Here is a 223,520-nt window from a genome sequence, read left to right as displayed (position 1 = left end):
TGTTTTCCTATAAATCTTCTGTGAAATTCACTGCCAGATGTCTTTGGTTGGGTCTCCCAAGAAGCGCAGTCTGGGATAGATTTGCAGGAGGGTTACTGGGGCGTGCTCTCAAGAGTAACACCTGTGGGAAGGAAGGGAAGCAGGACTTGGCAGGGGAGAGTTGAACTGCTCTTCAGTTGCAACACCGGCCTTGTCCTCCTGATCCTGCAGGAGGCTCTGGAGCTGGGAGCGCCTTTCAGACATCCCACTGTAAGTCAAGGGGGTCAAGATTTCATCCACCTGCATCAACCTTTTCAACGGGTGTGAGCTTCTCCAAGGGAAGAAGCTCCTTTTAGTTGAGGGAAATTCCCACAAGGGGACTCGGTTGTGAGGCCTTTTGACTTAGTCTTACCTTATGGATAAACACACAAAGTCAGGGACAAGGAAAGGATACCCGATGCCATCAGAAGCCAAGACCTCTGGCAGCTGTGGGACTGCATGGCTTCATCCTGAAGGGGAACCTAGGAGATGGGGTGTGAGCATTGCACGCCACACCTTGCATCGCTCAGTTCTAAACTTACCCTCGCTTGGAAGCACTGGTCTTGGATTCTGTGGGGTTTTTTAGGGGAAAATTTTGTAAGAGAAAGATTAGTAAGACAATCTACAGACCCACAGCTGGAATTGGTCTGAAAACTGCTGCTGCCACTCGTCACGTCTGGGAGGCACAGTAATGGCTCTACGAAGATGATTTGCCTGCAGACAGCTGTTCTCTTCCGTGAGTGGTGCCATTTGCATTGGGGGCTTGGCTTTGGCTCCTGTTGTTGCAGATTGGCTAGTCAGTGGTACAGTAGCGACAACCACCTTGATTAGGAATCCACGCTGCTGGATTCATGAAGGACTTCCATCTATACCCGGTACCCTGGATGCTTCATTCACACACTCACTGTGGCAGAACTGGGGTGGGTGATGACAGAGGCTGACTGATGACTGTCAACAGGTCAAGTCATTCTGGACCCTTGGTTATTCAGTGCCTATTCTACGGTGAATCACCTCTGGGGCATTTATAGGTGGCACAATGATCTTCACACTCAACACCCACTTCCACGTGTCCACCCACCTGCCTCCACCCTAGACTTCCTGTGCCTGGATTCTAATCCTTCTCCATCATGCGTGAGTCTATGCACATTCTTATGGGCTACTTGCGTTCCACACAAAATTTAACAAGAAGATTAGTGGCATTTTATATTTTTGCAAATCCCTTTCATGTTTGGCTTAATAGGAAACAGCTGGATTCTCACATCTGCTTCTGTATTCAAGTTTTTGCTGTATGTTGCTTGGTTTAAAAAATAAAAAGAGGGGCTGCTGTGGCTCAAGCAGTGGAACACCTGCTCATGAACCCCTGAGTGCTGAAACCCCAATACTGAAAAAGAAAAAGAAAAATTAACCTCATGCAGACATGAAGTTGTAAAGAACCTTTGTGGTCTCTCGGAAAAGATGATCTGGGACTCCTCAGGCCACCAATTCCATAGAAAAAATAAGAAGAAGTTATCAAAGATGTCTCTCTCTTCCCCTCTCTTTCTTCCCCTCTCTCCACCAGGACCAGATGATTTCACAGTTATTCTTCCAATCCCTCAGAGACTTGATAATCTTAATGTTAGACCATAGAAAAAGAAAGAAAACTTCCAAACTCTTTTTATGAGGCATATAGCATTGATACTTAAGTGCAATAAGCACAAAAAAGAAAATGTATAGATCATTATTACTTATAAATATTTATGAAAAACATTAAAAATATTATCAGATAGATTTAACAGGACATTAAATACAATATGTAAAAGCCAGGCATGGTGGCACACGCCTGTAACTCTAGCACTCAGGAAGTCTGGGCTACATTGTGTGTTCCAGACCAGCTTGGGCTACACAGCAAGATCCTGTGTCAAAAAACTAAAAAACCCAAGTGAAAACCAAGCAACAAAAATACACAATGATCAAATGGGGTTTCTTTCATCCACAGAGTTTGATATAATTTGTCAATGTAATTCATTATAATAAATTCATGGAAAAGCATATAAGTAAACGTATATGAGTCTAATGCATCTATGTATATTTAGAACACATATGTGCATTCCTAAAGTCAGCATTGGATTAGTGCATAGTGACTAAGGTCAGGAGCAAGGCGAGAAAGCCCAGAATGTTCATTACGATTCAGAGGAAGGCCATAGACAGTAATCAATGCGGCCAGAGAAGAGAAAGCCATTAGAACCGAAAAGGAAAGAGTGAAGCTATCATTATTTGTAGAAGACACGATAGCCAGAATACTCAAAGTTTTAGTGTTAAAACTAATATAAGCAAAAGTCATTCTGTAGCTACACATGCAGAGCTTTGGGGAGAGAGAACAATAATATGGACGCCTAAATGTGCAAGTACACGTTATATTCATATAAACTATAGCCAGTCTACAAAAGAAGAAAAAGAAAAACCCCATCTATGACAGAAACAAAACAACATCAAATATCTAGGGTCAACCCAAGAAGAAATATGTGAGCCATGTGGAAATTGTAACACGATCTGTCAGGGACTGGTCACCCAGTACCATGGCAGTAAGAGTCTGATAAACGATTTAAATAATCACAAAAAAGGAAACAAGGCATATCATAGGCAAGATAGGCCCTAAAAATAGCCATCTGCATAACTAACTTATTATCCCCAGGGTATCCAAGCCCAGGTGGCACTCGGTAGTGTCCGGTCCCTGAGAGGTCCTGTGGGTGCCTGGTTTTGGGTCCCCGGCTCTTGTCCCTCAGAGCTGTGAATCTGGCAGCTGGTGTCAGTGTGTTTTGCTTGGCTCTGTCCTCCCTTCTAGTCTCACTTTTTCTGCAATAAAACTTTTGCTTTGATCTGCTCTAGTGTCAAGGACTATATTTGCTAAAACTAAAACCTATCAAAACCTCCTGAGGGAAACTTTAAAACATTCAAAAGACATAAAAGTGGACTTGAGCAGAGTAAAAGACTTCCCTTATTCTCTAAGGGACCATAAACAGCATGAAGATTTCATTTTTGCAAGATAATATATGATTTAGTATATGTTTATTAAGATGGTCTAATGTGATCCTAGTAAAACAACCACTCTTTTTTTTTTTCTAGAAGTTTATTCTGGAGCTCATTTGAAAAAATAGATATTCAAGAATAGCAACAAAAGCCCTCAAAAACATCTGTGAGAAGAGGTGAGGCTTGTCAGATCATAAATCATGTTAAAAAGAGTCTATAATTAAAACTGGTAAATGAACAGACGATTAGAATAAAATAGAGTCCAGCATTAGAGCTAAGTATTCACGGAAGCTCAACGTGTGGTTGAGATGGTATCTCAAACCTTGAAAGAAAAGCTGGTCCTTTTATTAAGTAGCGTTGGGACAACTGGACAGTCATTTGGAGAAAGGTAAAACCAATCCATGCCTCACAAGAACACTAGAATAAACTCCAAATGGTTCAGACATCTGAGTGTGAAAAACAAAATCAGACACACACTACAAGAAATACAAGAATTTAAAACATAATTAGAAAATGTGGGGAAACATTTTCTAACTCTGACTCAAAATCCAGAGGCAACCAAAGAAAAGACTGACATATTTCACTGCATAAAGTAACATGGGTATGACAAAAAACAAAACAAAACACAATAAGCAAAGTCAAAAGAAAAGTAGGAAGAAATATTTGCCATCTATATCAGATATAAAGGTCTAATCTCTCTAATATATAAAGCTATTGAAATTAAGGGGGAAAAAAAGCAGACCAAAAACCCAATATAAAAAGGCCAAGCTAGAGGCGTGGCTCACGCAGTTGAGTTCCTGCCTTGCAAGCATGAAGTCCTGAGTTCAAACCCCAGTATCAACAAAAAAAAAAAATAAAAATAAAAGAGTCAAAAACCCTAGTTCACTGAAAAAAGTTATGTAATGGTCCTTAAATTCTTTTTGTGAAAGAAGAGGAAATATAGACAAATGATAGGTACGTAGGTAGATAGATAGATAGGTAGATAGATGATAGATGTGGAGAGCGAATGAGAGAGAAAGAAAAAAGGAAGACAGAGAAGGACTAGAAGGCTGAGGCTCAGGGAAAAGAAAAGAAAGAAGGAAGAGAAAGAAAGGTTGCCTAGCACTTGAGGTCTTCCTGCTTCAGCCGTCCAAGTGCTGGGATTGCAGGCATATGGCACCTTGACAGTTGGTAATCTCTCTCTCTCTTTTTTTTTTAACAGAAGAAATCAAATAATAAACACAGAAAGATGTACACAATTATAAAAACCTTCACTTGTAATAAATGATTCTGGCACAGATTATTAATGAACACTAAAATCATTGGGTAAATGATTTTGAGGAATCAGCGCTTAACGTGGTCTCAAAGTGTAAAGACGCTGCTTGGAAGGTTGAGGCAAGAGGACCACAAGTTCAAGGTCAACCTGAGCAACTTAGTAAGACTGTAACTCAAAACAAAATATAAAAGGGCTGGGGAGGTATCCTAGTGGTAGAACACTTGCCTAGCATGTGCAAGGCCCTTCCCCTAATTACAGAGGGGAAGAGATGAAATCTACTTTAACCAGCACAACTTAGAATTATTAATAGTGGAACTAGCTGGGTATGGTGGTACCTGCCTGTAATCCCAGCACTTGGAAGGCTGAGGCAGGAGGATTATAGATTTGAGGTCAGGCTAGGCTACGTGAGACCATGTCTCAAACTCCCCTCCCTGAAAAAAAGGAATAAACCAGCATGAACATCATGTATATAGTTGGTATCTTGCTAAAAAAAATTTAAACTGAATCTAGTAATGAGCAAATGATAAGATAAATCCAGAAAATGAATACTACAAAACAACTCAACTGGACTCTTCAAAAAATGACCAAAAAAGGGGTTTGGCACAGTGATTCATGCTTATAATCCCAGCTGATAGGGAGGCAAAATTCAGGAGGCTCACAGTTTGAGGCCAGTTTGGGCAAAAAGTTAACAAGACCCCATCTCACAAATAAGCTGGGCCTGGTGTTGTGTGGTTGACATTCCAGCTATGCAAGATGGGGAGATAGGAGGTGATAGGAGTACCGCCATTTGGGAAAAACTTGAGACCCTACCTGAAAATTAACTAAAGCAAGAAAAGGGCTGGGGGCATGGCTCAAGTGGTTAGAGCGCCTGCCTGGCAGGTGCAAGGCCTTGAGTTCAAACCTGATACAGCCCCTCCTCCCCACCCCAAGCCCCGCAAACTTAACAAATAAACAAAACACAATGTGTAACTATTCTGGGTTAAAGCAGACTAAAGAGAACAACAAACAAAAGCATAAAATTTGTTAGGCTCTCTGATTTAGGCAAAAAATCAAAAACAAAGAGCAAACACAGAGAACATTAGTTAAGCAGTTGAGGAACTGTGTACATGAACAGAAAATGACATGTTACTGGATGAATGCTCAGTGACTTGTGTGTGTTCACGGTGCCTAGGTCACGGAAGAGCATCGCCTTGACCTGTGGGAAAACTTGCTATTCAGAGATGAGCTGTCATGGTGTCTACAACTTACTTCCAAGTCACTCAGGAAAAAAAAAACTTGTTCTCTGAGTCCTTGAAGCTTACTACGAAGCCCATGTTAAAAGACTCTTGCTGCACTAATGGTCGTCACACTACGCACCTGCATCTTCGCTGTTGGTGTCGGGGAAGTGGAGGAACACCGAATTGTCACCAACCAGCCTTGTCAAAAGGGTTCTGTGGCAGTAAACACCCAGCAGTGGAAAGGTGGGATCTTGTCCAAGGTTATGGAAGGAAAGTCGACTGTGTGGGAGTTATTTTATCTTTTTTTTAATTTAATTAGTGAGGAACCTTTTCATTCAGGTGTAAAGCACATGCAGGAAAGCACACAGCCTGATGAAGCTCCATGGAGTGAACACATCCATGAAACCACCATCAGATTCCAGAGGAAGAATATTCTAGAAGCTGGAAACCTCTTGGTGCTAAGCTTAAAACTCAAACTGATGGAGTGGCTGAAGTGGTAGAGTTCAAACCCCAGTACTGAGGACCACCCAGTACATCCTTTTCTTCTTGTGTTACTTGGGACGCTTATTTGGTTTCTTTTGGTAGACATCTTCTGAATACTCTCTGTGCCCAGCACAGAGCCTGGAATCCTTCACACTGAGGCACTGCCATGTCTTTTTCAGACAAGAGGAGGGAGTGGGCAGATGGAGTGTTTTCCCAGCCTGGCTGGGTGCCGAGGTTGGACCGAGGAGAGGCTGCAGAGGCTTGGATATCAGATTCCTTCCTCCTTGGACTGTGGGTCCTTGTTCCCTGGCACCTCCCTTGCCTCCATAGCTCACTTGGTTGGTCCAAGCACCTCACCTTCCTTAGAAGGAGGCTTGGTGGTCCTGGGATGGGAATTGGTCCAAGCTCTCTTGGGATGGGGGCAAGATGGGGCGTGTGGCTGTGCCTTCCCTCCTCTAGCTTTGTGGGCTCTCATGTCAAGGAACCCCCCACCCAGCTCCTCTGTCTCCCAGTCCTTTTCCTCCCTGTGTTGCTTTCCAGAGTTGCTGTCATCCAGTACCACGAACTAGTGCCTTAAAACAACAGAAATTTTACTGTTTCCCACTTCTGGAGGCTGGAAGCCGGAAGCCCGGATGTCAGGAGGGCCACAGTCTTCTGAGGCTGGGAGAATGTGCCCTCGCCTCTTTCTGGCAGTGGCTGTCAGTCTTGCATGTTGGTTGGCTTGTAGCTGCATCTGTTGTCAGTCACATGGCGCTTTCTTTGTGTGCCATGTAACATTTCCTCTGGTAAGAGCGCAGTTGTTTGATTAGTGACCACATCTTAACTTGGTTACAGCTGCAAAGACCCTGTTTCCAAATAAGGTGACATTCGTGTGTGCTAGGGGTTAGGACTTCAACATATCTTTTGGGAGGATGCAGCTCAACACTGTTCTGATGGGTTCCTGGGGTGAGAGGAGGGTGAGAGGAGGGGCACATGTAAAGCCCCTCATCCTGCCCCAATCCTACCAGGTTTTCCTTGGAATTCTCTAAATTACCAGAAGTCAAGTTCTTAAAGGAAATAGTCTAAGGAGCAGGTAATTCCCATCCCTACTGAATCCCCCACCTCAAAAATATCAAATGAGCTAGGCATGGTTGCACACACCTGTAATCACAGCTACTTGAGAGGCAGAGATTGGAAGGATTGAGCCTGGAGGCCAGTGAGGGGAAGGGAGGGGAGCAAGAGTTAGCATTAGATGCCATCTAAAAAAACAAGCCAGGTGTGGGAATTCATGTCTGTCATCTCAGGGAGAATCTTGGTCCGTGGTCAGCCCCAGGCAAAAATGTGATACCCTATCTGTAAAAGAGCCAAAGCAAAAAATAACTGGGGTGTGGCTCATGTGGTAGAGAGCCTGCCTAGCAAGCATGGGACCCTGAGTTCTGATAGAGTAATAATGTCGCCATTTTGTGAATCGGCAGCCATTTTATCCTCAGGCCTCATTTCTTGAGAAATGGAGCCACCCTCAATGACAGTCCCACCCTTAACAGAAATTCCCACTCTCTAAGACAGCCCCACCCCTACCAGGGACTCCCGCACATGCACTAACTTCCTTAAGCTCCCCCTTCTACACAAGCCATGCCTGGCCAGAGTCTGTGCTGCACCATCTTTCCCTGGCCAGCCTGGTGGTTCGAGTCTGCCATTAAACCTTGCTCTTGGACATGAGACTTTTCTCGTGAGCTTTCATTGTGAGCAGCATTTTTCCTAACATTTTGGTGCCATGACTGGGATTGGGTGCACTCTCGGCACTGACCTTTCTCTCCCAGCCCCCCCCCCATCCCGCTTTCTTTCTCTCTAAACTCCCATTCCCTTCCTCTGGGATCTGAGCTGCCTTTCCGGAACCCCCAATCCTAGAAGGTGCCCTCACTGCTCACAGGGAATTTCTTCCACCCAAGCACGCCTCCAATCGCCATCCACCACTAGCCAGTCCTCCCTCAAGGTTCTCTCTCAGTGAGTCCTCCTGCGTGCAGAGCTGTGATCTCACTTTCTTATTTCCTCGAAATCCTAGCACTAGGTCTCATCTTGCTTTCGTCCCTGGGGACTGGGTCCCCTAGGACTGTGGGCCCCTGGTGACAGAGATGTCCTTCCTGGGAGTCCCACCTCTACTCTGTCTTGAGGAACTGAAATATTGGGGATGCCTTTCATATCCTCTCTGGAGGTCAGGCCTCACCATGGGAATTGGACCACCCAAATCCCCTCAGACTCCCCTTCGGGATGTCTCCTGGCCAACCTTGGGCCCCTTTACCTCACACCTGATCTTAAGCCCACAAAGACTCATTTTTCTCTGTAATCAGGCCTGGCCCCAATATCCACTAGACAATGCCTCCAAATGGCCACTTACTGGCACTTTCGATCCCAATATTTTAAGGGATTGATACAATTTCTGTGAGCACGCTGGTAAATGGAAGGAAATAGCCTATGTCCAATCCTTTTCCTATCTCCGCACCAAACCCTCCCTCTGTACTTCCTGTTCCCCTCTGCAGGTTCTATTAGCCTCTAAACCAACCTCTAAACCAACCGAATCCTCTCCAGAACCTCCTCCTTCCCCATGTAAGCAGACTTCCTTGCACTGCTTGCCCTACCTATTTCTTCCTATCTTCCTGAGGGACTTTCCTGTCATGGTGTCAAGCCAGCTGCTCCTTGCCAACTCTGGCCTCAAGGTGATTCTGGCTCTGGGGGAGCTCATGCTCCCTCCCTGTGGGCAAGACCAAGCCTGGGGTTTATTCAGGCATGCTTCATGCTCTGTTGGGGGAGTCCTGTTTGATTATGGCATCTGACGACTGCTTCTCTTTCCCCCCATCTAATGCCTGAGACAGCGACCAGAGAGTGGAGGCTTCGTGTTGCTGAAAGTGTTCCAGTACCAGTCAATGGGCGTGACCTAGAGACACAGGTGATGGCTAATCCCTCAGGCGTGTGTCATGCCTCCGGGCTCTGCCTTCCCCTCCCTTACCTAAGATGTCAGGACATGTTTTCTGCTTCCTCCATGGTCTCACTGCATGTCCTTTTTCTCTGTATGCCTTCCCCTCTCTGGCCTTACTGGGACCCTAGCCTCCCATGAAGAACTTGTAGCATGGTACCTTATGACTGAAGTTGTTCCCACTAGTTTGTCAACCCCCTCGGTCTAAAGCAACTTTAAATCAACTGCTAGGCACCGGTGAGGCAAAAGCGCTTACAAAAAAACTGCGACTGCCACACTCATGTCCTAATACTGCCCCCACAGAGGAGGATTGAAAACAAACAGGCGTGCTCATGCACAGGGATGCGGGCTCCTGGGCACAGTGGGAATGCCTGCCATAGCTAAGAGAATCCATAGAGAGGACCCAGCACACATCCCAGGCCACCAGCCACACGTGGCGGTGGCTGCAGCCTGCCACCACTTCCCCTAGAATAAACATGCATAGGCGCTAGTACACAGGAAGGGGGAAGGGGAGACAGGCCACAGGATCAGGCCTAGGCAGACAGGGTTGCTTATCCTGGGTGCTGGGGTACGTGGCACCTTGCGCAAGCCCCTCTCCCAGCTCCACCTCACGCCTCAGGCCCCTGGACCCAGCCCTTGTAAGCCAATTGTTAGCTCAAGGTCATAGTCCCAGGAACAGCAAAATGGGCATACTGTGGTCTCTAAACTTCTCATTTTCATCTCTGAGACCACCCTGATTGTCTCCGTAATTGCTATCTAGATACTCAAACGCTGGCCATTCTTTGTAAGCCACAGGATAAACATGGGGAAGGAGGGTCAGAAAAGCCCCTTATCAGTGACAAGGCCCCCAACCCTACTGCTCCACCCTCTGCCCTATCTTCTAAGCCACCCCAATATTCGGAACCTCCTAATGGGTGCTTCCCCCTTCAACAGGTAATGGTAGGAAGAGGGCAAGTCTTATGTCCCCTTCCAGTTATCAGATTTAAGGGAAATTAAAAAACATCTGGACAGCTATACTGATGCCAGACAAATACATCTGAGCCTTTATCTCTGTGATCCAAACCTTTGAAATGACTTAAAAGGACATTATGCTTCTATTAGACCAGACTCTTTCCTCATTAGAAAAGCAATGGGTTCTGGCCCATTTCCACTCAGGTTGGAAATGATTACCATTTACAATGAGCCCCAATACCTGTGGCACCTAGAAATGTGGGAATAAATGTCCCTATACCCTCAGGGGCACAGGCAGTCCCCTTGACAGATCCACACCAAAAGGGGCTGGTGATATGGCTCAAGCAGTAGAGTGCTGCTTTGCAGACATAAAGTCCTGAGTTCAAGTCTCAGTATGGCCAAAGGAAAAAGAAAAAAATATTTGGGGATGAGGATGTAGCTCAGTGGGAGAGTGTCTGCCCAGCATGTGCAAGGCCCTGGGTTCAATTCCTCAGCATTGCTAAATCAAAAAAAAAAAAAAATGGTAAGGAAGATAAATGGCGTTAATGTCACTTCAGCCATCTCATAGTGGAAGAAAGTAGTTTAACCTAGCCCAGATCCCTCATTCTTCAAGTGAGGAAACTGAGGCCCAGAGCAGGTTCAGAGACCTGCTCTCCAGAGTGTCAGGTGTCAATGTAAAATAACAACTTTGCTTTGCAGCAACGACTTAAAGAAAATCCTCTTACCTTTCTGTGGCATCTTAAGGACGCTATCAGAAAGCATACCACAGTGGATCCAGAGTCACAGGTGAGAGAGGTTCTCCTCAAAGATAAATTTCTAACAGTCAGCCCCAGATATATGTAAAAAACTCAAAATCTGTGGCTGAAGGAACCAGCCAATACAGTAGTACAGCTATGTATAGCTATGTTTGTATGTCTGTATGTCCGAGACCTTACAGGAGAGAAAAAAGATAAGAGACACCATGACCTCATTGCTGCTCTCAGAGAGGGCCCCACCCGACTGGGGCCTGCATCGCGAGCTTGCTACCATGGTGGATAAGAGGGGCACTTCTGCAGAGAATGCTCTAAAAGAGGGGACAGCCAGGGAGACAGCCCTGTCCCCCAACCAGGACCCTGCCCTCTCTGCAAAGGTAACCACTGGAGGTCTAAGTGCCCCTGCCTCCAGAGGGAAGGCCAGGTGCCACCTCCTATGGATTGATGGGTCCTGGCCTGCTGTCCATGCTCCACTTCTTAGCATCAATGTTGAGGAGCCTTGGGGTAGCCATAGTGGCAGAAAAACGAAAGGTCATTTTCTGGCTAGACAGTGAAGCCCGTTTCTCTGTCTTACCTTTCTCTCTGTATCCCTGGTCCAATGACAAAAGTTATTGTTTGGGGCAAATCTTGCCAGCCCCTAGAGCACTAGTTTACCTAGCCTCTGGCCTGCTCTTGGGGAGACCTCCTCTTCTGTCATTCTTTCCTCATAGCTCCTGAAACTCCAGTGGGACAGGATTTACTATCTCAACTAAAAGCTCAAATTCTCCTCCTAGCAGTCAGCTATCTCTACTGCCCCCTTCTTCAGGAACAAATAGATCCCACAGTGTGGACTGATGAGATGAGTGTAGGGCAAGCTAGGACAGCCCTCCCTATTCAAATAAAGCTAAAAAATCCCTCACAGTTTCCACACCTAAAACAATATCCCCTCAAGCCTGAGGGACGATGAGGCCTATGCCTATCATAAATTCCTTAAAACAACAAGGGCTACTAATTAGTTGTTCTAGCCCCTATAATAAAATTTAAAATTCTTATAAAAGTTAATTTTAAAATACAAGTTACAAAGTGAACAACTGGAAAGGATATAAATAGATATTGAATGTATTTTTTGAGAAGTTAAAGGAAAAAAAGGAATGGTTTTTTAGATGAGAAAGGATTTTGTAAAGAAGGATTTGTCCTAAAGATTGTTTCAAATATGGAGAGGAGGGACAAGGACAAACCATCAAAGGGTTTAGTATGTTATATAAAGGTCTGAGTAAGTTTTAAAAGTGTATAATAAAAAGCTTCAGTGTGTGATAAAGTTAAAGTTGACTATAATCTAAGAGTTGCCTAAAAGATTTTTATATGCCTATAAAATAACAAAATTATCTTAATATTGTTCTGCTCTGAGTAACATCTACAAAAACTGTTACAAAGAAAGATTTTATCAAAGAAATTACATTTTCTGATGATCTTGTCAAGCTTTAAGTACTACTAAATCAGAGTTCATTTACATATTTGCTCATGTGTCTAAAATGACCACCTTGTAACAGTGTTGTGTTTATACTTTATCTAAATATGGTGCAAACATTTACAGAGTTATATAAAAAATGAGCTAGAGCTCTTATTTATCCAAGAGTGTTACATTTGACCTAAATGCTGACAGTCAGCCCCTGCATCCCACAGATCACCTACCTAGGTGTGGTCTTAAAGGGACAGACTCACTCCCTGAGTGATGAGTGCATCAACCCAATCTTCCGTTTCCCTCTCCCCCATACCATAAAGCAGCTTAGAGCTTTCTTGAGAGTTACAGGATTTTGCAGACTCTGGATCCCTAGATATGCAACCCTTTACAGACATCTTTTTTTTTTTTTTAATAAAGAATAATTCTTTATTATTATTTTTTATTTCTTTTATTCATCTGTGCATACAATGTTTGGGTCATTTCTCCTCCCTTCCCCCCCACTCCCTCCCTCTCCCCCCCACCCCCTCGATACCCATCAGAAATTATTTTGCCCTTATCTCTAATTTTCTAAGCAATAGTAGGAAGGAACAAGGGTTTTTGCTAGTTGAGATAAGAACAGCTATACAGGGAGTTTACTCACATTGCTTTCCTGTACATATGTGTTACATTCTAAATTAATTCTTCTCAAACTAACCTTTTCTCTAGTTCCTTGTCCCCTTCTCCTATTGGCCTCTGTCACTTTAAAGTTTCTGCATTAGTTCCTTTGCATTGAGGACATCAAATGCTATCTTGTTTTTTTGGGGTTTCTTGCCTATCCTCATATCTCCCTTGTGTGCTCTCGCTTTTATCATGTGCTCAAAGTCCAATCCCCTTGTTGTGTTTGCCCTTGATCTAATGTCCACCTATGAGGGAGAACATACGATTTTTGGTCTTCTGGGCCTGGCTAACCTTGCTCAGGATGATGTTCTCCAATTCCATCCATTTACCTGCAAATGATAAGACTTCAGTCTTTTTCATGGCTGAGTAGTATTCCATTGTGTATAAATACCACATATTTTTAATCCATTCCTCAATAATGGGGCATCTTGGCTGTTTCCATAACTTGGCTATTGTGAATAGTGCTGCAATAAACATGGGTGTGCAAGTGCCTTTGGAGTAACCTGTGCAGACACCTTTTTATGCTCCTTCTAATATTTCTATTTGGGTCTTACATAACAAATGCTCTCAAGACAGTTTCCCCTCCCGCAATAAAGGTGCAAACCAAACAAGTTCACCTGAGAAAGCTGGCGGATGAGAAAAACCCATCACACTGGGCCACCTCCCAAAGCCCTTCCTTCTTGAGCCCCTTTGAAATAATGTATGGCTGCCCATTTCTCTTAGGAAACTTGCCTCCAACAGACCCTGCTCTTCTGGCTGACTACTACCTTATCTTAACCTTCTCAGGGAACTTCTCAGAGAGCATGCAGACAGATCCTGCCCCACCCTATAACAATTTCTGTTAAACCAGGAAATCTTGTTCTCCTAAAGGATCTTCTACCCTCTCCATTGGGACTTCGGTGGACCAGCCCTCATTGTCACGACACCCACTGCTCTCAAACTCAATGGGATCCTCCAGTGGCAGCACCTGTCAAGGAACAGTTAAAAAAAACAGAGAAGGAAGTTGGAGGACTCTTGGAATCCTCTAGGGAACAACATTTCACAGTGGTTCTCCTGGCCAATGCCCATCCTAATGCCTATATTTCTTGCTCTCCTACTCTTAAGCTTCCTCCCTTGTATCATAAAAACAGTACAAAGATTTCTCTTAGACTGCAGATCTGCTATTGCTAATCAAAACTTTAACCAGTTGTACCTCTAGGGATATCAACCTCTCCAAAACCATCGGGAGGACTGCTGTGAGGGCCCCACCAGGATGCGGGAGCCTGAGGATCCTGCCCCATACAGCGCCCCCGTCAGTAGGAAGCAGCTAAGAGGCCGAAGCTTTGCCCCAATTCCCGATCCTCAGCCCCTACCCTCATCATTATTAAAGAAAAAATGGGGGAATGGTAGAGTAATAATGTCACCATTTTGTGAATCGGCAGCCATTTTATCCTCAGGCCTCATTTCTTGAGAAATGGAGCCACCCCCAACGACAGTCCCACCCTTAACAGAAATTCCCACTCTCTAAGACAGCCCCACCCCTACCAGGGACTCCCGCACATGCACTAACTTCCTTAAGCTCCCCCTTCTACACAAGCCATGCCTGGCCAGAGTCTGTGCTGCACCATCTTTCCCTGGCCAGCCTGGTGGTTTGAGTCTGCCATTAAACCTTGCTCTTGGACATGAGACTTTTCTCGTGAGCTTTCTTTGTGAGCGGTGTTTTTCCTAACAAGTTCCATCCCCAATACTGCTTGAAACAGCAAGAAAGAGAGAGAGAGAGAGAGAGAGAGAGAGAGAAAGAGAGAGAGAGAAATCATAACTACCCTTTCCTTTCTCTTGGGCATCCTGCTTTCACCAGATTCTGGTTTCCTACACTGGCTGGTGCCACACAACTGCCTCCACAGGCATTGTGTGTGCTGAGAGGTGAGGCTGGACTGGACTTGAGCTCAGCAGTCTCAACAACAATAAAGGAAGGGCTCATGGTCCCATTTTATGGGTGAGGAAACTGAGGGCCAAGAGTCACTGACCTGGCAAGGGGCAGAACCAGGTCCCACACTCAGTGTGTGAGTTTCTTAATGACAGTGTGTTCCTCTGACGACACCCCCTGTGCTTATGGTTGTCTCTTCTTGCCCCAGAGTTTGTATGTGCAGAGAGTGAGCTATATCCTGACCCAGAGCAGGCCTCACTTTCCAGAGAGGACTGCATTGTGGTTGTGGTTACTGACCTCCCACAGGAAAGGCCAAGAGGCAATCAAAACCACCAAGAGTGGCTTACTGAGGCCACACCTATGCCCCGTGACATTTAATCCTCACAGTAAGCATCATTATTCCCATTCTTCAGAAGGGGACATGGAGGCTTCGCGATAAAGTGACTGCACGGATGGCATGCAGTTTGCAGAAGATGGGGCTGGGTTTCTGATCCTAGAGTCTGTGCTGACAGGAAGCTGGACAAGGATTCCTGTGCATGCCGGGAGGCCCAGGGATGATCAAAGAGACCACACTAGGGAGTGGTCCTTGCTCCAGGCCAGCTGCGTGGGCGCCCACTCCGTGAGGTCAGCGCATCACAGGCTCTCGCTGTTCCTGGCGTCACATTGGCATGCAAAGGCCTTCCATAATGGTCACCTGATCCCAGAGCTGGTGGGCACACAGCCTGAGATGTTTATGATCCGATGACCAACTGGCCTGACAGACAGACAAACCAGTGATAAGAGGAGACAGAGGAGGCCATGGGGGGAAGGGCTGGCTAAAGGAATCCCCTCTCTCTGAGAAATGCTGATTTGCTTGGCTGGGGCCTGGAGTCAAACCACCCAGCCTCTGAATGACAGCGACATTCCCCAGGGATTAAACAGGTCGTGTGGAAGCTGGGTCTCCCCAGGGGGTGCCGAGCCCCTGGAACTTAAATCATGCAATTAGACACCAGCTAACATTTCTCCCACATTCATGTCATACCACTGTCACTTCCCACCCCCTCCAAGAAATTCAGTCCCAACTGATAACTGTGCTGGATCCTACCTCGATTTTCTTGGAAACAGCAAATGAGAAAAAGTCATTCTCTGGCCCATCCAAGCATAGCTCAGGGCTCTACTTTTCCGGGAAGCCAGGCCCGGATGGCTGTGCTCTCTGCCCTGCTGAGCCGCTGGGACTTTGGACTCAATCTGCACTTGGTTTGTTGCCAGGTCCTAAACAAGAGGTGGAAGGACAACACCATTATCCTCTATGACTTGGGACAGTGATGCTTGTGGGGGAGACAAAGATGCTGATGTCACTTCTGGCTTGGAACAACTGCTTTTCCGTTCAAGGATGTTGGATCACCCAGTGGTCAAGAACCTGGATTTCTTGACTCCCAACCAACTGCAACTTTGACTATGATATAGCATCTGTGGGGCTCACTAGGAGAAGGGGCCTGGCTGATAAATTCCTGACCAAAGCGGTGGAGGCTAGGCTTTCCCCAGCAGCCAATGAGGGAAGTCCTCTGAGTTGTCAGGCAGAAAAGAGCCTCATGGGTCATGTCCTCACTTTTCCTCAGCTAAAGTTCCCTGACTGTCTCCTTCAAATGTGCATCCAGTTCCATGAGTAACCACAGTATTTTTAAACAGCATCCTTCAGCTGGATTTTCAGAGAGAGAGAGAGAGGTGAGCCTTTGTGAAGCCAGGACAGATTTGATTTTATGATTGCCTTCAGACATCTGCAGGGATCCTATGGAGTTCACGGGAAAGATTATATTCTGGTTATGAAGGGGGAATGGACAAATAGATAAAGCCCACCTGAAAGGGTAGAAAAGAGAAGCCGGGGGGGTGGGTGGAGAGGTGGGAAACTAGACGATGGGACAGTGTAGGCAGCAGAGAGGGTCAAAGCTTGAGGATTTACTGGGGTGCACAGTATCAACCCCATTTCACCAAGAAGCACCACACAGAGTTAAAAGCTCAACTCTAGGAATAGTAAGTAGAACCCAGTTTGAGACACAGCTCTTTCAGTCACTAGCTGGCTAAGTGCTAAAACTTCACTGAGCCTTAGTTTTCTTATCTGTAAATGGGTATAAAACAACCACCTAACAAGGTTGTGGAGATTTAATGAGAAATAGTGTGTGCTCAAGACAGACAAACACTCAAGAAATGACAACTTCTACTAACACTTGGATAGTGGCCAATGTGTCATGCCTAACATGATAGGTGGCTTAGTATATGTTTATCATCGTCAAAGTACTAGACTGTAACTGTCTCAACATGACTGCTGGCAATAAGGATTTCACTTTTTAACCATCTCTATTGGGGTTGTTAGAACATGAAAAGGGCAAAATTTAAGTCTGGACTGTACACTGTCCAGACTTTCCTTCATTGCTCCAGATGAATTTTTGCTTTAAAAATAAACACTCTGTTTATTTTTAATTTACTATGTTGTTAGTGATTACTAGTTGGAAAATGAACCATTAAGTTTCATTGCCGTTAGTTAAGAAAAGAACAATGCTCATAGTACATTCAAATCGAATTTATCACAGGCTTTATTTCAAATATTCAAATAATATAAAAGGCCGTATAGAAGAGCGTCGCTGCCCTATTCCTATATCTAGAGGTACTCACTATTAATTAATTAAAAGCCAAGTGCAGGGGCTCAAGCCTGTAATCCTAGCTACTTGGGAGGCAGAGATTCAGGAGGATCATGTTCAAGGTCAACCCTGGCAAAAAGTTCTTGAGATCCCATCTCAACCAATAGCTGGGCTTGGTGGTGCACACCTATTACCCTAGCTACGCAGAGAAGCACAAAAGGATGATCGAGGTCTAGGCCAGAGAACAAAGTGAGGTCCTATCTCAAAAATAACCAATACAAAAAGGGCTGGTGGAGTGGTTCAAGTGGTAGTGCCTGACTAGAAAGTGTAAGGCCCTGAGTTCAAACCCCAATACTAGCAAAGCAAAACCCAAAAAACATTAACTACTTGTATAGCTTTTCCAGAAATGTTCTATACTCTGATTTCACACACACTTAGTCACACTACAGTGCTGTTGAGGAACTTGCATTTTCTCTTTAGTAACTCTAGAAAATCTCTCCAGAGCAGTGTAGAGAGATCTGCTGCCTTCCTTTTGATGGTTACATTATATTCCTCAGAAAGTGGGGATCTTGTTTGTATATGTGGCTTCCATTATTTCTAGTCTATGCTATTATCAACTTCCTTGCACATACAGATTTGATTATTGCTCCAAGTAAACCCATAGGATAAATTCCTCGCGGGGTAACTGCTGAGTCCACTTCTCTTGCTGCAGCTTTAGCAGACAACTCCAATTCATTTCTGCAGTGGTCCCAGCAGCTGACACTTTTGCTTTCGCCCAGTGTATGAGAAAGTCTGTCTCACAGCTTCACGGGCTCTGGGTAATCCCTAACTTTCTCATCCACTAGTATGCACAGAGGAATAGCAGCATGTTGAAAATGACCTCATCTGCACAGAGGAAAGCCCACCATCACCCTGACCCGTGAGCTCCCTCCCCCTTGAGAAAAGGACAAGGGGCACAGTGGCTCAGGACTTCTGCTCTGCTTTAGTATCCCAGTGACCTTGGCCAGGTTCTTCAAGCGTCTCTGTCTGCACAGTGGTGATATTAAGTGAATAAGGCATGAGAAAACTTTTAGGACTACAGCCTGGAACCCAGGAAACATTTATTAATGTTACAAAAGAAGCCAGAGTCCCAGCAAGTTTGAGAATGTCCCTAAAATAACAGAGACTGGATTCCTTTCCTGTTCCTTCCTGCCTTCTTCTGCCAGGTTGCTTCATTTCCTTCCATTTTCTTCTTACCATTACTAATTTGCTGGCTTACCATGCAGCAAATTCACTGCTGTAAATTCACTGTAAAATGGCATTTTACATTCACTGGAAGTTGCAGGAAGCATCAGTGCAAAAGCAGACAGGTGACATCTTGGCCTCCCCTCTGAGACAGTGTACAGAGGAGTGACAGGAGAGTTTTGGAACAGATCAACCCACCTATGGTCTTGCTTTTGTCCCTTAAAAGCCAGCTGACCTTGAACATATTCTTCCAGTTCTCTGAGACTCAGTTTCTTCACTGAGTAATGGTACTTATCTCATGGAGTTACTATGTTCATAGTACTTAGTACCTAGCACTGAGCAACTGACTCCTGTTAAATGTTCGATGTATTAATAAGCAACGAGGGCCTTGCTGCCTGACCAGGTAGGTCAAGGAAGGCCAGGATGCTTCTGCAGAGTGAAACAAAAAGGTGCCACCAGCCCTCCCCTTGCAGTCACACTTGTGAAGTGGGTGACTCAGCTTTTCTCTTGATTCAGTCACTGTTGTGAAGCACACCGTTGGGGGGCTATGGAGGGTGCACGGCACACAAAAGCAGGGGCTGCCACCCCAGTTAGTGTCTTTATTTGCTTTTATTACTCCTAGAAAAAAAGTGAGAAAAGATAAATTAAAAAAAATATTTCCCCCCACACACTGAAACTGTTTAATGTACCTAATGTTTGACTTGCAACAGGGAACTGCTTGTTCCTGTATCATCCTGGAGAGGAAGATACTCCGTGGAGATCTGAGACACGGTGCGAGTGAGTTGAAGGCTGTGTGGCAGGGTTGCCCTTTCCTATGGAATTTGCTCCGATTCAAATTTCACAGAAATTGCAAATATTAAGCTATAATCGTGGGAATGGGATTTCTGAAAAATGTCTTGTGAGTCACTCATTTTTGTTCAATTTTGTTTTGAAAATTTTAAACTTACAGAAAGGATGCAAGAAAAACCTAATGGATACCTAGATGTACCATTGTTTCTTATTTTGGCACACATGCTAGTACATTGCTGGTATCATTTTTGAGATGCAGAGAGGTGCATTTATATAATCTCTCTCTCCCTCCCTCTCCCTCCCTCCCTCCTTTTCTAATAAGCATGTTATATGTTAGGAGGACTTAATAATAGCAATATTGTTACTGCCAGACATTGAGGTTGCTGGAGGTTTTAATCTTTTGATTGATTTATGATTGGAATATAAACAATCATGTCTATAACTGCCACCCTGAAGACCTTCTGCACCACATATGAAAAATACACTGTTCTGAATCCTTAAGGTGACTCTGTGGTGCTAGGGTCTCATCTCTCACTATTTACATACTATTTGGTCAGCGTTCCTCACAGGCTGTCCTCCATGGTAAACTGCAGAGTTGGACTCAGTAGCAGGTCTTTGTGACTACAAAGCCCTCCCCACAGAGGTTTTGGAGGATCTCAGAGGGAGAGCTCAATGTAAACATTTGGAAAGCTTTCATTTCCATTTCTGGGAGAGTTACAATGTTAGTTTTAGAATTTCCTTCCCTCAAGGAAGTCTGGGGGTGGAGGTGAGGATAAAAGATGGGTTTCGTAGAAACCAGAGTCAAGATTTAGTGATAGAAACTAAAGAGCACAGATGAACTGACCATTCAGAGAATGGGACAAGACTTTTGGCACAGTCTCTTACTAGACACATATCCTCAATTCAAGGCTTACAGTGTGTGTGTGTGTGTGTGAATTTTGTGCAATGTGATGATTTGATGTCTATGAATACAAGGGATTGGAAATATAATTTTATCCGCCAGAGGAAGGAGAAAGGAAAAAGAATGAGAGTGAGGGAAGGAGAGAGAGCATTACCAGCCAGCAAGAGCAGAGACACTAGGAGGAACGATAGAAATCAAGTGAGGCACAGGTATAGTCCCCGAGGCTGGTAGGAAGGTTAACAGAAACTCAGTCTGGAAAGGGAAGAAACCATCTTCCAGGAAATTCAGAAAGTTGCCAGGTCTCAGGCAACACATCCCCAGATGCTTCCTCCGCATCCCCCAGCAAAAGCCCTTCTAGGCCGTTGGGCAGCTTGGCGTGCGCTCTGGCTTCCCAGGCACCAAAAGCAAACTTTGCTCAGTTCCCTGGCTGCGGAGTCAGGATTTAGAGCGTCCGTGAGCCCGACAGCCGGTAAGGAGTCTCGTGCAGCCACTTCCCTGGTCTTTTGCCCTGCTCCTACTAGACTTCTTCTGCTGGACCAGGTGCTTCCTCTCCCCCTTCCCCCACATCCCCCCCTCCCCCCACCGCTCGCCAGGACCTGCGGGGGGTCTCCTCGGCCTTCAAAGGCACATGATGCCCGCGCTACAGCTGGGAGCCCGGGTGCGCCGGTGGCCGGGCGCACATGGGCTGCGGGGCAGATAACAGAGCTTCAGAGGCGGTGATGGTGGGGAGCACGATCTCTCCCCTTCGCGCCCTTTGTGTTTCCACGGAGACTTGGCCCATAAATAACGAGATCTGAACGTTTGCTTGGTTTTGTCTTTGCACTCGCAGGGTCTTGGCAGGGCGGCCCCACTGCTGCTTCTGGAAGGGACCCCTGAAATAAGCAGCGGGAACTGCCAATTTGGAGAACCCTCGGGCCTGGTCATCGGAGACCTGAAGCTCCAAGTCCCTCGGACCTGGGGAGGGAGGATCGGGCTTTTCCCTTGCGGGGTCGGGTCCTTCACACGCAAGTAGCGCTGGCCGGGCTCCAGCCGCTGGGAGATGCCAAGCCCTGTGCACTTCGCACCGGCGATGTGCGCGGACGCCCCGGGTGCGCCCAGTCCGCCGCGTTGGGCAGGAGCGGCGTCAGGCCGCGCGCGCGGTCCCAGGGGACAGTCGGGAGGCCTCGGGGTTCCAGAGAGGAGCGGGAGGGCGGCCGCTGGCCACTGGCTGGCGGGCGTGTCGCTTTCTCACGCGGCGTGCCGCGCTGCGGAGCGCCCGGCTCGGGACCGGAGGGCGCACTGTGGCCGGTGGCGCACGCCGCGCTCCTCTTCAGCTTACTGCGCCTGGAGTCGGCGGGCACAGCTCCGCTGGGCCACCCCAGTCCAGGGTCGCCGAGCGGCCCCCTCCGGCCGGGAGACGCCCCCTGTCCCCCCGCCCCCGCGGGCCAGACTCCACCATCGCGAACCGCAGGAGGCGGAGGAGGCGGCGCAGCCGGGACTGCCTCCTCCCCGCCCCTCGCGTCTCCTCCCCGCGCTACCGAGAAGGACAAGGGGACTAGGCACCGGGACCCCGTCCAGTGAGCACCGGTGCCCCGGGCCCGCCCCTCCCGCGTGCCCTCTCGCCGAGAGCTCGGGCGGGTCTCGCCCCGCATGGTGCTGGCGGCAGCCATGAGTCAGGACGCGGATCCCAGCGGTCCCGAGCAACCCGACAGAGATGCCTGCGTTGTGCCCGGAGCCCAGGCGCCCCCGGCGCCCCAGGGCCCGCGAGGGATGCAGCAGCCGCCGCCACCTCAAGCCGGCCTACCCCAGATCATCCAAAAGTAAGACGACGGAGCGGGGATTAGGGGTGTCGCTTGGGACGCATCCCAGGCACCCCTTTGTGCCTTCATCTCCTGTCCCAACTAAACTTCACTGGGCCCCCTTGCGTTTTGAAGTTTTCTTGCCCTCTCTCTGGGCAGAGTCACTTTGGCTGTTGGCGTGGCTGGGGAGAAGGGACCCAAGTTATTTGAGGGAAATAATCTTGTCATTCCCTATCTGTTCCCTTTCTTTCCTCTTCAGGGAGGTTACTGGATATTTTAAATTAAACTAGCTCAAATCGGGGGGAAAATGGCTCAGAGACCAGTTTTCATCTTTCTGGTCCCCAGAGCCTCTGGAATGTGTGGAGAGTGGAGTGTGAGTGTGTGTGCGCGTGAGGGTGTGTGACATAATCCTATAGACCACGAAAACACCTTTCACTGTGCCTTTGAGTCAGCCAGTGACTTTGGGGTGAAAAGGGAGACCAGAGCTCGTAAACAACACTTTTGGCCTTGCCCTCAAGTGTAGCCACTTTTCAAGCAGGCTCCTGTGAAGAGTTCTCAGCCACTCCACACTTTCCCACTAATGTTACCATCTTGTGACTGTGAACCGTGCGACCTGGGTCGTGAATTTTCATTGTTTGCCCAATGCACGAGTGGGTTGGGGTGGTCAGTAGGTTCCAAGAAGCTCTTTCAGTCTGTTTGGGGGGACATAAAAGTAAAATGGTGATGTTTTGTTTTCTTCAATATTTTGTTTAAGGCCTAGAATTTTTTTTTTTAAGGCTCTTTATTTCCTAAAGGTTTAGGCACCTTGTGACGAAGTCCTCAAAACTGTTTAAGAGGTATAGGATAGTGAATGATGAGTTGTCCCTCGAAATTAACCGGAGCTAGCTAAAATAAAGAGGTTCAGCCAAATCTGTCATCCGGAACAAGGCACAAGTTTTCCAGCTCTGCTGTACTGATGCTGGCAGTTATGTAAACTTGTTAAAATGTAGCAAGAGGAGTAACCAATGAGGGAGAGTAAGTGGACTCAAATAGCAGTTAAATATTTATGGTTTTGAAAACCGAGTTATGTAATAGAGTGAAAATTTAAGTTTTATATCAATGACGCTGGTTTCATATTTCAGAACAAAATGGTTCCCTACTTTTTGGCTGACGGAATGCTAAAGCTTCATTTATTTTTAAAGTTTTTTGCTTTAAAATTTTGACATTTTATATGATTTTCAACTACTTACAGTTTCCAACTATTTAAAATATGAAAATATTTCATATCCTTACTCGTTTCCTGTTTTTGCAAATTATTTCAGCTAATATTGAATATAATTGACAGTTCATCTAACAAATTGCTTAAAATTCTTTGTTAGTTCTTACCATAGATATAAACAAATGGAGAGAAACTATATAAGTCTAAAGTTTATTTAATAAAAAATCCAATTTGACCAATTATTAATTTGGAAATATCTCAAAGCTACTGTCCGGTGTCTTGAAATTTGACCGTGTGCTAGGCTTATCAAAATTACTTTGGTATTATATGCATTTCTCTAAAATTACTTTTGGTATTATGAATTTTTCTATTATTTAGTTTCAAGCAGAAGAAAACTAGGAACTTTATAGTCACAAAAAAAATCATTGTAGATGGACGTTTCACTATGAAATATTCTCAGATAGAAAATGAACCTGTTTTGTGGGATAGGATCAATTCAAATATATTTTAATTACTTCATATAATTAATAATATACTCTATAAATTTTATTCCCCATTTTGAAAACTCCACCCTGGAATATCTTATTTTAAAAAAAATAAGACCTTTTCAAAGATGGCCCCTTCTGCTTGCACTGCAAGATGGGGACCTCAGCCCTCACCTAATGGCTCTGCCTTGTTTTGCATTGGTGAAGCAGTGTCCAGGGAGCAGGTCCAAGGCGGTTGAGTGCGTCCGTGGGATTTGATGCTCAAACTTATGTTGCAGAGTCTTTCTTTACAAGGATGACTTGGGGTTTGAGCTCCCCTCAGTAGCCACTGAAATTCCGCTGGAACCAGGCGCGACACGGCCAGTGCTTTGCAGGTCCATCTTTAATGCGATGAAACTTGAGCGGGTTATTTTGAAACTACGTTTACATAATTTAATCTGAGCAACCATTTTTGTGTAGTTATGAAGTTCTGTTTGCATCAACCATCTTTGAGACAGTGTAGTGGGGAGCCTCTCCACACACTGAATTGTCCATCTTTGGATTTGGGGGCTTTCAGGACCTAAAGCTGTGAGTGAAATTCTCTTCCAGTGAACCACACATTAAATATTATTAGGGAACCTCTAGTCTTTCTAGTTATTTCAGTAAGGTCGTTACGCAATTTGTAAGAAGAGAAGTTTTGATCTCTTTCAAGATGATGGGGCCATCAATCTTCACGTTGTGTAGCCTTTAAGGATTGCAAGAATCTTTTCACTTCTTAAGGTCTATGTTTATGACATTTTTAAAATTAGCAATAGCTTTCATTTTGGGTGAAGTCAATGACTTTTGTAAAAACACAGTAATGATCGTAATGAAAACTGATTCTTGTTCATGGACTTTTATATCTGGTTTTAAGACAATTGCCATATAGTACATTGAAGTAGCTGAACACATGAGGTGTGATTGTGAGTCACGAGAAGAATTTGGGTGTAGTCCCCTCAGTACTTAGAAAGAGTGTATTTAAAGAAAAGATTATCCATAACCTTTCTGCTTCTGTCTGCCCTGACCCCTGACCTGTGACCCCTGACCATATTAGCAGGGATAATCCTTAACTGGAATTTAAAAGCGAAATGATAAGAAAACTAAATATACCTGAGTAGAACAAAAACACTCCATAGAAATCAACTTTAAATAAAATACAATTTTTCTGTAAAGACTGTCAGATTATAGTCATATGACTAATACCTTATAAGATTTTTGTTTTCAGTTTGCCTTCTGTTAGTTGGTCAATGTGGAACTATTACTGAATAATATAAAACATTTTTTTAAAGTTGTTTGGGCAACAAGAAATATAAGCAACATTTTAAGAGAAGATTTGGGATGAGTTTAAGAAATCAGTAATTTGAGGATTTAAAAAAAGGTATGTATATATTTTCCAGGCTAGCAGAAGAAAGAAAATATTGGTGTTTGTTGATGAATGTTTTTATAAGGCTTTATCTCCTCAAATATTCATGCTATTTTCCAAAAAATATGTTTCTATTGTGTGCTTTAAAATCAAACATAACCCTTGCTTTATAAGAAGTTATGTATTAACTTTGATGAACACCAGACATTTAAATTTTTAGATTGCAAGTTCTAAAATTCTTGTCAGAATGAAATGAAGCCGCTCAATTCTGTGTGAAATGTTGATATTCAAACTATACCGCTAATCATACAGTGAAAATTAACGAAACGAACATATACATCTTTTATGAAGCAAATCACATAGATAATTCTCCTGAGTTATTTGATTTGCAACAAGATGTTCCTGATGAATGCATGACATCGGCTGCATATTTAATTTGAGTATAGATGATTTATCTTTTCCAGATCATTTTTATAAACAAATTAAAAAATTACAAAAATAGAAACCGTTTTGGCTTAGCATTTTATAGCCAGTGTCACCAGCGTGTAAACTTTGGTTTATGAAGACATAAACCCAGCTTCGACTTCTAGTTTCTTGTCTTCTGCATAGCATCAGCCTGCCGGCTCTCTGTAGAGCTAAATAGTCCCCTGGTTCAGAATGGAATTATCTGATTGCAGATAATCTTCCAGACTTTCTGCATTTGCAGGCACCTCCAGGTCACTGTTAGGAGCGATATGCAGGCAGGTTCTAGGTGAGGTCCACTGACTTTGGACATTTATATCCAGAATCAGAAGAAAAGAAGAATTTGCTAAAAAGGGACATTACCTCACAGTCATATTTGGTCTTTTTTTGAATTGCTAACATCTGTGCTAGTTTCTAACATCAGTTTGAACCCATTTTTTAAGGGAAACAGGAATACACTTGTAGAAGGAGTTTTGGAAGTTTTAAATACCATCTTAAACTGTACATGGGGAAAACATATGAGAGGATTGAGTGGTTACCCAAACAGAGGAGGAGAAAGGGCGGGCTTTTTTCTCAGTGTTCTAGAGACTTCTCTAGAAAGTCTCTTCAAAGACATTTCTTTCAGAAGGATATCTGCTGGAGAGCTCGCTGCAGTGGTATTTTTAGATAGTGTGTATAGCCATCCAGTTAGGAGTTTTTCTCAAATTGTCCAAGAGATCAGTATTATGAAATGAAGTACAGTGTTTCCATTAGTCACAGTAAATGACTCTCCACAGAGCTGTTCTGATGCCAGTGCATAGAGGGGAAAAAAGAAGAAAAATTTGATCACCCTTTTTAATCTTCTATCCACTTCTTTTTTTGCTACCTACTTAGCAGTTTACCAAATTAATAATTTAAAAAGCCTAAAGCTGCCTATTGGAATGTGAACTTGGGTCTGTTAAGATCTCTTTGCCTGTCCTAATAGTCACCAGGGAGGAAAACCCTAATAGGATTGAACTCTCGGTGAAATGATTCCGTATTTTTCAGTGTCTCTTGCTCCCCTGATACATTTTTCTTGTGACTGCACATTCTTGATTCCAGTTTAAACTGTCTTTCTTCCCTGCCCACACAATCAATCCTGTAGTAAATAATCTGATATAGTTCAGTTCACAGCTTTGGTAAACAAAAATGTACAAAATGTTGGGAGCTAGGGTATAACCAAGAGATAGAAATTAAAATGGACTGAACCAAACGTGGTAATTAAGAATGGAAGAAGCGTGGGACGGAGGGGTTGAAAGTCCAAAGAGGAATTGGGAGGCCAGATCTCCTTTTCCCTGCTTCATCAAACCTTGTTCCCTGCCAGACAAAAGCTTGAAGGAGTCTCCCATACCACAAAATGCCTCTTATTCAGATTTTTATTTCCTGCCATAGAATGAACTGGTTTGGGATGATGTAATTGACGTTATTTTGTGTCTTTTATCAGGGAAAGTCGCTGTGGATCCACAGCGGGTTTAAGGGACTAGTAGATGTGTTTAGAACAGTGTTGAAAAGTTTTGCAGAAAGTAAAGTGATCTGTTTTCCAGGATTAGAGCAGAGATGGTAGTTAGTGGTTTGTAGGAAAGAGCACACAGCATTTCCTTCTCTGATTAATGAACCTGGCTGATCTTGGTAGTGTACGTGTTATTCTGTATGCCTCGTGTTACTGTTTGCCCTGGTGAGCAGGCAGGAGCACCCCGATTCTAACTAGAAGGCATATTTTTGAATCAGGGATGTGAGTTTGGTTTCCAGTACCACCAGTGAGCTGATAGTTGAGAAGCTCAGAGGGTGGTCACTGTTTAAATTTCACCCAACTGAGGAGCTAATGAGGTTTCAGTCTTCCACACAGACAGTTTGGGGACAAGTCATCACTGCCAGCTGTGTGAGGAAGTGGTGGAAGGGAAAAACCTTGTCCACCAAACTTTTTGGTATGTTTCGGATATTTTGCAAATATCCATTTAACACGAAAAAGTCTTTGCCATGGGGAAGCTCCAGTAAAGTTGACTGACCTTCCTCTTTCCTCCAGCTTCTGCTGGGTTTTATAAGATAAGTTCCCTGATGGTTTACAAGGCAACTTTTCCAACTTGCTGACAGCAGATCTGTAGGGGAGACGGCCTGTATTGAAGCTAATGTACCTCACAGGAAAAAAAGCAGCACGGCCACTTGCACCAGGACATGTTGATAACCTGTAGCTCAGCTTGCAAGATAAATCTTCCCACGTGTTAAGAAACAAAAGTCTGGGTACATGCATGTGTTTGGAGGGTTGGTTATCACCCCATGAGGATAGTTTTCCCTTCTTTAATGTGGTTTTGCTTTAAGGATACACCAGGACCATTTGCTTCTGTCTTTTCTTTGCACCTGGCTTCACTCCATCACACTAACAACCATCAGCTCTCGGTCGCCACTTTCTGCTGTGACCTAAACCTGGAACGCTCTACTCAAGGCTGTCTATCTAGCATCTTCAGTACTTCTCAGTTTTGTAGCTTATTTGTGGACTCTTTCTCACTCTCATACACACACACACACACACACACACACACACACACACACTCTCACATACAGTTTTGGGGTTTGAACTCAGGGCCTCACCCTTGCTAGGCAGGCGGTCTACACTTGAGCCTTTCTACCTGCCAGCCACTTTTTGTTGGGTATTTTTGAGATAGGGTCTGCAAACGATTTGCCCAGGCTGGCTTCTAATGGCAGTCCTCCTGCTTTCTTCCTCCTGAGTAGCTAAGATTATAGGCATGAGCCACTGGTGCCTGGCTCAGATATAGTTTTGAGTTTTGTTAGACCTACCCTTAAACCTGACCTACAGTGTCAGGAGTAGAGAAGGTAATATACATATACATATGAATATATATGTTTATATATATATATATAAAACATTTAAAAACTTCCTCCTTTTCACTGTCATTGGCATATATATACATATATATATGTACATATATATAAAACACATGCAGTCATTTCAGTAAGTCTCTTATTTTGAGTTCATTATTAAGCAGAAAGCTTTAGGGTCTGTCTGATGACATTAAGAGTAAAATGAGTAGCTTTGCTCTAAGTTAATTATAGGGTTTCAGAGAGGAAAAAATTCCTGGACTGGGAGGGGGTGACCCAGACAAGGCAATTAATCTTCCTAAGCCAGGCTCTCCAAGGATTGGAAACCATTGCTGGGGATCCTTCTGAGGAGGAAGGAAATGAGGAGAGTCTCCAGGGATTTTGCTGGGTGACTGTCAGTGTAGAATGCCTCCCATCGGATGAACACTGTGACCACATCGGTTAAATCTCAGCTGTAGGATGAGGCAAATATTTGTGAGATTGATAACTTGTGAAAATAGCCCCCACAAAAGAGAAAGAAAGCCTTTCTCCAGCTTTTGCAAAAAATATTTGGCTCAGAGACATGATTTAAAGTCAGGCGCATAAATGCTAATGTCAGTGAAAAAGAGAAAGTTTAAAATGCTTTGCTAATCTCTAAAATTTGGAGATAATGGTTTTAGGATGTTAAATTCTTGAGTTTGCCCCCAAAAATGTTCCATTTGGTAGATTAATCCAATAATTTTCATGTGTCTAAATTAGATGTATTATAGGCAGGCAGGAAGGAATGTGTTTAGTGACCTTATTGAGTTTGGCAGAAATTGTTGAATGTAGACCTGAAAATGTCTGATAGAGCACGGCAGAACCCTGACCCCATAAACCATGCGGGGCAGACAATGGACCGTGTGGGCTGTGGATCCCATCTGGAGCTGAGTCCCCAAAATTCTTTTCAACTTGCAGGAATCGTGGTTGTCCCAATGTTGGGCCTCAGGTTTCCTTGTGGCCTCACTGCATCCAAGGATCAAAGGAATATTTCCAGAGACTCTGAAGGACATGGACACCTTGGCCAGAACTGCCTGAATTAGTGGGGATGTGGGGAAGCTATTTGATATCTGAGAAGATAGTTTTTAAACTTTGCATAAAAAGGGAATAGAGTTGGTGATTGAATCTTGATTTATATGCACTTTAATGTACATAAATGAGGATGAATGAAAGGATATTTATTGCAAAACTGTCTGCAGAGAAAAAATTAGAAACCACCTAATATTTGGGAAAATAAATCGTGTCTGCATAATATCATGTAGCATTCAGCCATTTTCATAAATTTCAGCCATTTTCACTCAGCTGTTTTCATAAATTTCTTTACGTGAAATGAGGATCACATAATAACGTTAACTAAAAAAAAAATAGTAAAAGGACTTCTTGTTTGCTGTTAAAAAAAAAAAAAGTGCATGAAGCCAGGTGCCGGTGACTCACACCTGTAATCCTAATCCTAGCTACTTGGGAGGCAGAGATCAGGAGGATCGCTGTTTGAGGCCAGTCTGGGCAAATAATTCACAAGACCCTATCTTGGAAATACCCAACACAACATAAAAGGTCTGGCAGAGTGGCTCAAGTAGTAGAACACCTGCCTAGCAAGCATGAGGCCCCAGTACTGTCCGAAGGAAAAAGGAAAAGAAGGCATGAGCCAGTTGCCGGTGGCTCATGTCTGTAATCCTAACTTGGGAGACTATGAGATTGGGAGGATTGGGGTTCTAGGTCAGCCTAGGCAAAGAGTTCAAGATATCCCTTCTCCAAAATAACCAGACCAAAATGGCCTCTAGGTGTTACTCAAGTGATGGAAAGCCTGCTTTGCAAGTGGGAAGCCCTGAGTTCAAACCCCAGTCCCACCAAAAAAATAAAAAATGAAAAAAAATTGTGTCTGAGTATGTGCGTTGGTTCCCACGCCCTGGAAAGACATCTAAGGACACATAAAACTCTGGGTGGTGCAATTGCAGTGGTTTGTCTTTTTATCTTTCATTCCTTTCTGTTTTTTTAGTGAGTATACATTTGTGGCAATCAGAGAATAGAGTAAAACTATTTCCATTTTTTAATAAAGGAGCAGGCATTTCACAGTGTCATTTCCCCGTCTTTCACTGTGCTGCCCTTTAGTGCCCTGGAGGGACCTGTGACCTGTGTTAGCTGCCCTCCTGGTTTTCTAGGGCAGGTAATGAATGACAGAGAATTGGATAAGGTCACACAGTGAGGGAGCGGTCAGGCCCCAATTTTTCATCTGTCGTGTTTTCTGCTAGAGGACCGTTCTGTCTATCTGGGAATGGAGAGAGAGATGAAAGCCATTTATAAATTTATCATTTACCCACGGACTGCTCTGCTCACATCCATACATGATGGAGAAAAGAACCCTTGGGGGTGATGTCTCCTCCACTTCATGGATTGGCAGGCAGTGGGGTCTCCCCAGGGCACCCTGAGCTCTGCTTTCCTGTCAGACAGAAACCTGGCATCCTTTGCTCCTCTTGGTTCAACGTTACTTTATTCCAGGTCCTTGGTAGGCAAAAAATGGAACTTACTTTCCTACCAAAAAATCTCTTCCTGACACCCTTCAAGCAGGGCAGAAAGCTGAACCTTTTGAGGTATAAAAGCATAGCTAATGTTTTTATCGAAAGGGAACAGACACACTTTACTTCTCACTCCAAGTCTGAAGCGCCTCTTATTATTTCTGCTTCAAATTTGTTTCAACCGAGATATGATTTTGACTTTATTTTTCTTTTGGGGGACTACATTTGTGTTCTTGCTTGCTTCTGTGTTCTCTCATCTCTTTGTCTTTGAACTATTTGAAAATAACCTGTGTAACCATTGTTGTATAAGGCTAAGGAAATTAGTCCTATTTAAATAATTTTTGCTTTTGTCATCAAACTGCCTCATTTTCCTGGTTTTTCAAGCCTCTTGGTTGAGTTCACAAGCATATTTGTTTATGATGTCTTTCAGTCGAGTAAGTGACCTCTTTCCGTTCGTGATCCAAGAGTCGGTGATAGTTGTCTTGTAGAATGAACCATGACCTGGACGCCTGTCGTGTCTTCTTGACCAAGCTCAGGCTGAGCATTTTGGCAAAGACATGCCATGGATGATGGTGTCCGACCAAGTTTGATCACTTGTTTACCATGGTGACCGCCACGTCGCTTCATGACAAAGGGACATTTTTCTCTTTGTGGTCAATTAGTGGTCTGTGAGGCTCTCTGAATATCCTGTTTTCCAAAAAAGTTTCATCTCATGGTTTTATCTTTTAATTTGATCAAAGTAAAAAAAATACACTTCAGTGAAAGAATGGCACGAGAAGAGTACAGGCACTGGATGGGTGGGTTTGGACACCGAGTTTCAGTCAAGCAGCCTTGAGGGTATGTTTTCACACGACCAGCCTGGAGATATTACTGGGAGCCTCTGGATCTACTAGTCCCGTGCTAAGACTTGACTGGTAGTCAGTTCCTTCCCACTGATCCTTGCGGGGTGACCATAAATCCCTTTTAATGCTAAGGGCAGTCAGTGAATACTAAAGTGAGACCAGGCCATGGGATTTTTAGGCCTCTTGAGGCTGTGTTGGCTCTTTGCAGAAGCCTTTGCCTCCCTTTCCAAAAATCACTCTTATGAAGCAGACTTTAAAAACCACCAATGACTGGTCTGCAGCCTAAACTGGTGAGTCTGGGAGGGGTTGGTGACTGCCACTTTGTTCAAGCTTTTCAGGTTTTAAGTTACACAACTATTTTTGCCTGTTTCATTTGGTACTCTTAATTTTCATACTCAAAATCTTTAGAGGTGGGGAAGGCAGTGTGGAGTAATGAAAAGAAGCAGGAGCAGGCATGCTCTATGTTTGAGACTGAGCTTTGTGGCCACTACCTCCAGCCCTCAGTGTTCTCTCTATAAAGGGGAACAGCAGTGAAGTGGAAAACCGACCTTTGCTGAGTGCTTCCTGTGTGCCAGCACCTGTTTTTAGCACTCTGTGTGTTTTTAACCCATTAAATGATTTGATCCAACAAGAATCTTGTGAAGTCAATGCTTGTGGTCTCCCATTTTACAGATGAAAAAACCAAGTCACAACCTTACATACTCAGGAAAACTAAGGAAACAGTATTTATGAAATAACTGGCAGGGCAGGGCTGGGAATGGAGAATGTAAATTCAAGTGATTCTGTCATCTCCATGTAAGTATCTAGTCTTAAAATTTGTAGGCTTTCTATAGAGAAAATATAGAGAAAAATGACAGAAATAAATTTGAAAGTAGGTCAAATTTAATTTGAGACAAGCTAAGCAATGCAGATAAGAGCATTATTTTTTTCTGTTTCTTTTTTCTTTTTGTAGCTTTAAGTGTGCCTTTTGGGTTAATGTAAAATTCATATCCTAATTTAAATTCCATGAGCAAATCCTGCTCTGGATTGGGCTCCTGTCTTCCTCTGCTTGTTATGCATGGTAGGAAGACGTTAACCTGATGCTCACAGAGAATATATAAACACTTGTAATCCTCTCAGCATGTGCTAAAATAATAACAGATATGATAGTTTGATTTGCAAAGCAGGCATCTGCCAGCTTCTACCAGACCAATTTTGAACCAATTCAGAAAACCAGGATTCAGCAATGATTCAAGTGTCTCGGGCACCTATTAATAGAAAAGGAATTCCTGGCTTGAAACCTGGCCACATGGAGCCTCTGCCAGCCAGGCTTCTGGAACTGTCTCTACAGACACCGTTACAGGTGTTCTTTTGCTGTAAGAAACCACTGTAAATAAAGACCAGACTGAACAGAATCGGTAAATCAGGAAAGGGTTCTTTGCTTTTGACCTTGCAGAAGGGTTTCCAGGAAAGAGTCTTGAAATGGTGAATTGTGCAGTGAATTTCAATAGCAGTTCAATAATTCTGTGATTCAGAAATGTAACGATGATTTATGAAACTTTTTTTCTGTCTTTTTCTAATTTTCCATTGATATCCATCAAATCCTCAAACAATTGAGATAATAGTAAATTTTTTTTCTACCCTCAAAAGTTTCTTTATGGCTGGGCCTGGTGACTCACACCTGTAATCTAGGTACTTGGGAGGTGGAGATCTGGAGGGTCATGGTTCAAGGCCAGATCAGGCAAAAAAGTTGGCAAGACTCCATCTCAACCAATAAAAAACTGAGTGTGGTGGTGCACGCCTGTCATCCCAGCTATGCAGGGAAGTACAAATAGGGGGATCATGGTTCAGGCTGGCCCAGGCATAAAATGAGACCTTATCTCAAAAATAACCAATGCAAAAAGGGCTGGTGGAGCGGCTCAAGTGGCAGAGCACCTGCCTAGCAAATGTGAGGTCCTGAGTTCAAACCCCAGTGTCATCAAAAAGTTTCTTTGTGGTTTTTATAATTTGTCCTTTCTTTTCCCCTTAACTCCATCCACCTCAGGTAACTGCTGATTTGCTTTCTATGGTTATAGATTAGTTTGTGTTTTCTAGAATTTTATGCAAATGGAATTAAACTATGTTCTCTTTTGTGGAGGTGAACGACTCCATTCAAAATTTTCATTGGAAATGACATTTTAAAAATTTGTGATAAAATACACACAATGTGTCTGTATTTTCTTTTGCTGTAATGAAAAGCTGGAGGCGAGGTGCTTTATAAAGAAAGCAGCTTATTTAGTTCATAGTTGGAGAGGCTGAAATTCCAAGATCTGGCCATGTCATAAGTTTGGGTTCTGGTGGAGAAGTGGGAAGGGAAACAGCCATGTGGGGAAGATGCAAATGTGAGGGGGCCTCAATTTACAACTTGTTCTTGGGGTTCAAGGAGAACTCTATCTTAAAGACTCTGACACAATCTAGAATGAACTACTCGGACACTGAGGCAAGTGAGCTGAGCCACCAGTCAGGGCCGTCACTCATCAAGTGACCACAGCCGACCACCATCCCCATGGACCTTTTATTTGTAAGCAGTGTGCAAAACCTTAGCAAGTTACGTTAGGTTGATGAGGAAGGGTACGAAGTTTCCAGGATTTCACTTCTTCATCTTGTTAGCTTCTTGCTTACTTGCAAACTTCTTGGAGCATAAGCGCAGGAACCCTTAAGGTCTGTTGTCTATTCTGATTGTCCCTTGGCTCATTAATGCTCTGTTTGCAGAGTCTGTTTGCGGGGGTCCACTGTTTTCAGTGAGTAGGACATGATGGAGTGCATTTTTCCACCTTGAATAGCAAGCCCTTTGAGCCAAATGTTTCCTGCACTCTACTGATCCCTTCTGAGGGTGCACCCCCAGTGATCTAAATACCTTCCACTAAGCCCCACCGGCTCCACCACCACAACTGCCACCACACTTGCCACCGTGAGGGCCCAGCTTTGAGCTCAGGAATCCTTGAGAGATTATCCACATTCAAACAACAGGAGTAACATTTGCCCTTTATGTTAGAGAATAGAATTCAGTGATTTCCAAGCACATTTACAATATTGTACAACCATCACCGAGGTCTATTTCCAAAATATTCATATCACCCAAAAAGGAAACCCACACTCGCTAAGCAGCTACTTCCCATTCCCTCTTTCTGCCTGCCCCTGAAAGCCTCTACCTTACTCTTCGTCTCTGTGGATTTGCTTGTTTTGGATATTTCATATACATGGAATCTGATAACATGACTTCTTTCCCACAGGTTAGGGAATTCAAGGTTCAGCCGTATTGTATAATGTGTGAATTTTTCATTCCTTTTTATTGCTGAATAGCATTCCATTGTATGGATGGATGACCTTTCACTTATCCATTCATCCATTGATGATGTTTGGGTTGTTTCACGTTTAGCTGTTGTGAATAGTACTGCTATAAACATTCACGTACAAGTTTTTATTTCAACATCTATTTTCAGTTCTTTTGGGTATGTATATTGTAGTGGAATTGATGGGTGATATGATAATTCTATGTTTAATTTATTGAGGCTCCTCCTGCCTGCTTTCTGAAGTGTGATCCCATTTCACCCTCCCTCTGGCAATGAATGAGGAGTCTAACATTCCGCATCCTCACCAACACTTACTGGTTTTCTTCATTATTATTATTATTTTGGCTTTTGAATCAGGGTCTCACTGTATAGCCCAGGCTGGCCTTGAAGTCAATATGTAGTCCAGGCTGGCCTCAAACTCTCAATCCTCCTGCTTCACTGTAGGCAGTATGAAGTTGTGTTGTGCTGTGGTTTTGATTTATTTTTCACCAGTGACTTAACGGCATCAGACTTCTTTTTATGTGCTTTTTGTCATTTGTATATCTTCCTTAAAGAAGTCTGCTTGTCTATCATCCTTTGTGTTTTTGTAGCACTGGGGATTGAACACTGTTGAACAAGTGCTCTACCACTGAGCCATACCCCAGCCCTCTGTAGTCTGTTTTAAAATCAAGTTGTTTATACTTTTTTTGTGAAATTATAAGAGTTCTTTATAAATTCTGGATACTAGACCCTTATCAGATGTATGATTTACAAATATTTTCTCCTATTCTATGATTTTTGTTTTAGTGGAATGATTTTGAGGTTCTTCTGGACCTTCTCATTGCTGAGTAGTATTCTGTTTTATGAATGTACCACAGGTTGTTCATTCATTCATCTGTAGATGCACATTTAGGTTGCTTTTAGTTTGGGGCTGTTGCAAAGAAATGTTCATACCATTTATTTGTAAGTCTTTATCTTGATGTGTCTTTCAGTTCATCTTGGATAAATATCTAGACCAATTATAATTTAACCTTTTAGGAGCACAAATTCTGTACCTAAGAATTAGTTTTTGGGTGAAACCTCTTTGAATTTTTATTACTGTGTCTTTGGATGGAATCTGAATGTGACCCTTTAAGGCATTCAGAGAACATAGTTTTGGGCCAGGCATGGCAGCTTATGACTGTAATCCCAGCTACTGTGGAGGTAAAGATTGGGAGGATCATGGTTATTGTCAGCCTTAAAAAAAAAGTAGTGAGCCCCTATTTTAGCAATAAGCCAGGTGTGGTGCAAACTACTGTAAATCCCAACTATGTAGGAGACATTGGTAGGAGGATCATGGTCCAAGTCTGGCCCCAGGTAAAAAGTTGAGAACCTACTCAAAAAATAATGAAAGTCCAAAAGGACTGGGGGCATGGCTCAAGTGGTAGAGCGCCTGCCTAGTAAGCACAAGATCCTGAGTTCAAACCCCAACTATCCAGAAGAAAAAGAAAGGAGCATACTTTCTCGTCTTGGTTTTCAGAGTCAATCACTTATTAGCTGAGGTTTTTTTCCTTCTGTTGATCTATTCCTTCAATAGATTTTGAAGTATTCCTTTAATAGATTTTTATTTGAAGTATCACTAGGCACGTTGGGACACAAGAGGGAATAAGATAATAAAACCACAAACCTGGATGAGACCTTGGAGGTCATCTAATTCAGCTCTCTGGTTTTCTAGAAAAGAAGTCAGGTCTGGAATGAGACTGGACAGTACACAGACCATCAAATCTTGGAGCTGTTGTGCAGAGCAGGGCAAGGCCTGTGCCTGTGTGGGTAACCTGAAGTCCCCTAGCCGTGTGGCCTCAGCAGAGGCCACGGTGCTGGGGGCAGTGAGCAGCACTTCGTTTCCTCCTGGGTTATCCCTTTTAATCCTCCAACAACCCTGTGAAGTAGGTAGGGATTAGTGGCTCAGGGTCCCCTCGCCAATGATCGGAAAGTCCAGGCTCTGAGCCAGGCCTTCAGACTGTTCCAACTTGTCCTCCTCCCTTTCTTTTGAACCCCTCTGCCCTTTCCACAGCCCTGAGTTCAGGCCTCCCAGCTTCTCCCCTTGCCTCCAGCCAGGTCTGGGCTCTGACATTTCTTTTCTCTACACCAGGACAGTGTCATCTGCTCGCTTAAAGCCCCATCGGTGGCGTCTGCTTGCCCCTGGGTCAAGATGCAGGCTGCCTGGAGGCCCTTCCAGACCCAGGTCCCCTCCCACTTAGCTTGCCAGTCCCTGGCCTGCTGTCCTGCCTTGGCTGTCCTCCTGCTTCCCTCTGCCAGCCTGCACCATTCCCCACTCCTTGACTAGAACATTCTTCTTCATCCTCCTGGATTCTGCTTAAACCTCACCTCTTCCAGGGTATTCCCTGATCCTAAGCAGGGTTCTCTGTGCCCCCCCATTGTAGCATTTGCCCTCTCAAGCCAGCCTGCACTATCCTTGTAGGCAGGGCTGTGCCATGCTTCTTGGTATCCTAGGCACTTCCTGGGGTCTCTGTCCTTGAGGCATAAGTGCAACCTGACTCTGACCCACCTGACTCAGGGATGAGAAAAACTACTCAGGTGCTCTCCTGGTGAGAACTGAGGAACACCGAGCTTGGTTTTCTCCAACTTGTGCTTCACCCTGACTGATAAGAAGAGGAAGCAGATGGGGAGACCCTGAGCTCTGGTCTGCAAGCTGCTGTGTGCCAAAGGGGGACACTTAGCTTCGGAGACTCCACACGGTTAACAGGGGGCCTAGGGTGCAGGCTTGTTCTGCGTCATTGTGATGGCATGTGACTATGTACTGTTGAAATGAAGTACTGAATGGTAAGATCAAAGTCATTTAATACCCTACAAGGACTTTTTGTTTCAGGAATTCACTTGCAATTAAGCTTATAAATGGTACTAATTATGAGAATACCAAGATGGATGCTACTTACTTGATGATAACAAAAGTTGCTCTACTGGTTTGTGGTTCAGGAGAATGTAAGAAGTTGAGCTACTGGGATTCAGAGTAAGCGTGGTTTACTGGCCACAGATTGGAGTTCATTGATTGAACAATCCAAGTGGTAGATTACTTGCTAGGATTAGGATGGAAAATAAAGGTGCTGGACCACCTCCTGCTTTAGGAGAGCTGGATCATAAGACTACAGGTGAACACGCAGGGTCATTCTGGTTTGAGATGAGGTGGGATAGTAAGGGTCTTCTGGTACATAATTGTTTGGGTCTCCTAAAGGTCAGGGGAAAGAGTAGAGTAAGTGGAAGTAATACTAGAAAAAGAAGCCCTAGTGTCTTTAATTGCTTGATAAAGGTGAGATGGAAGCTGGGCCCCAGTGGCTCACACCTGTAATCCTAGCTACTCAGGAGACAGAGACCAGGAGGTTGAAGGCAACCCTGGGCGAATAGTTCTGTGAGACCCTGTCTTGAAAATACCCTTCACAAAAAAAGGGCTGGTGGAGTGACTCAAGGTGAAGGCCCTGAGTCCAAGCACCAGTACTGGAAAAAAAAAAAAAAGTGAAATGGGATTTTGTCTGAACCAAAAGAGACTCTTTGATGTTTAGATCCTGTTTCATGGAGAGATAGAGGATCAGTCACATCCAGGGCTGAAATAACGGCACGATAAAGTGGGAAGCGAAAGATCCATCCTGTGAGGGTCGCTTTGTCAACTGAAACACCTGGCACATTTGTTCTGCTGGATTAGTGCCATGGTGTGACCTGTCTTCGTTTTACTCAGTCATGCCCAGCCAGGGTTTGATTTTGTATAGGCAATTTCCAGGCTATGTGTCTTCTGGAAAACTTAATCCAACTAGGAGAAATGTTCGTTCTGACCACTGGGACCCTCCTTAGACTTCATGGCATCAAAGCTTTCAGTGACAAATTCTGGGTCACAAAAACAGATTTTTAAGCCCTAAGCTAACACTCTGCTTATTTTAAGCGGTTTCTGAAATGCCACAAGTCAACTGCAACACTGAGACTCTTCTCTCTCATTACCTTGACGATTGTGAGAATAACAGGTTTTTGGTTTGTTTGTTTTGGCTGGACTGGGGTTTGAACTCAGGGCCTGGAGCTTGCTAGACAGGTGTTCTATTACTTGAGCCACACCTCCATCCAGCCCTTTTTGCTTTTAGTCATTTTTAAGATAGGGTCTCACTTTTTCTCCAGGTCTGGCCTCTTGTATAGCTGGAGGTATGTGCCACTATGCCTGGCTTGTTGGTTGAGATGGGGTCTTGCTAACTCTTTTCTCAGGTTGACCTCAAACTGTGATCTTCCTTATCTCTGCCTCTTGAGGAGCTGGGATTACAGGCATGAGCCATTGGGCCTAATAGTTGCAGGTTTACTATGGCAATGATAATGACAGTTGACTTGTGGAAGTTTAAAAAAAGGAGTTCCCTGAAAAATAAGCTATTGTCAAAGGGACCCACTGGGAACACCCTCTTTGAATTGCATCTTGAGTTCATCACTTCTTGGTCGTGCTTCCTTGCCTTGTGTTCTGTTTTTTCCATTTGTCATTTTCCAACAGACGGATAATTTACTTATTTGTTTTGCTTTTATTGTCTTTACTTCTCCTTTCATCCTGGCCTCCCCCTCATAAGTGCTACAGAAGCAGGGGACTTTTATTCAGGCGTCTGTCCCCCAACACCCCAGAACAGTTCTTGGCACCTAGAGGGTGCTCGGTGAGTATTTGTTGAATTACTAACTGAACTACTGACTGTAGTGACTGTCAAATGATGGCATTTGTTCCTTGCAAGCCCACCTAAGATGTGAACCATGTGGGCATGTGGGCTCTAGGATCTGAGCTTTGGATTCAGGGAACTGCAGATGTACCATGCGTGAGGATCTTGGCCTCTGCTGCTGTGTGATTCAGGGAAACAGAACTCACCCAGGGCATCAGTAACTCGGTGCTCTTATTGCAGCCTGGCTGTGGAAGTTGCCAGTCTAGTGGAACTGTCTTTGATTGAGATCTGAGTTGTGTATGAAGGGATCTCAATGGCAGATGTAGAACAACAGGCTTGGGCTCAGTCCCTTGAAACAAAGGCCGAAAGAGACTAGAACAATTGCATGTCCAGCAAGGATGAAAGTCTAGGTCGTGTGCGATCTCAGATGCCGGGAGGAGCTGTGGGGAGAGGGAAACTCAGGGAAGATGATCTTCGGTGTGTGGCGTGGAGAGTAGCCAGCACTTGGCTGTCCTGCCCTCAAATTCCAAATCCAATCTGTGTTTTGTTAGACAGGATGTGAGGGGATTAGGAAAGGAGGAAGTACTGGGAAGTGCCCCCTTGCCCAGTGACCTTGCATTTTCTGATTCAGGGAACTATTTGTAGCTCACAAAAACCCAGACTAACCTATAATATTTTCAATCTGAGTACTTAGAATGAGGCCTGACTTCTGTGACGTAATTAGGGAGGAAAATCATGTGTAAAGTGCCAATCTGGGAGGTCAGGGCGTAGAGATAGAGCCTTGAGCACATTCCAGTCCTTTCCTTTGTCTAAAATGTAAAGAACTGGATTAGGTGGCTTTCATTAAGATCTCTTTCAAAGATAATTAAACTTCTCAGATTTTATAAAAATTAAAAAAAAATCAATGTCAGCATATAAAACATCTTACATCATGGTGGGAGTGTGAAATGCTACAACCTCTGTGGGGAGAAGTTGACAAGTCCTAACCAAATTTCATGTGTGTCAATTTTTGACCAACCGATCTTGTTTATAGGATCTACCCCAAGATGCACAAGCAAAAGTAAGGAAGCTGTATATGCACAAGGTTCTCCATTATGGCACTATTTGTCAAACTGCAAATCTAGAAACAAGGCACACTGTTGGGCAGAGTAAAGCTGGAGACACCTGTGCAGTGTGTTCTAAGTAGTGCACAAAAGGAGGACAGTCCACTTACTGCTGAGGAATGGGCTTCTGGGCATATTGCTAAATCAAAGTAGCAGAGTGCAAAAAAGTGGATAGCATGCTACCTTTCATTTAATATATATGTTTGTTATAATTAAAATAAATGGAAGCATAAGCCAATAAAAATGGTTACCTGTATGGGGAGGGAGGAAATGGAGGGGTAGGTTGTGGTAGAAGCTAGAGTTCGTTGAATGTATTTTGTTTTGTAGATTTGGTCTTGTAGCCTCATAAGTGTTTTTGCTAATTATAAATAAAATTGAGTCAAAATTAGAAAAAACATTTCCAATAATTTCCCCTACAATCAAGAGCAAAATAAAACAAACATGTATTAAGTTGGTGCAAAATGACTTTGGATAACTTTAAATCATAAGTTGATTATATAAAACTGGAATAAATCTTAAGATAAAAATGTGCTCCAGACAAGTCTAGCTGTTTCCAGTAATATTATTTGTAATAATACTGCTAGTACATACTGACACTAATTACCATAAGTTAGTTATTAGTATGCACCCAGTAGACTTACGCATACATATAAGTAGTTATGTTAAAATAATTTGAAACTAAGACTTTCAGTTTATGTTCAAAGAGAGAGAGAGAGAGAGAGCTGGCAGAATGGCTCAAGTGGTAGAACACCTGCCTAGCAAGTGTGAGGCCCTGAGTTCAAATGTTTGTACCCCCTCCCCCCCAAAAAAAGGGAAAACACTTTTACAATCAAAGATATAAAGTGAAGATCCTGCAATGCTAAATTTGAATTGGAAATATCAATATGTACTTTTTATGGATTTTCTCTTAAGTAAATATTTTCTAACTCTGTCCACTGCATAGCCTAGAAATAAGGACTCACTTGGTAGCAATAAGCACCTAGAACATCCAGACCGTGACATCTAAAATAATTTTCCACTAAAAAGAACTGAGAGTCCTCAGAATCATAGCTGATTCCTGGTCTGGGATAGAAAACATACATGATAAGCTGGAATATCTTATACCAAAAGGAATCAGACACCACTGTGTCCTGTCAGAAAGACTCAGAAGCTCTTACTGCCCAAATGGTAAGCAGTTTTAACTTGAAGAAAGTTAGTAGATTGACATAAATTAAATTTGTTGAAATGTATCAAGTCCATGAGTTAAAAGTTTAATATTTCCCAATATAAGATACCAAGAACCAATTTATTATATTGAAAACTAAGCAAGAAAGGAAAAGAATTAGGTATTTATTCTGCTCCTCTTGTCCAATACATTAGGACAGCTAAATATGATGAGGAGAAATTCTTTATGTGAGAGTCCCATGTAGTAAGTACAGACAGGACAGTACACCTTCAAACCCTAGTGAAATCGTGTTCAGACAGTATGCATGTTAATGGCTGCCAAACTATCGAGCGGAGCTGATGAGGACTTGTCTAATGGATGGGTCAGGCTGACCACATTCATTCAAACCCACTATCAGTCTTAGTGTCACAAAAAAGAATGACTTCTAGGCACCATGTGGCCTCTAAGGTAATGGATGTATTTGGAAGTACACAGCACCATCAAAGTTAAGACTCTGAATTTATGCCAGTTCGAGATTTCACCACCACTTTGTCAAAAATACAGGGGATAGAGGAACAGGTCAAAATGACACCATGACAGTGAAATAACCAATTAGACTGGGGGCTATTCTCAGGCCAGAAGATCTGGTATCTTTAGCAAATAAATTGTAAGAATGAAATAGCAAGAAGGGCTATCTGTAAAGTAACTGGACCTTTAAATACTTATCAGCAAAATATAGTCTAAAATCCTCATTTGAATCAGAGCTCAAACAAACTGACAGTAATATGTGTGTGTGTGTGTGTGTGTGTGTGTGTGTGTGTGTACACATAGAGGATAACCTAAGAAATTTGAGTAGACTGGATATGGGGGCTAGGGAATTATTTATTTCTGACTTACTTACTTGTTTGTAATTGTAATGCTGCTGTGATGAAGTTAAAAATTGTTACACTCTAGAGCTATATACTACAGTATAGATGAAATGATATGTCTGGAATTCACTTCAAAATAATGAGGGTTTGGGGGAGTTGGGCATAGTGGTGCATACCTGTAATACCAGAACTTGGGAGGATGGAGGCAAGAGGATTGCCAGTTCCAGGCCAGCCTGGGTTATTTAGTGAGACTGTGTCTCAAAAAAATAAATTAAAATAAAATGACAAACATTGTTTTAAATGGTGGGGGAATGATTTAGAGGCACAAAGTAAACAAAATTGTCCATGGGTTGATAATTTTTGAAGCTGGACGATGATACATGGGAAATTGTACTATTTTCTCTACCTTTATATAGCCAGATCATTTCCATTATAAAAAGTTAAGACAGAGCACCAGCTCAGCTATCCTGTTTTCAGATGTTCTTGAGTTTGATTCTGGCTGTGAGAATCATGTCGTTAGTCAATGGAAAGGCTGGGATCCTAACTCACATCTGTCTGACTCCAGAGCTTAGGGTTTTCTATCTCACCCTACAGAATTTATGTTCCTGTTAGGGTCAGATTATTGTGGGATTGTTTAAATTGGAGATTGACAGGGTGTTTACAAAGAGCTGTGATATTAACATGAGAAGGAGAGGCAAAAGCAAAACAAGAATGAAATCTCAACCAAATATGAGAGTTGGTCTTCCTTTGAGGGAAGGAAATTTGCCTATGGAAATCCACTTAGAACTCCCTCCTTGACCCCGGTGGGACTTTTTTTTATTGCCACTAGTCTAGCTTTGGGTTGAGAGAGACATGGGCTAGAATATCTTGGCTGTCTTTACTAGGCGGGTGCCTGTACTCTCTGTGCCTCGTTTCTTCAGTCAGTCTCATTTGTTTGTTGGGAAGATGACACGAGATTGTCCACAACACAGTGCCAACACAGTGCCTGGCAAGGCTTAAATGTTTATTTACAAAAGAAAGCAGGGACTGGTGCAGTGGCTCAAGTGGGAGAACACCTGTCTAGCAAATGTGAGGCCCTGAGTTTAAACCCCAGTACTACCACCACCAAAAAAAAAAAAAAAAAAAAAAATGCAGAAGTGCTGCTCTTAGACATCTAAAGCATCCTGAGGTGGGTGGGAATTTGTGTTTGAAGTGCCTTGTGACTGGACATCCACACTCAGCCCTAGCACTTTCTTATAGACCTGGGTATTTTTGCCTAAGTTTGGAATTATCATTCAGCCTGGGTGCAGAGCCTCAATTCTCTAAGGGTGGCTTTTCCACCTGGTCACATTTTGTTTTGCTATGTGCGGGTAGATAGAAAGGCAAGAGACCTGGCGAGCTGGAGGCCAACTGTCTTTGTGCCACCTTTGTGTTGGAAGAAAGGTGGATTGCTTGTCCTCACTGAGCGATTGTCACAATCTCTCTCCTTTCTCCTTGGGACTCTCTTAAAACCATAACCCAGCCTCCATTTCATCAGTAAATCTCATAACGCAGAGGGCTCCATCTTGGCAATGGTTCATTTCATACGCCCTTTAAGAGTTACTGGCAGATGCGTTTGGTTGAGTCACTTGGTCACCTGAGAGGTGTCCAGGAGCTGTGCCTTGTAGTGCCTCACTAATCACAAAGCAATCACATGTGGCCTTTGATTCCTGGACCACATTCTCCCCCTCCCCCATGCATATGACCTGTTGGGGGCTTGGGTGTGAGTGAGTGACTGGCCCCGGGCAGGTGAAGCCAGAGGGAGCCCGGATTTACCACCCATCCAGATTTAACTGAGGCTACAGCACTTTTATTAATAGAACTTGCTGCATTTCCTTTTTATAAAAATATGAAGATCACTGCACTCAGGAAAGTGTCTGGTGACTTTCTGTCTTTAGGACGTGCTCATCACCAGGCTAAAATTAAAAGTGAAGTCAGGTCCTACTTGAGTCTATTTTTAATCGAGTTTAGCATATGAATGTGAACGTGAAGTCTTTCTTTAGATCGCCCTTAACTCAATTACTTATGCCAGGCACGCCTGCCTGGAATTCCAGAGCAGTAGCTGGGTCCACCTTGAGCCCTAGGAAGTTAGAAATAGTCAGCCCGACTCCTGCTCTCACAATTCTTCGTGTGTCTTCACCCATCCCAGCCGTACTTATTCTGAAAGGTGGAGCTAGTCACTATGTTGAAGGAACAAAAGGCAGGGGTTGGAAGAGGGATCAACCTGTGGCCATTCTGTGACCCTTATGTATGAAGTGGTCTCCACTGGCATATATTTTTCTAGGGGTGTCCAGCTTGGGTTGCAGGAGAGATATTGGATTGCAGGGGAGACTTTGTCATTCAGGCAGAAAGTGCAAATGGCCTGGCTCTGGCATTCCAAGAGAGATTGGGGCGACAGGTGGAGGGAGAGAGAAAAAAAACCCTAGCAAGTGTCATTCCTGTCCAGAGAGTTTCTGATGAGTGATGAGAGTGCTGGGGAGCACTTTTAGAAACCCTCTTGAATTCCCTCTTGGAAAACTTTTTAATGTCTGCTCTTTAAGGGTTCTGAAGAGGGGAGGGAGAGGACAGAGTTCACTCTACCTCTCAAGATTCTTTGGCCTAAGGTTTCACTTGAAGTCCAGTTCTGACAAAACCTATTAATCACTAAAAGTCTTGGTCCTTGCTTTATTTTGCTTCTCTGTTTTATTTTGAAAAGTGATTTTTAAAATGGTATCTTATGTGGAAAAAGTATTTTCAGTTGGCAAACGTTGTACCTGCTCTTTTCCCTTCCTTCTTTCCTTCCTTCCTTCCTTGCTTCCTTCTTTCTTTCTTTTCTGTCTTTGTCTCATTCTCTCTCTCTCTCCCTCTCTCTGTCTGTCTCTCGTGAGGGGTTTGAACTCTGGGCTTTGTGCTTGCAAAGCAGGTGCTCTATCACTTGAGCTACACCTCCAGTACATTTTGCTCAGGTTATTTTAGATATGGGTGTCTCTATCTATTTGCCTTGGCTGGCTTCAAATAATGATCCTCCTGATCTCTGCCTCTCAAATAGCTAGGTTACAGGCGTGAGCCACCGTCACCTGGCAAGTTGTACCATTTCTCTGTGAATGTTTACATGCTGTGTATTGAACTCACCTTGTCCTGAGCTCCTTTAAGATCTCATGTTTTTAATTGGGGGAAAAACTTCCTTCTGTCTTTCAGTATTGCAGCAAAGCCACCAGGGAGGTAGAATAAGCATTTAAAATGCCAATTACTTTTGCAGTTGTGCTGATGTGAGGTTGTTTATTATGGCTGGAGAACTATGGAGATGTTGCCAGGCACAGTCTGAGAGGGGAGCACTGGGAAGGAGTGTGTGTTGGGGTGGGGGGTGAGCTGGAGGCTTTACTTTCAGGAGTAAGAATGATATTTAAACAATGGGCAACTTGCACATATTATTTGCATTTTCTGTTAAGATCACTCAAAATGAAGTATAATGTGTTTAAAGGCTACTACCATCTGTTTGAAAATTCTCTTAGGGGCTTTTGCCTGTCATTCAACAAACCACTTACTTACATACTTTAATGTTTCTTTAAAAAAACCTTTGGATTGAATTACAGCATGTTTAAGCTCAGTAGATTGCTTTCAAATCAGTAAACTTTGTACCTTTACTTGGTTGCAGTAAATTTTCAGGGACTGGCTCCCTGTCCCAACCAAACTGGCATTTGTGGGGGCTGTCCTGTTAGTAAAAGGAAGAGGTGGTAGTGGAGAAAGGACATGTTGCCACCATCTTGAGGCACACAACGACTGAAAGATGCTCTGTTGGCTTCTGGATAAGGAAGCAAATGGACAAACTCCTAAGGAGAGCTGCTGAAATAAAAATAACTATGTCGTGCCTTTCAAACCTTTCAAAAGACTCTATTTGGCTGTTCAGATATTTTTGCCTTGTTATTTATTTATTTATTTTACTATGACAACTTTATTTAATTAGTCTGATGATTCATCTCTTTGAAACCTTTTAATTCACCTTATTTGGTTGTTCCTGCTGAGGGGAGTTTTTTTGTTTTCCTCTTGCTTTGACTTGACTTCTTAAGGAATCTAAGGATTTTACTTCTAGGTGTTTCAGTGTGCATCCAAGCAATGGCCCAGGTCACTCTGGTCTCTCTCCCAGGGACCATTGATGAGACCTGGGACAGACAGATAAGGGACTGTAGAATGTGGCACATCCTCACGTGTCCCGTGATCAGCTCTGAGCCTAGATCTCTCAGGACTGCAAGGTGTTTCTTTAGATCATATGCTTTATGGGAAAAGTCCTGGCATTGACTGGCCTTTGCTTCTTTCACTGTCGTTATGATTCACGGGGATTGAGCAGGGCCTTGAATCTGCAGTGTTAGAATTTGTCTCGGCTGGAGTTCTCTATCTGCCACCTCCATCCTTCCTCCCTGGCAGGGCATCCCTTAACCAGAGACAGTACAGTAGATCCATCCCTGGTGTGCTTCCTTCTGGATGCTCATGGCTTATTCTCCTAAATACCTTGAGATAGACTTCTCTTTTTCCAGGTTTTATGTATAACAGCATTACTGTAATAATGTAAAGATTTTGAAAGAAAAGGCTATTAGCAATCATCTCCTTGTCACACTCAATTATTCACCTATTTGTATTCATTCATTTTATTTTGGACATTACATATATTTTTAAATGTAGTTGTATTTTGCTTACTTTTGGAGGATACATTTCCAGGATCTCCAGTTGATGCCTGCAACCACGGATGGCACTGAGCCCTATGCTCTTTCTTTTATGCCCTGCCGTGCTGCCTCACAGTACCAGTTAGTCTGTCCTTTTATGCTTTATTCTCTGGTACCTCCTTTGCATCACTCTTCTTGTGATCTGGGGCCTTTATCAAGTAAAATACAAGTTACTTGGGAACACAAGCAATGTCATACTATGACAGTTGATCTAATAGTTGAGACAGCTGCTAAATGACTAAAGGAGGGTAGCATATACAGCATGGATACCCCGGACAAAGGGAAGATTAACATCCCAGGCAGGAGAGCAGATCTGGGAGAGACTTCATCCTGTGTCTCAGAACAGCACACAATTTAAAACTTATGTATTGCTCATTTCTGGAATTTTCTATTTAATATTTATAGTCCATTATTAGCTGTGAGCAACTGAAACTACAGAAAGCAAAACTATAGCTAAGAGGGACCCTGGATTATGTGCAACTTCACATTCTGACTTTCTTGCTTAGCATTATATTTAGACATATTTTTCTTGCAATTGCATCATTTTTACAATTTAATTTTCCATGATTGCTTGACATTTGACAGAGCTGATCTATGAAAATTTAGCTAATTATTCACCTACTGATGGACAGTTGTGGTCCCAGATTTTACTCTTAATACTGCAAGGAGTCTCCTCATGCCTGTAGGAATGCAATGTAGAGAATCTTTGACTTTCTAGGTTAAAGAGTACATGTGTTTTGATCGTTTTTGACATGTTTTCTACATTGCTTTACAGTAAAGTTGTACCAGTTTAAAAAGCCAACAGTAACATTTGCAGGTGTTAATTTTACCATAGCTGGGTGGTCTCTGGAACTGCTCTGCTTGGCTTTGAACCCCACTTGCCACTTACCAGCTGTGTGATCTTGGGCAAGTTATTTAACCTCCCTGTGCCCCAGTTACTGCCTGTTAAGTGGAGCTGCCATGGTGTGAGTATGGGTTGAGTATGTTCCCTAAAGTTTTACGTACTGGAAACCTGGTTCCCTGGGTGGTGATGTTGAGTGGTGGTGGAACCTTGAAAGGTGGGTGGAAAGTGAGTGATTAGTTTATGGGGGGGCACTGCCCTTGGAAGGGATCAATGTAGTTTTCATGGCTTCCCAGTTCTCCGCAGAGTCAGGTGTTATAAGAAGAGGAAGCTGGTTTGGGAATACCTCTGGCTTCCTGTCTGTCATGTGATCTCTCCCTCCCACAAGCAGCCAAGGGAGCCTTTATCAGAGGCAGCACCTACAGGGCCACCCAATCTTAATGAAGACAGGTCACCATAGTACCTACCTTTTAGGGCTATTGTTAGAAATGAGTACATATTAGTATAATGCCCTGAGTTGTGCCTGCCCAAGTATTATGAGTTTGTTAAACAAATACATCTCCCCAGTTCAAGATTTAAAAGATTAGTAGAAATAATATGGCACTTCAAATATTTTTATTGTTTATTAATATTCCAAGAAACACTCCCTTTTAAACCTCTTTTCTGGAAAGGATGAAAAATGTAAATGTTGGTTTACAGAGCAGACCCATCCTGTTGTGATCCTTCCTATTACTTAGGCTTTTAAAACGGAGTCCTTTGTCCCTTTAGGGTCAGGTGTGGTGGTTAGGATGTTACCTGGGACCAAGGTGCTGAGGTGTCAATTTTGGTGAGGAATTCCTCTAATTCACACCAGAGAGACAAACCTGTGGGTATTTTCGGGTGTGAATTGGGTTCCCATCCTCCTCTTCAGCTGGATAGCTGTTCCCGGATGGCTTTTGCTAAGATGGCTTTTGTCTGGGAGATGGCAGAGCCACCTTCCCCAGGCGTTTTGCACCACCGCAAGCACCACCGAGTGAGGGCAGTGGTGAGGCTGGAGCCTGTTCCCGGCGGCCATCGGGAGGACGGGATAGGGCAGCACTTACCAGTTTGTGGCTTGATCAGCAGCCCCCCCCCCACCACCTTAGATCCTGGTTGTTGAGCTGAGTTTCCCTAATAATTCAACCCTTGTGTGTGCTTTAAAACGGACAATCGAAGAGGAGGTTCCCGCGCTTGCTGTCAACCGAGCCTGTGCCCTGCGTCCTGGACCTTTTAGGGCAAGCTGCTGCCTTCCCTCCGTCCCGTGGAGCTTTGGGGAGATGATCGGCGGAAAAGGGGGGCAGTGTCTCCCGCTGGCGTCTTCACGCGTGTTGGCGGCAGGTGTGCGCCCGGGTCTCCATCCGACCCCATCCCATCCCCAAAACCCCAAGAAACTCCATGGGTCACTTGATCGCAGACATTTGCAGACCTGGTGCGAGGAGTGGCACAGCGCCCCCCAGCCCCCGCCTTTCCTCCTGGAAGTGAAGGTGACTTTTTCAGAGCGTCATTGCCCCCAGCACGCTGGGGTGCCCGTGTTCTAGCACCTTATGGGCTGTGTGTGACACAAACCCAACTGCTGTTTATTACAGGGCAGCAGGAAAGCAGGGGCAAGTCCCTCTGGGTGCACTCACCCAGATCAGTTGCTGTTTGGAATACTTCCTTTGTCTTTGTTTCTGTACATAAATTCATAATCCTCCTTTTAAATTTTAATTGTACTCTAATGCTGAACTTCAAATTTTGCTCCCTCCAACCTTATTTTACAAACATACATATTCTGCAGCCATTCCACTGTTGGATTTTAGGAGGTTTTCGTCTTTTAAAAATGTCAGTAAACATCTTTTGTCTAAACATGATCCCATATTGTTCAGCCCAGCATATAGGGGAGAGTGGAGATGCTTTTAAGGGTCTTTACATATTCTCAAATGACTTCTGAAAGGCTTGTCTGAATTTCCACTGCTGCCAGCTGTGCCATGTGTGTAACTCAGGCCAGCCTCCCAGCTCTGGGTGTGATGAATTTCCCTAAGTCACAGAGGTCAAGGCTGCAGGTGAGAGTTTAGGAGGTGCTAGCTGTTGAATGACCACAGCCTAGAGTCTGCTTCTGTAACCTGCGTATTCCCAGCTCTCTGCAGTTTGAGGACACTGGAGAAGTGAAGTTTAGTTGATTCCAGGACTGAGTTGGCTCTAGAGGTTGTGCAGGACTGGTGACTGGTGTGTTAAAATAGATAGCTGTTGAAAACCTCATGGCGTGGTAACCTATGAGCTTGAGTGACATGAAAAGGTAATTTTATTTTTCATGTGTGACATTTTTGGGGTTGGGTTCCTAAACATTTTGAGGAGAATGTGTCTATACATGGAGGCTTTAGCTGTGGTAGAGTGAGAATTTATCTTCCTGGAGCGGGGAGCAGACCTGAGGCTGTTCTGAGCACCTCTTCCTGCATTTTTGTTTCACTTTGTTTTTTGTAGTAGTGGGGTTTGAACTCAGGGCCCTGTGCTTGCCAGGCAGGCAGTCTACTACTTGGGCCATGCCCAACCCCCCTTTTTGGGTTGGTTATTTTTGAGATAGGGTCTTGCTTATTTTCCCCAGGCTAGCCTTGGTCAGGATCCTCCTAAATCTGTGCTTTCCTGCATAGCTGGGATGACAGGCATACACCACCTCACACGGCCAATGATTGAGATGGGGTCTGGGGAACTTTTTGCCTGGGCTATGACCTCTGTCCTCCCCCTCCTGATCTCCACCTCCTGACAGGCATGTGCTACTGCTCCTACCCTCCCTCTTACTCTTATGTTGTCATTGCTTGTTGGAGCTCTGCCTGGAGAGAGGGCCACTCTTCAAGGTACATTTCAGTCTCTCGTTAGACTTTAACAAATGAACTGCATTAGATGTTTGAATGTCATGGTCAAATCTTAACATTCTGTAGCATCCATTAGAAATCTGTACCCATATCACCAGTTCTTATTTTCCATTCTGGCTCTAACGTCCATGGGGCATTGCTTTTGACAGTGAACTCTTAACACCAGACTGCTGCGTTTGTCTTACTCCTCAGGTCAGAGGATTCCAGGGACCTGCAGTTTGAACAAGCTCTGAGCATCTTCTTAGAATTCTCTCAATTATCAGTTTATTTCCAGATGGTGAGCACACTTGAATTACAGAATCTGTAACTGGACACTTTTGTCATGACCACACAAACTCAATAATATCACTCAAGTCTTTGTGGATCACTTTGAAGCTCACTGATTAATGCTGTTGAACCTATTTAATCCAAGTAATTTTAATTATGTTAGGAAAACTGCATATTAACAAGCCAGTAGTAAGTGCATGCATTAAGATTGCTTAAGTCTTTGAGATCAAATAGTGGCTAGTATTTTTGAAGCAGTTGCTGGACTATATTATTTTGTTTTTTGTTTTTTTTCCCCTTCAGTACTGGGGCTTGAACTCAGGGCCTTGAGCTTGCTAGGCAGGTGCTCTACCACTTGAGTGAAGCCTTTGTCCCTTTTTGCTTTTGTTATTTTTGGGACAGTCTGACTATTTACCCAGGCCAGCCTGGACTGCAATCCTCGTATTTATACTTCCCATGTAGCTGAGATGCCAGGCATGTGCCACCATGCCCACCTATTGGTTGAGGTGGGGTATCTCGCTAAATTTTTGTCCAGAAAGGCCTTGAACTGCAATCCTCCCAATCTCTACTTCTCAACTAACTAGGATCACAGGTATGAGCCACCATGCTCAGCTGGACTAAATTCTTCAGGCTCTTTTTAAGTTTCATTCACTACTCTTACAGTTGAAATAATTTAAGCCAATAATTTAAAGATTCTCTCATCTGAGGATATGCCCATCTTATATGGATGTGTGTCTGTGTGGATGTGTCTCTGTGTGTGCATGCACTAGTTCTGTGTCACTGCCTGGGATGATATAAAAGTATCCTCCATATTGTCCTCCAGAAGTTGGCAACCAAGTTGTGGAGATAAGGCAAACAAAGCCAAAATATTTAGTAAATGTTGTAAGACAGGTCATAATTGTCTAGTCATTGTACAGTGTTAATTGCTAATGATTCTCTAAGTACCAGAGTTGTAGGAGGAGGAAATTATCTGGAAGGAGAAGAACAAAGGGCTTTGTTTCTGGTGAAGTCTTCCTGAGGAGGTAGCATTTGAAGGAGCCGTGAAGAAGTGAGCGGACTTTGGATAAGTGAAAGCAAAGTTATTGAAGTCATACCTAGAGAAGAACAAGGTAGGAATAAGGGAGAAGAATCCCTTATCTCCCTAATTTTTATTCTGGAGATTAGGATTTGTTGTAGAATTGTTATGGGAAGAAAGTTAAATAGGATGATGGGATGGGTCCCAAAGTTAAGAGCAGAGGCTTATCTTTGAAATCACCATCTCTACCACCACCACCCCACCATCAAACAGCACTGTTATTGGCAGCTAACATTTACTGTGCTTGCAGCATGGTTCTAAATGATTTCCACGCATTATTTAATCCTCAAACAATTTTATGAAACAGGTAATTGTTACATCCACTTTACATAGAGAAACTGGCACACAAAGAAGTTGAGTAGCTTCCCTCTGATACATGGCAGAGCCGGGGTTCCAGTGTGCCCAGATGGACCGAAGCAGGCAAGTTGTTTCCAGATTCTGTGTTCTTCACAGAGATAATATTTTCTCTTGGTCACCATTGAGAGCTCCTGGTGAGAGTGACACGGTCTCCTCTTGGGTTCTCTGGGAGCCTAACCTTTTTAAGTCAGACAGCCTGGGGCTCACATTTCACTCTGACTAGCTGTGACCTTGCTTCCAAGGTCCTGTGCCTCTATTTCCTCATTTATGAGAGAGGGATATGATAATACTTACCTCAAAGTCGTTGGGGGTATTAAATGAGAACCTTAGCAGGCAGGAAGTGATGGCTGCTTAGGCTTACACATCTCATTTACTGTGGGGCTCTAGAGGTCCCTGAGGATGAGAAGGAGTGAGTGTAACACAGATTCAGGTAGAATTTATTTGATTAAAAACCTGCAGTAATAATTAGTCAACACAGATGCTCGGTTCTGGGTTCCTTTGAGCATCCCAGGAGTGATGCTTTTCTCTTTGTCTTTTAAATCTTGGAGGTAAATCCAGGACATTGGCACTGTACAGAATCTGGCGCTGGATCTGGTGCCAGTTGTGCATTCCAGGGGCTGAAATGAGGATCGGCTGAAATTATCAGTGTCTGCTTTCTGCCAGTTCCTGCTTCCTGAGGGAGCCGGCCATAGGAAAGCGCCCTGCATCTCACGGAGAGAGGAGGAGACATTTGAGAGTGGCATACTTAATGTCTGTTGTTATTGAACAGTGCGCGCAATGATTGGAACCAAGACAGAGACATTCAACAAAACCCATCAAAGATGAAAACCAGTCTTTGGAAGAAAAACCAGGCTCTAAGATGAAATAAATGCCAGTCAGAAATGTCATCTCAGAATTCAGGGAGCAAGGACATCAACAGGGCTTCTTACACCCGAGTCCTTGCATGTCTCGAGCTGTTTGCCTGGCGCCTTTTCTCTCTGTGACATTCTGTGGCTGTAGGGCTTCCTTTACATTATTTCAGCTCAGAATTTCAAGTTCCATAGCCAAAGTGTCCATAGGGAAGAACAGTTTCCTGTTCTTTTCTGGTTTTCAGTCTTCCCATTTGTGACATACTCGTTTGTTCTTTCTCATTCCTGAATCCTTGACATAATTAAACTTGCCTCATTTGAACCATATATATATGTGTGTATGTATCTATAACGTATATATTACTATATATAATATATTACAATATATAAGACATATATTACTATATATTATATATATATTTGCTGCTAATTCGATACTGGTTTTGAAATTTGGGGATGCAAGATGTATAAATAAAAATAAAAGTTAACAAGCATGTAGTTTGTCTGAGAATGTGAAAATTTTATTAAAGTCTCAGGACCACTGCAAAATTTCTAATCAAAGAGCAAAAATTAAAAATGATCACACAAAGGGCTGGGGATGTGGGTCAGTGTTAGGGAGCTTGCCTAGCATGCACAAAGTTCAGGGTTTGATTCCCAGCCCTGCAAGAAATAAACAATGACAAGACATTTGCTGGATGTGGTGGTGCATATCTATAATCCTGGCACTCAGGAGGCTGAGGCAGGTGGATCATGAGTTCAAGGCCAGTTTGGGCTGCATAATGAGACCCTGTCTCAAACAAACGAACAAACAAAAAGTCATATAAAAAAAGTGGTTGGTGTCAAGGCACTTAAATCCATTAATTTGCCATAGAATGCCTATAGGGTGTGTGTCATTAGCTTCACGGAGTGGAGTTCTGTTTCAAGCCATGTTGAGCCAGTTTTCTCGCAGCTTGGTTCACTTTGGTTAGCGCAGCAGCGAACCGACTGCATTGTCACTAAAGAGGGACCTCTGGAGTCAGGGCTATCCTTGGAAAGAGTGTGGCTTCTCCCTTATTCATTTTTGGAAGGTGTGTGACTTCTCCTCTTCACCCTGCCACCAGCTCCCTGGCCCATGGGCTTGGCTTTGCTGAGACTTGGGAATGTAGAGGGGTTGAGCTCAATGGTTCAGTGGTTTCCCTAGGTTCAAATTTTACTCTCCAGGCAATGGGCAGTAGGAGAATGCTCACAATAGAATCATTTCATGCTTGGTCGTGACATGACATGACATTTACACGGTAGCTGGTGCACTGGGCCGGAGGTCTGGAAGTTCCAGGTTCAGGTTCAGCAACACCATGGACTCCTGGGATGACTTGCTTGCATTCCTCCTGGCCTGGAGCAGAGTTCATAGTCTGCGGCAAGCCACATTTAGAGACAAGGATGCTTAGCACACAGGTTGTGGGTTCGAATCAGAGTACTCTGTTAAGTAGCCATGTGGACTTGGAAAGGATTCAATTTTTGAATAAGTAAGATGGAGCCTCTGGATTGGGAGCACAGCTCGGTGGTACAGTGCACGTGCAAGGCCTTAGATTTGATCCCCAGGCTCCTTAAAAAAAAATGGAGCCTTCATTTCCCACTTACAGATGTGCCTCTCACCCTCCCAGGGTTGACACAAGGATGAAGGTTGTATAAAGTGGTTAATGTAGCGCCTGGCACAGAGGAAGTGCTGATAAATGTCTGCTGGCCTATTTCTTCTTAATAATCAGAGAGGCTTCTGTTCCTGTTTTTTAGTGGACACATCCATAACCCTCTATGCCTTAGTTTCCCGACTGTGGTGCTTGGTCCACAGCATTGTTGTGAAATCTAGTGTGATCACGTGAAAGTCCTTTGTGAACCCTCTGGTCCTCTCTGGAGGCCAGGCAAAGGGTAGCAAGTGAAAGCAGAGTGCTGGAGGTCTGTCTGTCCACAGCTGGGTGTCGCTGAGGGTGGAAGGCAGATCTGCCTTCCTGTAGACCTGACAGACTGAGGCTAGGCCAGGAGCTTCCCATCCAGGACAGGCCCAGTGATGGCCCCAGGGGAGGTCATTTTGTGATTGTTGTTCCTAGTCACTGGAGGTCAGTTTCATTTGAAGACCTACACTGCTGCTTCTAACTTCCTTTTCTCAATTTTCTAGAGAAGGGCATAGTAGGGCAACACTTTTTAGGTGAATTAAAAACAATTATTTAGGCTAATTAAAAACAGTGAAATTCAGAAACTGTGAGCCTTGGCGATGGAGCCAGCACCTGTTGTCACGCAGGCTGACTTGGTGGAGAGCAATTAGTTTGTTTGGCAAAACCACTGGAATGTTCTCCATGGGGCGGAAGCCCAGGAGTGGGTGGTGGGTTTGCCTCTTGGGTGTGTTGCCTCCTTCCGAGCAGATGGGCTGAAGGAATTTTTACCGTGGGGAGGGCTGGCCCTGGCCAGGGAAGGCCTGCAGTGCTGTTTCCCTGTCCAAATGTCCATTCATAAAATCCCTCTCACTCTCCTCCAGGTGGCATCGGCCACTGCCTGGTTTTTCCTCACCTCAGGTTGTTTCCCTCCCAGGGGGAGGAGGAGCTGGGTCAGCTGAAAGGGCCTGGAGCCTCCTTCAGCCTCATCTGTTTTGGCCTCTCCAGGCTCTGTGTGATAGATGGCCTGGGCCTTGCCGGGGCGCGTGTTCAGTTGTGAGCCAGGATCTGCCAAAGCTGTTTGGCCAGCTCTGGGACTGACACACGCAGCTAACCAGCCTGGGCTGGGGTCTACTGTCACACAGCGCCTGTCACCTGGGGCAGAGGAGTGGATGCTTGGGGAAGGCGTTCACCCATCTTCCATGGTGTGGTAGGACCTCCCCCTTGACCCAGCTCTGCTACACCTGGCAGAGGCCGATCTGTGAAGCTAGAGGAGGCCACAGGTTCTCCCGGGGCAGCTGGCTCAGCTGCTCCTCGCAAGGGAACAGCAGCACCCACACTTTTCCTTCCTGCTCCTCCTGGGTGCTCGCCTCTCCTCAACCCTGTTTCTCTTTGCTTCTTTTCTTTGCACTTTTTTTTCCTTACAGTTTTTGTCTCTGATTCTCTCTCTGCATTCAGCCATAATTATAGATGTGATTTGTTGAAGGTGGTAGAAAACCTTGAATTGGTGCAGCCTGTTTCTGGCCTGTAGGCAGCCAGTTGGTGGGAGAGAAACATGGACACCTTCTTCTCTCACATTCCTTGCTGACCATGCAGGGGCAGCCTTTGAGCAAAGGAAGAAGGGACACATCTGCTGAAGGCATTTCACTCCCTTGTCAGGGCTGCCGGAGAAGCTGGTGACAGAACTGGCCTGGAATCCTCGGTCCACACTGCCTCCCTCTGCTGTCAGTCCACATCTCCTCTGCCATGGGGTCTGCACCTGATCTCACCCTTCCACACTTCCAAGAAAATCTTCCCCTCACCTACCTGTATTTAGGGTTAGTGAAAGCTCCAAGGGACGGCACAGGAGAGAGGCAGATGTCCAGGCCAGTCCTTTTGTTTTAAGTAGAGGCATCCCCAGCTGCCAGATTTTTAAAGGCAGTGGGGGTTGAAGCAGTGGATGCTCTCTGCCAGTGCTCTGCCTCAGGGCTCTGGCCTGGATCCCTGGTGTCAGGGCTGGTGGAATGGCTCAGGTGGTAGAGGGCCTATCCAGCAAGTATGAGGCTCTGAGTTCAAACCCCAATACCATACAACAACAACAACAACAAAAACAGAGCACTGGTGTCACTAGAATTATTTTTATAGTTGCCTTAAGCCCCATGAAGACAAGTCTTGGAAGATGGTAGTAGCCTGGAGATGTCAGTTGCAGCTGCCTCCTTTTGGGCTCAGATCAGGCACAGGAGCTTATCACAATTATTTTTTAACCTTTTTTTTGGAAATAATTTTAGGGCTGGGGGTATGGCTCAAGAAGTAGACACTTGCCTAGCATGTGAGAAGCCCTGGGTTCAATTCCCAGCACTACAAAAACAATCAAAACACAAAAAACCCCCAAAAATATATATAAAGTCTAAAATTGATATAATTTTAGACTTAACAGAAAACTTGCACAACACTACATAAAGTTCCCTATATGTTAACTCCAAGTGTTAACATCTTGTATAACCTTAATACATTTATCAAAAATAAGAAAGGATATTGGTACAATACTAATAGCCAAATTACAGACATTTAAAAAAAAGAGTTCCAGCTGGGTGCTGGTGACTCCTGCCTATAATCCTACTACTTGTGAGGCTGAGATTGGGAGGATCATGGTTTGAGGCCAGCCTGAACAAATAGTTTGTTTGCAAGACCCCATCTCCAAAATAACTAGAGTAAAATTGCCTGGCGGTATGGCTCAGGCGGCAGAGTCTGTTTTGCAAGCATGAAGCTCTGAGTTCAAACCCCAGTCCTACAAAAAAAAAAAAAAAAAAGAGTGCAGCAGTTTTTCACTATTTTTCTCTAATTCAGGATGTAATTCAGTATCCCATCCAGCACTGGGTTGTCATGTCTTTATAAATCGCCTTCATAAAGCAGGAATTAGCCAACGTTTTCTCTGAAGGACCAGATAAATAATTTTAGCATTGCAGGCCATATGGTCTCTGTTGTAACCACTTATCTTCACTGCTGCAGCAAAAATCAGCCTTGGGTAAGATGGAAATGAATGAGCAGGGCTGAGTTCCAATATAGCTTTATTTAAGTAATGGAGCAGAGGTTGATTTGGTCCTCAGACTGTGGTTTGCTAACCCCTGTTGTAAAAGTTTCCTGCATTTGAATTTGCCTGTTGTGTTCTCAACATTTGGTTGAGCTGATGCGTTTCTTAGGAAAATGAGGTGTGGTCAGGTGCAGTGGTTCATGAGCGTAATCCTGGCTACTGGGGAGGCAGAGATAGGAGGATTGAGGATTGAGGCCAGCCGGGGCCAAAAGTTAGCAAGACCCTATCTCAAAAACAAGACAGGAGTGGTGGCTCATACCTATAATTCCAGCTATGTGGGCAGGAGGATCAGGGTTCAAGGCTAGAGTGGACAAAAGCATGAGACCCTATCTGAAAAACAAATTAAAAGAAAAAGGACTAGGGGACATGGCTGAAATGGTAGAGCACTTATTTAGCAAGTGTGAAGATATGAGTTCAATTCCCAGCACCAAAAAAAAAAAAAAAAAAAGGAAAGAAAAAGGAAAAGAAAAAATCCAAAACACACACAGGAAAAAAAAAATGGGTGTGCTTGTTTCAGTGCATCTCTTGCTTAAGGAGGTGTTAAGTGTAAAGTTAAAAGTTTCTATTTTTCCTTTGCAATTAAGAATATTTCTGGAGAGATACTGTGGGATTATGCAAATACTCTGTTTCTCTTCAAACCTGCTAACTTTAGCATCCATCGGCGGAGCCTGCCTGTATCAGTCACCTCTGCTGTTCTAACGGTGGTTTTCTATTCACTCATTGCTTCTGCATTTTTAGTTGGAATTCTTCTGTAAGGAAGAGTTGTCCTCCTTTCCATTTGCTTATTTTATCAATTACTTATGTCAGTATGACTCAGATATTTCTTTTATGTGTTGGGTTATGCTGATCACAAGTTTTGAAGTTGGCTTTATCTAATTACAGCTGTGGGCATCTGATGGCCTCAGACCTAACAGGTCTGCATTTCATTAACTTGTCAATGGCAAGGGCTGATGTGCAGCTTAGTGGGAGAGTCCTTGCTAGCATGTGCAAGCCCTGGGTTCGATCCTCACACCTCACAGGCAAACAAACAAAGCCCAACAAAAAAAAAGTGTTCCAACTTGTGAATGCAAAGGTTGTCTTGTTTTTCAGCTCAAAACACTGGCTAAATGTAAGGTGTCAACCTGCTGCGGAGACCAGCGTGCTGAATTCCACTGGGACAGTGGAGCTGGTCCTTGATTTGCATTAATCTTTTTTGTGCAGGAGGCATCTGTAGTGTTTTCTTGTAAATTCTAGGCCAAGTTTAAGTTCACGTGACTAGCCCTCCCTCCCCTCTTGCTCTTTGAGAGTTTTCTTGTTAACCCATTGGGAAAATTAATTTAAGAGTAGAAAATTCAGTCTTCCAAAGCTATCTGAACTGCTTTTAAAAACAAAATGAGTATGTTGACTCAGTTTTCTAAAAGAAGAGAAATTTCAATTTCTCTTTATAATTAGATTATTCCTGAAGTGACCTTTGGAAGATTAGATAAAACAGTTAAGGAGCATGGCTCTTAACATGTTGACTTTGAGATAATTTCAGAAAAAGTTCTTATGATGGCTCTTTGGTCAATGGTAACAGAAGGGTGAAAAATCAAGGCAAATCAAGTGAAAAATCCTGTGACTAAGGGCAGTTCCTCACTTTGAAAAGTTTTGAATTAATTTTTGGTGGGGTAGGTAAGTAAATTCATTCAGGGTTTAGAGAAGGTTCATGGAATGAATTTGCCCATAGTGCCAAGGAAAAGCTAGAAAGACAAGAATTCTCATTTGCACTAGACATTGTGAGAGCAAACAACAACAAAACCCAAAACACAAAACAAGCAAAATGAAATTTGGGAGCTTCTGATTTGTTCTGGTACAGAATTCACAGTCTTATAAAGGACAGCATCATTTCTCTTCCTTTAGCTCTCAGCCAAGTGTGTGCTGCAAAGCACTGTGGGAGTCCATGCAGGTTCACCACAGTGAGAAACTGCACCCAGAGTGCTGGCCTGACGTTTCCATTCAGCTTGTTCTTCTTGCCCCATTGTATAGTTGGATGAAATGGCTGATATTGATACTTTAAAAGGCCTGTAATAGAGAACCACTGATATTGTCATTACGTGCTTATTTTGATATCAGCGTTTGGCTTAAATGCTGATAAAGTCACATGCTTGAGTTAGATGTGGAGCTCCTGATGCTTAGGGCCACCAAAACAATCCGCTTCTCTGCCAAAATGTGGACAAGATACATAAAGGACCACCAGTGAAATATGACTGTGGTGGATCTTGACTATTTTTTTCTTCCGAAGTACTGGGGATTGAACCCAGGGCCCTAGGCATGCCAGACAAGTGCTCGACTTCTGGGCTTCATCTCTAGCCCCAGGATCCTGCCATCTTGAGAAGTGAATATTTTCCCGGAAGCCTTACAAGGGTGAGCAGCCCACCTGACAGGCCGTGGAGCTTCTTGTAAACAGAGAGTGGGTTTGCTCATTTGTAAGTTGAGGCAAGTGAACTAGCTATTGTTTTGGGAAAGTCGTCCTGTGAGCCTTTGCTGTCCTTTCTGGCGTTTGTGATCACTGTAGACATTTGGCACTTTCCTACCTGGCCTTACAGATTCATTGTCATCTTGTCCTTGGCGGGCCTGTCAAAAAGAAGCTATTTTGGAAGCATGTCGCTGATTGTACATTTCATTCCATCAAGTGCTCAGCGCGTTTCAGTCAGTGCTGGAGGCCACTAAGATAAGGGTGGAAACTGTCCTGTGCCCTTCTGAGTGGTGGGGGATCTATTTTTGACTTGGAGACCAGTGACAAAGCTGGCTTCTGTCAGGTCAAACTCACTGGGACTTTCTTGTGTTCTATTCTTTCGTTGACAGCTGTGTCTGCATTGGGAATGGTCATGGGGCTGCTGAAAGATAGCTCTGGCATTTAAACACCTAGATAGGCACGGCACAATGGGGTGCAATTTTCTTTGCTATTTTGGTTAGGAAGTTCCCAGTAGTCCATGATAAGAGGGGAAGAAGCAAGGAGAGACCTCTGGGAGGGTGGAAAAGACCCCTAACTTCAGGTTTGGAAGGTACAGAGGGAGAGACCTTCTGCTATAGAGTGCTTTTAGTGCCAGGTTGGATTTGAGTCTCCCTGGGGCAGTGGGAGGTGGGTTGGACTTAAGATGATCAAGTTAGTTCATGTTTCCAAAGGCAAGACATTTTGCATGTTGTGTGAAATGTAAATGAAAACTCATACAGTGACTATTGCTTTTACAGAATGGGGCGGGGAGTCTTTGCTTTAAAAGCACAGTGGCGCAGGTTGGACATGAAAGAAGGATGTCTAAGAGGCCCTGGAGGAGTTGCGGTACCTTACAAAAGCTCTGCAGGTGGCGACAGGTTTAAAGGCTGCCCTCATTCCCAGCGTTCACACCCACACTTTATAGCTGTGGAGCTTTGACAAGGTTTTTAATGTCATTGGTATTATTTCCTCCTCTGCAAAATGGAGCCAGGTGTACCTGCCTGCCTTCAAAGCCTGTTGTGAGGGCCCAAGGTACAGTGCCACATGTCCTCATCATGGCTTTTTCTGCATTTTTAAAAGCTTGATAGAAACCAGGAGTCTCACTCCCAGACCTCGTTTTCTTCTATATTTATTCATGGTAACTAGTGATTCTTCCTCTCACCCCTTCTCTATTTAAGGTTATAATCACTCTGGTTGAGATCCTGAGGAAAGTATAGGTCTCTCTGACACACACACACACACACACACACACACACACACAATTACTTACCAGAAGGTTAGGTGTTCACTCTAAAACCCAGTTAAGAATCTCTGATTTTCATGCGTTTTTCTATGGAAATTACAACTTTGATAGAACTAAGGTTTTGCATTTGGAATTTTCTGCTTGTATGCATCTTTCTCGATCATTTATTTTTACAGTGGAAGGAATCCTCCAATGGTGCTCTCAGTATAAGCTCAGTGCTTTTCTAGTCCAGGCCCAGTTCATTCACCTGTTCCAAGATTGCCAGTTACCAAAAGTAAGGTTATAAATTAAACAAAAGGAAAAACTGAGTCATGTGGTACCAGCAGGGAAAGCAGGAAGATGTGAAAAATGCATAAATCAAAGTAGCTCAAATCACGTCTCCCTTTCCATCCTTAAAATGTCATCGCTAACCAGAGGGTAAATATATTATTATTTTTTTTTTTAGTGATGAGCCCAATCAATGTGACTTAAATCATCCGTGATATATTCATGGCAGAATGAGTAAGTTGGATGATGTAACAAAACACTTAAATCGCATTTATGGTTATTGATGGTTTTACGCATTATTACAGAGAATCATAGTTACACCAGATTAAGCAGAGATATCTGATCCAGACATCGGTTCAGTAATTTCATGGGAAAATACATCTAAATGAGCAAAAAATGTTTTGGTATTAACTCCAGTGTGATGGCATTACAAGTTTTCCCAGTTAATTAGTAACACATATTGTAGAACAATTGTTTGAAACAGAAATCTCATGTTTATGAATAACAGACCAGAAGTTGAGCTGGGAGTCTCTACTGTTCCACAGCATCGCATTTGACCTTGGGCGCGTCACTTCACCACTGTGGAATGATGGGGGGATGTGGTTATATATCTTAAGTGAGAGAAGATTTCTCCTGTGTTAACATTTTGTGCCTTTAAATTAATTTATTTAATTTAAATTAATTATGCTTTAAAAATGCATAACCTCATTAATGCTCACCCTTCTTACCAGCCCCCGGATTATAAATAAAACCTTCACAGAAAGACAAATACTGCATGTTCTTACTCAGTTTTGGAAGTTAGTAATATGGAGCTGGAAAATAGAATAGAGGTCACCAGACTCTAGGAAAGGGTGGGGACAGGGAAATAGAGCAAGGTTGGAAAATGGGTAGCAAATACAGTTAGTACCACGGAGGAATGAGAGCTAATGTTCCGTGTCACATGGCAAGGTAACTAACTATAGCTTGTCGTAGTTATTATGCATTTCATTTGGGCCCTGGTGGCTCACCTCTGTAATCCCAGCTACTCAGGAGGCAGAGATCAGGAGGATTAAGGTTCAAAGCCAGCCCAGGAAAATAGTTCACGAAACCCTAACTAAAAACTACCCAACATAAAAAGGGCTGGCAGAGTGGATCAAGTGATAGAACACCTGCCTAGCAGCGTGAGTTCAAGCCCCAGTACTGCCAAAAAAACCCCCATATATATATATATACATTTCAAAATAACTAGAGGAAGAGAGTTTGAAGGTTTCTAGTGCATAGAATGTATAGTCTTTGGTGAGAGGGAAATGCTAATTACTCTGACTTAATCATCGCACATTGTACACATGTATCAAATTATAAAATTTTACCCTGTATATAAGCACAAATATATTGTGTTAATGAAAAATTTTTAAAAAGAAAGAAAATATTATCAACTCCCTAGAAACCCTTTGTCTTTTCTCTGCATCATGAGCACTAACAAAAAAAAAGACAAAATTTGAGGTGATAAAGTTTTAGAAACTTGGAAATCTAACAGATTAAAAATCAGAACTTTCATGCATTTGGAATCTTATCAACCCCAGTCCATAATCCCTTGTCTGCACATTTGAAATTTATACAGCTCTGAACACTAAAGGTCTTTTTGTTAATTTTTGAGCAAAATAATTTAGCAACAAAATCTGACATGGAGAGAGGACATTTGCAATCTTAGTCTTCATTTACTCCAGGTGGTTGGCACTTCAAGCACTTTGGTGTAGAAACCCCTACGTGTTTGATGATAACAGCGGTGCCCTGGAGCCTTTGGGCTACTGTGTGGAGCACGTGTCATATTTGTTTCTTGAAATAAAAAAGATCCTAAATTCTAAGACAAATCTGGCCTCAAGGAGTTTGGATGAAAGACTGTGGGTTCATACTGTAACATTTTATGAGTCAGTGCCTCAACTTATTTACTTATTTTTCCTTATTTACATATTTATTGGTTTTATATGTTTTTATTTATTTATTTATTTATTTATTTATTTTTGGTGTGTTGAGACAGGGTCCACTGTATAGCTCAAGCTGTCTCCCATCTTGTGATCCTCCTGCCTCAGCCTCCCAAGTGCTGAGATTACAGGAGTGAGCTACCAGGCCTGTCTTTTTTTATTGCTTAAATGTTTATGAATTGTACCTGAAAAGTAAAGCAGATACAATTTCAGTTAAGTACCTAGTGCAAACATTACTCTTCTAACCCTACATTAAAAAGCAAACTTCTCTTTTGGAATAATTTTATATTTACTTAAAAACTGCAAAGAAAGTAAGATCTCCTATGCCTTTACTCAGCATCCTCTAATATTAACACCTATATAAACGTGCTACATTTGTCAAAACTAAGATATTGACATTGGTGCAGAGCTATTTACTAGGCACTGTCCAGCTTTCTCCAGCTTTCCCATTATGTCGTTTCTGTGTTTCAGCGTCCTGTCCAGTTAGGATTTAGTCTCATTTTTCCCTAGTCAGCCACAGTCTGAGCACGATATATTCCCAGACTTCCCTTATTTTTTCAGAAATCTGCACAGCTTTGAAGAATAAGTCAGATATTTTACAGAATGTCTTTTAAAGTTTTTAAAAATATATTAATCTTTTTGTTCTCAAATAATTATAAAGTTATAAGCAGTTGCACGAAATAATACAAAGGGAACCTGTGGGGGCTGGGATGTAGCTGAGTGGTAGAGGGCTTGGCTAGCGTGTGTAAGGCCCTGAGTTCGATCCCAGCACGAAAAAAGAAAAGATTAGAGGAAAAATAGAAAACCCCGAAAGGAACCTATGTACCCTTCTCCCTGTTTCCCCAATGATAACTTCTTGAAACTCTACTCCAACATCATAGACAGGATTCACAATCAAGACATAGAAGAGTCCCATCCCCCATTCCACATAGATCCCCTCCTCCAACCCAACTGTTGGGCTGTCTTGGAATAGCACATGTTGACTGAGGTCTCCATGAGCTGGGTGCTGCTGAAGGTAGGGGCACAGGGTTGAGCAAGAGAGACAAACTCTGCCTTCCAGGAGCTTAGCTTCCAGGAGACAGACATGAACTAGTAACACACGTAGAGATAACAGAGAGGTGGCTAATAAGTGCAGTGAAGGAAATGCAAGCATATCAGGGACTCTGAAAGGAAGAGGTCCAGAATTTTCACCTCTTTGCCTCTCCTTTCAGTAATGGGAGCTCCAGACCTATAGCTCTGCTCACTTTTGCTGGGGCAAACATCAAGTAACAGTTTAATCTGGGGTTTGCATTTACCATGAGTAACTGTTTGATATCTCATTTGCTGAAAATTCATGGGATGTTCTGTGCTGGACATGGGCCTATACAATTTGGTGGAGTTTGTTTTGAGTAAAATTCTATGAAGACCCTGACTTTCATGGCTTTTGGGTCGATGGAGGAGGATATAGCCTTACAGTGATGGCATTTTGTGTTTTTAGTGACAACAGGAGTAGACTACACAGTCTGTCTCAAGTCTAAACTGACAGTGTTTACACTTACTGCTATTCTTCATGTCAAGAAACTGACAAAATCAGAACAGTGGGGCTAGAGAAGATTCTGGATTGTCAATATGTAGGTAGGTTTTTCACCTGATTATAGATTTGTATCAGTCAAAAAAGGGACTTTGTCATTTTAAGTACTTTCTGAAAATGAGCATAAAACAAGACTTAAATATGGTCCTAAAATAACATCAGTTATAACATAGTGGACAACTGTGGCCATTTCTTATTGTGGCGAAATACACATCACATCACCATTTTTAAGAGTACAGTTCGGTGGTATTACATGTGTTCACAGTGCTGTGGCCCCATCCTTTCTATTTTCTGAACTTTTTCATCATTCCAAATAGAAATGCAATATTCCTTAAACAAAAACTGTCAACTCCTTTTTTCCCTGGTCCCTGCTAATCTACTTTCTGTCTCTATGAATTTTAGGTGTCTCACGTAAATGAAACCAGACAATAATTTGTCCTTTTCTGTCTGGCTTATTTCCTTGGGCATGTTTTTCAAAGTTCACTCACATCATAGCATGTGTAGGAGATTCTTTTCTTTCTATGACTGGATTTTATTCTGCCTATAGATTGTACATATATGCTGCATTTTGTTTATTGATTCATCTGTTGATGGGCACATCCATTGATGCCGCCTGTAGGTTATTGTGAATAATGACTCCACGAATGTTGGCATACAAATATCTCTTTGAGTCCCTGCTAGACTTAAAAGAATTGAGCCAGTTTTTTTGGGTATATACTGAGGAGTAGAATTTCTGGATTATTTATGTTACGGACTAAATGTGTCTCCTCCAAATTTATTTGTTGAAATCCTAATCCCCAATGTGATGGTGTCAGGAGGTGAGATCACTGGAGGTGATTAGGTCATGAGGGTGGAGCCCTCATGAATGGGATGAGTGCCCTGTGAGAAGAGACAAACATGGAAAGAGCTTGCTCTTGCTCTGTCTCTCTCTCTGCCATGTGAGTATACAAGAAGATAGCTGTTTGCAAGCCAGGAAGAGTGTCTTCACCACACACCAGATCTGCAGGTGCCTTGAGCTTGGACTTTCCAGTCTCTAGCACTGTGAGAAGTAAATGTGTGTGTGTGTGTGTGAGTCTTCAGTAATTTGTTATAGCAACCCAAACTGACTAAGACATTATAATTTTTATGTTTAATAAAAATTTTTTGAGGAACTGCCAAACTCTTTTCCACAGTGGCTACACTATTTTACATTGCTACCAGCAATGTAAGAGCAATTCCAAATTCTCCACATTGTCAAATTAAATATATTCCTTCTTGATTTTCTGAAACAGGGTCTCACTATCTCATCCAGGCTGAAATTTCTGGTCCTCTTGCTTCAGCCTCTCAAAGCATTTTTTTGAGTGTGTATGTGTGTGTGTGTGTGTGTGTGTGTATCCTGGTAGTGGGGATTGAACCCAGGGCCTCATATGTGCTAGTGGAGCACTCACCCAGCCCTTATTTTGTTTGCTTTTATTATGGCCTTTCTCGTGGATGTGAAGTGATATCTGCTGTGGTTTTGATTTGCATTTCTTGATGACTAATGATGTTGGACACCTTTTCATGTCCTTATGGGCCACTTGCTTATCTTCTTTGAAGAGGTGTCTATTCATGTCCTTTGCCTACTTTTGAACAGGATTTTTAAAATTGTTGATTGTAGGATTTCTTTATATATATATATATATATATATATATATATATATATATATAGGATATTAACCTATTATTAGATATATGATTTATATATATTTTCTTCTACTCAAAGAGTTGTCATTTCACTTTCTTGATAGTGTCCTTTGATATACAATTTTGAGGAAGTCTGGTTTATCTCTTTTTCTCTTTGTTGATTGTGTTTCAGTATTATAAGCAAGAAATCATTGCCAATTCCAATCTTCTGAAACTTTTCTTGTATGTTATCTTCTAAGAGTTTTTTAGTTTTAGTTCTTGTGTTTAGGTCTTTGATGCATTTTGAATTCATTGTTTTCTGTATGTTGTGTAAAGTAAGAGTCCAATTTTATTCTTTTGCATGTGGATATCCAGTTTTTCCAGTACTATTTGTTGAGATGATTGTCCTTTCCCCATTGAATGGTCTTTGTTCTCTTGTCAAAAGTTAGTTGACCATTTATAAGAATTTCTTTTTAGGCACTCTATTCATTGGTCTATATGTCTGTCCTTATGCCAGTTCAACACTGTTTTAATTACTGTAGCTTTATATGCAGTTTTAAAATCAGGCCATGTGAGTTTTCCAACTTTGTTCTTTCGACTGTGTGGGGAAAAAGCATTTGAGATTCCAAGTGAATTGTAGGATGAATTTTCCTATTTCTGTAAAAAGTGTAATTGGGATTTTGATAGACATTGCATCGAATCTAGGTAACAATATTAAGCCTTTCAATTCATGATCATGAGACATATTTCTACTTATTTATTTCATCTTTAATTTCTTTCAGCAATTGTTTGTGGTTCTCATCATCAAGACTTGTAGTCTTTCGTCCCCTTGGCTAAGTTTTCTCTTATATATTTCATTCTTTTTAATGTTATTATATATGGAATTATTTTCATATTTCCCCTTTGGAGTCTTCATTGCGTGAGCTTAAAAATGCAGCTGATCTTATTCCTGGCTTTGTGTCCTGCACCTTGATATTTAAAAAATTAGCTCGAGTAGTTTCATGTGTGTGTGTGTGTGTGTGTGTGTGTGTGTGTGTGTGTGTGTGTTTGTGTTTGTGTGTGAGATCTCTCTCTCTCTTTATAGAGGGGGAGGGAGGGAGAGGAGAGAGAGAGAGAGAGAGAGAGAGAGAGAGAGAGAGAGAGAGATCTTTAGGGTCATGCCACCTGTGAACAGAATAATTTGGCTTCTTCCTTTCCAATTTGAATGTTTTGTATTTTTTTCCCTTGCCAAATTGCTCTGGTTAGAATCTCCAGTACTATGTTGCGTAGAAGTGGAAAAAGCAGGCATCCTTGTCTTGCTCCTGATTTTGGAGAAAAACTTTCATTCTTTTGCCATTAAGTATGATGTTAGCATTGGGTTTTTCATGTAAGGCTTTTGTCATGTTGGGGACGTTCTCTTCTATTCCTAGTATATTGTTCTTGCTAATCATGAAGAGGTGCTGAATTTTGTCTAATGCTTTTTTTTTTTGCATCAATTAGACGATCATATGTTTTTCTCCTCTTTGTTCTGTTAACATGGTAGGTTACATTTATTGACTTTTTAATGTTGAACTATCCTTGCATTCTGGGAATAAAGCCCACTTTGTCATGGTGTACAATTCTTTAAATACTTTGCTGAATTTAATTTATTAGTATTTTGTGGAAGAATTTTGCATTACATTAATAGGGGATATTGTTATGCGGTTTTCTTGTGTCTTTGTAAACTGGCTTTGATACCAGAATTATGCTGGCCTTATAGAATAAGCAGGAAATGTTCCTTCCTCATCAATATTTTGGAATATTTTGGAACAGCTTAGTAGGATTTGTGTTCTCTCTTCTTTAAATGTTTGGTAGAATTTACTAATGAAGCCATCTAGTTCAAGAATTTCCTTTGTGAGGAGGTTTTTGATTATGGATTTAGTTGCTTTACCTACTATAGGTCTTCTTATGTTTTATATTTCTTTATGGGAAATATAAAATTGGCAGATTGTGTGTTTTTAGGCATTTGTCCATTTCAACCATCACCCATTATTATACTTACTTATTTTTACAGTGCTGGGGAATTGAACCCAGGGTCTCATAGGTAAGTTATGCTAGGTAAGCTCTCTATTTCTGAACTACATCTCTGGCCCCAACCATGACATTTTAAAACTGAACTATTAGTAAATTACCATTCTCTATTTTACTGAATTATTTTCTCTTCTAAGCGTGAAACTCAATTTAAATGGCATGTTATTTCATTACTTTACTTTTACTTTTCTTTGCTTGTATAGATTATCGTTGATATGTATTCTGCTTTTGCCAAATATTTAATAAAATATTTTACTGTGTGTCTTGAGGGAGAACATATGCCACATACGAGTGCTGCCAACATACCAATGATACAGTTTAGACTGTGGGGGGGGGCCTGTGGAATTTCTGGTAAAATGCTATTATCAGCTAATATTTATCTTCACTCTTGGTAAACTAACTTTGTTTTTATATGGTCTTTAGCCCACTTAATTTGTGCAGCAGAATGAACTAGTGGTATATTTTGCTCAAGTTTAAATTTCTCAAGTTTCTTTTCAGTAAGTGGGTCAGATGGAGTAGGAGAAGCAACAGCATCTGTGTGCTTTGAGAGCTGTGGGACTTTTCCCATGTTCTCCTGGGTCTACAGGGCAGGTGTTTTGATAGACAGTCGTTTATCAGCAGTACTTGCCGTGTGCCAAGCACCCCTATAATCATAGGGGTTCCCATGGTGCAGAACCATACAACATCGGTAACTTTTTGTGCATTTGGAGAACCTAGGAATAAAACCACAACCAGAAGGCAGCCTTGGTCCTCAAAAACAGCATGATTCTTTCATCAAATTGTAAAGTTGAGAATGTTTTGCTCCTGTTCCGATTAATGAAGTAAATCCATTCTCAGGGTGCCACCTGGCTGGGCTTGGGTTGGCCCTTGTGTTGAGGAGCCATTTTTAGGGGCACGAGACTGTGATGAAGCACTAGGTAAATTTCTGCAGGGCCTTGGGAACCTTCCAGAATTGTATGTGAAAGCTAATATTCTTTCCAGAGAAGAAAATATGGCAAAATGAGAATCTAACTATTTCATTACAACAGGACTCAAATTACTAATGCAGGGAAGGAGGTAAGGTTTGAATTCTGAGTAGCTTTGCTTGAAGTGAACAGCAGATGATAATTTTGGTTCAAATAATTTCCAGACTTGTTTACAAGTCTGGATTTTACCATAAAAAGAATTTAGTTGTGACATTTTAATCAAGGAGCTGAGTGACATTTATTTGGAGAGTTCTAGCAATTTTGAAATATGCACTACCTGAAATTGGGAAGGGATCAGAATGAACTGGACCAGTAGCCTCCTACAGCAATCGGATGTATGTCAGGAAAGCTGCACTCACAGAGGGTGTAGCCAGAGTTTGTGCCTCACCTCTTGAGTGACATTTTCCTCAAGAGGCTGAAGTTGATATTTTCAGGTGTTGTCACTTCAAAGGGTTCTTAAACCTCTTCCACACATCATTGAATTTTGTCAGGATGTCTGTAGGCAGTGAGTGAGCTGACATCCGTGTGCTACATTTCCTAAGTTTTCCAGCCCCTGCTGAGAGGTGACCCAAAGTCCCCTGAGGTTTAACTGAGGTGTTTTATTGCTCTGCAGACTGGAAGCCCAGGATTGGAAACTTAACACGAAATAAATAATTAAATCTCGGCTTCCACAGGTGCAGAGGGCATAAATAATCCAACCGCATGCTGCCTGGGCATTTCATATCGTGGGCCATTTAGATTTAATGCCTGGGCACTCACTGGTAACTGAATATGTCAGAACGCACCTCCTGCCTGGGACAGGGGAGGCTGCTATTTCAGAGCAGTGTGCTCGCTCGCTCAGTTTGCTTGTCTGCTGGAAAGTTGCCCCTGCCTTCTGACTCACTGAAGACCCTATGCTGGCCTGGTCTCCTGGAAAGTTCATCTGCCCCCTGTCCAAAAATACAACAGACTCCTCTAGTGGTTGAATGGAGGCACGATCTACTGAAGGCGGACCCAAGCCAATGAATGGCTCATCTAATCAGAGTCATCTGGGGAAGAAGATGAGTTCACCATGGGAGAGGGCTTTGAAAACTTTATTCTCAGAGTCATGAGTTTGCACCTGAGACCATGTGAGCGTTGGGGAGTGGCTACAAGTGGGTGTCATTTTCTGCTTCAACAGCAAATCTTGTGAAGGGCACTCAGAAGTAGCAGCAGTCCCTTTTCTGGTGACCATAGGTGAAGACATGACTATCGGCTTTAATTATGTCTGCATCATTCACATAGCTTTGCACATGGCATGAGTCTAATAAAAGTTTGTAAAATGAGCAAATGGAAAAATACCAGTGTACCGCAATGCTTTGTCTTTCCTAAGTGTGGTCATGTCTAGTCCAGTGCCACTGACAGGAGGTCCCTGGACCAGCAGTGTTCAGAGCACATGGGAGTAACTGGGGAATGCAAATTCTCAGGCCTTGTTCCAGACCTATGTGCAGAATTTCTAGGGTGGGCCCAGGAATCAGTTTTTAACAAATCTTTTGGGATTCTGATGCCTACTGAGGTTTCTTTGGCCAGGGAGATGATTTAAAAATCACACACACACACACACACACACACACACACACACACTGATTTCCTCTCCTCAGTAGGAAGTCTCTGCAGCTGATTGCAGGAGACTAATATTTTAAGTTGTCAGATGCACATCTCCCACCCGCCTCGCCCTTCCGGCTTTTCATCCAAGCCTCAACTACTCCATCTGTGGCTCCTTTTTCCCTCCAGCTCTCATGTTTCTGGATTCTCTGTTCAGTGACTTAGGGAAGTAGAGATGGCATAGGGAGTAGGAAGCATCCTTTGGTTGGCTGATTGCTAGTGAGGACTGTGCTGGTCCGTCAGGCATCAACACAATACTCACTGTGTGCTGGGCCTGGGCCACAGAGAGCGCAGTCCCATCCCCAGGACCTCAGGAGCTCCGAAGAAGGCAGACCAGGAGGGTCACCTTGTTGACTGCTGAGGGTGAAGGTGGTACTCATGGGTACACCCAGATGGGCCAAGGGCAGACTTGGGCTGGGGTGGGGTTGGAGAAGCTCCCTGGAGTTGGTGCTGTTTGCACCATATATTCCAAGGTGGCAGCAGGGTGACAAGGAGAAGGCAGAAGGGATTCGAGGCTGAAGGGACAGCACTGTTAGAAGCATGCTGTAAAGTGTGGTTTATTTGTCTACTGGGCCTTCTCTCATTTACTTACCTTTTTAGTTATTAAATTGAGTTGTAAACTACATCGAGTAAAGTGTAGCTGTAAAGTGACTTTACAGCTCCGTGTACTTTTCAATGTGTCTTTATCCTTGCAACCACCACTCAGATCAAATATGGGCCCTTTCTAACTCCTAGAAGCCCCCTGACCCCAGAGGTAACTCCCCTTATTATCTCTGTAGCCATAAATTAGTTTTCTTGGGGACATTTTTATATTACAAACTTTTTGAATCAAAAATTTGTCTTGAAGAGCCAAAGATTGCAAACAGGCTGCATATGGCTTCAGAGTATGTGACTTCTTTGATCCATGCAGTAATTTCTCTTAAAAAGTTCATTGCCATCATTAAAAAATTGGAGGATTTCACATAACAATCAAAAGTTCTGGAAGCAGTGGGTTCAAGCCCATTGGCAGCAAACTAGACTGCAGTCAGCGGGGGACTGTTGCCCTGAAGGTAGGTGCCCACTCCCACTCATCCCCTCGGCTCACCACTGCTTACTTCTGGCCTGCTACATCTGTTACCTGCCTTTGAATACTATTTCTTTTCTTGGTTTGGGGTCCCCAGCATGTGCTGAGGGTGCTGAATAATTTTTCTCCACTCATTCATCAGCATTAAGTGCTGACTGTGTAGACCTAGGCACATGTCAGGTGTTAGGGTACCCAGGTGTTCACAGGTAGTAGAACTGATGAATTGTTTGTGAGCTGGCCACAGAGGTAGCCAGAATGTGGCAGAGTCCTGCTTGATGAGTTCATTTCTCATGACCCCTTGGAGCCACCGTGCTGGCTGTTTCCTGCCCCCTGAGCCTACCTTGTCCCTGTAAGTGCCAGGAACAAAGAGGACTCTGTCTTCCCCGTCTGGCCCTCATCCTTCCCTCAAGCCTTTGCTCAAGGCCCACGTCTTCCAAGAAGCTGCTGGCTAGCCCTTGTCTCTTGCTACTGCCTTCCTCTGAACCCTAGTCTAGTCAGCACATCATGCACACCACCAGTCATTCTTTCCCTTACTCGAAGAAGACCTTGTTTCTTAACTTGGGGGTTGCATGCCCCGTGGGCAGACTTTGCTTTGTACTTCTTGACTCTGCTTCGTGATGCCTTGATGGTTCAGAGCAGGCAGCAGACACCCAGTAAATACAGGTGATAGAGTGAAATGAGCCCCAAAAAGGGGCGGCCAGTGGCGAGGTTGAGAGGAGCACCAGCCTCCTCCTACGAGGTGCCCTCAGGGCAAGGCCTGGTGGGAAGCCTGACTGTCCTTGAGGACCCAGCATGTTTGTGAAAGCATTGACACCCTGCGAGGAGGGCACTGACATGCCAGCCGTCGGGCCACAGGCATTCCGGACAGTGTCATGTGAGGTGGCGCTCAGGTTCTCCCCTTACAGCCTGACAGCGTTCCTTTGGAGTGGCAGGAGAAGATTCACTGAAGACAGCTTAAAGCTGGAAAGGGAAGGTGTCATTTTGATGGCAGTTCCCTCAGCCTTCTGCCACAATCCACTGGGAGCCTCAGACACCCTTCCTGGCCTGACTCTTAGCTCCTGATGTAGTGATGATACTGCTTGCTAAAGGCAGCTTTGTTGCAAACAGCCCGCTCCTTGAATCGTGGCCTCCTTCAAAGGTGCCTTAGATGCTGGCCGAGGATGGTGACCTTTCCTTAGAAGACTTTTGCTTCTAGCCCAGTCAACCAGACCATAGCAGTGCAGGTGGGAGAGGGAAAAGGAGCCTTCAATTTAAGGGCATTTGGCAGAATGCTGCTTCATTCGCTGGGGTTCTGTTATATGTCACTTGGTATGCAGGGTTCCAAGAACTACTTGGCCTTTTGACAGAGAACATGATAGAATGTCAGGACTTAAGCTAATGTAAAATATGCTTTGCCCAGCCAAGTCATGCACAGGCAATGCAAGAAGTCGTCGGCCATTCACACGTCTGTACCATGTGGCCGAGGGGCTCCACTGGTGGAATTTAGCCTTTCAGAGTGTGTGATGATGGATGTCCAACACACACTGGCTTCTTACCCAGAATGCTCTGATTTTGAAAGCATGAGGCTATCCCTTAAAACAAAACACCACATTCTTTCATTTTTGATATTTATTTATTTTTATTTTTTATTCTTTAAAAAAATTTTTATTGTTTTTACATTTACTCACATGTGTATACATTGTTTGTCCACCCCCCCCCCCCCCGCCCCACACATACACACACTGCCTTCGGGCAGAATCTGTTCCACCTTCTTGTTCTCTGACTTTGTTGAAGAGAAAGCATAGAGATAATAAGAAAGACATAGCGTTTTTGCTAGTTTGGGATAAAGATAGCTATATGGAGAGATTCCTACATTGCGTCCATGCACATGTGTGTTACAACCCGCATTGGATTATCTCTACCAGACCTCTTCACTACTTTCTGATCCCCTTCCCATAGTGGCCTCTGCCAATTTAAGATTACTATATTCGCTCCTCTACAGGGAGCACATCAACCACATTCAAGTTTTTGGTTTCCTTCCCTTTCCCTATTCCTCCTGTGGTCTCCCTTTAGTGTGACCCATGTCCAATAACATTACTGCATTTGTTTTAGGTCTATAATCCGTGTATGAGGGCAAACATGAGATTTTTGGCTTTCTGAGCCTGGCTAATTTCACTTATGATGATGTTCTCCAGTTCTATCCATTTGCTTGCAAATGACAAAATTTCATTCTTCTTTGTGGCTGAGTAAAATTCCGTTGTGTATAAATACCACATTCTCTCAATCTATTTGCCCATTGTGGGGCATCTTGACTGTTTCATAGCTTGACTGTTGTGACTAGCTCTGCAATAAACATGGGTGTGCAGGTGCCTTTGTAATAACCTGAGTCACTTTCCTTCGGGTATATCCCTAGGAGTGATATCACTGGATCATATGGCAGATCTATGTTTAGTTTTTTTAAGAAGCTTCGTATTGTTTTGCTAAAGTGGTTGTACTAGCTTACATTCCCACCAGCAGTGTATGAGGGTTCTTTTTTCCCTGCATCCTCGCCAACATTTGTTGTTGGTGGTGTCCTTGATGATAGCTATTCTAACAGGAGTGAGGTAGAATCTTAGTGTGGTTTTGATTTGCATTTCCTTTATGACCAGGGCTGGAAAACACCACATTTTTTTTTATTTTTATTTTTTTATTATTCATATGTGCATACAATGCTTGGGTCATTTCTCCCCCTTGCCCCCACCCCCTCCCTCTCCCCCCCACCCCCTTGATACCCAGCAGAAACTATTTTGCCCTTATCTCTAATTTTGTTGTAGAGAGAGTATAAGCCATAATAGGAAGGAACAAGGGTTTTTGCTGGTTGAGATAAGGATAGCTATACAGGGAGTTGACTCACATTAATTTCCTGTGCGTGTGTGTTACTTTCTAGGTTAATTCTTTTTGATCTACCCTTTTCTCTAGTTCCTGGTCCCCTTTTCCTATTGGCCTCAGTTGCTTTTAAGGTATCTGCTTTAGTTTCTCTGCATTGAGGGCAACAAATGCTAGCTAATTTTTTAGGTGTCTTACCTATCCTCACCCCTCCCTTGTGTGCTCTCAATTTTATCTTGTGCTCAAAGTCCAATCCCCTTGTTGTGTTTGCCCTTGATCTAATGTCCACATATGAGGGAGAACATACGATTTTTGGTCTTTTGGGCCAGGCTAACCTCACTCAGAATGATGTTCTCCAATTCCATCCATTTAACAGCGAATGATAACATTTCGTTCTTCTTCATGGCTGCATAAAATTCCATTGAAAACACCACATTCTTAACAGGAGCTTCTTTCCTGACTCTTTTTCCCGCCTATACTACCCTGTCCCTGGTTTGTTCCCTCTCCCACCCTTTCACCCCCATTTGGCATCTGTGTTTATCTCTTTTGCCTTTGGTGTCAATACCAGATTTCCAGGTGACAAGCTTGGTTTGCAGGTGCTGCATTTTTTCACTTGAGGGCTTCAGATTTAGATAATAGGATAAGAAGAGCTAAGGGTTTCATACAAGTTTCAGCCTTGGGCCAGTCGGGGAGTGTGACATTGACAACCCTAATACGATTATTGGGCGAAACCACTATGGGGAGCTATTCTGATTAAGAAATGTTTTGACTGCCAAAAGGAAACCCAACAAACAGTGGCTTCAACCAGAAGGACACATTATCATCTGCTTGATTAAAAAGTCTGAGGCAGATGACCCAGGTTTGCTTTGGTGGCTCAATTGTGTCTTTAGGGACCCAGGTCTTTCATCCTTACTCCTCACCACATTCCATGATGTGTTCGTTCTCATGCCTGTGGCCTCCTCTTCACAAACAGTGACAAAGGCCCCAGGAGCGCTTACATGGCAGGAACCAAAGCAGGAAGTGAGGGGTGGGTGAATGGGTGACATAACCTCTCTATTTTCCTTACCTGGGGGGTGAAAAATTTCAGATCCTGGTTGTAAAGAAAATGTGAAACCTGCCCATGACCTGAGTCATTTTGGGCTGTGATAGAGTAAGCTGAGACTTCATTTCCCTTGTGACCATTTCCAACTGCATCCTCAATAGTTCTCTCTCACAATCACAGACTGTGAAGAATTTTGTTTCCTGCCAGTGTTTGCCAGCCCAGAGCTCACAGTTGGGCTTAATTTTCATCAACTGCTGAGCCAAGGTTCTACTGAGAACCTCTAAGAGTGCCTGTGTTAGAAACTAATAAAATCTGGCCTTTACTCTTGGTTGCCATTCCCTTTTTTCCAAATGGCACGTTGCATCAGCCTGGACCATGTGTGACCCGGTGGAGAGTGTGCCAGCTGGAGCTCTATTAGCATTAAGTTCAAGTGCCCTTCTGGTTGGGACTTTGTCTTTTGGAAAGTGTGAGTCTAGGCTTCTTTGGCCCTGTCCTGGGAAACAGTGTCTGGGCTATGATGATTTGGGTTTGTATGCATGCATGTCTGCACACACAGGCATATGTACTTACCCCAGCACCACACCGTTCCAGTGGGAAAGAGACAGTGATTTCATGGTAGCTGTCTTGTTGATGAATGTCCCCATGTCCACTCATAGAGGCCGTGACATTCCTGCCTTCCTCACTTGATAATCTGAAAATCTTCTGAGCCAGACTGCCTTACTATAGGCCTACCCTGAAATACCACACAGGATCCAAGTTCCAATCCCCAAGGTCCACACCAGCAAGCTGGATGCTGATAAGGCAGAGGACTGAAGGAGGGCTGTTCCAAGAGAGCAAGTGCCAGGTGAGATACGGTCCTCCGTGATAGGGTAGCAGGGCTGCAGAGCTGGGCAGTCGTGTGGGGAGCATGACACGGTTACACGCTCTTGTTTGAGCCAGCCTTAGCTTTCCCCTTTTATCCACTCCCAGATGCGTTTGCTTTTTTATGGCTCCTCACTCCTTCCATTTGAAATGTGTCCCCACATGTGCCCAACTCTCCCCTCTCTTTTCCAACCTCTGCTGGCAAAAGTGGCAATTTGCCCTCAAGTGTTCAAAGTATTCATCTTCTCACCCGGAAGGAGGTTTTGCATTGGAACCCAATAATTCTGTTTACTTCCTTTAACGCTGGGAGCAAGTGGATTTATGGTTGGCTCTATGATGGGAAGGATTTGTTAGACTTCCACCTGGATTTTGGGAACCTTGTAGAGGCGCTGCTGTCAGGACTTAGAGTCTCATCCACCTGTCTGCCTCTGAGGGTGAAATGTAGACATCTCAGAAAGAAGAGTTCTGGGTCCAGACTTCCCACACTGCCATCAGAATCCGCAATTTATCCACTCCCTGTGCACCCTTTGGACAAGTTTCTTAGCATCTATGTATTTCAGTTTCTTTGTCTGTACAAGTAGGAATAATATCAGTACATGCAATAAATGCTTGTGAGTAGCAGCCAGTGAGCTAAGTACTCACAATGGTACCTGGCCATCAGTAAGCACTGTATCAGTGTTGCTTAATAAATAAACCTTAAGAGTTGAAATTTTTTTTGTTATTGTTGTTGGCTTACTGCTTAAGTTCTAATTGTTTTGTTTGTTGTTGTTGTGATACTTATACGTTCAGATTCAGCTGTAAGAAATAATAGAATAGAGTGCACAATTGTTCAGTTTCCCCAGTGGTAACATTTTGCAAAGCTCTAGTACAGCGTCATAACGAGGATGTTAACAAGGGTACAGTCCACTTGTCTCACTCATATCATTTGTGTGTGTATTTAATTCCATACAATTTTATCTCCCAGGTAGGCTCATATTTCCATCACTGCAGTCGAGGAACTGAACAGCTCTAACAGCACCAGGATTCCTCCTGTTGGCATTTTATAACTAACCAGTCCCACCCCCTTCCCTTCCCTGACGAAGACTAATCTCTGTTTCTAAAATTTCATCATTTCAAAAATGTTATATAAACGGAGTCATACAGTTAGCTCTTTCCACTCCGCCTAATTTCCTGAAGATTTAGCCAGTTCATTAAGTGTATATCAGGAGGTTATTCCTTTTTCTTCCTGAGCAGAATCCATGGAACGTATGTACCACAGTTCGTTTAACTATCCACCTGCCAAAAAGCATCTAGATTCTTTCAACTTTGGAGCTATTACAAACAAAGTTGCTATTCAGAACTATTATGAATTCATTTTAGAAATCAGTGTATGTAGCCGAGTCTGAGTTTGCCCGTGAACCTGGCAAGTTCTCCAAACACTGGCATGTAAATACCATGTTTATTAAAGAAGCCATAGAGAAAATACTAACTTGAAGCATACGTGTATTATTCAAGGTCAACAGTAGCTGCCATAACCGTATGGCACCTGAAAATACTTGTTTTTGTTTGGAACTGCCGGTGCTTGGAAATTCAAAAAAGCAGATGACTTTTAGTGGTTTTATTACTGTTAAAGAACTCTCTAGAGACACTCTTCCTGACTGCTTGTGCTGGAGGAGCCTGCATTGGGTTTCATCACTAATGTAGTGCAAAAATCAGAGGCTTTAGGAATTTAGTTGACCTAAACATGAAGTCCACCCCTGCCCATCTGTAGCTGTGTGACTTAGATCTATATTACCAGATTAGCTCTGTTCAGCTTCTTTATTTACAAAATGGTAGGGTTTGTGGGAGTTAACAGTACCATACAAAGTGGCTGGAGTAGACTCCAGCAGGCACAGGATTCTTAAGAAATGAGTCACGTCTTCCCTTCTTCATCTGCCATGGGTAGCATCTCTGGGAGAGCCTGGCTCCTGGAGGATGGAGCTAAGGCTGGCAGTTATGCAGCTGCCTCCCTTTGGTTTTCTTTCTTACCTCCCCCAGGAAGTGGAACAGTTCTGTGTAGGCAGCTTTCATTGAGTGACTTTATTGAACCTCAGGGGAAACTTGAACAAATTCCGGGTGTTTTGAGATGTGTGGATCACAGTGAAGGCTGGTGTGGGGACAGCTGTCTGGTCCTTCCTGGGCTGAAAGGGTGGGGAGTTACAGGCCAGTGTTTTGAGCTAACAGAAAGGCTACCCCCCCCTCCACCATGCAAGTGATTTTCTTTGGCCTCTGGTACTGGGATTCTGCAGCTGTTTGATTATGGTTGAGACTCTTTCATAGACCACTTTCCCCTCTTCTCTGCCCTGATCCTGCCTCCTCCTCATACTGATAATTGCTAAGGAATGTGCTCCAGGCTTTTTGGTGGGCTTTGTGGGCCTTTTATAGCAGTTCAGAAGGAATTCTTGGTATTCTTATCATGTTAAAAAAGACCAAGCTATTCTTACACATGACACAGCTCTTGCTGAATCCTGGGAGGTGCTAAGATGGTTACTTTACATGGCCTTGTGTTGCAAAATGAACCTGTTGCACTTTATAGGGGTTAAAAAGCATTCTTAATTTTATGTATGTTTATATGTCAAGTAGAATGTTTTCTGTTCCCATTTTAAAAGAAGTCTATTTAGTGATGACTCATTGAGAGTAGTGGAAGGGAAGCATTTTTTTTTAATTTAAAAACTTAAAGCATATTATAAACCTATCCTGGAAAAGTATTTTATGTTGTAAATAATCTCAGATGTAGGTTGTTGGATGTAAAATGGAGCTTAAGATTTTATTTTTGCTAATCTGATATTCCAGAATGTATTATATTTTCATAATGTTGGCTGCATAGCCAGTTATTTCAACTGGAAAATATATCAGTACACATATAACTTAATCAAGATCAAGTGAAAACAGTTTTTATTTTTAATGTTTTTTTCCTATCCTTGCTACCATTCTGCCAATTTATTCCTTAGAGAAAGTTAAATATCTTTAGAAAATGGAATGAGGGGTTTTAAAGGCAAGCAAGACAGATTTGAATCCTGAAAATATAAAGTAAACACTTGGTGTTTAGTCAGTGTGCATTGCAGGGTCAGCTTCCCTGGCAGGTGACATGGACAGTTGCAATTGATTTTGGTTCTAGAAGACAGCCTTGGTGTGTTGGGGACCTGAGGCTCTTATGGCTGAAAGCAATCTTGGAAAGGTTAGTGAAGTGCAAGAATTGGCTTGGCTTAGAGTTGAGGTCACTGCTGGCTGATGCACTCACAAGTACAGGTAGTGTGCTTACATGAGGGGCAAGCTTTTCCCTAACACTCCATTTTGGCCCAGTGAATGGGGCTTGATAGTAACCCTTGCTACAAGTCTGACCATAGCTTTGAAAGATACCTTTCTCCATGTCTTGATCTACTTAGTTCTCTCCAGCACTATTCGGCCTATTTTCAAGCTAACTTAATGAATCCCCTATAATAATCTAAGCAAGGGAGCTCACTCAGTGGGTCTAATGTGGTGGATGCTGGCTCAGGAAGTTCTGCATGTGTGGCACCATCTCCCGTGAACATCTGTGTGAGGACATGCCCAGTCTCTACTCTACAGAGATCCTGAAGAGATTGAGAAGGAAGAACAGGCTGCCACTGAAGAGGCTGTGACTAACAAGAAATTTCAGGGCTAATGGACTGCACCAGCTCCTGAGGTCACAGACTGGTCTGAAGGTGTGCAGGTGCCTTTGTGCCTGTCCAGCAGTTCCCTACTGAAGACTGGAGTACCCAACCTGCCACTGAAGACTGGTCTGCAGCTCCCCCTGCCCAGGCCAGTGAGTGGTGGGGACAACCACTGAGTGGTCTTAAGCTGTTCATCTGCTGACCCTTTAGCAAAATGCAAAGAAGGCTGATGGAGAATAAACACCAGTTTGTTTAAAAAAAACAAAAAGGCTTGGGGAGTGAACCAGGAAGGCCCTGAAAGTGGGCGGGTCTATCAGTGGCAGAAACATTCAGTGGACTGTAAATTTAGGGATAATCTGGACCTGGTATCCAATTTTATATGAGTTGCTGGTGGAATTTTACCTAATTTTAAGTCCTTGGCTATCAATAGCTGCTTCTTTGTTTCTGTTTTCTTCTTAGCTTTTTGATGATTTCCTCACATCTCAATCCCAGGTCAGAAATGGGTTGTTGTTGGCTGCCACTGCAGTTCACCTTTGAACCAGGATTGGACCATCCTTCTTCTAACACAGGGTCAGGTTCAATGTGAGATAAACAGCTTGGGATTCTAAACCCTTGTTGACATCTCATCCCCGCTGGACAATATGGCACTGCTAATGCCCTCCTGCTGCTTGTGAAATGACTAGGATTTAAAGGTTAGGCCTGGGAGTCAAAGAACCAGGGGATGACCCTGGCATTTTGATACTGGACGCTGGCTGCAAGAAGGCCACCCTGTAGTGGGCTGAGTTCACTGGGACAAACCTATTCTGGGAGAGAGACTGTGGGAAGGGATCATCTCTTGTTTTTCTGTGTGTATGTGAGCAGAAATATTCTGACTAAAGGCCTTAGCCAATCTTCAGCATACATTTAAAGATGAAGGATAATTTCAAAAATTAAGTCTCAGAGTAGAACCATTTGAATTTAAGATATATATATATATATATATATATATATGTTTTAAGCTTGAGGTTCTTGGGGCTGGGTAGGGTCAGGGTACTCTCTAGGTCCCTACCAACCTCCATCACACCAGTGTTGTGTTTTAGAGCCACCTAGTACTTCACGTGAAGAAAGAGCCATTGCTTCAGAGTGTAAATGTGAAAAGCATGGCATTCACCAGATTGATTGTTCCCAGGCCGTTTGACCCTTGGCATCTAGCATGGCTTCAGCTCTGACATGTGAGCTCTTGAGTGAAAGCAGGCACCCGACAATTGGATTCTGACTGTGTTGAACACTTTCCCGTGCATTTGAGGTAGTTTCGAGCTCTGCAGAACAATGCTGGGGCAGGGCAGGATGTTTTCAAGTAACCTAGAGATGCAGCCAAGACTAAATTACAAGAATAAAATGCTTTTCTAGTGTGTATGATGTGCCTGGCGCTTGTCCATACACTGCGTATGTTCACCCGTTTCATCCTAACAATAACCCCTGAGGTTGGTACTCATATTGTCCCAATATGGTGACAGTGCCACGGGTTCCAAGTTTGGAGAATCTCTGAATTTGGGTCTCCAAAGAGAGTTTTCCCACCTTCAGTTCTCTGCTTCCCACTAAACATGGCCTCACCTTGACCTCCTCCCCACCAGGGAAGGGTTGAGGAGGAAAAGAGAAGTTTGCATTTTGGGGAGTGCAATTTTCTCACACAGAGGCTGGTCCTTCCCCTCCACTTCCCTTTTGGGGGAGAAGAGTGGAGCTTCCTTTTTCCAAAGTCTCTTGTGGAGACTGCGCCCTAGCATCTGGGATGTCCCAGCATCAGACATCTATTTTGTCAGGTGGGCTCCTGGTACAAGAAGAGAGGCGAGGTCAGAACCTTTGCTCTGGGGACAGTCCCCATGTGAGTCCCAGGCTATAGAATTGTGGCTGTTGATGTGTGACTGCTGAGACTGTGGTGGAAAATTGTCATACCAACCTTGACAATTGTTTCCTCAGCCTGCTTCAGAACATAGGCTTGGGGAGGAAGATCTTGGTGTCACTGAACCTGGGGATCATGGAGAATTCGGGGAGTGTGTATGCCTTGAGGTTGACCAGGTGATTGAAGAGATCAGTCTTTCCTTTCAGCCACCCTCATCCAGCTGTACCAGGAAGAAGTGAGTAGGGACAAAGCTGGAGGTGGAACTGTGAAAAACACAGGCCTGTGGTTGCCTCTTCACCCCAAGGTGAAGTGGCCTGGCTTGGGAGAAGAAGAGGAAGATAGCTGTGAGTCAGCAATGATTGAAGTTTTGAAATGATTTGAACTGAGATTAGAAATCTAAATGAGACCAGATAACTAGAAGAGATTGAAAAAGTCAAGGAATTGGGTCAAGATGACTTTAAGGAAGCCCCACAACCCCTCCGTGGGAAAGGGGGAGAGTGGGATGACACAGACCAGATGGGGAAGTTACATAAAACTAAAACTGAAAGCTTTCTGTGTTTGTATCCAGACAACATAAGCCTGCCCCCTTTATCTGTCAGTCTGGTTCAGGAGAATCATTCATTTATTCATCCCATGCACTTGTCACATAGTAAGCATCATACTGTGCTGAGTGCCAGGGGTCTGAAGGTTTCCAATCGTGCTTTCTGTTACCTCCTGGGATTCTGAATTCCTGACAGGGATCCTGTTTTTCTTTTCTCAGCGCCGCCTTTACTTCTTGTTGTTACTCAAAGTCGTAAGCTATTGTGTTGTTGATCACAGTAGGAATTAACCCTTCCCACCCACATGGACATGCCGGCCTTGTTTCAGAAACAGGAAGCAACAGTAACCTCGTAAGAGGTGACAGAATCCAAGAACATAGGTAGCGCTTTTTTTTTTCTTTCATTTGAATTACCATGTATTTTCATTAAAATCATATTTTATATTATCTTGTCTCATTCTTCCAGTGGAAAGTAATGTATCACACTAAATAAGGTGCGCAGATATGGTTAATTAATTGATTGTTAGTTAATTGTGTGCCCTTTGGGCAAGTCACATATCAGTTCTGGCCCTCATTTTTGTCATCCCTGAGATATTGTGCTGTGTGTGTGGGGGGGGTAGCAACAGCAGAAGTACTTACTATGAACAGAGGTGAGTCTATTTTTTTTTTTATTGTTGTGCTGGGTGTGGGTACATTGTGGCATTTACAAAAGTTCTTATATCAAATATATCATACTTGAACTCACCCCTTGCATTATTCTCCTTTATCCCTTTCTCCCCCCATTCCTGGAAGAGTTTTGACAGGTATCATTTTTCCATTTACATACATGAGTACACAGCATTTGCACCATATTCACCCTCCCACGCCCTTTCCCCAGGTCCTCCCCCACACTGGTACCAACCCCCCCCCCCAGGCAGGACTTGTTCTGCCCTCCTGTTCTCCAATTTTGTAAAAGAAAAAAAAATGACATTTTTGCTTGTTTAAGATAGCTACACAGGGAGTTTCCTTGTAGCACTTCCATGTATATGTACTATATACATGTACTATGTATATACTATGTACTATATCCCCAAATGGTTCATCTCCCCTATTTTTCTTTTTTGTAAGAGGTGAGTCTTTTTAAATTAAAGGCTACAGCAATTTAGTAGCTACTCTGACATCCAAGGATGACATGAGGAAGCTCTCTAGAATTTTTCAGACTTTGATTGAGGCTTTGTGTCATAGGTGTATTCTGTATCACTGGGACTTCACTGTATAATTCTACTTGTCAGGAATTTTATTTTGTCTGTAATTCCCCAGCACATCTATGAGCATATCTGCTATGTTCTCTATAGAGTATCTAGAAATGATTGTCCATCAGTTTTTATCTTTGGTTTGGCATACATGCTTTTCCTTTCTCTTAGAGTGCCTCATACCTGCCAGAATACATCTTGCTATATATATATATATATATATATATATATATATATATATTGTTCCTCCCACTGCCTCAATCCTTGCTCTTCTGCTCTCTTTGCTTTTTTAGGGCTTTCAGTGTTAGGATCGCAGAAGATAAGCTGTTGACACAGAGGCTGGACCAAAAGGGCAAGTGTAGAGAAGTGGGCTTGTATGTAGACTCGTGCATGGAACAAGCCCTGACCAAGAGGCTGGACACCTGGGTTCCAGTTCTGGCTTTGCAGCAGATCTCCTATGAGGTCCTATTCAAGTCTCTGGCATGCAGTGACACACACTAAGAGCTAGTTAGTATCATAACCATTGCTGGTTACTAGTTAACCTTTCTGGGCTTCAGTTTCCTCCCTGTTAAGTGAAGGACATACATGGGTGATATCCTGAATCCTTTCCATTCTTGTATTGTGTGCAGTGAGATTGAGTTAGACTATAACCCAGACTATGACAAATGGCTGGGGAACAAGGTCTTAACTCTCCTATGCTTCTTGTGATATTTTGCTCACTAAAGGGACAGAGTGGTTATTTGATAATCAGCATTAGAATTTGAGCACTTATGGCTCAAACTGGAATTTAATTAAATATCTGCACTAATTAGAATTTAGGTGTTTTCAAATAGCTTTTTATGTTTTTTGAAAGAGCTTTCAAACTCATTAATTTAATGTCAGTCTCACAACCATTTGCTTGAGCAGGTAGAGCAGATCCAATCCCTGTTTACAGACCTGAAATTAGGGAGGTAGTTATTTTCAAGTTTCCTGGTTAGTAGAAGCAAGCCTGGAACTGGAACCCAGGGCTACTTGTTTCTGTACCAGCCTCTTTTCCACTCCACTAGGGCTGCCTTGTTAAACAAGGCTGTTTAGATGTCTGGATCCCTGAAAGCTGCACCCCATCCAGGTTCATCTCCAGGAAAGTCATTGGAGTAAAACTTACCCATCTACCATGGGCACCTGGGTCCAGCAGGCCATGCTTGGGGCTGGAGTCATGGAGACACTCCTGACCCTGCAGATGGCAGGCAGAAAGAGGAGTGTGGGAACTCTGCCAAGTCCACTGAGAAGACACTTAAATTGTGGCAAGTTCAGGATTGAGGATGGCAGGAGACCCTCTTAAGGGAGAGTAGTGTTCCCTGGTTCAAGAGGCTCATCAACCTGGTTGGTGCCCCTGCTGGCCAGCTGGATTGGAGCAGTCCTTGGCAGACAGTGAAAAGGTTTTGCTAAGGGGTAGTTCTTTCACAGATGTCTCCAGCACTATGGCTGCCACAAAGAAGGCTGGCATAGCACTATCCTGTCTGAAGCTGCGTTTTGCAAGGCTGGCAGTCATGTTAAGCCACATGGCCACACAAGGCCCTAAGGAGCTGCTGCAGGGCCATGAAGAAGAACAAAATGTTATCATTTGCTGGTAAATGGATGGAATTGGAGAACATCATTCTGAGTGAGGTTAGCCTGGCCCAAAAGACCAAAAATCGTATGTTCTCCCTCATATGTGGACATTAGATCAAGGGTAAACACAACAAGGGGATTGGACTATGAGCACATGATAAAAGTGAGAGCACACAAGGGAGGGGTGAGGATAGGTAAGACACCTAAAAAACTAGCTAGCATTTGTTGCCCTTAATGCAGAGAAACTAAAGCAGATACCTTAAAAGCAACTGAGGCCAATAGGAAAAGGGGACCAGGAACTAGAGAAAAGGGTAGATCAAAAAGAATTAACCTAGAAGGTAACACCCATGCACAGGAAATCAATGTGAGTCAATGCCCTGTATAGCTATCCTTATGTCAACCAGCAAAAACCCTTGTTCCTTCCTATTATTGCTTATACTGTCTCTACAACAAAATTAGAAATAAGGGCAAAATAGTTTCTGCTGGGTATTGAGGGGGTAGGGGGGAGAGGGAGGGGGCGGAGTGGGTGGTAAGGGAGGGGGTGGGGGCGGGGGGAGAAATGAGCCAAGCCTTGTATGCACATATGAATAATAAAAGAAAAATGAAAAAAAAAAAAAGGAGCTGCTGCAGGGGCAAAACACGGAGAACCCCCAGGACTGCTAATCTGAGACACCCCTGGAAGATTGTATTACTTGAGAGCAGGAACTTCTGCCACCAAGGTTGTTGAGAGACCTGCTGGCTATGAGAGCAGCTGCTGGCAGCTGTCTGGGGGAGCCATTGTCCCCAAAGAACAAGAGCCAGCATAGGGAGCTGCAGGTGGTCAGCACCAATGGGAGGTCTCAGTGCAATGGATGAGAGGGCCAGGCTGGGGAGTCCTTCCGGGTGGTCCCCAGCACAATAGAATTCTTGAAAAGGAGCAACAGGGTCCATCTTCCAACATACTTCTTAGTGAAGAGTAAGACGAATTATTGTCCATCACTTGACATCGTTAGAAACTAGCAGCCTAGGTTGGAGGCTCTAGCTGGAAAGGATTGTCAATTGGTCCTCTTGTTTCTGATAGAAGGGTGGCCTAGGAAAATGGATTATACTTGTAGGGACCTTCCCAAATGAACTTGAAGTAATACCAGTAGGTCTTAAAAATATTTATGTTGTTAATATTTCTTCTGCTCCATGAAATTTTACTGGTTAGCTCCCAGATGGAAATGTCACTGTCTTCCATCGTCATGCTATCTATAGCACTTTCTTTGTGGGAGCACTGAGGTTTGAACTCAGGGTCTTGTGCTTGCTAGGAAGTTGCTCTGTCACTTGAGCCACACCCCAAGTTCTTTTTTAGCTTTAGTTATTTTTGGATTAGGGTGTTACATTTTTATATGGGAAATGATCCTCCTAGCTATATCTCCTAGGTAGCTGCAACCACAAGTGCACCACCATATCTAGCTTGTTGGTTGAAATGGGGTCTTGTGAACTTTTTGTTTACTGGCCTCAAACTGTGATCCTCCCAGTCTGTGCTTCCTGAGTAGCTGGGATTATAGCCATGCACCACCACTTCAGTGCTTTTATGCTATTCGCCCATACACTGCAACACCAGACATTGGTGGAGTACCTGCCAGATCAAGCCAGTGCCAGTCTTCCTTTGATGTGGTATTTACTTACTTGTGCACATATCTTAGTCTTCCATTAGACTAAAAGCTTTTCTGTGAAGTCATGATAGGTAAGGCTTATGCCTCAGCCACAAAAATCTCAGAAACTTAACACAACAAAATATTTCTCATTCATTCTCATTCCTACAAGGATTGGTGGGGTGAATATTGGAGGAGCTGCTCTGTAAAGTCTCTCAGGGATCCAGGATGACTGAGGTCCCACCATCTCATAGCTGAATAACTGGAGCATTTGATCCTCCAGACAGGGAAAGAGTGTGAAGGGTCTCACACCAGCAACTAAATGATGCTTGGAGGTGGCATCACTTCTCCTCACAGCCCATTGGCCAGAACCAATCACATGGGCCACTTACGCATGAGGTTACACATCCTCCGATGTGCCTGGGAGAAAACAGCTGGACAGGGGAAGCTCTCGAGCCACACACAAATTTGGTCTTATGTTCTTGGTTCTCTCATTGACTTGAAGCAAGTTGGCCAAGGAAGTCTTACACCATCTCCAGGGGGTGAGATGTGAAGGCTGAGATGAAGTACAGTGGACTCATATCTGTGGGTTCTGTATCCTTAGAGTTAACAGACTGAGGGTTGAAATATTTAGAAAAATGGCATGGCCTGAAACATGTACGGACTATGATTTCTTGACATTCCCTAAAACATGCAGTAAAGCAACTATTTAAATAGCATTTACATGGTCTAAGGTATTATAAATGATGTAGAGATGATTTGAAGTACACAGGAAGATGTGTATAGGTTTATGCTAATGGTATTGTCACTGTGTGGGGGCTTGCACATCTGTGGATCTGGTATCTTTTGGTGGGGTCTTCGTATCCCCCATGGATAACAAGGGACAACTACACACATCACTAATTTCCCCAGTATGGGAAAGACTGGCAATAGGTATTTTAGGCATCCTTTGTACGAAGATCTCTCTTTTCCCTTTGCAGTATTATTCTAGAACTGTTTTCCACGTGCTTTTTTAGTTCTTTGATGTTAACACATATTGCTTGACGTTCTTCTTATTAGAAACCTCATAGAGTTAATACCACGAACACTGTCCTGTGGATGGACATTTGGTTGTGATTGCTCTGTCTTTTTCTCTCTGTGACACCAGTGCTGCTGCAAGAAGTTTGGTGCGTCCATGTGGAGATGAAGACAGGTAGGCCTTCTAATAAGATGACCAAGCTGTGGGACATGCACACAAAGCATTTTGATAGATTCTGCCAAATGGTGTCCCACCCCACCCCCAGAGTTGGAGAATGTGTTTTGCCACACCCTCACTTATGCTGAAGGTGAGCCCACTTCAGTGTTCCCGATCCCCAAAATGAAACGCATGCTGTCGTGTTCCTGTGAACACAGGCACCTCATAGGGGTCCTCATGTACTCCTTTCCTGTTAACCGATAGTCATAATTTTTCTCTTCTTTCTTTCTTTTTTTTTTTGGCGGTACTTGGGTTTGAACTCAGGGCCTGCTAGGCAGGCACTCTAATACTTGAGCTACTCCGCCAGCCCATTTTTGTGTTGGTTTTTTTCGAGATAGATTCTCATGAACTATTTGCCTGGGCTGGCTTTGAATCATGATCATCCTGATCGCTGCCTCCCAAGTAGCTAGGATTCCAAGCACGAGCCACTGGTGCCCAGCTGGTAGTCGTAATTTTTGCTTTATAAGAATGGTTGTGTTTTTCTTATGGACTTGAATAAATTCTTTATGCCTTCTGGATCTCAATGTTATGCTATTGTTGTCAGTTTTTTCTCCTGGATATTGCCTTTAGTTTTGTTTAAAGGTGGGTTTCATGTTGCTTTTGTTTTATGTCTCATGGGTGCATGAGTATATGATTTAGGTTGTTTTTGTTTTTCTTTGATCAGGCGGACATTGTCAATTTTTTATGAATTCCAGTCTGTTGGTCAGGCAGCCCCTGTTGCCTGGAACCCTTTTGTTCCTAGTGCCTGCAGGCTCATTCTCTCACTTCACACAGCACTGACCAATTATCACCTTATCAAGAGACCTTCCCTGGCCCCTGTCCAGCAGCCTTCTCAACCCCCATTACTTTCTGTCCCCCTTTCCCTCTTAGTGCTTCCACATTGTACATTTATTTGTATTTTTTCTGTCTTCCTGAACTAGAATGTAATTTCCATGAGAAGAGAGACTGCTTTGATCCTTGCTGAGTCCCTTCAGCTCCTACAACAATGGCCAACATATAGAGGTCCCTTATCTGTTTGTTGAATGAGTATAGAAATGTCAAACCTGGACTTTTTCTGATGAGGGTCCAGCCCTCAGGTTCGAATGTCTGCCACCCCCCCCACCCCATGATCAGTTGCAGAGTGGGAAGTGTGAATGCCTGCTGTATCCTGTGGGCCTAGTAAGTTCTGCCAAGAGTCAGAAGACAGGTCAGGGTGAGCGGCTGTCTGTCTGTATTGGGATCTGTCCAGGCAGCGTCCTCTCAGCTATAAATCATGGCTATGTGGACCCTGTCTTTTCACATGACCCAAGGGCAAATCAGCCAGCTCTTCAGCAGCCTCCCAATTGGTGTCATCTTCAAAAACAACCTGTGGCTTCCGACTTTTGCTTGTGAAAGTGTCTCCCTACTTCTCAAGAAACATCTTAATGCAGCCTGGCGATCACTCTGCACCTTCTCATTTCACCAAGCTATAAAGTGGGGGCCTAAAAATAGGTGTGATAAGCAGATGAAGGCAATTTATTGCCGAGCTTCCCACTCACCTCACCTGTGCCCAGCACCCAGGAGCACAGGCCAGTCTCTGGGGTAGCGCCTCCCTCATCCCCCCATGCTCAGAGGTTGGGATGAGGCATGTTGGGTGGGGTCGGGGCTTTTCTCTCCTGGTTGGGAAGGGGAGGCCCCCACCTTTGACCACTTTTCTCTACTTTTGAGAAATTTTGGTGTGTGTGTGTAGGAGTATAATTCAGAGCAATTAAGTTAATTATATTAGAAATAACTTTCTCTAGAGAGATTTCCTGACTCTTGGTTGCTATCCATGTTTAATTATAGTTGTTATTATGAGAAAATTTGAAGTAATTAATAGAAAGATGTATTTCAAGTAGAATAGTGGGTCTTTTTGTTTGTTCGCAGTACTGAAGATTGAATTCAGAGACTGGTGCTTACTAGGCGAGTGGTTTAGTTGGTAGGCATTTTTTAAATAGGTTTTATTTCTTAGAGCAGTTTTAGAGTTTACAGTAAGATTGAGCTAAAGGTACACAGACTTCCTGTACTCCCCCCTCACAGGCACAGCCACTGTCATCACCAATATCCCTACCAGAGTGGGGCATTGCTTAGAACTGATAAACTGCAGTGACAGAGTCATCCACTGTCCATAGTTTTACAGTAAGGTTCACTCTTGGTGTTGTGCCTTCTTCATAAGTTTGGACAAATTCATAACGAAAGGTACCCGTCATTACAGTGGATCACGTAAAAAGTAGTTTCACTGCCCTAAGATGAAATTAAATTTTAATGATACAAATAATATTTGCATACACTCTCCTTTAACATGTTAAAATATCCCATATATAACTCTTTGCACCACTTCAATCCTAGAGCCTACCCCAGAATTAATCACTGTTATTAATTTATTTGTATCTTTCTGATTGTACCTCAGGTAACCCTGGATTACCAGGTGACAATACTAGTTATAACTCTAATGCTGTTGACAAAGGAGCTCCCAGGCTGTGCTGGGCTAGGTACCAGGTACTGTGTATCCATCAGCTCACAGCAACCTTATAAAGTAGGAGGTGAGTGCCATTTTGTTAAATAACAGCTTTATTGAGATATAAGCCACAAGCCATAAAATTCACCTTTTAAAAGCATACAAGCCAGTGTTTTTTTAAAAAATATATTCATGGAATTGTATATCCATTACTTCTATCTAATTCAGAACACTTTCACACACTTGAAAGAAACTGCATACTCATTATTGGTCTCTCTCCATCTCCTTCTTCTGTCTTTCCCCATGTTCCCTAACAACCACAAATCTATTTTCTGACTCTAGGGATTTACCTGATTGGGATATTTCGTATAAATGAATTATGTTGCTATGAAATTTATGTGCAAGTCTTCGTGTGGACGTATGCTTGCAGTTCTCTTGGTGTATTATATACATAGGAGTAGAATTGCTGGATCATATGGGAAGTCTCCATTTAATGCTTTGAGGAGTGGCCAAAGTGTTTTCCAAACTAGCTGTACCATTTTTACAGTGTCCTTAGTAATATATGAAGGTTCCACTGTCTCTCTGTTCTTGCAACATGTATTGCCTTTTTTTCTATTCTAGTGTGTATGAAGGAGAATTTTATTGTAGTTTTGATTTGCATTTCCTTAATGACTAATGATATTAAGCATCTTTTCATGGATTTATTGGTCATTTGCATATCTTCTTTGAAGTAATATCTGTTTAAATCTTTTGCCAGTTTTTCAGTTGGGTTACTCGTCTTTTTTTTTAGTTTATTACCCTATTGTGCAAATGCAGAGCCTTTCTTTCCTCTGAGACAGTGGACAGAGGACAGAATCATGTACTTCTCTGTTCTTATGCAATTTCTGTAATATTGGAGTCTTGATTGTAGACTTATCATCTCCTCTCCAATGTCTAAATAATACAATCACCATTAATTTGCATCTAGTACATGCTAGACACTAGATAGATTCTTTTAAACAATTGCAGAAATTGAGGGTGAGATAAATTTTATTACTAGACCAAAGTTCCACAGTGAGAGACCAAGCCAAGTCTACTGACCTCTTTCCCCTCCTGTGCCAACAGTATGACAGAAACAGACAGACAAACAATAAATCCTGTTTGTTGGTGTTTATGCAGAATCCCTTTGTCCTTGTGCAGTGGTCAAGAGCTTAACTTGAGACTTCAAACAAGTGACGTTTGAGAAAGCACCCCAGCAGGCTCCATGGAAAACATCTCTCCCACAGGTTGCAGGCTGCACAAATTGAAATTGCTCATTGCTGGGAGCTGTAGAGGGGAAATGGCTTTCCAGTGAAACTGCTTCTTCTTTGTTGAAGTGGGGAGCTTAAAGGCATTTCCAGAAAAGGAGTCAGTGTTCAAACTGCCCGATGTTCAGGGCTGGCATGGTAGTACCCATCTGTAATTCCAGCTGCATGGGAAATGGAGATGAGAGTATTGACTGGCTGGTGGAGCGACTCAAGTGGTAGAGCACCTGCCTAGCAAGTGTGAGGTCCTGAGTTCAAACCCTAGTACCAAAAAAAAAAAAGAAAGAAATAAAAAAGAAAAGAGAGCTGTGTCAAGTGTCCTTCCCTGGAATCTTTGGCTTTTCCTCCCAAGTAGCTATCTTAAAATACCCAGCAATGTCCTGCAGCCTTGGGTGTGCTGGGCATATTGTTTTCCTGCCAGCGGCTTGGCACTTCAAGACGTACAGAGGGTACATTCTTTCTTCGTAGACAAAGCAGATATATTTGCAACGTGTGAATCATCTGAGGAGTGAGAATAGCGAACAGAAAAGTCAGGATTATCATTATCACCAAAAAGCATTTGTCAAGCACCTTCCTAAGTGTACCAGGTTTACCAAGATGGTGTCCAACCACTTTGGCTCTGGTCTACCTGCATCCTCGACCCTGCTGGTGTGCCTTGTATGTGTGGGGTGATTGGTAATCAGGCTCATCCTCTGTCCTCAAGAACTTTAAATTCTGTGGGTGGAGAAACACATGTGGACCACTAAGCAAGATGGACTGTGATAAACCCTGTCACTGAGCTGCTAATAAAGTGACACACACACTCTGAACTTAGGCAAGTGCTGCCCTTCCCCTCTGCCTAACAGAATGACCATTCTGATCCTGTTTGGTACCTGTCTTGGTAGTAAATGAAGGCACCAGATCTGAATGTGCAAATAACACTAACATTTTGGGGGTCAGAAATCCCTTTTAGAAACTGATGAAAACTTTGGACTTTCACCTCAGAAAAATTACTTTGGAGCACATGCTCACAGGATTTCACAAATAATTTCAGTTTTGTGGTTTTTATGAACATCCTGAAATTCAACCATGGACCCTTGCAGGGACCTGTAGACTCACAATACCTGTTACAGAGCTTACTCCCTGAAGGGTCTCCCTCAGTGGATTAATAGATAAAGAAATGTCTATTATACACATAATGTATAATGTATAATGTATAATGGCTAAGTATTACTTAGCCATAAAGAGAAGGAAATCCTCTCATTTTCAACAAGACAAATGAGCCTGGAAGACATTGTGTTAAGCGAAATAAGCAAGAAAGACAAATTCTGCATCCACTTCCACGTGAAAACTCAAAAGCCTGATCTCATAGAAGATGAGGGTAGAATAGTGGTCCCTGGAGTGGGGAAGATGGAGGATGGATCATGGGTACCAAAATACAGTTTTTGGAGGAATAAGTTCTAGTGTTTTGCAGTATAGTAGGGTGACTATATTTAACAACAATTTACTGTATATTTCAAAATAACTACAAGAGAAGACTTTTTTTTTTTTTTTGGTGGTTGTGGGGTTTGAACTCAGAGCCTTGTGCTTAACTAGCAAATGCTCTGCTACTTGAGCCACGCCTCCCAACCCTTATTGCTCTAGCTTATTTTTCTGATGCGCTCTAATGATTTTGCCTAGGACTTGGATCCTCCTGCCTTCACCTCCTGCATAACTGGAATTATAGGCATGTACCACCAAGCCTCACCCCTAGAGGAGAAGAATTTGAATATTTCCAGCCCAAAGAAATGTTAACTATTTGAAACAATAGAAATACTAACTACCTTGATTTGATCATTACATGGTGTGTGTGTATATATATATGTATATATATATATGGAAATATTATACTGTATTCCATAAGTATGTACAGTTGCTATATATTAATTAAAAATAAAATAATGCATTTGCTAAATATCCTTTATAACCAGGTATTATTTACATCCATGAACTGTAAGGATGAAACAAAAGCAAGACTTTCTGGCTGACCAGTTTTCTTCTATTCTTGTGTACATGTACAAAATAAAATGGGAAATGTTTGCAGAGCATATAAACCTGGGTTTTAGGCCTGATATCTTGCTTGGCTTTGTATATTGGGGGGCTGCAGAGTCCCACAGAGCTGGTTGCAAGGGTGGGGACAGTGTTAAATCCTCTACTCTTGTAAAATGAATTTTATGGCACAGTGCTGGGGCGGTGGTGGGGTGTGTGTGTGTGTGTGTGTGTGTGCAGGAGGCTGAGGGCATTGGGCATGCCAGGTTCCCGGAGACAGGAGGCAGGATTGACAGCCACAGCTTGGTCCCTGTGCTGGGGTGGAATCTGCTGCGTGTGCAGCCTGCTTCCTGCACTGCCCCCCCGCCCCGCCCTGCCCATCCTGGCAGGCTGTGGTACTGGGCAAACACATCCTTGCCTTGGGGACAGATGTGTGTTGGCAGAAGGGGGTACTCCTGCTTGGGCTCTCTCTCTGGCACCCCCTCCACTGGCTTCTCAGGGGGAATGTCCTGTCCCCGGAGGCATTGCGTCACTGCTGTCCAGGCTCTTGCTCCCCATAGCTGGCTTTGTTCTGACCATGAAAGGGCTGAGGTTTGGGTTTCGGAGCTGCTGTGGGTGCCTCTGTCCTAGGACATCAGTCTGAATTGGAGGTGGTAAGGGTCATGACACCTACATCTCCATATCACCCTACTTTTTCCTACTAAAGTACTTTCTATGATCTCCCCTGTCTTTACCTGGCATGGGTCAGCATGGAGTGAGCCCCTCCATTCACTTCTCTGCCACTCTCAGAGCAGCCTGAGATGCGTCTAGCAGGCAAAGCCAGGGCCACTGAGTGCTTGGGTGGCAGTGCCACTCCACTGATACCACAGCTTGGTGACTAAGCCCCTTTCTTCTACCCACTGAATATGAGATTATAGTTTTAAGTGATGGTCTCATGTTGCTACCGGGTGGCCTTGTCTGGGAAATGGAGTAACACCTACCTCCTTGGGTTTATGTGAAGAATAAATAACATTGAAAAGGGACTACAAAGTCCAGAGGTCCCCAAGATCAGCCTCCCTCCAGTTTGCATCAACTGCGAGACCACCCTCACGTATAAATTTGTTGTAAAGACTTTCAGAACTTACTGGAAGCTTTGTATCACAATTATAATTTATTACAGTGAAAGAATACAGCTTAAAATAAGCCAGAGGAAGAGGCGAATGGGGCAGAATCTGGCTGAGTTCCATGCTTGGAGCCTCCAATTGTCCTTTCTCTGTGTAACTGTGCAAAATGCTAACTCCTGGTAACGTGTGGCCACACAGGTGGGGTATTACCATGAAGGGAGCTCACCTGAGCTTTAATGTTCTTTTGTTTGTTTGTTTTTGGTAGGACTGAGGTTTGAACTCAGGGCTTTGTGCTTACAAAGCAGGTGCTCTGCCGCTTGAGCCACACCTCCAGTCCGTTTTACTCTGGTTATTTTTAGAGATGGAGTCTTATGAACTATTTGCGCGTGCTAGCCTTGAACCTATCCTCCTGATCTCAACTTTGCAAGTAGCTAGGATTATAGGCATTAGCTACTGGCCCAGCTTGGTGAGAGTTTTTATTGGGCTCACTTGTGTAGTTATGGTTGATGGCTCTAAGGCTGACCTCAGTCTCAAGCCTCTCCTGGGTTTAAGCTGATAGCTGTGCAATCCAAAGCCCTACCATAAACCACCCAGAGACAGTCAAAAGGCTTAGGAGCTCTCAGAACTGATGGGAGGGCAGAGGTTAGGCCTCTTCTTGGGTAAGGTTAATTTTTCCCTGGATAAGGGACAGTGCTTCAGCTACTACCAGGTGTATGGTTGACTTCAGAGAATTTCTGCTAGTACTTGGTTTCATGCCCTAGGGTAAAGGTAGGAACGAGTGGCTTCCACTTTCTTTCTCCCTTCTTTTTAATTATGCCAGAGGAGGGTGTCACTCATCTTGCTTATTTGAAGCTAAAATCAGCATGTGTTTTTGCCCAGTAATAATGCCACTCACTTGTGTGCTGCCCCAAACCTGCCAGGCTCACATGTGCTTGTTGGAGCCTTTACAATGAGGGGAACAGAGAGATGTCATCATCCTGTTTTACAGGTGACGTCATTGGAGGCTTGCTGAGTCACCAAGTCTCAGAACTGATGCATGGCATCTTCCCTCCTTTCCTTGTTGACCTGCTAGGTGTCACTCTGTTGATGTGGCCAGCCTCAGACCAATTAAGCCTGGTCCCTGGTCAGCTGACACCCTGTCACACCAGGTTGTGTTAGTTGGGGCAGATTCTTTCCTTGTCCCCCTGCTCCTAAATAGGCCTGTTGTCAGAATGACGTGAAGTAAGCATTTAAGTACAGGCTCACAGAACTGTTAAGAAGATGGAGATTAGCACTAATAGTAATACCTGCTCACTATTATTACTCTGCTGCAACTCACCAACTACTTCTGCAAACACCTTGCTGGGTGTATAAAAATCAGAATGACAAGGTATCTTGAATATAGAGAAGGCATTTGAGGCATAATCGTTAATCCTCTTTAGATAATCGCCAGTCGCCAGATAGGTATCTAAATAGTCTACAAAGCAACATTGGTTGAGTGAGGACAGAGGTTCTGGAACCTGAGATCTTCGCTTTGCTTCCTTGTCTTCTCCTTTCTTCCCAACTGAACGAGAATGCAAAGGCAAAGTTTTGTGGGAGAGGTCAGCAGGCCAGAAAACAAGGGAGAAAGGAGATGTCTTTTCTGGCTTCGGTCCATGTCCCCACTTTCCCCTGTTGGAAGCCACGTGTGGCTTTCCACTTACTTGGCGCTGTTCAACTGCATGCTTGTTTCTAGCCAGGGTTTCCTGTGTTTTCAGTCAATGCCGCAGGTAAGTTTGGGGGTGAGACTGCTTGGTTTCACCCTTTCCTGATATGGAAGGTAATCTTACCCCGTAACTCTGCTGGAGGTCAGTCCTCAACACTCAGCCATCTCCCATCTTGGGTGATAGCTCTGCTCCTTCCTTCTCACCTCCACCAGGCCTGCCCTCAAATTCAAACAAAATCAAGCAGGCAAAGAAGCTGCTGTTTTCTCTGCTTAATTCTTTCTCTCCTTGGAAGAATGAAAGAAGAAAACCACGTAACTTCTGTGGTTCCTTGGGAACCAAGGAAAGGCTGGCATGGCCCAGGGGAGAAGCTGAAATTGGACTTCCACTGGAACAGTCGCATTCTATTTACATTGTCTTACGCTTGAACCCTGAGGCCCAGATTCCCTCTGCCATACCCATAACTTCCTGAAAAATTCAGCAATCCACCCATTTTAGCTGAATTCATAAATTGATCTCCTTTAGTTACAAGTGTGTCATTTTCTACGTGTACTGCCCACCATTGTCCTCATCCTTAAAACAATTTTATGTTAGAAGTTTTTAGGAATGATTTTTCCTCCTTGTTGTCTGCCTAGGCCAGCTTTCCTAAGAACCTCCCAAGAGTGTGTTAATGAGAAAAGGTTCTTCTGGTGGAATGCTTCTGAAGAAAAAAACTGCTTTCTTTGTCCATTCCAGAGTTTGGGCTTTAGCAGGAATTTTCCTTACTTTAACACTGAGTAGTGTGTTGTCTTCAGTTTAATTTGCAGATGTCTGTCTTTTTTTCCCCTTCAGTGTACTATCATAGTAAGATTCAAGGTATTAATTTGCTCTCTTAGAGTTCTCACCCTTTGCAATTAGGTATGATAGTAGGTACCTATAAATCCCAGATATTTGAAAGGTAGAGGTAGGAGGATTTTTGAGTTTGAGGCTAGCCTAGGAAAAGATGGTAGGACTCTATCTCAAAAGCAAAAAATAAATAAATAAATAAAAAGGACTGGGGCATGGATTGGGTGGTAGGGCGCTTGCCTAGCATATACAAGGCCCTGGGTTCAATCCCTAGTATCTCAAAAACAAAAAAGTATTTTCACCCTTTGCACTTGGTGTCAGATGCCTCTTTAATCTCATGTGTCTACCTTCACCAAATCTACAGCCATTTATTACCTACTCATTCTTCTCACTTATTCTAAAAGGACTACATATCTCAAATAGCTGCCATTTGATCTGAATTCACAATCATGCTTTATTGCTAGTTCTGGCCTTGTCTTCCCGCCAGGGTATTTCTATACACAGCAGTCTTCAGTATTTCTACACTGCACTTTGGTTTGCTTGTCTTTTTAATGACTGTTCTCTCCACTTTTCCCTGTTCTTCTCTTCCCTGTTTTTCTTTGAGGTGAGTGCAGACTCTCCCTGACCGTCTACCAGGCAGAGATCTTTACCTTCCTCTGTGCCTTCTTCTACGAGAATGACTTCTTATGAGGATGGGTATCTCTTTCCCAGGTTTCTCTTAAGAATTTGGGGAAAGCGTTTGCTTTTTCCACTAGACATAAGGAAATTTCATTTGTTTTCTAATCCCGACTCTGACAAAGGCTTTCAAGGGCAGATTCAGCTCACTGCTCTGTCCCAGCAGTTGGGACTCTGAAATCATTCCCTGGATCCCTTTTCTTTCCCAACCTCCAGCTTTTGCATCCAGGGCCTTGTGGGTGGCATGAAATCTGTCCTTGTTGTCTACTGACACCCCACTGTTAGAATACAGAGAAGAAATTCTGCAGGCAAGTGGGCTGTTTGTTCTTTTTTCTTTTCCCTGAGTGAGGCAATGTCAAGTTGAAAACTTGGTCTTCTTAATCTACCAGGCTTAAAAACCTCGCTGGAAACTAGTACCCACATCTGCTCCCTATAACAGAGTCCAGGGAACCCTAAAATACCTTCTCAGGAGCAAGGTTAGGCCTGGAATCAGTAATGATCAATGTCAGTTACCACTATTCTTAGGACTAATCACCAGGCTCAGAAAAGTCTCCTTTCACTCTTGGCAATATTTTCTCTATAGAACCAATTCTTACAGGTACCCAGTTCCCTGCAGGACGTCCTACTTCTTTCAGGTTCCTTTATTCCCTTCCCTTCTTGCCTCTGTCTTAAAACTATCACTCCCTTAAAAATGGAAGGAAACTTCTAAGACTCAGAGGTGATACCTATGACTTGGGACTGCTTTCTATCCTTCTGGTTCGGGAGCTGGTTCATGGAGTTTCAACTTTGTCCATCCTGGTCCCCATCCCTGGCATTTCTTCTAGGATAGAATCAGTGACTTCCTCCCATGGCTCACCCTTTCCATGGAATGTGAGCAAGACTATGAAGTGAACACAGTGCAGAGCTAGGTGTTCAAAACAGCAGGTGGTTTTTGGAGGACCCTGTGCAAGATTAATGATCTCTGGATATGAGGAGGCAAACACTGATTTGTGATTGCTATGAATAGAATTGTCCATGCAGGGCTAGCATCTTGATTAAGGTCATGGTAAATCAGGGGTATAGCCCCTTTTGTGATGGGGATCTTGTCTGTGGTTTCTGTTTAGCTGGAGGAATACTAGCTTTGCTCTAGTCACATAGTTTCCTTACTTGTATGACTTAGCACTTTCTGGATGCCTTTGACTGGCATCCTGATGCTATGAGTTTGCAAAATTTCCCCAGAATTGCTTTATTGGCTACTTTCACTCTTACCTTAAAGATGACCATTCTATAGCAAGATAACAGACATATTGTACCCCTGACTGTTCTCAAAGAAAAGTCTAGGTCTTTGATACTGACAGGTGACTTCAGCTAACCAGTGTGTGTGGGTACAATTTTTATTCATACTTATCTTTCCAGTATACCTGGAGTGTCTGTTAGATGTATTATTCCTCTTCCTCCTCCTTCTTTTTAAGAAATAAGAGCAACCTCTCTCTCCCATTAGATGGGTGGATTAGGAGATAATGGTCATCATTCATGGATGACTGGTATTCTATCTTGAATTATTCAACTTTGGGCAAGAGGTTGATAGAAGCATGCTAATTCTTAAATATATTCTCAGTTGATTTGGTTTGAAATGTCACAGAATGTGATTAGAGGGGTCCTATCGGTGTCCTTGGAAAAGCTGGTCTGTGCTTCCTTGAATGTTGATCCACCCTTTAGAGATGTGGAGGAAAAGGATGTTGAGGTTGTGGGGAAGGGGAAGGGGTGAAGGGGCTGGAACAAAGAAAATGAGGTCCACAAATACAGCCATACCATTGTAGAAATGAACCAAGACCATGGTCCAGGCTCTGGGAGCTCAGACCCATTTGTAACTGTCAGACATTTACTTTCAAATGTAGTTTGAGTGTTCTTTGGAACAGGTGTCCTTGGAAGTGATTCCCATTGTTCATTCTCTTCTCCCTCATTAAAACTGTATCTGTATCTGTGGAATTTCACGTTGTAGCCAAGAAGTTGAAATTTTAACATGGATCTAATACAAAAGTTCCCTAATATTGTTTCAAGAGGTTCTTTAATATACTTTGACCCCCCCCCCACACACACAGATGACAAATGTCCTTCTGTCTGTTGAGGGAACCTGGTCCGCTGAGGCCTACTTTGGACACACATCCAAAGTCATATGCCACTAGAGTTCTTTCAGTCTTGCCTTGTTTTTAGGAAAGGGTTTGAGCAGGAAACCATGAAAACTTTGTAATCTGCAATCCAGGAAGGTGTTTATTTTATTCCACATACATTTACTGGGTGCCAGCTATGTGTCAGCCTGTGTCTGGCACTGTCTTAGCCACTGGGAACTTGGCAGTAAACAAAACAGACAACATTCCTCGTCCTTATGATGCTTATACTTATCCAAGATCTTCTCTCAAATAGGTTTATTCTGTTGAGTTGCTGGATCTCTTAACCCCTCAGAGAATGTTGCATTACAGAAAAGTGCTTTTGTGTGGGCAGAAGAAAGAAGGAAAGTCTAAACTTTGGAAACTGGGAGCCAGTTTTCCAGCACCTTCGAGGAAGAGCTCAGCTTGAACCCTGATGTGAGAAAGAGAGTGGGGCATGAAAGAGCCTCAGCCTTCTTTGCAAGTCCAGTGGGTGACTTCCTGTGGTGTGATTTTGGGCAACTTTTATCTGTAAAATGGGGATTAATAATCTCCACCCATAGGGTTAAACTGTAAAGATGAACTAAGATCAAGTAGACCAAACTGTAGCCTGAGTATTGGGTGACTGTTGTAACTGACATGGTACATGTGCCTTGCATGATTGATATACCCCACAAACAGTGAGAAAACTGCACCCTGTGGCCCACTGGGCTGAGTCCCCTGCCTCACTGAGTATCCCAGCCCCAGCTGAGCTGTCTCCCTCTTCTTGCCTTCCCAGTGCCTGCACTGCTCCAGCAGTCTCTGATCCTTAGCAATGCAGACTTGTCTGGGAACTTGGATGCTGAGGTGGCTTGGCATTTCTGGAGCAACTGCTGAACTGAAACAGGTTCATGGGCAAGGACAGGGCCTAGGAAGGAAGTCTAGTCTGTGTCTCACCCCAGAGTTCTAGGAAGAAGGCCATTTAGAGTTTTGTAAAAATCTGTTGGCTTGGGTGTATATTTGGTGGCCTGTTCTGTGGGTTGAGGAAGAATAATGATGACTTTGGAAGATTAGTATGCTTTTGTTTCTGGTGGGATCATGGAGTGTAGGCTATGAGGCTTGTGTACTAGAGGGAAAACAACATTTTTCTGAGGTTGAATATTTTCCTATCAACCAAACCCTAATGAGTTGGGCAGAACTTGGTCCCTGGGTTCATACTGGTCTGAGGGTCCTCAGCACCTTCCAAGTAGAAGTCACCTTAAAACCTGATGTGGGAAAGAGCATGGGTGAGCTGAAGTCTGGATAGACAAGGTAGGCCAAGGTCCAGCTGGGGAGGGAGGGACAGGGTTACTAGTGTGAGCCCAGTGTGGACACTGACCTTCTGCAGAGCTAGATCTGCCAGAGTTGAGCCTACCTTCTCTCCTGTCCCCTCATACCTTCCTCTCCTACTAGGGCTTGGCTGGAGTAGGAATAGCAAGTTTGTAACTACCTTGATCTTTAATGGGAATGGGTAAAAGACTCCCTCCTAGGCTAAGGAGCCTTAGTTCTTTTTTACTTCATTCATCCCCTTACTCTGGAGGGCAGCCACAGGTATGACATCTTTATTTTTGTGAAATATAAATATGTTAGCTCAAGGGGACATTGTTTCAGCAGATGCATGGGCAGTCACATTAGCTCCTATGAGCTCAGAGAGAAGTTGCAGAAGCCAGTTGGATCCAGTTTGGGGGAAAGAGCCTTCCTTAGTGACTCCCCCACATATGGTGCTTCTGTCCTTGGTTACACGGCTCTCATTATCCAGGGTTTGAATCCCTCCCTACCTTACTGTCTGCATTTGCCTTTTCCTTTTGATTCTGTGGCATTCAGCAGTCTTTCTGTATCTTCCTGGCCATTCAAGATGGCGACCTATCTCTGGTTAGGTTGAGCTTCCCTTTGCAACTCCCAACACTTCCTTCAACTTGTCGTGCATTCCTAGCCATCTCCTGTCCCCATCAGGACATTCTTTGTCCTTGCCTTCCATAACATTTTGCATCTGGGATCCCTTTTATGCCTTCCCAGCCAGAAGCTCCTATGAATAACTTAAAAAGTACCAGGATTCAGCATACCTTAATGTGGATGTAGGTAAGAGAAGAAATTGTCTACAAGGTAACAGCACAGACAAAAAACAAATATGGGTCTCTGGCTCTGCCTCCTTCCCTGAACTTAACCAATGGGTGTCAGGGGCCTGCAGCTGGCTCCACATTATGTCTTTTGACACCAAAATGTTCATGTGACTTCATTTGAACTCATCACCCTCTTGCCACCTCTCTTCATGGTCCACCCAACTCCACCATCAACTCAGAAAGCCAGAGAGCAACAAAACACCCTGGACTCCTTCTCCCTTACCTCCAGCCCTGCCCCTTGCATGTCTACTCAAATTTTGCTGCTCAGTGAGTGCCCCATCCTTTCTGGAGATTAGGTGGACCTAGGAGGAGCTCCAGAGTCCCCCCTGCTCTGCTGGTCGGCAGTGGGGGTCTGCTGATTCTTGTCTGACTTTCGCAACCATATCTCCTCATCAGAGAAGCCTTGTGCACCATCCACCCCCAGGAGCTGGGTACAGGGAAGACTGTCACTTGTCTGTAGTTTCCCGAGCCACTCCTTCCTCAGCTCCCAGGCTAGAGTGGGCTGTATACAAACCCTCCAGCTGAGTCCTAAGAGATGACAACAAAGAACTAGGACTTGGGCACTGTCACTGCAGGAGCTGCTGAAGTCTTTAGAATCTCACCAATGTGGATGCCTTGACCTTGGTCTTGAGGTTGGGGCCTGGTCTTGCAGTGTGCTTACCCCAGGCTTTTTCTGGAGCTATTAAAGGCAAGATGCCCAACTAAACTCTGTATTTTTGTTCTTCACTAAACTCTGTATTGTTTTCTTCACTTACAAACTTCCTTGTACAGAAGTTTTACTGTCTCCTAGCACTATTTCTTTCTTTTACAAAAGACATATTAAAAGAAAAAGAACCCAAACTGCATACACAAATCCAAATACTACTGCCAAACTGCCACAGCTGGTTCAGTAACTATTTTAATAGCTCTGCTTAGTGTTTTCTGTTTCAAAAGCACCTGGGTAGTAGCTAGAGGTGCTGCTGTTTTAATCACCTCCCCCAACCCACCCCATTCACCAATGCTGCATTTGCAGAAAGCAGAGACTCCTCTGGTTTGTAAGATGAACTGATGCTGGAAACGTGAAAAGATTCATATTCACCTCTTGCTCCCCCTGGGAAAAGTCCACTTTTGGGTGAGCTTGGATCTGGGAAAGATGTGTTAGCTGGGTGCAAGTCTGGGGCTGTCATTGGGGTCAGCTAAATGAGTGCTTGACACTTCCTTGTCATGAAAGCCATCACTCTCAGGGCAGTCAAGCTGGGGAGAGTTCTGAGAACCTCATGGTTTAATCACAGCCCTGTTTGAAGGGCTAAGTATATTTTCCAAATTATTTTTAAAAGCTTATGATAAAATGGTGAATTTTTTGTTAAATATATTTTATTAAAAATGAAAAAAGGCTTGTGAGCTGAATAGAAGCTTTCACATACATGATATCGTTTGACATTTTCCACCTCCACAGGGGTAAATGAATCCTTATTTTATAAGTCATTAAACCAAGGTGCAAGGAGGTTGAGTGGCTTGCCAAAGGCATAGGGTACTAGTAGAACTAACCAGGTTTTAAACTCTGATCAGCTTCACTTCAAAGCTTGTTCTTTTCCAACCTTCTCACAGCCTTCTGACCTGAAATTTACAGATACACTGAATGCCTGCTTTGTCTCCTTGTTTTATTTATGTTATGAATTCCTTATGGGAAGAAACCAGCTTCTCTTTCCTGAGAGATTTTTCAGTGATTCCTAGTGGAGATTCTACATTCTTTTTCATCAGGAGGAGAAAGAGCAGAGTGACTAAGCACATAGGATCAGGTAGTGTCACATTTCCTGAGTTTGAACCCCAGCCTTTTCATCTGCTGGCTGGTTAACATTGGGAAAATTACTTCTTTCCTCTGAGTCTCACAAGCTTCTCCGTGAAGAGGAAATGCAAGTAGAATTATAAGGAGGATTAAATCAGATGGTGCCTGTCAGTCACTGTTGAGCACAGTGCCTGGTACACAGTAGGTGTGCAGCTGTGACTGTGGCCGAGGGGTGCCTCACTTGAAGGTGGCATTCCAGACTCTCAGAGTATCCAGAGGAGGGTCTGAGGGCTGTTGTTTCATTAGTAGCCAGCTAATGGCTGGGAAACACCACTACCATTGTGGTGAGAGGATTTAGGGATAACCTTGATAGAAAGTGAAAGAACTTGGAGGAAAGTTTTTGCCTTAAAACATTGCTTCTCAAAGTGTGGTCCCACCGGGAACCTGACAGGAATGAGATGCTCAGATCTTACTACATTCTTGTTGAATAGAAACCCCAGAGAGAGAATGCTAGCAATTTTGTGTTTGTTCATGTCCTCCAGGTGACTCTGGTGGTTGTTGAAGTTTGCAGACCATGCCTTAGAATTTAAAAAAAAAAAAAAAAAAAGCTTCAATTTCATTGATGTGCATGTAACTATTGAGGAAGAAATCTGAAGATCTGTGCACTTGTACCAAGAAGGGAAAACAAAGGCATCCTCGGATGTGGGACTCACTTGTGTTTCTTTGAGGGCAATGGATCCACACTGGTCTTTTGCTTGTCTCATGGTGAACTCCAGTGACCAGCATGGACCGGAGAAACTGATGGGCGGGACAAGTGAAGGCTTGCCCTCAATCTCACTGCCTTCCCAGTGCCAAAAGGAGCCAAGAGTTAAGATGCTCCGCAGGAGCATCAGCACTTCTTCCCTGATGGTGCTGCATCCCTGCTATATATGTTACTTTTTGGCACTGTTGTTGACATTAATGTTGCAAGCTGTTGCTTGAATAGGAACTCTCTGCCTTTCAGGTCCTGTTTCTCTGAGGCAAGGTCAAATGGTGACTGCAAGTCATATCAAAAATGTCCTCTCACCAGTTTTAGCAAAATACCCCCACCTAGTGGCAGCCGTGTGTCCATGCACTGTGAGCATAACTTCTAGTTCATGTGTCTGTTGCAGACCAGCACCAGGGCACTCTCCAGCATCAGTGGAAAAGGGACAGTGTTTAATGTCATAGCAGTGACTCAGCTCCTTATGTGCTGGTCTCTGTTTCTTCCTGCTTCTCTAAAGTTATCCTGTCACCCTCTGTGCTTTCTTTTGGTACCATGAATCTCTTATACTACCTGCTCTCATTTCCTACCTCCTCTTTTCTCTACTTCTTACCCTGCCCCAATCTCTGTATAGAGACTTTTCTCTACTCAAATTTCTTTCCTTCTTTCCTTCCTTCCTTCCTTCCTTCCTTCCTTCCTTCCTTCCTTCCTTCCTTCCTTCCTCCTTCCCTCCCTCCCTCCCTCCCTCCCTCTCTCCCTCCCTCCCTCTCTCCCTCCCTCCCTCTCTCCCTTCCTTTTGTGGTACTGGTGTTTCAACTCAGGGCCTCACACCTGCTAGGCAGGTGCTCTACAACTTGAGCCCTTCTACTCTGATTTGTGCTTCCATTTCATTAGGGCTGAGTATTTACTTCTTCTTTTCTTTTGTACTTTTTCTCACCTCTCTTTTCTCTCCACCCCATTTGAGATATTCCCCAGACTCCCCTGGGGTATGGAAGAACATTTTGTCTTGAGCAGATAGAAGTGTTGACAGCCCTGGGCAGGCCTGGCTTGGCTGGGGCCTGGTAGCATGAGGTTATCTGGGCAGTAGGGCTGGTCTCAGCTGGCAGTGGAGTGAATGGCGAATCCCCAACAACTCACCATTGGTGCTGGTTTCACGATCTTGACTCATACCAGATGCTCAGTTCTTTGCCCCATGTAGTCTCATGTTCTTTATACAAATGTTTGTGGAAATTCTCCTTTGGGAAGGGCCTGTGTGAGTACAAAAGGAGTCATGTCATCTGTGCTGTGGTGATCCCTGACATTATTCATGGCAGGGCCAGAACTGTACCAGAATGAAGAATCACCCTGAGTGTGGGGGTGTGGAAGGGAGAACTGAGGCAGAGAAAAGCATGGATGGCATGCAGTGATCCATTCATCCCACTGAGCTTGGCTCATCCACTCCTCATTAGAGAAGCCTTTCCTGCAGGCTGCATTTCCTAGGCTCCTAGAGTTAACCCTGGCAGGAGATTGGGGTGGAGGAGGGAGATGTCAGGGTGTTTCTCCTCCTCCTTCTCTGTGGCTGGGTCTCTGATAATGGATGAACATCTTCCAGGACTCCACTCCTGCTCTTGTCTCCACCATCATTGCTTTGTTTCCTCATCTGTGTAACAGATTCCCTGGATTAAGTTTCCTTTGTTCTAAGGAAATCTGGAGAGATTTCTCTTTCCTTCATTGGGTACTGAGTCACACAGTACAGCTCTGTGGCCCCTGGCCTTCTGGGAGCAGTCACCCTTCTGTTTTAACCTAACATTTACCACTTTGTTGTTCTGATGCATATGCATCTCTACCTTCTCCAATAGCCATAACCTTCTCAAAGGTAGTCATATCTAATCCAATAGCAAGTCCTTAGCACCTACTCTAGTAACTGTCACTTTTAACATACTCAGGTTTGATGAATGAATGAATGTGGCAAGGACTGAATATGCGTAGAAAAATCAGAGTATACAAGATACTGTTGACTCTTGCAACAGTCAAGTTCACCATATGGAAATATTAATGTATGTCCTGCTCCTTTTCCCAATCTAAAACAGTAATAATAAATCATAAGTTTGTAGTCTAGAACACAGATTAAAAAAAAACACGTTGATTCGAGGGTGTATATGAACTATCTACGGGTACCATATAAGCCCCATTGCAACTCAGTGGCTTAAAACAATTTATTAGTTTTCATGATTCTGTGAGTTTCAATTTAGTTGGCTTCAGCAGGTCTTGCCTGTGTCCACTCATTGCTACACTGGGGAGAGTAGGTCAGGGAGTGCTGGCCTCATTCACGTCTGGGGCCTCAGATGAAGTGACTGAAACAGCTGTCCCTCTCTCCATGGGATTGTTATCCTCAAGGAGGCTAGCCCAGGCTTGTTCACAAGCTAGCAATGTTCCAGGCCTCCTGGCCTCCTGGACAGAGGCTTGGAAGTTGTCACCTCCTGTGCTTTCTGTTTCAGAGCCGACCAGGAGCCCAGCCCAGGTTCAAAGGATGGGGAAATTGGCTTACCTCTTCATGGCAGGAGCTTAAAGAATTGATGGCTGGATTTAGGTCCACCAGGGAGTGGTTATCCTCATTACAAAACATTCTTTATTGCAACACTCAGTGCCGGCGTGTTTAAGTACAGCCTCCTGGCGTAGATTTAAAAGGTGACTCAACTAATCCCTCAAGGCCCATTGTTCCTGCTATTCTTAGTTCATGGTCTGACCACCAGATGGCGGCATTGCTCAGTCAACCTAGAATAGTTCAAGGCCAGCACCAAATTCCACCTGAAGATGCCCTTAAAACCATGGGAATGTGATTTTGCTGCAAACATCATCCATTTATAAGGGAACTGTCTCAAAGAAGTATTGGTTGTAATAAGGTGATGTTGCCTTACTTGCAAGCTGCCTTTTGAAATTACATTGTGTTGAGTTCATGCCAGTGATGTATATAATTCTATACAAGTGCTTTCTCTACCCTCTGTACCATCGTAGGTGTTTGTAAACGTCAAAGCAAACTGATGACAAATGATTAAGGTGGTTGTTCAGCCCATTGCCTTGCATCACTGACAATTTCCTGGTGTTGATAATGTAATGTCATTGTAGTAGTCACCCATTATCTGTAGGGGATACACTCCAAGTTCCCAGTGGATGCCTGAAACTATGGGTAGTACTGAACCATGTATATACTACATGTTTCCTATACATACATACTTATGATAAAGTTACATTTCTAAATTAGGCACAGTGTGAAGTCAACACTAACTAAAAATAAAATGGAATGATTATAAAATATATGGTAATAAAATTGCCAGCATCACCACCTTTGTGCTTTGGAGCACTATTAAGTGAAATAAGGGTGACTTGAGCATTCCCATATGTCACAGTTGATGTGATAACCACGACAGCTGCTGGGTGAGCATCGGGCAGGTGGTACACTGACACAGGGATGCTTGACACCTTGGGCAGGACAGAGCAGGATGGCGTGAGAGTTCACCATGCTCCTCAGAACTGCACAATTCAAAACATATGAATTATTTAGTCCTGGAATTGTCCAGTTAATATTTTCAGAAAATAGGTAATGAAAACCAGAAAGTGAATTTGCAAGAAAGGGGAGAACACTATATAGGAGAGATGTTAACCATTTGGGGGAGCTGGTGACAACAACATAGCCTTCTTTGTATTCATTTTACAACTTCTTGTGAGTCTTATTATTTTGGAATAAAAAGCAAAAAAAGAAATCCTAAAACAAAAAGCTTCTTGAAAATAACCCCCATCTGGCTATGTGTTATTGGCATTTGTGTTATCATTTGGGGGAAGACAGTTGAGTGTCAATTAAAAAATTTTTTTTTCTGGTTGTTCTGGCAGAATGGTACTGACTTCTCACCCGCTTCAGATCCTCTGGACCCAGAGCATTCACCAGGCCAGCTGATCCGCTCTGGTGCAGAGGCCTGGTGCCCAGGTGTGCAGGTGCCTGTGTGCCGCTGCCCTTCTTTCCTGTTGGTCTCAGAAATCTCTGTTCCAATGTCTCCTGTACATCGGGCTATGACCTCGATGGAGCCCTTTCCCTTGACAAATGCACTCACAGGAAAGGCTCAGAGGAAGGTGCTTTCAGTCCCACCTGTGGGTTGCTGAGGCTCTAGGTGATGGATCCAAAGCTAGAAGGCAGGGCTCTGTTATTATCTAGGTTCCCCTGCTAATTCTTAAATAGGCTGAAAAGAGAAAGTAATTTTTTGGGGGAAGTAATGCTTGTTTTAAACTTTACAAGTCTAAACTCTTTAACCTTTAATTTCATGTGCTTATATTTACTGCTTTGCTCTATGAAAATGAAGCTTCTAACACTTCTCAGTTTCACACGGTGTCTGAAGTAGAGAAATGAAGCTTTCTCTTCTGAGTACACAGAGAAAGTGGCGTTAACTTCTTTTCCTCACTAAGAACACAATGGGTGGCAGAGGGTTTACCATTCTGTGCTAAAAAGGCATTTCCTGAGATTGAATTACTGGCAAAAGGAGACTTTGTTTTGATTCTCTGACCAAAAGAACGTGAGAACTTTTTAGTTAAAGTGCAAGTAAAAACTGTGAAAAATATGAAAGCATTCAGTGTGCTTTTCGGGTTCTATGTACAGTCAGGCAAGTAAACTCTGAGGGAAGGCTTTCACAGCCTTAGCTAGCTGTGGAACCAAAACCAGCCATCCCAAACAGCCAGACACAGGGCAGCCACACTTCTGTGCTAGGGTGTACATCATGGGTGTTTCTAAAAGCAAGAGCTGTGAGGCCTGGCCCATTCAGAAGCGGTGTCAGAAAGAATGTACCAGATGTGGACTCCATATAGAGGTGGAGGGCTGCTCTTTGTTGACTCTAAAAATTGCAATGAAAAACTGGACTTTTATATTCCTGTTACTAGCTAGTTATTTATATTTCTTTGTCTCAATTTTCTGGGTTTTTTTTTTTTGAGCTAACATGTCCGTAACATAATATTGACCATTTAGCCATCTCCCAGCATGTAGTTCCATGTTATTAAGTCAGTTCACAGCATTGTGCTACCATTATGACTGTCTGATTCCAGAACCTTCTCATCACCCATGAAGGAGACCCTATACCCACTAACCAGTCAGTCCCTTCTTCTCCAGCCCCTGGTACCACTAATCTGCCTTCTAGACAGAAGGATTTGCCTATTCTGGATGTTTCCCATGAATGGAATCTCCCAATAGATGGTCTTTTGTGAGTTGCTTCTTTCGACATGTATAGTGTTGACCTGTGTTGTTTAACCTCCATTTTATACTTGGAGAAATTACTATATAAAAGGCACCAGGGGGCAGGACTAAACGAAAACATGATCTTGCCCTTAGGGTGCCTGTCTGCTGGAAAAGAGAGGTGTATATCCAGCTGACTCTGTTAGTAGACAGTGACACTAGTGATGCAGGAAGGGGCCCATCATGACCTTTGGGCTTAAGGGCAGAAAGGGGCATGGCGTGTCTGGGTAAATATGGGTGGAAGGGGTGACTGATGTGGAAGGTCTGTAGGGAGATGAGGAGAAGGTGGACCCAGCTCAACTGAATGCTTTCTGAGCAGTCACTGGCAAGTAGTTGCTACTGAAGGTTCTGAACAGCAGTGATGTGCTCTACAGCACTCTTTATGAAGAGGGCTCTGATGGCTTTATGGAGTTTTGTTCAGGACTGGGAATGATGGGTGGGTGCTTTGAGATGAGGAGATGGATTAGAAGCTGCTAGAATAATCCAGCCAAGAATGTTGATCAGGGTGTTAGCTGGAATTATCAAGAAGGAACAGGAGACCAACTCTGCTTTGCACTGCATGGGGCTTGGACCTGAAACAGATTGCAAGTGACAAGAGAAATTTTAATGATGTGACAAAAGAAGGCTTTATGTGTCTTCCTGACAGAGCCCAGCTAATGGCTTATTCTACTTTCTCAGCTTGCCCTTGGTTCTTCAAGCCAATCACTCAAAGATCATCAATACCAAGTCTTAGTGTAAACTTCCTCCAGTGGCAGAAGTCCCTATCCCTTGGCCCAGGCAGGAATAGGGCACAGGCCTACAGAAGCTGTCTCCCTTTTACAGATGAGGTACCTGGAGATTGAAGGGTTGCTTATGATGATAAGGTAATTGAGGGCAGTGCTGAGGCTTGCACCCAGGTCTTCTTTCCTCAAGAAGGATATATGTGCCTCTATACCATGTACCCCTGCTTCCACTTGACCTTTTCACTCTGCTGCTGAGAATTGGGTCACTGTCATTGGTTTTGATTTTGATTTTGCTCCTGATGTGCACTATTGCTCTCATTTCCCCTCTGTCCAGCTGTTTGCATGGACAAGGCTGAGGAGAGGTTCAGATGGGGGTGACAGTGTCTAAGACCTGGTCTTCTGTCATCTCTCCTCTTGTGTACTTCAAGCAAGTGAGCCAAGACCTGACCAAATGCATGCTTTCCTACTTCAGCCGTGCTACAGGGAGCAGGAGCTGTTGGAGAGGCCTGAGTGTAAGAAGGAAGCCTGGACTGGAGTTTTGCTTTCTCCCCCTGACCACAGCCATTTTCTCATCAGGACTGAATGGAGTTCCTGGTGGTTTTGTGTATACAGCCTCAGGGGGCTGCGCTGGCCACAATCCCAGGAATTGCATTCTGTCTGCGAAGCCAGAGGGGTGTGGCATCATTCCAGCTGAGCCGCACAAGCGGCCGCCTCGCCTCCGTCCTCTGAAGTCACTGCTCTGCACAAAGGAGAAAGTCAGTGACTCATGTGGGGGCCAGTTAGTCTCTCAGTCCTTGTTTGTACAAGATAAAAAAGGAGGGTGAGGAAGGCCCAGCAGTCTCAGAAGGTAGTCAAATCCCAAATCCTTGAAAGAATTCACTTTTTTAAAACCAGAATCTTTCTGGTTTTTATTTTTCATGAAACCCCAGAACCTTGCTAAATGAGCACCATCTCATAAAGTATGTGTACTCATGTACAACACACACACACACACACACACACACAAAGATTACTCATTTTACAACCATCTACCCAAATGTTGTCCCAGCATGTGTCATATGTGCTGGGGAAGGAAAAGCAGGAAGTGTCAACAACATAAACACTGCAGAAGTGCAATTTAGAAGTATAAGCAAACATTTAGTGTCAGTGTTGTGCTACAGTGGATGGGAGGATGTATGAAATTTGGACATTGTTGTGAAGGAACTTACTAGTTGGGAGATGTAATCTGAGAACATACGAAAGAGAGTTACACCCTGTGACCAGCATTATCCCTACTGGGGAAAAAAAAAAAAACAAAACATAGTAGAATTCCCTTTAAACACTGTGCTTGAGGACCTTACCAATGCACCAAGACAAGAAAAATAAGTGAAGCAGAAGGATGGAAAATTAAAAAAAAAAAAATTGATGTTATGTGAAGATGAATGGTTGTGTGCATTTAAAACCCAAGAATTTTCCGAAGTATTGTATATAATAAAAGATTGAAACAGAGTTGCAGAACATGGTGTCAATATATAAAAACATTTCTTCATAATAACAATAACCTATAGGTAATGTTATAGAAAAGAAGATACTATTCACAATAGCAGCCAAACTATAAGGTGTCTAGAAGTAAGTCAAATAAAATATGCATTAGAGTTTCATGGAGAAACTCATAAAATATTATCAGTATATATAATTCATGGAGAATGGTATATTTCTAGATGGGTTAGCTCAGTAACATGAAAGCATCTCATTTAAGGTAATTGAATATAATCCCCAACAGGATTTCTCTTGGAAGTATACAAAACAATTCTAATATTCATTTGGGAGTAAGATACTTTAATTGATCTGATACTTCTGGGGGTGAGGAGAACATCAGGGAGTTCAAGAAAACAGATTAGAGTGCAGGGAACTAGATCTAAGCATGGCTGTGGATTTAGCACAGGGTAGCTATGCATTTTAAACCATTTTAAATCAGTGACTCATTTTGCCACGAATGTGTTTCTATGGAAAAATAATGATCTATATCTCATGGCATACATAAACATAAGTCTTAGCTAAGCTCCAGCCTTGTTAGGAGATAGCCCCAGCTGAGTATCTTTATGACCCCAGGAGTTTAAAGGAATTTCTTATGAATAAAGAAGTTACTCACAAAAGAATATCATTTGGCCATAAAAATTAATGAAATCTGGTCATTTGCAGCAATATGGATGAGCCTGGAGTTATTATGTTAAGTGAAATAAGCCAGGCACAGAAAGACAAATACCACATGTTCCTGCTCACATATGAAAGCTGAAAAAGTTGATCTCGTGGAAGTTGAGAGTAGAATGGTGATTATTAGAGGCTGGGAAGGAGAGGGGTTGGGGGCAATAGAGAAATGTGGGAATGGTAGAAAAACACAATTAGAGTTAAGTTCTAGTGTTTCTATAGCACTGTAAGGTAACTATAGTTAATAATACTTTATTGTATGCTACAAACTAGCTAGCAAAGAGGATTTGGAATTCTTCCAAATCACATCAATACGTGTTTGATGTGATAGAAATGCTAATTACCCTAATTTTTAATTGCACATTGTATACATATGTCAAAATATCACATGGTGCCCCAAGAATTTGAAAGATTATATATCAATTTAAAAAATTTTTAATTTCTTCTTAGAAAAGATTAAAGAAAACTCAACTCAGAAATGAAAAGATTGATGAAATTGACAAAGTTAAAGTATTATTATTTATGGATGATTACTATAAGGTCATGGTCAGCCACATTGATACTACCTCTGGAAAAAAATGAGAGGGGAGGATTGGACAGAGATACCAACTTTATCTACAATACTAAAAACAACAAAATGTTAACATTGGTTAATTCTGTTTTTTTTTTTTTTATTTGGTGGCACTGAGGTTTGAACTCAGGACCTTCTGCTTGCTAGGCAGGCACACTACCACTTGAGCCACTCTGTCAGCCCTAACATTGGTTAATTCTGGATGGTGAGAACATGACAGCTTATCATACTTATAAACACTGATTTTTATTCTCATTAATATTTTTAAGGTACTTAGGATCAAGTTCAATTCCTTGCACATGCTAGGCAAGTGCTCTGCAACTGAGCTACATCTCCAGCCCTAAATATTTTTGTATTAAAATTGGGTTTCAAGGAAACACAATACCAATCTCAGCATGCAGTATGGTAGCTGCAGCGTGTGAGGGGATCTTGCCAGGCTATTTGCAAGCTGAATCCATGGTGCCTCTACTCTGGAGTCCCAAACAGGAGCGTTGGATTGATAATGTACTCAGATCCTTCTCCCTCACCAGCTCTCATATCTTCTCCCTCTGTGGGAGAGGTGCAATGCCTAGAGGAATAGAGAGGGAAGAGACACGGGAAAGGGCACTTTCACAAGCATAAAGTTCTATCCAAGCAGGAAGTGATGATGGTGGCATTGAAGCCTCACTCTTCTGCCCTCTCAATTCATAGACCCTGCCTGACTTCATTTAAGCCCCAGGCCTTGCTGTTTTCCTTGATAGGCGGTTCTGGGTGCTTTGTAGTGATAAGGGTGCTCATGACCAAGTGGTAGAGATTCATAATGAGCTGGAACTGTGTCTGCTGACAGTAGTGTACCAGTTTAACTGGTCTCCGATATTGCTGTGGAGTCACCAGGCCTGATAAGGAGCCAAGAAATACACATGGATATGGTGGGTCTCTAGGGAAGTACCAGTGTTTTGATCACGGTGGTTCTCTGGTGCTGGTAATTTGAAGACAAGGATGGTGGAATCCTGTCTCCTTAAAGCCCTGAGTTGTCTGATCTGTGAAATGAGGCTCATCCAATGAGTGTGGAGTGATGTAGGGACCATTCACTTTTTGCCCACAGAGAGAGGGCTTTGATGACAAAGAGAAGGGAGGAGGGTGGCATGGGGTGTGTTTGTTCATACCTCAGTCTGGTCCTGCTACAATCACCTCTTAAGTTAGACTCTTAGTTGAGTCTCTTAAAAGTAATTCATTGGGGCTGAGTATCTATAATTATAGTTATCACTGCTCTGGACCCAAGCAAGGAGTATAAGATCTTGGTCATCTTAAATGATTTGTGTGTGGACGGATTCTTTAAACTGTACAAGATGTGTCTGCAAAACAGGTCTGAGTGCTGGACAACAAGAAAAATGGAGTCAGGAGGCAGGGTGTTCTCTCATGGCCTCTCTCTGCCACTGAAATGAATTTTTAGAGACTCCATGAGAATCTAACTCGAGAGATGGTTGTTAGCAGAATCAGACTGCAGTGTAGATAGACATGAATCCTCTATTCAGCTCTCTCTTTCCACTGAACCTGCCAAAGAAAGGCCTCATCGCTCTATTACGGCATAACTCTAATCTTTTCCTCTGTTCTCTCTTTCTTAGGAGAAGAGACACTTCTTTACTGCATTTAGCCATCTTCTCTTTGCATCTTCTGGGTTTTTCTTCCTTTAAGGTGGTATGAGAAATTAGGGGCCTCCACACTGTCACAGCATGTTTTGTAGGATATGTTTTAGGGATGCCCTAAAGGAGCCCACTGTGGCTACCTGTGACTTGGGTACTTCTAGTGAAAATGGCCTCATTCTTTGAAAACTGTGATCCCCAAAATGCAGACTGTGATTTGACTCTGCAACTTGTTTTGCCTCTATGACAATTTTCTCAAGATACATGAAGAGAGAGGCCTGTTTTTAAAAGTGCATGGAAGTGATAGAGTATCACAGCAGAAGTCGAATAAGGAAAGCCTGGGTAAGATGGATGTTTGCCAGAGGCAAATGTCAAGGTCCTATGTCCTCAGTGACCAATGGTAAAAATATTGTGCTTTATGGCAATTGTCTTATTTTGTTAGGATATTATAAAGAAAACTAGTAATAAATGAAGTTGTTCTTTAAAGCTATTTGTAGCTTTAAGGGATAGATTGGTTTCTTAAAAACTTTGTTCACATCTATTTCCTCAGCCACTGCTACTGTTTGTGCTTTTCCTCCATGCTACAATCACCTCTCTCCCCACTGGTCCAGACAAAGCTGTGTGGTGCTTCCTCCTGGACCCAGTTCCTTGACTCTTCTCTATCCAGTTTAGCACTATCCCCTTTGGTGTGATGCACAATTGTTTTTGCTGTTTTAGCTGCATTGTTTGGGTCCAGCATCTCATTGGGAAGCCACACCTAAGTCCAAGCCTGATTACTAGTTCTGTTTTTTTAATCTCCACTGCTGTGCCATTTGAACTGCATGATTGCATCCATATAAAAGAAAGTATTGTGAAAGCACTGCTGATTGCATGCACCCACACATTTGTGGCCACTGGCAGTCTTTCTTAAATATGCAGAAGAGTCAGAGGCAAGAGGATGTGGGCTTAGTTCTGGGGCTGTCTCAGTGCAAATGATCAACACTGAGAAATCTTTCTGATGTTTGTGACATATGAAGGGTGTGTGGGGAATAAAAAAAAAATCAGTTTTTTTTTCTTAAACAGACATAAAAGTTATTCTCAATTGTCTAGATGAAGACACCATGACCTTGGATAAATAATTTAACTTCATTAGGCATCAGTTGCATCACCATAAACTGGGTATAGTCTTTATTTGTAGATGGAGTCTATATAGATAGTTTCTGAAGACCCTATGAATCAATTTGTTTGTTTAAATAGAAACAGATGTTAAGGGGTGGAAGCACTGCAAAGTGCAATTAGAAAACTATTGATGTTGTATTTTGGAAAGGACATTGGGAGAGAGAAAAGAAATCTTTTCTTTCTTTCTTTTTTTGTTAAAGGCTATTTTTTTAGAGCCATTTTTGGATCACAGCAAAATTGAAAAAGCAGAAAGGCTTCCCCTATCCCCCTGTCCCACGATGCATAGCCTCCCAGGTTATCAACATCCCCTACCAGACTGGTGCATTTCTTAGAATTGATGAGCCTTCAGTGACTCATCATGACCACCCAAGTTCACTTTAGGGTTCACTCTTGGTGCTGTGAGTTTGGACACATGCATAATAGCATGTACTCATCATTCACCTAAAATCCTCAGTGCACTCCCTCTTCACCAGTCCCTGGCAACTAATGATCATTTTGCCATCTTAATTTTTTATCCGTTTCCAGGATATCACATAGGTGCAACCATATATTAGAGAGTCTTTTCAGATTGGCTTGTTTCAGTTAGTCATATACATTTAAAATTCCTCCATGTTTTTTAATGACTTGATACTACCTTTCTTTTTAGCACTGGTTAATATTCCATTGTCTGGTTGTGCCACAGTTTATACATTTACCTACAGAAAGATATCTGAGTTGCTTACAAGTTTTGGCAATTCTTAATAATTCTGTTATCAACATCCTTGTGCAGGTTTTTGTACAAAAATTATGGGTTTTTGATGTGCTAAACACTGACTGAGATAGGAGGATCTGGGACATAGAGTGTGGTTTGAAGGGGATAGGTACGTCCTTGTTTTTTTAAAAATCATTTTTCACTGTAAAGTATTGTTTACACATCAACAAATACAGCAGCTGAACTGAGTGCCAGTGGCTCATGCCTATAATCCTAGCTACTTGAGAAGCTAAGATTGGAAGGAATGGTGGTTTGAGGCCAGCCCAGGCAAAAAGTTTGTGAGAACCTCCACATCTCAACCAGTAGCTGGGCACAGTGACAGACACCTATCATCCTAGCTACTGTGGAGAGCATGAAGTAGGAGCATTACATTCCAGCCTGGACAAAAAGTGAGACCATACCTCCAAAATAACCACAGCAAAAAGGGCTGGAGGTGTGGCTCAAGCAGTAGAGCACCTATCTAGCAAGCACAAAGCACTGAGATATATATACCTCAGGTCTGCAGAGTTTAACAAAGCAAACACCTAGAAACTCTCACCAGGTCCACCAGTTGGAAGCTTCTGGTACCTAGAGGCCCCAGAGAGTCCCTGACCACCCATCCCAGCCTCCTTCCTTACACATACATCAGAGTTTATAAGAACTTTCCTTTTCTATCTTGTAATACAGAGTTCTTGGAACATTCTAAAAAGTGGTGAATATCTCTCAACTCAATTTCTCTGACTGTTGAATGTTTTAATTCTGTGTTTTTAAAGAGCTGTATGAAATATTTGTTCCACATGGTTGGTGCTTATGTCACTTCTTTGCCCAAGCATTTGTAACAAATGCTTTTTGTTACAAAAACTTTTGTGGTTCTTCACTCCCTTTTGTGTTTCCAGTCTTCTGTGTGGGGTCACTTTCTTTGTTCCTGAAGCATAATCTGAATTGTCCTTGACTGGTGATGAACTCTTTCAGATTTTGTGTGCCTGAGAGAGCCTGGATTTCACCTTCATTGTGAGGGGATATTTTTGGCAGTAGTCTCAGTTTCCTCTGGTTGCTTTAACAAATTACTACAAACTTGGCTACTGGAAACAATACATATTTATTCTGCTATGGTTCTGGAGGACAGAAGTCCGAACTCAGTTTTAGTGGACTCAGATCAAGATGTCGGTAGTGCTCTGCCACCTCTGCAAGTTCCAGAGAAGCATCCCTGCCTTTTCCAGCATGGAGACCCGCATTCCTGGGCTCAGGCTTCCTTTTCAAAGCCAGCAGTCAGTACAGCATCTTCAGGTCTCTCCCTCTGTCACATCACCTTCTCCTCTGTGTCAAAGCCTCCCCTGCCTCCCTGTTGAAATAACACCATGACTACATCTGGGCCCACCAGTCGATCCAGCACAATCTAACTACCTTGAGATCCTTAATCACATCGGCAAAGTCTTTTTTATTCCATATAAAGCAATTTTCACAGGTTCCAGGGGATATGACTTGGATATCTTTGAGGGCCATTATTCATTTTTCCACACCAGTGTATAGGTGAGTCGTGATTTTCTTTCAGCATATTAAAGAGATTCAGCTGTATTTTGACTTTCATTTTTGATGTTGACATATCATTTTTTAGTCTAGCTGTCTTTCTATTTAAGGTTGTACACACTTTTCCTTTAAGCTTTTCTCTTAGTTCTAATCACAGTGATCCTTGATAACGCTGATGTTTTCTTTATGTTCATGTTGATTGTACATGGGATTCTCTGGACTTTTGGAATGTTTCAGTAGTTCTGGAAAATCTCCAGGTATCTTCCCATTCTCATTGTTCTCTTCTTGGACTCCAGTGAAATGTATATTGAACCCTCCCACTGTATCCTGTGTATTCTAAATCCATTCTTCTGTGTTTTCCATATTTTTGATTTTTGATGTTAAATTTTGCACAATTTTGTGAGGTTTAACTCCTTGTTCCTAATTCTTTCTTCTCTCATTTTTAATCTTTTGTCAAAATCTTAATCTTCAATTGATATCTTTATTATAATAACTAAATTTTCCATTTCTAGAAGTTCTGTTTCATTTTTTTCAAAATCTACTGTTAATTTTTACAAGTTTTTGTTCCCAGCAGACATTTGCAAGCTCATTGCTTGCCTTTTCATGTGATTAGCACATATAAACCTAGTTAAGTCTGGATTGGAAGCCTGGCCAGGTCTGTGTCTGCCCTTCATTGTTTATGCTTATTCTCACTCATGTTGTCTTATTTTCTTATACTCCTGAGTATCCATTTCCTTACATGACTATTTTGCTAATGATAGATCTTAAGGATTATTTGCAGAGATTCCCTGAGGGTTGGAGTACGTGTACTCACCTCTTTCTGGTGGCTTTTCTAGAGTCATTACACACCAAATTCATTGCCCACCTGTGCTGTATGTCCCTGGGTACAGATCTGTACGTGGGCAGGTCTGTGATCATGCTTTCTCAGGAGTGTCTTTTCCCTTTTCTTTCTCTTCTTCTATCGTGTTTCTCCCTGGGCCCTGAGGCTGGAAAGGGACAGGAAGTGACAGATTAGTTCTGGTTCATTCTAGCTTTGACAGTGTAGCCCTTGGGGTCCAGCCCTATGCAAGCATTTGTCCCCACTGAGACTCTTTACAGTGGATATGCTCTGGGCCCCAGTTGACATCTGTCATTCTTATTCCTCCATTATCTCCATGGCAGAAATAGCTCAGGCACTCAGATGCTCCTCTAGCCTCTCTGTGTTCACGCTTTCCCCATGAACTTCCCTGGCAGGGCTCTGCTGTCATTTTACTGGTTGGTGCCCTTTTTTTTGCCTTGCAGGGGGGATTGAACTCAGGGCCCTGTGCATGCTAGGTAAGCACTTGGCCACTGAGCTACATTCTCAGCTTCTTCAGTGTTTCTTGATGACTTATCCAGAGTTGCTTTCATCAAGAGGGGTGATCCAAATAACCCGACCATCCTTACCTGCCCTTATAGGAAAAGGCTATCACATTTTTATGGTATAAACTTCTGTATATGTGTTTAACAACTGTATTTGCTTTAGAAAATTCAGAAATGTAAAGGGCAGACAGTTCAAGGGAAGGGAGGAGCACAAGTTTCTATTTGTTTTAAGAGCTTGATCATCATATGGATTGTCATCAACATTTTGAAATTGAAAAGGGGTAACTAACTAGTCAGTTGGGTGATAAGTTTCATCTTTGCCTTGAGAAAATGATCACCAGAGGAAAACTACTCTTAGCTGGCTTCCCAGACACTTGGCCTGGTCCTGAGCTGCCCTGTTGTGGCCACAGTCCAGTCTCTTCAAGGGTGGCTGTGAGGGCAGCTGACTCTGATTCAAGCTGCAGAGACAGCATTAGTCAGCAGTCTCCTCTCATGCTCAGATCCTTAACACTCCAACGTGTGTCTGTGACAATGAAGGCGGATTCCTGACTCTGACCGTGGCTTAGGATATATCAGTTAATAAGTTTGGGCCACTCCTGGGTTTGAGTCTAGTCTTTGGCCTATCCACAATGTCACGCTTTGACCAGTTGGTACTGGATTCAGATTTTAAAACTCTCAATCCGAAATGTCAAGAATAAATTTCTGACTGCTTGGGCCTCATACCCCAAATTTGAATGGAAACCTCTGAAATGATCACTGACATGAAGAAAAGCCTGTAAACCATTTGTGGATTTAGAAAACATTTAAGAGGCTCCTGGATGGAAAGCATTATGCTGGGGTTGTGGAGTTCTTTTCCTTGTAATGTTTATAGTCTTGTCCTACGCAGGAAACTCAAGGATGGCTACCTAAGAGAGAAACTGAAACTTAGGGGAGCTACTGGCTGTGGCTGTGAGCCTGACCCAGCTGTGATGTTTCCTACCCAGTCGCTCAGGGGGTTCGATCTGGCTGGCTGTTGTCTCTTCCTCCTCACACTTCCATGCACTTCCCTCCCACGTCTGGGCTCCTGGAAGTGTTATGAGCTGACAACTGTCATTTGGTCAGGGAATGGAGATGGCTGTGCTTCTCTTGCCATTCAAATTTAATCAGAAGACCAAGCAGAAGGAGCCTGATGGTGGGAACCAGCGCTGCAACCCTATGATTCACTGAAGGATAATGCATAAGAACAGAGCCAATCTCCTGGAAATTGTTTCAGAACGGATATTGGAATTTGAGCTAATAAAACTTTGGAGTACAAGATGTATCTCCTTGCCAGGTCTCTCAAACCTCATTGTTCTTTAGTGCTCCTATGCAAGTGAAGTCAGTGCATTTATTAATGCTACTTAGAGCTCACTTAAAGCGTCAGCAAGCAATTACCAAGAGATCTTTAAGGAGAAAACAGCTCAGAATCAGATTTTTCCTCAGCAAGAATTGGAAAGTATACTGTCAAAGCTTCAAGTTGTCCCCCTCTTTCTCAACAAGCTATCTGCTAGCCTCCAGCCCCCAACTTCCTTAACTATGAGGATTCCTTCTTAGGAATCTTAGTTTGGATCAGAGCACAGATACTGCCTGTTTTTGTTTTGCTTTCCATTTGCCTATTGTTCTCCTCCCAAGCACACACTCTGTTTCTTTCTGTTTTTTTTTTTATTATTCATATGTGCATACAAGGCTTGGGTCATTTCTCCCCCCTGCCCCCACCCCTTCCCTTACCACCCACTCCGCCCCCTCCCTCTCCCCCCACCCCCTCAATACCCAGCAGAAACTATTTTGCCCTTATCTCTAATTTTGTTGTAGAGAGAGTATAAGCCATAATAGGAAGGAACAAGGGTTTTTGCTGGTTGAGATAAGGATAGCTATACAGGGAGTTGACTCACATTAATTTCCTGTGCGTGTGTGTTACCTTCTAGGTTAATTCTTTTTGATCTAACCTTTTCTCTAGTTCCTGGTCCCCTTTTCCTATTGGCCTCAGTTGCTTTTAAGGTATCTACTTTAGTTTCACTGCGTTAAGGGCAACAAATGCTCGCTAATTTTTTAGGTGTCTTACCTATCCTCACCCCTCCCTTGTGTGCTCTCACTTTTATCATGTGCTCAATGACCAGTCCCCTTGTTGTGTTTGCCCTTGATCTAATGTCCACATATGAGGGAGAACATATGATTTTTGGTCTTTTGGGCCAGACTAACCTCACTCAGAATGATGTTCTCCAATTCCATCCATTTACCAGCGAATGGTAACATTTCGTTCTTCTTCATGGCTGCATAAAATTCCATTGTGTATAGATACCACATTTTCTTAATCCATTTGTCAGTGGTGGGGCATCTTGGCTGTCTCCATAACTTGGCTATTGTGAATAGTGCCGCAATAAACATGGGTGTGCAGGTGCCTCTGGAGTAACCTGTGTCACAGTCTTTTGGATCAAATGGTAGATCAATGTTTAGCTTTTTAAGTAGCCTCCAAATTTTTTTCCAGAGTGGTTGTACTAGTTTACATTCCCACCAACAGTGTAAGAGGGTTCCTTTTTCCCCACATCCTTGCCAACACCTGTTGTTGGTGGTGTTGCTGATGATGGCTATTTTAACAGGGGTGAGGTGGAATCTTAGTGTGGTTTTAATTTGCATTTCCTTTATTGCTAGAGATGGTGAGCATTTTTTCATGTGTTTTTTGGCCATTTGAATTTCTTCTTTTGAGAAAGTTCTGTTTAGTTCACTTGCCCATCTCTTTATTGGTTCATTAGTTTTGGGAGAATTTAGTTTTTTGAGTTCCCTATATATTCTGGTTATCAGTCCTTTGTCTGAGGTATAACTTGCAAATATTTTCTCCCACTCTGTGGGTGTTCTCTTCAGTTTAGAGAACATTTCTTTTGATGAACAGAAGCTTTTTAGCTTTATGAAGTCCAATTTTATCTCTGCTATCTCTTACTTGCTGTGCTGCTGGGGTTTCATTGGAAAAGTTCTTACCTATACCTACTAACTCCAGAGTATTTCCTACTCTTTCCTGTATCAACTTTAGAGTTTGTGGTCTGATATTAAGATCCTTGATCCATTTTGAGTTAATCTTGGTATAGGGTGATATACATGGATCTAGTTTCAGTTTTTTGCAGACTGCTAACCAGTTTTCCCAGCAGTTTTTGTTGAAGAGGCTGCTATTTCTCCATCATATATTTTTAGCTCCTTTGTCAAAGACAAGTTGGTTATAGTTTGTGTGGCTTCCTATCTGGGTCCTCTATTCTGTTCCACTGGTCTTCATATCTGTTTTTGTGCCGGTACCATGCTGTTTTTATTGTTATTGCTTTGTAATCTAGTTTGAAGTCAGGTATTGTGATACCTCCTGCATTGTTCTTTTGACTGAGTATTGCCTTGGCTATTTGTGGCCTCTTGTGTTTCCATATAAATTTAACGGTAGATTTTTCAATCTCTTTAATGAATGCCATTGGAATTTTGATGGGAATTGCATTAAACATGTAGATTACTTTTGGGAGTATCGACATTTTTACTATGTTGATTCTACCAATCCATGAGCATGGGAGATCTCTCCACTTTCTATAGTCTTCCTCAATCTCTTTCTTCAGAAGTTTACAGTTTTCCTTGTGAAGGTCGTTCACATCCTTTGTTAGGTTTACACCTAGGTATTTGACATTTTTTGAGGCTATTGTAAATGGAATTGTTTTCATACATTCTTTTTCAGTTTGCTCATTGTTAGTGTATAGAAATGCTAATGATTTTTCTATGTTGATTTTATATCCTGCTACCTTGCTATAGCTATTGATGATGTCTAGAAGCTTCTGAGTAGAACACACTTTTTTTTTATCCTAGCTTTCTGATTATGTGGCTGAATATTTTGATTCTAATCAAGGTGACTTTTATACTTAACTTGTTAGGAAAGACAGGTAACGTGACACATTGTATGCTTTCCAGCTTTTATATGTTTATACTCTGGTGTTTGTCCATGAGGATTACGTTTTGCTCTTGCCATTCAAATTTTTATTGAAGTAAGTAGTAAAGCAAAATTGTAGTTCCTTCTCCTCCTTCTCCTATTCCAGAGCATATCAGAAAGCAAAGTATTAAAATACTAACACCTCTCCCTTAGGATGCCTCCCATCCAGTTGCTTGTTTTTGTATACACGTGTGGAAGAAAGCTGATACCATGCTGGAGAATGTCTATTACTGTGTTTGAGGATATCTTGGTCTTGTGTAAAAGCAGAGAAGGAGGACAGTACAAAGTGCTGGGTACTGTGCTGTCGACTGACACATAGAGAGGATGAAAGGCAGTGGGGGGTTCCAGAGGAGAACTGGTAAGCATAGGGATCTGAGTTCAAACCCTAGTACTGCCAAAAATAAATAAATAAATAAATAAGGAAAGAGAAAGGAAGGAAGGAAGAAAGAAAGAAAGAAAGATAACAAGGTTCTTCACTTTTTCTGGGGGCATGGCTCAAATGGCAGAACACCTACCTAGCAAGTATGAGGCCCTGAGTTTAAACTGCAGTACCACCACCAGAAGAGAGTCAAAGTTTTTTCCAGCTACTCTGCTCCTACTTCAGCACTCCCACAATGCTTGGTCTCTCCAGGTGCTTCCAAGGGGCACATGCTGTGATGTTACCTTGTTTCATGGGAAGATAAGCTACAGCTGTTTGGGGTGGCTAGTGCCCTCTACTCCCAGAGTGATGGGTTAGACTCTGTTGTGAATCATTTATTGAACAATATGGATCCATCCCATCATGCTAGTTGTTTTTGTATGTACATGTGTAGGCAAAGCAAAGAGTGGTCATAGCCCTGCCTTAGAGAACTAGGGACAAGGTGGCGTCTTTGAGAAGATAACAGTAGCACAGAGACCCGAGGTTGAAGAGTCAATTACATGAAGATCTGAGGCAAGTCTATCTGATAGAACTCTCTGAAAACTGGAAACTTGTAAGCCAGGCTATCCAATATGGTGCCCACTAGTCACATGTGGCTGTTGAACACTGGGAATGTAGCTAGTGCCATGGAACTGAGTTTTAAATTTTATTTAATATGAATCATTTAAATTTTAGTTGCTACATGTGGTTGATAGCTATCCTATTGGCCAGAATAGGATACCTGTCTATCCTCAGGTAGACAGAATAGCTTGTGTGAAGGTCCTGAGAATATGGCGGTCCTGCAGGCCCGATGTAAGACCTATGACTGGAAGATCTTTTAAAGAGCAAGTCTGCAAAACTACTGATGCTTCCTGCTTCTGTTTTCTGGGCCACTGGAGAACCTACAGAGGAGTAACACTTAGCTAGATGGGAATGAAAAGCCCTGCTCAACAAAGAACCAATTTCCTTTCTTAGGATGGGCTCATGCCCACATTGTCTGACTCACCACTCTTGACTAGTTTCCTTCCTTAGGTGGCTGTGACTGGACCTTGTCTGGAAAGGCTATCACCTTTCCAGAGCCTAAGCCCGTTCATTCTGGGAACAAATCCTGTTTTTGTTCTTTACTTACATTTTCTTGGGCCATGGTAGAGGCATAACATTTCTTGTACTGATGGTAGAGGATAGGGCCTCTACCACTGCTCTTTTGAGAGGTCACTTTGTATTCTGCTCATTGCCTCCCACCTCCCAGGGGCTGAGACCTCATCTTTCCTATCTTAACTTTTCTTTTCCCTCCCATTGATAAGGATGGCACTGATGACCTGGTTTTGAAGAGAAACTGGTGCTTAAAGATAGTTTCACATTGAATTACCACTTTATATTGAAAGGGTTAAGAGAAGAGGCGAGAACGGGGAGGAGAGGAGGGGAGCGGAGGGGATGGAGGGGATGGGAGGGCCCCAGGAATGCAGCCAGTGGTTTCTTAACATGCCACACATGCACTGGGAAGCTTCTGTGCTTCTTGGCCAATAATTGGGCAATTCCAGGCAGCCACTGGCTTATCTCAGTGATGGCGGGGGGGAGGGAGAACCATGGCATGGACCGGCTTTGTCCATCCAGCATGGGTAGAGATTCAGCTCCAACAACATTCCCAGGAGAAAACAGAGATGAGGCAGCCAATCCTGGCTCAGTGTGCTGGGGATTAGAGGAGTCCCTGCTACAGAGCCTCTAATCCTGAACTGGCCTGGATTCGTCTTTGGTTACTACTCCCTTTGTACTTGAGAGTACAGAAAAAAATTTTTTTTTTACCTAGTACTGCCCTGAAAGTTATATAAAACTGGGCAAAGGGATCAAAATGGTAAACTGGAGACCATGGGGCCAAGCCTGCTTCTATGGGTTGAGTGGTTTCCCTGCCTTTTCTTCTTTGTCCTAGCTGACTGTTGCAATGAACTCCCACCAGTGCTGCTGCTGGTGGTGAGGGGAAGAGGAGCACAAGAGAACAGGGCAGAGGCTGTTGATGTCAAGCTGCGGCATGATGCAGGAAGCTGTGTTGATGCTGATGACCTTGATCCCCCTGGTGGAAAAGTCTGAGGGCATAAAATGAACCTCTGTATGCTTTGAGCAGCGTGCTGCATCCTGCACCTCGCTTTCCAGAGAGACTTCTGGGGCCTCAGTGTGGAAATGCATCTGAATCACGTTCTTTGGCCTCCATGGGAAGACCCATGTGGCAGTGCTCTGTGTACCTTGCCCTTACTTTTTAACACGTGACACTTTAGGAGAGAAATCCCCCCTCTAGGAAGGGACTGTGTTAGACACCTTTCTTGGGAGTTCATTTGAAGGCCTTCTTAGCTAGATGGGATAGGGTAGTGTTAGCCAGCGTATTATTTTGTCTGGTAAAAATTATTTTTTAATTGAAAAATAGACACGAATATTAAAGAAAAATTCAAAAATTTACAAAAGGAAAAAGACATTACCTATGGTTCTACCATCTAAACACAATACAACTGTCCATGCTAACCTTTTAGTGTGTTCTCTAAAAATGTGTCTTTCTTACCAAAGGGTTATTTTACCTTTTATATGGTTGTAACACACACGCACACATGCACACACAGATGCATACACACACACAGAGTACACTGGTTTAACAGGATATAGTAAGAGGATAGTAAACATCGCCTTTTAATGTCTGCATGGAATGTCCTTGACTTCCTGTGGACTTGACCCTTGGGTGTCTTGAGCTACAAGGACTTTGTAACTGACTGGAGGCCACACAGCCCATACCTCATACCCTGCCCCCCAGGGGACATCCATTATACTTACTGGTTCTCAGCATCCCTTCCTTTGTTCCCCATACATGGGCTCTATATCTGGTCAGTTTTGTCCTTTGTGACATTGGTACATTTAGTTTCTATTCAGGATCATTTTGCCACTTACTGCAGGACACGTCCCTAGGGGTCCCCCTTCCATTGTGGCAGCCTAAGAGACCCATAGCATTAGGGTAAATAGCAGATATTAATTTAGCCAGATGTGCCTCCTACTGCTCCTAACCCAAATGGCACGCCTCGCCCTACTACTAGCTCTGGAGGAAGAGAAAGAATAGCCAAAGGAAGTAGGCACAGCTTGAACACCCAGCAAACAGCCCCTGAGCTGCTGTGCTCTCAGGGTAAGTGAGAGATGTGGCCCTTCCACAGTGCCCTAGGTCTTCTCTGCCATTCAGGGTTGGCTTCATGGCTATGCATCTGCACAGGGCCCTTTCGCGCTTAGAAGGGCCTGTGCCTGACTGGTTTAATGCTCTGCTGCAGCCATCTTGGATTCTTAGTAGGTTTTGAACAGTGTCCTGAATTTTCATTTTGCACTGGACCTTGCTAGCAACTGGACCTACTGTCATTATACTTTGAATGCATCCGACCTACGACAGTTATTTCATTTAACTCTAACTGCATTCTTTACATTTATGACTCACCTGGCACACTAGGAAGTGTTTTTTTGGAAGGAAAAAGTGTTTGGAATTTTGTTTGAAACAGACCTTGTTTCAAATGACACCTTCTAATTTTGCTTCTTTAGGTGAGGTACCCAGGCATTGGGAGCCTCCACCTATTCGTCTATAAAATGCAGAGAGTGATCTAAATCTTTTTAAGACTTGCAAAGATCAAGAGAATGTGTGAAGCAAATCGCATACTGCCTTGCATGCACAGTGCTGATAAACAGTGGGTACTCGACATGTGCTTACTACATTAAACTGAAATTGTTTGCACCTTCATTTCCAGGTGGGACATAGGTATCCTAGTCTCTGGGTAAGAGCCAGGACCATACATTACAAGGGCTTTTCTTCTAGAAATTGTATTCTAGTCTCTTATCAGGAAACTTTTTTTTTTTAATGTCCAAACATCCATGTTTATTGCAGCACTGTGCCAAGTCATGGAATCAACCTAGGTGCTCATCAGTGAGAAATGGATAAAGAAAATGTCATACATATCCACAATGGAGTATCACTCAGCCATTAAGACTGAAATCATGTCATTTGCAGGAAAATGGATGGAATAGAGCTCATCATGTTAAGCAAAATAAACCAAACTCATAAAGACAAAGCAATATCACATGTTTTTTCTCTTATGTGGAATCTGGAGCAAGGTGTATATATTCTGTTTATATAGTTCTTCACTTAAAAGAAAACACCTTGGCTGGATGTGGTGGTACACACCTGTAATCCCAGTACTAGGGAGGCTGAAGCAGTAGAATTGTTTGTTGGGGGTAAGACCCTGTTTCTGAGAGAGAGAGAAAGAGAGAGCGAGAGAGAGAGAGAGAGAGAGAGAGAGAGAGAGAAGGAGGAGAGGGGAGAGGAGGGGAGGAGAGGGAAGGGAGAGGAGGGGAAGGGAGAGGAGAGGAGAGGAGAGGAAGAAAGAAAAGAAAAGCCCTCTGAGTGTAGCAAGTTACGAAGCATCTTCAGAATCTTTGGCAGAGCCAGAGCTTCCACACATGGTGCTTATTCATGAAATCTCACAGCTGGGCATGATAGTACATAGCTACATAGCTATAATCCCATATAATCCCACACATATACAGCCATGTATGAGAGAGGACCTAGGGGAGGGTGGAGAGGACACATCGCCATGGTAGCCCTGGGGCTGAGAGCACCTGGGGCTGTTTGCTGTACATAGCTATAATCCGAGCACTCTGAAGACTGAGGCAGGGGATGGTGAGTTTGAGGCCAGCTTTGGGTACATACTGAATTCCAGGTCAGCCTGGAATGAGACCCCTGTCTCAAAAACAAAACAAAAACAGACAAACAACAAAACAAACACCCTTCAGTTTTCCTCATATAACTGGGTAGGCAGAGGTGAGACAGCAAACTAGGTTCTTGCAGTCTTTCACTGTGCAGACCACAGTCTTCCCCCAAAGTCTCCTCCTTGGGGCACCTTTTCAATAGTCAATGTCATGTTTAATGCATCCCATTATGGAGTGCACAGTTGCAGATACTCACACAGCAGTGACTGTATATTAGACACGTACCTTCTATCACAACCGTGGAAGTGGGCATGGTCCTCATTCCTCTCTCCTGTGGCTGGCTGGCCCCGGGGCCTTTGTTCGTAACACCTCATACAACTCCTTCTTCCTTGGGGAAGCAGAGCCTTCCATTCTGGTTTGAGGAGACATTTGGTGCAGTGCTTTTTAGTAAACTCTTATCCTAACAGAGTCCTGGGTGTAAAGAACAAAGACCAAGACTGAGGAAAGGTAAATGTGCTATCAATGACTGGAGCTGAGCCTTGTGCCTCAGGGAAACCTAGTAGACCAGGGAGGGACCCAAGGCCTCTGGGTAGAGATGCAGTTGGGGCCAGGTTGGCTGGGTCCCGAAGGTCGTGATCTGGGACTGGCGCCTTTAGGTGTCTGGGACTGAGTCGGTGGCTGAGAGCCAGCAGAGGCTGGGGCAGCCTGTGGGCTGTGACTAAATTAGGAAGAGGAACCTGTGGGCTCTCCTGGAAGCTTGCTGGGGCAGGTGGGCCATAGCGGGGCCTCCGGTGGGCAGCTGGAAGCTGGCTGTTGGGATAGATCTGGCTGGTTTTCACTTTAGCTTTTCAGGGTGTCACACTCTGAGTCCAGTCCAGTCTGGCAGGAGTGAAACCTGCAGTGGTGGTGAGGGTGGGAGACAGTCTGTGCTACGCCCCAATGGCTTATGTGAAGAGTGAGAGCCTTATCAGCTGTCAATTCTGTGCCCTTTTGCGAAGGTTTTACCTTTGAAAAGCATGCTCTGTTGATCTCTTTGGGAGGAGATTATAATAAACTAGACACCAGAGATGAACATCAAACTGTCGCCATGTACGACCTGCCAACAAGGTACCTGTGACAGCATATTTTGATTTAGAAAGATCACATGGAGGTTTAGTTTGGTTTGATGATTTATGTATGAGGTTTGGAAGAGAAAAAAAAATTAATTGGCAAGAGAATGGTGGCTTCTGAAAAGAAAAGGAGATTTGTAAGTAATTAAATTATAGGAAAGGCTAAACCCAACCTTTGATTCCAGGTCCTTAGTAACGTCTTCACAGGGAGGGGCTTTTGGCTTTTTTGGGGGCAGGAGACTTATATTTTCTGCAAGACTGGTTGAAGGCCTTAGCCTTAGAGCACTATTGGCATTTTGGGCACCCCTGATCTCTGCCCAGTAGATTCCAGTTGCCACCCCCTCTCCCCTTCCTCACCCCAGCTCTGACAAACAAAATATCTCTGGCATTCCCTAGAGGGCAATGTCACCCCAGCCAGCCACTGCCTAGAGCAAAGGAGCATCCATTTTTCCCACTGAAAGACATTGCATTACCACTGGGCAAGTGCAGTGATGGGACCTCCCGCGCCACCTCCCGTTCCACAAAAGAAAGGGCAGGAGTCAGCTTGTTGGTGCTGTCTGACATAGCTACATTGCCAAAGGCTGTTGTGGGTACTTGGGGACCAGAACCAGATTGTCACCTGTGAAATCCAGAGTGAAAAACAAGTTAGACAAACAAACTACAAACCAGCGGCAGTAACAACAGCAACAAGTAGGGAAGTGAAGCAGGTCAGGAGGCTTTGGAATTTTCTTAAAAATGGTGGGCAGAATTAGTCTAAGACTCCCTCCTTCAGAAGCGCTTCCAGGAGACCTCTCTGCACAGAGCTGGCCTGGGTGTTGATATGTGAAGAGGCTGAGAACATGTGGCATAAACATCCACTGATATTGTGTGCCATTTACACTCGAGATGTGTAATGCAGCAGGAATGGCTCCCGGAGGCATGTGACTCCCCTTCCAGACCGGTATGCAGTGGCTGGGACCGTTCTTTCTCTTTCACTCGCTCCCTTGCTTGCATCCGCCCCTCCTCTGCCCCTTCTCAGACCCCAGAGTTTAAGTGGAGGCTTGTCATGATTGGCATGCAGAAAGCTGGTAGAATGTTGTTGGAATTTTCAAGGAAGGCACATGCGTGACACCCAAAATGACTCCCGGCTTCGGTGGCAGCAGGTCAGTGCTGCATGCCAGGTGCCCTGGTCTGTTTCACAAAGGTAAGTTTGCATGACGTCACCCTACCTTTCCCCAGCCCAAGGGGGGAAATCCAGGGGCTGCTTTTACTTCTGCAGCCCAGGCGGTGTTTCTGACCACGTTCTTGGCGCTAAGCGGTTGTGCATGAGTATGCGATTTGTCGGTATCTCCACCCCCCTCCTGTTTAAAAGAATGTTAATAAATGATCCCCACTGGCAGTTTAACATGTGACCCAAAACAGCACCCATGACCCCAGTGAAATCAGCGATCCCAATGTCAGTAAGTCAGTAAGTCTAGATGCTCTTTTTACGCCGGTTACTAAACTCTTTCCTAAAACAAAGTCAAACGGCCACTGGAAAACTGGTTGCGTTCTCCCCAGACCTGAAGGACTTGCAAGGGGACACAGTGAGAATCCCCAAATCTTATGAACGATGGGGGCCTCTTGAGGTTGAGTGCTTGGGGCTGATGGATGGAATTTGTCAATGATGGAAAGTGAATGTGAGGGCGTTTGAGACGTCTGGGATCTGTTGAGTGCAGGATCACTCATTCTGCACGGGGAGGTTGCTGAGCTGAGACTTCATCAGCGGGGCCGATTTCACCAACACACAACTCTGTCCTTCCAGTTGTTTCTAAGTACCTCTGAAATGACCTTAATGTGAATGTCAGCAGCTCTTAGGTATCTTTAGGGAAAGTTGATTTAAAACAAAACAAAACAAAACGATTTTAATAATCTCCAAGTAAAGAGGGAAGTGTATAAACTCCAGTAGTGAGGTTCACAGACGTGTGTGGAGGTGGGTGTGATGATCTGTGAGCAGGCTCACGCACAGCCGGGCATGACTCACCTCGCTTTTTTATCTGATGCCATTTTAAAAGTAGCTTTGACAACCCAGTAGAGGAATACTGGTTTTTCCTTCTCACAAGAGGGTAACAGCAAGTTCACATTCACAAAATGACGTGCATGATGTATTTTGTATCATGGGATTTTTTTAAAATCTGAAATCTATTATGTAGCTTTGCTCTTGGTTTCTGCCTTAATATATATTAGAATTTTTCTTGTTTTTCCGAAATTTTTTTTTTGCGTGACTTTGCAAAGATGTCAGAAAATTGAAGGGTAGAATGTTGACGTTTTCACACACTCGCCCCTCCCCCCACACATTAGCCAACAGCTGCCATGTATGATTTCGTGGAATTTGATATTTTGAACAAAATGACTTCCTTACTTTCCATAGTAATATAATAATCAATTTTACCATAGAGGACCGCGGACATGTCAAGGCTCGGCTGCTCCTAATTAGCAATGCATGGGGTGGTTTGCAGTGAAAACTCAGCCCTCAGGTTTGAACTGAGTGGGCCTTGGCCACAGCACTTCTTAGTCTGCTGGGATCTTAACCACGGGCTTGGTTTGTGGTGTCCTGAGAAAATACCGCGAATAGCACGAATAGCACGTGTAGATGTAACGGAGATGGCCTGTCCCTCCAACCGTTGCTGCTTTGTATTTTATCTGCACTCTGCAGTAACTTTCATACAGCCACGGCTTGGTAAGACCGAGGCAGAGCCAGAAGGAACCTCCATGTAATTGTCTCTGCCTTGGTGCAGGGAAGGGGCCCCTGGGTTTTGTTGGCAGTGCTCAGAATGGTGTGGGTCTTAAGGTACCAGAATGTTCTGTTCACTTTGGGAAACGGACATTTTCTCAATGAATAGTCATATGGTTTGTTTACAAAGTTCCAACCTTAATGTTCTCATTTAGTCTAAGGAATTGAAAGGATTTAAGCTGTGCACATTCCCAACACAGAGAGAGGTGTACTTGTATTTCACGATGAAGCAGCATATTCCGCTAACCGCTACAGTCCTCGTTGCTTAGGGACAGTCATCTATTCGAGTCAGTTCAACAGGTGACTGGCTCCGCACTGAGCCAAGGGGCACCTGGGAATTTGAAAGATTTTAGGATGAGAACAATATCCTTAAGGTGCTTCTAATTTAAAAGGCAAAAATCCTTCCCCAACAAGCCTCACCTGGCTTTTTGTAGTAGAAAACCTGTATCTGTCCTGAGGGATGTCTCAGCACCACCAAAACAATAACATAAAATAAAATTTAAAAATTTTTGAATTTCTTGAAAGGTGCATCAATGCAGCTAAGAAACGTTGATTGAGTGCCTGCTCTGTTTGTGACCCTCTGTGAACTTGTAAAAATGTCAGTCCTTATTCTTAAGGGCAATTTTAGATGAAAGGTCACACTATTTGGAATGACAAAATGGTTTGTGAGATCCCAAATAATAAAAACCACATTGACCCTATTTCTTTATAGATTGATGATTCTCAGCCTCACAGCGGTCTCACTTAAAATGAGACAGATGAATCAGAGTGTGTATCGGAGTGTTTGAGGTGGGACCCAGGCATCAGTATTTTTTAAAAACTCCCTAAGTCATTCCAGAGTGCCACCAAATTTGAGATCTGGTGATACTGATGACTTGAAACAAACTCTTTCTTTTGTTTGATTTTCAGTCTAGGCCTTCTAGAGGGACTATGGGAATTGAGTTTTCTGTAGAGTTCATGATGCTCAAGTCTAGAACCTTTGACTGTGGTCTGCTTGACTGAACTCACTCGGTGAATGGAGCTGTGCTTTCTTCCTGGTCAACAAACTTGATCAAATGACACGGAGCCAGTCAGTCAATCAACTTAGTCAAGCCTAAATTCCCTAAGGCTTTCTGAGCCTCAGTGTTTTCATTCCAGGAGGCCACATGCGGAAGATGGTGACTGAGTCTCGTTAGGAAGGTGGTTATGAGATTAATTACATGGGCCCTTTGAGATTAGTTTTGCAGGGTCTGAGACCCCGATGGGAAGAGAAGTCCTTTTTGGTGTGCAGGATGGCCTAGTAGATTGAAGAGGCTTATGAAAATTACAGGCTATAAAATATTCCTCACAACTCATGGTGCATTTTTAGAGCTGAAAAGCATTTTCAAGATATTCTGGTTCAGCATCCTCAAGGCATAGCATTAGCATCACCTGGAGTGAGAGAATGGGCCCAAGAGAGGTGATGGCTAGGCTTCATCCAATCTTATGTGAAAAGGGCGTACTATGGTTTTGTTCTCTGCATTCTGTGCTTGTCGAGTAAGCATTCTACCTCTTGGACCACACCTCCAGCCCTTTTAGCTATAGGTATTTTTCAAATAGGATGTCTGTCTAGCCCATCCTCCTATTTATCTTTGGGATGACAGCTGTGCGCCACCATGCCCAGCTATTGGTTCAGATGGGGTCTTGCACACTTTTTGCCTGGGCCTGCCCCAAACTTCGATCCTTCCCATCACAGCTTCCCAAGTAGCTAGGATTACAGGAATGAACTACCATACCTGGCGCCCTGTACATTGTTTTCTTTGTGGCTTTCAGCAGGTGAAAAAGCCATGGTCTACCACTGTCCAAGAAAGGGTTAGGGTTAGAGCTGGAGTTAGATTCTCAGATTCTCAGACCCCATCCCAGATCTCCTGAGTCAGAACCTGGGCATGGGCCCAGCATCTGCGCTCTCAGAAGCTCTCCTGGTGCCCTTCAAAGTTTGGGAATCACTGCTGTCATTTCTCCCTGTCCACTTACAGCCATATTGTTCAGTTACATGGAAGGTGAGTGCTTCTCCCCAAAGTCACCCAGGACTAGGAGCAGGAATTGAGACCTCTTGGTCCTGAAATCTATCTCTGTACCAGGTTATCCAAACATTTCCATGTGTCGGAAGTAACTGCTTTAAAAAAATACTCAGCATACATAAAGAAAGCTTAAATGCAGTCTCATCTGATCCTCCCATTTTACAGATGAGAAGACTGACATCTACAGGGTGAATTGGTCTCAGTAAGACGCATAGTTGTTAGGAGCTCCACTCACAACCAAACCATGCCCCGCTTTCATGAGCCTGTCCTGTCTCTCCAGTTTCCCAGGGACTCCTCCCCAGTGTTTGGCTTTAATCACATCAGTTAAAATGTCTAGGTTAATAGACAGCTCTTAAGAGCAGTTAGTTTGAGAATTTTAATCCTTTAAAATGTAACTACAGTTTTATTTTGGTTCAAAATTGACTTGAATTTTATAACCATCCTTGTACATTTACTGGAAAAATCTCAACAGTGTAGACTACTGAACACTCAGAGAACACAGTGTCTGAGGGGGAGAGGGAGGGGGCAGGGTGGGTGGTAAGGGAGGGGGTGAGAATATTAAAAAAAAAGAACACAGTGTCCATTCCTGGAGCATGTGTGTCATCTCAGGATCGTGTACATTAGTCACGTCTCCCGAGATCGCACACTGAAATGGCACTTTCTTCAGATTTAGTTGAAAGGAAAAATGTGACAAGTCTGTTTGTTGAATGCTTTAGAATTTTATACTTGATGTGGTCGGTAGTATTTACATAATTTTGACAGTGTTCAAAGACTGAATCTAATCTGAATTCTCCTCTGAGCTTCACCTCTCAAAGTCCTGTAGCAATGCACACATGGGGCAGTTAGCCAGGAAAGCAAATTGAGAATGTGCTGCCCAACTCTTCTCTACATAGGCACGCACACGGAGCAGGTGTGTACATGGCCAGCAATGTTTATTGGTCCTACAGATCTGCCAGGTACCAGGCACTGAGAAATGGTAAGACACATAGTTTCTGCCTTCAAAAGATCAATGAAGCCAGGGAGACAGGCATGTAAGTGGCTAGTTGTGAGAGAAGGTCATGTAGGGGTTGAGAGAGGGTGGTTGAGACTGGCAGAATGGCAGGGCCTTCTGGGGCTCATACAAAGGGAGTGCCAGTGTGCCCTGGGTGGGGCAGGAGTCAGAGATGGCTGCCTGGAGGAAGTGACATGTGAATCACATTTTGAAGGCCAGTAGGTCTCCAAGTGAAAGTTGTGCAGAAGGGACCAGCACACACAAAGGGATTGATGCTTGTGTGTATGTCGTCTCCCACTGGGACAGTGTTGGCCTAGGAACCCCTAAATATTTCATTCCTTTGTGTAAACATTGGCAATTTGGCTTCTTAGAGACCTTTGTGGAGCAGTTTTGACTTTTTTTTTTGGCAGTACTAGGGTTTAAACTCAGGGCCTCACACTTGGTAGGCAAGCGCTCTACCACTTGAGCCACTCCACCAGCTCTGTGTAGTAGTTTTAAAATACACATTTCCAAAAGCTCATTTTTCAATCTCAAAAGACTCAGATGTTCCCCAGAAAAGAGTTTCTCAGTGAAGAGGTTACATATCCTATGTTATGGAGAAAATGGGAAGATCACTCCTAACCCTAGAGGTCAAACCAGCTTCTTTGATTTTAGCCTGCACAAAGCCAGTGAAATTCTGCCCATCATAGATTTTCCAAAGAACTGTGTCTCAGACGAACCAACTCCAGCCCTGAATGGCTTTGAGCTCATTTCATTCTGAAAGTAATGGGTTCGTCTAGAAATGCCTTGGTAGAGCAGAGTATTTTATAGTGAGGTGTTTTGTATTTCACTGACTCTTCATGGGTAGAGTTAAGAGAGCCCTTGGCTAAACTGCAACCCAGAACAACAGGGATAGAGGAAATTAAATTATTTCATTATGGCTGGCCTACAATACAGATATCTGAACCAAGCCATATATTTGTGTATACACATACAGAATCCTGTATAGCAGTGAGCAGGGCAGACATTGTTGTCTGCATTTACAGATGAAGAAATTGATCCTCACAGTCATCAGATTTCAAAGGCAGAAGACACCTCAGAGGTCCTTTCATCCAACTTTCTCATTTTACCAAAAAATTCCCTGAGATCCAGGGAAGCAGACTGACTTACAGTTCCACAGAGCATAAACCAGGGCCAGGACTGCTCTTCTCATTTTGCTCACCCAGTTTTTCACTGCATCGTGCTGCCTTCGAGCTTCAGTGTGTTTCTTTAAGAGAAATTTTGTCAAGACTAGTCCTGTATGCTGCTTTATGAAATTGCATGTATAGAAAAAATCTCTTTTTTTGTACTTTTTTTATATGGAGATAAATACAGACAGATGTATAGATGGGAAGACACACAAACTATCCACGAATGTCTCTGGGGACGTGAGGGTAAAATTGCACACAGCAGTCTCAAAGGGGAATTCAACTTTATCTGCATAATTACATGGTTTTGATAAAAAGATCTGAGTTTAAAATGACTATAATAGCGACATTTGTTCATTTTGGTCAATGAGCTTGTAGATATTTATTATACTACTACTATTTTTGTGTTTTTTAAGTTAACAGTGAACATGGATATTAAAAATAAATTCCTACCCCTAGTATCATCATTTTATAAAATAAAGGCTATTTTAAAGAAATATGGTAGCAAATACTTGTAGTCCCAGCTACTCTGTAGATAGTGGTAGGAGGAACCTGAGTTTGAAGCCAGCCTAGGCAAAATCAGTGAAATTCTGCCTCAAAAACAAAATACAAACAAAAAGGGATGGGGGTGTAGCTCAAGTTATAGATAGAGCATAGAGGCCCTAGGTTCAATCCCCAGTACCTAGAAAAGGAGAGAGAGAGAGAGAGAGAGAGAGAGAGAGAGAGAGAGAGACAGAACAAGGAGGAGGAGGAGTGAGGAGAGGGGAGAGGAGAAGAAAAGTGGAAAGAAAACAAAAACGGAGGGCTGGGAATGTAGCTCAATGGTAGAGTACTTGCTTAGCATGTGCAAGGCCCTGTGTTCTATCCTCAGCATTGCAAAAAAGGAAAAAGAGCTGGTGCAATGACTTCTGCCTGTAATCACAGATACTTGGGAGATAGAGATTGGGAGAATGATAGTTTGATGGTAGTCTAGGCAAAAAGTTAGTAAGATTCCATCTCAACAACAAAAGCTGGGCATGGTGGCACATGCCTGTCATCAGCGTTATGTAGGAATGAAAGGAGAGAGAGAGTGAAGAGAAGATAAATGGTATGGAAGAAATGAAAAGGAAAGAAATGTAGTGTACAGGTCTTGTTTTTGGTGGTGAAGTTGAAGTCAATGCAAATCTTATCTGTGCTGTCTTTTTGTGTTATAGCACTAGCCAAATGTGTGTTATTTTCTCTGCACTGTGGCATCACCAGTTCTCTCCTGAACATTCTGAATCCTTTTAATAACTCTGGCAGGAAAGGCAAGCCACCTCTTGTCAGTTATAAAACCACTCGCTGCCCCTTTGGGCCTGCATGTTTCTCTGGCTCTGAGAACCAAACTCTGCCTGATAAGGAACCAGAAGGCTGGAGATTTGATACTACACTCACATCAACAGGAAGAAGGACCAGGAAAGAGGTTCTGGAAGCTCCTTTCAGCAAATGTCAAAACAGAGACAGGAATATTGTCCCCACAGTTAAAAGGCCCTCACTCAGGGCTCTATTCACTGGATGACCTCAGGTGCCTCATGCCACTTTTCTCTGTCTCATGCTTCTTATTATATGCTGGAACTGGTCTTATTTGCCTTCACTACCCACATTGCTATTCCGGAGATCAGATAGCCAATCAGGTAAAAGCACTTATTAACCCACCAACTAAAACCACAAAACAAAAGCGAGATAGCAGGGTTATTGTTGCCATTATGAATCATTCCAAGAGCTGTCAAAGTCACATGAATCATCCTATGATGATGTCATGGCGAAGGCCCAAGCATGGGTTAGCAGCATTGACCCGGTAATCTCGAAATTAGTCACAGAGGCCTAGCCAGTGATGAGCCAGTGGCACTGTTGTTACCCATGAAGAGAGCAGTACCAAAAAGTGTGCCATCTGCTTTCTCCCTGGAAAGGAGAAGGCTCCCCTGGTGAATGTTGGTGGGGATGTGTCCTGCCATAGCCACTATATCAGCCCCGAGGAGGGAGGAGTTGGGGTTCCAGTCCTAGCCCTCTTCTATCCAGGTGTGTGACTTGGGTTGACTCACGACTTACGCCAACTTCCCTGGCTTTCACTTTTTCCTCGTATAGGCTGAGTGGGTCGAATGATCTCTAACACCTCTTCCTGCTCTGAAACTCTGTGATAATTGTCAGAATTTGAACTTTAGGCCCCATGTAGCTGTGCCATCATCTCGCCAGCTCTGTAACCTGGCATTTAGGGGCTACTCCTTGGAGTTCATATGCTGACCTAGCTTCTGAGAGCATTCTAGTAGAGTCAAGAAATTTCCCTTTTAATTAACATGTAATAATGGTTCATATTTGTGGGCTATAGCACAGCATTTCAGCGATGTACGCAATGTGTGCTGATCAAATTAGGACAGTCATCATTTGCTTCTCCTTACTACTTTGCATTGGGTGTCTTTGAGTTCCTTCCTTCTAATTCTTAAAATATATAATAGGTAACTGTGAACCATAATCACCACGTGGAATGCTTGCAGAATATGCATGGAGGCCATGCTAAGCTTCTCAGAATCAATCCAAATCAAGCACTGGAGTTGAAAAATTAAGATCTAAGAGGCATTCAGCTCCCAGAAGATAGCAGAAGGGTAGGAGCTGGCAAAGACTGTCATTTGATTTGACCACGCTATAAGCCTGGAAGACATTCTCTTGCCTGGTCATGAGTCCCCTCGCCTGGATTATATTTTATATTTTAGCAGAACAGAAGAAATGGCATATTCCTTACTCAGCCTAGAAGGTGAACTGAGTTGAACTGGGAGTGGATTTAAATTCCTGAGCTGGTCATCTTGGAAGCCATGGTGCTTATCGTGAATGTGTTCAGTCTGGTTGGTTTAGGCACCACCATAATCTGGGCTGTGGTTCTTGGTTTCTGTTTCTGGGTGGCTGATCATTACCAGGGAAGAGGGGGTGGCTGAGTTGCACACATTCATGTTGTGGAACTTCAGCTGTATCCTCGTTGTTATTCCGCAGCTCCTTAAGTCTACGTTGACTCATCTGGCTCAGACAGCAGCTGTTGTCACTCTGTTCCCCTTGAGTCCCAACCCACCCCTGCTCCCTCCTCTCTCAGCAGTGTTCACCCTTTATTGTATTCCTCTTCTCTCCATATTTACATCTCTGTGTTTCCTGCCACCCATCTCCATCTATTTCTAAGAAAGATTCATCACTGAGCAGGACAATGAGAAGGATGTAATGGCAATGATAACGATGGTGGCAAAAATAATAGTAGCAATGGTCACTCCAGTGTGCTGGGAGCTGTGCAGAATAATTCATGCACCCTATCATCGACTCTCAGAAGAAGCCAGGAGCTTGGGTATGACCACTCACTTTCACCATGAGGACCCCAACGCTTAGAGAGAATGATTGGTGGCTTACAGCCACCAGCTTAAAAGTGGCCAAACTGGAAACCCAGGTTGGCACTAACTCTGAAGCCTGCGCCCTGCCCTGGGCAGTGGCCCTAACGGTGATGCATAGCACAACCACAGTGATATGGTGTGTGCCCCATTTGTATGATTGAACTGATGTTAACTCATTCTGCCCTGAATCTTAGCAGCAATCAGATTATCTCCAAGGACATGAGTGACAAATACCATTTCCTGTGTAAAGGACTATTTTTTAAAAGGGACGTATATGTTCAGAGGACAGAAAATGTCCTATTTCCAATAATCATCTCCCGAGTGCTATATCTGTGTAAACCTGGCAGTTTAGAGTGTTCTGACAGCTCTTTACTTCTATGGTCCCCCTACCATACATGAAAAGATCATGACTTCTTTTTATAATTAGGCACACTGAGGCTCAGAGAGGCAAAGTCTCACATAGCTGACAAGCACAGAGTTGAAACTAAAACCTATAATGCCTGTTTCCTGCCCCCAATTCAAACAGGACAGCCCAAAGCCCATAGGTGCTCTGTGTTCCCTTCCCCCCAACCCTCCACCCCTGCTAAAAAGGCTAAAGAACCATTGTACTTTTAATAGATATTTTTCTCTAGAAAGATAACAAATGCTTCACACAAAGCCAGTTCTTAGTGCAGCACAAGTGACCTATTAGGGTATCACAGTTAAGATTAGAAACATCCTGCCTTTGAAGGCCAAAGCACAGATTTTCCTGCTCACAGGAACACTGGGGTAGCCAGAGTTGGATCCCTGAACCTGTCAAAGGGTGTCCCAGTCCAACTCTTGTGAAGGCTTGTCCTTCCACACCCGTTTGCACCCTGGCCTGGTGTGGGGCTCTTATCCTCAGGGTGGAGGGGCACTCTGTTTCCTGAACCTTCAGGAAGCAGGTCTCCCTGGTTGGCAGATGCTCAGACCAAAGTTACTTCCTGAGTTTCCCCTGAAGGACCCCTTATCTTCGACAACTGGTCCTTGTGGTGAGTCCGCTCTACAGGGGGAACTGGAGGGTGCCAGGGCACCTCCAGTCAGAGAAAGTTGTAGAAAGTTGCTGTGGGAGTTAAATGCTGCTGGTTTAAGTAAGTTGGACTTCTTTTCAGCATTATTATTTTTGTAAAGAAATGCATCACTTCATATGCAGGAGAATCCTGGATTGATTAGGGAAGCTGGCTCAGGCACCCCTGTCTCCAGGCCAGTGTCTTCAGGGTTGACTTTATTCTCAAGCAGATACTCCATAAGTGGTGGCTTAACAAGTAGGTTGACTCTGGGTACGTTGATGTTCTGACAGCACCAACAGAATATCACAGAGTGTGCATCCAGTCACTGACCACCTGGGTCTGAGATGCTTTGCCTGGCCATAATTCCTATTTTACAGATAAAAAATGCTGAGGCCTGGAAACTTTAAGCGACTTTCTACTCACGTCACAGCTGGTAACAAGCAGATGGAAGCCAGGTCCCTGATGGCAGTTTATCCTCTAATTGCCTGCCAGGCCCAGCTAATGCACCTGCACCTGTATCACAGGGATAATAAAAGTCCAGAGCATTCATAAGTCTTTGGTCAGACTTCAGGGACAGCCCTCATTTGGTCCTTGCTTGCATTTGTTAAATTTCTTGAAAATTGTGTAGTGCAAGCCCTTCCTCCCATGTCCTGCTGTCTTGAGCTCGCCCCAGGCAGAATGGGCATCACTGTGTGTGCTGAGCTCTCTCTTGTAAGCTCAGGAATGCTCTTTCTCCATCTTCATGTCCATACCACCTGGGACTGCACAGATAATGACAGATGCTCAGCCCTTGTGAACTGAACAAATTCCTGAACACCCATTTGGCCCTTTGATGGGGTTTCTGTTTTAGAACAGAGGCCCCATGGACACAGAGTGTCTATCTTGGACACTGTCCTTTCCCTTTGGGACAGGATGGTCACATAACAAGTCTTGCTAAATTTCCAGCATCCCAATCTAACTAAAGGCACTCTCCCTCACTCCATATAGCAAATACTAATGCTTCATTGCATCCTGCTTGGTATTCTGAATAGAATGTGAATGAGCTTTGGGATCAACCAAGAGTGCTATCAAGCCAGGACAGCTGTCCCTCTCCTGTGGGAACAGTAGTCTGCACATCCTTTCCACACAATGGAATTAAACCACCAGGGACAGTTTTCATCTGCATGTCTTCCATTTCCCAGCATTGTAAGGGCACAGTTTTCCTTTATGTTGTATTTTAGTTTTAAAACCCCAAGGATAAATACTGCTTTAATTAAAAAAAAAACAACAAAACTTTCTAAGCAAGAGAGAACCAGAGTTTTTCATCTAACTAAACTCTGTGAATTCTTTATAACAATTAATGACTCAGAAATGAAATCTTGGGGCTTGGGGGGCAGGGAGCCTTCCAGAGGCCTGGATGGATCAGAACATCCACGGTATGTGGTGTTTCTTCTATGAGCGTGGATCAGCCTTAGGGTAGTTGTGTGACAGACATCTCATTCCGTGCCACTGTGTAAACCCACTGTGCTGCTCTCCCTTTTCTCTAGATCCCTGGTCTGACTATCTGACTCCAAATAGTGTGGCTACACATGGTTTAGGAGAGGAGAGGTGCACAGAATCCTACCCCACCCCCTCTCTAGACAAGGGGGCATCCCTGCTGTCATTCCAGAAAGGACCAGCATCTTTGCATTTCCCCAGTGCTGAATGAGTGCCTTGCATATGGGAAGTGCTTAGTCTTTGTCTGAATAGAGGGGCAAACCACAGATCAATGTGGGTGGGCGTGATGATCATTTAGTGATGAAGCAGATAGTCCTGGGGTTTAGTGAGGCTTTTCAGAGGCAAGGTGCTTCTTTCAGGCACTAGAAGCTGGATTGGATGACTTGGGTTTTCATTCAGGTTTTGCCACCACCAGAAAGGGGCAAGTCATTTTCTGTCAGTTAATGAGGAGGTTGGATGAGGTGATACCTGAGAGTCTGGTTTCTAAGCTTTCCCTACTCCAACACTTGGGTAGAGAAATCTGACTTTTAAAGGAGAGCTCAAGACCTCAGGGTTTTTCCTGCTCATGTAGAATTTGCCCCTGGCTAAGTCGTCTGAGGCTGTTCAGATGCCCACTCAGTTGGTCTGTGCCCCCAGAGCTTCTGAGGGCACCAGTTTATACCCACAAGGTCCAGTTGGCCCCACCACCACCACTGCCTCTTAGAATGGAAGCATCTTTTGCATCCAGGTGTCTGTTTGTGTCCTGTTGCTGTTGTATCAAATCACCACAAATGTAATAGCTTATAAGAACATAAATTTATTCTCTTATATTTCCAGAAATCCAAACTCAGTCTCACTGGACTACAGTCGAGGTGTCAGTAGGGCAGTTTTTTCTAGAAGCTCTACAGGAGAATCAGTTCCCTTGCCTTTTCTGGTTTCTAGAGGCTTCCTACATTTCCTTGGTTCATAGCCCCTTCCTGCATTTTCAAGGTCAGCAGTATAGAATCTTCTCTTGTCTCTGACCTCTGCTTCCATCCCTACAATCCTTTCTCTGATTCTGATCCTCTTGTCTCCACCTTTTAATGACTCTTGTGATTACATAGGCATACCTGGATAATTTCAGGATAATCTTCTCCTGGTCAAGACCCTTAATCACCTCTACAAAGTCCTCTTTACTATATAACACTCACAAGCCCTGCAGATTAGAATGTGGGCATCTTTGGTGGATCAGTATTTAAATATCCATTCCATTTTAAAACCTAGAATTAAACAGGGAAAAGCGTACTGAAACTCCTGTATTAGAATGGGCATTACAGGTAGTGCCCTAGGCAGGTGACTGTGTACTGCTTGTATGTTGACCTACACAACAGCAAAACCCATTTTCTCTCTGAGTCTGCTTTTAGAAGAGGTCAATGGCCTTTATCCACAGAAACGTATACTCACAAAAGAGGTGTCATATCTCACACCCGCCAGTTTCTGATAAGCCACAGTCTTAACTGCCTTCTTCCTTCTGTCCATAGCAATAACTGAGTGTCCCCAAGCACCCCCAAAGTGCAAGGCAGCATGCTGGAAAAAAGGCAAGGATCTCTAAGACATACTCCCTACTGTTGTGGAGCTTGATAGTTCACACAAATGGGAAAGAGTAAGTCATTCTTATCTGGCTCTGAAATATGTTTTGAACTTGGATCTGAATGTGGGTGTACCTGGTGTTCTGGGAACTCACATCAAACAAAACAGGGGAACAGTCCATGAAGACGTACTCTATGATCACTACATGTGTGTCACTATATGCATCTGAACTTCAGGCTATTAAGTCTTGTGGCTAAGAATTTTAGTTTTTTTTCTTTAATAGGATGATGTGTCTTTTCCTCATTAGCTAAGATTTTGGTTCAAAGGAGACATTCAGCTCTGATGACTCATGTGAAATCACTTGATAAAGTTGGGGACAATAAGAATTTTTTTTAGGCAAAATGGAAGTCAGGAAGAAAACTGGGTAGGCTTCTTATTTCCTACTGGGTCTGAATGAGCAAACTTCTAACCAGGCCATACTCTGAAAAGCACTTGTTTCCTGGTCCAACCTACAAAAATACCCAGCACGGTTGGCTTTCCTAGTTGGAGAGATTGCTCTTCTTTGCATGGCCCTTCAAAGTTGAAGGGAAGCAACAAGAGCTCCTTCCATCCCAGAACGCAAGTTGAGAAAATACAGCTGACTTCTTTGGGAAAAACAAAACTGACTTTGTTTTACTCTGGTCATGGAAACCAAATTGGCACCTCATTATCGCCTTGTTAGTAAGGACAATCTGTGATGGACAAACCTGGTAGGAAGGGTTGGCGCTGTGTGGGCAGGGTTTTGAGTTAAGCCTAATTGCTTTCCTAAAGCTGAGCTACTTAATACTACACAAGTCAAAAATCTACCATCAGGCTAGACCATTAATGAGTGCTTCCTCACTCTGCTGCTGCTGTGATTTGTAGTGGGCCACACTAGAGTCCCCAAAGCTTGACTACAATCAGCACAACTCCCTTCCTCTAGGGGGAAAAGCCTGTGATACACTTAACTCTCCCCTTACCTGATATCTTAAAATGCAGTCAGCTCTCAGAGTTCAGCAGTGCTGCTTTCTAACCATCAGAAAAACTTACAGAAAGTTTTTGATTTCTTGCACAAATGGGAAAGAGAAACAACATCTTTCTTATCTGGCTCTGAAATGTGTTTTATACTTGTATTAGAGTGTGGGTGTGCCTGACGTTCTGGGAACTCACTTCAAACAAAACAGGGAAGCAGCCCAGGAGGATGTACACAAAGGGGGCGGAGAAGCTGAGTACTCGAATTACCTGGTGCTTCTTCTCTGGTTAGGGTTTGAATCCCATGTGCTCACCACCAAAAGTGAGTGTTCATTAAGCAGGTCTCCATCTCTCTGAGCTGTAGGTTCTTACCCTGCAAAATCGATGAAAATTACCTGCCCCATGGGACCACTGGAGACCAAGTGGAATAACACAGGCTAAGCATGGTCACACAGGAGCATCACAGTAAATGCCAGCAATCTCTCTCACTCCCCTTCCTTCTACCACGTTTGCACCTCCTCTACTGCAAACCTGAACAGCTCCAAAGTGGGAGAGTGTGATATCTACACCCCACCCCCCCCACACACTCCACATCTTTATGTTTCCTCCTCACCAGTGCCTACTCCCAGCCTCTCTCTTTTTTGCTTTATTATTTTTAGACTTTTACTGCACAGTGCTGTGACAGTGGAGATCAGTGTGTCCCAGCTATGCATTCTCACCCTCCCTCTCCCTTCATAAGCATGATGGTGGTACAGCCTGGATGGTCCAAGGCAATTCTGACTTCCAATTTCACAGTTCCATTCATCCCATTCAAATGACCTGCGATTCCAATTCATCAACATCCCAAACACATTTTCTGATTACACCCACTTCCATAAGGTAATTTAAGACCCAGGAAATATGGTCTTACTCAAGGGCTTTGACTGTGGTAACCACACACACCAAACTCCCTGGGAAGGTCTGTCTCACTTCCAGATCATGCATTCTCATTGGTCCATAAAACTCCATAACCAACCAACAAGGGTCACATGAGAGGTACATGGCAGAGAGAACACCACCCACCTCCCCACCACCCCATAAGATTCTGTGAGAGCTGACCACTGTCTACTACCTCAAATTCAGACATTTCATTTGTAATTTTTCAGGTTATTCCATATACTACTTGGGTTTAAGGGCTGAGCTGTTATTCTTAGATGTGAAATGAGGACAAGGATAAAAATGCATTTGGCACACACAAAATACATATATTTATATACAGTCCATTCTGTGTGTAATTTTGAAGCCTGCTTTTTTTTTTTAAACTAACATTGGAGTATATGGATTTTCTCGTGTCATCAAAGTAATTCCTTTTTTGTTTTTGTAACCAGTGACAGTATTTCTCACTGACAATGATAGGGAAGGGTGGGGTGGTAAAAGCAGAGACCCAAGGGGAATTTAGCACAGGTGGGATGCTTTCCATCTTAGGCTTGATTCTGTGCACATTTTTGAATGTCTAACTATTACATAATAAAGTAGAAATTTAAACACCAATAGTAATTAGTTATTTAATATTTTGTTATGCAAATATATCATCATATACTCAGATGGAGCCCCATCTCCCCATTACTAGATATTTATAATTTTTGACTTTGGACTCTTAGATAATATAGTATTAAACATCTTCAGGTATCAAGTCTTGTCTTAGTGTAGGTTTATGGAATTGAATTGTTGAGTCAGACTATGACTGTACTGAATGCATATTGCCAGAACTACACTTTACCAAAGCTATGAGTTTAGACTACCCTTGACGTGTGTCTGTTGCACTTTTTCTCTCAACACTGAGGGCTGTCATTGTTTTTATAATATTGGCTATTTTGCTAGGCAAATATATGTTTCTAATAGTTTTAATTTGTATTTCTAATTACCAGGGAAACTCAACATCCCATCATATAATTTTCTCTTGGAGCTTTGGACTTTTTAAAACGTGTGAGCACAGGTGGTTGCACTCACCTATATGTAGGAGGGTCTTGTTTCTGTGGGAGAAAGGGCCACAGATAAAGAAACTGTCCTTTGCCCCCCTCACTGAAAACCAGCAATGCACTTAGACCTCTTGTCTTCCTGCAGCGCTGCCAAGCTTCTGGACAAGAATCCCTTCTCAGTCAGTAACCCGAACCCTCTGCTCCCTTCGCCTGCCAGCCTCCAGCTGGCCCAACTGCAAGCCCAGCTCACCCTCCACCGGCTGAAGTTGGCACAGACGGCTGTCACCAACAACACTGCAGCTGCCACAGTCTTGAACCAGGTCCTCTCCAAAGTGGCCATGTCCCAGCCTCTCTTCAACCAGTTGAGGCACCCGTCTGTGCTCAGTGCCCCCCATGGCCACACTGGGGTACCCCAACATGCTACAACTATACCCAGTGCCCGCTTTCCCTCCAGTGCAATTGCTTTTTCACCCCCCAGCCAGACACGAGGCCCCGGACCCTCTGTGAGCCTCCCCAGCCAGCCTCCCACTGCCATGGTAGTGCATCCTTTCAGTGGGGTGATGCCTCAGACCCCTGCCCAGCCAGCAGTCATTCTGGGCATTGGCAAGGCCGGGCCCACTCCAGCTACTGCGGGATTCTATGACTATGGCAAAACCAACACTAGCCAGGCCTATGGCTCTGAAACAGATGGTCAGCCTGGTTTTCTGCCTGCCTCAGTCTCTGCCTCCAGTAGTGTGACCTACGAAGGGCCCTACAGTCACACAGGGCAAGATGGCCAAGCAACCTTTTCCAAGGACTTCTACGGACCCAATGCCCAAGGGTCACACGTGGCAGGAGGATTTCCAGCCGAGCAGGTGGGAGGCATGAAAGGTGAGGTAGGGGCGCTGCTGCAAGGTGCAAACAGTCAGTGGGAGAGTGCCCCTGGAGTCTCTGGGCAAAGCAAGCCTGATCTTACAGCAGGTCCCAACCTGTGGCCTCCGCCCCCTAGCCAGTCCTATGATCTGTATGACCCCGAGGAGCCTACCTCTGACAGGACCCCTTCTTCCTTCGGGGGTCGGCTTAACAACAGCAAGCATGCTTTCAGCAGTGCCAGGCGGCGGGCCAGGGAGGAGCAGGTGATGCTGTCTGTGAGGCCTCTGCAGGCTCATGAGCTGAATGACTTTCATGGCGTGGTCCCACTCCACCTGCCACATGTCTGTAGCATGTGTGACAAGAAGGTGTTTGACTTGAAGGTGAGTTCTCCAAGACAGGTTGGCAGTCAGGTGGGCTTCCCCCTCACAACCCAACTCTCTCTATTCATGGCTGAGGAACAGAAGAACGTGTGGGAATTGGGGAACAGAATTTTGCCATCAGAACCTTTGACATTAAAACCCAAATGAATTTAAGAAATGTGTCAGGGTCTGTCCCTTGTTTTAAGTAAAGTAAAAGATTTCTTCCCCCACTAATACAGGAGAAATCAGGGGCCGAGGGGCATGGAAGACTCCTCCTAACTGTAGAGAAGGGCTCGGGAACTTGTCTCCTGCCTTCTTGTGGGAGGCCTTTTCCTCTGTGGTGGGCCTGCAAGATATTATTCTGCAGCACATATGTTGTGCTGAGTTTGAAAGGGAAAAAAGTGGAATTTTGGATCAGGGGGCAAGAGGGCAGTGCTCAGATGAGACCTACACAAACTATTATAGAGGCAGATTTTACAGGTGAGGCCTCTATATTAGTCACCTATCTAGAAAGTGACATAGTAGTGATTCAAACATGGGTCTGACCCTCCCTGAGCTTGCTCCTCTTAAGAGAGTTGTCCTCTCTCATCCAGAGCACAATAAAGTCCCTTCTTAGTGGGAGTCATACCACAGCTGTCATTTATCTCTGTTTGGGTCACACTACCCAGGTGCATCCCTGTGGCCCAGGGACACACCCTCTTACCTCAAGTTTAGGGTGGGGACTGGTTGACACCAGGAAGTGGTCTAGCTCTTTTCCTTTCATAGGCCTTTTCCTAGGGTTTTATAAATCACTGTAAGTCCACCATCCAGAGTCTACCAACTAGATCAGAAGTAGGTGGGGTCTGTCTGTGGAGAGGAGGATAGGGAGGTTGGAGGTGAGTGCAGGGGTCCACTGAGAGGGAGGAGGGAATCTGACTTTCAAGTCTGGGCAGCTGTCCAAGATGGGTGTGGGATGTGCAGATGAGGGGCTGATGGAGTGAGGAGGGAATGGGGAAGAGTGGGGAGGGAGAGGAGATGGAGATGTAACTGCAGGGTGGAAGCAGTCTCAGGGTGCTCCATGCTCCCTGCCTAGCTGCCTTCATCCTCTGCCTCCCCCATTTCTACTTTGGTTTCTTTTCTTTCTTTCTGACCTAGGACTGGGAGCTGCATGTGAAAGGGAAGCTGCATGCTCAGAAATGCCTGCTCTTCTCTGAAAAGTAAGTGCTGTCCACGAAAACAGTCCACACATACACTCCGCAAATGTTCATTGAGCATCTGTTTGCTTCATGCTCTGTGCTGGGTGCAGGGAAACTGCAAGAACCAGACTGGCAGACCCCTGTCCTCAAAGAGCTTACACTTAATGCAGGGAGACAGAAGATATATAAAATGAAAGAGCAAATGAGATAGAGATAGCATCCCCAGTGGTAAATGCTAAGCAGATAGCAACACTAGGGCAGGGGCGGGAAGTATATGTGCACGTGTGCTCCAGGGATGGTCCTCAAATTTTAAATAGGGCAGCTGGGAGAGACCTCACTGCGGAATTTCAGGAAGGCCTGCTGCCCAGGGGAAGCACATTCCTCACAGATGGAACAGGATTTGAAGGTTTAAATTCCCTAGCTGGTGTGGACCTGGGATCCAGGCAACATCCCTTGTGACCAGGGCAGAAAGAAGGGAGAGAAGCCAGAAAAGTATCAGGGCCCAGCCAGCCCTTGATTGTTGTGGGATTGGGAGCAAAGGAGTGATATGCTCAGGCCCCACTGAGTAGGACCCTGGCTGCCGTTCTGAGAACAGATGCCAGGGGCAAAGGCAGGCCCCAGAGGCCAGTGAGGAGGCAGAGAAGGGGGGCGTCTAGTCCCAGAGATATAGAGCAGACAACTGTTTTGAAGTGTGGTCAGAAGGCCTCCCTATTATTCACAGTAGCCAACAGATGGAAGCAACTGGATGTCCATCAACAGATGAATGAATAAACAAAATGTGGTCTACCCACACAATGGACTATTAACTCAGCCTTAAAAATGAAGGAGCGCTAGGACACGACTCAAATGGCAGAGTATGTGCCTAGCAAGCACAGGCCCTGAGTTCAACCCCGAGTACCACCAAAAAAAAGGGGAGGAAATTCTGACACATTAGTACAACATACTTGAGCTCTGAGGACATTGTGCTAAGTGAAATAAACCAGTGACAAAGAGACAAATGCTGTATAATTCCACTCCTATGAGGTATTTTGAGAGATCAAACTCACAGAGACAGGAAATAGATTGGTAGTTGCCAGGGGCTGGGAGCTGGATGGAGAGTTCAGTGGGTACAGAATTTTGTTTTGCAAGATAAAGAATTCTGTGGGTGGTGGTGGCTGCACAACAGTGCAGACACAGTTGATACCACTCAAGTGTATACTTAAAAATGGTTACGATGGTAAATTTTATGTCATGTGGATTTTAGCACAACTTAAAAATAATTTTTACAAAGGTCTATGTTTTCTGGCCCCTTTTTTCTTTATTGTGGTGAAATTCATATAAGACTCACCATTTTAACTTTTTTAAAGTTTACAATTCAGCAGTATTTAGTATACTTACAAGCCTGTACAAATACTACCACTATCTAGTTCTAAAACCTCTTTGTTACCCTCAAAGGAAACCTTGAACTCTTTAAGCAGTGTTTGCCATGCCCCTTCCCTCGGCCCCTGGGCACCACCAATGTGCTTTCTGTGTATGGATTTGCCTCTCCTGGACATTTCATGTAAATAGCATCATATACAATGTGGCCTTTTGTGACCATGTAAGCTTTTTAAGTGTGCCCTAATAGTTTGAAGGTTTACTTGTGTTGCAGCCCATCAGTTTTTTGATGGTAGAATAGTATTAGGTGTCCATGTATGTATATAACACATGTCACTTATCCATTCATCTTCTGATGGATATTTGGGCTATTTCTACCTTTGGTTATTGTGAATAATGCCGCTATGAGCAGTCATATATAAGCTTTTGTTTGAGCATCTGTTTGTTTGTTTTTTTTTATCTATTTGGTCTCTGTACCCAGGAGTGGAATTTTGGGGTCATATTTAGTAATTTTTTTCGTTTAACTTATTGGGGAACTGGTTTCTCTTCTCCCCCCCTCTGTAGTGCTGGCATCCGGTGTGTACTTGCATCAGCAGAGGGGACACTCTGCACCTCCCCCAACAGCACAACAGTTTATAATCCCACCGGGAATGAAGGTGAGTGGGGGAACCCCTCAGGTGAGCGGCTAGCAGCAGAGATCAGAAGCCCACAGGCCCCCTTGTGTCCTGTCTTTAAAAGCCAAGACTTCTCTGATGTGCCCTCCCTGTACATTTCTGAGGCAGGCAGAACCCAAGACACCACATGCGTTGGGCCTGTTGACTGCATCCGTCAGTATTCTCTGAGACGCTGTAGGCATGGCAACGTGCCCAGAGGTATAAACGTGCCAGTCACTAACACACATGTTAAGAAGAGTGTTTCAGTTTTTTCTTCCCGCCTATGTCCTAATGTAATGAGAACCTGGCTCATGGCCGGGTTCTCACCTGGTTTGTGTCATTTGTCACTCAGATTATGCCTCAAATCTTGGAACATCATATGCAACCATTCCAGCCAGGTCCTTTGCTCAGTCAAATCCCACATTTCCTTCGGCTTCCTCGGGAACAAATGTGAGTATAAAGAATTTTCTCCATTGTCATATCATCCCCAAAGACTTTGCGTCATCTGTCATCTGCTGTGTCTAGGGCCTAGAGGGGCAAAGAAGGCTGGGATGAAGCTGTCGCTTCATCTGAGTCATTTAGAAAAGCATCCCCAGGCAGAGGTAAGCAGTCATTTCTTCCAGTCCAACGTGTATCAAAACATATGAGTTGGGTGTGGTGGTTCATCCCTGGAATTCCAGCACTTCAGAGGCTGAGGCAAGAGGATTGAGAGTTTGAGGCCAGCCTGGGTTACATAGGGAGACCATGTTTCAAAAAAACAAAAGCAACATACAGGTGAAAAAGCTGACATAAATTTTTGAAATCGAAGGCATTCCAGCTTTCCAGTATTTGACACTGATTTAGAAAAAGAGTTTGAGCTTTTATGCTGGTTTAGTTTTTTTGTTTTGTTTCTGAGGCAGGGTCTCATGTAGCCCTGGCTAGCCTTAAATTTATGATTCTACCTCAGTCTCCCTGGTGCTGGAGTTACAGGTGTGTGCCACCAAACCTGGCTGATGGTGGTTTTTTCTTTTTAAAGAATTTTTGATGTTTTATTAAAGTAGACCAATTTCTATGAAAGGGTAATCTTGAAACGTAAGCCAGAAAGTGAAAGTGTGTTTGACAGTAAGGAATAACTGGGTTACTGACCTCTTGGGGGAAATGGTTAGCACTGTCTAATAATTTTTGTTTCCTAGTTTTAGTTTTGTTCTTCTCTCTACATAACCTGCATTTTAGTACCCCACAGCTCTTATTGCTTCAGCCCTCCTTTTTTCTGTTGGCTGCGACAACTCCCTTTCTCTCTTTAGTTTCCATGTTTTTTGATTTCCCACTGTCTGCAATCTCCCACCCTGGGCATGAGAAGGTGGCAGGGAGACAGGCAGACGGCTGTAAAACACAATGCACATGGCTGAGCCCTGCTAGAGGGCGCCTGGTGAGTGTTTCTGCCTCTGCCTGTGTTTTTCCAACTTGAGCTGAGAGCTGCTGTAGCCTCTTTTTCTCTTCTCACGCACCAGTGAGTGCACGAGCTCTCTAGGGCAGGCCTCCACGTGCTGCCCTCTCCACGTGTATGGGACATTTATGCAAAACATGGAAAGAGCAAGCTGTGAGGTGTAGTTTCTGGGTTCTGGGAAGTGAGTCAGGGATGAGGCAAGAAGGTTCGTGACCAGCTATGAGGCCAAACTCAGCCTGGATTTCTTCTTACTCATGTCTGCTCATATGTGATGTTGAGTGGGACAAGGGCTTTGAGAAAGAGCACCTATCTAGAAGCCCACATTTTGGTGAAAGAGAATTTGGTGGTTTCTCCTCTGCATTCTCACCATTCAGAGCCATGCCCAAGTCAATGACAGCCTTGGGTCAGTCCCAGGAGAGTGGAGTGGCTGGTTTCAGTGAAGCCAGTCTTTTGTCTTTAAAGTCAGGACCTCTGGTTACATCATGACTATCTCCCCCATCTCCTCCCCTTTTCCCCCACCGCTAGATGTTTCTATACACTGTGGGCCATAAGATACCTCTGTGCTCACACCCTGCTCTGGGGCCACCACTTCAGGCACTGAAGGGAGGCAACTGTGACCAAAATAGGGCAGGTGGTGACAGGTGGTCTGGGGCCAGAGCTTATGCACTGACTCCATCCTGGGGTCTGGGCACAAGATAGAGAGCTGGCATCAGCTGAACCCTTTATAAAGAGGGCTGGATATGGCGGAGAGAGAGGCAAGCAGGACAGCTCTGGGGTCTGTTCCAGGCCTCATCCCCTCTCCAGTGCAGATCAGAGGCTTTTCCCTATGGACTTGGACTCAACAGATCTAAGATCAAGTCCTAGTTCTGTTGCCCACAAGATAACATGGGTTTACTTCTTTGAGACTCTGTTCCTCAATCAAAAATAATTGCCCAAATAATGACTTTTGGGGGCATAATAAGTGACTGAATTTCCACCTGGCTTGTGCTATTTACTTCTTGATCATGCCTTAAATTCTGGAACATCTTATGCAGTCTCCTGGCACAGTCTTCAGGTTCACTGGCCAGAACCAGAGGCAGAGAGTGGGGCTCAGTATGGGCCACAGAGTGGTCCTGCCCTTGCGACGATCAAATGGATAATGTGTGGGACAATGATTTGGGAATGGTCCTGTACACAGGAAGTAAAAATGGTTGCTACTGAGTAATGAGACCTTTTAGCCAATTTAATTACAAAGAAAACCCATAACAGCCGGTCCTGTCTACTCCATGCAACTCTGGCATGGAGAGTCTCAGTATCATTGTTTCCTTCACATGAGTCTGCCTAATAGTACTTGTAGTCATTTCTGCTCTTCTTTAGCATTTCAAGGTTTCCGTGAAAGCACTTTAAGTTGCGTGTGTTTTAGGCAAGCATAAGCAATTTGATGATTCAAGTTAATGATGGTTTGTGACAATTCATGTTAATACCTAAAAGCTCTGAGTGCAACGTCCTCCAAATGCCTAGAAGTGGGGAGGTTATAGAAAACATTTTTCTTTCTCCACAGGGAAGCTAGCAGGAGATGGAGAGCCTCGGAGAGTACAGGATGATAATAACTAACATTTCTGTAGTACTCAATGTGTTCTTAGAATTTTTGTATCATATTAGCTCATTTAATCCACCCCATGAGGTGGGTACTCTTGTTATCTGCATTGCACAGTTGGGAAACTGAGGCCTAGCAACACTTTGTACCTGGCCTAAGGCCACAGAACTGGTAAATGGAGGTGGTTTGAACCCATGTAGCCTGGCTCTGGATGCCTCACTTTTCACCGCTGAGCTATTGTGCCCTCAATCAAGGACCTTGGGGGTCTTTTCCATGCTGTGATTCTTCTCCTTAGCTCCTCCTCTTCAGTTTTATTAAAGTTGTTTCTGAATATTACATTTCATCCTCAGTTTCCTCTTTTTGATTTTGCCTCAGCATTTTAAAGAGAGTAAGTTTTTAAATTTCTCTCGCGGTCTCCCCTGCTACTTAAAGGAGCAGGCTGCTGTCCCTGCTCCCTACTTCCACCCACAAAATGCCTAGGAGGAGCTAAGGCTACCTTGGAGAGGTGGCAGGGACTTCCCTAGCCTCAGCCAACCATGGAGCAAGCTGAAAAGGCCAGTCACTCAGGCATCCACATTTTTCTTCCCTGGGACAGCATCTCCCAAGATGAGCTGGCCATTTTGGGGCATTTCCTACTAGGCATTTGGAGCAGGTTCTGCGGCAGGGGAGAAGCACCATTTGAAGTTCTGTGAAGTCTTGTTGGTCACATGAACCTTCCCAAGAACAAAGCTTGCCCCAGTCCATTCCTACTGTTCCATTAGCTCAACGCTTATTCACATCCTTCTGTCAGATTCTGGTGCCCTCTTAGCTGTATCTGACAAACAGAATTGAAGGCAGATATATCTTCCTTTTGGAAAACCTGAAATGCAAAAATATTGACATTTGAAGACAAGCTGAGATACGATCTGCTCCTGAAAACAGCAGGCTCCTTTAGGTAGCAAGGGAGACCCCAAGAGAGACTTAAAAACTTACTCCCTTTAAAATGCTGAGGAACCATCAAAAAGGGGAAATTAAGGATGAAATGTAATATTCAGAAACAACTTTAATAAAACTAAGTAACTGCCAGGAAAAAAAAAAAAAGCATAACAACTTACTCCCTGCCTACAAATACTGACCTCCAAAGATCATATGCCTCAGAGGGTCACCACTCTTACCAAATAAGATGTAGCCAGGCTCCAATGAGCTGCTTTTTCACGTTATACATTTCTCTTGCTTTTTCGGCTTACAAATGCTTATTGTGAAAATTCAAACAGAAAAGAAACCCTTAACGAGGAGAGTAAAATTTCCCCTCAGAGATCCCATAAGGTCTTTGATGCTTTCTCTTCTGCAAGCGTATTATAATCTTGTGCCAGATCTTTTCTAGTTAATTCAACATTTTGTTGAGAAAAGCCAGGCGCAGGCAGAACTCGGCCACTGTGAGATCACTATTGTTTGTGAAGCAAAGAGCAGTCGCTGCCTCTGTAGCTAGCTGTTTTGAAGCAGGAGAACAAAGTGACACAGGGCTTAGGGAGTGAACAGACCCAAACTGCCACAAAGTCTAAAAAACAACCACAAAAGCCATCTGCCACCACCATGTGTCCTGCTGGCCACAGTTAGGCTGAATTTAAACTCGTCTTGTCTCTGATGGTGTCTGAGCCTTCCCTCTCCATGTTTATTTTTGACAGAGATGGGACAGTGCATTGACAGTTGTGTGCTGTGTTTGCTAGTGGCATGTAATTTGTGTATGTCCCCAACCTCATCCACCCCAGCCAGGGTCCCCAGAGATGGGTGTTCCCTTTCACTTAAACTGTCACCATGTGCCAGAAGCAGACACTCCTTTTCCCTGGCTGCCTGAGTCGTCATAAACAGGGTGGTCAAATTTCTGGAAGGGGCCGTCAGGACCTTCTCAGGCTGTAAATAGTTTCCTTGCGCTTGGATACGGTGTATTTTGCCTGTGACTGTCGCCATAAAACCGTCTTACAGTTTTCACAACCACCATGGGGTTTATTTAGTACCAGTGCCACGGCTGGGCCTCAATGGAGGAGACAATACACATCATTTTTATGGTTTCTGTCTCACCAGTACCTTGCACTCCAGGGACTTGTATAAATAAGGAAACTGAGGCTCAGGGAAACACAAATGTTTGTGGAAGGCAGAGGCTGAAGTCATAGGTTGTCTTTCAGATTGCTGGCTGTTTCTAGAATATTTGTCTGTCTGATCTGATCTTCCCAGTGTATGGCTCAGAGCACTCTGGTCTTCTGACTTCTTTGAGAAGTGCTCTGTGCCCGCCACAGGAGCCATCTTTGGCATTTTCAAAGACAGGGGGAGCCCTCTCTGGTGCCTTCCACCTGTAATCCTGCTACTCAGGAGACAGAGATCAGGAGGATCACGGTTCAAAGCCAGCCCAGGCAAATAGTTCTTGAGACCCTGTCTTGAAAAAAAATCCATCACTGAAAAGGGCTGGTGGAGTGGTTCAAGGTGTAGGTCCTGAGTTCAAACCCCCAGTATCACACACACACACACACACACACACACACACACACACACACAAAAGATGGGGGAGAGGTAGGAAACTTACATGGATTTTGTTTTCTGAGTTTTTCTTTTCCTTTTACAAATCTTCATTATTTTTCTTGTTGCGAAAGAAATGCAAACATGGTGTAAAAAAATTCTAATACTGAGAAAAATGTAAAAACCAGAAAATTCTACATCATAAACTGAAGGTAAACTTAATTTGCTACAACTGCTTATTCCTAGCTAGTGTATGTATGCATGTTTAATAAGTAAAAGGATTTTTTGTTGTTATTTGTTTGCAGAAATAAGTCAGTGCCATATAATGTTAACAATTTGGTCTTTTTATCTAACATAAGCTCTCAGTACAGATTTTATTTTATTATTATTTTTTTCCAGACAGGATATTGCTATGTAGCCCAGACTGGCCCAAGACTTGTGATCTTCTTGCCTCACCCTCTGAGTTCTGGGATTACAGACAGGTACTGCTACACTTGTCTGTCTCAGTATATATTTGAATTGATCTCTAGACAGCTTTCCAAATCAGAGCATAAAGCTCTCTTATTTTGTAATTTGTTTACTTCTATTCAAGCTGTGATTGATAGATTTTTCATTGAGACTGGAGTTTTACTCACAAACCTGCCAATATTTAGTTGATCACGGGTTAAGTTCCTTGTCTTCTCCCAGACTTTAGTGTGGAAGATTAAGACTCCACTCTGTAGCTGGAGGAAGCAGAGAGAGACTTCTCTTACCCACAGATCTATCTCTCAACCACATCCTTAGTGCAACTCTGAGTTATTCGAACTGGGCCTCTTCTTTGAACTCACGTACAAAGCCTGTTCCTGCCTGTGCCAAAGCACGCTGAAAGGTCTCAGAATCATTCATAGACAAATCTGTTTGCTCCTTTCACATGGGTGAGTTGAGAGGTCTGGGACCCAGCTTCTTGAACCATGAGAGCAGCATCTGGTTTTAAATGAGCAGTCCCAGCATGAGAAAACATACAGCCTAGGCCTCTGATCCCATGTGGGGGCATTCAAGGTTTGCTGGCCTGCAGGCAGACTGAAGTCTCCCCCAGCTGGGAAAGGATAATTGTCCCCTTAGATTGGTAATTAGGGCTTTGGTTACAACCCTGACACCTTAGCTCTTTTAGAGATCTGACCTTGGGCTGGCAAGTTTCAAGTGCACCTGTCACATTTGTTTCTCCTGGTTGCTCAGCAGACAGAGCAGGGCGGGTGGATATGAATTGAGCCTATCAGTGACTCACATGGAAAATTCAGGTTGGTGAGATTTTACCATTCTCTTTAAAGTCATCTACTCTTTGACTCCAGAGCACATCTTTTAAAATTGATTTTTGATGACTTTTAACGTTTTTCATACTCACAGAAAAGTTACACAAAAGGAATAAAGAGCCACTATACATCTCTTGCCCAGATTCAATATTTCTTAACATTCTGTCTCATTTGCTTTATCACTCTTGCTATATCTCCTACTATCATCTGTCTATCTGTCTACCTAGTCAGTTGTGCATTTTTTTCCCACAAATCTTTATTTTAGAACAGATTGAAGGTATTGTACCACTTCATTTGTAATTTCAACATGAATTTCTTAGGAACATGGACTTTCTCTTACAAAGTCACAGCATTATTTTTCCCAATTCAGGGTCATCATAGCACATCCTTAAATTGTGGGAAGAAAGAAGGATATAGATATTTATTTATAGAAGCCTGCTGGATGCCAGGCATTGCACCAAAGCACTTAACTTACCTTGTGGCATTTTGTCTTCTCAATTATCCTGGGGAAATCAGTTTTTATTCTCCTGGTTTTACAGACAAGCCAACTCAGGCTTAATGAAATTCAGTGTGTAGTTAGCCACTGGGGAATAATCAGGTCTGTCTGGTTTTTCCTCTGCCCTGACCCTGGCCCCTGATATGGATCTGTCCTCAGAGAGGTACCAGGCTTGTGTGTCTTTAGTTCATCTCAATGCTTTTTTTTTTTTGGTGGTGGTACTGGCGTTTGAACTCGGGACCTTGCACTTGCAAGACAGACACACAACTGTTTGAGCCACTCTCCCAGCCATTTTTGCATTTTTTATTTTTGAGATAGGTTCTTACTTTATGACTGTGCCAGTGTGGACCACATTCCTCCTATTTGTGTTTCCTTGCATAGCTGGGATGACAGGCATGCACCATAGCATCTAGCCACTGGTTGAGATGGGGTCTTGCAAACTTCATTGCCCAGCTGGCCTTGAATTGTGATTTTCCTGATTTCCACCTCCTGAGAAGCTAGGATTGAGTCATTGTGCCTGGCTTCAGCGTATCTTTCATCTTAACTCTTTCTAGCACCATGGCAGCAGGGTCATTTAGGGAACAGCATAGCTCGTAAACAAAGTGCTTGCACGTGGCATTTATCTATACAGCACTGTAAAGATGAGATCACCACCAAAACTCTGAAAGGTGAACGGGCTTGTGAAGATGCACGCTGAACAGCTGATCATAGAGAGGAAGGCTGACCACACACTCACTGGGACAGGGGGTGAACACATGGGTTTCCTGTTTATGCTGAGCTGAGCACAGTTGGAGAAAGTTATCATTATTCTGTATCTTAGGGTTTAGCCTGGCAAGACTTCTGGGAGAAGTGGAATTTTAGAACTTAGAATCACATAAGTACAGATATTTTATATCTGGAAAGATCTTCAGACATATTGGCCACCTCCCTCATTCCAGACAGCCCACAAAGGGAAACTAGTTATGCACATCTAATCAGTGGCAGGGTTGGGCTTGAACTCAGGTCCTCTGTCCTCTAGGCTCAGGCTGTTCCTACTAAATCAGAAAGCCACAAGCTTTTTATAGCCCAAATTCCCTTCTATGATTTACTCCTACCCCAAGCACCCACTGTTCAGTCTTCCAAGTTTGGGAAGATTTTATCTGCCAAAATACTTATATTAATGTATAATTAACTACTTACCCATTTTTTACTAATCAGACAGCAGACACACCAAACATGTTTTCTGATCAGCCAAAGATCTAAGCAATGTTCAAAGAAAAATTTAAGGTGAATTAAATTTAATAGGGTTTAATTGAACAAAGAATGATTCATGAATTGGGTATCCCTTAGAACCAGAACACAGTGGTCAAGCAGCATTCATGGACAGGGAAGGAAACTGAGGCACAGAGACAGTTGGATTGGTTTTAGCCCCGTGTATGTCTTGCTCGAACCAGGTCTAATCAGTTGACTGGTCAATTTCAGCTGCTGTGGTTGGCTAAGAGTCAGCTATTTGTGTTGCACTGTGTTAATTAAGGACTCAATAATAGAAGACCCTCAGGCTAAATTTAGTTTAATTTGACACCATATCAATAGAGTGACATATGCTATCATCTCAACTTTTTGAATGTCAAAAGTATTGCTTAGCCTGCCCCGCCCAATACAGTAGTCTCCCTTATCCTTGGTTTAGCTTTGTGCATTTTCAGTTACCCAAACCAAGGTCTGAAAATATTACATGGAAAATTCTAGAAATAAACAATTCATAAAGTTTTAAGTAACTTATAGTATATTGTGATAATTGTTCTATTTTACAATTAGTTATTGCTAATCTCTTATTATACCTAATTTATAAATTAAACTTTGTCACAGGTGTTTATGTAGAGAAAAACATAGTATACTATCTGTGGCTTCAGATTTTGGAACATATTCCTTGCAGATAAGGAGGGACTACTGTATTATTAACTTCAAAGATACTTTAGGGCTTATTAGAGAATCCAGGCTGGAAATAGAGCATCCTGCTGCTTGCTTAAAAGCACTCAGGGTTGTCCTGGCCCCAGGAAACAAACTTCACTCTACATGTGCCACCCACAGACCTCCCTGTCCCTTCTCTCCTTTTCTCCCTCCCTCCCTCCTCATTCAATCTCCCATAGGGCTATAGGAATAGGGCATAGTGTAAGTAATTGCTACATTTATATAAGTTGTTTCAAGAATAGAGTGATACTACCTATTACTCTATGTCTTCTAGGAATCAAACATGGTTTTGAACCTAAAATGAATTTAGCAACAAAAGGATATTTTAAATCAATGAAATCTCCTAAATGAAATATTGGCAAAAGAATTTAACCCATTAAAAAACAATTTCTCTTTCTAACTGGGTAGGATCGTGCCCTGAAACCAGGCACAACACAAAGCAAACCATTGACACAATGATTCTCAAGATTTTCATTTCACGGTTCACTTAGAAAATGATGAACTGAAGAGGCTGCTCATGGGTACTGGAGGTTTCTGGCCTCCAGCCCGAGGGAATCAATAGCTTGGCACAGCTAAAACCTGATTGCAGTACGCCAGTTGAAAAGCTCTAAATTAAGATAATGAACTGGAAGAATACCAAAAATCTCATGGTTGACTTAATAAATGACAATAAAGGAATCAATAGAAGTCTAGTTCTGTTTCTGCCAGAATCTTGGGGGTGGGGTAACGCTCAGGGGACCTATCTTTAACATTTGAGTGAAAGCCTTGACTGAAACCCATTCATTTTAGTGTCTTTGATACCGAAGTCTGCAGCACAAACACGTCTCCTTCTTTGGTGACTGGCCGCTGTGAGCTTGTTTATTCTCTGGGAGGCGTATTCCTGTTTATTCTGCTGTGCTCAGATAAAGACCTCTCGAGTCCTCCTTTCAGGTTGGAGGAGACAATGAGAGAGGCACTGGCCCCTGTGCCTGGTCACTAGGCAACTGGACAGGACAGGAGAGGGATCAGAATAGAACCACCCTGAGTGTCTGCTCTGTTGTGCAAGCATAAGCTAGTTACCCAGGTGAACCAGAGCAATGTCACATGGGACAGAAACATGCCGTGCTAAGAGGAGACCAGACAGAGTGCCCGGCCTCCGCCCTCCTGGTGGTAAACTCAGAGCACCAGATAATTTGCTGTGCTTGGAAGTTAACCGTAATGGGAGGTCAAGATCTACCTACCAGCCCTCTTCACACCCCTGCAGAAGGGCTTGGTCTTTCCTACCCAGGCTAAGAGTCAAAGTCTCCAGGCATCTGGAGGATCCATTTGCATTCCAGGATATTGAAGATGTTCTGCCTGGTCTACACCCTGGATTTGTGTTCTCCTTTGGGAAAGTGCTTGACATCAGGACGCTAGGGGGCTGGGGTATGAAAGGGGCACCTGGGTTTCTCCAATTCAGGGCTGAACCAAAAAAGGAAATTCTTATGGACACTCATTGTCCTTAGCCCAGATGAGACAATGAGGACTTTTCATGGTAGAGTTACCTAAGTACTAGCTAGGTACTAAGTACTAGCTAAGTACTTGTTAGGGGCAAGACCTCAGACATTACCAGCTTTAGCAGAGTCACACCTACATGAAATATAGTTAGATGTTAAAGTTCACTTTATGGTAGAAAATGGTGACTGTGCAGATGTAGGCTATGTCATTAGAATGTGTTTCATGTTTGGAAAATTGCTTCCTTCTCTTCCGCATTGAGTTGGTATATGGTTACTAATTCTTGAACCTCCTGGAGATTCCAGGCTGACCAAGGTTTGACCAGACCTTGGTCAAGGTTTGACACACTCCTCCCTCCAGGAGCTTAAATTAGGCCTGTTCATTAGAGGTGACTTTGAGACTTGCCCAGTGTGGATGGCAATAGGGTACTATTTCCAAAATGCTTTGCCACCCTATAAAGTACTACAGGAAATGTCCTTGTATACTAGTATTTATGTATTGATGTTATTTTTTTTCCTGTAAGATAGATTTCCAGAAAAGTGATGGGATCATGGGTGGTGTACATTTTAAATTTTAGTCAATATCAAGAAAGTATAGGGATGGCAGAGTGGCTCAAGTCGTAAGAATGCCTACCTAGCAAGCATGAAGTTCAAACCCCAGTGCTGCCAAAAAATAAAAAAGAAAGTATACTCTCAAAAGATTGTAGACATAACTCCCCAGTAGCAGTGTATGTACCTGCCCATTTCCTTGTACCCTCTCTAGTCCTGGAAGTTATCGCTCATTAGCAACGTGAATCATTCTTGTAAAAAGATGACATAAAAATGATGTTTAATGAGTGTCTGTCAATGGATTCCTTTCCTGGATCGATTTTTTAAATGATCATTTTGCAACCATTATTTGGGGGAAAACAGCCATTAAAAAATGTTTAGAATACAGGGACAGAGGGAAATGGCTTTTAAAGACTGGGTGGGGGATGTGGGCTCAAGTGGTAGAGTGCCTGACTAGCAAGCACAAGACCTTGAGTTCAAACCCCAGTACCACCCAAACAAACAAGCAAACAAACAAAGACCCCTGCTCTTTGTCCACAGTTTGCACAGCGGAAAGGTGCAGGCCGGGTTGTGCACATCTGCAATCTCCCTGAAGGAAGCTGCACTGAGAATGATGTCATTAACCTGGGGATGCCCTTTGGAAAGGTCACTAATTACATCCTCATGAAGTCGACTAATCAGGTAGGTCTGATTAGTCTAGTAGGTACAGGACAGACCACACAGCCATGAAAGGAAACTATATACTTTTTTTTTTTAAAGAAACTATTCTTATAAAAAAGTGATGCATAGCCAGCTAGAGGATTCTGTTGGGGCTGTTTTTTTGTTTTCCCTTGTTTTACTCTGCCCTTCTTGTGATGGGTATAAGCCTTTGTGAATTGCCTAGAGGAAAGGGTATGAGGTGCTTATTGACATAGAGAAGCTAATTGGTCCCAAAAGAGAAATCTGTAGTCTAGAGTCTCCTCACTGTATTATAAACCTACTGAGCTGATGCTACAGTCTCATCTTCTAAGCTTGTCTTTTCTTATAGCCTGGGTTTGGAGCCAGCCAAGAACTGTGTCCATGAGTGAGACCCTTGGGTCTCATAGCAAGAGAAGGAGGCCTAGTGAGGCTAAGGACTTAAGAATTCTTATCCTGTGGGAACTGGCTGAGCCCTTAGGAACTCAGTATGTTTGTCTATTTCAAAGTCAAAGGTGGAGTTTATACATCAAATGGCCACAAGCTAGAATATTTTGTCTTTATTTTAATAAATATTTTTGCTTTATGAATCTGAGGAACTGGCAGAGGAGAAATTCTTTTCTTAATTAAGGCATGAACTATGGCGACATAAAGCCACAACTTAGTGGTCTCCCTTCCCCAACCTAGGGACAGGCCACTCACTGTATCTGTGTTTTACTTCTCAGGAATTCTAATTTTGGGTAAAGGTACAAAGGTCAGCTTACAACATTAATGCAGTGAGATTGCCTAGATTAGTATTTTCTCCATTTGGAAGTGACAACCAGACGTGTTGAACGTTATATCAAGGAAGAGGAGCTTAAAAAGTGGGTAGCATAATTTAAAATAAGACCTTAAAGAATTTTGGCTTCTTAGTTTCACACACATCACAAGACTATGACAATGCGTAATCTTAAATTAACCAATAGATGGGAGGGAAGAAGGAGCAATGAGCTTGCTTCACCCATTAAGTTCAAGAAAATGGGAGAATTAGGAGCTTCTAACTAGGGCCCCTTGTCATAGATTACTCCCTCTCAACATAGAGGGACCAGAATTAGTACATACCAGTATAGTACAAACCAAACAAATCTCAGAAACAATAACAGCCAGGAACTCCTCCATAGCTACTTGGTAAACTGACAGGTCCATCAGAATGGCCTTTCAGAAACTCCATAGACACAGATTGGGTGGAAAAGCCCATTTCTATGTAAGTGTTTTGTCAGAACAGTTAAATAAAGAGAAAAGAAATATTGTAGGGGGTTTTCCTTTCTCTAATTCACAACAGCCTGGCCTTCCTTCAAAATGGGGTGCTTATGAGTTCCTGAGTTTTTGAATGTATTTCTTTCTTTATAAGACAAGTGAGAGCTCAAATAACCCTGGCTTATGCATGTGTTGACTGCTGTCACCACCACCAAATAGCAGCCCCCACCACATGTACCCCAGTCCCTCCCCTGGGAACTGTGATTTAATGGACCCTCCCATCCTAGAGGGGCTTCCATGCTATGATGTAGCCCAGGGTGGACATACATCATTAAGAATAATGTTTGGTAACCATGGAGATCAGAAGGGCCATCCTATAATGAGCTCTTTTAGTGAAGTTAATAAAAAGGTTTCTTTGAACAGACAAGATCAAAGAGAGCTCTTCCTTGTACTAATTTTTTTCTTTTTATTGAGTTATAAAACAAATACTCTCAAGTGTATAAAGTACACTAGTCTTCAGTGTACAACTCCATTAATTTTTTTTACAAATATACGCCCATATAATTAACATTCAGGTCAAGATATAGGACATTTCCAGAACATCAGAAGGTTTTCTTTTGCCCCTTCCCAGACAGTTCTCACCCCCCCCCCACTCTAGAAGGAAGCTCAACTCTAACTTCTGTTACCATTGGTTAGTTTTACCTATTCTTGAGCTTTATCTACATGGAATCATATTTGTACCATTAAAGTCACATATAATGTGTGTCTTCCTGTCTATTCTAGGCCTTTTTAGAGATGGCTTATACAGAAGCTGCCCAGGCCATGGTCCAGTACTATCAAGAAAAATCTGCTGTGATCAATGGTGAGAAGTTGCTCATTCGGATGTCCAAGAGATACAAGGAATTGCAGCTGAAGGTAAAGCATTCTTTTATTCATTCTGTCATTGAACAAGTGTCAGCTGAATTCTCCTCCTTGTCAGGCACTGATCTAAGTGCTGCTGGGAAGGAAAAGATAGGAAAATATTCAAAAATTCCTGAGTGCCTTTGAGGATATTAGTTGGAAAGGCAAGAAAAATCGTATGTTCTCCCTCATATGTGGACATTAGATCAAGGGCAAACACAACAATGGGATTGGACTATGAGCACATGATAAAAGCGAGAGCACACAAGGGAGGGGTGAGGATAGGTAAGACACCTAAAAAATTAGCTAGCATTTGTTGCCCTTAATGCAGAGAAACTAAAGCAGATACCTTAAAGCAACTGAGGCCAATAGGAAAAGGGGACCAGGTACTAGAGAAAAGGTTAGATCAAAAAGAATTAACCTAGAAGGTAACACCCACGCACAGGAAATCAATGTGAGTCAATGCCCTGTATAGCTATCTTTATCTCAACCAGCAAAACCCCTTGTTCCTTCCTATTATTGCTTATACTCTCTCTACAACAAAATTAGAGATAAGGGCAAAATAGTTTCTGCTGGGTATTGAGGGGGGGAGCGGGAGGGGGTGGAGTGGGTGGTAAGGGAGGGGGTGGGGGCAGGGGGGAGAAATGAACCAAGCCTTGTATGCACATATGAATAATAAAAGAAAAATGAAAAAAAAAAAGGAAAGGCAAATCATTACAACACGGCAGGAAAAGAGCTCATTGAGATAAGTGCAAAATGCAAAGGGGTGCTTGAGACAGCCTGGAGCCAAAGAAGACTTTATAGGGAGAGATGTTCACAGAGGAAGTCTTGAAGGAGGAAGTAAGAAGGGAAAGGTGTTTGTTTCTTGGTGAGGAGAGTTCCAGGCCTAAAACCCTGAATACAACTTCTTCTCTACCCATTCAGGTCTTCAGTAACTTTTTCTTCCTCTATAACCCACCCTGGTCTCTTGTTCTTGTCTGCCTCTTCCTTATTTATGTCTTCAGCCCCACAAAAGCTCATTGAAGTAGCAAATGACTGGTTTGGCAATGCTCAAAAATCCAGGGATGAATTCAGGTCATTCCAAACAGGGCTGTGTTTTTGTTTTAGCTTGTACTACAGTCTTTCTTTTCTTTTTAATTAAAAAATACAATGCATATGCAGAAGAGGTGGCACATTATGTATTACTATACAATTTAAAATGTAATATTGAGTAAGCTCTCATACATTCCACCACCAAAGTCAAGAAAAGAGTATGGACAGTACTCAAAAGCCCTTGGGAGTCCTTCCTCGTGTACAGCCCTTCCCTCTTTACTTTCTTGATTTTGAGGATGAGCATTTCCATGCTTCTTCTCTAGTTCTACCATCTACTCATGCTGTCCTAAACAGTAGAGTTTAGTTTTGCCTGTTTCTGAACTTTATATGAATGAAATCATTTTGTCTTCATTCTTTTGTATCTTACTTCTTCACTCAACATTATGCCATCCATGTTCGTGGGTGTCTATTTTCATTCTTATATAAATTTCTGTTGTATGCCTATATAGTTCATTTACCCACTCTACAGTTGATGGACATTGGGTTGTTTCTAGTTTTAGGGTCAATGTTAATATCCTTGACAAACATGATATCCTGGTATAAATGCACATGGGCATATAACTATAAGATACATAAATAACTAGGGCTGGAATTGATGGGTCATAAGGTATGCTTACACTCAGCTTTACTGGACAGTAGCAAGCTTTTTCCAAAATTAATTGTCACAAATTTATACTCATTCTAGTAGTGTATGAGGATTTGCAATAGTCCACATTCTTGCTAATTTATCTTGCCTGACTTTTTAATTTGGGGGAGAGTATAATGGCTTATCATGGTTTTATTTTTCTGATGATTACTGAAGTTGAACAGTTTTTATTTTTGTTTTGGCAGTACTGGTTTGAAGTCAGGACCTCATACTTGCTAGGCAGGTGCTCTACCACTTGAACCCTGCCCATAGCCCTTTTTCACTAGCTATTTTTTAAATAGATCTTGATGCTCGGGCTAGCCTGCACCACCATCCTCCTACTTGTGTTTCTCTTGTATAACTGCAATGACAGGTACATGCCACCACACCGAACCATTGGTTGAGATGGGGTCTTGTGGATCTTTAGCCTAGGCTGGCCTTGTCGAACCTTGATCTTCCTGATCTCTGCCTCAGGCTTGAGGTACTGCTGACCGGACGTTGAGCACTTTTTCATATGTTTGTTGGCTATTCTGTCAGGATCTTCTTGGTGGAAAATATATTTTCAAGTCATCTGTTCATACTTTTCTTTTGCATTTCTGTTTTGTTGACTTGCAGTTTTCTTAACTGGAGCATGTGGGCCACTTGGGCTTATTGTCATTAATGCCATATTTGTGTTTAAATCCACCCTCTTATTTTATGTGTTTTACTGTTTCATTTAATAAGAATGTTTCCAGTTCATTTCAGCTCATTCCATGTTTACTTAGGGTTCTTTTTGTTCATGGCTTACAGCCCTTAACCTGCCCTTAATCTTCAAGGTTGAAATCAGAACACAAAGGTTCAGTGGTTGTTTCTAGCTGAGACTAGCATTCCGACAAGTCTACATATGTAGATCGGTAATATGTCAACCAGTTGCCCAAGTCTTCATTCTGCTTTCCTTGCACTATTACCTCTGTAATTCCTTTGCCAAGAGTTCTGCTTCAGGCAGAACCTGGCTTTTTTTTTTTCCTAATGAAAGCATCAGACAAATAAAAGATCCCACCCTGTTCTATACCCAGCCAGTTCCTGTTCTCCTGGATTCTCCCCTGGGGGCTGAAATTGCATTTCTGCACTGAGTTCCCAGTGGAGCTTTGGTCTCCAACTGAGATGTTGTCCTAAGATTCTAATTAGGATTAACAGCAGTCATCAGGTTCTTAACATATCAAGTCACAGTAATACCTTACTAAGGGAGATAGCTTCGGTTAAAGAGGTCAAATGGTCGTTGCTTGCAGCCACTAGAGTTCATTGAGTGCCCACTGGGTGGGAACTGGGCCATGAACATAGAGGGAGGAAGTCCAGTCTGGTGGGAGGAGAGACATGTAAATAAAGAACCATTCACAACCATGTGACCTGTGCCAGATGGAAAGTGGGAGTGCCAGACTAGACCATACCCCTTTCTGCTTGATGAGCTCAGACAATTTGCTTAACCTATGAATCTTCAGTATCTAGATCAGTTAAGGACGATAGCTTGAGTACTTTGATTTAAAGCAATTTTTTTTTCACACAATGTTTTTTGGGTCTCACAATCACCCTACCCGTGAGGTGTGTAGGGCGGATAATAACAGTAATTATAAGAGTACAACAATAATATGTACCTTTAATTGAGTTCTGGTCCTCTGGAGCAAGTGATGTACCAAGCACTTTACATTCATTATTTACTTTAATTTTGACGTCAGTCCAGTCCAACAGGTGTTATTATCTCAATTTTACAGATGAGGATACCGAGGCTAATAGAAGTTCAGTAATTTGCCCAAGATCATAGTTATTGGAAGAGCCATATTAAAACCTAGAACTACTTTGGTTTTGTACTATATCTGCATCGTTGTACTGAGTTTTTATGATCTCCCATTGTTCACCAGAAAACACAGAGAAATCTGGTAATTTGCTTGCAGTCACCCACTTGGGAAGCTACAGAGAGAATATTCAACAGAGTGCCTCAAACTTAGTGCGCACACACATCACCTGGGGCTCTTGTCAAAATGCATCTTCTGACTCAGCAGGTCTGGGACAGGGCTATGGTTCTACCTTTCTAACAAGTTCCCAGGAGATGGTGATGATCCTGGTCCTCAGAGCACGCACTGAGGAGCAAGGGTCCAGGACACATTGTTTTCTGATTTTTGATAGGGGTTTCTGCCACCCCCCCCCCCACCAGCTGTCAAACTGCCTTTCAGGGTAACTGTGAACTTCAGCATATGCTAGTGCATGTTGAATATTGATTTAGGCACAATAAAGAATTTACTGGATTATGCAAATGAAAAGTCAGGTATGGTTGGATTCAGGACTCAAATGAGATCATTAGGATTTGTTTTCCTCTCCATTTTGTCTTCCGTTGTCTTGACTTTGTTTTGGGGGGGCTTCAGGGGATGGCCCAACGTTCTCTACTCTAGATGATATGGTAGCTTCAGTGCCTTCAGCAGCTCTGGCTTCTCATGTCCTCATTTCTTCAACAAGAGAGAGCTAGGGTTTTGCCTGGTAGCTCTCATAGATGCTCTGAGAGGCATTCTGATTGGACTATCTTAGCACACATGCCATCCCTGAACCAATCTCTGTGGTCAGAGAAAGCTGTGTTGTGATTGGCTGGATCTAGTCACTTGCTGCATCCTCAGAGTCAGGGGTGGAGAATTCTGGAGTGAGATGGGGGGCAGCAGCTAAGAAGGAAGGAAAGACAATGGCTACTGGGAAGAATGGCAAAACACTGTAACGATATGGGTTACCAAATCATGTCCCACCAAGGTAGGCAGAGGTGGGAGGAATTTTTTTTCCTTTATTGGAGTTTGAACTCAGGGCCTTGTACTTGCTAGGCAGGTGCTCTAACACTTGTGCCATGCTGCCAGCCCCTTTTTCTTTGGTTATTTTTGGAATAGGGTCTCATTTTATGTCAGGGCCAGCCCAGCCCATGATCCTATTTGTGCTTCCCAATGTAGCTGGGGATGACAGACACATGCCATTAAGCCCAGCCATTAGTTGAGATGCAAGTCTCTCGAATTTTTTGCCTAGGGTGGCCTCAAACTGTGGTCTGTCTGATCTTTGCCTCCCAAGTAGCTAGGATTACAGACTTGAGCCACCATGCCCAGTGGGAGAAATTTTGATTGACCTTTCACCTCTAACTTTACCTTTTGGTCACCAGGCAAAGTGGAGAAAGAGGAAGAATAGATTTTATGGTATTTTTCCTCTTCTCCTTGATTGCCATTTCCTCATGCCCATATTTTGTCTCCCTATCCCTTCTTTGTGGCAGGGGTTCTATTCCTCAGGGCATTTGGGGCAGAGCCTTTCACATAATAGGTGTCCCATAAATATGCAGAATATGAATGAGGAAGAGAACTTATAAAGGAACAATAAAATGTGGTTGTTTTTCCTTCCTGCAGACCTGGACAAGAAAGACTGAAATGTTTGCTGGGTTTCTCTGTAGAGATTTCTCCAATACATATAGAACCATAATGTCGTCAATGTAGAATTTGAACTACTGTCTCCAAGTCACTGCATTAGAATTGTCAGGAGTTAGGGGTTTTGGGTTCTTGTGCCCAGAGATTTGCATGCAGTAGGTTTGGGAATCGGCGGGGGCAAGACCTGGCTTCAGATCCACTGGTCTGGCCAGCCTCTAGCTGCGGAGGGTGCCTCTGGTCTTGGGAAGCAGTCTTGTGAATGGCCCATGATGCTCTCAGTTGGGAAGACTAAAGTCAGCAAACTTGATGGGGTCTTCTCTGTGTACAGCTGTGACGATTATGAGATACGGTCCTCATGTGGGGAGAGTTTTCTATCTGATAGGAGACAAGCTATTCTTATGCAAAATTATAGAAGATTTAAACATGAGCACAAAAGTATGGACGATAATAGGAGTTCAGAGGCAAAAGGTAGTGTGACTTAGGAGCATACAAGAGGGAGAGGTTCCTGGGTAGAGCTTTGGTAACTGCACAGGGAAGGAGCTGCCAGGAAGGAGTCAGATGAGATGAGATGTAGAGGCTGGGAAGCCCAGTAATGTCAGAAGCAATTGGGGTTGCCTTGACAGGACCTGGATCTGATCAGTCCCAGGCTTATCTGGAAGGTTTTAGCATCTTCCCAAGGCTCTGGAGGTAGGCACAGCAGTGCAGAGCTGTCAGAGGGCATGAAACTCCTCAGCAGCTCCTTTTATGTTGGCCAAGCACTTCAGGCTTTCATCTGAGTAGCTGCCATGCCTGTAGGCTTTTGGTAGATGCCATATGGGCCTCATTATCCTACCTTTATAGGTGGAGAAAGTGAGTCTCCCACAGGCAACAAGCCTTGACCCCTGGTGACCCTGTCAGTTGCTGGGCTGTTCTCTCTGGGCTGAGATTCCAGCTTGTAGTGCCTCCCTCTCTGAAGGCCAGCACTTTCCTAGGGTAGCATGTAGCTTAGAATCTCACCCTGTCTTGGAAACTGCAAGAGGTATTGACAGTGAGCACATGGTTGGTCCCATGGGGTTGCTGAGCTGCATCAATATCATTGTAGAATGGATGAAAAGATACAACATCTGGGATTTGTTTCAAAATAATCTCAGGAGTGGGGAAAGAGGGTGGGATACAGATGCAAGAAGATTGAGCAGAATTGTTCTAGATGGGTAAGCAATTCATGGGATTCAATGAATTCCTATGAAAAGATTCACTCTACTTTTGTGAATCTACTTTTCTGAATTCACTCTACTTTTCCTACAATAATAAGATATTCTAAATTTCATCATAGACCGCTCCAAGTTTGGAGGTGATGACACCATTGCACCTGCCTCCTTTTTATTTGAAAATCTTTGGCCACTTCTGTCCCCCTTCACAGATGACAGCTGGTAGGGTGTTTTGTTCAGAGAGTGCCGAACAATTTGCTATTGCCACTTAAAATAGCTGACCCTCTGATCCTCAGGAAGAGACACGATATTTGGGATCATATTTGCAGACTGTGTCTGCAGGTGAATTTTCTGCAGCTGCCTCCCTCCATTTCTCTAGCCATTCATCTTGGAATAGGTACTATGGGACACCTGTTCCATGTTAGGCTTTGCTGGTGCTGACTGTGTGAAGATGAGCAATCAGGGAGGCCTCACTGGGCAACCAGGATCTGAACAGAAGTAACTTCAGAAGGCACTGGGCTGAAAGTTGCATCAGGAGGAGGTTGTGTGTTGGGGGAAATAAGGGGCAGAGGATGCTTAAGTTAAGAAGTGGCTCTTCCAGCCCCCACAGCACTCCAGATGCTTTGTTGTGACTGCAGTGGGCCTTCTCTGCTTCTTATCCCCAGTGGGGATGGGCCTGGAGGTGCTGTCTATGATGGCAGGTGTACATTGGACCAAGTGCTTTTGGATGCCTCTGACCTTGACATTGGCTCCCCTGGGTAATCTATAAAACCTTGTCTATTCCATCTGTTCACTGACAAGGCCACCTCCTCCTCTCATACCAGACTTTCTTGAGTCTGGTCTAGAAGGAACAATCGGGAGGATATCAGGTTCTAGAAGAGCAAAAGAAAAGTTGGACCTCAGGGATTCCTTTTACACTAGAAAGTCCCCCATTCAGCCCCTCAGGGGATTTTTATGTTTGTGTCTGAGAGCTTGCCTTCTGCACTTAACCCAGGATGGAGGCATATTCTTTTTTTTTTTTTTTTTTTCTTGGAGGCATATTCTTGAGCCTTTGCCTGTCCCAGCTAGTCCCAGCTCAACAGCATGAGTCACAGAGTTGGGACCTGGAATTGGCCTCCTGAGGAATGCAAATCTCATCACGTGGACTTGGTCCTGGTGGCTCCCACCACCTTCCCCATGCTCCGTTGCTAATCACATCTGTTGTGTGAAGGCAAGAACCAACTTCCAAGGTGGGCAGGCAGGAAGAAGACCCGCTCAGTGGGATCCAGCTCAGTGTTAAATACAGTCACCTCTAGATGAACCATCTTCTACCTCCAGGGAGTGACCAACAGCAGGTGGTCTGAAGGACGGGTGGGCTGGAGTGGGTGGTGAGGTGGAAAGAGCCATTCTGGGAAGCAGCTTTCTTCACCCCTTCAGCTCAGCAAGCATGGCCTCTTTCCTTGTTCAGCCTTGGGCTGGGCAAGGCTCTGGTCCAATTCAAGCAAGTGAGGTACCAGTTGACAGTACCTGTTCTGGGTAACCTGCTTACTTGCAGATGGAACTTCCATGTGCTTAGAAAGAGGCAACCTTTATAGCTCCAGTTGGACAGAAGGTGCATTTATCAAAGTTGGGAGGTGCCTTTTTGGATAAATACCCTGGCTAGTGCTGTGCCCCTGGGCCATTTCTTAAACAGGGGACTGTCTAGTTTCTTGTGTTCCTGCTTCTTCACACCAAAGGGGAAGTGCCATGATCTTCTCTTTGACGTTCTTTCCTTTGGTATCTTAAGAGCTGACAGGAGAGCTCTTCAGGGCTTGAACATTTCTTATCTCTTCCTGTGTCCTTGACTGCTCATCCTTAAGTCATAGTCCGTTCCCACCTTTACTCTGCATTTTTCTCAGCCCAGCCCTCAATCTCAACAAGAACTCAATAGAGTTGTAGTCCCAGCTACTACACACCTCTGGACCTGGTTTCCCTGTCTATAGAAAGCGATACAGGGTGATAGCTAACTTTTGAATGACTTAAGGTTTTGTGCTTCTTTGTAAACTATGTGGAAAAGAGAAGAGAAGTGGATTAAGTTTCTTAAAAAGATTCTTTTCAAAAATTGGTATTACACTGGGTGCTAATGGCTCACGCCTGTAGTCCTAGCTATCTGGAAGGCAGAGATAGGAAGGATAGCAGTTTCAGAGCCAGCCTGAGCGAACAGTGAGACCTCATCTTAACAGAAAAAGCTGGGTGTGGTGCATATACCTGTCATCCCAACTATGGCAGGAGGTCTAAAATAGAAGGATTATGGCCCAGGCTGGCCCAGGAATAAAGCAAGCCCCTATCTCAAAAGTAATCAGAGGAAAAATGGCTGGAGATGTTGCTCATGTGGTAGAATACCTGCCTAGCAAATGCAAAGCCCTGAGTTCGAACCCCAAAAATTAATATTCAGACTGAAGGGCTTTAGTCCTGTTTAAAAGTATATATACTTTTATTATTACTTTATTATTATTAAGATATAATTGCTGGGTGCCAGTGTCTCACGCCTGTAATCATTGCTATTCAGGAGGCAGAGATCTGGAGGATTGCAGTTCAAATCCAGCTGAGCAAATAGTTCATGAGATCTCATCTTGAAAAAACTCATCACAAAAAAGGGAGGTGGAGTGGCTCAAGTAGGCTCTGAGTTCATACCCCAGTACCACAAACAAAAAGAGAGAGAGAGATAATCTACATATCATAAAACTCACCCTGCTTATACATTTTTATAGAATGGATAAGTTCTGCAGTCTTTTGAAAGATGCTCTCACCCTTTCTTTTGTGCTCATGAATTTCTTTTTTAAAAAATTTTTGTTTTTAAAAAAATTTTGTCATTGTTTTCCCATTTGGGGTTTAGGAAGGGGCTTTGGTTGGAATTTGGGGCCTGGGCTTAGCACAGGTGGTAGTGTCCTTTCCTGGCACAACCACCGCACACACAGTGACACTGAAGTGTCATGGGGCATGGAAAAGAACTTGGAGGTAAAAGGTCTGTCATCAAGTCCCTATTCCTTTTTCTTTTCTTTCCTTTTTTTTCATGGTACAGGGATTGATTTAGGGCCTTTCTACATGAGTTATGGGCCTTTCTACTTGAGTTATGTCCCTAGTCCTTTTGTTTTTATGACAGGATCTTCCTAACTTTGCCTGGGGATGGCCTTGAACTCCTGCCTCCACCTCTGAGACAGCTGGGATTACAGATATGCACCACTACACTTGGCCTCAAGTCTCATTCTATAATCATCTCCATGACCTTGGACCTAGCAAAATGCCTGGAGTCACCATCTGCATGTAACACAATGTGGCTGGTGACTCTGGAGTTAATCAGGGCAGAAGCTTTACCTTGTGAAGATGGCTTCATTCATTCAAGTCTCTTTCCAAGTCTATAATGCCAGTGTTCCCTCCCTCCCTCCCTCCTTCTTTTTTACAGTTTGAGTACTTTTTTAATTTAGGAGGGATTAACAAATGCTGCCTATCCTCAGCACATGGATGACAAACCCAGGCTCCTTCTTTCCCCAGTTCAATGGATGCCATGCTCTCTGGACCCTCAGTCCTACTCTGGTCCACATTATGCTCACTCTCCTTATCCCTTGGATTACTTTTTTCTTCCCTGCAAAAGGCACTCTTCCCACTTTGGTGGACTGGGCGATCAATAACTCAAGTCATGGCTGCTTCCCTCTGGCATTCACAAGGCTGTCTCTGACCTGATGGTGATTTCTCTGACTTTGCCTAGAAACCCGGGAAAACTGTGGCTGCTATCATCCAAGACATCCATTCTCAGAGGGAGAGAGACATGTTCCGGGAAGCAGACAGGTGAGGCTTCTGGTCTCAGAGCAGAACCTTCCCGTTCCTCATTCTTAGAGGGATTTGAGTCACACCATGGCCCTGCCCTTGCCCCTGCCCCACCCATCTGCCCTGCTCAGCCCTGCGTGTCCAAGTTCCCAATGAAGCACTACTCTGATTTAGAAGTGCTGTTCAGATTGACCTTAGAAAATGCAAGATGCTGGGCTTTCTCTCAGATGCTCCTCCTTTGTTGGAAAAGAATAGCAAAGGGTCTATTAGTATTTGGTTCTTTGGGTCAAATCTGCACTCTACTAAAACACCTGAACACAAACAAAAGTGGGGTGCATGTGCTTCTGTTTACAGCCAGCTCCTGAGTTTTTAAGAGTTGAATATAGATGTAGGAATAAGAATGTGGATGGTCATAACAAAACACAACCCAAGTTACTTAAACACTTACTCTGGAGATTGAATGCAGTTTTCCAACCCATTTCTCTCAACTGAAGTTTGTGATCAGGCAAAACTGGGTCTACAGGTTGACCGTGGTCATTCTCTTACAAAGACAGTCCTGTGAAGAAACAAGATCAAAACAAGCAGGAGCAGGCCTAGCCTGGCCGGCAGTTTGTTGCTCTTTCCCAGGGCTGTCACAGAGGGCGCTCTAACCTCACTATAGAGGATGTGAGCCCAGGCCGTTTCCCAAGATGGTGAAGGCAGCCTGGTCTTAGCCAGACATAGCTCTCTGTGTCTCCTGGCAGCGAAAGCCACATGGTTGTCCTACATTTAAGAACCAAATGAAAAATGCCCACCGTTTTAGGATATAAGATACGTGAATCAATTGATCTTCTTAATAACCAACCTTCAGAGTGTGTGTGTGTATGTAAGTAAGTGTACATTTGGGATTTTTGTCTGTTTTTTGTTTATCTAAACTTGGGGTTTTAAATGACTGTGCCACCTGCAGTTCTTGGCATCGTGGAAAGGGAATTAGGAGGTCTTGCTCTGCATTCTTTTTTGGGCTTCAGTTACTTCATCTCAACCATAAGCAGGTCAGGTTTTGCAGGTCTCTTCCAACACTTAGGTCTCTTCCTAATTTTTTGTTTGGGGATCTCTGGGTCTGCCCTCCCACCCCACTACTCCCCAACAGTTAGCCTCCCTCTTCCATGCCCAGGGTCTTACCAAATTGAGATGAGAAGTAAATGAGAGAAATGGAGGCCAGAAGGTCACCTATATTCTGACAGAGGCCAAGTGGAGGAGTGGTTTCAAGTCTTGTAAGCAAGGGACCCAGGCTTAGGCAGCCTTACCCCTAGCTCCCCACTCCTCCCAGCCCCAGGAGGAGAGTGCAGGTCTGCTCTCTGAGCATAGCTCACTTCCTCATGGAAGAAAGACAGAGTCAAGCCAATCCAATTGTTCTTCCCAGCTCCCAGGAGAATGAGAGTGGCCGGTCCGGGGCTCAGGAGAATCCCTTTCTCCTGGACCACTCTGTGTGACTCTAGACAGTTGTGATGGAAGAGTGTACAGCTGGATAGGTTGTCTCTTGAGAGATTGTGTATGTGGGTGTCTGGGTGGGGTGGGCTGTGGGGCGGGCAGATTCTAAACCCTGCTCCTTTGCTCCCTTGCAGATATGGCCCAGAGCGGCCTCGTTCTCGCAGCCCGGTGAGCAGGTCGCTATCCCCGAGGTCCCACACTCCAAGCTTCACCTCCTGCAGCTCTTCCCACAGTCCTCCAATCCCTTCTCGGGCTGACTGGGGCAATGGCCGGGACTCGTGGGAGCACTCCCCATATGTCCGGAGGGAGGATGAGCGAGACCCTATCCCCTGGAGGGAGAACGGGGAGGACAAGAGGGACAGGACAGACACATGGGCGCACGATCGCAAACACTACCCAAGGCAGCTGGACAAAGCCGAGCTGGATGAACGACTTGAAGGAGGGAGGGGCCACCGGGAAAAGTACCTGAGGTCTGGGTCCCCCAACCCACTCCACAATGTGTCCAGCTACAAAAGCCGGGAAGATGGCTACTACCGCAAGGAGCCCAAAGCCAAGGCAGACAAATACCTAAAGCAGCAGCAGGACACTCCCGGGAGGTCTAGGAGGAAAGAAGAGGCCAGGCTGCGGGAAGGCAGACACCCTCACCCTGATGACTCAGGCAAGGAAGATGGGCTGCAGCCAAAAGTCACTAGGGCCCCTGAGGGTACCAAATCCAAGCAGAGTGAGAAAAATAAAACCAAGAGACCTGATAGAGACCAAGAAGGAGCCAATGACGGAAAAGAAAGCAAAATGGCAGAGAATGAGGTAAAATAATAATAATTGATGATGATTGATGAACATTTATTAAGTGAATGAGCACTGTGTGCCAGGCCCTGTGCTAAACACATTATCTCAAGTAAGTTACTTAATCCTCATAGCAACCCTATAAGGTTGACACTGTTATTACGGCAAATGAGGAAAATGAGGCACAGAGGATTATGTTATTTGCTCAAGGACATTTGGTTGGGAAATGGCAGAGTCAGAATTATTCCTGGTAACCTGGCCCCAAATCCCTTTACTAGAAAGTTAGGGAGGGACACAGTAGAAAGGCCTGGTATCGTCCTGTTTGCCCAGGGTGGGGTGGCTCTGAGGTGTGCCCTCACCGCGTCTGCCAAGGGAGATTGGATCTTTGGTCTACTTTGTCCTTTCTCCTACCAAAAAGCATCCACCAATCCTGGAGCTCCAATGAGAGGTGATAAAGGAGAAGCGGTCACCACCCCCTAAATTAGACTGGGTACCAAGGGTGTGGTGTGTTTCTCCAGATACTACCCACAGGGTTGGGTTCCATTTTAATAAAAACACATGGCAACAGCTAGCATTTCATCCAAGTGTCTAAAATGGCTGTAACTGCCTTAGTTCACACAGGGGGTCACCAGAGGACTCTGGTACCAAGTTTGTATTCTAACTTGGCTTCACTTTCTTCTTGCCAAAGTCTCCTGTGTTTAAGTAGAGGTGGGCTAGTAGAGGCTTGGGGATCTACATAAGAAATCTTATTTTTAAATCTTCTGGGCATATCTTCTAGTCACCTTGACCCAAGAGTTGGTGACAGTTACTAAGTTCAACTAAGGATCACATTTCTCAGCTCCTTGAACATTGAAGAGTCACAGTTTGGGCCACTACTTTGTCCTTCATATCCACATGCATGGACAGAGTACCACTTGGCCAGATAGTATGCTAGGCACAGGGGATCCAAAGTTGAGTAGGACATAGCCCTTGTTATGGCAGAGACCAAGGTCTATTGGTGGAAACAGACCTATAAGATAATTTACATACAGTGCAATCCATGTTGGAATTACAGTGGATTAGCTGTTGTCTGGGCATGGACTCCACACAGAGGAAGAAAGCTGCACAGAAGAGGTGGTAATTGAACTGGTATTGGGGACAAAAAGCAGTTTGGTGTCCTTGGTAGAAGCAGCAGCAAGGGCAAAAGCAAAAACAAGACTGTTTTCAAGAACCTGGAGACACTTAGCATGGCTGCATCTTTAAGGCATATTAAAGGATGGTTTTACCAAAGTAAAATCGTGACCTGGTATAAACATATACTGAACAAATGTCAAAGATTGTAGTTAACTCATTAATTCCATCTTCTTATTGTAAGATAGAAAAGTCAGCTCAAAGGAGACTCCAAAGATCAGGCAACCAACAAGCAATCAAGAATGCTGAAATGAATTTGCTGACGATGTAGAACTGGTGTCTTCCATAAGGATCTCTACAGGATAAAGTTCATTTGAACCTCTGAGCCAGAGTCACTTGCATTAAATTCAGTGAGTTTTCTGCAATTTACGGAGTTATAAAATAGCTCAGTTCAAGAAAATGAAAGGTGCAGGCTTCTATACAATCAGATGTCCTAGAAGGATGTGCTAGACAAATGCCCAGCATTCTAGTAGGAACTTAGTAATCTTCCACTGCACGTTTTCCTGACTGGCACAGCAGGGGAGGCACAGGAGGTAAGATTAGGGAAGTGGGTGGGAGGGCTCATGAAGGAGCCTTTTGTGCCAGACTAAGGTCTTGAACTGGATCCCGAGGAGCTGGAGAATCAATATATATTTTAAAGAAGAGTATACAGTTGGTCCCCTGTACCCATGGTTCTGTATCTATGGATTCATCTAACCATGGATTCAACCAACCATACATTGAAAATATTTGGGAAAAACATTGTCTTTAGTGAGTATGTGTACATTTTTTTTCTTGTTGTCATTCCCTTAAAAATACAATGTAACAGCTGTTTACATGGTATTAGGTATTTTAAGTCATCTAGAGGAGGATGGGTAGGTTATATGCAAATATGGGGAAAAGGGTGGACTGCCCCTTTACACCTCCGCCACACTCCCAGGACTCTTCTTTGGGAACCTTATTTATCCTGCTGTTTTCCTAGCCTGCTGTTCTCAGTCTGCATGCTGCTGTCCACAAGGCTCACACGCTATGGGTGATCCCAAGAGCCCTGATGCAAAAAAGATTCCCGGAGAGTCTCACATTTCCCCCTAATTCTGTCACTTTAATTGGTCCTTCATCTTATAGCTCTCTAGTGGGGTCAGTCAGTCTTTGTCAGGGTCCCCAAGAGATTATTCCTGGGGTTTGGAGCTAGGCGGCCCAACACTGTGTTAGAGTAACAGCAGAATAAAGAGTTTTCTATACTGTTGTCAAATTCTGTATTATGAACTTGAGAAAAATCCAGCTGGGCTGCCCAGAAGTCAAATAACAGGTAGTACCTGAATTTGGGAATGAAAGGTGCAGGACTGAGGGTGTCCTTGCTATTCTTCTAATGTACCAGGCACCTCTCTGCCACAGGGCCTTTGCACATGATCCCCTCTGCCAAGCAGCCCCCCCACTACCCCCAGAAGTCCTCCTGGCTTGCTCTCACCATCTTTGTCTTTATTCATGGCCATAAGTTTATCTTTGGCCACTGCCTAAAGTCTCAGCATTCTGACCCACTTCTCTCCTTTCCTGTGTTTGGTAGCGCTGATTATCTAGTGTACTTTTCTTATTTAGTGTCTGTTCTCATGCCTCCCCGCCCCCTCCTCCTCCAAGTGTAATCTCCGCAAGGCAGGAATTTTCATCTGCTTTGTTCGTGGCCTTGTCCCTGTGCCTGGAGTAGGGCTTGGCGCAGAGTGGGTGTTTGATAAGTACCTGTTGAAGGAGCGAATGATGGAGCCTAGGCTCTGAAGACAAGGCCCAACCTCTGAGAACCAGGTCACTTCTTGTTTTTCTCTGCTCAGTGTTTTTGTTTGTAAAGTGGTGTGACCATCAGCCTGTTGTGGCTCTTTAATGAGCTCCTGGAGATCTCAGGAGAAAGTACTGGGGTGGAGAAGCCCATGCACACACAGTGTTCACAGGTAGCCAAGACCACACGAGACCCAGCCATGACCAGGGCACTTTAGAAAGAAGGGAAGAAATCAGATCACTGCATGAAGAAAACATGGAAAAGAAGCACCTGTCCTTCTTACTGGAAGAGGGGATCAGGGGTTACATATCCAAACATGCACAGAAGGGAGGCTGGGCAGGTGGTGCAGAACCAGGCAAGGTGAACAGGGCCAAGCAGGAGAGATGGGGATGGGGGTGACAGACCAAGGAAGGGCCTGTCTAATGGGGGCAGCCAGAAGCGTCTCAGCTCCAGATGGTGGCTACCATTCCAGAATGTGTACCCCCTGCTGTAGGTTCCTGCTTTACTTAAGAGCAAGATACCTGAATAGAGTCTCCCATGCTTTAGAAATTGTATGGACCAAACCCTAAGAGGAAGAAGTAAAATAGCCACTCATGCCCAAAGCCCAGACAGACACCCCATTATGTTGAGAGACAGATGCAAACTTGTTCTTCAGTCACCCCAGCCCCTTCTGTCAGTTCTCGTCTTTTATTGACCAATATCCATGGGGCATCTAGCACTAGTTATGGGTGAGATTGAACTGGTCCCTGGGGTTGACAATGTGGCTTAAGTGGTAGAGCACCTGCCTAGTGAGCTCAGGTCCCTGAGTTCATACCGCCAAATTAAAAAAAAAAAAAGAGTGAACTGGTTCCTGGTCTCATGGAATTCTCAGTCTCCTGGAAGGACATGCTAAACAAGTCATTCTTCAAAACAAGAACATCAAGTACTAAGAAGGACAGAGAGGCGTATCACACTTAGTGCCTACAATGGCTCAGAGGTTTCTCTATTGAGATTTGAAGGAAGGAGATCAGATAATGGGAACAGCATGTGCAAAGGCCCTGTGCATGGCTAGAGGCCAGTGTTATTGGAGCAAAGAGATCCAGAGTCACATGTTGGAATGCGAGCCTGATTTGTCAACAGGTACGTCATGCAGGGCCTTGTGGACAGAGTAAAGATTTCCATCTTTATCTTAAATGCAAAAGGAAGCAAATGACATGTTTCTGCAAGAAAGTACAGTAAGGATATGATAGTTTTATATTTTGGAATGATCATTTTTGATCACCTGAGAGAGAATAGACTTGGGGTGGGGGGTAGCAGAGGTGAGAGATGAGTTAGACAGTGGTTTAGTAGTACCACAGGCTCTGTGGTGGCCAAATCCAGCTTGCAATTATTGGGACTTAATATTTTAGTCCGTGAGCTAATGTGGGCAGCTGGGTGCATGGATTGCATTTTCCTGTTCCCTTTAAGTCCTGAAAGGCTTTGCCTGCAGGAGGAAAAGCAAAGGTCTGCCTGGTGGGGGACTTACAGCCGGGTCTCAAGGCTGTCCCTGCTTCTCTCAGCTTGAACTGGAGGGAGTGCTTTACTATGTTGACCTAAAAGTGTGTCTAGAGGAATTGCTTGTGAGGATAGAGATTACTTATTTTGACAAGGGAGGGCCAAGGATCACTTATTTAGGGAGACAGATATACAGAAAAGTGATCACTGCTTTGTAGAAACTGTGGCCTCTGAAGGGCAACAAGATACCATAGCTACTCTGCATTTAGGATCACTCAGAAGAGTTGAGCAAAGCTTTCCATAAAATCTGCAGCTCCAAACACTGGAAAGAGAAAGGACTTAAGGATTTGAACTATCTGATCCTGTCCAGAAATAACAAGTTAAACCAGTCAGCCCTGGGCTCTTGTCCCAGCTGGCTCCTTGTCAGCTCTGGGGGAAGGGGGGGTGGGGGGAGTGTCTACTTGTAAGTAATTAGAACCAGAGTCCTTTACTTCAAACCAACCTCAGCCAAAAATGTTGAGAAAATGCAACTTGCCCCAAGGAAGCCCAAGAGCAGTCATTGATTTGATGACCAAAGTTTAATTCATGGGAGCATACCCTCCAGAAACTTCTGAAGTGGAAATCAGCAAGTCTTTTCCACAAAGGACCAGATGGGAAATGTTTTATGTTCTATGCGAACAAGAGGAAGAATTGAGGATTTGATGTAGGTACTTATATAACTACTTAATCTAGCTGTTCAAAATTCTGAAATGCATTCTTAGCTTACAGAGTACAAAAGCAGGCAATGAGTCAGATTTGGCCTGTAGACTGAAGATTGCTGACCCCTGTTTTAATGACTGTTTAGAAGCCGTAATTCTCAAACCAAATTCCTGCTTGTAGTTGTTCAGTTTCCCAGAGATGGGCACTAACTTGAAGGCCTTAACCAGGGAGAGAACAGAAGGAAGGAGAAAGAAAAGGGAGTGATAGCCTTGCCTGTACTTCCTAGAAGAATAGAGAGCGGGCATAAAAATAGTGACATGTACTGATTAGGTGACAACTCCCTTCCTACCTATAAGGTGCCAAAATGTAGATTTTCTTTTTATGGTCAAGATGGATCTGTTGGAGAGATGTTACCATTGATGGCCAGCCCCAGGTTCTTAACCAGCCCCAATTCACTCACCCTTGGCTTCTTGTACTCACTCTAACTGAAAAAAAAAAAAAAACCCAGTTGGCCGAGGATTTCTGCCCCGTAAAGATATAGGCCAGCTTTCAAGACATTTCTATACCTGCACCTGTCTGTGTGATGGTGAGGAAGTTACTTAGCCTTTCTGAGCCTTGGTTTTCTCATCTGTAAAGTGAAGATCATAACAACAGCTGCCTCTCAGGGTCCTGTAGGGCAAAAGGAAGTGATGTAGGTGAAATGCATCTAACAACCATTAGCTGTGCTCAGTGTTACTCTTTTTCTCTTAGTGCTCCCTCCCTCTTTTCCCTGTCTCTGCTCACTGTTGATTTTGTTTGTTCTGTTTTTCCTTTTGTAAGGCTGGAAAAGAGGGACAGGAGGGCATGGAAGGAAGTCCCCAACCAGTGGGCAGACAGGAGAAAGAGACAGAGTCCTCGGATGCAGAAAACAGAAGGACAGAGAAGGTAAATTTGTCATCCCAGATCCTGGCAGCATTGTCTCTCATTCAGTCGTCAGGGACTAAGTGACAGGAGTCCCTATCCTGCCTGGTGATGACCCTGCTGCATGGAATGTGTCTGAGACTCCACTGGTAGTTCCATGGATGGCCTGGTCCCCCAGCAGTTCCTGGAGGAATGGCTCTGCTTGGGATCTGTGCATACTCTCTGCTGGGGAGCTCTTCCCCCCATGCTCTGCCTCACTCTCCAGCAACTTGGCTGTGCTTCTGAGAGAAAACATGTGCCCCCCAAAAAACTTAGACTTCAGAGCCAGGCTCCCAAAATAGGCAGGTCCCTTAGGGATTACCTTAGGGTGATTCAGGTACTCGAGTTGGAACCCTGACCTTGGTAGCCCCAGACCATGGGATTAACAAGACATGGACTGTGCTTGTAAAGATTATTTTTACTTAATCAAAAAAGAAAAACCCAGTTATAGTCCTGCTAGGCTGGGCTTCCTCAGCAAAAACAAATGTCCTTGGAATATGGCCAGCTTTGTGCCTTTCCGGTCAGGAGAAGCTGATCTCCTAGATCTGTTTGCTGAGTGTGTGGGCTGCTGGGAACACTAAGGGGAAAGTTTTACGAGGGGTCAAGTGTGAGGATGGAAGTTGCGCCCTTCCTGGGAGTGGGTGCTTGGAGGAATTTGGGGAGTGATTTTGCCATAGTTACCTGTAGTGATGTCCCCACAAACAGGGAAATATCCCCAGCAGGTATGTAGCATTTATGACTTGACCATTCATTCACTCAAAAATTATTTATTGAGTACCTATTATGTAACAGGGTTGAAATTCTTTGTATCCTTTTGAACATGGTATATTGAGCATTAAGGGCTTATTCTAAACCTTGTGCCATTTGGGTATTGTCCCAAAGATGAGTCAGTGATGTGGGACTTACTCCTAATTACCCAATAAATGTTTCCCGGTTAGAAGGAAGAATGCTCACACCCTTTCTGCTTTGAGAGGTCCTTAAGGCCAAGTTTGTACCTTCAGGTTCAATGCTCACAGCCACCCTGTGACCTCTATTTTGTGTTCTTGTGCAGGAACAAGACTGGGAAAGTGGAAGTGAGGCAGAGGGGGAGAGTTGGTACCCCACGAACATGGAGGAACTGGTCACAGTAGATGAAGTGGGAGAGGAAGAAGATTTTATCATGGAACCAGACATCCCAGAGCTGGAAGAAATTATGCCCATTGACCACCAGAAAGATAAAATCTTCCCTGAAATGTGTCCCTGTATGACAACCACCTTAGACCTGGACTTGTCCAAGGATTTCAAGGAGGGAGAGACCATAGGGAATGGGGCTGAGGAAATTAGCCTCAAGCTGCCCAGACAACTGCCTTCTGCTTCCACGCGCTGTCCCAGTGACACAGACCTGGAGATGCCTGGCCTAAATCTGGATGCTGAGCAGAAGCCAGCTGAATGCGAGACAGGCCTCTTACTGGAGGACTCAGATTGCTACGAGAAGGAGGCAAAGGGAGCCGAGAGCTCAGATGTGCTTCTGGCCCCCACAGCCCAGCAAATGTCTTCCCCCCAGCCAGCAGAAGAGAGGGCACGGCAGCCTAGCCCCTTTCTCGATGACGGCAAGGCCAGGGGGTCCCCCGAAGATGGGGCTTGTGAAGGCAGCCCCCTAGAGAAGAAAGCTGGCCCTCCCACTGAAAGCAACCTCCAAAGCCAGGCCTGCCAAGGCGCGTTGACTGAGGGTAACTACCTCCCTTTGCTCATGGGTGGTTGGGTGGATTGGACCACTGTTCCGCTCAGGAAGTGTGGGCATGTGCAGGCTGGCACAGACATATGTGAGCTTTCAACTGGCCTTAAAGTTGATGCAGAGTCCTGTACTAAGGAAAGCAAGCCTCTGAAGGCCTGGCTAAATGTCAGAGCTTTCACGCAAATGATATAAAGAAATTAACAGAAGGCTGCATGTGTTCTGAGAAGCAAAATCAAGATAGGCTAGACTTATGTAAGCCTAGATGGGGCTTGGACTACTAAGATTAGCTGGAGTTTTCAGTAAAAGGGGCTTTGGTTCCCCTCGGAAGCAGCCAGCCACTCCTGCCTACGCAACTCCCTAGCTGTTTGTTATTTCTGTGATTGGGAGGGGGCAAATGAGGTTGGCAAGAAAGCGGTGCAGGGGGAAGGAGCAGGGCTTTGTTTCCCCTTCTTACTATCTCAGCCATCTTGTTCTCCAGGGTCTGATAGTGATATAAAATTCCTCCAAGGAGCAACTCCACCTCCACTGGAGGTGATGTATCTATGCTCGGTACTGTGACATCATGAAAGAGAGTTTAAAAATAGGCCAAGCCCTGACTTCTCTGCCAAGTGGAAACTGAAATCCATCATCGGCTCAGTGGGGGGGCAGGGGGGGTGTAGCCCTTATGATTCTCACAGTGAAAACAACTAGAGATTCATTTTACAGAAAGCTTGTGTTTGATGTAAGTGTCATGGGGCAGAAAATACAGAAAAGAGGCTAAAAAATAAGCATTTCAACCCAGAGCCTTGTAGGTGGCATGAGCCAGTGGGTGACCTAAAGGCTTGGGCTTTCCTCCATGTCAAGCTGACCTGAGCTGTTTTTCACCTGCTTGGATCTGTATCTCCATGGAAACTCGGCCTACTTGTTGCTAGAGAAACGTGGAGGCCCAGCCTGTGTAGCACAGGCAAGAATAAAGGATTGCTGACTTCACGTTGCTCTGGTGGAACCCCTTTTATTTTGCAGTATAGGTCTCAACATGTGCCAGTGGTAGTGGTTTATTAACTTACCCAGTGTTTGGAGTTCATGTATAGTAACACTGCTCAAGCCTGGAGTGTTAAAATAGCATTGTCTTTTTTTACCAGCCTTGGTGGATGTCAGCACAAAGTTGCCCTTCAACAATTCCTCTGTGTGCAGAGATGGAGTGATACTGAATAGGGGGAGAATGGGGGTGGATAGTCCCAACCAAAGGTATTAGCAGCCCATCCTCCCTGGGTCAAGTGCAAAGATGTGCCAAGTTTTATTGTGTGTGGCATTCTTTTGGCAGTGGAAATGCTCTTAATTATAGCACTTTGGTTCTAATTAGCAGTCATAGCCCAGTCTCCTGTGGTTAAGCAGTACAAGGGACAATTCCCAATCACACAGCAGAGGGAATAGAATTACAGGCATTCTTTGAGGCATGCTGTATTTCATTTGTTTTTTTGCCCGGGATGGTGTTTTGCAGAAAACTCCAGGTACACGGAAATGAAATCTCTGGGTGTGAGTTCACCAGAATTCACTGAAGTGGAGTTGAAAGAGCCCCTTTCTTTGCCTTCCTGGGAACCAGAGGATGTGTTCAGTGAACTTAGCATTCCTCTAGGTAGGTGAAATCCACAGTCTTTCCTGAAATTCAGCTCCAGGAAATGACAGGTCTGTACATCTTCTAAGAGCTTGAGAGGACGTTCTGTGATTCTGTTGTGATTTTTGTTTTTAAGATTTGATGAATGACCTAGATTTCCAAGATGCTACTTTAAAGTTTCTTGCAATTTCATTCTCCCAGGGTAGACCAGATGTTCCATGGGGCAAAGTCTAGAGAGGTATTTTCCCTGTGGGCCTCCCCCCCCAGCATTTTTCCTCCCCGCCCTCATCAGGGATAGCCTTGTTCTTGACCACACAGAGACTTTCGGTCCAGCCTGTATTCCAGCAGGGAAGCAGAGGCCCATCGGCTCCCATACAGTCAATGTATGTCATCTTTCCTCCTGTCTTTGTCGCACATCTTTCCAGAATAATGCTACTGTTTTTCTCTTTGAGAGGCCAGCTTCTCTAAGGCACTGAGTGATACTGAATAAACTGTTAGAGGCAGACTAGATAGTTGATAAAGGGATCATTGAACACAGAGAGACTGGCTCTTTTTCTTCTTACTCCACTTATGGATGACCAGGTGCCTTCCAACAGGTTATACACTTCTGAGCCTCAGTCTTCTCATCTGTAATGTGGAATTGGCCAGATCAGTGGGTTTTCAGTGATGGAACTGTTGAGGTGGGTTGGGGAGGGGTGCACTAATAGAACACCTAGAACACATTGTCGGACAGGAGAATGAAGGAGTGTCAGGGCAGGGAGAGTAAGAACATTAAGGAAGATGCCTGAGAGAGTCAGACACCACCACTAACCCAGAAACTTCATGCCAGCAGGCATCTTTGACCTCTGCATTGACTCTGAAAGTTTGGAAAGCAAGGAGATTAAAGAGGAGTAGCAATGGCTCAGAGGGAGAGCTTAGCAAAGTGTCATTGGGAAAGTGTCAGTCACCCTTTCCATCCAAGTTTTTCTTGTCTCTTTAAAAAGAAACAAACATATACTGTTTCTTCTTCCAAGTGAATCATTTTGTAGAGTATGATTTGGAAAGCAGTGAACTTTATTTTTAAGGGACAAATTTGCTACATAGCATCACCCAAGACATAATATTTAAAAGAAAAAAAAGGCACACTGACCTTAGAATGAACCATGGTGACCCTGGAAAACCAGTGGTGCAAAGCCTGCCTCTCAGAAGCAACAGTTCATCAGTGCTTTGGTCAGTCAGCAAACACTTCTGGATGGAACACATGACACTGTTCAAGGCACTCTGAGGAAACCGAGAGTATAGCACAAGTCTTAAGCCATCTGAGAACTTTGGAATCTAATTGACACAAACAAAATCCAAGAGTGAATTCTGCTCCCTTATACTTAAGCATGTCTTTTTATTCTTGTTTTTTTATTACAAAATATGTGAAAGATTATTATAACAAATTTAAAAATAAGAACCATATTAAAGTCGATATTAAAGGTCTTATCTCTCTCTAGCCTCCAGAGGTGGCCACTCTTATGGCCACACACAAAAATGGGATCCTACTATACACATCATGTACTGTGGTGTGCTTTTTTCACTTAACAGCTTAGAGAGCTCTTCGTATCACTACAGAGATTGCATACTTTGTAACCACTACAAATATTACATCTAAAACCTGTACCTATTGGTTTTTTGCTATAGGTATAGTTGCTTATCCTTTACTGGTGAACATTTAGATTGTTAGCTGTATATGTTTTATTCTGTTACAACAATGCTATAACAGTAAGCTTTTATTTATTGTTTTTACTCAACACATAGGCAGAAGTCCTAGTACTTTGCTTGCATTATTTCATTTACCCTTCTCAAAACAGGTGATATTTTTAATCCCCACTTTACAGATAAGAAATCTGAGGTGCATAGTCACACAGCTAATGATTGCCTAAAGCTGGATTCAAGATTCAAACTCTAGAAGCCTCTTCTTACCCTCTGTCCCCTCCTCCCTTTCTGACGTGTTTGCTTGTTCAGTTACCTTGGTGCCTGTGCCAGCATTTCTGTGAGATAGGATGCTAGCCAGATGGGAGGTGTTGTGGGGCCATGTATATTTGCATTTTAAATTTTTATAATTGCTACTAAATTGTACTCGAAAAACATGATACCAGTTTTCACTGCTACCTTGAAGGAGAGCCAATCTATTAGGAGGATTATGGTATCTCATTTTGGTTTTTTAAACCACTGTATTTAGGTGTAATTGACATACAATGAAGTGAACACATTTAAAGGGTGCTATTTATTCAGTTTTGTGCATGAACTGGTAAGACGATCTTCACAAGCAAGATAGTGAATGTGTTCACTTCTCACCCCCAAATTTCCTCAGATTCCTTTGGAATCCTTCCTCCCACACCTCAGTCCCCAGGTAGCCACCAACCTGCTTTCTGTCACTAAATGTTAGTTAGCTTCACATAAAGAGACCTTATAGTATGTACTGGTTTTGTCTAACTTCTACTCAGGGTAGTTGAGATGCACCCGTATGGTTGTGTCTATCCAGAATTTGTTTCTTGGTATTGTTGGCTATTAATCGCATGGTGGATTTGGATATACCACGTTCTATTCGTTCATTTATCTGGTGGTGGACATTTGAGTTGTGTTCAGTTTAGATATTACAGATTGTTTCAATCCCTAAATCTCTAAGCTAATGGTTGAAAGAATTATTTGCTCATTGTTCCCCCAAGGGAGGGTTATGGTACTGTTTTCCATGTCTGACAGGTGAGCAAAGTGAAGTCCAGAGACTTTCTCAAGATCACCCATAAGATTCAGGAACTTAGGATGTCTGCTCTCTGACCACCCAACTCTCTGTCCTCTACTTCAGACAGCAGCACAGCACATAGGAAAGGAGATTTCAAAAGCACTGACTGTGGCCTCTAATTCCATGGGTTCAAATCCCATCTCTGCTACTTGAGGGCTGGGTGGCATAGAGCTACTTATTTAACCTTTCTGCTTGGATTTCTTCATCTGTAAGTCAGGGATAGCAGTAGAAGCCTACCAGGGAGCGTTATTTTTAGAATGGAATGAATGAGTATTTGTAGTCTTGGTGCCTTACACAGAGTACTAACTAAGCGTTGTCTGTTGTTACTGTTCACTCTCATTAATATTTATTGAGACCTGCTCTGCTTCCTCTCACTATGGTTGTAAACCTTTCATGCTCTGTGATTGGTTACTGCTGGCAGAGAGATTTCTGGGAAGAAAGTGACACCCCTAGGGACTGGGGGTGGACATGGTTGGGGAAGGGCACTGCCCATGTGATTCAGGCCAGCTCTGTGTGGCCCCAGCCAGCATGAGCCTGCCAAGGCCTGCTCTTACCATAACCAAACAGCAACGCTGGCAAAAAGTGAGCCCCCTCCATCCCCGCCCCAACCCAGGCTTTACTAGGATGACAGAGTCATAATTACCTATGCCAGGAGCTATTATTAGTAGGCAAATACAGCTTTAATGATTGTACTTAATAGAGGCTGAAAAGTGGGAGGGCCCATTGGCTCCAGAACTCCTCAAGGCCCGGAGGTGTTTCTTGGTGCTACTACTTCACCACATCCCCACATTCTAGAGGCATCCCGAAGCTTTCGTTTGGATATGGTGGTACCTGCAGCAATTCCTAGTTATTTTGGGATTCTTCTGTCCTGCTTCTCTTTCCCCAATGCTGTCTTTTGACTCCTGGTACTGACCCAACCCACTGGGTGGGGCCTGGGAAGAAAGTTGCTGCCAAATCAAGTCTTGGGGAAAGTTGGAGGCAGGGGAGAATGGCAACACCTAAACACTTGTCTTCTGTGAAGACATACTGAACTCATGTTTCCAAACTAATATTTCTTTGAGCACTATAGGTGCTTCCTCAGAATGCTGTTTGTGGTATTATTATTCCCATTTTACAGATGAGGAAGGTAACCTCAGAGAGGTAAAATAATGTAACTGAGGTCACACAGTTTAGGTACAAGTGGTAGGTCTAGCTGACCCTAAGTGCCATTTTGTTTCCACTATACCATGGCTTCTATGCTTTTATGTTGGTGGGAGAAGCTTTGGCTTAAGTGAAATCTCACCCAGAAGCCCACAGATGGGATCTGTACTGCTCTGGTCTAAAGAGGCCACTGCTTCAACTTCAGTCCCTGCTTCCGCTGTAAAAACTTCTGGAGCGTCTGTACCCTGTCTGGGAGTCCTAGGACAGGGTCTGAGAGGCCTTGGTGGGGGTCTGCAATGGAAACCCCAAGGCTCTATTCCTGTTACCACCCAGCTGGCTGGCCCTGCAGGATCTGGGACAGGACGGAGGGCATGGCTCGGATCAAAGCCCTCTGGTGGTGGGCTCCTTTCCCAGTGGCTTTTCTCTTGGATTTTGTGGGCCTTGGCTTCCCTAGGGGCAGCAGCCAGCAGAAAATTGTTTTGCAGCAATACAGGAAGGAGGCGGGCCTTGTAGCGCCTGTTTGTGAGGTAGAGGGGACAACTGTCCTGACCAGCCAGGGCCACGTGTCCATCTTCTGTGGGAGGAGGGAGAAGGGGAAGGACATTCACCCCCTCTAGACAGCTGGGCTGAGTGACAGCCTCTCAATTCTGGGGACTGCTGCAGGCTACGTGACAGTTAGAGGAAACACAGGCTCCATACCATAGTGCAGCACTGTCAAGGAGGCCACTGGCTTGCCTGCCTTCCTCCTCCTGTCCTTGTTCAGAGCTGCCCCTTCACACTAACAAGTAAGTTTTTTGAGATAGGAAAAGAAGTTTAATTACAAGTTTAGGCTTTTTCTCTGGACAGGCTCTCTTAGGCATGCAGCTCACAGTGAGGGAGAAGTGAAGACTTTGGTCAGGTGGCCTTCTTAGGGTCCCTGGTAGTGGAGATTTTACCACCTCCCTCCCTGTGAAATGTGTATCCCTCTCACCCTTCTGCCCAGTGCAGTCACATGTCCTAGTATCTCCTGCCTCCAGCAGAGGAGAGGGTAGCAGCCGTGCCCAGCCTTGGCATTTGCTTACACAAAGGGCAGGCCCCTAGCCTGCAAGTAGGACCTGGGTGCCAGAACCTTAGCCATTCTGGTTTAGTTCCACAGGGACCCTGCTTTTCATGGCCCTCAAACACTGTTCTCTCAAAGGCATGTCACCATCAGACACCCTGTGTGCAGGAAATGTGTTCTTCTTATCCCCATTTTCAGGTGAGGAAACTGAGGCCCAGGAGAAGTTCAGACAAATTGTCCCAAGTTTCTTAGGTTCTTAGCATCTGGCCTGGGCCCTCTTGGACCTGGGCTCTTTTCACTGTACTGATCATGGGCTACATGAGGAGAACTATGACCTCCTGAAGCAGTCATCTTTGATTCAAGGATGGATCCTGTGGCTGTGACACTGTCACTTCCCTGTGGCTGGGCGTGTGTGGGAAGAACATTGGTTCTTTGTCTTGGAATCAAAAGGCTTCCTAGAATTCTGAGCTTATATTTAATAAATAACAAGTGAAATGCTATCGGGTGATGTTAAATGATGGGTCAGATACAAAGAGGGGAAGAAGATAAGAAAATGTAGGATACAGTAGCATGTGCAAAAGGGAAAGATACAGAACTGCATTCAGGGTATGATTAAAACAAATACTGTGTACACAATGTCTGTAAATGGGAAAATAAAATCTGTTGAAACTATTCTAGCAGTGGGGGAAGAGGAATAAAGGAGAATGGTGGAGGGGTGAATTCAAATATGATATATTTGATAAATTATAAGAACTTTTATTAATGCCACAATGTACCCCCACCCAGTTCAACAGTAGAAAAAGAAAAGAAACTGTACCCCCACACACCTCAAAAAATAGAACATGTGGAGGGAAATATTTACATTAGAGAGACTGTAGGTTATTTCTGCCCTCACTTTTATTTTTTTTCAATTTTTTTCTTTAATGAAAATAATTTTGCAATAAATTGAGAGAATCCTGGTCAGAACAACTACAGAGAGGGGTACAGTACAGAGAAATGAACTCTAAAGACAAGTGGCAGATCCTGAACTTCGATTCCCAAAGACTATCGAGAGCTCACCAGCCTACTTGGCGCACTTTGCTTACGTTCCCAACCATCTGTGAATGAAGTAGGCCCTGGTCTCTCTGTGCCTATTTTACAAATGAGGAGAGTGAGGTGAGGCTAGCTATTCAGCCAAAGTCAGCAGCCAAAGAGGGGTGGAGCTCTTGCTCCCATTTTATTTGCTGACTGGAAGGACCAGAGGGACTTCCCATCACTTCCCTAAAACTGCCTGTTCACCCCCACCCTTCCCCAGGTGTGGAGTTCATAGTTCCCAGGACTGGGTTTTACTGCAAGCTGTGTGGGCTGTTCTACACAAGCGAGGAGGCGGCGAAGGTGAGCCACTGTCGCAGTGCCGTCCACTACAGGAACTTACAGGTAACCATCAGTTTTCATTGTTCCCAAGCCTGTGGAGCTCCTCAATCTCATCCCTTAGGCCAGGCATCCAGAGTCTTTGGCCTTGCTGCCTCTCCCTCTAGCTTTCCCCTTCAGAGCCTGTCATGGGGGACTTGGCGTTCTCCAAGTACATCTTTCAGATCTGCTTCTGTGAGTTTCTTTTCCTTCCACTATGTGGAGAATGCCTGATTCTACCAGGCTGTTCCATATGGTGCCAGCCTCCCAAGGAATGGACATCCATCTCCACTTTAGTACTTACAACACTCCTCTTGGACTGGTTGTAAAATACCTGCCTTCCCAGCTAGACTGAGCATGACTTGCATTAGGCTGATGCTCTCCTGGCTCATGGTGGGGGCTGATCCCTTCCCACCTGGCCTGGATGCTCCAACTGCAGTTGTTTTCATTTCTGTTCCTCCTTTTATTTGCTAGAATAAAAGTCACAATTATGTTCCATCTAAATATTCATCCAGACAGGAAATAGTTATCTCAGGCAGACTATGCGCCTGACACTGTTGTAGGCCCTGGAGATACAGTAACAACAAAAACAGTCCTCACGGAGTTCACATTCTCATGTAGGAGACAAGCAATAAATAATTAAGAGACATGCTATTTTAAAATTACATATGAAAATACACTCGGTGCCATATTTCATCCAATCTAAGTTACTATTGTTTGTAAGACGCTATTTTTTGTTTGTGTATATTTGTAATGCTGGGGATTGAACCCAGGGCCTTGAGCATAACAAGCACACTATCACTGAGCCCCAGCCTCAGACACTGTTTTTGATATCAAATTCTAAAAAGGTTTCAAAGTTAACACTGAGCTGCATCAACTGTAAAATGTATTTTGATTTCAGAGATGTCATGTGAAAAAAAGTATCTTAAACTCAGTCATGGTAATACGTTCTACAATGTATACCTTCCTAATCTGCAGTGTATATGTGGTTGTCATGATTAGCTTCTGGTATAGGTTTTTTTTTGAATAGCAACTTAACAGAGGCAAGAACATCAGGTTCTCAGGAAAGAGTATCTCAAGGTACCTGCTGTTTTTACTACAAGAATCAGATAGTTGTTTTGACCCACAACTTAAGAAGTCCCCATGACGTCTGTGCCCTAGTTCTAGGCCAGGCATTCCTATTACAGTTAAGTTGTTAGAGTGACTGATCAAGTGGTTCTTAACCATGGATGTGAACCAGAATTACCTGGGCAGGATTTTGGAAGTACACATATTTAGCAGAGTTCAAAAGTTCTCCAAATGATTACAGTCTGTCCCCCGAGTTGAGAAACTCAGACATTGGCTGACTCTCCTGTTTTATAAAGAGGGAACTGAAGCTCAGAGAAGAGGTACATGATTTGTCCAAGCCTGCACAGAGAGTAAGTTACTGGGCCTAGGGCCAGATCTCCTGATTCTTGATCGCTTACCTCTTTTCACTCTACTAAGCTACTCATGGAAACTGAGAACCATAATGCCATGGCTTGGGCCACCATTTGAGAGAGACTCACTGGCTGTGCCCAAACTCAGGTCATCCAAGCCACTTGATTTCCCTCTGGAGAACAGCTGCTCTGTGACTGAGGTACTCTCAGGTCCCTAGGGGCCTCTCCTGGAGGAGGGCAGGGAGCACGTAGGCCTGATTTGGCCAGAGTAGGGAGTTCCAACTGGGTTCCACAGAGCCAGCTGAGGACACACAGCCAGCTGAGGACAGTCACCTAACCTGAGGATGTTTTCATCCCCTCTCCACTAAGATGAAACCTTAAAACAGCAAGCTGGAAGGGGTCCTAGAGATCACCTGGTCTTTGTCTCAGCTGGCATCTTTTTAAAACACAGCTTCCTGTACCTCACTCTTCACTGCTTTCTTACTGTCTCTAGGCTGGGCCCAAGAATCTGCATTAAAAATTTTTGGCAGTGCTAGGGATGGAACCCAGGGCCTTGTACATGCTAGGCAAACCCTCTACCACTCAGCCATGCCTTCAGCCTAAGAAGTCTGCCTTTTAAATAATCTTTCCAGCAAGTTCTGATACCTCAATATGAGTATGTTTTCCAGCATTCTTAGTGGGATTGTGCATTCTCCCCTCCCCCTCTCTCCGGCCAAAGGAGACCACACAGTTCAAGATCACTGTTACTCAGAGGGTTAGGAAGAGTTCAGACTTGTCAGGGCTTGCCTTGTTTCCAGAGCTGTGGCCTGCATTGTGTTCAGGTCCTCTGGGCTTAACTCCAAGCAGACTCGCCTCCTGGAGGCGAGTGGAGGCCTGCTCCACTTCCATGTCCCCAGACACATCAGGTGTACACGCTGCCTAAGCCCCTCACACTGGCCAACCACAGTTCAGGTTTCCCTGGTGCCCCTGTTGGGCAGCTGGGAGCCCCCACCTCAGGCTTCCCAGATAGGGTTTCTGTCAGTGGCCTTGACAAAAATGTCTCTGTCCCCACAGCCTCACCCACCCCATTTCCAAACTGCACGTGTGAAAAATAAAGAATTCAGACCCTAGCAGCAGGTGCTGGCTGACTCCTAAGTCAAGCAACTTGTAAAGTTAGCACCCACCAGGAAGCCTGAGGTGGGGGTCAGGGATACCATGGAGGCAGGAGCAGGTGGAATGCGCCTCTATACTCTAAGAATTCCTGCTGTGCCCACTGATGATCATGGCATAAGAACCCACCCAGGGCAATCTGGAACAGCAGGTGGAGGACACACTAGAGAGGCAAGCTGCAGGCGCTGAAGAGGAAATGACCATACAAAGTATACTTATCCACTGGCTGTCCTCAGCGTGTGATTCCTCCTCCCTGAGCAGAGGCAAAGGAGAAATGGCTCTCCAGCAGCTGCCTCACCCACAGGCATCCTCTCCTACAGTGGCCGCTCTGTCACTCAGTCTGCACCCACCTCTTTCTAGGAGGAGGGGTGAGGAAGACACAGGTGCTCCCATTTAACAGATGAGGAGCCTGAGGCTGGGAGAGGATGAGGGGCTTCCTGCAAATCCTATAGCTGGCACACTTCATAAGAAAGGTTTACATTCCTGTTTATTCTGTGCCAGGCACTGTGCTAAACGCTTTGTGTGGCTTTCCATCAACTTCACAGCAGCCCTGTGCAGGGTTGCCGTTGTAACTCTCATTCCATAGACATCAGGGATATTCAGCCTCTTGCTGCCCAGGCCTTTCTATTCCCTTTTCACTGCACTGACTCCAGACATCCTCAGTGTAGCCCCAGTTGGACCATTGGCTGGCCTCGGGCCAGTCTCAGTCAAGAGATGCTTTGTGAATTGTGGAGGGAGCCCCCAGTTTAGGGCAGACAGGCCCAACTTCAATCCATCAAGGGACCTCCAGGACCCCCACAGCTCACTCCCAACAGGAAACAGGTTGTCAGGAGTCTTAGATATCATTATGGGCTGGTGCTGGACTTTTCCCTCCCTCCAGCTTCCCTCCCTCTGCCCTTTACACATGGACATGCCGCCTAGAGACCAGATTCCTTCTGGAAAACAGAGTTGTGATAGGATTGAGTTTATATTAAGTCAAGCATTTAGAAAGCCTTATTTTGCTTGGCACCAAATAAGGACTGAGAAGTGGTTCCTATTGTCAGTATTGGTACTTTCAACACAGTGAGGTCCTATAGCCCCAGGACAGGAGTGGAGGACCTGCCCACTGGGCACAGGTGTTAGGAGAGGGGGCCCAGGAATGTCTCCTGCCTCTCCTCACCTCCAAGCCACCACTGACATCTCCCTGCCTCTCGTGTCCCTCTCTCCACTACAGAAGTACTTGTCCCAGCTGGCTGAGGAGGGCCTGAAGGAGACGGAGGGGGCAGGCAGCCCGAGGCCCGAGGACAGTGGAATTGTGCCGCACTTTGAAAAGAGAAAGCTGTGATGCTGATGCTGCTGTCGCTGCTGTCACTGCTGTTGTTGGAAGGTGGAGAGGCCTGCCGAAGTGGGGCCTGCCTGGCCTCCAGACAGGACTAAAGCCAGGCAGGACTCGTTCCTTGGGTTTGTTCCCAGAGACTCATTAAAACACCCTGAAGTGTCTCCAGGAGCCAAGTTGCCCTGGCATGTCCAGCCCGCTGAGGGTCCCCAATTCTCTGTGGACTCTTGTTTCTCTCCTACAATTTTTCAATTTGCTTTTCTCTTTTCTTCTTGCTCCTTCACCCCTCTTGCCTTCTGTGCCAATAATCATCTCCTTTTCATAAAATTCAACTTCTCAGGGATTTTCACAGTGTTTAAATTCTTGATAGGATATAGCAGGTGGAATGGAAACTTCCGGATCTGGAGAGTCACTTTGTGAACCTGCAGCAGCTTCTCAGCCTGGCATCTAAGTGGCCTGTTTGAGCCATGCGGGGGAGAGCTGAGTCCAGTCCTGAGAGGGGCCGCCAAAGAGCATCAACTGGGAGAAGCAGGGAGTGATGTCAGTTACAGCTTCTTCCTCCAGCTGAATCCTCCCACCTTTTTTTGGGGAGTGGGGGGTGCTGGGGATTGAACTAAGAGCCCTGCACATCTTAAATAGGCTCTCTACCATTGATCTACACCCCCAGCCAAAAGCCCCTGTTTTATAACCCTTTCATCCTCAATTATTCTAGAAATCCAGCAGGTTTATGCTTTAAAGTAAAATCAGTTTTGTGGAGGAAAAGGAGCTCTTTATTGTGAAAGCTCTGATAAAGTCCTTCCAAACTTTCTTCCTTCCTCTTTATTTCAGGAGGTGTCAGAATTTGTTCTATTTGGGACAATGAATTTTGTATCGATTCACTTTAACTAAAATTATGAACAGCAGTGTCTTTTCCCTCCAACTAAAACAGCAGTTGGTGTGGGCCAAGGATAAATGTAGGCCTGTCTGCAATGCATGTCATTGGCCTGAGAGACTCAGTAACAAGGAACTACATCTGACCTTGACTCACCCTAGTGCCACTGCTAAGGGTGGCACTTGGACCCTAACTGACCTTACAGTGGGATGGTTTCAAAATCATCCCTCAGTCAGGGAGAAGCCAAGAGAAGGCTATAGAGCAGAAGAGCAGCATTTGAGGTCTTCCAGGTATTTGCAGGAAAGTGCCTTTTCCAACTGTACACAGGATGGAGGCCGCTCAGGGCTGACCACATGTGTAGACTTTGCTGTTGAAATATAAAGAAGAGAGCCCTTATTCCCAGTGAGGTCAGTGTCTTCAGACCCCACACATAGGCTGATAATCCATTAAAAGGGTTTGGGGGACAAAGATGCTGAAAGAAATGAGGCTTTGCCAAAGCCATCAAGTGGGTTCCAGAAAGTCAGAAAGGAGCCTAGTGAAGTTTTCATGAGCTGAGGTACTCCCGCGAAAGCGGCCTCAGTGGCTTCACCTGCAAAATAAAACAAGGGAGGTGGACAGCTCTCTCCTGAGAGAGCTGCCTGTTTCTGTTCCTGAACGATTCAAATTGAAGATGGTGATAGATGGAGAGAAACCCTATGAATCACAGACTTAATTGCTAGAGTTGGGCTGGGGCAGTAGCTCAGAGGGAGAGTACTTTCCTAGCATGTGAGGCCCCAGGTTTGATTCCCAGCAAAAACAAAACTTAATTCCTAGAGTTGAACCTTGTACAGGTGGGCAGGTAGACTGGGCAGGAAACGTCTGGTTTGTTTGTGTGTTTCTCCATATACTGCACTTTCTGTCCTCTGTACTTATGAAAGAAGAGTGACAAGATTATGTAGCTCAACGCTGACATTTCATTAGTGAGGAAACTGCGACAGAGAAAGGAAACAAATGTAGAACTAAAACAACCATGTGTTAAGTTTGAGGCGTTTGTTCCCTGGCAAGGAGAGAACTGTGAGGAACCTACAAGATGGAAGAGTTAAGGCAAGTTCTGGAGGTAGACAGGCTGGTTTGGACAGGTGTGGTAAGAAGTTGGAAGAAGCAGGAGACCTGAGCATCAGGGTATATGGGGTTTTCGAGAAGGTTGTATCTCAGAGAGAAGATGCTAAAGACTGTGGCTCAGCCCAGACTGTTCCCACAGAGTTGAATTCGCATTATAGTCTCCAGTTAAGTCTCCTTTCTATTGGCCCAGAAAACCTTTGACCCCAAGTATCTTTATTTCTGCTGGAGGGAATTCTGAGACCAGCAGTTTGGCCTCCTCACTGAATCTTACAGGGGAAGTCCTGCCCCCTCCACAAGAGACTGGAATTGTACATTGTCAGAGAAGCTGGAAGCTTTAATCCCCAGCAAAGTGGGAGCAGACCTCACCAGCTCCTCCCACCCCACCCCAGATAGAAACCCAGATGGCCCAGTTCCCAAGCAAAGTAATGGCTCCTTTACTGACCTTTATATTGGAAAGCCACAGAGAGCCCCCAGGGAGGGAGAGAGAAAAGGCTGCATTTAGTCAGAACCTTCAGTTTAAAATCACCTGAGATTCTATACTTGTGTATATGTATATATATTTTATTTTTATTTATTTTTATACAATTCCATTGGTATGGCCCTTCACCAACCCTGTAATTTGCACTTTTTATTCCTACATGTGTCACATACAATTCAGTTTTAAAGGCAACCAAGAAAATACTTAGATTTATTTTTTAAAGCTTTTCTTCAGTGTTTTGTCAACCATTTCAAAGTGTCTCCCCAAAAAGGTTGTTCAAGAGCAGTTGCTACCTTATGTAGCACATTTATCTGTATGCTGAGTCCCTGAGTTAATATGCAGAAGGCCCAAGTAATTTTCTTTTCATTGTTAACACCTGGAATAAATTGTATCCAGGCAGTACTCCCAAAGAATTTGGTGAACTTGTTGGTGTGAGCAGCAGCTATTGGTATCAGGGTTTCCTATTCTTGGACAGTGCGAGGCAGTGATCTGTTAGATTATACTTGAACTGGACCAGAGTTTGTTTTGTGAGTTTGTGAAAAAACCAAAAAGCTCTCGTTAAGTTTGAACTTGTAAAGTATTGGAATTTGTTGAGTGTCTTATAGATTGTCACCTCTCTTCCTGATCTGTATAACTGACCGAAAAGTGTTTGTTTTTACAAAAGGGAAAAAAAAAATTTTTAATAAAGAGAATTTGAAAGCTTGTGAGTGTGTCCGGATGGGGTTCTTTGACATTTTGCCAGGAGCAGCTCGCAGAGCCCAAAGACTGGGATTCTGTTCATCTCTGACTTATTTTCAAGTGTTGAACAGAGGTAACAAAACAGCTTCCACTGAGGGCTCTGGCTGGGAAGCTAGAGGGAATCAGAGATTGTCAGAGGTGAGGTCTGGGATGAAACTGAAGAAGTGCAAGCCATTGACCCTTTTGGGGGCTCGGGCTTCTTACAATCCCTGGCTTTGCTCCCCAGAGCTCCCTAGTCTTCTGGTGACTGAACCCAGTTGTCCTGCACCAGAATTGGGCTATCTTTGGTGTTGACAATGAAGGTCTTGTGGCTGATGCTGTACTGGACCTAGCAGGCCCAAGCAGAGTCCTGGCCTTGCCACTGTTAGCCCTGTGACATCCTCAGCTCTGCTTCCTTGGGAAAAATGGGAGCAATGATACTACTCATCACCAGGGTTGAGGTGGTTGCTGCTGAAAGCATTTGGTATGCCGCAAGGTGCCAAATCTCATTTGTTTTTACAATCTGTGCTTTGTGCAGGAATTTCTAAATTTCAGGAGTTTCTTTTAGCAAAACAATGTCAATCTACTCAGTTCAGTTGACCAGTCCTCTGAATGCTCTAGAACCTTCTCTAGGCCCTTTCCTCTTGTTGGCAGTGCTCCCAAGTCAGGAGGGAGGGGCTGGGCAGCCTGGACCCAAAGGGCAAAGTGGGGCCGCCTGTAATTACGGGGAGCAGACGCTAGATCTGAAGAAAGTTCCTGTTAAGCCTGTTGCCACCCCACCCTCAATCCCCCGCCCACCATGCCATGATGGCCATCGTGGACTGAGTTCAGGCCTCCAGTTACCAACCAAGAGGATAGGAAGCATCCTTCCCTGCAGGGGACCATCTGTGCCTCAGCTGACCAAAGCAAGGAATGGGCCTAGAGCTTGTCCAACTGCCTCAAGTTCAAAGTCCAGGGTGTCTGGGGCACCCCAGTGCCTGGGCCGGGGTGTGTACCACAGCTCTGGAGGGCGCCAAGCATTCTGTAAGCTGGCAGTCCCTGGAGCTGTGCAGTGTGGAGGCTCTGCCCTGAAATGTTCCCCATATGCCTGGGCGTTCCCATCTGTTCTCTGATGTCCCTGGGGGCCTATCGTCTGGCTCTGAGCCAGTCCTTTAGGTTGGAGCCCTGACATTCAGATTCCCTCTCTGGCTCCACAGAGTCCTCCCCCAGAGGTCAGCTCCAGACCGCCTCTGCCTGACTCTGCTGGCCTAGACACTGAACACGTTCTTCATCATACCTCATCAGGTCAGGCCACTTGGATACTGACCTTGGCCCTCTCTGACCCAAGACCTCTGTGCATCTTTGAACATCAGTAGCAAGTGTGGACTGTCTACCTATGCAGTGATGAGACAGCTGGGTTTTTCCCACCCTATGGCCTTACAGAGGCACTCGTCCCATGTGAAATTATAAACTTATAAGAGAAAGATGGCCCCAGAGACTCCCGAGTCTTGGTTTTTCCTTTTTTATTTTTTATTTTTTTTGAGACAGGGTCTCTATGCTGCCCAGGCTGGCAATGAACTCCTCAGCTCTTCTTCAACTTCTGCCACATCTTTCCAAGTGCTAGGACTACAGGCACACACTGTGCCTGGTTTGGTCCTTCCTTTTGCAGGAGTATAAAAGGTCCAGAGAGGGGAAGTGACTTGCCTAAGGCAACCCAGCCTTATTAGACTCCAGATCTCCTGGGTAATACTGCTGGAGCCAGTTGGGGACTTAGGCTATTTTGATTAGATTATGTCATGAATTTTCCAGGCCTAGCCTCTGCTGCACTTTGGCACTCAGCAAAGAGATCAAGACAAATCATTGATCCTCGTGCTTTGTGGACTTCAGAGTCACCTGGAGTGCTTGCTAGAAATAGATTCCTGGTCCTCTTCCAGGAGAGACTGGTCCTGGGGAAGACCCGGGCACCTGCATTTTAGCAAGCCTCTGGGACATTCAGTGCAGGTGGACTACACTGTTCATACTGACAAGCAGGGACTTCCCCAACAGCTCCTGCAATAGAAGGGACATTTATTTTACTGGGGGTGTGTACAGGGGAGATATGAATGCAGACCATTCAAAGTAGAGGGACTCTAGTGTAGAAAAGATTTGACAGTGTGGACAGAGAAAAGAAGACCAGCCTGGCCATGGCAGATGGAGACAGTGGGGGCTGGTGGGAGTGGGGTGGTCATGAGACTGGGTTTAGGGCACATGCATGGCAGGATTTGTTTAGCTGGATTCATAATTACTGTGCTTAGGCTGAGTCCGTCTTCCAGGGCTCTTTGTCTTTATTAGTGGCTAGAAGCCTGTGGTCCTCAGGAAAGCCTCTGGAGATCTGGTGAAGCGATGTCCCTGTGGGCAGAGCACGGCACAGCCAGCAGTCCTTTGGGAGACTCCAGAAGTAGTGGTGTTGCCAGCGTGGTTACCATCAACAGGGACCCTGGAATTCACCCATGCTTTCTCTCCTGCTCTTTGTGAGCCACTAGTAAGACAAGCATTAGCCCTGTAATTATTGAGCCTTCTACGTGCCATCCCTAGGTGTACTCTGTGGGGACATTGTCCCTTGGCCTCTTCACAATGCTGAGAGACAGACACTGCCATTCTCTGTATTTCATAGCTGGGAAAGATGAAACTCAGAGAGATAAACTAGTTTGCTAAGAACTAGACAGGCAGTAGGCAGCGCAGGTAGATTCAAGCCCGGTCTACACGACTCAAACCACGCCCTTCATCACTCTCCTGTCCTGCCTGGCTGTCTTTTGTCCCTACATCTTCTAAAGCACCAGGAGCCTAATTTAGCCATCCTCCAGGTGCTTATGACAGACATCCTCATCACTGCACTCCAGACACTGATGTCCCCTCCCTAGAGAGTAGATGAAGAAAGGCTCCACCCACAGGGGGAACAGTAAGGCCAAAGGGGAGCACAGGATCTCAGCCCGTGGAGCTGGATCTCCAGGGAAGAGAGCAAGGAGCCACCCCCAGGGTAGGGGAGGAAAGGAATGCACCCTGCTCTCTGCTGTCTGTGGACTTGGGGGTGATCAGAGGGGATTTTCCATAGCCCCAGAATGACAGCCAGTGGTTTGTACTTTTGACCTCTGTTTCCTGAGTGAAACTTGATTGTTTATTTAGCTGCTACCTCTCAAGAGGTAGATTTGTATAACACAGGCTAAGTGTGACCAGATTAAGCTAAAAGAAAAATTTTTACTTTTATTTATTTTTGGTGGTTCCGGGGTTTGCACTCAGGACTTGAGCCATGTCCTCAGCTCTATTTTGGCTTTAGTTATATTTCAGATGGGGTCTTATGTTTTTGACCTGGAGCCAGTCTTGACTACAACCCTCCTTCTTATACCTCCTGTGGAGCTCGGATTTCAGATACACACTACCACATGTGGCTTGTTGGTTGAGATAGGGTCTTGCTAACTTTTTGCCAGGGCTGGCCTTAAATCAAGATCCTCCTGAGTTCTGCCTTATGAGTAGCTGGGATTATAGGCATGGGCCACCATGCCTAGCCTAACAAAAATTTTAAATGAAGATTGAGAAAGATCAGAGGCAGCAAGTGTGTGTATGTAAGGGCTGATGGAGTGGTGGTAGCAGGCATGAGATGTTTCTGGGAGTTTCCTGGAAGCCAAGGCCAAAACAGGAAGCATGGTTTACTATAGGGTTCCCTTATTAAAATGGAGATGGCATTCCAGTTTATCTGGGGAGATTGTTCCACCCGACTATATTCTATAAGTACTTTCTTGTGGTGTGGGCAGAGGTACTGGGGCACTGAAAAGATATCCTTAGGTATCTTACAGCCCAACATTGGAGAAGAACCCAGCGGAGTGTCTTCTGGAGGGGACATTACCATCCCTGTCTCTATGTGAAGTGGTTCCCAATATCGGGGTGACACCTCCCAGATTCCAAAGGTTCATACCTGCCCAGATCACCTGAGAGGAAGTATACTGGCTTGAGTTTGTAGGGCTTATGTTTGTTTTGTTTTCAAACTCTTTTTTTCAGATTTCTCTGTTGATTGACTGAACAAGGAGGAGGCTTCCATTATCTTCACCATCCACACCAGACAGCAGAGAGCTCTGCATGGGAGCCTGCCCATCTGGATTGTGGGAGAAAGCTCTCCAGTGTTTACTCTTTGGGGTTCCCTCAAATGATGACAGCAGCCAGGAGGTGCTGACCCTCTCAAGTAAAGTTGGGAACCACCTCCCACACCTGTCCCAATAAGGTTGGCTTGATGAGGTAGGTACAGAGGACACGCTGTTTGCCAGTGAGCGCTCTCTCCCTTACTGTCTGCAGGTCTAGGAGGGAGAGAGCTTTCTGGCACTTGTGGTGTGTTAGGAGTTACAACCCTGGACTTCCTAGGGCCTAGGTGGTGTCTACCTGCCACCACCTGCCACCACCTCGGTCTTCCTGCCTGTACATCTGCTGTATGCCTTGTGCTTGCCTGAGGCTGTTGAGAAGGTAAGACATAGTAGGGACTCTCCAACCATCACGAATGAGAGTAGGGTGGCCACTTTTCTCCCTAGTACTGTCAGCTGCAGGCCTGCCGACACACTATCATTGTTACCATCCTCCAGCCCCAGCAGGGAGTCTGCCATCAGCAGCACACAGAGCCACAGTGGGGCAGGCATCCTCAAGGACCACCACCCTGGTATCTTTGCCATCTTGGCCTTGTGTACTCTCTGTCAGCCTTAGCTTGGTGCTCAGCCCACCATACTTAGCCCTGCCTCATCTCTATACTCCCCTAAACCCCAACACCACTCCCCACCGGCCTCCATTGAAGCTCAGCTGTGCTCACGTTTTGCTGCTTCCCAAACAGGCCCCTTCTTAGCTATATGGTTTTGCTCGTGGTTTTCCCACTGCCTGGAATGTCTTTCTTTCTCACTACTTAGAAACTATGACTTTCTTGAATGTTCTAATTAAGTGTTACGTGCTTTACAAAGCTGTCCTTGGCCCCCTCTCTGGCCTCCTCTCAGGTGTTCCTGCTCCCCTGCTGTGTCCCCGGACAATTTGTCCCCATATACCAGACACACGCACAGAGGCCCCTCTTTTGTGGCCTTATCACGTTGCCTTGTGACCTCTTTTGAGGTGTGCCTCCACAGCAGTCACTGAGTCCACAAGGGCAAGGGCAACATATCCTGCTGCCCTGTGCCCACCACAGGGCCAGGATCAGTGAATGCTACTTGAAGGGCTAGGCGGTCTCCTTGACCATCCCCGGGACTGGCAGGAGCAACAGGGGGCTGAGCCCTAGGTTTCTACCCAGTCACCAGGCACATGAGGACTGGCCTAGCTGGCTGACTATAGAAACAGGGTGGGTCCTGGGAGCAGTGCCAGGTAGCACCCCACCTACCCCTGCCTTGCCCTGTTCATTCTTCCCTTCCCAGCTTCTCTCACACAGGAAGGTAGCTCTGACAGTTGGTTGCATAGCCCTGCTGTGATACCCAAAACTCAGCCTTTTAACAGCTGGATTCATCTGTAGCCACAGAGCTGGGCCTCCTTTGCAGACCTATTTCTCTGTCCCTTCAGGGGGCATGCCCTCCCCAAACTTACCTGTCTTCACTCTACGTCCCCACCTAACCAGGCCCACCCAAGTTCTCTACCTTCCCAGGCAGAGCTAGGAACAAAGCAGGGTTTATGACAGTTGTGTCAACACCAGTGGATGGCCTCCATTCACCCCACACCTTAGAAACCACACCTACCTGCCCAATGCCCACACTTCCTCAATGCCTCCTACAGACCCAGGGTCTGCAGGGAGCTCCTGGCACACACCTCTCCTAGTGTCTGGAAGGTACAAGGGTGGGGGAGGCGATCACTGAGTGGAAGAGCCCTGGAAGAGAGATTATTTAGACAGGCCAGATTATTATTAAATCTGACTGTTCCCAGTGACACATACCCTGCAGTCAAGACCAAGTAGAAAGCATCGCTTAGAAGGAGCCTCTGACACTTACCAGGGGCTGAGCTCTGAAAGCCCCCAGAGAATGAGGCCTCTTAGACTCAGGGCCTCCCACCCACCTACCTAAAGTTTTTATGTCCTCACACGAAAGCCTTTCATGGGTTTCCCACAAGCTCTGAGCTCAGCACAGCCTTGGGCCATTGCTAGGGTCGGATTTGCAGGTTACAGAGGACTTTGGCTGCACCTGTGTTGCTGCACAATTTCCTTCTGAGCTCCCTTTCTTATTTATACTTCCACTGCCCAGCACCCTGCAAAGGGCAGGGCACCCTTAGCATACCCTCATATTGCCTTTTTGCCTCATGCTGTCCACTGGAACAGCACAGAGCTTAGAGAAATCGGAACTAGTCAGCCAGGCTGCAGCTTGCTTCTAGCATCCCAAGGGTCCTTCTCTAGTCTCAACTCCCCTGAGATACCAGCTGTTTCTGGGTACCTTCTAGGCTAAGGACCCAAACACCAGGATGCAGCTAGATAACCCAAATTGGAGCCATCATACCCTCTGCAGACTCCTCCTCCCAGCTTTTCCCCTTATTTTCTTGAAGGTCTTGGGGAAAAATCACCTCCTCAGAGGCCCCTACCTGCCTCCCCTTCCTCCTTCCAGCCCCACTTCTCTTAGAGTTATGAGGCCTTCTTCATCTGGTGGCAGCCACTCTTTTCCCATGGTGTCCAGCCTTCTGTGGCTAGTTTTTATCTGGGGGAGTGTGGTTCAGTTTCCCTGGTACACTGGCCTCAAGCCAGCCAGGCCAATACAGCCCAGGGATGAGAGCGACCCTGGGCTCTCCATAGCCAGTTTTCCTATGCCAGCCAGCACACGGGAGTCAGGCTCCTGTCATGTGTCTTTCACTGATTTTTCTGGGTGACCTGATGAGGCCACTTCCTTCTCCCTATGCTGGGCATCTTCATCCCTGGAAAAGAGCCAGTCTCCTGGCCCCGCCTCCCTCCTGCTGTGATGTGAGGTAGCAGAGAAGGGCCTTGGCCTAGTGTTTAAGCACGTGTACCAGTGCACGTGTGCGTGATGATATGCGTGTGAGTGTGCATGTGAAGCTTGTGGAGAGCAGCTGTCACAGTTGGAGGTTTTACCTTCTGAGCCTTCCCGGGAGGCCTATCAAAGGTACGTCCCCGCCCCCCCAATCTAGCCCTTGCTGCTGCATGATACACGCCCACCTCCATCTGCCTGTTACCCTCTTGGCCCAAGGACTATTCAAAGCCTCTTTCCCTCCCATCTTGCTTGCTAAGAAATACTCTACTGACCAAGCGTTCCTTCTCTCTTTCTTTCCTGTTAAGTAAAGCTGGCTAACAGCAGAGTTTGGGAAGAACCAGGTCCTCCAGAGATGGCTGAGGTTGGCTCCCAGAGAGAAGTGGGAAGAGGGGTAAAGCAGGAGGGAGAGGAAGAAAGAGAACCCCGTCCTCTCTCTCTGGGGAAGATCATAGGGCAGGTTTGTTGTGTTTGGAGGGAGAGTTAGGGACGCAGAGGCTTCTGGGCAGCTATGAGGTATGAAAGAGTTGGAAATCTGAAGAAGTCTTATGAGCAGAGATTATGGATTACAGATCTGATCTCACCTCATGTTCTCCGGGAATCCAAATATTTTTCATTTACTCTAAAATGGTACTGGTTTATCAATTGTAAATCTCAACCTTATATTTTGGACAGCTAGGAAAGAAAATAATACTGTCAATCAAACTCTCAACACACATGTCATTTGTTAAACACATCTTCATTTCAGGAATGTGGCAATGTGAAAATAACACCTGTGTGAAAGCATATAAACCAAGTGTAATGGTATATGCCAGGCGTGATGGTATATGCCTGCAATCCCAACTACTTGAGAAGCAGAGACAGAAGGTTCTTGAGTACAAAACTACTTCGGGCAAAGTTAGTGAGACCTTATCTCAAAAAACAAAATAAAAACAAAAGGGCTGGCAACATAACTCAAGTCATAAGAGTGTTTAGCAAATGCAAAGCCCTGGGTTCAATCCCCAGTACCGCAAAAAGAAAAAAAGGAAAAAAAATTGAATTGATTTGGATTACAGAGGTGTCTGTGTCCCTGCTTCCTATTGTATGCTTTCATGGCAACTCTTTTCTGTGCCCTGCTATGGGAGGGGCTCATTCACTCAATTACGTTGTATGGAGCAGCAGCCAAGCCCACTGCAAAAGTCTTCGTAATTTTTTAAAAATTATGTTTTAATAACAATCTGAAAGATGGATAGGAAAATAGCACGTGCACACCCACATATCCCCCTAACCAGGCCACTTTGGACATCTGGGTGGTCATGATGATTTGGTTCCAGTCAGTGCTCCTAGATGTTTGGGCTTGTGATGGTATTTGTGCCAGCACTGTACCAATTGCTCCGATTATCCCAGGCTCTTGAGAAAAGTATAGACAGAACTTTGCACACAAAGGATGCATTGGTGCTTGCAGAAGTGGAGTGGTTTGCAGTGGTTTTAAGAAAGAAGCGTGGTAGGAATTGAGAGCATGGAAACAGATTAGACTGCTTGATGAAAAAGGAGGTTTTGTAGCAGAATTCCCAAAGCCTACCATCATTTCAGGGATGTGCAGAGGAATCTGAAAAGCAGCCAGAAAATTAGGAAGGAAAGTATAACAATGAGGAGACCCTAGGCAGTGTTTCAAGCAGGAGGAATTTGGGATATCAGAGTGGAATGTTCCTCAGAGGTCTGATTAGCCAAGTGCCTCAGTGATTCTGAACGTATGCAAGCAGGAGGTGCAAAGTGTGAAAGTGAAAAGGTGCAGGCAGGTGAAACTGCATTTGAGCACATGCCAAGTGCAGTTCCTGGTGTGACCACTCTTGGGTGCTCTAGATGGTTGCTGTCTGTCCCCAGCTCTGACATCGGAATCCCCCTGCCTGCCCCACCAACCACTCCTCAAAATCCATTGGGTTCCAAGTCCTGAGTCAAACTTGACCAACCTAGGAAACATATTAACAGTCACACTCCATCATTATTGAGGGGGGGATATGCCAACCCTGGCAAACATCACATACACACACACACACACACACACACACACACACACACACACACAGTCTGACCAACCTGTGGGCTGGTGGTCTGGTCCTGCTTGGCAGGTTGAGTTAACAGCTGCCAAACAGGGTGCAGGAGCTGGTGTCCCAGGGGCAGATTCCTGCCTGGGAACCTTCTCTCTCCTGCCTGGTGTGGCCCCAGACTCCTTAGGAGTGAGTCCAGGCCCTAGCCCAGGCACTTATTACCAGTTGCCTTTCTGAGCCACACAGAATTTGTTTTTGCCTGTGCAGTATTCCTTCCCTCTCCTTCCTATAAGAAAATCACTGCTACTTACAGAATCTATTCCCTGTGATTTGAGTGGGATGATCTTTTCCATCCTCAGAGAGGTGTTCATGGGGTCTAGACCTGAACAGTCAGAGCATTTCATCCTCAGTCACAATGATTCATCTGCCTTGCTTTGTCCTGTAGTTCAGAATACAAACTGGTCATATAACTCCAGGGTACCATGGACATGTGTCCATGTGAGTGATCTCACTCGAGCTGTTCCGTATACAACTTATGTGACCATACCCAGTAGTCCTGAGAGCTGCACTCCCCAAACTATGTTCCCAATGACAATATGCAACTCTTGAAAAGATGCCATAGTTAAATCAGCTTGGGAAGGCTGCATTCTATATATCCCTCTCTTAGAAATTCTCAATGGAAATTTGCATACTAAAGGTTTAAGGTCTCACAATAAATAAGGTAGCCGGTTACTTTATTTAATCCTTTCTATCCTCAATATTTCATTGTGCAATCATTTAAATTCAAGGAAAACTTACGCCATGTACTATAAGGCTTTAGCAAATACTCTTGGATAGCAAATTGGTCCTCCATTCCATGCACTCTATATCCACAGATGCAACCAATCATGGATCAAAAATATTAGGGAAAATATGGTGTCTGGAATTTGTACGTTATTTCCTGAAAAATATAGTATACCAACTACTTACATTGTATTAGTTGTAACATGTAATTGAAAGATCATTTAAGCTATATGGGAGAATTTATGCAAACATGATGCCATTTTACATAAGGGCCTTTGGATCGATGAGGAGGTCCTGCCACCCATGCCCTGTGGGTACTGAGAGATGACAGACCATCAGCTTTACAAGAGCAAGGACTGGCCTTTATTTCCTGCTGCATGCCCAGGCCTGATATGTGTCCAGCCCATTACAGATCCTTGAAATTTTGTTGAATAAATTAACGATTTATTAATGAAAGATTGAAGCTGTCATGAGTCCCTGATTTCCTTAGTACTGTCTGTATTTAACAATAAGGCTTGGGCTGGGGGCATGGGTCAAATTGTACAGCACCTGCATAGCAAGCAGGAGGCCCTGAGTTCAAAACTCCAGTACCACCACCAAAAAAAAAAAAAAATGTGAGGCCCCTGCAGTGTATTATTTCTGCTGCTTTGCCAACATTGAATTCTGTGCTGTGGTCAATTTGTCTTCTCAAAGTGATGTGTTTTTCAGGATGCAATGAGATTTTAGGCATTTGAATTTGTTCTTTCTGTGTGCAGGACTGGGCAAGCACAACTGCTTCCCATTAATCCCACCTCTAAGAGGAGGCCTCCCCTCTCTGCATGGTTTGGGCTGGAGAAGAACCACAAGCAAGCGTTTCCTGGTGGTTTTGGGTCGTTGAGGAAGTGCTAACGCCAGCCTAAGAAAAGGAAGGGCCCACAGCAGGTCTGACTCCACTCTGCGATTTTGGGGTGGTGAAGCAATAACGGAGCCCCAGGGAGCACTTCTCCGTAGCTGCTAGGCTTGGCCTTGTTTCCTTCTTTGAGAAAGCTTTAGAAAGTACAGGATTTGGGGGACAGAGACAAGAGAAGAATGAGAATATTCTACTCCGTATTATCCTGCAAGGGTTAATAAACTACAGCCTGAAGCCAAACCTGTCCCATAGCCTGCTAGCTAAAAAATGATTAAAATATAAAAAAGAATATTTTATGATATGTGAAATTCAGCTGTCCCTTTTAAAGACAAAATACTTAAAATCTTGTTATACATCAGCACACATGGATGAATATTTGCAATAGATTTTAATGATTGAAGATACTTTGAATCCCAACTAAGCAAATGTTATTTCTCAAAAAGGAATTTCATTCTTCCCATTTGGAGACCTGTAATTACTGAAGGGCTGAACTTAATTACTATTATATCATGGACTTCTGTAATAAAAATCTCATAGAAGGCTAGAGCACGTCTGTAATCTCAACTACTGAGGAAGTAGAGGTCAGGAAGATTGCAGTTCAAGGCTAGCCTGGGCAAAAAGTTATTGAGACCTCCATCTCAACAAACAAGCTGGGTATAGTGGTTTAAGTCTGTAATCCCAGCTCAGCAGGAAGCATAGGTAGGAGGATCACAATCTGAAGCTGGCCATGAGCAAAAAGCATGAGACCCTGTTGAAAAATAACTGAAACAAAAAAAGGCCTGGGGGCATGACTCAAGTGATAGAGCAAGGTCCTGAGTTCAAACTTCTCTTTTACTTTTCAAGTACCTATATAACAGCCTTGATTTTGTTTCTTGCCTACAAAACCTAAAATATTTATTAGCTGATTATTTTCAGAAAAACTGTGCCAACCCCTGATCAAGTGGATGACCTGCCATGACTTAGCTGTATTTGCAGCAGGGAAGAAGAGTGTCTAAGATTCATTCAGTCACCAGGTTGTTACAGAAGCCATCTATGTACAAGCCAAGGGGCCCATTGGTGGACAAAGCAGAAATGCAGACATGGTCACTGCCCTTAGGGACCTTGTGAACCAAAGTCAGGTCAGTGGAAATTGACCAGCCTGTGAGTGCATGTGCATAGAATGATGAGACAAAGTGAACCCTGTGACAGCTTTGGAATTTTAAATGTGTCATCAGCGGGTCACCTTAGCTAAGGCATGGATACCCAGAAAGGCTCTGTCTGGGACGTTCCCTAAGGGATATAAGGAAGGCAGGGTCAGGTGGGTATCATGAGACCAGCAGGGGAGAAGCCAAGTCCAGAATGTCAACGAGGATGGGGTGGTGCTGTCATATTGGTTCAGGCAGGCAGCCAGAGTCAATCCTAAGCAGCACATGAAAAACAAGAAGATGTGGGGCCAAGAGCAATGCTGTATGGCCGACTGTCATTTTTCCATTCTCTAGAGAGGACAGCTAACAAGGATCCTCAGCTTGTCTGGCCATCAGGACTTAGCGCAGCAAGGATTCAGGGTGGCCTTCCCCACAGGTCACAGTCTTGGCTTCATTCCTTTAGATTAGGAACTTGTTTTTTCTTATGGTTGTGACCATCTGAGGAGTCCACTATAACTTCGTTGGGTCCTCCCAGAAAAGATGCGGCCTTCACACCTCCCAGTTGAGGAAATGGTCCAAAGGGGAAACGGAGGTATCCCAGTCTGCTGAAGCCATGATACCCTTGGTCTGAGGCCATGCAGGTTGATAGTCTGGTCCCACTTTGGCCTCCAGGTTGGCTGGTAACAAGCCTCACTTGGACCATGTAACCTTTTCTCAAGAGAAAAGCTGCCCTGAGAGACCACCTGGCTGCCTCTGTGACCGCCCCCAGCACTGGCTATGGAATTCTGAGGCTGTGGGAAAGGGCCGCACGTTGAAGCAGAGAACTCTGGGACACCCAGAGGCTCACCCTTTGCTTTCTGTTATCAGAAACCACCAAGAAATGGCTGTAGGGCTGTTATAGACTGGTTCCTGTCTGCCTAGGTCCTCAGGAACCCAGGTCGCACCGTACAAGCCATTCCTAACTGTCGTCTCAGGAACAGCTTGACAAGGTGGGACAAAAGGGGGTTTGGAGGCCAGGGAACCTCACCTGGTTCTACCACTCTGTCATTTGACCTTGGAGAGTGATGACTTCTATAGGCTGTGGTAAATTCACGTGTAAAGTTGAGATAATAATTGACTTGTTAAAAGATATGAAAAGGAAAAAGTAAACGTTCTCTTCTTTGTCAACCAAACCCTGTCCCCAGATGTGCTTCATTAATACTTTGCTTCAAATGCTTCCAGATTTTTTTCCCAAAATTTATATAGACACAAATACATGCATATATACATGCTTTTTTTTTTTAAATAAATCAACCATTACTGTACATATTGGTCTATTTATTCAACAATGGATATTTCAAATTAACACATAAATAACATTCTTTTCAGTGACCAAATAGTATTTCTTTTTCTTTTTTTAAACTGGGGCTTGAGCTCAGGGCCTTCACCTTGAGCCACTCCACCAGCCCTTTTTTTGTGCTGGGTTTTTTTGAGATAGGGGCTTGTGAACTATTTGCTCAGGCTGGCTTTGCACCACGATCCTCCTGATCTCTGCCTCTGGAGTAGCTAGGATTACAGGCATAAGCTACCAACGCCCGGCACCAAATAGTATTTTGATATGGATGCATGGTAATTAATACAAACCGCTGATGGGTTTTAGCTCAGTTCAAATGTTTTTTCTGTTATAAACTTTGGACATGCACATTTATGAATGTATTATTTCAATACCTTGAAAGTGAGGTTGCTGTGTCAAAAAGTGTACGTTTAAAATTCTAGTAGGTTCTGCCAAATTACCATTCTCCCAAAGTGGGGTCAATGGGTCCTTGGACTAGCAGTGTATATGAGTGCTCATTTCCATATATCTTTGCAAGACTGGGTTCCATTAACTTTTATATTTTTGCATTTACCTGTAAACAGCAAGTCTTTTAATATTTATTGGCCATCTGCCTTTCTTCTCTGAATTCTTTGTTTATATTACTTGCCTATTTTTGTGTTTGGATATTCATGTTGTTCTTACTTGGAAGCACTCTTTGTACATTAAACATGGACATCTGTCAGCCGAGGGAAAAAAAGACTGTTTTGAAGCACCCAAGGGTGGGGGTGGGAATCAGCATCTGAAGCAGGTGAGGGCACCAGAGAGGTCTATGCTTGACATGAAGGATATTAATGCTCCATGTGTTAAATGTAAATATTTCACGTAAGTCTACATTTGCTTTTTTAACTTTATCTATGCTGTCTTTCATCATACAGGAGTTCAAAATGTTCCAGTATTCAAATCTATAATTTTTTTTCTGTGTTTCCTGTCTTGTTTAAGCAGTCTCTTCATCCTAGTGTTACATAGTCCCTGTGTTTTCTTATAACTCTCATTTATTTACGCATATATCTTTAAGGAATGTGTCCTCGGAGTACATGAGGAATTTATATTCCCAGCAGAGCTGTGTTTTCTTCTCTCATCCCTTTATATGCATAAGGGGGTGATAAAATGTTCTCGAGTAAAAAAGATCAGTGTGTCATCTCATTAACGCTCATTGGTATGAATAATTTGACAACTCATTAATACTGGGTATTAATATAAATGCTAATACTGGTTATCTCTTTATGATCAAATTGCAGATGTTTCTAAATTTTCTCTTTTTTATTTGTATGTTCTTGTTTTTCTACATAAGTTACTATTGTCTGTGCACTGAAATAAATTTAAAGAAAAAAGTGTCAGGAGGGGTGCTCTTTACCCAGGACTTCGTATTGGCCTGCAAGGACTGGTCCCAGTGAGGTGGATGGGCTGTAGCTGCAGGAGGGGGCAGCCCCCTGCTGCTTCAGGCTCTTGGCTATCAGGCATGGGGCCTGATAAACAGCAGAGGAGAGAGGCTCACTTGGTTCCTCCATAAGCTCACAGTGTTCATGCAGACATAAAGACAGCAGCTCAGCTCATCGAACTAGGATGTTTAATCTGGCCACATGTCTTATTTCCTGATCCCCCACTCCCTCCTCCCAGGTAAGCCACAAGTGTCAGGGAAAGTTCACAAGTAAAGGTCAAAATAATTTACATTCCTGGTCAACAAGCATGTTTGCTTAGATCATTCCTAAATACTCAGTCTTCAAAAACAATTTGACACTAATGTGATCACCCATCACCTCTTCAGCAGTTTATTGGGATGGGGTCTCACACCTTTCCAGCAGCATCTGCATCTCTGTTGTTTGATTTGATCCTTGGGGTCAAATTCTGCTACGAAGGGAAGAAGCCTAGCTGTGCCCCTACCGTAGTACTTATGGAAGATGTAAGTCTTTTTTGAGGGGTGAGGCGTGTTGGAGAGTTTCCTTTTTAAGCACCAAAACTTTTTTTTTTTTTAATTTGAAACATTTGGAAAAGTTTTTTTTTTTCTAAAATAATATTCTGTAAAGCCTTGCTTGCCTCATTACATTATAGTGACAGACTGTAGCCATGTGAAATTTCCTGGGAAAGACCTTGTACCACTCATCAAACCAGGCCCTTAGGGTGATGGCTGCAGAGTTGTCTTGTGCAAACCTGTTTGCTCTGGTATTAAATGGCTCCCGTTGCTTTTAAAGATCTTGTTTTTGCTCTGCAGTTTTTCTTTCCCTTTCCTTGTTCTCCTGTTTGCCTTTTTATATTTCTACTGGTAATCAGTATTTTTATCTCTAGCCTGGCTGCTAATCATTTGTTTGCCACCTATGATAGGAAGGAAGAAAGTCAAACACATTCTCAATATGTAAGCTAAGAAAACACAGGCTTCCTCTTTTACTCATTCACAAATCTTTTGGGGGATTTTTTCCCCTGTTTTCCACATTGAAAAGGTATGACTGCACTAATTCCACTTTACAGATAAAATAAGGGATGCAATGAGACATAACAACTTGGCCACAGGCAAATGACACATGAGTGACAGAACAAGAACTAAAACTGGGTGTCTTCCTCAACTTCATGGTCCTGGTGAAGTTTGGTCTTGATAAGCCTAGTGGGGAAGCTTGGCTGGGCAGAGCTCCCCAGACCCCACCCCCACCCCATACACACACACTCCCCACCCTGGATTTTCTCCTGAAGTGTGGACCAGCTGTAGAGCTTTGCCTCTCTGGGAGGTTTAACCAGCTCCACCATTCACCTGGATCCCTCCTGTCAATGAAGCAGGGCAATGAAAGTCACTATTAGGAGTTAGAGTTTGGGAAAGAGCTGTGTTTACATCTAGAGTGCTGGTTTATTACGGCTGTGTCCTGCAGGGGATTTGTTTAAGCTTATCTTCTGTAGATTGTGATGTGCTGAGGGCTGCACAAGTCTGACCCAGATTGAAATCAGCTGCAAAACACCTAGTCCTGAGCACACACTCAGGTGACTCAGGTGACACTTATCAGGTGACTTAAGCCAATTGCTACTCACTGACACATCCTGCCTCCCACAGGCTGACTCCTTCCCAGAGTGTTGAGACCTGGGCCAACCTAAGGACAGCAAAGGTCCCAGGGGACTCTGTCTGCTCCTGAGCTTGGGCTGGGGGAGAATGTGGTTTCAGAACATTCCTGGCCAGAGCCTGCTGCACATTCTCCGTACATTCTGAACTATTTAGTCAGGGAACAAAGCCCTTGGGAAAATACTAGAAAACGGTCATTCCTTTTATTCTATAGTCTGGCTATAGATGGCAGAAGACTAACAGAATGTTCCAGTCACTATGGCTTTGACCTTCTAATGTCCAAACTATCCTAGAACTCAAGACACCAGGGACTGGCCACTGCTTTACCACCCTCCACAGCCCAGACTCACCCTCTTTCTGCTCTCTACCTTTATAGTCTTTGATCTGTGCCTCTCCTAACGCAGTTATCACTTCTCACCACATATAATGCTTATTTTTATGGGCTGTATCATTCTTACTGGTCTAATCCATGTGTTCCTTAAGGGCAGGGCCTCTGCTTGTTTATCTTTGTACCTTGAGGCCTTAATATGGCAGGCATGTGGGTGCTCAATAAAATTTGTTGCAGTAAATCAGGAACTGTCCCCTCTCACAGAGCTGAGTACACCCTGAGAGAAACAAAAATGCATCCAGATTCCCCACTGTACCCATGAGCAGGAAGGACACCTTCAGTCCATTCTACCCAGACAGCATTTCAGATAGAAACCTCAAGGTCATGTGGTCCAACTCTCCCATTTCAGAAATGAGACTGAAACCAAGCACTAAGTCACAGATAGTGGATCTTGTTAGCTTCTTCTATCCATAGCTGAAGGAGCCGAGGTCCTGGCAGTGGAAGTTACTTTCCTAAGTCAGGCAGGTAGAAGGTGGTAGAGCTAGGATTTGAACCAAGGTCTACTAGACACAGAAGCCCAATTTCTTTTGTAAAGGAGCCCATGGCCCCAGCTCCTGAAGATCCAGTTGCGCTGCTGGTTTCCCAGAAAAGGGCTCTGGCTTGACCAGGCCTGGGAGGGCTTAGGCACTGAGGCAGTCAGCAGCTGGCTCCAGTCCATTCACAGTTCAGTGGCTGGAGAAGCTGTTTACCAACTCTGCCTGTCTGAAGCCTGGCAGCTCAACTACCCCAGTTGAGTCTTTTCACAGAAGACTCATCAGGCAGGTACTGGAAAATCACACAGAGCTTTTGTCCACGGGGCCTGATGCTCTCCAATGAGGAGTTTGTGTTGGCCATGCTGGTGAGGGCAAGGGAAGTGGAGGCCTCCAGCCTTCTGCCAGCAAGACTGTGCTCCAAGAGAGGGAAGGGGAAGAGCAGGCACTTGGGCCAAGCAAACCTCAGTGGAAACTTGGGAGAGCAATGGTCCCAGGTGGTACTCAGGACAGTGGACAAGGAACTCTGAGGACTTGAACTGGGTTTTGTGTTGCAAGGCTGCAGTAGGCAGTGGGAAAGTCAGGCTGATAGACTGTTTAGGTTCAGATCCCAGCCCTGCTGGGATTGTCATTGCTTGTCAGGTCCTAGGCACCTTTCTGGGCCTCAGTTTCCTCATTTATTGTGCAAGGGGGCTAAGAGCAATTATCTGGCTGGGTGTGAGGGGATATGGAGGCATGGTATGTGCTAGGTGGAATCCCTAAGCATTTTTGGAAGCACTCCCTTAGTTCCCAGATTTATGAACTAATAAAAGGCCAGGGCTGTGGAGAAACCTAGGCAATGGTGTCGAATGACTGTGGGCTGAAAAAAGGAAACAAAACCACCATGAGTAGACCCATATTTAGAGGAACTCTGGCCCAGAAACAGTTGGTGGGGAAGTCAATCTGTTTCTAGTTAGGAAGCAGCCAATGGAAGAAATATAGTGTTGTTGTTTCGTTAATGTTCTCAACTTTGCATGTGTACAGGGCATGTGTTGTGTGTGCATAGTATGTCTGCCTACTGTGTGTGATGTACATATATACGTGGCATGTGTCATGTCTGTGGTAAGATTGTGGTGGCCTTGTCTTCCCTTCAATAGTGCTTCATAGTGAAGAAAGAAAACATTATGTAGATACTTGCTTTTTTAGCATATATATTTTTTTCTATAATTCTCCCAATGGCTCCCAGACAAGGAAAGTAAATCCCAGAAAAGTCACTTGTTTATGCTTACTCTGCTGGGTAGTGGCAGAGGCAACACAGAACTATAGATCTGCCTGACAACAGCAGGCATTGTGGATTTGACCCCTGAAAGAAGAAAGCCCCGGATGCAAGTAGTTAGTGTTTTGTCCTTATGGTCTGATCTTCAGGTAGTTTTTCTTGCGGTGTGTCACCCAAGAAGTTCTGCTGTTCTAGCTCCCAGACCTGAAACTTCCTGCACAGCTTGTTGCCACCCTGATTTTATTTTTGTCAGCTCTTTCTCTGAATCAGGCCTCACCCCTCATTGAGGGAAGAAAGCTGGCCCCTGGGCTGAGGCAGAGGCATGGATACTGCCTTAGCCCAGCCCAGCAAGTCAACATGCACATTCTCCTGGGAAATGTGGCTCGGGGAGGTGGAGAGCTCCAGCTTCCTGCCATTCCTGGGTGGGGGTGTGAACTGGCCGAGTTTCCTGGCTCACACACTCACAGCAAAGTCAGTCTTCAGCTACCAGCATTGAAGGCGGCTTACTGTGGTTTATTCTCTTGAGCAGGCCCAGCAAATGGCAGACAAGCATCAGCTGGGCTAAAGCAGGAAGTGAAACGCCAAGGACAGTCCCCAGACAGGCTTTTGTACAGAAAATAGAAACTTTATTAGTTCCTTTATTCTTTCACCAAACATTTGTTAGCAAGCACCCACAGCTGTGCCTGGTGCAGGGGAAAGATTTTGCCTTTCAGAAGTCCATAGCCCAGTGGGGAGTCTTATGTAGAAACAACAAGGTGAGCCTAAGAGACCAGTAGGAGGGTGGACAGGTAGATAATGGGAGTGGTGGTGAAGAAAGTCTTCATTCTGTCTGCCCTGGCCTGGGGGAAACTCACAAGGAGGTATTATTTTACCCATCTGAAGGATCACTAGGAATCCAAGAAGTAAAAATAGTATCAATAGCAATTGAAGCATTATTACTTATAAGTTACTTACAATATGTCAGGCATCCTGCTAAATACTTCACAAACATTATTTCATTTAATTTGAATATCAGCCCTGCTGCAACTGGTATTTATCCCTATTTTACAGATGAGGCTTAGAGAATGTGAAATAATTTGCTGAGATCTAATGCTTCATTTGTTGATCCAGGGCTTTTGACACAAGACAAAGTTCAGCTGGGAGAACACTGCTTTGCTTTGCTAAACTGTTTCGATTTCATGGGGCACTAAGGGGCAAAGGGATGATAGGTGGATTTGTTTTTGGAAGATTTCTTCTAAGAGGCAGGAAGGTATACACAGCACAGTCTGCTCAGACATGTGGTGCCACCTAGGTACAAGGTCACATAGACTGCCCCAGTGGTAGCTGGGAAGAAGCCCTTCCATAGAACAAGTTCCAACTTACCTCTGGCCCTGTTCCCTCCAGCCCTAGGGCCTCTGCTCTTTAATGTCTTCCTCATACTCTGCCTGCAGAAATTTTATAGTGCTTCTTGCACCTAGGATGCAAAAGGCACACATGGTCTTACTGCACCGCCCTAGGTTACCTTCCCAATGATTGCGCAAGAGCTCTAGACACTCACAAGTGGTACTTAAAAGTGTTCCCAGGTCTCTAGTATTCTATGGGAAAGTCACTGGTCAGGGCTCTTACTGACTCAAACACCTTTGAAAGGGGCCTGGAGTCAGCACTCCTTTCTTCTCCCAAAGGCTAACAACACCTGTGGGAATAACTTTGGTTCTTTGAAAAGATGCATTTGTCCTTTAAGGTCATGTGGTCATGCTTAGTAAAACTGTTGGTTTTGAAGAGGTTTCGTAGTTTCTAAACACCCAGCTCCATCATTGTGCATGGCCACCACTCAGCTGCCTTTGTGTTGGCTAAGGTCTAGGGCCTGCCACATGTATTCCCCACAATGGATAAAGCTAACCTAACTTTACAGTGTTGGCTCCATTCAGATCTGGTGCCTTGACATTTGTCTTATCTCTCCAAAAGGTTTTTAAGGGAAGGTAGCTTCTAAGAAGATTCCCTGTACCACACAGTCTCCTGGATGAAAGTATGTGTCATTACAGAAAGGGGCTTTGGACAGAATCTTAGATGACCAGCCAATCCAGAGATCAGACTGGAAAGATCATGGACCCTGAAAGACCCTGGGAGAAATTTTACATTCTACAAAAGACCTCAGGTCACACAGACAATTGGTTACCGAGCTAGGATTGGGAGTCCAAGACTCTTCCTTTTTAGTACAGAGCCCATTATACTGAATCAGTGGTGTAAGGAAATGTGGGCCCCAAAATGACCACGTGGAGAGGAGTGATCTGGCCAAGAGATTCTTTATTGCCGGGTGGGAAAGGGAGAGAGCAGAGAGAGCCAAGAGAGAGAGAGAGAGAGGGGCAGGGGCTTAAATACCCCTCAGTGGGACTCAGCATGATCTGATTGGTTAGGATCTTATGGTTCATGCTGATTGGAGGTTGGGGCAGAAGGAGGATTCAAGCTAGACTTTGGAAGGCAGGACCATGACCCTGGAAAACAGAAGCTTAAGGGTGCAGTAAGAACTGCAACAAGTGGAATGTGCATTCCAGAAGATGTTAAT

At 44.1% G+C, this 223,520-nt stretch overlaps 1 protein-coding gene across 3 annotated transcripts; it reads left to right on the top strand.

Moving 5' to 3' along the window:
• The first annotated feature begins 21,493 nt into the window (after positions 1–21,493).
• On the top strand, positions 21,494–202,703 carry Rbm20 (RNA binding motif protein 20). 3 transcript variants are annotated; one of them, XM_020171549.2, is made up of 14 exons: positions 21,494–21,964; positions 149,332–150,418; positions 151,532–151,593; positions 153,493–153,584; positions 153,934–154,031; positions 165,367–165,507; positions 167,521–167,652; positions 177,685–177,764; positions 179,348–180,017; positions 185,905–186,009; positions 187,076–187,733; positions 189,219–189,353; positions 195,573–195,694; positions 199,448–202,703. In XM_020171549.2, the coding sequence occupies exons 1-14, from the start codon at positions 21,795–21,797 to the stop codon at positions 199,556–199,558; spliced, it is 3,663 nt and encodes a 1,220-aa protein (XP_020027138.1). In that variant the 5' UTR covers positions 21,494–21,794; the 3' UTR covers positions 199,559–202,703. The 3 variants fall into 3 exon arrangements, with proteins under 3 accessions (XP_020027138.1, XP_073934433.1, XP_073934432.1); XM_074078332.1 differs by having other exon boundaries at positions 21,822–52,567; XM_074078331.1 differs by lacking the exon at positions 21,494–21,964 and adding an exon at positions 130,398–133,038.
• The last annotated feature ends 20,817 nt before the right edge of the window (positions 202,704–223,520 follow it).

This window comes from Castor canadensis, chromosome 7 (genome assembly GCF_047511655.1).
Source record: "Castor canadensis chromosome 7, mCasCan1.hap1v2, whole genome shotgun sequence".
Lineage (NCBI taxonomy): Eukaryota > Metazoa > Chordata > Mammalia > Rodentia > Castoridae > Castor > Castor canadensis.
The sequence above is the reverse complement of the archived record's forward strand: the minus strand, read 5'-3'. Positions and strand labels throughout refer to the sequence as shown.

Coding starts and splice junctions, on each gene's coding strand:
- Rbm20 (XM_020171549.2), top strand. CDS start 21,795: ATGGTGCTGGCGGCAGCCATGAGTCAGGACGCGGATCCCAGCGGTCCC. Junction 21,965..149,331: donor CTACCCCAGATCATCCAAAA/GTAAGACGACGG, acceptor GTCTTCCTGCAG/CGCTGCCAAGCTTCTGGACA. Junction 177,765..179,347: donor ATGTTCCGGGAAGCAGACAG/GTGAGGCTTCTG, acceptor GCTCCCTTGCAG/ATATGGCCCAGAGCGGCCTC.